The sequence below is a fragment of the Gambusia affinis genome, linkage group LG05, assembly GCF_019740435.1.
Source record: "Gambusia affinis linkage group LG05, SWU_Gaff_1.0, whole genome shotgun sequence".
Lineage (NCBI taxonomy): Eukaryota > Metazoa > Chordata > Actinopteri > Cyprinodontiformes > Poeciliidae > Gambusia > Gambusia affinis.
The window spans coordinates 3,132,694-3,374,627 of record NC_057872.1 but is presented as its reverse complement, the minus strand read 5'-3'; the positions used below and the strand labels follow the sequence as shown (position 1 = coordinate 3,374,627).

The 241,934-nt window shown below is 40.1% G+C and overlaps 2 protein-coding genes across 5 annotated transcripts; one reads left to right on the top strand and one right to left on the bottom strand.

Annotated features, from left to right (window-relative positions):
- Positions 1–542: 542 nt before the first annotated feature.
- Positions 543–216,739, top strand: LOC122831816 (low-density lipoprotein receptor class A domain-containing protein 4-like). 3 transcript variants are annotated; one of them, XM_044118308.1, is made up of 7 exons: positions 543–691; positions 21,095–21,183; positions 73,571–74,192; positions 102,045–102,185; positions 200,394–200,548; positions 204,037–204,087; positions 207,841–216,739. In XM_044118308.1, the coding sequence occupies exons 3-7, from the start codon at positions 74,153–74,155 to the stop codon at positions 208,432–208,434; spliced, it is 981 nt and encodes a 326-aa protein (XP_043974243.1). In that variant the 5' UTR covers positions 543–691; positions 21,095–21,183; positions 73,571–74,152; the 3' UTR covers positions 208,435–216,739. The 3 variants fall into 3 exon arrangements, with proteins under 3 accessions (XP_043974243.1, XP_043974244.1, XP_043974245.1); XM_044118309.1 differs by lacking the exons at positions 543–691; positions 21,095–21,183 and adding an exon at positions 70,028–70,104; XM_044118310.1 differs by lacking the exons at positions 543–691; positions 21,095–21,183; positions 73,571–74,192; positions 102,045–102,185 and adding an exon at positions 174,416–174,827.
- A 5,213-nt stretch (positions 216,740–221,952) lies between these two features.
- fam210aa (family with sequence similarity 210 member Aa) lies at positions 221,953–227,251 on the bottom strand. Of its 2 annotated transcripts, XR_006370600.1 has the most exons (5): positions 227,075–227,245; positions 224,110–224,595; positions 223,832–223,943; positions 223,378–223,726; positions 221,953–223,231 (listed from the first exon to the last, which is right to left on the bottom strand). XR_006370600.1 is itself a non-coding variant. In XM_044116544.1 (4 exons), exons 2-4 carry the CDS (start codon positions 224,541–224,543, stop codon positions 223,445–223,447), a joined length of 828 nt encoding a protein of 275 aa, XP_043972479.1. In that variant the 5' UTR covers positions 224,544–224,595; positions 227,075–227,251; the 3' UTR covers positions 221,953–223,444. The 2 variants fall into 2 exon arrangements, 1 of the variants encoding a protein (XP_043972479.1); XM_044116544.1 differs by having other exon boundaries at positions 221,953–223,726; positions 227,075–227,251.
- Between the last annotated feature and the right edge of the window lie 14,683 nt (positions 227,252–241,934).

Sequence of the window (241,934 nt, the reverse complement as noted above, 5' to 3'; positions counted from 1 at the left end):
CCTGTGTGTATTTTGTGGATAAACTGGCAAATTCATTAAATTAACTGTAGTTTGCCATGAGGTACTTTGTGTTAAATCTTGAAGGAGAACATGAACGTAACCCGTGTAGGAATAAGGAAAAATTAAATCACTATATTCAAGAGGGTATGCATTTCTTACAAAAAACTTTTATTTATTCTATCTCTATCAAACTGATCCATTGAGAACTGGATATTAGTTGCAGGTTAGCATTCCCAGGTCAATGGAGTGATTTTCCACTTGAAAATGATATTTAACTTATAAAAATAAGCTTAAGTTGGCCCCTTTGAACTTGTCAAAATAAGTCAAGAACCCGTTTCATTCTCGAGCGAATCTTTAGCTTAAATAGCAGATTGAAAACTCATAAATCAATCCGTACTTTTCTGAAATTTCCCCTTGCCCCTCGCTGCTGGGACGTTGCAGCTTTTCGACGAGGTCATGGTTTTTGTTGTACTGCGGTTTGTTGAAGTAACCAGCAGGTGTCGCCAAAGCGTTATTTTAGGCCCCGGCTTGTCAGCAGCGCTTGCTGTACAGTAGGACAGCTGAGCTTTATTTTGCCTCCCAGCCGTGACACCACTGTAGTGCAGTTGGACCTGACGTCTAACATCCACAGCATCACACACTCCAACCAACCGGTCACGGCAGCTTTGCACGTGAGTGGCGGCACGAGCAGGTAAGAAGCCGGCGAGATTTTTGAAAGTAATTTCTGTATTTCATATGTATATTAAAAGACAAACTGCTGTCGTTGGGGGAATGTTCTGGCCAAGCTAACTGGTCCTGCTAATTGTTGGGCTGTCCGGGGTTGGCTCTGCTCTGCACTTTGGGCCAGACGCTGGAAGTTGTCGTGCAGAGTGGGAGCCACTGTCTGAGCTGCGCCAGACTGAAGAGCTAAGCTAACTAGGCTAAATTAGCAGACATGAAGAAGGCACATCCATCCATCCTTCCTCCCCCCCCCCCCTCTAGGGAACCAGAGCACTTGTCCGCTATGTATATGTCTGCCGGTTAACCCTGTCTCTCCCTTTGACCGAGATTTCTCCTTTTGCTGTATTAAACATAGAAATAGGTCTGTTTTATCTCTTTTCTTCTGTGCCAGGAGCTGTCATGTTCAATATATTTTAAAGAGCAAGCTAGCTGGGAGGTCTATAAGTTAAATACTTAAAATAACAATTTGTGCCCGAGGGTGTTTTCTTTTTGTTTTTTTTCCCCACAACTTTTGCAAATGCAAATGAGGCGCAGTACACTTGATGTTCTACTGTTGTGGTTTCATGCAGACAGAGCTGTTAAAAGATGTCTACACCAGAGGACTCGGCAAAGTATTTGCCCCATGATTTATTTCCACAGTTTTTGCCTCACACTTAAATGTTTCCCATCATAAAACTGTTGTTAATATTTGACAGAGATAACCTTAGCAAAAACTAAATGCAGTTGTATCTTTTTATTATTAGAGATAAATACTGTCCAACCTGTTCAGATACTTTCTGGTGATCATTAGTCTGGAGAAACATCTCTCTATCACCACCATGTTTGACAATCAGTGATGATTGTTAGTTGTAGAAATGTTAGTTTCATTTTTGTCCTATCAGCCCAAAGAATTGTTTCCCAGGATACTTTGGGATAATCTCAAATGGGTTTTTTTCTCTTTTTTTTTTATAGCAAATTTGAGCTGAACCTTTACGTTCTGCTTCTGTTGTGACCTCCAAGGTGAGTTGTAGATGCATCCTTGGAGTAACTTTGTCAAGCTGGCCAGTGGTCACTAAAGAGAATGGTCACCACTGATCCATGTTTTTCTGTCTGTGGACAACGGCGCTTACTGAGGTTTGGTGGAGTCCCAATTCCATAGAATAAGCTACGAAACTCTTTTAAGACTGATTGAGATCAATAGAGTGTTTGTCATCCCATGTTATTGAATTGTTCTAGATCAAGGCACGATGTATTGTTTTCTGAGATAATGCTTTACACTACTTCATGCAGTCAGACAGGTTCTTTTTAAGTATTTTTATAATTGCAACAGTCTGGTTATCATCAGCCTTATGTGCATTGAATTTTAAATGTAATGTACATTAGAGGCGTAAATGCTACAAGTCAGTGACTTAATGCAATTGGCTAGATTACCTTGGACAAAAAACGTTTTTGCCAATTTAAATAATAAACTAAACTTTACTGTGTAGTGCTTGATAACTGGGATCAAAAGGAATGTGTCATTGACTTTGAATCTGTCTGGTTGGATTGAATTGAATGTGATGTGAATTGAGCACTATTGAAACAAACTGAATTGGACTGAATTCAGTTTTGTAAGATGTCAATGATTATTTTAGCAAGTACATCAAAGTTCACCTTTCTAGTGCAGATTCTTGCTCAGAACTTTTACAATCCATATCAGAAGGCGATATCACCTTCTGTGTCAAATTCTGAGTACTAGTAACCCATTCCTGAAAGTTACATACACACCTGTTGCCACTGTTGAACATATCTAGTTGCACCATGGGTAGGTTCCCAGTGAAAGGGCAACACTAATACTGAAGCAAAACTTAGAGTGGCCATTTAACTTTCACTTGTGTTTTTGGATGATGGAAGGAGCCAGTGTACCCCAAGAGAACCCTAAACCAGCTCTGTACTCCATGCAGAAAGATACCTGCTCTGATTTGAACCAGAAACTCCGTGCTGTGAGACAGCAAGGATGGGTTGCTAATGTGCAAACCATACTTGAAAGATTCAGGATAAAATATCTTCACTGTACAAACAGTTACTTTCAGCCCAAAGAAAATCATGGTTTTCCCTCTCATGAGTGAATTATTTTTGACCATGTTGAGACTGTACCTCTCCGTATTTGCTCTGGTCCTCCAGGTAAAGTTTTTTAAATCTCCTTTGGCTTGATCAGACGCTTCTGTGAAATATGATGTGCAATATCTCATTGTAGAACCGAGAGACTTATTAATTCACTATGCTAGAGTCAAGTGGAGAACTCCACAGTGAATATGCACATCCAGACATCTTACTGGAAGAGATGACCGTGAAATTTCTTGAATGAGGGCAGTCATTAAGTGTGACACCATGTAATTGACAAGCTTTCTTTCTTTTTCTTCCTTTGTTTACTGTCATTTATAAAACTAAGAGCAGGTTCTGCAGTCTTTCCTCCTTTGAAATTAAATATGCCTTTCCTTAGACACCATATACTATATATAGTTGAGAAAAGTCTGTTTTCTTAACTCCTTCTCTTCTTTGCTTCCATCACTTGAGATACAAATTTACCGTAGCCAGCAATTATTGTATTCCAAACAGTCCTTTTTGACATGAATATTCCACATGATGATATTCCAATGATGTAATATTTATTACAACAACCGTACGACTCTCATACTGCACTGAAACTTTCAAAATCTGCTGTCCTTGACGTAGCTGCATGACAAAAAGTGCATCATTTTGTTGCGCTCTTCTCCACATCAGGCCAAACTACTTTGCACAGAACTCCGTTGTGTGATTGGTGAGAAGTTTGTGAGCACATTTTCTGAGAAATGCGTTCAAACAGCTATGTTATTTCGCTTAAACCTGTCCACTATTCCACCATCTAGTTTTTGTATACGCAGACGTCATGAATGATGAGAAAGGGTGAGGAATTGCATACATTTGTACAGTTTCTCACAAAATGCCTAGACTGGTGAAAACCAGCACCTAGTTCAACGCTTTGCCTCGTACAGAAGGTCTGGAACTTCGGCTATTGAGAAATGGTTGATTGCTGGAGTCGTGGACTCTGGTGATGTTGGCGATTGCTAATGCTTGTCCATGACGTATGCAATGCGAAAGCTACGCTAGAAAGCATACCGAAACCAGTTCCCGCTGTAAACAAAACGATGGGCAGTAGGGCCATGACATCTTTGTTAGCAATAAAGTGTCTTAGACATTCTTCTTGTTCCAACTTTAATTGCTCAATATTTGGAGCAACTCAGACTGAATGGCTTTGTCCACTTCTTCCAATGCTGTTGGCAAACTACAACCCTATATAGCCAGACTGCAATTCTAAAACAGAAATCCAGTTCAGTGGGAGACGCCCTGGACATTGAAGTGAAGGGAAAATGAGCATTGTGTAGGAATTCAATGGCCAGGCTACAAAATAGCTTGAGTTTGTCAAATGGCTGAAAACTCTAGGATGGAAATTGCTAAGTCGAGTTTTGTCTACATTGTGGCACTCTCTTCATGACCATTTTAAGCAAACCAAAGAATACAGGGACTGAGTGGGAGGGTAGTCTTCATGTGGATTGCGCTGTGAATGAAAGGTGTGTGTGTGACAATACAAATGCCTGCTCATGTGACCATGTGTCGGTTGTTAGGACACTAACAGGACACTGACTCTGATCATAGACGCTCACTGATGCTCTCTGTCCAATCTGAACGAGGTTGAGCAACTTTGCAAAGAAGAACGGGGATAAATCTTAGTTTGTAAGGCGGGCTAAGCACAAACCTTTTTTTTATTTGTTGAGAAAAATAAAATTCCCTTCATTTCACAATTTTGAGCTACATTGTGTTGGAATATCAAATAAAATCCAAATAAAATACATTCAAGGTTGGGGTTTTTCATAAGACATTGTTGAAGGCGGTAAATGCTCTCTTAATCTTAATACACAGTAAGTTAAGAAATTCATGGATTAAGGGCTAGCAGTTAGCGTTTCGCCTGCAGCCTTATTTGGCTTACTTTACAATAACGCTTCGTTGTAGAGTTATGTTCACACGAGCCGATACAGGTCTTAGATTAATACAGCTTTCCCACATTAACTGTATTGTGTTGCATTTATGTTGGGAATTGTGTTTTGGATCTCTATAGGAACAACAAAAAAAAAACTGGGTCACACTTGTATGAAATGTCTGCAGATCGTCACGATGGCTCGTGATTCCACAGGGATCCTATTAAATAAAAAAGCCGCATATTAGCACCCTAGCAACGCTCTCTAATTATTTTCATCATATCTTTTCAAGAGGGGGATGTCAGCTGTTGGTAAAACAACCTCAGCACTTGCTCATTAATTCTCCAGCCTTCGGGTGTGTGCCGTTTTCTTAACCAGAACTATGGCATGTTATCATGAATCCCAGGATGTTCAAATATTTCCACTTGGAAGTTTATTTTTTTCTCACAAGTGTAAAAGTCCAGAATGCAGATATATTCTGCCTAAAGGAGATCTGGGAAGTGAATGATTATTGCAGTCCCTTATACTTTAGCCATAGTATAAAATGACTAAAGCAAGGGTAATGGGAACGGGGAGGGGGATCAAACGGATTATCAACAAGGTAAGTTGCGGAGAAACTCGGCAGGCAGGCGGTGTGTATTCTTAGCTCTAGTAACGTCTGCCAGGTTGAGCCGTTCGAAGCACACACACGGTGGAAATAGTGCTTCCCAGAGCCAGACTTCTGTGTCCGTCTGCTTCTTTGTTCTTATTAGTGTGTGTGAGTGTACCTGACTGTCCGCGTGTGTGTGTATGTGTGTTTACCGCGTGTGTGTTCTTTTGCCCTTTGCCAATTAGCAGCTTCTCACCTCCTGAGGCAAGAGGCGGAGTGTGTGTTTGTCGGAGGAGACAGACTTGATGGAGCTTGTCTGCTGCTGACGGATCAGCCGGAATCTGAACTCCACACTCCCGCTTTTACTTTCTCACACACACACACACACACACTCTCACGCACACACACGAGCCTTGTCTGTCTGCAAGTCCATGTGACATGGCAAAATGTGACAGTATTGTCTTGGTGGAACGAAGGCACTAGACGGGTGAAAACCTGTGTCGGGGTGCACTGGTGTGTGTGTGTGTTGGATCCACAAATATATGGGCTCTTTTCTGACAAAGTGTTTGTAAAGTTGTGAAAGTGTAAAAAAAGAAAACGCAACATGTGGACAAAACTGACAGAAGAACTACTGCCTGGTCTGTCCAGATGTAGCACAATGCACACACATTCATATTTTGTCTTTATGTAATTATCCTTAAAATGTATATATTTTCTGGCAGTTTCTGTCTTTGCTCTACGTCGGCTCACTTTAATTCTCCCCATCACAACTAAACTGTTTTAGAACCAGCTTGATACCCCGTGTAATTTGGTAATCCTTTAAGAAAATCTGTTTGAAATGTATATCTTTTCAAAAGCACTGCAGGCTAGATTTTCCCTTTGTTTCCAAAGAAAGGAAAACAATTTTACATCTCTCCTCTGCTTTCTACTTTTAAATGTTTTAGGATATTTTCTTGGCCAGAGCTAATCATCTGGCTGAGTTCTAACTGAATACATCCAAGATATTGTGCTAGTCAAACAGAAGATCAAACCGCTGAAGAAAACCTCCAGTTTTAACCCCAGTTTGAACACCATGATAAGTGCCAATTTGCCCAAACTGTATTTTTCAGCTCGCAGTGTCGGGGAGTATTTCTGTCCCGTCAGAAAAGGAAGCTCAGTCAGAATGGGATTTTTATTTTTTTATTTTTTTGTGGTTCTCAGACTCTTTTATGCTGCTGTTCTTCCCATCTCTATTGGTTACCTAATGAGTTGTGCAAGCAGTAGGGGTGAAACGGCTCACAAAATCCAAGTTTTGGTTCAGGTCATGGATTCAGGATCAGCTTTCAGTCAGGTGTACATTTTACTACCTGTCTAATAGGCTTATCAGGGTGCTGTTGTGGCAGAGGGGTTAAGCACAGTCCACATATGGAGGCCTTAGTCCTCGACTCGGCGTCGCAGGTGTTGTCGCCCTTCTCTTATTACCCACTTTCCTGTCAATTCACTATTAAATACAGGCTATTGGAACCAGTAAAACCTTAAAAGAAATAATTTAAAAAAAATTACTCATCACCATAACAGACTTTGCTGGACGATGAATTGCCACAGGAATTATTGCGATAAATGATTATATTGGTGGTTTGCAACCACTTTCAGCTAATATGCTGATTATGATACAATAATGCAAGTTCACCTTCTCAAAGCCTAAAACAATAATTTTGTACAGAACACGCCACACTGGAACATACAACTTTACATCAAGTAAAGCTAAAAAATATTAATATTACGTTATAATATTATTCCCTCATAAAAAAACGTACCTTGAGTGTTGATTTGATTCATTCATGCATGTTTGAATATTTTAATCTCCCATGGCAACCATTAAGCTGTGCAAAACACCTTGGTGTACCGAGCTCCTCCTCGAGGAGGAAGCTCCTCCCCAGAGCTGCAGCTCCCAAGCTTCTCAGCTTCTGTCTCAGAGAGCAGCACCTGCCCACTCAGCTCCTCCAGACTAGCCAGCAGCAATTAGCAAACACCTGTTGGAACTGCACATCTGCTGAGCTCATTTTACGAGCTACTTCTCAGTGAAACGCTGGCAAAAATGTTAAAGGGTTAATAGAGGAGCCAGGACTGCACAGTGGCGCAGTTGGTAGAGCTGTTGCCTTGCAGCAAGAAGGTCCTGGGTTCGATTCCCGGCCCGGTGTCTTTCTGCATGGAGTTTGCATGTTCTTCCTGTGCATGTGTGGGTTCTCTCCGGGTTCTCTGGCTTCCTCCCACAGTCCAAAAAACATGACTGTCAGGTTAATTGGTCTCTCTAAATTCTCCCTAAGTGTGAGTGTGTGTGTGAATGGTTGTGTGTCCTGTTTGTCTCTGTGTTGCCCTGCTACAGACTGGCGACCTGTCCAGGGTGACCCCGCCTCTCGCCCGGAATGTAGCTGGAGATGGGCATCAGCAACCCTCCTGACCCCATTAGGGAAAAGGGTGAACAGAAAATGGATGGATGGATGGATAGAGGAGCCATGTTGTGATGACTTTCTGAAGGCAGCGTTCCTGAAAGAGCAGGAGTTTTTAAAGAGACAGAGGCCCAGTTAACTGACGTTAACATAATTTCTTGATTTTGCTATAAAATATAATAGTATTAAGGGGCTATTATAAAATATAATTGACAGAATTTGTCACTATGGAATTGTGTCTTTTGTAAAGACTCAGAATTTGTTGTGAATTTGTTTTTTTGTGCAGTGAATAGGGAAACAGCCCTTTGAAAGGTCATGGCAAAAAGACCATCAAAGCCATTACCATTACGTTTTATTCTGTCACAAATCAAAGACGGAATAATGTCTTATTCTTAATGCAGTCTTTAAATCCTATTATTTAATGTACAAAGACTGTTAAGTGTTCACTTTTTCCAGGCTATATTTATCATTCTTAGCAACAACAACAACAAAAAAAACATCTTCTAAAGCTTCAACCTATAAACTGAACTCTTAACTTTGCCTGAGTTCCAGCTTTTACACTTTTCACCGAGAGGCTGCCCCCTGCAGTGCACTGCTTGCAGTCCCATTTTGTGGATGTGTTGTACAGCGGCAGAGAGGCGGCAGAGAGGCTGCACCGAGCCTGCCATCCTGTCTGTGATCAGAGGGAATCACTTAAAACGCTGGTGGTTTGTGCACCAATAAGTGTGAACTCATCTCACCAGCGCTACCGGGCCTGGAGCTGTTTGGGCCAACGCAGGATCCTCAGTGTGTTTAAAATCTAGTAAAAATACCATAGCGATATGAAATCATTGTTGCATGAAACTGTATGGCCTGACCAAATTATGTTTATTTAAACAATTATTCCAATATTATCACAATTTGGATTTTCATGCATGAACTAAAGCAAAGTTATAGAAACATTTAGTTGTATTTTTCAAGTAAATCGGAAATTAAATGTTTTAATTCATAGTAATTCAAGTTCTTCAAAGTGTTATTGTAGATGGTGATGGCTGTTGACATGGAATTCTTGAATATAGACAAAAAGCATTAGTTACACTGGCAGGCATTTTCCCTTGTTATAAGTGAAATAATCTATCAGTGGAAGCAGGATTTTTTTCATCAATATTAAATTATTGATTTAAAACAACCTGCTATACTTTGCTGGAAAGTTGTTTGTATGTGTATTGCAGTGCATCCCATTTCACAGCAGAAAATATTAATTATTTGGAATTAGAATTTATTGAACATTTTCTTTTGAATATCAATAACTATTAAATTTTTTAACAGCTGTGGTACTTAAAACATCCCCCCCCAAAAAAACAAAAACAAAATGTGTTCAAATAAAAACTCTGCAGTACAAACTCCAATGTGACAATAATAAAATAAAATGAAGTTCTTAAAATTGACATTTCAGTGTAGCATGAATAGGAATTATTAATAAGAGCTTCGTTACATGCCAGGTTTTAGACATCTATACAGTTATATTTTCTAAGACGAGCAGCAGTAAAATAAACGGATTTGGCAGGATGAAGTCTGTGCATTGGCACAGCAGGCCCAGCATGAATCAGTAAATGTGGATCCAGATTTACATTAATTCAGAGGAAAATATGGCGCCCAGACAATGAGTCTGACCTGAGAGAGTGCCTTAAGCTGCTTCAAAAACAAACACACGAGTTGTGTTTGTGGCGGCTCGTAAACCGCCCGGTGATGTTTGGAAACTCAGACAGAGCCGGTCAATGATTAGAGCAAAATGGGACGTTTTGCATTCAGCACTACATAAAATACTCGCTGTGAACATAAAGTGTTTTTTTTTTTTTTTTTTATCAAAATGATTGGATAATGAAAAAAAATGTGTTGAATAAATAGATCAGTGCAGATGATTATTATCACAGCTAGTTCAATAAAGATGTACAGAAACATAACTAAGATGGATCAGTTTTTGAGATGCAAATGTCTAGTGATGGGATTCTGATTTTTAGGGTCACAAGTCGATTCAGAAACAAATTTTAATTCAGAAACTAATGTTTCTATTCACACGGTTCTGTTTAAACTATTTTATGTGACTGACATGAGGAAAAGACAGTGTAAGGATTCATTCTGTATCAAATTTCACCAGTTTAGATTTAAAGAAAAATACATTTTTGCATAAAATTCCATAACTTAAATTTCTAATATTAGCGACAGAGTTTATTTGCAAATAGTGTGTTTAAAACATACAACTTAAATTTTGAATTGATTCAGAATTTTGAATTGAAGAGTTTTTGCAACTTTTTTTCCTGCATGTCTACTAGTTTTCTACAAAATTCATAAAGTTAATATTTGAACTTAACAGTTTAATAAAGGAAATCAAAATTTTGTATCCACTGTCCTGTTTTTTGTCCATGCGGATCCAATCTGGCATCCAGCGTTCTGCTGTTGCTCCTACAGAACTGCAGTTCGCTCCATAGACATCAGATTCTCTCAAAACTTTCCAGTGGACTAAACACACTTTACTTGAAGTTGCTTCAGTGACATATTTTCTCTCTCGTTCTCTGTGAGTCTGATTCTCAGTCATGACTCATCACTGTGCTGAGTCATGAAAACTCTGAGGTTGCTTCCGCTGACATTGGCCAAGAAATGGAACAAACCATGAAAGTGCTGGCAGCACCAATATTTAAACATTTGTAAGTCATATTTTTATACAGATTTAGTATGTCAAATATCTTTGTTGGTTTTCAGTTGTCAACAGAAATGTCAAGTTTTTAAATAATGTATTCAGGAGGATATGGAATGAAGATATGCAAGGCAAGCTGATAGGAAATAAGATGTAAATTTCCAGAATAATATCCGGTAGATTATTTAAATCTGGCCTTGTATCCTGGATTAATAATTTTGTTTGAGCTCTTTCTGAAATGATATGGCAGTTTGACTGTAATGCCCTCCGTTGGTACATATTAGGTATATAAGATTCAGATTTTTTTTTTCTACCATCGTTGCCATTTGCAAATTCATCAAAATTATATTTTAATTTCAGCATAAACATTATCAGTTTTATTTGTTTTATGGTTACTTGTGATTTGTCTCTCACCAGCAAAACTCAGAATTTCTCTATTTGTAACCTGAACACAAAGAACTTCGCCGCTCACAGCCTGCAGTCCTTAAATACCTAAACTTCCAGTAAAACGCGGGAAAAAAGCCGCTTTGCCTTGACTGGCATGTGATCCTGAAGGAACACACTTGACAGATATTTGCCTCTTGTCGTTTATCTTCTCTTAACGAATCCACTTCCCACATCTCACAGCTCCTTAAGCTCTATAAAGAAGAGCCTCCTCAGCATTGGGTAAATGTTTCCACAGTTCCCACGCTGATTAGAGGCAGTCCAGAAAGCGCAGTGCTACGTCGGTGATGAAGTAGATAAGAAGCCCTGCAAAGAAAAGTGCTGAAGGCAGCAGTCTCATCAGGTCTTCCTCTTCAAATGCGTATTATTGAAGACATTAAAGCTGTTTTGTCAAACTGTAGCTTCATTTGCTGCTCATGTGATTTTAATTCAGTTTGCTCTTGTTTGCATAGTTTAATTTAACTATGGAGTCTAAGTAGTAGTTAAATAATTCAGCGGCATCCTTGCATGGGAGAAAGGAACTGTTGAGCGAGACCCAGACACAGAACACGTTTCATGCGTGTTCTGTTAGCCTGAAAAATCTCCTCTGTAGCCTTTTAGTTTTACCGATGAATGATTTACACCGTCTCTTTTGCAAACTGAATTTTGTTGGAATCTTTAAAGTATAGTTTTGTGTGTGAAAGCGTGGCACGAAGTTCTTTTTGAGATTCTTCCAAGATAAGGTGTTTGTCTGTAAGATGGAGGGGGATGCGAAGGGGAGACAGAAAAAAAAAACAGATGAAAATTTTCTTTACACATTAGGAGATTAATCTCAGAAACTAGCTAGAAAAAACAAAACATTTTTGAGTGTGAAAATAAAAAATAAAAAATTTAAAAAAATGCAAGAATTTTTTTGGGGCCAGGGGGGAATTTCTGAGTTTGAAAACTTGAAAATCTCAGAAATGTTTGTGAGAAAAGTTGAAAATTTTAGTTTTAAAAGTCAAAAATGCTTTGCTTTTGAAACTGAAAGTTGAAGTTTTTTTCTAGAAAAATATCTGAGCTTTTCTACAAAATTGCACCTGTTCAAACCTCTGAGTTTTTTTCTGGAAAATTTCTGACATTAATCTCAAAATGTGAGTGTCAAGTTGAAATTGTTTTACTTTTGGAAAGTTTTTGTCAAAAGTTGAAATTTCTAAACTCAGAAATTTCCAAGTTTTTTTTCTATTAAATTTAGAACTTTTCAAATTCAGACAATTTGTGGGAAATGTTCGGAGAGTTTTTTGTTTTTTTTTGGCTGAATTTCATTCCTTTTTATGCTGCTCTACTGCTGTGTGGTCATTTGGTAGATACACCACAGAAGCCAGTTTCTACACACACACACGCGCGCACACGCCTATATATGCTCTTACTCACACCTAGCTTTAAAGTAGCAGTGTGTGTGTTCATCTCTTTGGCCGTACTCTGAACTTCAAATTATTATTCCCCCACACTTAAAATTGTCCAGCTTTCAGTTCTCTTTGTGCTAATCACAGCTCCAGTCTGCCTTTGTTTAAGTGCATGGCTGTCAAGCAGACCTCTAGCTATCGGCTGAGATGTTAACAGGCTGTGGTGTCTACATTATTGATGCAGACTGCGACTAGGCTGTGCTTTGCCATAGGCTAAAACTTAAAAAAAAAAAAAAAATTGAAGAAAGAATTGGAGTGAACTCCGGCTGAACTCGAAGGGAATTTAGCTAAAGAGGACTTGCAGATAAGGATCGCATGCTAACATTGAAGCGCCTTGTACCAGAAGTTGAGACAACACGCCCTAATTGTTGTGACACGTCGGGTTTACTGCAGCGTTTTAATGAGCCCAGGTCCCCGGGGCGACGCTGGGATGATTAAATTTAGCATTTAGCCTGCTAAAGTTTCTAACGCCCCTCTTTAGACAGGGACTTGGCTGCTCTATGGAGAAATATTTAAAAAAATGTGAGCTATGTTAAAATATTTTAGACTCAACTTTATGTGTGTATTCAGCCAGTAAAACGTTGCTCGGTTAAGTTACCGTTCACTTTGATTATGTTGATGCCGGCTGCCCCATTAGCGCTGTGAAGCACAAATCTGAGCGGCCTCATTATTGTCCTTATATCATCTTCTGCTCTATGTCACATAAACAGTATTTTCCAGAAAGACTTTGCTGTTAATAACAGGGATTGACACCAGGAATCCTCCTATAGTTAGTACAGCTTACAATATTTCAGTGGTCTTTGTGTTCAGGTTGTGCTTGTGGTAGCAGCCGCTACGCGTTACAGCACACAAGCATCTAACCTTTTGTCAATCTTTTTGCTTTTTTGAACCAGTCTCTTGTACAGGGGTGAACACGGATGGTTGGGCTGCAGTGGGATCAAGAAGGAAACTTGGGGAGCTCCCTCTAGCAAGATTGATACATGGAATAATAATAATAAAAAAGTAAATGAACAGCAGATTATTTTTTGCCATAGTTTGAGAGACGAAGGAATTCTGAGGTTGTTCAGTTGCACTCCGATGAAAACAACTGATGTCGGAGGAGGATGAAGATGGCGATCAATACCTTTTCCCAGATTCATGAGGACCAAAACACAAACTCTGGTCTGCCTAAAAACATTGGTCTTTGTTCGGTTGAATTGAACTCCGGTCCGCTTGGCATTCACACATATATTTGAACCGCACCAGCCACCGCTCCAAAGCAAGAAGTGGACTGCAGAAAATGACTCGTGATCCTTTACCAAAGACAAAAGAGAAATCCAGCAATCGCTGAAATCTGACTCTGGGAATGTCACAGTGATGAATTTGCTCACGATAGGTGCAAACATACATGCTGTTATATCATTGTAGTTGGAGGAAGGAATCTATATGGACTTTTTATTGAGAAATGATTATAAGTCAGGAGGGTAGAATGTATTTATAACTTGATTATTAATGTAAAATGCTGCATATCATGGTTTTGCCATTGTCCTTGCAACTCTTCTGCAGGTATTCAGGAAGGATTGGTAACTTTGTGCAACACTATCATGCTCTGTGTTTATTCTGTATTTACTTAGATGCTTTCACTGTAATTTACTCACCGGTCTTCTTTGCTTCTTTTATCCTCGTCTGTTTCTGTTCGTCAGGTTCACTGTTAACCTTTCTACACAGCGGATTTTTTTTTCTGCACACTTTCTTATGATCATTTATGCATTCAGTCATTGGTTATTTATATATGCATGCCTTGAATACTAATCAGATGGAGATGCTATACTTTATTTTTTATTTTTTTGCTACAGATGGTTGCGAGGTCAGAATTAAGACGGGCTGCAAAGAGGAATTCTGATGAGACAAGTTTGTATTAATTGTGTTGTGGGAACTGTATAGATGTATATTTATTTAATTCTCACTTTGCACCATAAAGTATATATTTTTTTCTTTCTGGAAGAAACTTGCAGACCTCCTCAAACTTGTACTGCTGATGCCTCAGAAATGGAAATTAGTGGAGGACGTCTTGCTGCCCTCAGGACACGAGCAAGCTTTTTAAATTAGGGGGGTAAAAAAAAATCAGCTTGTTGGCATGCCTTGTGCATCCCACACACCCTCATCTCAGTGAAGGATGTAAGGTTAAGACAAAGCACTTCAATCATCTAACCACATTAAGCATTGTGTTGACTCTGCTTGCAGTCACACACAGAAGGGAGAGTTGATGTAAAGCCCTAAGCTCATGGTGATAAGCTGAGTGGGAAGGTGGAAACCCAAAGATGCATTTGGGAGTTTGTCTAGTTTGTGTTGGATATCTTCTGCTGTTATTATTGTCTTTCTAGAGATAATTACCATGTTAAATATTTCCTTCTTCTTTTTGACTTTGAAATGTCCAGAATGTGCATGAAAAGCTAAATTTGGCATGGTTACAAGTTTCTTATTTTGTTCTGCTTTCCTGTTCTGCTTGGGCTGTGCACTACTTTTAGTTCACCTGAAGGCAACTGAATATATTTGATCAATATCATGTTTGAATAGTACCTGGAAACACAGTGGACCCTCAGTATATGTGTGAATAGAGGGCATAAACTCCTCCATATAGGTAAAAATTATACTTGAGAGATGCTCTAAAAATGCTTATAGCTGCTCATTTTAATAGACCCCACACCAAACACAACATAATGTAATTATAGTTAAAATAGTAAAATTTTTCTGAAAACATTTGGAGGCATGTTCCATAGAAGAATCTGCGAATAAGTGAACACTGAGCCGTGGATAGTCGGGATCCACTGCACACAAGTTTACAAGTTAATGTGAAACACTATGTAGAAACAAATTAATTTGACACACGGTGAATTGTTTTAAATGTGTCAAGTCAAATCAAGTTCATCATCAGGCCATTTTGAAATGCTTCACATGATAGAAACATAACACACTAACCAATTATGAAACAAGCAACAAACATTGCATTTTGTCATCATCATACTCATCAAAAATCATCATCATAAAATGCACATAAAATATACTAATGAATGTCCATGGTTATTTTTCCAGTTTTCTGGAAGTTTGTTACAGATTTGTGGTGTATAGAAGTTGAATGCTGCTTCTCCGTGTTTGGTTCTGGTTCTGGATGCAGAGCAGAACCAGAACCAGAAGACCTGAGAGGTCTGGAAGGTTGATGCAACACCAGGAGATCTCTAATGTATTGTTGTGCTAAACCTTTCAGTGATTTATAATCTAGCGAGAGTATTTTAAAGTCTATTCTCTCAATAGAAGAATTCCAGAACTGGGTGATCTTCTGTATCTCCCTGGTTTTAGTCAGAACACCAGCAGCAGCGTTCTGGATCAGCTGCAGCTCGAGGTTTGATTTTTAGGCAGACCTGTGAAGACACTGCTGCAGTAATTAATGTGACTAAAGATAAACACATGGATGATTCTCTTTAGATCTCTCTGATCCTTTAATCTTGGAAATGTTCTTCAGGTGATAGAAGGCCGACTTTATCATTACGTGTCTCTTCTGAAAAACTATTAATTTCACTGGCAGATTATTTCACTTATTACAAGACACTTTTTCCCCTATTATAAATGAATTAATCTGTCAGTGGAGAAGGACGTTCTTCATCAATAATAAGAAATTACTGACTTAAAAGAAGCTCTAATTTCTTGTTAAAAAGTCTCTCGTAAGTTAGTTTTGTCTTATTTCAAGTAAACTAAGATATTTTCACAAAATCTTTTAGTTTTTTTTCAGTGTGTGGATGGTCACTACACCATTTCACAAAAATACAGGCTTTTTTAAAAGTAAGCTAACAAATACTGATTCAGTTTGTTGTTCAGGCTGATTATGACTCAGAAGATTTAACAGTATCCAGTCATCATCTGTGGGACTGAGATGGTCTATATGACCAGCTGATTTTAATAATCCCCGTGGTAGATGATCATTCTGCGACAGACTCATGTACATACTGAAGGACTTCCATCTTATCTGATAAACTCGACCTCAGAGGATTACAACTCATCTGAAGATGAAGACAACCAAGATCAGTGAGTGTTCAGAGTTTCAATGGGTCCAGTCTATGTCTCAGAATATGTTTATTTTATACCCTCAGAAATGATAAAAACTGCTGTGAATGACAAAGCTCAAGCAAATTACAAGGACATTTATTGTCCTCTAATCATCAACTGTTCCACAGTTATCTATGTTTATCTTCCTGTTTGAAGTTTTTCACCAGATTGGTTTCTGTGCATGTTCTCCACATGTAAATGCTATGTTTTGCTCTCTTTACGTCAGCTAGTTACAGGCTGGTGCAGATGTGCATTTGACGGAGTAATACATACAAGTTTAATGTAGCTACACAGAAAGTGTGAGAACACTGAAGTAACTTTTCTTGGCTGCAGAGCTGTGTGATTTCTATTTTCCATATTTCCCGCTGGTATTGACTGGGATAATGTTGATGGCTTAAGCTGTACTGCAAGTGCTGACATAATGGAGCAAACTGGTGGGAAGGAGCTCATCATAAGTCTGCCTGGCGATCATTCTTGGCATTAGTGGTGGATGATGCAGCAGTTCTGCAGCTTGTGGCAGGATATATCGTTTATAACAACTTGGCTCGAAATCGTTGTGGCTTATTGATCAAATCTGCCAGTTCCAGTCTGCCCTGGTCCTCTTTTTACAAACTGCTTCTCTGTGTTTTAAGTTTTCCAATTGATTTGGAAATCCATATATAGTACAGATGTTTGGCTTCAGGCATGGGGAAAACATCTTAACACCATTGAAATCATTAAAACTCCCAAATAAAGAGAAATACACATGAACTGTGATCATTTGACCTGAAGCTTAGGTTCTGTCAACAGAACCAACCATCAGTTCACCACTGATGGTTGGTTTGAGATTGGTCTCCAGCATTTTTATTTCTTTTATTGGTCTTGGGCTTCCTTCTGTACAAAATGTAAAGAAAAGTGAAGTGGGTTCAGTTTCAGCAGTTGTAGGATTCTTCTCGCCTTTGGGAAAAGACCATAAACCATTTCTCATGCATTTATTTTGGTTGCGTTTACCCAAAATGCACCACATCCTAAAGCAGGTCCACTTCCTGCTTTGGGAGCGCTCCCCAGTCCACTTATGCTCTGGAACCGCACCAGAGTTCACTTCACTCGAGACCAAGAGTTTGCCTTTTTTGTTCCGGATCTGAGTTGGAATGCGCATTCACATCGCCCCAAACAAACCGGACTTTCTAGGTAAACGATGAAGAGTTTGATTGAAGCGGACTAAACAGTGCTGGTGTGAATGCCTCCTAAAATATGTAGGGCTGAGTGGCCTAAGGACCAGGATTAGGAACCACAGTTCTGAAAGTTACCAATGATTATCTAGTCCAGGGGTGGGCACTGCTGGTCCTGGAGGGCCGGTGTCCTGCAACTCTTAGATGTCTCCCTGGTACAACACACCTCAATCCAACAGCTGAATCACCTTCCAAGTGCAGTCAGGTTCTCCAGAGTTCTGCTAATGACCTCATTATTAGACTCAGGTGTGTTGAAGTAGAGATGCATCTAAAAGTTGCAGGACACTGGCCCTCCAGGACCAGGACTGCCCACCCCTGATCTAGGATGATATCATGTCATCTACTGCTAGTTTGAGAGTTTCTGAAGGTCTCTGACCACTGCAAGTTATTTATCTTCCCAAAACTGTCACCAAGGAAAGTAGAATAAACTAGAATTTCGAAAGACAAAGAAGGAAATACTTATTGAAAAAAAAAAGGTCAGAATAGGATGATATGATTTTGCTAATTAAACTCTGTATATGAATTTTTGGTATCATTTAGTTCAGTATTATGGGTCTTTCAACGAGGAAGCAGAAGTTGGAGCAGACAAAACTCTTCACACCTCTTCACTTCATCTTTTCATAACATAATGTGCCCAGCCTGAATATCTTATTTATTAGACCTCTTCAATACCAAACTCATCTCAAGGCCCTTTCCAAAATGAGAAAAGTTAAATATCAGTCCAAGCAAATGTGTTCCACCGTATTTGACTCTCTATTCAAATTCTAATTGTAGAACAAATAAATGCAAGTTAAGGCCAACAATTTCCATCCATTGTTAAAATGTTGTGTATCGCACAGCAAAAGGAAACACTTCATGTTGGTATTTTTATAATGTGAAAGCTGTTATGTTGTTCAACAAAGTTGAAAATGAGATAAAACAATCAAAACTTGCATGTATGAATATCTGATGCTAATAAAGACAAAGGAAGCATGTGCTGGGGAACTCCATGTTGGTGCTCTGGTCCCTCATGGCAGGCAGGGTTCTGGGATTAAATCCCAGAGGTGTTTCCACACATGGCGTGTCAGTCTGTAAACGAGTAAACATGAATTAAACTGACCTGACATAAATTATGGGGTAAAGTTGTTTCATGCATTCGATGTGCAATTAGATTCGGTCTGACAAACAATTAATTTCTTGCAGACTTTCTGAGCGATTAAAAATAACCTACCTGTTACTAGGCAGCTGCACTGAATTAAGTGTGCATGTGAGATTTTGTGTGCTTGTGCTGTGTAATGACTCAGTGAGTGTGGGTTGGTGTAGGCTCATGTAGGTTTTTGTTTTGTGAATGTGAGCTAATGCAGGATACTGCAGGTCACGGAGGCCACTGGAGGTCAGTTTGGGTTGCAGGTTGGCGTGAGTGTGTGTGTGTGTGTGTGTGAGAGAGAGAGAGAGGGAGTGCGAGAGAGACTGCGGTGAAGCCAATAGCCATGTAGCCTTTGCCAAGATCTTTAAGGAAGTTTCTTTGGATCTAAATCTACAGTTTAGGCGGCTGAGAGTCTTTGTGAACACCTAGAAAAAGCCTCTAACTTGTGACCGTTTTATGTTTTTGTTTCTTGCTTTTAATTTTGTTATTATGTATCTTTTCTTAGACAAAAGTTCTGGGACCTAATAAAATGAAGTTAAACGCATACGTAGTGCTAGACGATGCAAATGTGGCTGCTTAGCTTCTGAACCCTGGGAAAAACTTTGATCCTATCCATGTTTTGATGTTACTTTGACATGCACAACCTATGGAACTGACATTTTGTAACGGCTGTTCCCTCTATCTATGTGCTTCCACAAAGTAGAAATGGCTAGGAAAGGTTTGAGGAGCATAATAGTGAGTTTGAAGTGTTGAAAGATCCTCCAAATTTCCCCACATGTTAAATCCAACTGAGCATCTGAGGGATAAGATGGAAAAACTACCTCACAGGCTTTCACAACCTCTTTCCAGCAACTTAGTGCCAGAGACCACAGGAGATCTTTAGGGGTCTGATGGAGGTCGGAGCTTTGTGTTGGCAGCAACAGGGAGGCTGCCTCACTTTTAATGTTATGCCTGATTATGTACATTGTGTACATTTCACATAGAATTGTTTCGGTGCTGTCTTAATATCTTCACTATTGTGTTTTTATGCAAATGTTCAACATCTTTAAAGTCAAACACACACTTTCCAACGTTAAACCTTTGTCAACATTAGGCTTTATAAACTCACACTCAGAGATTTCTCCTCCACAAAGCAATTACAACTCAGGGAGTCTAAAAAAGGAGCCAAGTGGGTTACCCTTTTTAAACAGGCAGTGACAGGGGAACCTGTTTGGCAGGATATCAAATGAAGACACAGCAAAGACTTCTTAATTACCAGATATTATAAACCCATTGTGTTCAGCAGTCTTCACCAATCTTGTATGTATGTTTCCCTACTTTAGCAGTTCTAATTTACAGCACCTTTAAAAAGTATTCACCCCTTGGATGTTAAACCTTTTTTTCTACAAATCACCAGGAAAAAAATTCAAGTAAGGTAGATTTTCATGAACAAAAAGAGCTTGGTGTTATGACAACACTTTTGTCATAGCACGAGTGCCATTTCTTTGTCAGCTCCATTTTTCGTTTTCTTGAGAGAGAAAGACAATAAAGGATAATTCTGTTCTCCTCTAAATGCCCCACTTGGATAATCATGTTCTGACATAGAATTTCCATTTCTGCTGCCAGCATATTTTCAACATTACTCTGGATGTGGGAGATCGTATGAAAGCGCTGCCTGACTTTAGTGGTTAATGTCCTATAAAGTTGGTCAGACTTGAAAATGAGGCTGCAAACTTCTAAGCACTGGAGGGGAATGTATTCTTTAAGGAGAGTCGCATTATCTCTACGTTGTGTATGAGTGCGTTTGTGGGGATGTGTGTGTGTGTGTGTTACTAGTTTGTGCCGAGCACTGCAGTCCTGCCTTGCTAACTGTACTGAAACTGGCACCTTGCCAATTGTGACAGTACTTTCAGGGGTTTCGAGTGGAATACCATACACGTACGCGCATGCACACAAACACACACACGCATGAAAATGCCATTTATTTGTCAGTGAGGCTGAAATGAGCTCATACCCACCAGGGGGCTGCACCCTCTGTGTGTGTGATAAAACCCTCTGGACTAAAAGAGCTGTCGTCTGGAGCTTCATGCTAACATTTTTGCTCTCCTTGCACTTGTGTATCTAACTTTTTTCAGTTAAAGGCGACCCAAACTTTTTTAAGCTTCTTAAGCGCCACAATTTTTAACAGCAGCATTTTCACTGTGCAGGTTTAAAGATGCAGCAGGTAAAACGGTCACTATGTCGTGATAGTAGAGTATGAGATAGATGATCTGTAGAAGAAAAAGCAAGCTCCTTTTCCATTTCCTGGTACTCCCAGAGCTAAAGGCCGAAACTATTCAGTCAGAAACAGCCAATCAGAGCCAAGAGGAGGGTCTTAGCGTTGTCAATCAACCCTCATGTACACACTGCTCATGCTCTATCCCTTTCTCTCTGCTACGTTACAGCTGGTTCACCACAACACAGCCTGTCAGGAATTGCTAAGGCTGGTTAGCATGGCCACTGATGACGGCAGATAAAGAGTTTTCCTGGAGTGGTAAGTTGTTTTTTTCTGCAGTTGTAGCTCATGGAGGCAGAAAAATATATTTATTTTTTTTTTTTCCATGGATTGTCTGTCTCATTTTATGTTCTCATAACATGGTGACACTATTCTGTAAAAAAAGCGGATTTTTGTGAAACCTGCTGCGGATTTATTATAAGGTCAGGAGCTGTAAGTAAAACTGTGTGTAAATATCTACTTTTATTTTAAACATAAATTTACATAATAATTATTTCTAAAAAAACTTTTCCTTTACAAGAAGGCCTTGTATCATAAGTTTGTTACATTACTAAATAATTCAAGTAATAATCACTGCATATTGGTAGAATATAAAAATTCAGCTTGATGTACTTTGTCAAACGTTAATAACTGAACAATAAAATGACTTATTTTAGCTATTGTTTTCAGACTATGGACAGTAAAACAACACATCCTTCAAAGATAGGTCTTTATAATTTCTTATGAATTGTGAATTGATGCACATGAAGCCATATAAATAAAATATAATTAAAATATAGCATTACTCTGGCTGTGGGAGATTAGTATACTTATTTAAAAGATTATACCATCAAATTGAAAAATCACTGTAGGAAACATCAATAGTGCTCATTAAACTGCAAACTAGTCAGTACTGTGTCACAGAGACCCATTCAGGAAATTACAATATTATTGATATTGTAATATTTAATTTCCAGAACTTTATCACAAAGTAAAACACTTAATATATATATAAATTAATTACACACATTTGGATGTTAAAATGTTTTTTTTTTCTGTTTTCAAAATGATAATTTTGCACTTAGTTAATAAAAACATGACATTTAAAATTAGCATATTATAGTAGACCAATAAATCTTTTAATCCAGAAAAGCAGGCTTAATCAAAAAGTATGTTTACCATCGACTTAAAGGTTTTTATTTTTAAAAGGTAATTTTATCCTGAGGATCCAGTATCCTCGGAATGTGTATTTTATAAAATATTTTTGAACATCACTGCACAACAATGTGGATTTCAAATGTGGATTCCCAAATTTGACAAAACCTCAGAGTGGAAATACTTTATATATATAAGAATATTTAGAAAAGTGTGTTTGCAGTGCAGTAATGTTGAATCATGCTGATTCAGTAGAGCACACTGACACCCGTGACATTAACAGATAAAATCTTTGGTGCGTGTGTGTGTGTGTCAGCAGTGGCAGTGCTGCTGAGAGGAGTCCTTCCTGTTTCATGCTGTGTGTTACGTGTGCAGCTCATAAAACCTAACAGTCTGCTTACCTGGCACTCACCTCACTTTATCCTTTGTCTATCTGCTTCCATGCTGTCTATCTGCATGTCCATCTGTACCTCTCTGTCTGGACATTTCTGTCTCTTCCTGACGTAGAAAGAAGCCATACGTTTCTCTATGTATTTGTCAGATTCAAAAGCCTAACTTTAGTCATGTGGCTCGAATCCAAATTTCATTTTCAGAATGTTAATGTCTGAAAACTAATAACAAAGCTGGCCATCTCTCCCCAGTATGACTTGTGGATTAACTTCATAGCATTTTATTGGAGGAATTTTACGACTGCAGGCAGCATGGGTCATTTTAGAAAGATTTTTTTTTTTTTACATGTATCATAATTAGTTTTTAATAAGGATCTGAGTGTTTAGGAATCACTGGCTGATGCAGTTTTGATAATTGCCATTCCTTGCACCTCCCTGCACACTGAAAGCATATTATAGTTATCAGAATTAATTTTATGAATGGATTTGATACCTGGTAAGCTTTGCCGGGCGCTGACAGAGCTGATGTGATTCAGTGACTCTAAATATTTAAAAAAAAAAGCCAGTAATGGGACTCAATTAAAGTTTTTCATTGTGTTGTTTGCAGGATCTGTAATTAATTAATCACATTTCAGTCAAAAACCAAACATTGACAAAAAATAAAGGTTTTATCAGCTCTAATGGTCTTTATTTAGAAATTGTCAGACAGGAAGTGGGCAGTGGAGGAAGACATGCAGCTAAGGTCAGAAGGCCGGGACTCAAATCTGTGACAGCCGCTCTGACAACTAAGGCGTCCTTACGCGGGTGGCACTTTGCCTCTGCTTCACGGCTGCTTCCATAAACAACATTTTCAATTCAAAAACCTGATTTTTTTTTTTTTTTATTTTATTTATTTTTTTGTTGAAAAAATAGATGAGCTCAATAACAAAAGTATTTCTTGTTGGTAATCTGTTATTTAGGTTATTAAACTCTCAGATTGGTACAAAGTACTGTTGTACCTATTCAGCTTTCATTTCAAGTGTTTCAGAAACTCCTGAGCAATCCTGGAACTTCTTTGGAAAAAAGATTATTTAGAGATATGGGTGTTGACAGCATGTTTAGCATTAAGAAAGAATGTTGCACTAAATAGTTTCAGTGATAGGCTAACTTCTTTTAGCACAACGTGTCCAAACAGATCGTTTTTTGAAGCAAATAAAACCAAACCCTTATTGGGTCAAGGGAAGCAGCTTTGTTGTCATTGCATATCTCCTTTGTGCTTGGAATTTTTGGATGTAAAAAGAAAGTAAGAATAATTCTGTTAAATTTTTTAATACCTTGAATTCTATGTAATTGCTCAATTGAAATGAATACTTTAACCTAGAGTTAATACCTTAACTCTTGGTGAATGTCAGAACACCAAATTGTTGAGGCTGGAAAAGATGGCAAAAAAGTCAGGAGTCTAATAAACTCTGTGCTGAACTCAGTAACCGTGTAGCTATGGAGTTTGAAGTTCTCACTCTGCATGTGGGTTAGTGTCTATTTGAAGGAGGACTGTTTCAATGATACAAGCTAAATCGTCATGTATAAAAGGTATACTACACATCGTTACAAAAGCAACAGAAAGCCTGCACTTCTGCCTGCTCTTCTCACTGAAGGCTGGATGTTAAGTGCAATCGGCTGCACCCACATTTGGAGGACAACAGTAATGGAATACTGCATGCTCTACCTTCTCCTATCATTAACAGAGAAACAACGTCATGATATGACTTTTGATGTTGACGTGGTGTGAGTGCGTTGATTAGTATGTACACATAAACATCAGAACTTCTTTAAACTTGGTTGGTCTACTGACCCAGCCAGGTTTGCTCGGCGTGGCAAAATCACACAATAACACACACCTCTCGCATCAAGAGGGCGCGAGGCTCTCACCATATCAGTGCTGTAGGAAAGATCGTGGCTTGGTGCCCAAAAGCAACTATGTACAACATTTACCACGATAATAGGAGTATGTAAGGTGTCTTTAGCTAACATTGTTAGTATTCTTAAATATCAAAAACTCCAAACTAAATAAGAAGAAGAATTTGACTTATCTGGAGTTTGAACTTGGTTATTGTATGATCATTCCACAATGAACCAAGATGGGTTTGATAAATGAGTACAACCCAAAGTTAACATTTGTGTCGGTGATGAGTGTATGCAAATTTCTCTGATATTTTTTTATATATAATGTTGCTATGACAACAACCTAACTAGCAGATATTGTATTTTTTCAATACCCAGTGACAGGTGCAACGGTAAAAGTCCTATATAGTCCCGACTCAGCAGAGATCCCAATGTGTGCTCCACTGTTTTTAGGGCATTTTGTCATGGAAATGAAGCTATAGCATTTAAGATCAGCTCAGCTCACAGCTTCCACAGACCAGACCAGGCCAGTCCATCCCATGTCGCTCTCAGCCATGCCAGTTCGTCGTGTACACGCTCCAGCAGCATATGGCGGTTGCATGCTGTCATGGGAGCTTGTCTCCTGGCTTGGCCTCCCCAGCCCCGGGACAGATGGCAGCTCTCTGGGCCTCCAAGAGCAACTGCGCTTCTCAAGGCATGCGGCCTGCTCCATCCTCTTACCTCGGCTTTTTTCTGTCTGTCTTTTGGCCTGGTTTCCTACTGTACCTCCTCACATGCCAAGACTCTTGTAAGCACATGCCCAGACTCTTGTATATGTCGATGGACAAATGTTAATTTAGGTTTTCGATTGAGTGGATATGTGGAATTCAATAAAATTTCCCTGAAACTGCAAATGTTGTCTCGGTTTAATCACTTCGCTGGGGCTATGGGCCGACTGCTGATCATAAAATGATCCGGTATTAAAAAAATGTTGGAACACATGTCAGACTTTATAGATCTGATCCAGCCAAAGTTTATTGCTGGATTCGGATGATAAAACACAAGAATGAACATGCCATTCTGACAATATGATCATCGTCTCACAGAGCGAACTGTTATAGTCTATGATGGCTTTTCTTTACAGACTACAAGTGTGCTGTAACAAACACCATTGACTGTAATACTAATTTTTGTACAATTGTTCATCAGACAAAAGGTTTTCTCTCAGCTGGAGCTGCACGTCTTTGGCGAATAAGACAACTTTATCATCCCAATTCAGACTAATTAGACATCTCTGTGTAGTGCAGACAGAGACCTGTTCATTTTATCGTACTGCTGCTTGGTCAGTGCTTACACCTCCCATAAACATCCAGACATATGTTCTCTGTGGGGAGGTTTAAGAAAACAGAGGTTGCAAGCGAAAGTGGAATGTGCTTGGTGATATAATGTTTTATCGTTTCATTGCTGGCTGTCTAAATGTGTCTTAAACAATGGCCAAAAACAGAGCTGGATTTAGGAGAAGGTGGGCCCTTGGGCTGAAGCCAGTCATGCAGCCCTTCCCACACATATTTCCTTTACTCATGCAAATTACAATAGAATGTTAGTGAGTTTTTGTGTAAATATGCCTACACATCTTTGTATTTTCTCTATTCTGAAAAGGTTCCTGGTAAAAAAAGAAAGACAAAAAAAGGCATCATTTCTGGGTATGGCTCACCCTAAAGGCATGTAGGTTATACATATTTTGTGGTATAGTGAAAAAAATTACTCTGGACTATTCTGGAAGCAGCTCATAGATCTAGACACCATAGAAATACACGTGCATATAGTAAAACCTTATGAGAATTTGACTGCATTGAACGGATTAAATAGAATTGAATTGGTGAGTAAATGTTCTGACTATATGCACTTTTCATGTTTTCAATCTTTCGTTAAAGTAGACCTGAAGTGTAACCACAACTCTGTGGCAATGCAGCATGAGCAGAGAAAACAAGAGAAACATCCAAATTGTTCAGTTTGAGTGAAAAGTGTGATCTATGCTATTTAAAAAAATAAAAATTATTATTTCTGAGATTAATCAAAAAACTTCTGAGGTTTTTGGTGGAAATTTACTCCTTGTTTTCTAACTACAATGACGTTAATATGCTGTCATATAATTTTGATGTCGAGATTAAAATAATTTAAAAAAGACAAATGAAATATATGTATTTGCAATCTAGCTTCCTTTTTACTGTAAATTATGTGTTACGTTGACAAAACAACAAAACAGTTCTGCTTCATAAACTAAGAGCTTTGCTGTTATTGCTGCCCTGAGCAGAGATCCGTCCAACATGACTGTTAGTCTGAAGCAGAGTGGGCATCAGCTGAGCGCGTCACATTAGACAGACAGGGAGCAGCTAACAGGGTTTGGCTCTCAGGAAGAAAGTCAGTTAAAGGGTGAAATCTCTTAGCTTGTAAAAATCCAAAGTCGTTCCAAGTTTGGAGGTATTCAGCGTTATAGGGTGAGTAGAATTTAATCTGTGTTTTTCACAAATCATAGGGCCTTAGTTCTGCTGTCATGTTGCTGGTGTGATGATTCCATAACTTTCATTTATACTCGTATGCCTCTCTCCTGCTTGCTTTTTCAATCACTGGAGACATTGTATCTATCGTAGCTGTGTCTAACGCTGTCTGTCAACACTGTAACAATTTTCTCCCGAGTCTGATCATTTTAAACACAACGTCTAATCTGCTCTGTAACCTGACCTGTTCCTGCCCCAAGTCTCCTCAGGTACAGACAGAACAAAGGTTCTGCTAAGGTTCGATTGTTACAAGGATATTTACATCCTTTCTGATGTAAATATGAAAGAATGACATGCTTGTTTAAAATGTCATTTCTCACTCTTGAGCGGGTGTTTTAATTAGCCTTCCTTTCCTGCAGCAAGATCCCAGGATTTCTTTGCTGACTGTGTCAGTATCCTTCGAATGAAAAGCATTTGGGTTTGGTTTTAAATGAGTCCTGCTGGTCTAATGTTTAACTATTATCGTGGGGTTTTTTTTTCTCCCCCCCCCCAATAGTCTACTTGTAATTTGACGAAGCCTAACCAAAGCTGGTTTTATTTATAGTTAATGACTTTGAGTACAGAGAGTCTGTGCCGTTGTGCTCATGTTTTCTTGGCAGTGCCTGTAATGGTTCAACTTACCGGATGTTGACTCACAACTCCTACCAGAACACATGTCTACTGCTTTTCCAATTCCCCCCAAATCTCCCAGCTGCACTATTTCGCCCAGAATTGTGTATCTGCCACAGCAAATAGCTTGGCAGTTTTGAGATAAATACAAAAAAGGCATCAGTTTTATTGAGCCTTTATTGAATCATAATGTCTGAATCTGCAGTAGATAAGCAGCTTATCTTGTAGAGCCAATTAATAACTGTTAAGGTATTTCAGTTGCAGTCATCCTCTTGTACTGTGCTCTCAATCTTTTACTCTTCATTTGGATGTTTTTAATCTACTTTGTCCTTCAGTGACATTATATTCTGTACAGCTGCAGCTAAATCTATTTTTGGTAGCAGGAAGATTATATATTGTTCAATGGCCAGAAAGATTAATCACAGTAGCTTTAGTTCAGAAGGCAGCAGAACTGAGTTGTCCACAAAGCCTTTTTTTTTTTGCATTTCTGAACTGCATTTGATTTGGTTTAGCAGAATATGGAATTTGTAATTGGGAAAAATCTAAAGCAGAGGTCTCAAACTCCAGTCCTCGAGGGTCGCTGTCCTGCAACTTTTAGATGTCCCTCTGCTGCACCACCTGAATAGAATAATTTGGGCATTATCAAGGCTTTGGAGAACTGATCTACACAAGGAGGAGGTAATTAAACCATTTCACCCCAGTGTTTTGTACCTGTGGCACATCTAAAAACTGCAGGACAGCAGCCCTCGAGGACTGGAGTTTGAGACCCCTGATCTAGAGAAACCATTCAGGTGGAAAAATTCCAACAGGGATAGAAATGAATTTGTCCCAATAGGAATTACAATGTCTCACTTTCTCTTGCTTGCCAACCATATCAGCATCCTCATTCTCTTAGGGAGCATGAGCTGCAAACTTTGACTAAGACATGCAAAATTAAACCCTTTGCAACTTGAACTATCATCGTGTTCTATGTTCTTTTTGTTCTAAGGTTGAACTTTACCGGTGTGAAGTGCGGCACACTTGATGAAACTGTTTCAGTCCTTCAAAAGTAGCTCACCTGCTGCAGGGTTCACTGAATCCAGTTGATCTCTTCACACCAGTGACTGACTTGCGAAGCAAGTCAGTCACTGCCTCCATGCATTGCATGGCAGGCACCTATTGTTCTACACCCAATAGAATGTCTCTTTATTTATTTATTTTTCTTCCGTCAACCGGAATGCGGCTCGTACCGCTGCAAGCCCACCCACAAAAGTGGTATCAAAACGTGCGGCTCGATCCCGGGAGGGGAGCTATTACTTTTGGTGGGATTTGGAGTTACCATGGCGACGTAAAAAGCAAAAAACGACCCCAAAATCACTAACGAGCTCACCAGGTGCGGGTCTCGTCGTCAAGGGGACGAGGCAACCAGTAAATCCTGAAAATACCCTATTTTTGAGGATTTTCTGTGTCGTCATAACTTTATGTAGAAACGCCATTCAAACTTCATTTTGTAGATACGTCCGTGATCTCTTTTAAAGTGAAGACAGCACGTCAATATGTATTATGGTTTGTCCACAACTTCTTTCTAAGCGACCCAAAGTTTTTGATTTTTGGAAAAATCAGAGTGTGAAGGCCGCTCCGCTAGAGTGAGAGTCAGAGCGACATTTTGACCCCAAATCATTTTTTTAACTCGCCCTCACGCTCACAAATATTGCATGATTGGTATCAAACTTGGTCATGACATTGATACGCGTGCCTGCTCCGGTCAAATGTTTTCAAAAATTATCTAGCGCTTACAGTTTTCTCTCCAGGTGCTTCAGAGCAAAGTCATGCGCCAGGGTAGCAGACAGATCTCACTGATTCACTTCCATGTATTTCTGATAAATTTCAGACCTTGGCACACACTTTTTTTATCTCATCGCTGTTAATACTGTGAGTGAGGTAGAGATATGAATGGCGGGACTATGTGAGACGACAAATAGCCCTCTCATATGCTTCAAACGGTTTTCGAATATGTATTACGGTTCCCGAGCACGGGAAACAGTTTTTGCAATGCTTTTTTAGTCAAACTGGCTGGCTCAAACAGAGAATTGTCTCCCCTGGATGTCTCACTCACAGCTGGCAGAGAGGATTATTTACCATGGCAACGGAACCCAGAGCAGGGAGAGCTGCTGAGGACTACAAATACGCATCACTGTAGTTCGAACTAGTAGTTCAGTTAAAACAGAGGAGGACTGAGCTGGCCTTTAGAAAAACTTGCTGCTATGGGCTGTATATAACTAATTTAACCCTGTCACTGTTACACATGGGATGAGTTTGGCCCTTTGAAATGAAGCTTACTGAAAATTTCAAAATAAAAGCCCTTGAAAATTTTTACATCAGGTCATTGCTTTTTTGAGCGTTATATGACTGATTTAATCCAATGACTGTTACACATGGGATGACTTTGACCCTTTCAAATGAAGCTTAACAAAAATTTCAAAATAAAAGCCTTGGGAATTTTTACATCATGTAATTGCTCTTTTTGGCTTTATGTGACTGGTTTATCCAAAGCACTCTTACACATTGGATTAGTGTGGGCATTTAATATGAAGCTTACTGCAAATTTCAAAATAAAAGCCTCAAAATGCCCCTCTGGACAGTGCACCGCCGGAGGCGGTGCAGTGATATCATTCTGCATTATCTGTTTATCCGAGGTTAGGGAACTGCCTTGCACAGCAAGGCAGTTCATTAGCATTAGCCTTTTAGCTTAAATAAGCTATTTTCTATTTTTCAAACTTATTAGCCATGTTTAGTATACTTAATGGAGTAAGTAAATGACAGTAAACATTCTAATGATACCCCACATGCTACTGAAAGTATTTATGCTTATATTAGCATATTTGCTCATTTTAGCTAATACACTTACTTTATCATACTGAATGTTGCATGTCCAGCTTACTTAACATTCTTGTGATTCTTCACATGCTATTGATTACATTGCAGCTTTCTTTAGCATCGATGCTAATTCTTAGCATCAGAACGCTGGGTCCAAACCGACGGGCACACTTTGGCAGGCCCCAGTTAAATTTCTTCAGGAATTTTCTAGTTGTGTTATTGTTGCACCTGGTTGTACAGTACCATGTAAAATGATATTTTAAAAGATGGATACATTAAAGTATTTCAAACAGGTACATGTAAAACTGGTGATTTAGTATTTTAATAAAGCAACTAGATGAGCAATACATTTTGAATTATGATAATGTCTAAAAATCCTGACATATATTAAGTTAAAACCGTTTTGGTAAAGTGCTTTAAAGTTCTGGGTGAGCCTGGAAAAAGAAAATAAAGTACGGAACATGTTTGTATTTTTCTCTGATCTTTTTCTCCAAACTTAGATCTTTAGAATAAATGCAATGATAGTCTCAGTGTGTGAAACATTGCAGTTGAAAGGGTCTGCAAGCTTGAACTTCTGGTAGTTCTTCTTTCATGTGCTATTCATTCACATTCTGTTATTAATTAATCTATTTGGAAAATTGGATGGATTTTAATAGCCTTTTATGTGCTTATTCCAAATGGATCTCTGAGATAAAGGAAAGACGGGGGTATGCTGTAGTGATGGAGAAGAAAGAGAAAATGCATCCATTGATATTTTCCAAATTGTTTCTCAATATTGTCTAATTCTGTCCCAAATGTGCATCCTTTATGTATACCTAAATTGGAAGCAAATGAGCTAAGGTCACATTCAAACAGCAGGCATACGCGAGCCAATGTCAGATGTTTTTACTGCAATCCTAATGGCCCAATTCTGTATCTTTCAAACCCCCCAAAAATCTAGTGCGTGTCATTGCCATATGTGATATTAAATTAAATGTGAATCTGATCGTTCCCAAAGTGTCTGCAGTCTGAATGGTCATTTCGCATTTTATTCGACTTTTACATCACTGACATGAGACAGGCGTCATAATTCTGCACCATGAAATCAGACGCAGTAAATCTGGATACAAACAATGGCTGAACCAATCAGTCCCAATACTCAACTTCATCATTTTTTTTAGTTTTTTTTTTTTAACTTCCTTCATCTTTTTATGATCTTGTGACAATCTTGTCAGCTCCCACCTTTCAGCAAATTTGAAATTGATCCATAGACAGTGGCATCCATTATTACTTCCATAAGAAGTGCGCTGCTTTGTGACTTCTACGTTGTACTCCTGCACATTTGGTTCGTTTTAGGGTTGTAAACAGTTCACGCAGAAGTTTGATTGTGCTTCCTTTGTATTAGTAATATGTACGATCACACAAAACGAATCAAATTTTAGCGGAAACATCAGAACTGAGCATTAAGACTTGCTTTGTGACTGTGGTCTAAGACTGAAAAAGTGTGAAATTTTGACAGAAAAATTTGTATATATCTCACTGTATCACATGGTGAAATTATTTGGTGGAAGAATAACCCCCAGCTTCCACTAACCAAACTTAATATTTAGTTTGTCTAGAAAGTGTGTGCTAGCAGGAACTCTTTTGCCAACTAAAATAGCCTGCAGGCCATGTTTATCAAGGCACAGCGGGAACGTTTTCATGTCTTGTTGAAATGCACAGGAGGCATATCCACCGCCAGGCACACGGATCAGGACAGTAGCAGAAATTTCGTCTTTTCAGCTTGTTTAGTTGCGTGGTAGAGCATACAGATGAGCTCAGGTTCAAGGGCTCCTCTACCGTAAAAAGACCTTAATGAAAACCTGCCGCTGTCAAGTCACCGCATACCTCGCTCCACGTTTTAAGAGGCTGGAACACAAAGACTTTGTCTTTGCGCTTGACCAAAGAGTGAAGTCAATCTTTCAAGTTCAATACTGACTATGCCCACATTGAAAACACAGACCAACACTTTGCAGATATTCCACATGCACCCACGGTCACACTGGTATTTTTTAAACTCCTCATGGTGCTCTCACACAAAGACACTTTTTTTTTCACTCTGTAGAAAAACTGATCCATTTGATTCATGTGTGATTGAGTAGTATAAGCTGTCTCGCCCACTCCGTCTTCACCTCCTGCCCTCTCTGCGAAATATAATGTTCTTCCTCTCACTTTTTCATTTTTCTTTTCTTCCTCTCAGCCTTCGCTCTCATGAGCCTTTATGACTCCGTTCTCACTTTTCCCTGAGTCTTGCTGGCATGGGGTAAATGAGCATATCAATAGCTGCCTGTTTCATTGGCTGTTTCGACTCCCGATTCCTTTTTTTTTATGTTGAGAATATTTCAGAATATGCGGACAGAATCTCAATGCATCTATTTGGCGAAGAACATTGAAATTCAGATAGACTCGAGTCAGCACTGTTGCCGATCACCAAGAAAAAGGCACACACTGATACAGTCACTCTTCCTCATTGCCCTCTCTTCGCCCATAATGGCTCCTCGAGCGGTATACATACATCACTGGTGTGCTGCATACTCTGTCATGTGTGAAATGGGCTCAAGTTGATCCTTGCCCTGGGTGAGGAGAAGCCAAAGTGTTTCACCAGATGGGATGAGAGCACCTCTCTGAAGGAAGGAGGGGAAAAGACGGGGGAGAAGACACAAGGTTAGAAAAAGTGAAATGAAAAGACAAGGTGAGCAAAGGGCTAGAATAACTGGCCACGAGAAGAGTTGGCAAATGAGAGGTTATTCAGTAAGATAAACGTGAAAAGGATTGAATGGGAGGCGTGAAGGGAAGATTGAATGAAAGTAGAATAATGTGTAAATGGATGAAGCAGAGTTTGAGCAGAAGAAAGCCAAAGATGGAGGGATGGACAAAGTTTGCAAAACCCCCCAGTTTTTTTGCAAATGCATGGTATAAACTACTGGATTCATTGAGAGATGGAGAGAATAAGGGAACAGAAAGGTAACATTTCTCTATACTTTAGAAATACTACGAACATAAAAGAGTGAGACATTCAGTTTCTCAAGGCGTAGTCGTGGAGAAGCGTGAAGTGTGCTGTGAGAGTCTGAGGCCATGATTTTCAAACAGAAAGGTGTACTGCCCCCTATGGGTTGGACTTCAGTCTCTACCTCAAGCAGAGGAGTTGGTGTCCTGTTCATGAGTGATGGTGGGATGGAACTGGTGATGGATGGACAGATTGGGGCTCCATCAACAGCGATGCCGAGCCTATGGATTATGGTTGAAAGAACAAGATCCATGATACAAACATCAGAATGAGCTTCCTCTGGTGGTTACCTGGACTCACCCTTTCCCTTGGCAATGGGGTAGGGGTAAGTCATCAGGTGACTGCTCAAAGTAGAGCTGCTGATTTTCCACATTAAAAGGAGTCAGTTGAGGAGGTTCAGGTATCTGATCAGGATGCCACCCTGGGTGCCTCCACTGGAGGTTTTCCAGTCACATCCTTCATGAAGGATTGTCCAGGGAAAACCCAGAATTCTCTGGGGGAATTATGTATTCCATTCTGGCCTCAGAATGCCTTTGCATCTTCAGATTGAGCTGACGGAAAGGAATGTCTGAAGTTCCCTGCTGGCCACCAGTTCCTTCAGAAGAGGAAGAAAAAATAATTGATGAGCTGGAAATTTGCCATGTTATCGGAAGCCAAAAAAAAAAAAGACGACAGGTGTCAGTGAGACCTTCACCCGCTGCATCAGACCAAAACCAAGGAAGGGGTGGTCAGTGTTTTGGTCTGGTCGTGTTCATTTAGCTTCTGGTTTTACAAGAAAACAACAGATTCAGGGTTTAATAGCATGAAAGTGCAGCCATTTTAATCTTTCGACTTAAAAGTAAGGAATAAGCTACAAGTGCCTTTGTATTCACTCATTAGAAAAGTATTCTTACATTGCTTTTGTGTGGAGTGTTTGGACAATATCTTTGTCCTTTGATTATCTCATGATTTTTCAAAGAAACACAAGTGATCACCTGTGACTTATTCAGCTGATTGCATGCATCAGACCGTTATGTCTGTAGCTGAATGTAGCGATCTGTGGATACTTGCGTGTGAAGCCAATCTTATCCACCGATCTTATCTACCTCTGACAAGATCTAAAATCTAGCCACCGTCCTCTACTGCTCTGCAGTGACAGAGGTTTGACTGACAGACCGGCACACCAGGTCATGTCTGCACATTTGCAGTTAACAATAGTCACCCGACTGTTGCCAACTCAGCAACTTTCTTGCTATATTTACCAACATTTCAGACAAGATGGGCCAGAAAATGCAGTCGGTGCAGACCTGGTCTGTACCATAAAGACTTGATTAGAAACCAGGGAAGGTTAGATGCTTTGTAAAGGTGTAAATGGACCTGTCAGTTTCTTTCTTTGACTCTTATATGGATTTTTAATCAACATTCTCATAAGCACTTTCAGTCTAAGAAATGGAAAGGTAAGGAGGTGATGGGGGAAATGTGAGAGGTTTAGACAGGAACTGGGAGAGTGACAAGGACAGAATAGCAATGGAAAAATGATGGGAAAGAAATTTGGTGGGGAGATGAAAGCAGATCCACAGAAAAAAGGGAGGAGAATGAGGGCTGAGGTGTTAAGGAGACAGGAAGAGAGAAAGCACATGAATACTGAAAGAAAAAGTGAAGGACATTAGGGTGGGAAGAAACATGGACGGAGAGGTTTAGGACAATGTCCAGGTGAGAGGAGAGTTAGAAAGACAGCTGGGGGAGAAACGACAGGAGAGCAGAGTCAGGGAGGGAAACTGTGGCACTGCACCACTCTGCTGCAGCAGCTGCAGCAACAACCGCACTGACTGACAGCCGTAGCCTGACAACTGACTGTGTTCATGCTGGCTGACTGCAGGACTAGCTGGCTGCATGCAGCTTAACCCCACTCTCTTTCTGTTTGACGCTTTTCTTCGCAGAACTAAGTTTATTCAACATTAGTCATCTCTCCAAATTTAACTTTTTAGGAATAGCTGTATGTCGTTTTTGGCGATCATGAAGCAAACTGTATCCTCCTACTGATCATGTCAGTAACTTAACTGAAATGTTGGACCAGTTAATTTACTTTATTTTTTTAGAATAACTTAAAGCGGCAGTCTTTTATTAAATTGACTCTTTGAGCTCTACATCACTTTATAAAGTGATCCCTTAACAGAAACATATCAGGAGTGTTTTCTTGATTCTTTCATGCATGTTTGAGAAATAGTATAATCTCCCATGGCAACTTTCAGCTGTGAATGGTTGCCATTCTGGGTGGACCTAGCTCTGCCTTTGAGTTGAAGCTCCTCCTCTGAGCTGCAGTTTCCAATTTTCTGCCCTCCCTATGTACTCTTTACCTGGGAAATACAGCGATCATGAAGCAAACTGTATCCTCCTACTGATCATGTCAGTAACTTAATGTTGGACCAGTTAATTTACTTTATTTTTTTAGAATAACTTAAAGCGGCAGTCTTTTATTAAATTGACTCTTTGAGCTCTACATCACTTTATAAAGTGATCCCTTAACAGAAACATATCAGGAGTGTTTTCTTGATTCTTTCATGCATGTTTGAGAAATAGTATAATCTCCCATGGCAACTTTCAGCTGTGAATGGTTGCCATTCTGGGTGGACCTAGCTCTGCCTTTGAGTTGAAGCTCCTCCTCTGAGCTGCAGTTTCCAATTTTCTGCCCTCCCTATGTACTCTTTACCTGGGAAATACATAAAACCCTCCCTTTAAATGATTGTTCTTATATAAAATGCTTCACTTTGTTTCCTCCATCTGGTTTCCTCTTCTTTTTTTTTGCTTATGTAACCTTGACTCATAGTCTTTTTTTCCCCCTATCTTCTGGCACTTTCCAAACTTTGTTTTGAAAAGAGTGTCATACAAACAAACTTATCGTTATCAACTCCAAAATCATCCAGACAAGATATATATATATATATATATGTATGTGTATATATATATAAATAATTTTTAAAAAACACATTCCATCATATTCAAAAAAAAAGCAAAGAATTATGCCGCCTGCCATTACACATTTTTATCCTTCAGATTGGATTGAGATCAATGAACTCAAGATTTATTCTCAAAGTCAGCCTGAGTGTCCTCCTTCCTCCAGTGGGTCATGCATGATTATCTTTGGAGAAGTAGGAGCTTCTTAGATACAGCTCAGACGGGGTCGTCGCAGCGTAACCGGGCCCCCGCTTTGCAAAGTTGGACCATTTGTCGGCTCTGCTGCTGCATTGCAGCACTATGGCGTCCTCTCTGCTGCCTCTCTGCCTGCTTTCCCCTCGTCTCCCTCACCCTGTCTCTCACCCTCATCTCACCTCCCATAACACTTTACTAGAGCTTTATTTTCCTCGCTCGAGGAGGGTTGGGGAAATAAAAAAGAGAAGACTGTATTATTAACCGCAACTGGAACTTGTGTTTCATCAAAATAAGAACGTTATTTGTGTACGCTTGGATGTCAGAAGGATGTAAAGCTTGTGGAGATAAGTCGGGTTAAATTGTGCATACAAGCTGTAAGCTGGCTTTCGTCTGGGAGCTAATGCACTTTTCTCCTTCTCTTTCCCTTTCGGCTTATTTTCCTTGTAGTCTGGCATGTTGAATCAATGAACTTTCAGCTCCTACGCGTCCTTCTCATGTAGGAGTTTCTTAACTACAGTACAGTTACGAACTGAGATCATAAAACAAGGGGTAGGCAACAATCGAAATTGAAACAGAAAATGTCTGTCAGTGTAAGATGTATTAAAAGGGTAGTATTACATGTTTTACAGCCACATAGAATCATTTCATAGCTCAAACAAGCAACTATGTTACCTTCAGTTCTTGTAAAAAGGCTCTGTCTGTCTGTCTGTCTGTTTTAATTTTTAACAATTAAAATTGGACCTTTGTCTCTTTAAGAAGGACCTACTCTTACTGAAACTCCTCTTTCAGGACATCCTCACAATATGGCTCCTCTGTTAAACCTTTTAACATCTTTACCAGTGTTTCACTGAGAAGCAGCTCATACAATGAGCAGATTGTTACTTTTAAGATTAAGTTACATATTATTTTAAGAATAAATAACAATCATCTTCCTCACAAATCCTCAGCACAGTCACTGCAGACTGATAACATCTCCAAATTCAGAAGCTTTTGTTTTTTCATTGTATTATTATTACCTAATCAAACAAGGTAGCAAGTGTACAATTTTCTTATTTTCTAAATAGATTCCTCATGAAATTGGCAATACCACACCTTTGCGAAATATATGAAATATGCCTCCGTTATTATAAAACCAGTTGTTGAAACAAAAACAACACATTACCTGAATTCTTGCACCACTAAGCATTTACTTTTGTATTGTGACACTATCTGTGTTTCCATTACAAAACTCTGTCAATATTTCACTAATCTAAAACACAATTGCTATGTTTCTTTATATATATATATATATATATATATATATATATATATATATATATATATATATATATATATATATATATATATATATATATATATATATATATATATATATATATATATATATATATATATATATATGTACTATTTGCACAATTATATGGTCACTGGAAGCAAAGCTACTAATTCTGCAACACAGTTTGATTTCCTGGAATATACATGTACTAATTTTTCTCTTTTTTTAAAATAAATAAATAAATAAATAAAAATCTCATTTACACTCAAATTAAAAAAGCAAAAGAAAAAAAATTATGTGTCTGCATTCTTACACATTTTTTAGAAGTCGCAAGTAAAGATTGGATTGAGATCAAGGGAATGCAATTTTCTGATTTATTCTCAAATGAAAAATGTCAGAACCCATCTGAACCTGTCAGCTTCCCTGCACCATAATGAGGAGGAGCGAACATGACAAGCTGAGAGGCAAAGACAGCAGTGTGAGTGAGAGGTGTTGGCTCTGCAGTGTGTGACTGGTTTCACCTTGGTGTCGGAGGGAAGAGTGAGTGATGCACTCCAGCTGCTAGAGGTTGATCAATACTGTGGAGCATGAGTATTGAAAGCTATAAATAATCATTATCAATAGCTATTGAAGTGTTGTTGAAAAATGGTTTCTGGCATTGTTGACTTTGCGCTTTCTTAAATTGGCACAATACTAGAAGAATTCTTTATTTTAATTCGAGGAGTGTTTGGAATGTATCTTAAGAAAAATAGTACTCAAATGTTTGTGCTTATTTGAAAGTAGCTCTAACTAGGGATGCACCGTTTGCAGTTGTCTGACCAATCACATTAACCGATCTTTAAAAAGCCTGACCTTCTTTTAAAGAGGTCACGCTTTTACCTAATTGATGATAACGATTGGTCCAATTTTGGCCGATGCAATTATTTTTGTCTGAAATGTTGGCAATTATAGCAAGAAAGTCACTGAGTTGACTTTCTTGCTATGTTTAGAGTTGTATTTGAAACGTAATCAATTACAAATTTAATGACGGAACCTGACTTAATGTTGTGTTTTGATTGTTGATTCTATGTTGCATTGTGTTTTTGTGTCTGATATGATGTAAAGCACTTTGAAATGTCTTGCTGCTGAAATGTGCTATACAAATAAAATTTGATTGATTGAACTACAAATGTGCAGACATGACCTGGTGGGCAGGTCTGTCAGTCAAACCTCTCAGAAGAGGACAGTGGTTGATGGTTAGACCTTTGCAGAGGTAGATAAGCTCGGTGGATAAGATCAGCTTCACATGTGAGTATCAGCCAATCACCGACCTCCCAAAGTTAAGGAAATCTGGGCTGATATTTTTGGTACACCCCTATCTACAACACTCTACAATTACAATGCTTACAATGCATATAGAAAAAAGTGTGACTGTTCACACTTCTTTAAATGTGCTTATTTTGCCCCTGATTTGTACAATTTCAGTTATATAACTTAAGATGTCTTGCATTGTTTGGTGGAAATTGTGGGAATTTTGTAGAACATAAAGTCCAATAATTTTGAAGCATGTGTTCTTTGATTTGCTCATGCTGTAAGAAATGAATGTATGCTGGTTTTCAATGAGGTGCAATTCACAGTGTCATATATATATATATAAAATGGTGAGGGCGAACCAACCAGACATAGTCGTGGTGGATAAACAACAGAGGAAAGCCGTTGTGGTGGATGTGGCAATACCAAGTGACTGCAACATCAGGAAAAAGGAGCATGAGAAACTAGAGAAATACCAGGGCCTAAGGGAGGAACTGGAGAGGGCCTGGAAGGTGAAGACCACAGTGGTGCCTGTGGTCATCGGGACCCTCGGGGCAGTCACCCCCAAACTGGAACAGTGGCTACAACAGATCCCAGGAACAACATCAGACATCTCAGTCCAGAAATGTGCAGTCCTAGGCACAGCCAAGATACTGCGCAGAACCCTCAAGCTCCCAGGCCTCTGGTAGAGGACCCGAGCTAAGAGGAAGAAGAATCACCACCCGCGGTGGGTGAGAAGGGAATTTTATATATATATATATATATATATATATATATATATATATATATATATATATATATATATATATTTCCATGCCTCAGTGTGTATGGTTGTTTTATCAATAGCAATTATTTTAATGCAATGTAAATGGAATTGTAACGTTACACAGAATGTGTATTATGCATCCTCCTTGTTCGCAAACACACTGGTGTTTATGAATGTGTTAACTTTGGGCTTTAAATGGATCTTACTGTAAGGATCATATCCACTGCTCCATCCCTCTTCCCATATGTGGAAGGTCTGGGGTCTTCCCTGAAAACGTTACACTGACCACAATTGTTTGGGATTCAATTTTAGCTCTTCCCTATACTGTAAAAGACCAATAGTGCTGTGTTGTGCAATGGTAAGCATTAAATGTAAGATGAGAACGCTTTCAAACAATTCACTCCCCCCTAGATTTGACCATAAAAAGCATGTGGCTTAAAATAGATTTTGGACAGTAAATGTTGGTGAAAACGAAGAGAGATTCTCTCAAACTGTCTTAAACGGAGACAAAAGCACACTTCAGCACACCCATGAACAGCAGAAAGGCGTAGGACTCCATATGTGGGTGGCCTACAGTCGATACAGTACCTGAACGCATCCTCTGAAGATACAGGATGTGCTTAAATTTTTGCAGGCCGAAGAAAAGGACGCATCAGCTATTGCATCGTCAGTCTCTCGGCTCAGACATTTCTTTTCTTCTCAGCCTCCGTCTCTCTCCTTGTCAGACTTCAGACTTTTTAAAACCTCATTAGTTCTCACTGTCTCCGTCCCTCTTTTTCACACCATCACTTTCCTCCTGCTTTCCTCTGTGATTACTCTGCCCACTTGTCTAGACTGGTGCGCTGTAGATGTGTGAGTACGGACAATGGATGTCCCAAACAATCAACTGTCACATGGTCGGTGTGTCCGGAAGTCGCTGCCACTTAACATGAAACCACAGGAACGACGGGAAACGACTCCAATTTTTGGTAATTTGTGATCAATAAACTTCTCTCTCTTATTATTTCTAAGTAAAACACATAATTCGTCTTATTGACAAGGTCCTGCTTTCTTTTGTTTTTCTAATCCTTTCCAATTAAGATGAATGAAAAATAATTAACACCTAGATTTAATAAAGACAAATCAGATTTTTTCTGTTCTTCAATCAGACAGAGTGTAGAAAGAGAAGATGAACACTAACATCAATAATCCAATCACATGAACATTTCTGCTTAATTTATTTTATTTTTAAATTTATTTTAAAGATTATAGCTGAAAATGACTCTATAATCTTTTTTTCTTATGTTTAGATTGTTGAGTCTGAACTATATCCAAGTTTGATTGTATGTTATATGAGTAGTTCTTCTGTTATAATTTACATTTAGCTATTAGGTAAACAGTTTCAAGGGCTGCACAGTGGTGCAGTTGGTAGAGCTGTTGCCTTGCAGCAAGAAGGTCCTGGGTTTGATTCCCGGCCCGGGATCTTTCTGCATGGAGTTTGCATGTTCTCCCTGTTCATGGTGGGTTCTCTCCGGGTTCTCTGGCTTCCTCCAACAGTCCAAAAACAAACTGGTTAATTGGTCTCTCTAAATTCTGTGTGAGTGTGTGTGTGTGTGAATGGTTGTGTGTCCTGTATGTTTCTGTGTTGCCCTGCGACAGACTGGTGACCTGTCCAGGGTGAACCCCGCCTCTCACCCAGAACGCAGCTGGAGATAGACACCGGCAACCCTCCCGACCCCATTAGGGACAAAGGTGAACAGGGATGGATGGATGGAAAACAGTTTCAAATGGATATGAAATTTAACCAAAAACCCATTAAAGTTTGTAGGAAACACCTCAATTATAGACGAATTTGTGATTTTATTTTACATTCATTTTCAGCAAAAAAGAAAAGAAATTTAAATCTCATTTTTAATGTAAATATACATAAAAGATGAGTTGTCTTAGAAGTGAATTACTGCCCCACATATTAAGGATAAGTTAATAATCTATTTGTGATTTTAGATCGTCTTATGTCTTCAAATATAAAACATTGCTTTAAATTATTCTTAGCTCCACACCACGCACGTAAAGAAACATTTATCAGATTAACTAACTGCTAAATTAACAAATATTGTTGTAGTAAAAATGTCTTGCCATTTAAAACTGGGTCAGAAGCCGTTCATTCAGCTATTGGGAAGCTAACTGGAGATGCTAACGTCCAGGAACTCCTCTGCTCCTCCACTGGCGTAAAAAGCTGAAACTCTGTGCATAGCGCACCTCTCTTACTAGGTTAGGCTAAAACCTTTAGCTATGCTACTGTTGTATTTGATACATTATTTTGGAGGGCCTCTTTGCCATCACCCTAATCTTAGTTCCCTTCACAGACTTCTCAGATTCAAGTAGAGATTGAATCTGTAAAATATTGATATTGCTTCCAGTCAAAAGAAACATGCTGGTCAAAATAAAAAATTTCCTTTAAACATAAATCTGCCAGAGGCATAAAAGCAAAAAGGAGAATGTTTCAAGTGCACCAAACTATTGACCACAGGGCAGCAACTCGGTGGTTAACAGGTTTAGTAAATATATAATTTTAGATGCCGTCTATAACTTTTACTTTGCATTTAAAAATTTTGATAACCTTATAACACACAAGGATGCAAAAACAATTGGGGTTTGATGAGTGTATTAGATTTTGATGGAAGTCTCTCAAACTCCACCTTGAGACAAATACACGTCAAATATTTATTCAGTGTTTTTTTCCTGTGTTAAAAAAAAATCTAACAAACTTCATAATATAATCTTGCATAAAAATATTATTGCTTTGCAGTGTTTTGGCATTTACACAGAACTTTACAACAGCAATATTTAACATGTGACAAATGATTTTATTTAAAACTGATTACTAACAATTATTCCTCCTTTGTTAAAAATGATGTAGCATTGACTATTACAGTTTTACCTGCACCAAAACTACTAAACTACAGATTTAGTAGTTTGTGGCTCGCAAACAAACAATTAAACTTGTTTTTCTTGTACAGGTTAGATTTAGGACCAAGATTAGGTTTAGGGTTAGGCTTGCTAATGGGAAAGATGGCAACACACGATCTTATCCAGTTTGATCAGATGCAGGTGGAGCAGAGGAAAACCCCAGGTGTGTGACAAAAGAAAAGTGGCGTCTTCTTCCTATCACTTCCTGCCGTTTCTTTCTTTGTCATTTTCGGAGATTTGGAACATCTGGTTTGGATTGAAAGCAATAGCAAATAACACAATAGCATCTTCAGGCATCAGATTGCCTTTTTCCAAACTTTCACAAAATGATACTAATCGGTGACTGTAAACGTGAATGTGGAAAAAAAAAGCACAAATGAAGTTTGCAAAGTGTGTAGATACAACGTGTCTGATATAAAAGGTAAACCTCAAGAGGCTGATTCTACCTCCTTTCTTTTCCAGAGATATATGGCTCGAGACATTTCCTCATTCTCTAACGCTCATCAAAGCAGCACTTACGTTAAGGCATTATTAAGGGCAGATTTATGGCCCATTCTGTCAGTCTTGGAGTGCAAAAATAAACACACATCTCTCCATGCAATAAAAATGATGATTTCCTCTGTGCCACTGTAATTTATAGATTTGCCTTGTAGCTACATCTCCCAAGACTGGAGTGCAGGGCTCGTTAACTTTGAGATTTAAGAAAGATTTAAAAGCCACCTGTGAACAAATATGCTGGGTCTCTCATATGCAGCAGTCTGCAGAGAAGATTATTTGAGCAGATATTGACTCAGGGTGCCTTCATTATTATGATATTTGAAACAGAGAGTAGGATCTTTCTGTACAGCTTGTTGAAATTGTCTTATTCATAGCGCGAAGATGGAGAAGATTATTTTTTTTCTGTCAGTTACAAGATCAATATTAGCTTCAGACAACTTTTGAATATTTCTCACGGATCACTGTGAGTTTAACAGAATGCTGTAGCATTATAGTGCAAGTCCAAAACGTCACCTGGATTCTTTTTATTTAAACTGATTTCATGAAATTGATAGAGATATAAAATGACCTAGTTAGGGTTTCAAACATTTTTTAAAGATGAATTAGTAATTTAGCTCAAAATATTTGTTTATAATTTCTTACTTTTTGGAAATAAGACATTTTAAATGCTCATGGACAATTCATCTCTAGCCTACCAGTCCATACATTGACCTAATTAAAAAGAAAAATACTAAGTACAGGGAAAGATAAAAACACAACAAAAATTGTTTCGACATTGTTGAGCTATAATAATAACTGATATCAGTTATGAGGACTTCGAATCCTCGTGATTCACCCACAACCCAAATGTTGATGTGCAGCACTGCATGTATTAGACATCTGATGACTACACAGGCAAATCGGCTTTGATATATCAAACAATAACCCTAAATAAATACTGATGATTGCTGTCTGTTTTTCCTAATGGTAGCGGAATCTGTGATAGTTTTAAATTATAGATACTGTTGATATACTTGAGTTGAGCCCTTTGAAAAGGTCAAATTGCTTCTAAATAGCTAATTGAGTGGAAGGTTCTGCAAACAATGACAGTCTACATGGTGTGTATTTGTTGTTGTTTTTCAAAAATGATTGTTTTCCAATACCCAGCATGCAACGTGCCAGTAAAGGCTCCACATTGTTGCTGTTATATATTGAAATATTTTTTTATCTTCAGTTCCTATGGCAGTACTCTCTCCATCCGTTGGGCATTGGGAGTAAAAGCTAAGCAAAGTATCATTGTTATTAAATCTATTTTTAAAATATTACTTACCATGCAGCAAAATTAGAGTAGAGTCTTTCATATAAGGAAATAATATGATCTATTTGTAAAAGGTACTTTTTGTTCTTGGCCCTTTTTATGGCGCCCTGGACTGCTAGCACCCTTAGCACTTGCCACAGCGACCTCAGCTAAGTTTAACTGGAGTCCTTATGTAAAGCTTAGGAATTTAAAGTAATTTCTAACATTCTCTCCGGGTCTTGAATCATTGAATCTTTTTAGTGCGTTTAAAGTTTAAATATTTTATAACTGCATTGTGTAATTCTTTCCAGTATCTGCTCAGATCTATCCACTCCACTTTCATGTCGCTCTTTCTCTTAACTTGCTCTTGTCTACAGATTTGGTATAAACTAAGCAAGGTCGGTTGAATAACATGAATTGTTATGCCTTCAGAGTTTTTCCACGTTCCTTTGGTTTCATTTTTATTCATCAGGGAGATTTTTTTTTGTTGAAATAGGCCATTCATCGCCTCCTCCGACACTGTTAAACTCATAAAAGCGAGAAACTCTGCGTTCAGCCCTTGAGAACCGCGGCAGTAAAATAGCTCCTTAATCCCTGCTCAACATCCCTAATCAGTTTCATTCTTTCAGTTTCATTCCAGCAAGACCTCTCTTTCAGTCTGCTTCCCACAGCTCGCTTTTAGGCCAATGAACCTTATTACAAGGTCTCACCTGGGATTGTATGCATTTGGAAAAGCGTTCCATCTGTTTAGAAGACAATAGGAACCCTTTGGAGGAGAGCTGAATGTATATGAAGCTTATTAGTCTTAAATTATTTTGGATCCCATCAATAACAATAACACTGCTGGGCTTCAAGAATTAATCTCCCCGTTTTTGCTAAGCTTGTTTTCGACCGTGTTTGGTACGCTGTAGAGTGGAAGACGGACATTTACAGATATGAAAAATACCCCGGTGTCTGGACGAGAGGGGAAACGGATCTCAGATGTATATCTGGTTAAGGCCACAGGTTAGATTTTGAATTAATGTATTTCCACCAAGAAATTTGCTTGTGTCTGGAAATGAGATGGAAATCTCTCAAAAGATAATCTCACAGTGATTAATAGTCTAGCCATTTTTATTTATATTTTGCTAGAAAATGAATATAGTCAGGCCAAGATTAGCTGCATAGTACATTTCAGCAACAAGGCACTTTAAAGTGCTTCTCACAGTCATCAGTTATGACACATTTGATCAAAAGCAACATCAAACAACAACATTTCTCAATGTCCCAGTTATTATGAATCAAAGGCAGCTTCCAACAGTGAGTTTTTAGTCTTAATTTAACAGAACTCAGTGTTTCAGCTGAGTTCACCACTTACAATTTTCGCAGTGAGTACAGTACAGACCAAAAGTTTGGACACACCTTCTCATTGAATTCAATTAGAAAGTGTGTCCAAACTTTTGGTCTGTACTGTACATGAGCTTGATTGACAGTGCTAAGATCCCCCCGCAGACTCCTATTGGTTGTTTTTCACCGGGAGCGGTGCCATAACAGCTCAGGGAGGAGGTGGAGGAAATTGATCTTTTCACAGACTTTCTGCCTTGGCGCATCCTGTCACCACATGCTGGAGGTTTTAACAAATATGTAAGCTTTCAGAGTGTTTTAGTCAAGCTTTTATTTTTATCTGCTAATACTGCCTGCATAATTTCTCTCTATTTTAAAATGAAGGTTTTAGCATTTTAATAGCTACAAAGAAGGCCACTCTGGAGTCACTCTAATAAAATATTGCCTTCCCAAAAAGATTTTCTTAAATCAGTATGTCATCATTTACAAACTTAATGGTTTCCGGTGATGATTAGAATAATGCCAATGATTTCTTACTTCCTCAGTTCAGTTCATTTGAACATGTTTGGTAGAAAGAACCGGTTTCTGATGGCTTGTTTGAAAAGGCAAGGTCCTTCAGTCTACCTCATCAGCACAAACATCTGATTCCGACCCACACACACACACACGTGCACACACTCTGACAGCGTGTCTGTTTTCTACCCCAGCCACGTTTTCCTGCTGCAGATTCGCCTGCCTGACAACTCTGATAACAGCCAGCTGCAAAACCAAGAGCAGCACCAATCTCTTCAGTATTCCAACACGCAAGATTACTGTACTTAGGCCTGACTGCGCATGTCGTGTGTGTGCGTGTGTGTGTGTGTGTGTGTGTGTAGGCGCATGCATGGCTCATGATGACAATGATTGGCAAAAGCATCTCTTTGCTCTGGCTTCCTGTCCAAGCCTATCAGATTTACACTTAAAGCTGTCGGCTCTTGATGCCTCTGACTTCTGGAGAAGGAACCCTGATAGCACACCGCTGCTCTCATGCTTATCTTTAATAAATATGATGCATTTCTTGCACCAAGAGGCACCGAACACTTCTTTTGTGGAGATGGCTGTCGCCTTTGTAGCGCCCCTGTGTTCGCTTTAACGTTTTTTTTTGTTTTTGTTTTTTTTTTTAGAAAAGCTGATTTGTTCAGTTGTTCCGGCAGCTCAAGAAATCAGGCCTGAGCTGCAGCAGTTATTGCTGCAGTAGCATTGACTGCTGCACATAGCGTCCATTTAATGTGCGACTCAGCAGTTGATATGAAGGATTAAAGCAGAAGAATATATTACACCAGAAGTCAAACATTAACAGAGGGAACGTCACTTTTGACACACGTTGGACTTCAAAAATGAGAAATTAATTCTGAAGGCCAAACAGTGTCATTTTTCTGCCATTTTTGTGTTACAAACCAACGTTTCCTAGCTTTTAAATGTGAATGGGCGGGGCTTAATGAGAACTTCTTTTGGTTTAGGATTTCATTTTAAATTCACATTTGAAAGCATTTCTCTTCACATTGAAAATGAAATACTGTGCAATATTGCATATTTCAATGAGATTGCACTTTTAAGTTGCTGTCACAATGTTTTCTGCCTTTCCATGTATGCTGGCATAAAAAAAAGTGTAACTTGAGTCTGAACATGAAGATATTAACTGTTTTGTCTAACATCAGGACCTGTCATGTTTTTGAAACGTGTGTAATTTAGATATGCTCTTGTTTGGAACAATGTTGAGTACACTGTGATCAAAATTCAGAGAATTCATAATGTCCTGCTACGTCATGATTGGGTACGGAACGTCTTCATGCTGTCAGAACGTCACTATCTTGTTTTATTATCTTTAGTAGCGGTAGGACTCGATTAAAAATTGTAATTACATTAATTCCAGGGTCTGTAACAAATTAATTCCATCTCAATTGAAAACTATACATTGACAAAATAAGTAACATTTTCCATTTAAAAACAATTTTATTCAATTGTTGAATAAATACACAGATGAGCTCTACGACACTGAGATGCTATTTTAGGCTAGAATAGCTTCACTGAAGCTGTATGTTTGGCTTGTATGTGCTTTTACAAAAAAGTTTCTAACTTTTTTGTATAAGCACTTTGAATTGTCTTTGGCTGAAAGGTGCTATATAAATAAAGTTGCCTTGCCTTACCGATACGCAAAACTCTTTTCAGCACAACTTGAACACAACAGCAGTCTTTTTGTTTGTTGGAGAAGAAGTGAGAGGGCCCAGGAAAGCAGCTTTGTCGTCCATCCTGGTTGTTTGCGATTGTTGCTTGTGCATCAGATTTACAGATGTACCAAAAACACACAAATACAGAGGTTCTAGGCAGAAAATTTGTATTTAAAAAAAAGGATAATTAAATGGGTTGCATTTTTAATGTATTAAAATCTACATAATTATTTAATCAAAATGAACTAGTTATTGTCCCGGTCGTAATTTTTTTGTAATTTTAGGATCAACCAACAGTTTCTGCATGGAAGTCGAGTTTTCCCAAGTGATCAGATTATAAATGTTCATCAGAGTTAATTTGAGTGTAAGTCACGTGTTTAGCTTCAAGCATCCTGCATGCTGACATGAGTGGTTTCTACTTGGTGTGGCATCAGAATGTCATTACAGGTTCATTGCTGTGACATTTTCACAGTCACACACATTTGTCGTCTCCATGGCTTGTGAGAACTGCGAGGCTCACGACGTGGGATTATATCCACCGTGGTCTGTGGCAGCCTGGTTCATGTGCTGGCCAAAGTCTCCAATCTGGCGATGCTGGATCGTTACTTCAATTCATGACTGGCTGTACCTTTGAAGTGAAAAGCACAGCAGTGTCAGAGGAGTATTAGCAACTTCTAAAACATATTGCTTTTTGTAGTTGTTTCTCCATTTTAGCTTCAAAAATATGTGGAACATGGAATTCAGGAAAAAATGGAAAAAAGCTAATTGTTAAAAAGAAATTTAGGAAACCTGATTAAATTTTATTAGGGCTTACTTTTTAAGCAGCCACAACGATTGTACATTATTAACTCCTGTTTACAAATTGATCCAACATACTTGTTTTCTTTTTTGTTTGTTTTTTTTCTAAAAAGCTTTGAAATATTTAACCTCTGCTTTTTGCTCAGAACAGGTTGCTACTGAAGGACAGTTAAGTACACAGAAAGATGGCCTCATTTCAGGAGAGCCATCCCTCCAGATGACCTTAGCGGTGAACACAGGTTTTCTGTTTGCAAATGTGTGTTGTTTTTTTTTTTGTTTCAGTTTCTGGCCAACACTCTACTGCTGAAACTTTTTTTTCTTTCTTCCCTTTCTGGTCAAACAGAAATTACACGACTAGGTAAAACCCTTCTTTCATTTGACCATCGCAAGAATGAGCTACCTTTTGCTGAGTGCGTATGTGTGTGTGCGTATGTGTGTGTGCGTGTGGGTGTGTGTGTGTTGAGCCTGTGGCTTGGAGGCCAGACAGCTGCGTGTAAAGATTCGATATCACACACCTGTCAAAAGCTGTGACACACCAGAGCACACAAACATATGCACGCTATAATGACAGGGTCACCGGCAGGCCAAGACCTCAGTGGTGTGTTAAAGAGCTCCCTAGCTGCTCCATTACATCCCCACACCCCCACCCGCTGCACCCATCATCTTCCTTCTGCTCTTATCCTCTTCTCGGCTCCCATTCCCTCCGCATCCACTCTGGCAGATTGTTTTTCTCAGGTTTTTATTTCTTGCACCTCCTCTCCCGCTCCCTCCATCATAGCGGGCTGCATCCAGCTCGCTGCAGGCTGCGCTGGGCTGATAAAGCCTGCTTAGGTTATAGGAAGAGTCAACGGGGCAGAAACAAAACGCTGCTGCTGGGTTTTAAATCTGCACGCTGTCACCTGAGCACCGCAAGGCGACGGCTGCTGTGGGATACACTGAGAGGCTGTCTGGGTTGGTAGGGTGTGGGGCGCGGGGCCTCGGTGTCTGGCAAGCGGCTGAGTGGGATGAATGACTGGACGGCTGACCTGAGACGTACCGACAGGGAACTCGCGGAATAAATTTGCCTTTAGAGAAACGTCTGAAAACACAGTGATTACGTTTAAGAGGCTTACTACTTAGAAGGTCCTGTAAATTGAGAAAAGATGCATTTTGAGCAATTGAACCAGCATATTCAACATGTCTGACCAGGAAAATAAGAATTAGCATATTTTCACTATGCATCATGCTTTTGGGCTTAACACGCTGACAGCTCTTGGGCCGTAAACATGTCAGGGGCAGTCCTAGTCTGTTTGGTGCCCCGGGTGGACAACCCCTCCCTCAGGGGGCGCCAACACGCCTGATGTTCAATAATGTTACGAAAGACTGCATGTTTCAAAAACATGATGTGTAGCGCTTCTCCATCTGCTGCACATCCTATTAAACCATCACATCCTGTCTTTTCTATATGCATGTCTGTGGTCTTTACTGAGTGTTTGGTCCCATATGATTTATCAGTCGACTCCCCCTGGTGGTCTGGAGCACTTCCGTTTTGTGGAGTGAGTTTACAGCATTTCATATTTCCTGTTCTTTTTACTAATTCCAGAGTTTATACTCTTGCTCCTTGTTTTTGTGTATTTGCAACATTTTATATGTGGTTGCAGCATTGTTTGTATGCAGCAAATTTTCTGTTGCATTTTATTTTCGCTGCTCGCTACACGTTTGCACCTGTCAGCCACCGTGTTAAAATCCCATCCACTTATACAGGATTTTGTTTCGTGAAAAATACAGAAAGGATGTTGAAAATGTAATTACGAGAACAACATATAGTTAGACAAAAGCACAGCCAGCTTGTTTTAATCACCACACAGAGAAACCTTTCTTCCTTTCTTCCTGGCAAATTATTCACTGCAACGTAAATGTTAACGTGCTAAAGACAAACACTCAGGCAGACTGATCACATACATGTTCATATGAATGTGTTGTGTTTGAACACGCACACACCCACACACACGCCCACACACACACACACACTCTCACGCACACAGAGGAGACAGACAGTGTGTATGAGGTGCAGCTTCAGTGAGTCCATCAAGTGTAATGATTGCAATAAATTCACTCTTGGCTGCTTCTCTCAGCATCCTATCCCCTCTCCCATCCTTCTTTCATCCAAACTCCTCCCATCCTATCTTCATCCATCAAGTCCTCTGTCCTTTTTTTCTGTCTTCCGTCTTTAGATTTCTGCATGATGTCTGGTGAGCCAGACTAAGTAGGCTGATCTGATTCTTATTTTTTCCCCTTCTCCATGCTTTCTTTTCTTGATTTGTCTGACTTCTCCAGCTGATTCCTTTTGCTTTCTTAACAATCACTTTCATTTTTTTTTCTCATGTATATCTCTTTCTCAATCACACTCAAGTCCAATATGTCGGATTTGCAAAATGATATTCTTTGCCAAATGTGTTGCTTATAGGGGCAGTATAATGAGTCAGTCAAGTTTATTTGCATAGCCCATTTCTGCAACAGGGCAATTCAAAGAGCTTTACATCATAAAAACAGTCACCAATTGAGAAACCTGTAACAAACATTAGATTTTGTGAAGTGCATATCATGTATTTCCCAGCCACATAATACCATTTTGTAGCACAATCAAGTAACTGTTACCTACAATTGTTATAAACACAACTGCAGGTAAAGCTCATATATCACCTTATATACCATATTAGGTGTTAAAGTAAAATTTGACCTTGAGGAACTCATCACAACATGGCTTTTCTATTAACCCTTTATCGTTATTTTATTTTATTTTTAACCAGCGTTTCACTGAGGAGTAGCTCTCTAATGATCTTAGCAGATGCATAGTTCCATCAGGTATTTGCTAATCGCCACTGGCTAGTCTGAAGGAGCTGAGTTTAAGAGGGGAGGGCTAATCTGTGAGTCGGAAGCTTGGAATCTACAGCTTTTAAGATGAGTTTCGTCCTTGAAGGCGGAGCTAGCTTCACCCAGGTGTTTTGCACAGCGGGATGGTTGCCATGGGAGATTAAAGGATTTCTCAAACATGCATGAAAGAATCACAGCAACACTACAGGACTGTTTCTGATGATGGAATAACATTATAACATCATGTAAAAATAATAAAATTGGATTTTATATAACACTGCCTCTTTAACTGAAGCCTTCTTATAGACCAGACTGATTACCTGACTTGTTTGGTTCATCATAAAAAGCATGATCGCAGCAGGTTTACTGCCTCTCCCCGGTCCGCCCCCCTACACTCACCATCTATTGTCCCCACTCTCCCTTTATCCTCTTTTCTTCTTTTCTTTATTGCTCCCCTCCCACCACATTCTCCGACTTCCACATGCCGGCCTCCATCATTCCCATCCCTGATCACTAGTGGGGCGATAAATCATCAGCAGAGTAGCGAAAGCTGCAGCAGCTCATCTGAGTTAGACCACCTCAGCAAGACAAGAGAGAGAGAGAGAGCGAGAGAAAGATGGTACTCACAAAGAAATTAATAGGGTGAGTGCAAACGTCAAAAGAGGAAGAGTGGAGGGAATACTAAATTCATAAGACAGGAGTTAGAAACGGATGGGGGGAGGAGGGAGAGTAAGTGAGGAATGAATGATGGTGAAACATGTAGGGGAAGCTGGATGAGAATGGAGAATGGTCACACAAGGTGTTCGTGTGAAACTGCGGGTCACAGTAGGGTCAGATGAGCACACGTCTGAGACAGACAGGTGTTATAAATGGCAGACCTTCAGCTCACTGCTGTCTGCTGCTTCACCTTTATGCTGCAGTCTGCCTGTGGCTAAAACTTCACCTGTGGCTCTTCCATTCTTCAAACCAGCTGCCTTTCTATGTTTGACTGAAGTGTAAAAGTTAAGTTGAGAGTGTTAAGTAAACCTCAATCGGTAGAGCAGTTAATTAGGCATTTATACAACCTCGACATCAGCATGTCATTTTCAAAGAAGACCTGGCCAAGAAGTCACACCATTACATATCAGAAGTACAAGCTAAAAGTTGGAAAATAACTTTAAAATATAGAAAAAAAATTCAAGTTCAACATAATGTACAGGAGACTGTCAAAAGCAGGAAGAAGACTATGGCACAGGGCATTCTGGGTAAATACAAGCAAAACAAGCACACCAGCATTAGCGAGAGAAATTATTTACCGGTATTGTCCTTCATCAGCAATAGGAATGAAATCCTACAACCTCTAAAATCTGACACCAGTCCATTTTTTTGCGCTCAGTGTCTTCTTCTGGAGTTTTCATGTCTTCGTCTTGCCTCCTTCAGTGGTTCTTGGTGCAGCGCTACCACAGGCGAGGAGGGAAACAGGTTTTTCAAAGGGTTTTTGGATCATTTCACACAGTGTAGCATAAAAGAGAAGCATTAGTTGTCAAAACACCCTTAGAGACCAAAGAATTAAGTCTGTGTTTTTTTGGCTAGCAAGGCTGAAATGTGACGGCTTGTTCAACTTTTTTCTGTAATTATTTTCTCCTCAAAGCCAGAAAAATCTGTTGGGGAGAAACATAGTCAGATCAGCTTTGGATTGGAATTGGACCATTTTGGTACAATGAAGTTGAGAGTGATTAAAAAAAGTTGGATGTTGAATCACATATTCACATGGAGTAGTTAAACTTAGACTGACTGAATTCATCTCATTTGGTGCTTTGCATCCAAAGTAAAAGTTCTTGAGCCTAATTCTATGCTTTTTATAGCTCGACACGCATTTAACGGTGTAATTTTGTGTATTTGCTGCTGTCTCTTGGACAGGACTCTGTTGAAAAAGAGGGTTTTCAATCTCAATGGGTTTTTATCCTGGTTATATAAAGGTTGAATAAAATTGGATTAATCCTTCAAATTCTAAGAACAGGCCTCACTGAGGCAATGTTGATTTTTGCTCTTCATTTCTTCAGACATCACCTACCTAGGTCAGAAACCTCCTCCACCCCACAGATATAAAACAAGAAGCTTACATGTTTGTTTGCGAGACAGAGTGTGTGTGTGTGTGTGTGTGTGTGGGGGGGGGGGGGGGTGTCATGAAAGTTGTTGGGGAGAGGAAGAAGACACGGAGTTGTCTCGGCTATCGCTCTGCAAGACATTATTTTGGTCTGTTTTTCAATTTACAGTTAATGAGATTTTCAGCAGCCGTGCTCCATTCTGTTGTTGGTGTTTATCCCATCCGGCTTTCACAGCCTCATCTTTAATACCGCTGCACTACACCCTGTCTGAGCTGGATTTGTATGAATAGGACACACATAGGAAGCCTATGTGCGTCTCTTGTGAGTGTGGATGCACAGCGTATGTACAGGTTTCACGTTTTGTTGTGCAGCTGCAGGCTGTAAGGCAATTCTCCGTCTACCATTTCTGTTCTCCACTAGAAAACAATTGGTTTTATTTATCAGCCTATAAGAATGCCTGACCAGCAGCTTTCTTGCTATCGTCTGATGTGACCCTCTTACGGTAGTTTAAGCAATCAGACGACAGGCAACTATCATGTTGGTATCTGGGCTTCCTGGATTATATCCAGTGAAGCAAGGATTAGAACATCAGCTTACAAGATGGAGAAAATGACTGCAATCAAAAACTATGAATAACATTACCAGTCAAATGTGTGGTATCCGTGTTAAATATGGTAATTAGTTCATCAGATTAAATTCTGGTCTATGAGATGCAGCTTTAATCATTCACATGGAACTAAGTGCACATTTAAAGCACCTCATTATTCTGTTTATTAGAGAAATACATTCTATTTTCTTTTACAGAACATTCAAAAGAAGGATGATATGACTGAATATTAATATGATCATGTCCTTCCTTTTAAGACTTTGAGAACTGTAGTTGTGAAGCCCTGACGTCGTCAGTAGCGACAAGGTAGACGTATAGAGGTAATATGATGCCTTTTTGTCATTATTGTTGATAAGGTTGTTGACAAGCAAGAGACTTGTTCTAGGTACATAAATCTAGTTTATCAGAAATACTCATCTTTAAGTGTTTCTTAATCTGTACAATCAGTCAACCGAGTTTATTTGTATGACACATTTCAGCAACAAGGCCTTTTAAAGTGCTTTATATCATAAAAACACAAGAATAAAAATAAGAATTTTTATAGACGTTGTCAGTCTGGTAAAAACCAGCTTCTTGTTCTGCACTTTGCTTCGTCCAGAAGGTCTGGACCCTCGGCTGCTGAGAAATAATTGCTCGCTGGAGGCGTGGACTCAGTTGAAATTTGATAGGATTGGATCTGACTTTACCCCATCGCTAACGTTTAGCCGTGACATTGTAAACAACCATCACTCACTGCAAAGAGAGGAATGCAGAGCCGGATCACACCTTTGCCAGCAGTGAAACGTCTTAAACTTTCCTCTCGATCCGACTTTAACTGCTCAACATTTGGAGGCGTGGCCAACCCCGACTTCCTTCACTTCCTTCACTTCCTTCACTTTCTCGTCTGCCATTTCTAAAAATGGCGAAGCAAAAATGAACTCCCATTTGGCCAAGAGAAGTAGATCTGTTGCCCATATTTGTAGTGGGTAGATGTCGCTTTACGGGCATAACAGAAACAGACAGAAACTTGTAACAATAAAATGTAATTCATTGCATTAAGATTAGATTCTGTCATTAATTAAAATTAACCCGTCTTAGTTTGGGTCCTAATATTTTTTGCAAAATAAGCAGGAAAGTATAATATAAAGTATAGTTTAATACATTACCTGATTTATTTTTTTTTATAACAATGAACCATTTAGCTTAACTGATGTAGCTTATCTTTAGAGGATGGTAAAGATGACCCGATTGCAGTTTTCTGACCAATCGCCGATTACCAATCCTTAAAACTCTTAACCTGCCGATTCCGATTTCTTCCAATACTGACTTTTTTATCTGAAATGTTGTTAAATATAGCAAGAAAGTTGCTGAGTGGGTAACAGTCAAGTGATTATTGTTAACTGCAAACATGACCTGGTGGGAGGGTCTGTCAGTCAAACCTCTCTTAACGCAAGATCAGTGAATAAGATCAGCTTCCCATGTAAGGGAAGCCGATCACTGATCTCCCAAAATTAAGGAAATCAGGGCCAATAAATCGGCTGGCCTGTAAATCAGTGCACATCTAGAGAGTGGTGTTCCTAATGTTTCCAAAATGGGACAGATAGATTTTGGGTGATGTCAGATAACGCACCTATTTGAGCTGTGTGCACCATTAGGACCAGTGGGATATTGTTCTCAGCAGGGATCCCGTGTATTCCCGTGTGTTCAAACACTGGAACATCTATCCCTCATGCCCCGTTTCTTGTTTCGTATTATCTCTGAAAGCAGAAATAGCCTGAAAATAAGCGTCTAAACATCTACAGCTACATTCTGTGATGTCGTAGCTCCAAGCTATTCCAACTCCGAATGTAGCTGTCACTGTGGGAATTTCTCTGGGAAGGTAAACATTATCTCTAATAACACATCTCTGAACTTCTTGTTCAGGGCATATTGTGGCTGGGGGTGGTTGGGGTGTAATGACATTTTGTGGATATGTAACCGTGAATGTGTGTGAGCGTCTGTGCGGTGGAGGTTACATGTTTAAAGATTATGTTTGCTTGAGGTAAAGAAGCCATGTTTGTGAGCCATATGCTTTGGACTGCAGGGAGCAACCCGCGTGTTTGCGTGTGCTGCTGTGTGACTCTGTTAATGTAGCTTTCAGCTGTGGGTTCTGTTTGTATGGGGAAAACACACTGTGTCATGACTGGAGTCCTGAGACAGTAATGTGAACCAGAATGAGGCATCACATAGCATGTGAAACATGATTGACATCGTGTGATTTCGTCTTCTTGCCAGCAAGCAGTTTATACTTCATCTTCCTTTTTTTCCGCCCAACTTCTATTTTCTTTTCTGAATTCATCCTTTCTTTTTTTTTTAACACATCTGTCTGGCAAGGTGGCACACTGAAAGGTTGTCTGAGTGTCTGTGTAATGGACACAGAGACAGAAAAGAAAGGAGGAAAGAAGTGAAGAAAGGTGGGGAAAAGGATTAAAGGGAAAGAAGGAAATAGGAGTAGACGGAAGAAAGAGGCAAGTCAACAGCCTAGAAGTCTGCCTGTACACCTGCAGAAAGAGAGCGAACGAAACAGACGGCAACCACGGCAACAAGCAAATCATATAACAATTATAACATCATTGAAAAATACAAGTTAATGCAAGATGTATTTAGTATCAACCGTGCCTCAATGTAAAGTGTAACTGAAAACTGTCTAAATCTAAACAATGACTGAAAGATGGTGTTTATGGATTCAGCAGGAAATTAAGCGCATCTCTATGCATTCCATTGGCTTTAAAGGACCTGACAGGTCAGAAAATAAACGGCGAACCTATAACTCATGATTTTCCATGTTTTTCAACTTGAGCTTTTTCTTCAACTGTGTTCGAAAGCTTTTTTTATTTTGGTTTTACGAAAAGAACCCGACTCCAGAGTTTCAAATATAGAGCGCACGCTGTCTTGATTGCTTGTTGGCAGCCATAAGTTTCTCTCTTTCCCTTTTCCCCGCTCATAGTGCACATAACCTCTTAAAGCTTTAAAGATGACCAAGTAACCAAACAAAAGTTAGCCATGCCAACAATAACAAGCTAGGTTTTCTACTGCAGATTTCCTTCTTTGCGTAGTCTTTTGAAAACAGAAAAAGATGTTATTTTTAATTGTTTTTCATAATACTTGTTTGTGCTACCTAAGCTGAAGATGTCTCCTGAAGCTGCCTCAGCCTGATATGCTTCAGTGCTCTCAGTCTGTGTTGCTTCTTCCAATCTGTTCTGCTCTACTTTCTATCATAAAGTTTATCTCTCATGTGTCCTCTTCAAAGTCGCACTTTCGATAACCTTTACATCCACTCTGCAAACTTTAGGCACCTGTTGTGTGCTGCACCTTTTGTTACCAACCAAATAAATTCAAATGGATCTTCTCAGCTCACGTTTGTTTGGACCTGCTGCATTTTTTAAGAGGCAGAAGTTGAAATTTGGATGAAAATGGAGAATCATCTTGCTTTTTCATACCCATGTTAAATAACCAAAGCTGGTTATTTAACAGCCAACATCCATCCATCCCCAACATGGATGGATGGATGGATTATTTGGAATAACTATTCCAAACTTTTTTTTTTCTTTGCCAAAATTTTGCAAATAAGAAATAAAATAATTAAAATAACTTAGTCATTATTTTAGGAAGGTAACAATATATAGCTGAATATATCCATCCAAAAGCTGCATTCTTCAGCATCCAGAAATATCAATATGAAATCCTTTGTGAGAAGGGGGAGATAAATCCCACACATTTTACTTTACATTGTAGGAGAAAAAGTATTTTCTCACTTTTGGATTTCTGTTTTTTTCCACACTTAAATGTTTCAGTTCATAAATAACTTGCACTCATGGTTCCTTCAGTTTCAACAAAACATCTGGATCCTGAGGAATCAGACCCAACAAAAACTCCATTACACTGCTGTTTGATAATGTATAATGTATTTGCTTTTTGGAAAACTGGAACAGGGCTGGCTGGAGCAGGAGGTGCTCCTTCTAATCAGGTCCCTGTTTTAGGAACATACAACATTCAGAAAGTTTTCACAAACCAGTTATCCAAGTAGACTGCTTGAAAAAACAAACAAAAACAGCAAGTAAGCTGAGAGGCAGAAGTATCGGGGGGGGGGGGACATCTGTGCAATTAAGCTGCATGATAAGATTAGACAGCACACAAACACACACGCCCACACACACGTTTGTCTCACTGTCTTTACAGAGACTTTCCAGTGACTTCCATTCATTTCTGCTGCAGAACCCTAACCAAAACACAATTCACACCTTGGACCTAAACTTTACCCCAAACCCAAAAACAGCATTTCTTCTTTGGGAGCAGCGAGTCCCCACAATGTAATATGTGCCAAGAAAATGGTCCCCACAATGCATAAAATACAGAATCCCAACTCATTTGCTCTACATGTCAGATTGCTCTAAATGTCAGAAGAACAATACTTGATTACACATAACAACAATCTTGACTTTACAACAACACGCGTAAGAAAGAACCGACACACCTGTGAGTGATGAGCTTGCCAGCATTTTACATGAAAACACTTTTGAGGACGGAATGCGCAGGAGGCTGGAGAAGGAAAATCTTGAACAGAAACAGATTGTTCAATGTCTCCGACGTAAGATCGAGAGCTCCAAGCCTCGCGCAAGTGGTTGCAGGCGACCAGACCTGCAAGCACAGTATGACATACTGGAAAGTTGAAACAAAGCACTCCATGCGCAGCTCACGTCGGTACGTGCAGAGCTTGATGGGACAGAGCACAAATACGCGGAAACGAGAGATGCAATGCGGGTTTTTTGTAGTCATCCAACAATCGCTCAGGAGAAAAGTCCAGGAGCTTCTGGTAGACCTGAAGAAGGCACAGATGACAATGGATCAACAGTCTGGAGAGAGGGACGATATGTGGATTGAAGTGGACCATCTGAATAGCCAACATAAGAGAGCTAGTCATGAAATCCAGAACATTTGCTGGCAGAACATGGATTTGATGATTGGAAATGCTCTGCTTAGAGAAAGGCTGGGTGAACCAGAACAGGAGGAGAACCAGGAACCGCAATCAGTTCTGAGAAAACTCGGTAAGAGAGAAGGTACCATTTTAAAGACAATGTACCAGATGGGAACACTCAGATACTGGGAGCCACCATGGATCTTCTGATTCCTCTGGTTGGTCCAGTAAAACTGGTGCCTTGCTCTAACTGGTAGTTCTTGAATTGCTGGTTGTTCTTGAATTGCTGGTTGTTCTTGAGTTACTGGTTGTTCTTGAATTGCTGGTTGTTCTTCGTGAACAAGTCCACATGCTACAGCTCAGCCAGCTATCTCACCAGATCCTTTTCCCTGTGATTCCCCATCCTTCCACCTGTGATCAAGGTCTATTTGGGTGAAGAGAGGTACAGAGCTGTCCACGACCACTATCTGGTGGTGAGTTGGCTCCGGTGGTGCGGGAGGATGCCGGCCAGACCTGGCAGGCCCAAACGTTGATATTTTTGTAGTCCTTAGCCAAAAAAATCAACAACAAAAAAACACTAATCAAAAATAACAAAAACACTTTCGTCTTGCAATGTGAGAATTGGTATGCGTTATTAATTACCAACCGTCTTTAGAGATTAAAGGGGAAACAGCCTGTGGATTTTCTTTATGTGACACAGCTTTTGTAGATGAGATTTGTTAAATTGTTGCTTTGTGGGTTGTAGTTGGTTCTGTGAACGTCTTTGTTGAAAATGGGCCATTTTCCTGTGGGCAGGGAATGATGATGACTCCTAACTGAATGCAAATGCATGTTCACTGAGAAACCTTCAATTCAATCGGAAAACATATGACTCAGCATTTCTGTAATACAACACAATGTTTCTTCTTCACCTGCGATTCTGGATTTATATTTTGCAATTTGTGTGGTACTTAATGTCACTAAAATGTCTGTTAACCTTAAAGATTGTTGTCTTTTGAGCCTACTGGGACATATCGCTTCTGCTTCAGCCTTTTCCTTTTTAACTGGGTTTGGTGTAGCTCAGTTCCATGTCCTTAATTTGAGAAATAAAGGAAAAATTAAGAAGAAGGCAAACATGAGGCAGTTGAATGTTGACGACGTTGAACCACAGAACTCAGGAATCAAAACTTAACTCGAAGTTTGGCCAAGAAATAATGAACAGTGGATCAAACATGGCTACTTTGAAAAAAAACCCCAAACAAACATACATGGTGGTTTAATCCAGTGAGGTGGACAAACCTCGAACTGTTCAAATCTGAACCACATTTTCCCTGTAGAGGAGGTGTGGAAAAAGCATGGCTCTACGTGATGATGTTTTTTCCATGTAGCTGTAAATATGAAATGAAATCTCACATTTTGAACAGATTGTGTAAACACAAATTTTATTTGGTTGTAGGACCTGACACTGTTTTTCCTGTCAATAAAAGTAGATGTATGACTTAGTGTCCTCTCATTTGTTTTTTTGTAAAAATCAGATCCAGTAATCTTTTCCTCTAACAGTCATTCTTGAAATATACAAGAAAGAAAGGAAAGGAAGAAATACAAACATAAGGGGGAAGGAAAGGCAACATGGGTAAAAAAAAAAAATCATAAAAGTAAAATTTTTTCACACTCTTCTTTTTGCATGTCTGGAAAATTACCAACAATAATCAATTTGTTGATTATTGTTGGTAATAAGAAAAACAGAAACATTATAGTTCCTGTTTTTCTTTTTTCTTGTTTATTGAATCCTAACCTCCGTCTTTTATCGATGAACCAGTTTAAAAAGTTTTCCTCTCTGGATGTCAATCTCACCTGACATCATGTGCAGATCCTGGACTGGATGTTGTCCTCTGCTGGGTCGTAGTGGAACGCCGAGCCGGGATTGGTGCGCCACACCCGCAGGTCTACACACACACACGCACCCACACACACGCCCACCCACGCACGCAGACACACATTAGGCTAATACAGCTTTTAATGCATGATGAGTAATCAGGACTTATGCAATTGTGCGCCGCCACACAGACAGATTGTCTGACTGTCCGATGTGTAATCTTGTCTACAAGACGAGCAGAGTGAACCGGAATGAGGACAGTGATGTTTAACAGCATTCACCCTCGTTAATTATCATCTATTACCGTCTTCCACCATTCAGACCTACTTGACGGACCACAGACAGTCATCTCTAAAAGTTTTCCACAGACAAAATGTTGTGTTTCCGCTTCCACATTATTTTTATTTCTATTTTGGTGATTAATATTTTGTGAAGGGTCATTTCAATACCGGGGACTTCATTTATAGTTTTGGTTCTGTGTGGTTTTAATTTCCTTTTTTCTTGTTGTTTTTGATTGTCATATTTTATTTTTGGATATTTAAATGCAATGTAAGTAATGAGCCCTGCGACAGACTGGCGACCTGTCCAGGGTGACCCCGCCTCTCGCCTGAAACATTCGCTGGGGATAGGCACCAGCACCCCTCCTGACTCCACCAGGGACAGGAGTGTACAGAAAATGGATGGATGGAGGGACGTAAATAATGAATGTTTATTAGTTTTTGAGAGGATGAGCTTTCATTATTGTGTCATTATCAATATATTACTTGAAATGGGCTCAAAACAAAAATATTCTGATTAAACTGCATTCCTCATGGTGGCAGCATGCTGTAGGAGCTCTATTAGTTCTGATTTGTTCTTTTTGTTCATACTTTTCATTTTGTTTATTCTTTGTAACATTCATTCTTTCTGGACCAGGTGATGTGCTGATGGATAGATTTTTGATTTTACTTTTTTTTTTGTACTTTCAGATAGTTGCTAAAATGTGTTACCATGACAACAAGACACTGTTTTTACTAGGGTTGCACCAATACGCTTTTTTCACTTCCGATACCGATACAGATAACTGACGTCTAGCATCGGCCAATACCGACCAATACAGAAAATCAGCTCTGAACTGACTTAAAATGATTATACTTTTTAAACGCAGACATTTCTAAATGTACTAAGTTACCAATTTGACAACTTTGCTATTGGTTTAAATAAACTTTGCAAGCTTGGCAAGACATGTAAAAAATAACACAACCTCAATTTGTACAGTCAGTGTAATTGGGAGTATAACAACCAATGTAAAACATCAGATTCATTGGAAGACTGACTGCTACCGGAGACCTTTCCTGGCCACAGCATCATCATCCACCAATACTCTATGAACATACTTGGATGACATGAGTTATGAAAACATGTCATTGTTCTTTTGAATAATAATAGTATTTTTTTTAAAGTGAAATTAATTGAATTAATTTGAACTGAGCTGATTGCTGAAGCAAGTCGCTCTTAAGAGAATGTTTGGATTCCACCCTGTATTCATGGCTCTGGCCGCTGCTTATTGGTCAAAATGTCCTCAATCGTTTTAAGCTGCAACTGAACCTGTCACCTTGACTGACTGTCCAGAAATGTAATATACAGTAATCGACTGTAGTTTTCATGCATGTGAAGACATCATTATCAGAAGTAACTCTTCTGCACTTTTTTCCCCCTCATTTTTAAAATGATGACTATTGGCTGACCCCCCCAAAAAAAACTACAGCTAATCTTCTAATGGACAACAGGGCTTTCTTTGTGTGCAGCTCGATTATTAGAACCTTCAATCATTTGCAGCTTAATGAATGTTGTGTATTGAGTGGCAACAGGTCTCAGAGGAGGTACCTCTGTCACTGTCCTCTGTGCTGGTGAATCTGTTCCTCTTAGGGGGCGCATCTTGTAAACATGAACCACCAGAGTCAGCTGAAATGTCTCCTCCACTAGATCTCTATAGACGGTGACAGACACTCCTTCAGCTTCAACAGTCAACCATCAGTTTAATAAAATAAAATCAATTGGTGTGGAAGATTCAATAATGCCATTAAGATTCTTGAATCTTCAGTGTCTTCACCAACAGATGAACCCATGTCAGTCTGCTTCTAGGTGACTAATTGAAACCTAAAAAAAGCAATGATTTCAGTCAGATGTGCATCTTTTGTAGAAGTTAGAGTTCTAATTAGATTGATAGATTCATTTCAGCTGGACTGAAGTCTACTTATCTGGTCGTATTCAATATGTACAGCAGTTTTATAACAACTGAAGGTAACATATACTCTGTTTCTATGATCAGTTCTCTGATTTTACTTTTTATAGGTTCATGTTTGAGTTAAAGGGAACATTGTTCTTTTATTCTATGAACTACGGACACCATGTCTGAAATTTCAAGCAAAAATGTAGTATTTATTTGCAGAAAATAAGAAATGGTCAAATTAACAAAAAAGATGCAGCGCTTTCAGACCTCAAATCATGCAAAGAAAACAAGTTCATATTAACTTAGAGACAATGATGCTAATGTTTTAACTCTGAAATCAATATCTGGTGGAATAACCTTGAGGTTTTCAATGGGGCTCAGTGCAGTGGGCTTTAATTTTTTTTCAAAGCTGTATATGGAATTGAAAGATGTGACAGAGATGTCAAAGTTCCCACGACCTTTTTTAAACTCACTGCTGCTGTATAGCACAGCTTTGCAGGGTGACTTTTCTTCAGTCTCGTCCCTGTTGGTGTCTCCACCATCAACATTTGACATTTGGTCAAAAGTAATCAAATGTTCGTTAAAGTCTTAAAGCAACAGAGGAACTGTGTGTAGAAAAGCCAATACAGAAACAAAGACCTTTAGCTGATAGATTTAGGGGAAGGTCAGTGTATCCAAAGCAAGCAAAAGATTCAGCAGTTTAACTGTTTTATTATCACTCTCATTGTCCTTAGTCAGCTTCTTGTCTCATTGCCGTTTTATGGCAGCTCAGAGACTGAATGGGGAGATTAAGGTGTCATAACAGGCTGTTTCAAGTGGAGTGTCACCCCTAATGTCTGCCTACTGCTGGAGCAAATGAGCCATTAGCCCTGACCTATTTACCCTGCTTTCTGTTAAGACTTTGTCCCAAATGTCATTGGTATGTGACAGTCACTCCAAAAAAAACCCCCCAAAAAACGTGACATTAATATCCACCAAAAATCTGTTGCAGGAAGAGAGACGAGAAACAAACAGGAACCAAACCTTCTTTCAGGGACACATTTGTGACAGATTATTAGGGCCAGATTAAGAGCTTTTTTTAAATTTTGAGGATAAAGTTATAATATTATGACAAAATCATATTAGCAGAATAGAGACATGATATTACCAGAAGAAAAATCATAAAATTACTAGAGAGAAGTGGTTTCAATAAGAGCAAAGCTTCAATAGTTATAAAGATCTGAGGAGAGCAGCTTGTCCAGTTTGTGGGTCTTCATTTAAAACAGTACAATTGTTTTAAAGTTCTGATAATAATTTGATGCTGATGTGTTAAAAGTGAGTTAGTATGTCCTTCTTAGTAAAACCAGTAGCTTCACCACATGCTCAGCATTCCTCATTTTAATATTTTATTTTATAAAACTATTACTTCAATGCCACGACTTTATTCTGGTAATATTATGACTTTATCCTCGTATCATTATGACTCCTTTTTTTGTAATATTCCAACTATATTCTCATAATATCTTGACTTGTTTTTGTCCAAATTTATTCTTGTATTATTCCAACTTTGTATATTTTTATTTTATTCTCATATGATTATGAATTTTTTGGTATTATTACAATTTTAGTCAGAACCTTTAAGCAAACCATTCCATGTTTTTTTGCGGCACCAGCTTCTCACACACTTAGAGTTTCTCTTGGGATGTGAATCTCTCACTTCTCTCCTCCACAGTGAGAGGAGCTGGGATGTTTTGTTTTTTATTGCTCTTCTTATGTTCCTTTAACACTATAGAAATGGGTTAATTCGAGGTAGAATTTGATGATAGATGTAAAAAAAAAAAAAAAAAGAGAGGAAAACTTTATTTGTTCTCAACCATCTACATCAGGGGTCTCAAACTCCAGGCCTCGAGGGCCGCAGTCCTGCAGTTTTTAGATGTGCCACAGGTTCAAACCGCTGGAATAAAATGGCTTAATTACCTCCACCTTGTGTAGATCAGTTCTCCAGAGCCTTCATTATTCTATTCAGGTGTGGTGCAGCAGAGGCACATCTAAAAGTTGCAGGACTGCGGCCCTCGAGGACTGGAGTTTGACACCCCTGATCTACATCCATCTCAATTAAAGCTCATGAACTGAGATGGGATTTCTATCCTGTTTGCTACGTGTTCATTCTAACAACATGTAGCAGAAACTAAAGCTCCTTCTTCTGCATGTGAACGTGTGTCCGTGTAAGAGAAAATAAAATCATTTAAAAACAGACATGCATTTGTCTGATATCCAAACAGCAAGAATAACCCTGGATGTCCGTCATCCAGTGAGGCAGCTGAGCCTTCCCAGGTCTGACACCAACTTCCTGCTTGTCATTTGCCTGTCAGTGGGTTGTGTGTCAGTCTGTCCATCTTCTCAATGCTGGAGTTGATGCATGGCCAGATTAAACCCGTCAGACTCTGCTGGCAGTCAGCGACACTTTAAGGCAGATCAGTGTTAAGTCTTCCTTTCTTGTCTTGCTTTGCTTTTATGTTTGTACCTCATTTCTCTTCTTTGTGTTTATTCGCGAACTGATATTGATAAGTGGAGTCTAATCCACAGTGCCTTGAATAAAATGTTAATAGGTTTATCAAGTTAGAACCACAAACTTTGCTGTGTTTTATTTTGGCTTCATTCTATAGGTCAGGGGTCAGCGACCTTTATAACCATGAGATCCATTCTTGCCTTTGGTTCAGCAAAACAAAATCAGTTCAGAGCCACAAAAAACTACATGGAACAAAGTAGCTTAATTTAACAAAATCTGCAATAAGATGTGTTTTTAAGTTACCAAAAAAAACTATTCAATTTTTGTTTTGAGGTTTTAAAATTTCTTTTCATTTGATTCATTTGATTCACTCAATCATCAATATGAATAGTTCATGTAGTAACAAAAAAAATAAAAAGTGACTTAAAAGGAGCAGAAAGAAGTGTAAATTTATATCTGCCTCCTAAAATAAAGACAAATCAGGAAACACTTTATTTGAAGAGGTGTGCATAAGATTGACATGACGCTGTCATAAACATGACATAACTCCTGTAATAATAATACAGTCTTCATGAACGGTTTTGACTGCTGTCAGGAAGTGTCATCCAGTAAATAATGACACTTTTAATGCAAAGTTGTACAAAAACTTGGATCAAAAATGTCGTTATTTATCGAATAATGCAAAGTTGGACATTTTAATAGCCTTACCAAAAATCATCATCAACGTTGCATGTATTTTTTTTAAAACGGAAAATTATGATAAATAAGTACCGGTACATACTTTGCAACCAAAAAAGAATATTTCTTACAGTTGGTGTTATTTTTTCTGGGAAGTTTTTGCATATATTGCTCATTACCTCTACATCATACAACTCTAATTCGTTTTTGACCTCAGTGGTTGGACATTGGACACAGTGGACTTTAGTCCGTCCACTGTGTCCAATGTGGGTCTGGAGCCGCCGGTTGCAGACCCCTGCTATACAATTAAAGAAATAACATATGCATGGTTTTCAATTCTTTAATTACAAATAAACGTATCAACAGTGTGGAGTCCATCATCTGAATTCAGCATCCTTTAATCCCTCTGAATGAAACATAGAGCAATCATAAACGGAGTCTGCCTGTGTGTTAAAGCACTGTTGGATTATAAAATACATCCCAGGCTCCTAACAGTTCACAGAGCTCTGTTCAATCCATTATCCAAAAATGGAATGAGTTGCAAACCTACCAAGGCGTAGCCATTCACTTTAACTCACAGGCCGGACATGGAAGGCTTTAATCAGAGGAGTAGCCAAGAAGTCCTTGGTAGAAGCTGCACAGACCGAATGGGAAGAATCTATAAGTCATTCTCTAGGTCAGATTTGTGCTGAGCATAAATCTGGCCTGTGACAAGAAGGGCGATACGTTAGAGAGAAAGCTTTAAGAATTCCCATTCGCGGTTCACTACAAGCCATCTATGTGGCACTGCACACCTGTGGAAGACAGCGCTGTGATCACACGAGGCAAAAAAAAGACGTCTTTAGACAATATCCAAAGTTATCTGTTTCTAAAAACTAACTGCATATTACACTCAACACATCTGTGAAACACCGCAATGGCAGCATCATGATGTGGGGATGTTTTTCTTTAGCAGGAGCAGACATGGCGCCCAGAGTTAATGGGGAGCTTGGTTGGAGCTGAACACAGAGCAACCCTGGGAAAACACTGGGACGTTGTGTTAGTTGTGCAGATAAAAATTCATCCATTGTTTCATTCTTAATTAAAAATGAAACACAAAAATCAATCCCTCATTTCATTTTTAACTTGACAGGTGTTTGGCCCACGAGTTAAAAAATTTTGGCACCACTGTTTTACAAAGTAGTGATTTGTGCAGCCTGCATATTTTGCACTTTTCAGATTTTTATTTCTAAAAGAAAAAAGTATGTACTATAGTGTGTTTTTTACTATTGTGTATAAAAATTCTTATAAAAAGGATTTCAGGTTTGTGACAAAGGTTTTGCAAACTGCCACACTGTAATCCTGTTATATCAGCAGAAATTAACACTTCTGGACCTTAGTAAGTTCAAATCTCTTTTCTCCTCCTCTGTTGCAGCAAAGCTGTAACTCTCTTCACCGACCTAATTTGCTTTCTTTGTTATGAAATCAAATTCTCAGCATGCCTGGATGTTTCAGTGCAGCAGATGTGAGTGGCTGCAGGTTGAATGCTGCGTTCCTCGGTCTGTTTCTGTCCGTCTGACTGCCGTCTCGCTGATTAGTCCGTATCCTCGCATGACCCCGGCGGTTTGCAAAGCGCCACGCAACGTCACCGAATGTTCCAGAGCCTCACAAGTGTCATCCAGTATGAATAACACTCTGGTGAAAGCTTTCCTCTTTACCCACTTTAAGCAGGTGAAAGGTCACACTTAGCATAACGCTGGTTGAAGCTGGTAAACATTGAGTCTTCAGTGTAAGAACACTTGATTAGAGGGTTTCTGCTGTGTGTGCTGTTGGCTTTGTTTTGTCAGAGCAGCCTCTTGAGGCCACTGTTGAATTGTTGGAGTTCGTGTAATAACACCAAACAGGAACACAAACATAATGCCGTCTATTCCTGGGAATTTTTTTTAAAGCCTTCCCGCACCTGTCTTTAAGAGCGGACCCTCAGAGGTTTATTTGGGGGGGGGGGAAACAACCTTTTTGAGTGTGTGTTCAGAGAGTCTGGACAACATCAGCAGGAACCAGCACAGTCACAAAGGCATTCAGAACCACAGCAGAAATTACTTTATTGGCGACTTGTAAAAAAAGAAAGCAAGTAGAGAGAGGCACCTTAGTTCATCTGGCAAAGGTTTTCATAAAACTGGAGCTCTAATGGAAAAATGGTCACAAAATTGTGACCTGGAAATCCTAACTGGATCTCCATCTTCTGGAGATCAGATAAGAGGGAGAGGTACTTTCAAAACAAGAACCTTTAAGGTGATGAATTTAAAATGAGATGAATTCAAAATCCAAATGATGATGGTGTGTTTGGATGTTTAGAATGGCGTTAAGTCCAGCCGCTGTACTTTGGCTTCCCAGGCCCAGTATTTTAGAAATGCTCTATAAGTTCTGAGTGAATAATTTGGAGTTACGTTCCACAGAAAAATCCTCGAATCGGTAACACTGAACTGCAACCAAATATAAGTGACTGACCTTATAGTTCCTGGGATTAGTAGGAATCATCAACATGTGTAATTAATGGTCAGTCAAGTAAAAGTGTGAATGTACCTTATATTCTTGGGTGCGCCGACTGAGAGACAGCATGCTAGAACAGGAACACAAGGGATCCTAGTTTGATCCCTGTGGTTTCCTACAGGTTAGGTGACCCATCAAGTTGTTGTTTCATGAGTGACAGACCATTTGCCACTTCTCCAGAATCCACATATGAAAATAGCAGTAATTTTCAAATTCTAGCTCTACTTAGTGTAACAAGAGGAAACACTGTCTTCACTGAAGATTGAGTCACCGTGTCAGGCAAGATGCTAATGGATATTGAAACTAATGGCTCCTCTTACTTCCTAATAACCTTTAATGATTGTCTAACCATTTAGGGCCACTCAAAGACAAAAGTGATACACCCTGTTCTGATGGAGCAGAACAATGTGAATTCCACACCATTGGTCTCACATGCACCGTTCTAAAAGGAGCAAATAAATAGCAACCTACACACTTCAAGATTTCATTCTGATAACACAGCAGGTGTTGTTCTTCGTTTTCTTTATTCACCCCTATGCTCTTTTTTTCAGACTTATCTATATTTTTCTTTAGGTTGAAATCCCCATAGAGCTCCTTATAGCACTCTCACGGATTTTGCTCTGTAGTTCACCTCAATAGTTTCTCCTGTACACTTTAACACAAAGTACATCCTGCAGCAAACTTTGGAATTTATGTTGGTTCTTTTTCAACAAACCGGGAGCTTTTTTTTAATCTGGAATACCTCAGTAGTGTCAGATTTTGACATTTTACAGTTGGACACAGTTTGAGATGAGACTGGAGACCAAGTGTTGTCCTCAAATGACCAGAAAGCAAATATGCACTTGGAACCCTGCTTTCTCAGCCAGCCTTGACAACAAGTTGTCCTCAGATGACACGGCACACGGACAGACAGCCAACAGTTTAGAAAGTAGTTGTAGTAATAGTTTTTCTCTCCACGCTCTGGCTGGGTCACATTGGCATTTCTTCCATAAAGGTAGGAAAAACTCTTGTCCATCTGATAAGCTGTTTAATGACTTTACACTGTTTTGCCTCTATATATGTTATTGGTCTATAAATAATTAGTTAGAAATTGGTCCTACTTTAGAGTTTGTGGACTCATGAATTGACAATGTGGTGTTTTAACTTCTCCAGAACAGTACAAATTTTGACTACAAAATTTGAATTTGCACAATTTGTGTTTTTTTTTAACCCTCTCAGCTTGTAGTTGGTTCTGATTCCTTTCATGTGAATGTAGGAGAATCACATTTGGAGCGTAAAAGAAAGAGCTGATATTTTTTATACTGATTCAGGGTTGATCCATGGCCCATTTCTGTTGGAGGGCCAGGAGATTACATCACATGATTAAATAATAATCATAAGAATTTGAAACAAAAAAGATCGACTTTTATTTCATCAAATAAATGTGAACATTTTACAGTTTTCAGTGTAGATTTAGGCTTCCCGAGCTTATAGTTTTACAGTGCCTTGCAAAAGTGTTTCTAAACCTTTGAACGCTCTACTTTAAAAAAACACAAAGTTATTGTACCTGAAATGAACTGAAACTCCATCTGTTATCTGAAATATCAGATGTTTTATAAAACTCACTAAAACATACTAAAGTTATTGACATAATGTCCTTAGTTTTTGTGTTTCTGAATCAATTTATTAACCTTTCAAAATGATTTAAAATTGATTTTTTTTGTTGGTTTTCCTCCTCAAGCAGTTTACGTCAACTGTTGGCAAATTATGATTCTCCACATTCATCCTGGCAACTCTTACACCAGTCCACAAAATGGCGGCAGCAAAAGTTGGACATTTCCAGTTGGTTGTTCAACAATAACTTTTTTTTAATGTTATCTTCTGTTGAATATCCATTACCCAATGGATGTATATATAATAGTACAATGCTTTGATATTTTTGAATTCTGCACCTTAAAATTAACCAAAGTATGAAAAAACTGTAACTACTACTATAAGTAATAAAATCTAAACTAAAACTAAGCAGTATTTAACTAACTAAGGATAACTAGCAAACATAGAACACTCTAAAAACTAATTAAAACAAACTGAATTAGACAAACAAAAGGCCACAGGTTGAATTGAGTTGGCCTGGTGACCTTTGCCACATGTCTTCCATCTCTCTCATTACCCTACTTTCCTGTCATAGCACTTTCAAATAAAGGCCACTAAAGCAAAAAAAAAATAAATAAAAAAATAAAAACATTACACAGTCAATGGTTGATGGTATTAAAATGAAATGAAAGTTATTGGGAACGACAGCAACTCAACCAAGATGTGGTAATGTAAATGTAAAAATAATAGGGGCGTCATTGGACGTTGTGAGGGATAAACAACAGAGGTCACTAACTTTCTGAAGAATCAACAGCTACGGACTTCCAAACTTGCCCTTGCCTTAATGTTAACTCAAGAACTGTTCCTTGAACGCATCGTGTGATGGGTTTCACTTGCTATGCAGTTGCATCCACACCATATTCCCCAAGTGGAATTCAAAGTGTTGCATGCTATTGTGCAAATCATGTTGCAATTACAATCTAGAGCAGCAGAGATGTGTTCTGCGGAGTGATAAATTGTGTTTCTCTGTCAGGCAGTCAAATGGACGCTTGCCAGGAGAACGTCTCTTGACTGCCTGCACAGTACAGGACATTTTGGACTATTTCACTCTCTCAACGTTGTGGGAACCGGTACACAAAGTAATATCCTCAAACACATGAGTGAGCAAATCTGATACAGAGGAGCTAGGCTGGTTTGACCTCAACCTGATAGAAGACCTTTAAGATTACTTTGCGGCAGACATTCAGCCAGGCCTCAGTCTCTCACCTCACAAATGTCCATGTGGTGGAATGATGATATAAAATGTTGTGGAAAGCACCATGTTAAACCCTGTGGATTAAGAATGAGATAGCACTCAAGATCAGCTACATTATTTCTGTTCACTCATCAACTCCCATCAGTTTGCCCAAAGAATGAAAGTGTCAATCTCTGTCTGATGTATTCAGAGCATTTCAACATGTTTGCTGTGTCCTTAAATGACCTGTGGCAAATTGGACTTTTTTTTATGGCTTTTCTTCAGCAGTGGCTTGATTGGTGCTGCTTTTCCATGAAGGCCAGATCGGTCCACTTAGTTATGGATCCTCTGATTGGCTAAAAACAAGAAGAAACATTTCAGAGTAAAACATAGGAAAAGTCATATTGATCTACTGTGGTTCGTTCTTGTTGTTTGACATCGCAACATGTTGGATCCTGACTTGGTTTAAGCCAAAAGAAGACTGAGACGAGTCACACCGTGTGTGTGGTACATCACAAACTCAATTTTCTTCCACAGCACTTCGGTCCTCACTTCCTCTATTCCAAACTATTGTGCATCTGCTTACTGTAATGACGCCCGATAAGAACCAGCAAACAAAGCTGAGATAAGACTGACATCCACTGAGCCTTTCCAAAACTCAGACAGGGCGTATGTTTGTTTATCCGTCTGTCTGCTTTTTTTTTATTCCTCCCCTCTTTGACTTGTTCCATATCATTCCTTGCCTTGAACTTGTTTTTTTAGACTGTTTTTTCTTATCTGGTGTTTGATTTCTTTATGCTTTTATGCGTCTGCCTCGTCTGTTCTTTGATATTTTTTTGTATGTTTCTTTTCTTTTCCTTTCCTTTCCTAGTTGCTTCATTTTATGTGGGTTGTCTCTGTCTTTCATGTTTTCACACAGGCTTTCCTCCCTCTGTGATTCCTCCCCCCGTCACACTCCATCCCTGTGTGATGCATCTCCCTCGTACCCTCATTTTTATGTCTCAATAACAAGGAAAAGTAGTTTTCTCCTACTTCACAAACAGCTTCACCTCCTCCCCCTCTTTTCCTGTCCTCATCTCCCCCCCCCCTCTCTTTCTTTTGGAATTTATTTCTTTCCCAGTCACACAAAAACCGCACTTGGTACTTTTGAAATGGAAATAAAGTTTTGTTGTTTCCTCAGCTGTAGCCTCCTCCAGCCCTGTTTATCAGGCAGACTTCAAAGTGGCATGCTGACATGTGGCGCTATCTCTCCGCCGCTCTGTGAAACAGGGTCACAGGCGGCGCTTGGCTCTCCAAAAAAAGAAAAACTTTTCCCTTTCATGTGAGAGCCTGGTGTGTGAGAGGAACCAAAGGGGGTCCATGCCAGCCCGCCGCCCGCGATCCCAGCTCAGATGATTGGTGGGCTGAGATTGGCGATCCCAGCCCACCAATCGTCCACCGCTGCGCGCATCTGCCTGTGTGTTTGTGTTTGTGCGTGGGAGTTAGTGGGAGTTAGTGGAGGTGTGTGCTCTCTCAGCTTGGTCCTGCAGGCTAGCGGTTAGCCCTGCCCGTGTTCTGCTGTGGTCCACCTAACCCACCTGTTGTTTCTGGTATCTCATGAATTTCTTAACCGAGTTCCCTCCCTCTGTCTGTGTTTTTCCTCTCCTCTCCCCAGCTGTGGAGCCAACCTGAGAGTGGCAGAGGAGTTGCTGATGAATTTTGGATGGGACGTTTGTGGGAGGAGGAAAACAAAACCAGGAAGCAAAAGATCAAAACGAATCAGAGGGGACGGCAATAACAGCCGCTTATGAAAGACAACTCTGATTCGCGCCTGGGCCGCATCCTTCATCCTCTCACCGTGCCACAAAATCCCCATCAATCTCTGTCACAATCCGTCCTCTTCTCCTGTGCGCCATCCCTTTATTCTCCCCTCCTTCAGAACATAGCTGAACCCCCTTCTACAGACCAGTGATCATTGCAGCAGAAAAAAAAAAAAAAGAACAAGGGGTGACGAGACAAGCTGTCACTAAGCACAGGAGGGACCCTGACTCGCTGCCGGGTGTGAGAAAACAGCTGCCTCTCGCTTGAGCACATGGGCTGTTAATGAACAGAGATGGCGGTGAGACTGGCCGGTGCCACCCTGTCCTCTCGACCACCCTCCCGACCTCCGACGGCCTCTGCCCGGACAGGTTAAGGTTGGTCCATCGGCATCCATCGCAGCATCCGCAGCAGCTGGCTGAGCGTGGGAAGGAGCAGTATGCAGGAAACTGACCTACCAGCTACAAATGCCTTCAAAGGTAAAAGCCGACAATGAGCACAACTGTGTGTCCCTTACTGTGTGTGTTTGTTGTGTATCAAGCTGTGTCTCCTTATAAGAAAATCTCACATTCAAACTGCACCAGGGTTCCCCTCAAGCAAACCGAGACCTTGGGTTTGGTCTGCGTCAGAGTTCAATTATGCATCCACAACGAACCGCACTAGACAAACCAACTAGTTTGATTAAAGCCCACCAAACAAACAAACAAGGCTGGCATGAATGCACCGTTATGAACCAATATTGATCAGTGGACAGAAGCGATAAACTTTTTACTAGTGTGATGTTTGCATGCTTATAAAGAAATATACTGGATTGGAGTTGATGTTGCTTTACTAGTCAAGTCATACAAAATGCTTCTGTTACAACAATACATGGTTACAATCCGTCTCTGGATGTCATCTGTTCTCTACCACACTTGCATCTTTTCTCTGCTGCGTTCACTGACAGTCTGTAACATAACTGTATAAGCACTGCTGTATACATTACAACTAGTATCAGACCAAATTGCCCCTTTGCCTCCAGAATTGCCTTGATTCTTCATATTATAGATCCCACAAGGTGCCATTAACATTCCTCAGAGATACTTGTGAGCTGCACATCCACAATGCAGTTTCAGAGCAAACTCTGGCAAGACTCATCCAACCGAGTCACATTTTTCAAATTATTATTGCCATCTTATGGTAAGCATCTGTGAATTGTAGCCTTGGTTTCTCTCTCTTTGCTGTGTGGAGTGTCACCTGATGTGATCTTTGGCTTCAGTAGCAGCTTCAATGTTCCACAAGGACCCTTTATATATGACACACCTAATACTTTGGTTGTAGCTGGTGTTTATTTGAACTACTGCTGAACCTCCTCTGACGTCAATAAATCACTTTTATCCACACAATTGTTCCTCACTGAGTAACTTCTGTTTCTGGATCTATAGCCTGTAAATCTTACATGGTTGTGTGAAAATCCCAGCGTTTCCTGAAATATTCAGACCTACTAGTCTGTCTCCAACAAACCTTAAATCTCCTTTATTTTCCATTGTGGTTCTTTGAACTCCAGCAGGCCGCCGTCACCGGATGCCTGAAAGCATTTAGTTGCTGATTTGCAGTTTGAGTAATTAAGTCTTTAAACAAGCGTAGCCCCTAAATTGTGAAACAGGTGTACAACGTTCTCCTTTTCGCTCTAATGTGAGGAAATAAATATCATTTAACATTTAACCTATTTTTGGTTAAAAAAAAAAAACAGGTAATTTTTATTTTGTCAGGGGTAAAAAATCTTTTTGATTTAATACATTTGTTTAAATATTGTTCTTAAACAATGTACAAGACGAGTGTTAAAAATGAAGATACAGTTTCCAGCAAGCACCTGGCTGATTAAAGAACAGAAACAGATAAATGTTTTATGATTGTGACAGAGTGATTGTGATTTGAAATAGTTGAGATTAGAGTTATCCAAAGGATGGAAGCAAAAGTCCAAATTGCATATAAATACAGTTCCTTCTGGATCATATCATATACAAATTCTGTTCAACCCACCCAGATTTTCTAGAGAGATCTTACTTTCAGAGAGACATAATTTGGACTACATACTTAGTTATAAATATGTCTTCTGATCTCTTGCAGGAGACAACATTCCTGTGTTTGCTTGTACTATGTTTGTAAGCCAGTTTTAAACCCCCTGGAGTACTGAATGTCCATGGCCTTGTTTTCTGTAGCTATTTCAGGCCATTGTTTTGTCTTGGCCCTGATGTATTTGATGAAAACCATTTTTTCAGCCAGTGTTTCTTGTCCAAATTCAGTCAAAGGTAAGTTGTTAAAGGCTGGCCTTGTCAGTCAATCTTTAGCCAGTTTGGTGTGCTCCAAACTCAGCCTTAGCGAAGCCTAACGACTTTTCTTTCAATTTCTAAATCAATTCATGTTTTCGTGTGGAAGCCTGTTGAATAAATGAAATGGTTTTTGTACCTTTGTACTGTCAAAACACGTCGAGGACATCGCCAGAGGGGAAGAGTGGCATTATCGGTCAGAAGCAGTATAAAAGCATTTTCAGGATTATGCCACCATAAGTCAAAATTGTGTTCAAATTGGACTGACTTTCTTTACAGTTTTGTTAGCGAGAGTCTAAGAAATGTAAAACAGATCCTAACAGAAATAAGCCAGTATGGGTTTTTTATGTACACTCCTTTTTATGTCTGTGACAGTGTTTCAAAGAGTTCATGGTTTCATCTTTGTGTTAGCATAACTATCTGACAAGGTAAGTCAAATCCAGTCAAAAGTGTCTGTTACATGTCCTCAACCACATGAATTCAGCTTGTTAACAGCATTAAGATATATAAAGTAATCAGTAAGACTGTTTTCAGGTATGTCTTGTAAAGTTATGCGAAAAATAAAGTACACCCCTTGACTTGAAGTAGTCTCTACCCACATTTTATGAAAATCTGGCCTTGCTATGTTTTTCACCTTTGCTTCAGTTCATTGAGGTTTGTTCATCGTTTCACTTAGACAGAGGTTCCCAACTAAACCACTGCAACATTTTGATTATTCTCCTTTCTAGCCATTCTGTGGTAGACTTACTACATTTTTTGAGGATCATAATTTCTGTTTCATGACTCAGTTTGTTATGAGGATGTCTGATGAAGAAACGGTCTGAAATCTGACTCTAGAATGCTTTGTTATACAGAGGAGTTTATGTTGACTGAATGATTACAAGGTGAGCCCAAATCAGAATTCCTCTTCTACACTCCTTTGCATTGAGTTGAAGTGTTTCCGACTAGATTCTCTGATTGGTATTGTGTAAACATGTTGTTGTGGATATTCAATAAACATGGTCTTCTATCAGAAGAACATTGTTCCAGAGGTGATCAAGTTCATTCAGATGCAACTTTGTCAATTTAAGTTGTAACGTTGTATTCTTTGGAGCATCAACCGTCTTTATCCTGGTAACTTTCCCCAGCAAACCTCACTAGCATTTTAACTGGAAATGCCTTTTCACTTGAACTCCATCTGTGATTCATGGAGCCCAAGAAACCCGGAGAACCTTTGACTGTTTATCAAACACCATGAGGTTAATTAGGAGCCATTAACATTCTATATTGATAAAAAGTGTGAAAAAATAACCTGCCAGCTAGCTGTCCCCTGGATCTCGCTCCATAAAAATCTGGAGAGGATTCTTTTCAAATGTAGCAGTCCTCCGTCAAACAGCTGCTTGAACTAACAGCTCGGACCTCTGGTGTTAATACACCTCCTCAAAATGCCCCCCGTGAGGGTGAGGGATGACATTTTAAACATCACACTCTCATAATGCCTCGCAGTACAGATTCTTTAACTGCTTCCACAAAGTTCACGTTCTGCCGTTATACCTTTGATCGCCGAGTCCCTCTGGGGTGTTTCCACTGGCAATGTTAACCAGAACACACCAGGGACAGGGTCACCATTTACCGCTCATTTGTCAAAGCAAGCTGACTCTCACCTCAAGTGGGTTGGATGGCCCACAGATGGCTCTGTGGACATGGAACGACTTACAGAACTTTTACTCTCGAGAAGATGATTCATCAAGACAGAAACTCCCAGTCTGGAGACCTAAAGAAGCCAACGCCGGTGGCCCCACTGACTCACAGCTCAGGCTGTTCCTCTCTGGTCCACCCTGTGAGTTCACAGAAAGACCAGTTGGAATGGTGTGGGTAAATGTTTCAACTCATGTGCCAGCTTCGAATCTTCGCTAGTTTTGTCGGAAGATATGCGCACGCTTCCTGCTGTTGTTGTTATTAGAGTAGTAAACTGCTGCATCTGTGGAGAAATCCCTCATGAGCCTGGCTTTCTCACTACTCTCAAATCACTCGTATTACATAATTCATCAGCTGTGTGTATGAGCGTGCGCGTGTGTGTTTGGGTTTGCTCAGGTCAGTCTCCGCTGCAGCCCTGAGAGGGAGGGAAGGGGAATGAAGTCATCGAGCGATAGTAAACAAACCGTTCAGATGTAGGCAGACGTCAGTGGTCGATAGCTGCAAGGCTAATGCAAGGTTCTGTTTACTTTTCAGGGTTCATGTTGGGTAAAATGTTGTGTTTCACACACACTCACTATCTGAACTTACATGCATCCCTGCATTGGTCTGTATGCATCTATCAATGCAACAAGTTCCACTGTGAGCTTTGTTTTAAAGGAGGGAAGAGTGATTTGGTACCCCAGTGGCTCCTGAGTGGAAAATAATATTTTCCTTCTGTCACTTTTTTTTTAACCTCTCTTGACTTTGCTTCTATTACCTCACCTCTGTGTTGACCACATTCCTAATCACTCAGTGTTCCTGTTTGATGCCTCACTTTATCACCTGACCTTAAAATTATGCTTATTCTTTTTTGAGGTGTAAATAAACCTAGATTTTCATTTATTTTTTATCTATTTCTGTTTGTTCCAAAACGCAATTGCAGACGAGCTTGAAATGACTTTCAGTTCTGTCAAATTTCTGTTTCATTTTCTTTTATTTACAGTGAATGTCATAAATTAGCTCATCAGTTGTGAATGTTGTCCTGTCTTGCCGTCTATACTTTCCAAGATTTGGCCACATGAAAGTTATTCCTACTTTTGCTTTGCTTTAATATAAAATGTTGATGATTCAGTTACCAGCCTGGGATCCTTGTGCATGGAGTCACACCATCTCCAGGCGGGTATGCTGGTTTTCTCCATGTACTGCCTCTCCCTCCCATGGCATCCGAGTATCTATGTTAGAGAATTTGGTTCCTCTAACTTGCCCTTCTGAAAGTGTGTGTGTGTTTTAGTATTTCTCACCTTGTAAGGCCCATTTTCCCAACAAATCCTACCGATGTGAGGACCTACTGCTCCTTATGGGGGCAGCTATAAGCCACACCCTTTTGATTCTGTCATCCCAGCTACATGATGTGAAGACTCACAAGACCTAAGACCTCAGGAGTTTATCTTGTATAAAGTAAAAAGTCAAAGTGATCCATAATGGGGTTTTGTGGTGTGAGAGGGGCTGCTGTTTTTGACAGTAATTAAATAAATAAGCATATTCATAATGTTTGAAATGCCGTAGACTCACTTTTTTTCCCTCAGTGCACTTCAGCTTTTATTTTTTACAACTGTGTGTGATAAATATAACTAGTGCATAACGTTATCAGATTATTTTTATTTATTTGATCCAGGCCTTTGTGTTCTTTTTAAGCAGCAGTGATTGTTCTCCTTCCCATGGATACCATATTTTTCCAGTCCTCTTGTTATTGTTGAATCATGAGCACTGATCTTGACAGAGGCCTGCAGTAACGTACATGTTGTTCTGTGCTCTTTTGTGACCTCCTGGATGAGTAATTAATGCATTCTTTGAGGAATTTTGACAGACGTCTCACTCCTGGGAAGGTTCACCACTGTCCCATGTTTTCTCTATATGTGGATAATCTGTCTCATTACTGAGGCATTGATTTGTCAGAGTACAAAAGCATTGGAAATGACTTGTTGGCTCTTTCCACCTAGTTTTGAGTTTCTTCCAATTAGATCATTGCATTGTGAGATCTTTTAACATACCACATGTCAGACATGTTCTATTGAGTTGATCCTGCAGGTTTGATAGTCAAACCTGATTCCAAGAAATGTGGTTTATCTGTTTTTGATTAAGTCTTTCACTTTGAGACAGCGTGTCTTTTTACTTTCTCTTACTCAATCAAACCCTGTAAAGAGTGGATTTTTGGTTTGATAATCTGAAACATTTATGCATAACAAAACAGCCACAAAAGAAAACATCTGAAGGCGTTGAAATACTTTTTGATGCACTATTTTAGGCAATCAAATCGATTGAGGGGGAAATTTTGTAGCAGAGTGTTTATGCATGTCAGCACATCCTCAGGTGGTTTCAGCAAATTACAAAGTTCTACAAAAACAGTCAGAAAATAACACAGAAAAGTACTTATATTAGAAAATATAATTTGTTCTCTGGTACACTTTTCAAAAGTAAGTACTTCAGTACGCTTTTGACCGAGCAACTTTAACTTGGAATAAGATTTGACCATGAGTATCAATACTTTTACTCAAATACTAGAGCTGAGTACTTTGTCCATCACTGACTCTTTGCTTTGCTGCCCTTGACATATTTCCTAGTATCATCCCTCCCTCAGTGGTCACCTTTGTTTGTCTGCCTCCATTTGTCTCACGCTGTCTGTTGTCCTCCCCTCCTGCCTTTGGGGTTTAGTCTCTTCCATTGCGGTCTCCAGCTGCAGCAACTCTGTATTGAGCTGTACCGATGTGGAGCCCTCATTCATCCATAACATGACTGACAGCTTCTGATCGTTACAAGGGGACCTGCTGTCCTGCTAACACAGGCTGAGGCTTTAGACACCATCCTTAAGTGTCTACTTTTTTGTGCAGAACTAGAATGATAGCCCCCAGTTTAATTAAAGGGAGTAAGATAGGCTGTAGTCCACTTATGAACTCACTTGTATCTTCTCAGTCGACTTTCCAACTGCCATCAACCATGATGGCAGAGAAGATAATAAAAATGACAAACACTGATTTGATTCAGCCGAAAAGCTCTTAGAGATTTGTGCTAATTAGTTTTCAGGCAGAAAAATATTTTTTTAGCTTAATTCATCTCGAAGTCATATTTCCACAGTTTCCCGCTGTTGTTTTAATAGCAAATTTCCCCAAGACAATTACTTTGCCGACATCTTTAGGCTCCTTAAAGTTCAACACGCTGCTTTTATTCTGTCTCTGCGAAGCCAGTTTGCTATCGAGTGAGTAGGTAGAGAGGAAAATAACTTTACCCCCTGGGACCCCTAGAGCTGAGAAAATGAGTTTTGGGAACAAAATCATCATGTTAAAAACAATCAGGAGATAATAGCGTACATGCTTAAGGCAGTCAATTCAAATTTCATGATCTGGTGTATTAAATTTCTGTTCTAAGTTGCGAAAGAGGAAAGTTGCTCGCTTGTACCGGTTTATACGACAAAGCAGTCCATACTCACAAATGCATTGCAATTGAGTTCATAAGCACATGATGCTCCAGGCAGTTATTGGAAATACATTTTTAGAAGTTATGGCAACACAAATGCTGGCTGTTTATATTCATAACTCTGAGCAGGAGAACAAGGTAAAGTTCTGTCAGTTGACTCTATAAAACAGATTTCATTTTCTAAAGTGTAGGATGACCGGGTCAGTTGTCCAATGTGAAAGGGACCCAGAACTGGACCCTCCAACCATCCAATGATGGTCACTAATAGTTTTGTTGTTTGTTTAAATATGTCTGTTGGTGAAAAAAATCATACCCTAATATTTAAATTACATAAGACCTTTTCCATTTTCTCTTCCTAATTGTCTTTGCAGTGGTGGGAAATAACTCCCACCCAAACATAAAATGATTTGGGTGTCAACACGACTTCTGAGTTCATTAACTCCAGTAGAGTCAAGAATGTTACGGATTTAAAGGGGCAGTATTATGAATTTTCCAGAAACGTAGTATAACTTTATATTAAAATCAAGTCACTATGTTACCTTCAGTTTAAATAGAAATACTATGTATATCAAATATGACTAAAAAAACAATTTAACCTCATAATTTAACACTTTGAAATTGGGCCTCTGTCTCTTTAAGAAACTCCTGCATTTTGCACAACTGAATGGTTGCCATAGAGATTGAAGGATTTCTCAAACATTCATGAAAGAATCAAGTCAACACTCTATGTAAACAAAACATTACGACATGAGTGGATTTTACGTAACACTGCCCCTTTAAGAAACGGCAGAGCGACTTTCACCTGGCGAACATGCAGCCTCTACAGCTGGAGCTCTCTCATCTCGGCATCCTCTGCTCTAATGGTGCTTCAAACCCAGAAGTCTCTGTCAGAGACCAGCTGTGTATCTTTGCTAGTGGAAGTTATAATTAGGACAGATCCGATAGGAAACCTTTTTAGGCTGCTAAATGTTACTTGCTGCGCTGTTTCATAACTTGCTGTAGCTTGACTCTGCTGCCAGGTGCGTCCTCACTGCTGCACCTGCCAACAGGATCTACGGCTAGAGGTGAGCGGCCAGAGAAACTGCTGTAGAAGCTCATTGCTAAGAGGAAGGTTCATCTGGATCTCGCATCTAAACATGTCACACAAGCAGAAGCCCCAACATACAAATAATTTGAACCACAGCATGTATGGAAAGCCAAACCTCAATAACCAATAAAGTTATTTATGCATCTGAACATTTTTTACAGAAATATAAATCCATGTACTAAATTAATTAGAAATAATTTTACAAATTATAGCTGACCTAAAACAGAGAGGTTTGGTTTGATTCAACTCCAGAAAGTGGGAAAAATGGTTTTATATGTCTTTTTATTTCAGTGTCTGTAAATGTCTGGGTTCCACTGTAAATACTTGACATATATATTTCTAAATTTTCTTTAAATTATCACATATGTCCCTATATGCTGCTATTGACCATGTAATTGCTTAATTTTACATTTGGAAAATAAATTTCTTAATCGACATTTCGAGAGAAAAAAACCCCACTCAAAAACAACTTGTTTCTTTATAAAACGTTTTGGATTATTATACAGTGGTCTTTAGGCTGTATGAAAATGAGTGTATTTTGCAAAATTACCATGGAAACACTTTTTGCATATCACACAAGCGTTGTAATCAACAACCGGTTGTTGCTGCTGGTGAAAAAGACAAAGAACAAGATGACAGGAAGTGGTTGGAGGATGATGGCATGGCATGTTTTTTTTAGCAACCTATTGTGTGAGCAAAGTTATTTTTACACATTTCTGATTTAATGGAAACACAGCAATTGTGAAATTGTATTTTTTTTCAACATTAGTGGAATATTGACAAACCTTTGTGCATATCTGTTATGGAAACACAGCTAGTATTAGCTGTCAATGGCTGGAAGATAATTTAGAAGATTAAGATTTACCATATTTATAAATGGTAAATAATAAATTTTGTATTAACTACATAATGCCGTGTGTGTATGTATATACCTGAGGGGATTTGTGTTTGGGGGAAATTCTGAAAGCTGTCAGCTGTCCTGCCAGAGCGTACTGACATCACACCTGAGGCCGTGTTAAGAAGGAACAGGTGGTTTTATGATTTGATGTTCCAGAAATAACAGCTACTCTGTAATAGTCCAACTTGTGATTTAATTATACAATTTTGGAAGGAGTTAAGTTTTGTGGATCAATTTCCTTCAAAGAACAATGTAGTGAGATGTATGCATCTTTTAATATCCTGTTTGGCTACATGGAAGAATGATGGCTATGTAATTCTGCACACAATTCTCGCAAAGCATTGTGGGGAAGCAGTCAGTTTTTTAACTACTCTACTCTGGAACAATCTTCCAGAAAACTGCAAAACTGCTGAAACACCAAGTTCCTTTAAATTAAGGCTAAAACCCCACCTGTCTAGATTTCCCTTTGATTCAAAATAACTGGAACATTACTGTTTTTAGTTCTGTTTGTAAATGCTGATCGGATGCATGCAAGACGACTTGGCGTTTTAAAAGCCTTCAAAACCAAATTTATTAAAAGACAATTTTATAAATGATAATTTGACCATTTAAAAAAGTTAGGCTGAAATACAGTATGTACTGTAAGAGATGTTTTTAAGTGATGTAAGTGAACTACAGACTCGACTGTAGCAGCAAACTGATTCCTTGCTCTGTTTTATAGAAACAGTTTGGAACCAACTCTGCTACAATCACTGATGTAGTTTGAAAACCTCTTACTGCCTGTGTCCTTTTAGAGAAACACATACTGTGTAGAAATTTAAATTCCTGTTTTGACTTTTGACATTTCACTGCAAGCGTGCACATTTATTCGATTATCTTTTCTTTCTCCGAAAAGCAATAACTAAACGTCAGGGTTCTGGTACTCGTTAGATAATCCAGCAGTTTCTTTTCTAGCTATTGCTTAGTGAGCAAACGTTGCTCTCATTTGAATGAATGTGGGGGCTGTATATTCGATGCCCTCAAAATGACCTTGTGTTCCTGATGAATACACGGACAAAAGACTCAGACTTGTAGCTTAAACTTAAACCATGCATATGTAATGATTATGCTTTTTCTTATTTATTAGTTTTTTCTTCACTGAATAATTATAGATCCCACATGTGCCTGCCTGGCTCATTACAGGCTAACCTCTGCAGGGGCTTTTGTAGAAGAAGTCACAAAGTTGAAGTCAAAACAGATTCTATAGATTCCTCTACAGTTAATGTTTAACTTTAGTTCAATGTTTTCTACTGAGTGTTTCATGAAAGCACTGCTAGTGACACATCTGTAAAAGAAAAACTCTTTGATTCTGGTTGTCGGCTGGGACCACAGGATGTGTGTCTTTTTAATTCGCTTCAATTATCAGATGCATGACAAAATAATTGTACACGTGTTCGCATGTCGGAGAGTGACAATCTCTGTGTCTTTGGATGCATCAATATATAAATATATGTGTGTGTGTATATGTATATATGTAAAGTAGCCATAATTAGAGGATTTGCAGCATAATGGCAAGCATGTGTCTGCGAATTTGCACATATGTGTTCTAATATTTATTCATCATCATTACCAGGTTGACAAAAGTGTGCCTGGTGTGAGTTTGTGTGCGACAGCATGCACGGCGGAAACACACCCATTCACTCAGACACAATAAGCCGTCATCCTTGACTAATTTCCTCTACAGCGTTTGTCTGTCTGAGTGGAGTAGGCAAATATTTAGTTATTCCATAATGGTTCCGATTTATTCCGCGTGCAGCTATGCGTGTGTGTGTGTGTGTGTGTGTGTTTACCTTGCCTCCCTGTGCATGACAGCCTGCTGTTTCCTACTGTCTGCTCTATTTATTTCCTGTGTGGCTTATTTACCAGTCAGTCAGAAATCCACCATGCTCATGTTCACGCTGACCCCAAGAGGAACGTGTGTGTGTTGGGGGATTGACCCCTGTCTTTGTTCATGAGCTACAGGTCTTCGTTTTCCTGCCTACAGGCCCAAGTACTATAAAGTGTTTGCATTTGTAAACATACAATCTGCATATTTTACTCTTCCTCCCGACAAGCTGTCTTGTTGTTTGGATGTCACAGTAAAATTAGTGCTTTCACTATTTATTACCAACAAAAGGTTGCCGGGTCGGTGAACACAAGTGATTCAATGTTTTTCTCTTGTACTTAGAAATGGGGATTTTTAAAGTCAAAAACACTTCTCAAACAGGCCCCACATGCCATTCTTCTGCTTTTGGAGCGTTACTAGAAATGTACTTCGTAGGTCGTAGTGCTTCAGAGGGGGGAAGACAAATCTGCTCCCTTTGTGTAAAAGAGCAACCATGTTGCTCATCTGCCGTTCTGTTGGCTGGGATATAGAGCGCCTTGCCTTAGGTTTTATTCCAAACCGAAAGCGAGACAGTGGATCGGAATGAAACAGCCAAAGTTGTAGCCCCAGTTTTAGAGTGTTTTATCTTACTTGGTCTCTTCCACCCCAACTCAGCTTCTCTACATCATTCCCAGGGATTCATCCAAAACCCAGCAGCAGGCTGTGTGGTGATGAGGGTCTTAAAGGCAGAGTAATGTTTGTGAAACCAGTAAGGAAGTGGAAATTTTCATTCATGCTTTTATGTTTATGTGTTGGAGTCTGACAGTGGTCAAAGTGTTAGCATTGGCGTCTTCCTGTGTTTCTGCCTGTGCATGCTGTGGGTTTTCCCTGGGTTCTCCTCATGTTTAAAAAAACAAGCATGTAAGATAAACCAGTGTCTCCAAATTGGCCTAGGACAGTGTGTGTGTGAGTGTGTGTGTGTGTCTCTCTGCCCCGTCCACTATGTAGTCCAACTCTTGCCCAATGGAGTTGGAGATAGAATAGGCAAAGCGTTCGTCTCTTTCAACGCCTAAATAAACACTGCTCTTTGTTCGTGTTGTTGGCCACTCTGTCGCCTTTTATCGTTCCTACTGTAAACCTAAAATTCTGCCAAACGCATAATTTAAGACGTGTGGAGGCATCTTTGCCTCATGTGTAACGTTTTTGTAACCTACCGCTGTAACCTCAACGAGAAACACAACATCTCCTAAGACTCAATGCCTCGTCTGCTAAAAGCTGTGTGACTTTAAAACCTAAATTTAGCAGACATACTCACAGATAACAGGTAGAACGGATAAACCAGCAGATTTTCTGGAGGATTATCTCATCATCAGTCTTTTGTGTATCCGCCTTGTGTTTGTGTTTGCTTTGTGTGGGCAGGAAACAATGTGACAGCACTATTAGGGCTACGACGACTCTGTCTGACAAAGTCACCTGATGTTCCAAAAATAGAAATAACAATAAAATTTTTTGAGCTAAACCCAAACCATGCATTGAACCTTATAATAATAATAATAATAATAATAATAATAATAATAATAATAATAATAATAATAATCGTCATCATCATCATTATCATCTTCTACTTTGTGCTTCACCAGAAAAAAGAAAATGGGGGGAAAAAAACCAAACAACTAGAGAATATAAAGTATCTCCCTCCAGCACCCTTCTGTTATTTTGTAAAAAGGCAATTTTTCACCTTCTCTGCATGCCTCCACATTCTTAATAGTTTGCACGGGTGATTGAACAAATCGAGAGACGTTTGGGAAAATGATTTACAGGCATTTCTTAACATTTTCAACACAAGCTGCTGACTTTTCTGTGTTGCAAGGACACGTCTTTTTTTTTTTTTTTTTTTTTTTTTTTTGTTGCGTGCTCATTTAACCAGACTTGATTTGTTTAGCTGAACAGCCAGCCAGCCAGACTGCCTATCTGCTCTGATTCAGTTGTTGATATGATGGCTGGGGTTACTGAGTTTAAGTTGTTATTTTGGCTCAGCCTGTCGGCACCGCCTGCCTGCTGAGATCCATGGCTGGGTCGCGTGTGGGCGTGTGTGAGCGTGTGTGAGCATGGCTGCGTCTTTGTATGTTGGCAGGTGTGTCATATGTGTCTGTGCACACACGCGGGGTGCGTGCATGTGTCTGTGTGTGTGTGTGTGTGTGTGTGTGTGTGTGTGTGTCGGTACGTTATTCATATGTGTGGGCATCTGCGTGGGTAGAGTGTTAAAGCTGACAGTAAGCAGGCAACCTGAAGACATATTTATGAGTTCTCTCTCTGTCGACACTAACCAGCGAATATTAACCTGATGCACTCCCAGCACCTTGAGCTGCACAACACATCAGAGGCCACATTTCACATTTTGTTTCTTCTCATCTGAGGTAATACAGTTAAAGCATTGTTATGGAGCACTGGGGCATGGAAGAAAGAGGAAGGAAGGAAGGAAGGTACTACACAGACAAGTCAGCCTGACTCAAAATGCGTATTTTACTTCCATCAGATGTGTGTCAGACAAAGCTAACTCTTTTGAGGTAGGTGTTTTAAAAAGGTTCTACGCACAAGCGGTAATAATTTGAGAACTTAGTAGAGAAATAAATTAATGTTGGAAAATAAATGCGGGGAAATATTTTGTGGTCTCATTTAATGAAAAAGACACTTTTTGGGATGTCCGTTCAGTTACATCTTGTGTAAAATTATCATAGCATTTCAGAAGAAGAACAGTGTACCAACAAACAAATACGCTTTGACTCTGGGCAGCCTGAAAAACTCCAACTCAGCCCAGATTTCACCTCTTTTTAAATGCAGTTCCTAAGATGTGCTGTGTGTTCCTGTTTCTTCCACCTTTACTCATGCAGTTTTGGTGGATATAACTTTGTTTGTAATTTCATTTTAGATGGTTCTTATGGTCACATGACGGAGCATGGCCCCAGGATACATCAGCTGTTAGTGGCCTTAATACTCATGAATTCCCCATTCAGGGACAGGAAAGGATATTTCTGTTTATTGGAGAACTTTGAAGCAGGAAGATGAGGCAGACCTGCTTGGTGGTTAGTCACTCTGACAAGATGAAAGTTCTTCAGATAGTGAAAGTAGTTAGGCTAACATAGTGTTAACTAAACCACCAAATCGACTTTAGACCTGCTTACTTGTGTTAACTTGTGCAAACAATTCTTGTGTTTTAGAGGTTGCCACCCCCCTCAGAACTGTCTCCCCTCAGACCTGCTGCAGGCCTCCTATCACTGCTCCATAGAGAGTGTGCTCACATACAGTCTGTGTGTCTGGTACGGCAGCAGTACATCCTCGGACAAGAAGGCGCTCCAGAGGGTTGTCAGGGCAGCAGAGAGAACCATAGGCTACCCCCTCCCCACCATGGAACAGATTAACACTTCCAGGTTCTGCAAGAAGGTTCTGGACAATTTAAATGACTCTTCACACCCTGGCCATGGTCTCTTCCAGCTGCTGCCATCAGGCAAGAGATACAGAGCAATAAGAACCAGGACAAATCGCCTAAAAAACTGTTTCTACCAGATGGCAATCATGGCACTAAATTCTAAGGCATAAGAACTTCTGCTCTTGACACCACTCTGTTAAAAATGTAAATTCTGTTTACTCTGCCACACCTCCAGGCGCTGCAACCATCTTCTGATGTCTATTTATTTCTCATTTTGTGCTGTTTGTTTCTTTATCTTTTTATGTACGGTATGTGTATTTATATTGTGTGTTGTGTATATGTATATAACCTGCACTTTAACTCCAGTCAAGCACGGTCTCAATCTCGTTGTAATCTGTTGATGACAATGACAAATAATTCTTATCTTATCTTTTACACCAGTGGCCGATCAACACCTCACCTTCCTACTCATTTAAACCGTGCAGGAAACATTGGATCACCAAATAAGATGGACTCCCACAGCTTTCTTAGTTATCCTAAAAAATTTGATGTCTGCCATCTTAGTAGACAAGCGCAGCTCAAAGCATAGATGACCCATGGCTTGGAGACCAACAAAAATAAAGTATATGAGTGTATGGACACTCTTGACCAATGTGCAACAGAGATATATATCAACAAAGTCACAGCTGTCGGGATCGACCCATATGAGACAGACAATGGAAACATGTCAGACGATGTAGACACCATAGTGTGTCCAGCCGCCTTACAGCCTCCTTTGCTGCTCTGTGTTTCCACCTGTCAAAGTTGCTATGCAACACAAGTTGTGCTGAGGCGGGGACAAAACGCTAGACATCTTCTCCTGTCCGGTTGTCATGTATCCACGAGTTTCGAAGGATCTGTCCTACGTAGACCGATCCCTTCGAAGGATGCAGCCCCTGAATTCAGACACAGCCATCGTTTACAAGTTAGATAGGAACGAGGCGAGAGCTAATTCTAAGCTTGTGGCTCGTTTATTGTTGTCATAGTAACTCCATAGCAACTGCCTACCAAGATGGCTGTCAGCTACAAAGTTCCTCGGAAGTGTGACGTCACATGAGAACTATGTATTATTTGATGACTTTCAGAACATTGAAATCTCATCCCCAGATTGTCCATTGATCCTTAAATATCAAATGAAAGCTAAAATTAGACAATGACGCCATGGCAACAGTAATGTAGCTAATCCTGACTCGGCAGAATTCTGTCATTTCCACACCCCTGCTGCATGACATGCGCTCTTCAACAGAACAGAAGTGCATCACACAGTTGACGTTTTACAAGACGTGTCAGCATCTTTGAAGTTTGGTAACTTCTGTCAGAGACCATAGGGACAGGTGAGCTGATTTCTCTTCTAAGTGGAAAGTGACAAAAAAAGAAGAAGTTAAAAACAGTGCTGCTCTGATCCCACAGGCCTTTTCCTGATGTCTAGTTGAATTCACATGAGGTGTGTGTGTGTGTGTGTTTGCAGCCTCGCCAATAGGAGGCTTCATGACAAGGAAGTAGTAGATGTAAGGCTGAAAATGCAGAACAGTTTGTGGTCATATAGCATGACTTGATCTCCCCGAGGCACACACAAGCACATTCACCGGCTGCCCAGAACACACTCATACACCCACAGAGCGGAGCAGTGGGGATGCACAGTCTGGACTGCAGAAAGGAGACACAGCCTGAAGGTCTCTCTCTATTCCTCTCCCTGATCCCGTCGCTGTTCGTCTCTCCCTATCTCTCCTTCACTACGGTGCTGCGTTCAGCTGAGTCAGCACATCTCAGGCATGCCTAATTATCCCGGCCGAGCCAGAGAGAGGAGAGGCGAGAGGAAGGTGAAGAGGGACACGGGGAGCACAGTTACTGAAGAATGAGGGAGTGGGAGGAGAGAACGTGATAAGGAGAACGAAGGAGAGAAAGACTTCAAAACAGGGGGATGTTTGGGGTAAAGAGGTAGAGAGAGTTATGGAAAGAGGAAAAAGAAGGTGAAAAAAAGAGAGACGACGGAGCCAGGTTGGAGCGATGTCCTGATCCTTCGCGGCTCAAAGATGACATCATTCCGTTATAGACTTCATAAAAAGGATGCAGGCTGGAGGGCAGCGAACAGGACGGAGATAAAAAGTGAAAGACAAAGAGTGATCGAGGCAAGAGGGAATGTTTAACAGTCTGACACCGACAATTCACAGTTACCATGGAGAAAGCAGAGCGCCGCACTTGATAGATCTGCAGCGATATTTGATGTTCTGTCCGTGCTTTACAGACAGACAATCAGGACCAAATGTTAACGTGAAGCTTCAAAAGTGTTTCACAGATCCGTTTAATAACATATTACGTAGATTGTAAAGACGCCTATATCACTGAGCGAGAACAAAGTTTGAGGAAAATAAGGTACTTGGTTTTTATTGACCATTAGATTCTCCAGGAAATGAATAAATGTGTTTTCTGGGGACTTTGACAACAACACCATTTCTCCCCCGTGGCCATTCCACTTTGGTCCAGTCCGTCTGGGTTTTTATCTGCTGTAGTGCAGACAGGGAGGCTGGTGCTATCAACAAATGTGTAGCTTCTATTGTGGCTCAGATGTCTTGATAGTTGTTGATGTTTTGATACTCTACAGTTATTATGTAGATGCCACAATATTCTACTTCGAGGGTCTTGGCTCCATTATATCTGGTTTATCAGTAGCAATGTTGAAAATGTTTCTGACTCAAACAAAATTAATGTCCATAAAACTTTGCGTTTCTTATGTAGATTCACTAAGATTTTTTTTTTGATAAAAGAATGAACATTTTAAAGTTGTAAAAAACAATTCAAAGAGTAAAAATAAACATTTCAGAGTTGACTTAAAAATGAAATTTTGCCTGAGAAATCAAGCTTAATAAAAAAAAAAAAAAATCCCAGACTTTTCATGTCCAGAAGCAATTTTGCTTCAACTTTTCAACTTCTTTGCGCACAGCCAACATTACGAAGACGCGGCTATTTTGACGTCTTTGTGGAACGTCGGCGACATTATAGGCTTTTTTTGTTAACGCTGAAGAAAATTTTTGTTCTGGGCTGGTGTTCTGACTGATGGACTCTCTTTGTACCTCGCAGAGCCACATACCAAAAGATTGCCGTTTAATTGAGCGCATTACGAATTCATATGATAAAAAAAAGATTGGATAAGCCTCAGTTAGAGGAGCATGATGTCAAATGTTCTTGCCCCATCTCCGCTAAAATGGCTCAGTATGTCTCGCTGTAGCAACATTAATGTCAGCACTTCATTGGAATGATAAAATGACTCTATGTAATCAGTTTTCCCCACATAGAAAAATCAATAAAGGGAGTGAAATACTCTACTATTAAAACAGCGGAATATAGAGAGGTCCATATTTCTTTAAACGACTTGTCTTTCTGCCTTCACATATCCAGCACCATAAGTGAATTGAAATCCACCATTTTGTTGCAGAAATTGACAGCTTAGTGGTTCAAATGTTAAAAAAACTTCTACATTCCACTGACTTTTCTGAAATAAGAACCCAAGACTCTAAAGCATAAGTCAAAGGTCACCTTTGACATTTCTTACAAGTACATAGAACCTGTTAAAAAGACAAATCCAGCCCCTAGTCCAGGGGTGGGCACTGCTGGTCCTGGAGGGCCGGTGTCCTGCAACTCTTAGATGTCTCCCTGGCCCAACACATCTGAATCCAACAGCTGAATCACCTCCCAAGTGCAATCAGGTTCTCCAGAGTCCTGCTAATGACCTCATTATTTGACTCAGGTGTGTTGAAGTAGAGATACATCTAAAAGTTGCAGGACAAAGGCCCTCCAGGACCAGGAGTGCCCACCCCTAGGCTAGTCTGTCACTGGCAAAGACCAACCACTAAACTTTCCTTCACAGACTTAATCACACACGCACCCACCCCCACACTCAACACACACACACACTAGTCAAAGTGCAATTCATGGCACACTTTTCCCGTCAGAGTCAGCATGCACAGGTTTCTTCCCCACTGCGGAATTTGATTTCTCCTGTTACTTTCAGAGCAGGAGCTGACAGTAACAGGAAATGGCGTTATAACAGAGGCTACCCTCTGTGCATCTCTCAGCAATAATTTCTTCAAACAGAAAGAATTCCCTGTGAGAGCTTTGAAGGGATGTGTTGAGTTTTGCTGAGACTCAGACAGATGAAAGTCTGTCTTACACGTCCTGTCTGCTGCAGTGTAATAAAGAGGCTCGATCCGTTTAGATCTCGCTTTACTCTACCTTTTGTGCAGTTCTGTCTAACAATCCTCTTCCTCTTCCTGTTCTCCTATCGCTCTTTCAGAAAGCCCTAGTCGTCACCCCTAATTTCATTATCGTCATTCTCTTTTATCACATTCTTTTCATGATATTCCCCTTTCTCTGTCTGACTTTCTGTCGGTGTGTCTTGTTGCCTCCTCTGTCTGTTTCCTGGAGCAGAATGTTTTTGTACCTGCCTGTCAATCAGTAGAAAGACAGACTTACTTCACAAATGATGACAGGGATGCGGAGAGAATGAAAAAAAAAAAGTATGAGATAAATTAGACAAGTTTTATCAAGTTTCTAAGGGATCATTCAACGGTATATTGATTCTGGGGTCTTTTCATACCTGCCCTTCACCTGCATCCTGACACAAGAGGCCAGCAACTAACAGGAATCTTCATACTCTGCGTTCAAGTTGTACCAGTACCAGTGGGTCTTTGTTATGTCCTTTACATGGAAATAAACAGATAGCTAGCGGAATATTGACAAAGTTTTGCGCACATTTGTGATGAAAGCGCAGCTAGTGACAGCCAAATTTGGAACGTTTTATTGTTACTTACCTAACAATAAAATGTTAAGTAAGTAAACATAAATGAATAAACGTACAAGTCGGAGACAAAGTTGAAAATATTTAGTTTTCTTCATCCCAAAGCCCACATAAAGATATCATCATCTGAGTTATTGTTGGTTAGTGAGGAAACACTTCAGAATTTGGTTGATGTTGGAATGTTAAGCAGAGCCATTTCTCAGTTGAAAAAGAAAATGTGCCTTTTAGGCCTTAAAAGGTATTCATCTCTTTTCAGAATGATGTGCTTGATATTGAAATCTATTGTTTTCGGTCTTCAGAATGGTGTCTTTGTCACTATTTTTAGGGAAGCATTGTCAAGCTCCAGCTGAAGAGAAGCAGCCTTGGTGCATTCAGGTTGAATTATTTTAGACAAATTTCTAACTTGCCTTTTTAAGTAAAGTTTTAGAGAAACTGGTTTGTTATCAAATTAAATATTGATACAAAATGCTAGAATGACTCAGCCTGGAAAAAACCAACCTCTTGTTTTACGCTTTGCTTCGTAGAGGGTCTGGACTTTTGGCTATTGAGAAAAGATTGCTTGTCGGAGGCGTGGACTCTGTTAGAGTTTGAAATGATTAGATCTGATGTTACCAGTTGTTTCTGTTTGGCCATGATGTGTGTGATACACCAGCATTATGAAGCTTAGTGGAAATTGTGTGCGCTGTAAACAACTCTGTGGGAAGTAGGGCTACGACATCTTTCCAGCAATAAGATGTCTTAAACATTCCTCTTCTCCGGTTTTAACTGCTCCATATTTGGAAGCGTGGCCAACAAGGACTGAAAGGCTTCGTTTCATGTCCTCTGCTGCCATTGCCACACTTCAACCTTATATAGGAGGACTGCAATTCAAAATCAACATCATCGTTCACAACTCCTCTTCCTGTTTTCTGATTGGCCGGATGAAATGTAACAGGAGTATTCAAGCTCAATATGAGAAACCAGAGATTGAGCACTGGAGGAAGATGAGAATCAAGAAGGCAATGGCCAGGCTATAAAACACCACTTCCATCTGCCATATCTGATTGATTTATCCTTCTATATTAAACGTTAATTAGCCTATTATTATAACCATTTGTTTTGTGTCCCAATAGCCTCAGTGTCCTTAATGAATTCATGCTCCTATGTTTTGATTTATTGATGCCTTGATTGATAGATTGACTGACTGGCTGGCTAATTGGTTAGCTGGTTAGAAAAAAAGTTTTTTTTTCTTTTTTTTTACATGCCTGTATGATTGCCGTGGCTTTGAGTTGTGTTAAGTCATGAAAGCATTGGTGGAAGCTTTTAAACTTTCCCCCCATCATTTTGTTATGCTGGATGCTCATTGTTTCATTACAAATAGTGCATCTGCAACAAGATGAAGAGTGTAAATTTATAAAGTGGTACTGCATCAGGACAGATTGAGTTACTGTATGGGAGTCGTCCATGCAGGAAGTGCGCCATGCCTTGAGTGTGGCATTAATACTAGTTGACTTTTGTTCTTTATACTTAATGATTGACTAATCTAATCTAATAATCAAGGGCTATATTTCAATGTCCTGGACACAGTCTCAGCTGTCAAACAATTATTAGCCGAATTAGTGAGAAACAATAGCTAAGTGTGGTGTGAGGGAACATGAATAGTTCCACAAATCCAAAAATAGCTGAACGTACAGTATGAGTGCTGAACCTCAGAGGGGATCTGCTGTGTTCCAGATGCTGGTCAATACTCCCATATTTCTATAAGACTTGATTTAAAATGTGGTAGCACGGGGTGGTTAGTTCAGTAGGTTGACTTAGTTCAGTATTTTAGTTATTTTGTCCAGTATACATCATGCTACAGAATTTGTTGACGAATCTAAAACATTCAGGCAGCTTTACTTAACAGGGGCTTCACATTGCATGTCTGACAGTACCAGATGTACAAAGAGCTAATTACTTAAAATAACATTCAATTTGCTGAAGTCTTAACAGACATTTAACATTGTGAAGAGGAAGAGAACCTCTAATCCAAAATATGTCATCTATAAGTATATAATTTGTTGAAATAACGTGCTTCACAAATACAATCTCTCCATTTAAATAGACATTTTCAGACTACCTGATTTCTGTCTTTGCCGTGTTCCACTGACTTTGACCTTATTAAATGAACATTTTTGAATGTGATCAGTTAGTTTTACTTTGGTTGGCTCATCTTCTGATCACCTGCTTCACTTATATCATAGCTTAGTGTCGCTGCAGCTTCTAAAGTCCTTCCATCTGTTTCCTATTTCACGTTTCTCATTTTTTGATACTTCTGCCCTTTGATGCATCTCTTGACTGTGAGCATGATCTCTTTCAGATGCTTTACTTTGTATATGGAGGCTTTTAGAAAGGAAGGTTTCTGCTTCTCTTTGATGACCTCCCGGCGTTCGTTGTCAGCCAGGGTTTTTGAACGGACAAGCAGAACAAAATCTGTGCTACAGCAATATTGCTACCACACCTCTGTTAGAAACCTAAACCAGGCTTAGGAAATCCTTAACCTCAAGAAAAAGAAAATCCTGTTGTAATACTTTTTGCTTTGACCTGTGGCTTCTTATCTGTGTCTGTAAGTTAGTGTGCGTTCAGTTAGTTTAGTGCAGCTCTAGGTTATTTGCCTAAAAAGTCAGATTTTTTTCAGGGGGGGAGAAGCGAATGCGTCAACAAACTCTGATGCTGACCAAAACAGCAAATTCATAGTCCACCTCCAAACTTCCATCTGGGGAATTCTGGTGCAGTTCTAATGCACGTGTGAATGCCAACCTGACTGAAGACTGCTCCAACAGCAGGAAGTGGACTATAGCGCAAGGTATTCTGGGTAAATACCAGAGGTGGGACCAAGTCACTGTTTTGCAAGTCTCAAGTAAGTCTCAAGTCTTTGTCCTCAAGTCAAGTCAAGTCTCAAGTCAAGACAGGCAAAAGTTGAGTCAAGTCTCATGTCGGGAGCTTGGAATATCAAGCCCTAGCCAGTCTTTTTTTTTTTTTTTTTTTTTGAACAATGTTCCAGTTATGCTAAATGTAAAAAATAGATCATGTGTTCTTTTAAAAATCAAACACACAATGAACTCATTCCAAATAAAGCCCAGTGGTTTTGAATTTGGATGTGATGGTAAGATAACTGTCTGTCAGTCCAAGTGGGATTAAATCTACAGCCAATTTCACATCTCAGTATTGATAACAACATGTCATCATCATCCAGAAACACTCAGACCTACCCCACAGCGTTACGGTCAGGATCATTACAATTGTAACAATTTTTTTTTACTTTTACAGCCATTTCTGAAGGATTACAAAATTACTGGATTTTGATTTGTTTTTCTAGCAAAATTATATCACTTGGAAATGGGTTTTGTGCAATGATCATCACTCCACCATTGAACAGGTTTTTTAAAGGGGTTGGTTTGTGTGACAGTGCAGTGTGAAGGTGAACCACACCAAAATGGAACAAATGTTGCAAATTTGGTCCCAAATTGGATCGAGTCTACCGGACCGTCAGGCGTGAAAACACCTTTAGTCTCAAGAAGCAAAACATTATAGTGACTTACTGGGTTTTAGATGAGTGAAAGAGAAATGATACATAAAGAAGTGACTTTTTGAAAGGTAGCCTCAGTGCTTTCTGTCAAGTCAAGCGCTACAGTTGACTTGACAACCGTAGACAATATAAAATCAAGGTTTTATATTGTCCTAAAGAACCGGCATAGCACAGAGATTTATTTTATAATTACAAAGATATTTCCAACAATATTATTCCGCTGCTGTGGCCTTTCATTTAATGTGTCATATATCATATTTATGATCTTTTTAAATGACAATAGATGCTTTTTGTTTGCCTCCTGCTCTCTTCTCCAAGCTTTATGTGAAACTAAGTGCTTTGCAGAGCTTTCTTGAACTTAGCCCTCTGTCTTGTATTGATCACATTAATTAACCTGCATGCGTATGAGGGGGAGGACAGGTTAGCAGATTCTTCACATTTTCAAGCGTTTTCAGGCTTTTTGCTTCTGATTTCTATAGCAACCTATCAACAGCGTTGTGTGACTGCGAGGGCAGGTTGAGCAGCCGAGGAAACGGGCGACAGCAGAGTAAAAGGAGAGCTGCACAAGACGGAGATGGGGTAAAAGACAAGCTTGAACAAAGTAATCAATCTGAAGCTTCTAGCAGAGAGAGGCGATGAGACCGAAAGAGGAGGTCAGACAGATGATCAAAGTAATAGGTGAGACCAAATCAAAGACTGGAGGAGCAGACAGCCTGAGCAAGTAACTCAGCCTTTGCTAATTGCTGTTTCAAAGAAAGGAAAAAGAGCTTTCCAAAGAACAGTCATGCTGGCCTGTTCGTTGAATTGTATTTCTGTTCCTGCCCCTCCTCCTTGCGCCACCGTCTAGACGGGAGCAGAACAAGCTGTTCTTGTTATGGGTGGAAGAAGAGAAAATGTGCACTGTCATGGGGTCGCTCCCTGCCAGGCAGGCAAAGCGGAAGTGCTGGCACCAGGAGCAGGGCCAGCAAAGCTCTTTCTCCTGTGCTGTGATGTTCATGCTGTGTGTGTGTGCGTGTGTGTGTGTGTGTGTGGGGGTGTGCGTGCGTATGTACGTGCTGGCATCTACTTTCCTTCTTAACCGCTCCTGATTTTTTCTTAAAGAGGCAGTATTATGCAAAATTGTTGACTTTTTTGAGCTTAACATCATGCTATAATGTTATTCCCTCATCAGAAACATAACTGGAGGCTTGACTTGATTCTGTCTTGCATTTTTGAGAAATCCTTTAATGTTCCACGGCAACAATTCAGCTGTGCAAATCACCTGGGTGGACCTAGCTCCGCCTTCAAGGACGTAGCTCCTCCTCTGAGCTGCAGTTTTCAAGCTTCAGCCTCACAGATCAGCACCAATTAGAGTCCGAAGCACCAATAAGAGTTACTTCTCAGTGAAACGCTGGTAAAAATGTTTAAAGGGTTGATAGAGGAGTCGTGTTGTGATGACATTCTGAAGGCAGAGCTTCAGAAATAACAAGAGAGGGTGTGAAAGTACGAAGTCAAATTTCTTTCAAGTCATATTTGATATATATAGCATTTTTATAACAAATGAAGATAACATAATTACTCGATTGTGCTATAAAATGGTGATATATGCTTGGAAAACACATAATACTGCACCTTGAAAGGTGGCATATTTTGCTGTCACCTGACTAAGAAACATTGTCCCCAAAATAACAATGAATGAAGACCCAGCATGTGGTGCTGTTAATCCCAACCAGACAGCCCCTAAGAAAAAACAAAACAAAACTCCTTTTCTCCTTAATAAATTTGGAATTAATTGTGATGAACCACATTTTTTCATACTGGCTTCTGTTGTATTCAAAGGACTTTTTTTTCAATCCCGTCTGCTGTTCTATGAGAACCAAAACATTTGGTAAGTGATGGCTGAGTATCGGCTAATGACTGGAAAAAATAAAAATAAAAATAGAAAGATACAAAGAATAGGTTTAGGGTGAGAGCTACATAAATAAATATTCTAATTGGTCATTTTCAATAAAAATCAGAAGGTATTTTTTGTTAAGGTTTTTTTTTTTTTTTTTTTTTTTAGCAGAATAAATGCAGATGGTTCAGCTGGCTGAAAGATGGTACCAATTTCTCTCTTTGCTCTTTCTGCCTCAAAACCATGACAAAACAAAGAACAGAAGTGTCCTTTATTTTCTCTCACTGGGAAAATTCAGCTGTTTCAGGTGAAACTCAGGGTTCCATGGTCCGTTTCCAGAAAACAGAGATAAATGTCTGACAGCAGCAGAGGTTCAGAAGCAAGGTCACAACCAGGAGCTCAAACATCGGCGAGTCGTACTGGACAAATACACACCGGACTGCGTTGTGACAAAAAAAAGGTTCTTTTCTAAATTATTTTGTCCTAAAAGCTCTATTCCTTTTGATCATGATTGATTTGTCAAAGCAATAAAAAGGGGAAAAAAAAATCTAGTATTTTCAGAAACACTGTAATAAATGTGAACTTCACGGAGCTTATTTGTTTCTGTCCAGTTCTCAGTCATTTCCTTGCTCTGCTGCTGTGTGTTTGTTTTTTTCCTGCTGCTGGTGGTTGGATGGTTTTCTATCCTCTGCATCGTCAATTTGGGAAAAAAAAAAAAAAAAAAAAATCCAACTCTAAAAGAGAGAGAAAAAACAGCACTTGTAGTTAGAAAACATATCCATGGAGATGACACGCAGGTGAACACGCCTCCACCGCTCTGTTATTACTTGCTCAAGTTTGTGCAGTTTTAATTACAGTAATGATTTTTCTGCCACTGTTAATTTGGAGGCTATTTTAAATGAGAAATGTAGTGTAGGTTACATAGGCGGCATCCAACAGCATCTAAAAGGCCACTTTTTGTGCTACGGTAGAATTAGTAATTCGCACACGCACACCACACGCACATGCCCACACACGCCCACTCAGCCCCCCCACACACACCCACACATGCATTCACACAACAACCTGTTTGTGGAATTAAATTAGGGAGTAAAGTCTGAAAAATAGATTTCAAAACATCTCTTGAAATGAATATCAGTTTTCTCAGAGTATGTAAAGTTTTTTTTCATCCATTTAGATTAAATTATTGGACATTTCTGTGTAACAGGAATTGTGTTAGCAGCGACAGTAATAATGGACTCGGCAAGAGAAGTTTGTGCAACATTTTTGCAAAGTTGTGCTAATCTTCTTATTGCAGCCTAAATAGAGGATAGAATGAACGAAGGTGCAGAAGTTCATTAGAACAAGCACAGCGCTCTGCACATTAAGTCCCCATGTGGCCCCGCCCCACTGCTCTGCTTTCAGTCACACTGAACAGATGATTTGCTCTTGACTCACCCTGCGGTAGCAAGAAGCGGCAAGATGGAGCCGGAAGACGTTAAACTGAAAGCTAAAAATGGGAGAAGTTACACTGCTTACTCAAATTATGGTCTGAAAACAAAGGCTGTAAAATGTTAATTAAAAATATGTTGGGTTTACTTTGGGCTCAGGCCTCTAGTAAAAGTTAATTAGTGGGGTTGGATTGGACTTGGACACGTTGTCTACGGGTCAAACTGGAATGCTTAGCCCCGATTCAAACTGTGTCTTGAGAGTTTTTACACATAATAGGTCAGGTTATGGCAAGGGAGCCACTTTCATATATTATACTAATTTGGATATGTATCTGGTAGTTTTCGGACCGTCTGTTGTCCGAACAAACATATTACATTTAATCTCACTTTATTTATGATTTATGTTGTTGACGTGAGACATTCTAATTCTGCAACAACAGACACAGGAAATCCAGATGTTACCAATGGCTGAAAATGATATCTATGAAAGAAGTCTGTCAGTCCCACCATTCTTAGCTCTGACTACACATCCAAACAGACAAGCAGCAGTCAGTGCTCCACAACACGGCCGTTGCTATTAGTTATGGTTTATTTTATTAGCTTCCTTGGTGTTGTCATGATCTTCTGACCATACTGTCGACTCCCATTCCTGAATTATTTTAATGATGATCCACAGGGAGACAGGTGGGGTAGAGTTAAGAATCTTTGGGTCAGTATTGGAATCGTGACTTTTTTTAAAATGATTATTTGCTAAATTTGGGGAAACAATGTTTGTATTAGACTTGGAGAATATTGAATGGTGTCAAACATCCCAAGCAGCATTCAAGACCTGATGGAGACATATGGATGGGATGTTTGGTTGCACAAATGAAGCTCCAAAAACGACTTGAGTTGGAGGCAACAGAGCTAAAGATGTTAAGTTAGTGGCTGCAAGGCAACATATCAGAGTAACAACCAGGATAATCTGACTGTCTGTTTGACTCCATCCTTCAGGTTGGAGCTTTTTGCTTCCCTTTGCTGAACCTCTAACCCGGTGCGGAGGCTCAGCGTGAGTTCTGCTGTCCCAAAATGTCGGCTCGACACACACACACACACGCACACACACACACCAAACTTACGGCCACAGTAACATGTCTTGCTTTCCAGTGCATCAAACACTTCGTTATTGCGGTTATCCCTCACCGTGATGAAAGTTCTGCTCGGTTGTTCATTCCCTCCAGAATATATTTTTCATTCTCACATTCATACGTTTGAGATGTTTTTTTTAATTTATTTTTTTTCTTCCCCCTCAGCAGATAGTGCTAATCAGGCATATTAATATTTAGAAGGAAAGCGTTTTGGTAATAACCATGACAAGAACACATTATGGTTTGAGGCTGCTAAACATCAAAGGCTCATTTGAAGAAAAAAAAAAAAGAAAAAAAAAGCTGTTTATTCAATTGTTGTTTTGCATGGGAGGCCCTTTTTTTCCCTCCTGTCTGTTGTCTGACCTTGTTTTCATATGAACTCAAACCATTAACTCTGCTTTGTGCTTGGTTTTACACACAACCTTGCACATTCTGAACACTTAGACGAGAAACTTCACACAGCAGCCCAGTTTCTCACTGTTGCAGACCAATTAGTTTATCAGTAGTAGCGCACTCTTTCCACTACAATAGCAAGGACACTCTGTGTTTTTATCAAAAATACATCTTTTTTTTGTTGTTGTTGTTGTACAATTTCCATTAGTTGATTCTATTTTTTGTTTTAATGTAACAATGTCCTACAACAGGCAGCTGGAATGTTTTATTGTTCTTCAAAGGCGGCGTGACGGCCGAACATTTCGCTTAATTACGCTGAAAAGCAGCTCGCTGCTGTTGAAGCTCACTTCTATTGATGTGACTAATTGCTTTTAATATCAACGCTAAGAAAAGTTTCTTCTCTTCCCTCCCCCTCCCCGCTCTGCGGTCTGCGCAGAGTGCAAGTTCCACTGCACCAACGGGAATTGCTTGCGTCTGGGCTCGCTGATCTGCAACCAGCTGAATAACTGTGGGGACAACAGCGACGAGGAGAACTGTCCCGTGGTGACCCAGCACCCTCCACCTGGAATCTTCAACTGTAAGTGCTGCGGGATGTTGCTCCACCTCAGCTCCTCTATCTGATACCAGGAACACAAAAATCTTTCCTTGTTTTTTTTTTGTTTTTTTTTTTATTTAAAATTTTTTTTTTGCTGTTTGTCTCTTTTGCCTCATCTATCTGCTGTTTTACTGTTGTCTCATCTGTCGGCAGACAGACACGGTTTCTTTGTTTTCTACATAACCGACTCGTAAAGCTTGAAAAATAGAAATGTCAAACCGAGAGTTGAAAAATCGACTCTTTACTTTGAAATTTTCCCGCTGTATGTTTCAGAAAACATTGTAATGAATCATCAAAAATAGCACTGGTCCAGTCAAAGCCCTCACTAACCGCTGCACCATGCGACGCTCCCCCGTCTAGCATTTTTTACAGTGTAATAAATATGGTAGCGTTAAATAAAGAGAGTCGTATTCAAGCTGAATGATCATTCATTTCAGAAAAGAGTTTTACCAACATTAAAATAATTAAACGCCCATATTTACTTTTTTTTTTTTCTCAGAACAAGTGTATTTTGTACGGCTGGTGAATGCTCTAGCGTTTCTATTTATAGATTATTTAGAAGTTTATTGGATGGAGCAGAAAATGTCCTCCAATAAAAATTATTTTTACATAATGTTTTTTTTTTACAAAATTATTTAAAAAAAACTGTTTTTACATCACTTTGGGATAGTTGGTGTAGCTTCACTTCTTCTAGACAGTGATTTCTATCCAGCTCAAGCAGTTGGTTTGATAACATCTTCTACTGGCAGACTTTTCTACACGGATTAAAAATATCTCATCCTTGATAGATTCTCTCCTCCAGCTGGCATCTTCCTGTCCACATTCTAGGAACTTTCTGCTGCTCATCAATAATCTCTACAGTAACACACACTAATGCTGGAGAGCAGAAATGGAGACCTGTCATGGTTGCTGGGCTGCTTATTGTTCAGAAACAATAAATAAACCAAAAATTATGTAAAAATTATTTTTACATAATGTTTTTTCTTTACAAAATTATTTAAAAAAAACTGTTTTTACATCACTTTGGGATAGTTGGTGTAGCTTCACTTCTTCTAGACAGTGATTTCTATCCAGCTCAAGCAGTTGGTTTGATAACATCTTCTACTGGCAGACTTTTCTACACGGATTAAAAATATCTCATCCTTGATAGATTCTCTCCTCCAGCTGGCATCACGGCTGAAAACAACCCGGAACATTTTTTTCCACGCATGTTTTTCTGGTTTTTGCTTTAGCAACTGCCTCTGCAATTTGCACAGAGATGCACAAAGCAAACAGATCTGTGTGATTCTTTTTTTTGTTTTTCTTTTCTTCTTTTTTTTAAACCACAGTCTGTGTCTGTCCTTGGATGGGACATGTTTGTGTTCAACTGTGACGATTCAGCATTACAGGGATCAGAGGGTCTGCAGTTACGATACTCAGTGAAAATCAGAATAGATACAGTTTTTCTAACACTTTGCTAGAATATATTTAAGATAAAAAAAAAAATGAAATAAAAAATATGTCTGTTCGCCTTATGCTGTAAATAGAAACATGAAAATGTTAATTGAAAAAGATGAGTGAAGGTAACCTGACTTTGGTCAAGGTCTTAGTCACACTCAATTGAAGTCAAGAGAGATTTTTTTATGCATTGTCAATTACAATTTTGACTTTAACCAAATAAAGTGGATTTCATTTATTTTTTTGTTTTCTGTATTTTGTGCTGTACTGGTGGATTTGTTTGTGTCGTACTATATGAGCTCAGTTTGAACTGTTGAGCTCCACTGTCCAGGGAGCGAGCTGTGAACGTTCCCTCAGCTCATCGTGATCAATGGGAACAGCAGGGGAAGGGGGGAGTGAAGGGGGGGGAGTAGATGCAGATACAGAGGGAAAGAGAGAGAGCGAGAGAGAGAGAGAGCGAGAGAGGGTGAAGGACACCAGTGGGCTTCTTCGATGGCTGTCTGCCAGACCACTTTGATGTGCTGCAGCAGTTGCTTTCAACAACTTTTAGGAGGAGAGGGGAAACTTTTTACAGCAGCACTTTCATCCTTGGCTTTCTGAGAGAGAGCGGTACGTGTGTGTCTGGCAGGGCTCCTTACCTTCTCCTCCATCTTTTTCTCTCATCTCACCCTCTCTCATCCACTTTCCTCCCCCTCCCCTTAAATGCTTTTCACCTCTCCAACCTTGTTTTGTGAATTCATCTATTTTTTTCCCTTCTCTTCTTCTGTCTACCTCTCTCTCATCCCACAAGGTGTAGTAGGAAACTTTTTTTTTCGGTTTGTTCTTGTTTTGTTGGTGGGGTTAGGGGGTTTTTGGCAGGCATTTGATAGAGTATGGGGGCTGAGGGGGGGAGTAGGGGGTCATTCTTGATAAATACAACCTTGAGATGGGTACTTAAAATACTGTATTCAGGTGTCTGGGGTGAATGCTAATGTGTCTGCTGTGGGAAAAGCTGTAGAGCGATTGTAATTTTCTGAGCTGGTGCACATTTTCCTGCGATGCCTGAGAGACCCGGAGGGAGCGAGGGATGGGTGAAGGAAGAGAGAAAAGGAGAAAAGGGAGTTATTGGCTAAAGAAAAAAAAAATGCTGACAGGGTTTTGAAAAGATCGGAGACAGAGACGGAGGGAGAGGAGCGATAAAAGTGAGAAGATGGAGCTAGACGGTGGGATAGACGGAAAGAAAGGGGGATGAGGAGGGAAAAGAGGAGAAGGATAATGATAGAGATGTAGCAAATGTTTGCGTGTTAATGGAGTTTGCCATCTTGTTCCTGCCGCTGGCTGTTGCCGTGGCGGTGGCAGACAGATGGATCATGAATACTGTCTAGACACACTGCAGCCTGACGCCCCACATCTCACTGCCTGCACCTCCTCTGCTCCCCACCCAGCTCATCTACCCCCCCGGAGTCACCACAACTACCAGTTGTTTTAGCATCATAGCGCAAAAAAAATAAATAAAAAAACAACAGTAATTAAACTGTTATCTTGTTTTGTTTAATGAAATAAAGTACCTGCTTTTCAGTACGTCAAATCGGCAGAGCCCAAATTCATTGACTGGACGGTGAATGATATCAGTTAGCCATTTGAATTGCTAGGATAGACTATTAAAATGAGAATGGTGCTCAAGGCCTTTTGTTGACATTGAAATATTTTTAAGCAGTTTTAAGCTTAGTGCACTTATGTTTCATTTTGGAATTCCTCTTTCTTTATTATCAAATTTTGAACATTCTTTAAATCTAATAACTCAAGGCCCACAATGCTTTGGCTACAAGTTCCTTTGAATTCAATATGAAAGACGGCTGGTCTTTTATATCACTCATATCAAACGATAGTGGTCTTACGCTTCCATTTAACTGAGCAGTGCTACTATTTCTGATTGTTTAATTTATTTTTCACTATTGTTACAGTAAGAGACAAAGTAAGAGATTAATCAAACCATGTATCGACAAAATAAGCAATATTTTTAACAAAAACAAAAATTATTTTGCTGCTAAATTATTCCATAAGAAGACATAGAAGCTCAACAACAAAGATATTTGTTTTCATTCTGTTATTTAGTTTATTCAACCTTAAGATCATACCTAATGGGTGCCATACCCATTCAGTTTTTCAGAAACTCCTGATTATATTTATTTATTTAGAAATGGTCTGTGAACGCTGACATTAGCGTTGGGGACGTCTGTGTAGTTGTAGCATTGAAGGACGTGAACAGTTGATTCACTATTAGGCAATTCAAGTTGGAGTGAGAGGAATGTTTAAGACCTTTTGTTGATGCCAAAGATGTTGTTTACCTCAGCAATTCTCCATACACCATGAAGGACGGTTGTTTACAGCTCACTCAATTTTAGGTAAGCTTCATAGCGTAGCCTACTTCCTGATCAAGATGATGCGTTACATAATGTCACAGTGAATGGGTGAAGTCAGATCCACTTGTTTCAAACTTCACAAAGCGTAGTTTGTTGCGTCTCGGTATTTGCATTTCTTTTTAGTAGGGATTCTGTCATTATCTAGTGCGCCCTCTTTAAATTTGACATTTTATGAATTAACACCAGACTTGTGTAGCACTTTTCAGGACCCTCAAAAATGCTTTGCAACGAAATCAGTAATTCCCATTCATGCGCACATTCACACACTGGTGGCAAACCACTGGACTGTAGTCACAATTGCAGTCCAGTAATTTGGCTAAGAATGCAACGGCACAGGCAGATGGAGTAGAGGAATCGAACCAGCAACCCACAGATTGCATGGTGAACTCCTACCACCATTGCCCTCCAATGGAATGACCTGATTCTTGTACAGTATTTTTTTGGGGGTGCTGTGGTGGCGCAGGGGCAAAGCACAACCCACGTATTGAGGCCTTAGTCCTTGTGGCGGAGGTCGCAGGTTCGATTCCCGGCCTGCCGATATTTGCCGCATGTCTTTCTCCTCTCTCATTACCCTGTTTTCTGTCAAACTACTTTCAAATAAAGGCCACTAGAGCCAAAAAAATCTTAAAAAAACCCAAAAACCTTGTATAGCATTTTTAGCTTTTTAAGCATAGTCTTCTTTTAAGCATAGTCTTCAGCCGTCTACAGAAAATGCCTGCCTGAGTCGGTGTGTGTCCCCCACTAACATGGATGCCTTTCAAAACACATTTCTTCCACTGTGTTTGCACCTGTCATCCACATAGAAGTGGCCTTTTTGTTGAGAATGCTTGCAAATTGAAGACTTTATTTCATTTTCAGCCACTTGGTGAGTTCTTGACAAAAATGCATTTTGGGGAAACATTGACCTTGGTTGTTGTTGCTGCCCATCAATCCAGGAAAGGTTTCAAGCTCTTTAAACACTTTGAAGGCCAGCCTTTTCAGGATCAGTTATTCAAACAAATTCTCCTGGAACCTCACCGTTCGTTCTACAAAAACACAAAAATACAGAAGATTCCATATTGTTTTATAGCAGCACAGGTCATCTTCATTAATATCACCAACAACAGTTCTGCAGTGTTTCAGACCAACGTTGGACTCAGGGTTATGAAGCAAAGTGATGGGGCAAAGGGTTTGTTTACTGCCATAGAACCTGGGCAGCTGTATTCAAATTCACATAGTTAATATATATATATATATATATATATATATATATATATATATATATATATATATATATATATATATATATATATATATATATATATATATATATATATATATATATACTCTCCATTTATTCTTTGCAGACGTTCATATTACAACTAGTAAATGTTTGGACAACCACACAATACATTTAGTAATTCTTTTAATATATTAATACACATTCTTCTTACAATATCAGCCCAGATTTACATATCAGCCTATCCCCCAATGTTAATTGGATTTGACTCTGTTTTTCTGCACTGTTTTCATTTCACACACACACGCACACGCATGTGTGTGTGTGTATATATATAAAATTATCACTTTGTGAACCTACATACCTCGATGCGATGCCTCCGTCATACCTGAATATTCCCCACTGTGCAACTATTAAAGAATATTCTATTCAGGTCAATATGTACACATCTAGGAGATTAATCAACGTTATTTACCAATCTGCTATATATTGATCACTCCATATAATTTCACATAAAAAAAATTGCAAAAATGGTTGTACCCAGACAGTATTGCATCTGTAAGAAGTGTTTGTTTTTCTCTAAAAACAATGACAATGTAGTGACCAGTGTGGTAATAATACTGGCAGCCTAAAGTGCCCTTTATCTGGTGGAAAACCTTCAGAGACAATGCACGCTCTTGAGAGTGTGTTCCAACACAGATCACAAGGTGAGTGTGGCCGTGGCACTCTGCTTTCTCATTTCAGACGAGCTCGTCTCTACTCTCTCGTTGAGCTCCGTTTAAGTGAGAGGAGGGGGCCGGGGGGTGGGGGGGTCACGGAGACATGAGGATGATTTGGATCGATGGTCAGCTCCAGCTTAACCATTGATCACCATTCAGTGCAAAGAGCACTTCACTAGCATCCAGCAGGCATTCAGGCAGGTCAATTGATTCTGTTTGTGTTGGGGATTCATAACTGCGTAGGCTCATTATTGACTACCATGTGACTGCAGACAGTGCTTCAGACAGGGCTGCCGGGGGCTGCTGACTCAGCATCTTTTATTCTGAAGCAGCAAAATTCTTTTTCTATTCCGAGAAAAAACAAGAAACTCAGAAAAATGGCAAATATACTTCATGATTAGCACTTATGTAGCAGAAAAAAAAAACAAAAAACATTGCACAGTTCCGATCACATGAAAATGGAAGTAGAATTATTGTGAAAATATGCTGTTTTTGTGTTAACAATAACGATAAATCAGAGTCAAAGTGGATAGCTTTCTTAAATATTTCACACAACAATTAAAAGCTTGGTGTTTGTAATTTGGTCCCAAAATACCAGCCTAACAGCTACTTCTCAGATTTTCCAGTCATGCTTCTACATTTTGGATGCACTTCTCCCTTCCTGCCACTGGGGTTCAGTCTCAAATAGGGCAGGGCAGCACGATTCAAAGGCCTGTAGAAGCACCTCGAGCAGGAAGAACCTGATTCACTCATTTTTACCAGAACTGCTAGTTATCATATTACCTCAGTTTATTAGTTCTTGTCAGGAATTTCTTTCTGCACAGCTCTCTGAAGATCCCACCATAGACTTTCGATCAGTTTTGAAGTCCAGACTTTGACTGGACCACTGCAAAACTCTTTTCTTTTCACTCTCAGCTGTGCTGCTATAGATTTGCGACTGCGTCTTGATATTTGTTTTAAATTTGACCAATATTCAGGTGTCGGACAGACAGCCTCAGCCTCACTCTCCTGAATGCAGGAGAGTCACATGTTTGACTCAAACACTGAATGTTGGCCCGGTTCTACGGACACTAAACATTAGCAGACCTTGTCCTGCCAAACCCTTTCAAACAGGCAAAAATTAACTTGTTTTGAAAATCTTATTGTGGTTAACAGAAATTCTGAACTATTAAATGAGTCCTGCAAAGTCTAAGACAGATCTCTCGAGTCTTTAGATTCTTCTCAGAATTTAACCTTGGCTTGCCATTACTGTATCTGCTGCTTGAATGTCCTATCTGCTGTTTTTCTAAGCGTATCAGATCAGAATGATGCTCTTAAATAGAATTCAAACCTCAGAGCTGCAGCCTTTCCAATTCCTGTTTCATCTTATTTGCCTCCAACATTTCACATATTACTTTACCTCTGTTGTTGTAAGGAATTAAACTTAAATAAACAGTGACACCTGTGTTTGCCAGAAAGATTTCAGAACTTAAGCATTTAACTGTGATCTAAATATCGCAGATGTTTTTCACACCTTCCAAATGGACTCTTCACGTTCGTGTGCTCACAGTGAAATTCTCTCAAGGACTAGTGAGTAGTTCATATCATGAGGAAGGTGAGCTTTTGTATGTGATGTGAAAGAATTCAAAGGATCTAAAATGAAGTTTTCTCCTTAGTTTCTTAGTTCTCCAGGGGTGTTTTCTCACGTGATAGTCTGGTAGACTCCTTTCGTTTGGGGACATTTCGTTTGCAACATTTTTAACTTTTGCAGCTGATGGGGTTAATTTTCACACTGCACTGTGGCAAAAGAACCAAACTCTTTGAAAAACCCATTCCTCTCCACGCCTGTGGTGGTGCTGCACCAAGAACCAACTGAAAGAAATAAAAGGAAAACCTCTGAAAAAGACATTAAGCGCAACTTTCTTTTTCCTGAAATGGAAACAAAAATGAAGTGATGTCAAATTTTAGAGGTTGTAGGATTTCTCTTTTGTGCTTAGTAAATGTGCCAAATACTCTTTAACAATGGGCTCATTACGAGCTATTTCTTCTGCTAGCTCTAGGCGCCCGTTTGCTTTGGTTGTTTTTACGCAGAATCACCTGAACTTTAGGGCATTTTCTGCTTTTGGAGCGTTCTCCGGTTCACTTGGCATTTACATACGCATTCACACCGTGCCAGAGTTCGCTTCAACTGAAGCAAAATTTTCAGTGGACCAAAGTTCACTTTTTCGGCCCACATCACAGTTTGATTGCACATTCACACCTCCCCAAATACACTGGACTTTCTAGGGAAACAAATCAGAATTTGATTAAGTGGACTAACCAGGTCTGGTGTGAATGCACACTTTTAAATGTTTCTACTGTTTTTATCTTCACACTTTTATATGAGGGCAGTTTAGTTTGTTGATTTTGGTTGTGAACATTTCTTTTGAGTATATACATTTCAGGCCATAATGTCTTCAAGGTCTTATCAGGCTGTTACATTATTAGCTCAATGCCTCTCAAAATTTTGTCAACAGCAAGGAATATTAAAACATCTTTTTGATTTGATCCTAATCATAAAAGTGACCCATGAACTTTTTTACTTTATCCTTTTTGTAATTTATCTCAATCTGATGGTCATCTATACAGTTTCTCTTTGTTCCCCACTCTTTTTTTACCGACTCTTTCAATCTAAAGCAATTTTCTTATAGTTCAACCTTTCTGCCTTTTATTTTTCACACAGTTTTGACTCCAGGTAGCCCAATTGATTGAGTTTCAAACTCTGGCGTCTGTAAGACGTCAGAGTGGCGTAGTGTGCAGCTGTAGTCGTTGCCACCACTTAATCTCCTCTGTGACTCATTGGTCAATTAGGCAGCAAGTGAATCTAGCCACAGGATGTTATTGCTAAGTGAAAAGAACCATTGGGAGTTGGGCACCAGTGGCAGAGGGATGGATGATAGGTTGATCATTGCTGTGGTTAGACTACGGTGGCGCCCAGACCACAGACATGCCTCGGAAATGTTTGCGTGTGTATGTGTGCATCAGAGCTCAAATGTAAATCACCCTTCCATCTGATTGAATTTGGATCACATTAATTGTGATAGAAAAATCTGCTTGTGTTGGCGTCTTAAAAATGTCCTGAATTTATATTTTTGATCTGTAACTCCTTGTCTGCCACCTAACCCATCAAGCATTTATAAATTATTCCCACTCATTGTTCTCATGTGTTGAAGGCAGTTTGTTCTCCTTCTCTGTGATCAATGAGTTGCTCGTGATTGATGTGTGTGTTGGGTTTAAGTTGTGACAGCTGACACAATCTGCAGTCGATGGTTTTCAGTGAAGATTTCTTTGCTCGTAGAAAACACTTCACATGCTTGTCTCAACATGAAACATCCGCTGAATGTCAAGTCTCTAGTATAATGTGAGGAATCCCCAAGAGTCGACCGAGTTGCCATTTAGCCACAGTGTTTTATGACTCATTTGTCTGAGGTGTTGGCATTCTCACTGTCGCTGCCATGTTAGCTGATCTGAGTTTACATTGTGCTCTGCATGTCAGAAAAAAATAACGTCACACAACAGACATCTGAGGGAAGCAACTTGGGGAATGACGGGACGTTGATGTGGCTAGCATAAGCAATGAAAACGTTTTAGTGCCCTGTAATCAGATACTCGAATCATTTGAATGGAATTTTCACCTTGATCAGCCCAACTCAACTAAAAACTTGACAACTTAAAAAAAAAAAATGTTTTAGGGGAGGAGCATTATGCAACTTTTTGACCATGTTATGCTGTGATTAACTCATTAGACACACACCCTGAGTTTGAGAAATTCTTGAAACTCCACACTGAATGCCTGCTCTGGCAATGTGACGCCTTTTTACCCAAAGCTCCACCTTGTAGGTTCAGTCCACAGCTCCTGCTCCACAGTGCACCCTTCCCTCACACAACTCCACCAGACTAGCTTAGCAGCAATTAGCAAATGCTAGGTAGAACTGTTCGTCTGAGCTCATCATACAGACTACAGTGCTCCTAATAAAGGTTGTCAACCAAAGAATGCATAATATCCCCTCTAAGTGAAATCATTTTACCAAGCATACCATGCTGCAGTAAAAACAACATGCTTTGGTGTAGGGTCTGTTTCTGACTGAAGAACACTCTATCATAACTATGTTAAGTACTAGTGACACAGGAAGCACAACGCTAGTAAGAAAGCAAATTGTATGTTTTGTAGAATCATGTTGGTTCTGCCTGACTTCTGGCCAATTCAGAATCAAAGTATTGTAACCCAAACTGTCAATTACTTTACTGTAATGATCTGTTACAGTAAAGTAACAGAAATGATCTGTTCTATCAATCTGTATTAAAGCAGATCTAAAGGATCCTCTGACTGAAAACAGTCTGTTGTATTATTGTCATGTGTAGGGGATTCTTAGAGTTGTCAGTTACATTCTTCATTTGCTGAAGCATTCTTCTTAGTACAATCCATCTATATTGGCTACAGAGTAATGCCCAGAACAGAGCCAGTGTTTTTTATCAGATTTGTGTGCTTCTTTAAGTCCCTGGATCAGATGCTGCTACCCCAGTAGATTACTGCAGAAGAGATTGCACTCTCCATAACAGAGATTTAGAAGAGCCTCCTAAATAGTACAGTCTATCCTGTCCTTCCTTCCCGTACAGCTTCACTGTTGGCACCCACAAGCTGTTTGCAATTAGTCTGTTTATCTCTCTGATACACCCGACAGCAGCCAAGACTTTCACTTACTGCGGCACAGGACAGGACTCCGGCTTGTACTGAAGTTTGAGGTACAGTATGAAAAGGAATGCTGAGAGGATAGAACCCTGTGCTTCTCCTGTCCTGCTGACCATCACCTGATTTGGTTGATAATAATGGATAAGCATCAGATTTCATGATTAAAATTGAAGATAAAATGTTTGATGTGTGACAGGGAAGTTGTGGGTCAAGAGATGGCAGGAGGTCTGCTTGAATTGGGCAGGAAAATAGGACTCGATTGGAGAAGGTGTTCAAGCTGTCCAGACTTTCATCAAGTCTTCGCTAAATGTAAGGGAAGCGGAACATATTACAGCTACATCGCTCTGTTTTATCCGTTTGAGCTCTGTTTGTGAGGGAACATGTTGAATATGGAAACGCTGGGAGCCCCTAGGAGTTAAGTTAAATATGTATATTCTCTTTGGCAGAGGGTCCAAAATGGTAGACCAAAGTTCTGATTCAGGCCATATGAACTCTCATTTGGATCCAGATAGATTGCAGTTAAATGTTTTTATAATGCTGCGTTGTCACTTTTACTGTAAAACATTTTAATATGGGACTTTTCTACACTCTGCAGTACTGGTGTTAATAGAGCTGGAGCTTGTGTCTTGAACATGAAGGAGTCTTCATGAATGGTTATGACTGTTGTCATGAAATGTCATTTGGTAAAGAATCACACTTTTAATGCAAAGTTGACACTTTTAATGGACTTTCAATGCAAGTTGTAATGAAACTTTGCATTGAAAGTGTAACTATTTACCAAATAATGCAAAATCGGCCCTTTCAAAGAACTTTTAAACAACTTTTAATGAGATTTTCCATTACAAGTGTCATTATTTACCAAATCACACTTAATAACAGCAGTCGTAAATGTTCATGAAGACTCTTTCATATTCATAGCAGGTGTTATGTCATGTTTATGTCATGTGAGTCTTATGCACACCGGTTCAAATAAAGCGTTACCTTAAAGCGATATCAACTAGTGAAGACGTAGAGATTGGTACAGTCAAGAACAATTCTTCAGGTTGGACAGGAAGGTTCTTTCCTAACACAGAGTTTATTGCCTGTTTGTGTTACATTTCCAGAGACAACTGTGAATATTAAACTTTGCAAAGAGTTACTACAAAATCTAAAACAAATGATCTTCCCACCTAAATTTTGGAGCTGCAGAAGCAAAGACTCCCAACTTGATTTAGACCTGTGCTCTAAAGACTTTAGACTCTTTGAAGAAGACTTCCCATTAACCTCCCCTTTCTCACTCCTGCTCTCTGGAGGTTCCTCTTCAGTGTCCCATCTTTCATCCTCCCTGGGTTTGTTACCGCCTCTTTTTCTAAACCTGGTGGCAGACTTCGAAGCCTTTTGAGCCCTTTTTTTTTTCTTTTCTTGTCTTTGTTTCATTCAAACCAGACATGAGTGGTGTCTGGCTGTATTTCTGCCAGTGAACTAAAGCCGACAGCAGCTGCAGATCCTAAAATCTCCAACTGCTTTGTAGGACTGCAGCTTGAAGATGATGGCTCAAATGGACATCCTTCCATGTGGTCAGCTGCAAACACACACCACCTGTTGAGTTAAAAAATAACTCTGCTGATATGGTCCTGATAATGGACAGAACTGGTTTGATGACTGTTGAGCTGTAATGAACCATAATATGTCCACCAAGAAAGTTTGGTTTGTTTGATGTGTGAATGCGTAATCAAACTTTGGACTAAAAGAGCGAACTCTGGTCCGCCTAAAAACCTGTGTGTAGCTTCGGTTGAGGTGAGCTCTGAAGTGTAATGCACATGTGAACACCAAGCGGATTAGAGACCACTCCAAGAGCAGGGAGCGAACTACAGCACAGGGCATTGTGGGTAAATACAACCAAAACAAACATGTAAGTCTATCGCTAGAATGAAAAAATGGCTCATTGTCCTTTGCGAAAGACAAAATAGAAATCCTACAACCAGGAAAATCTCCTTTGGAAATTCAGGCAACCAGCAGCAGAGTGAGAGGCAAATAGCAAAATGCAAAATTTAAAACAGAAAAAAACGGAAAATAAGAAAAAGAGACTCTGCATTTGGGGCAAATTTACAGCATAGAAACATGATACACTTCTTCCCACTTTCCTCTTGTCACTCCTGCATAACAGACTTAACAAAAATTCTCCAAATATTTACGGTTCTAGATCTGTGTTCAGTAAGAAGTTAACAGGTAAAGTAAACAGCAGAGTGGGTGCTATGAAATAAACTTTAGCATCATCATTTTTTTGTACCATGTCCTGTCCGGCATTGTGGCAGTAAGTTATTGTCTGGGTATCAAGGCAAGGCCCAGTAGATTTACTTTCACTAGCGGAGTGTTACAGCTTTCACCATGATGCTCCACTTGATATATGAAACTAATTTCAAAATTCCTTTGGTGACGGAAAAGAAAGGCAGAAATGTTTAAAGATGGAAGTAGGAGTTGAGGAGAGAGAGAAGTCTGCCGCCAAATCTATAGAAAGAGAAAAACAAAACCACAGTCAATGTGTGCTATAATCAGAAACCAGCCCCAAAAAAATATTATGTTTGACTTTTATTTTGGTGGCCACTTCTTTTTTTGGCCAGGTCATGTATAAGAAATGAGGTGTAAAATTAGAAAACTTACACTTTACTGAGATTACGTCACACACTGTTCAGGATTTTTGAATGCAAATAGTTGCATTTAATTGTATTTAGGAATATCCGAGTAAAAAACATATTAATATCCTTTCAAATTCCTATTACTAAAACATTTTATAAACCTTTCCCTCCCAATTCATAGTTTTGCAGTATTTTTCTTATTGTTCTGGTACTTTGCATAAAATCCCAGTAATGAAATGCATTGAGGTTTGTGGCTGCAGCACGGCCAAATACGGCATGAAAAAGTTGAAAGGGTTATGAATATTTAGCAAGCCACTGTAAATTTTCATCTATCACCTCCGAGCTTCCACCGCGCCGTATCCGATTATACAACAGGGACATTTCAATGAAAAATCTTTTTGTGTTTCGTCCGTTTGTAATGTGTGGCACAACACTTCTTCATGCATTCCTCATGTCATAAAACTTTCAAAGTTCGGGGCTCAAGCATGAGCAACAGCTTGGATGCAGTAAAATGCATGAGAGTTTTCACGTCACGGCAGCCGAGAAGTTATCAGCAGACCACGGCTGGAGCGGATGGGGTTTTTTAAAATTTATTTTTGTTTCCATCCTGTAGGATCATGCGGTGACGTTTTTTAATTAGGTGATATTCCCACTTACTGTGGCCTTGCTTGAGCCGAGCCTTTCATTATCTCTCTCATGTTGAAGTGAAAAGCCTCAGAAAATTTCCTTTGCAGCTTCAAGCGTCAGGGAAAGTGGAATTGAAATAAGGAAATTGAAGCAACAGAATGATCTGAGAGTCACATTTATCATCTTATTATTATGATTGTTGCTGGCTTGCTGCAGAACCATATTTTTTATTCCAGGACCCGGAACTCAGAAATTGTATATTTTTTTTTGTTTGTTTGTCTGTTATTGTATTCTTGTCACAGTTTGCTATTTACTTCTTAACCATATTTATACAGTCCCCCATTTTAAACATCAAACTTAAAATATATGCTCACATTGTTTAATTCTCAATCTGGCACAAGCATTTTGAAAACCACCAATTTAAGAAAAAAATAAACAAGAACAAACATCCAAAGTCCATTTTCCTCAAATAGATCTTAACACCATTAAAGGGACAGTATTCTTGGAGCTTCACTTCATTTTATGTTATTTCCTCATCAAAACATACGTGGAGTGTTGCCTTGACTCTTTCATGCATGTTTGACAAACCCTTTAATCTCCATGGCAACCACTCAGCTGAGCAAAACGCTGGTTGCACCTAGCCCCGGCTTTGAGACAGAGCTGCAATGTCTGAGCTTCGGCCTCACAGAGCAGCCCTTCCCTGCAACTCCCCCCATCCTGCTCCTTCAGACTAGCCAGCAGCAATTAGCAAACACCTGGTGGAACTGTTCTTCTGCTGAGCTCCTTATACGAGCTACTTCTCAATTCAACACCGGTAAAAACGTTGTTAAAGGGTTAATAGAGGACCTATGATGACTTCCTGAAGGTGGAGTTTCAGAAAGAGCAGGCTCAATTTCTAGGGGCTACATTACAAAGTCAAATTTCTTTTAACTCATATTTGATACATACAGCATTTTTATTACAGCTGAAGGTGAGATAGTTACTTGATGGTGTTATAAAATGGCTCTATGTGCCTGAAAAATACATAATACTGGCCCTTTAAAAAAAAGCTAATTTTAGATAACTACGTCAATGAGCAAGTAAATCCGCAATAATTACAATAAAAATGTGGAGATTGTTTGTTTTGAATAGAGGATGAAAGCTGGTGCTGGTGTTTGGGTCTACTCTCCTCTCCAGTGTTTTCCTTTGGGCATAGCTTACATTCCAACCAAGACGCTGGATGGAGGATTTTGTCTCTAGCTGCCAAAAGAAAACAAGAAACGTGTTTGAATGTTTCTGTGCGGGCCCCTCCTTAGTGGTTAGTATGCATAACAGGCACACTCCGGTGAACAGGTCAAGGTTGGAGGTCAAGGGTGAGTGGAGCTAATGCTTTCATGCTCTTGATTCAACTCGTCTCGGGTGTAATACCCGCCTGTCAATTTGTTTGAGCGGCGGATTTACATAATGAATTTATATTAGCCACTGTTCTCTACACACACTACCTCCTCTCTCCCTCAAAGGTGGAGTTACTCCCTTTGCTTTCTCTGACACCCCCCCACCTCCTCCTCCACCTCCAACTCCTCCACCTCTGCCTCTCCATCTTCCTCTCATCAAGTTTACCAAGTACCAAGAGAGCTGACTGTTTAAATGCAAACGAGCCTCATTTCCAAACTGACGCCACGGCCCAAATATGTCTCACATGCACCATGCTGAGTCCTGCTGAGAGGCTTCGACAAGAGATGGATGGATGAGGATGATGGACAGAGAGAGAGAGAGAGAGAGAAGAGAGGGGGGTATCTTGGAAAATAGAATTCAGAGCAAGTGGTGAAGCTTGTAGGTATCGGTTGTTATTGACATTCCTTCAGGAGAGGCACTGATGAACAAGCTGCTGTCTTGTTAGTCATATAACATTCCCTTCATTGGACAACACGGTCTCTGCAGGGTCTTAAGAAGAATTGAAGTGTCTTAGATTTCTTTATCTCTGCTTAGAAGAGAATAATATCCAGATTTCCTACATGAAGACTTTTTTAGTTAGGACTTAAATAAATACATTTGTTCATTTTTTGTTTCTTCTAATGACTTTCTTTTTTGGTTAATCTATTTTATCTCTGGGCTGCACAGTGGTGCAGTAGGTAGAACTGTTGCCTTGCAGCAAGAAGGTCCTGGGTTCGATTCCCGGCCTGGGGTGTTTCTGCATGGAGTTTGCATGTTCTCCCTGTGCATGCGTGGGTTCTCTCCAGGTATTCCAACTTCCTCCCACAGCCCAAAAACATGACTGTCAGGTCTTTGTCTCTCTAAATTATCTGTAGGTGTGTGTGTTTGTGTGTCTGCATGGTTGTGTGTCCTGTCTGTCTCTGTGTTGCCCTGTGACAGACTGGTACCCCACCTATCACCCAAAACGTTTGCCAGAGATAGGCACCAGCACCCCTCCCAACCAAACGAGGGACAAGGGCGTTAGAAAATGGATGGATGGATTTTATCTTTGCAGCAACCTTGTACTGTTGTCACTGGCTGAGGATCTGAGGTTCTTTAATGTTTGATGAAACTTCAGCGCCCGTGATATAGGCCAGTAATCAGCTCTGAATGATGAAATTTAAAGGTGAACCCCTGAAACAACTCTCCCAAAACTGTGCCGTTGCAGTTTCTTTATGGTAACAAAGCCAAAACTTTCTGGTTGGTTATTTTTTTACCTGCTCTATTGTCATGAATAAATGCTTATTCAACAGATGTTTCAGTACGTGACTATAATGGCACTTGACAAATCGTCTGTTATTGCTTTTCGCAGCTGTTGACTGTATGGTGTTTTTTTGATGTTTTTTCTATTTCTTTCCCATCTATTTTTTTCTATATGTAAAACACTTTGAACTGACGTGTTGCTGAAATGTTGCATGCAACCTGATGGATTAAAATTTGTGAAGATTACTGCCTGTTTTTTTAAACATTTCACAATTTGATTTGAACCCAATTCTGAAGGTTACAGTGCGATTTATAAATTAATATGTGACCTCAAACACAGCTGGATAGTGATTGACTTGGTAGCATGGTCACCTTGCAGCAAAGAGGTCCATGGTTCAAAACCCAGCCTGGAGTTGACTCTTGATTGTTCCTCTTTAGGTACAAAATTAATTACTTCAGTTTTGTTTTATACTCGACTGGAAAAGGTTATGGCACTTCCATCTGTCCGCTCAATACTTGAAAGGGCCATAGTCATCACCACAGCTGTAATATACAGCTGTGTATGCTCCCCATATTTATGATAACTTACCTTATTATTTGCTGTAATCTGAGCTAGCAGGGGCCTGTGGTTATTAAATGAGAGGGGCCACAAGCTAGAAGCTTGGGATGTACCCTCATGTTTGTAAGCCCAGATCAAAGCTGACCTAGTGACATGAAGAAATCCCTGTTGTTTCAAGTGAGACTTTAACTAGCCCAGTACTGTACCAAGAGGTCGATCCAGCTCTTTAGCCACTTCAGTACTAATTAGCTTCAACTTTTGTTCATTAAGGTGGAACTTTGTCTTTACTTGCTTCATGGTTCAATTGTTGGCATTTGTTATGATCAGCAGCTTTTCTTTTGCTTCCAGGTGGAAATGTGTCATGTAAATCCTCATCATTGCCATTTTTTTAATATTTTAAATTTGTTTTGCGCAGTCTGCATGTGGTGTTGCTCTTTGCTTAATTCACTTACCCATAAGGCAAAGAGAGGAGGTGGGGGTCAGTGCATTTAAGACTGTTGTTTGTTCAACATCATCTGTCCATGTGGAACGTTTGGGTTCCTCTGAGTTTCACCCTTTTGCATCACTCAAAATCAGGTTAATTAAAATGATGAAGTTTTAGCGTTTGGTAATAAATTCAGAATCATCCATGTCTGCAACTCAAACTTTGAAAATATGTTTTATCCCTTCCCCTAACTGTGTATAGTAATATTTTAAAGCATTGAAGGAAGATAACTTATAGAGCTAAACTAATCAGATTGTAAAAAGTTATATTTGTTATTCTGTTTGCTTAAAGTTTTTACCTTCATATTTTGCATATTTTGCATTGTACACGACATGGAGAGAAGTTTAAGATGACCTTGGAATATTCTTCCTTCAGATATATTGAAATCAAAGAAACTGAAGCACTTTTCATTAACTTCACTTTATGACCTTAGCTTAAATGCAGCAGGTCATACAGGAGCACTTGGATGTCTTGATTTCTGTTTCATTCTCCTAATTCAAGTTGGAATTTTTGAGGATAATAAAAGACACCGTCCATGAGTTTCTCATGTTATGTGAGTCTTATTCTAAACATTTCTGACAAGTACCACTTGAAAAGTTGACGCCGTCTGCTCCTTACATTGGTAACATTTCAAACACTGTCAGACCTCATGTCTTTGAGACTCTTGTTGATATCCTGGAGCTTCAGGGCTAGAACACTTAGCCTCAGCTTTGACAGCGTGTGTCATCATATATGGTTCAGGGAAATTATCTTCAGTATGACTTCATGTCTTTTTATTTTGCTTCCAAGGTGAAAAAATGCAATTCTGCAGTCAAAGGCAGAACTTGCCAGTCCAGCACCAATAAACTGGCGTTTGGAACAGATGACGTGGTTTTCTTTAGGAATTTCTGTTTTCATGTTGCTGAGGTGTTGGGTAGATGAAGCCTGTTCAAGGTTGATTTTTTTATGTTACACATACATGACTTCGTACACTTCTCTCTCAGTCTGTTTGTCTTTCTGATACTTCCAAAGTTTCAGAACTGAAGACATTATTTATGACCTCTGTCATGAATAAGGCATTTTCTGCCAAACATCTGCCACTCACAGGATATTTTCTTTTTCTCAGAACATTCTCTGTGAATCTTACAGATGGTTGGGAGTGAAAAGCCCATGAGTTCAGCTGTTTCTGAAATACCACTGTAGTTGCATTTGCATTATAAATCTGCAAAAATCTTTGTCTATATTTTGCGAATGTCAAAAAATTACAAATTGCCATTTCCACAAAATAAGCAGTGAAATTAAAATCACACCTGAACAAGCTTGTTCAATCTGTCAAGGAAGCGGCAGATTAAAACTGTCATCTTTCTACTTCCTGTCGTCTTCTTTGACATTTTCTGCAGTAGTAACATCCTCCTGTTGATCACGTGACTCTTGTGATGCGAAAAAGTTTTTCCATTGCAGTTTTTCAAGATAAATTCATTTTTGACATACCTCAAAAACCACCTCATACCTCAATTTTTTTTTTATCAAGAAAATGTGTTTTTTTTTTTTAATTGTCATGTTCAATTTGTGCAATTTTATGGTTTATGGAAATGCAGCTCCTGTCTGTCCCAACAGTCACGTTATGGTCAAAGTACCTAAAATTCCCTTTGCTCAGTTCCACCTTAAGCATATCATCTTAGCCTCTCCATGGTGCCTGAATGCGTCTTCCTGTTTTAGACCTGATGTAATGCAGCACGAGTGCCACCAGGCAGCAACTGATGTTTCTCCCTCACACGTCGCCACCACACACGTCTGCCTTGTGTGGCCATTTGGCTCCTGCCCTCAGCTCTCCCTCGCTCTCTCCCACACACACGCACCCATACCTTAGAGCGAGAGTGGCCTTCTACTACTGTTCATGACAAGGAGCTGCTGTAAAACCTCCCTGTCAACTCTGAGTAGCAGCAAAGCCACAATGAGAAGAAAGCTCACTAAACTGCCTTGCACTGTAGTTAGCAGCTTTTCTGTTCCCTCCAGCTCCACCTCCTTCTCCTCCCCATACGTTTTCCTTTCACTTCCACCAACCCGTTCCACCCACCAACAGTGTACACTAGGTAATAAGCCCCCGCTCCCTCCGCCATCCCTGTTATGCTTAGTTTGATAGACTTGTCTGTCATCCTCCTCCTCTTCCTCCCTAAGTCTATTTAGGCCCAGTGTGTGTGCTAGGTAATGATGCAGCTGGGGCATTAAAAGCAGGGGAGGGCTATTTGACAGCATCCCATGCCTTTCATTCCTTGCACCCCTTCCCAACACGCATACACACTTTCACACACACACACAGGCCCTGAATGGACCCAAATGATCCCCCGCGGGAGTAAATGGAGCCGTCACCCTGACACTGAGCATTTCTCTCTAGATGAGGATTGTGCATTTGTTTTGCAGAAAGGAGAGGGAGGGGTGTGGGTGTGGAGAGAAAGAGAGCTGAAGTTAGGTCTCTGTCTCTATCGACTGTCTCCCCCCCTCCCTCACTCCCACGCCCACATCTTTTTGGAAGATTGTGTATGTATGTGTTTGAAGTCTGTCCATTTGTCTTAGAAGATTGTGGACAGCTTGTATTGACTATTGAGTGTGTGCGTGCGTGTGCATGTGTGGGTGTGTGTGTGTGTGTGTGTGTGTGTATTTCTGTTGGCGTGGGGGAAGAACTGAAGGTGTTGAAGGCTTGATGTGAATAAGCTTCATCCATCAGCCTCTGAGGTCGGCGTTTCTATTCTAAAAGTTCTGGGTGGTCCGCTGTTTTCATCTGAAGAACAGAAATGCCAGTCAGAGAGGCTCTGGTCCACTGTAAGGGACAGAAGGATGGCTGAGTGTGCACACGTACTACAACTTATTAATACCCGTTCACGTTTTTCCCAATTTATTCCATACATATATGTACATACACATACATATACGTAGTTTTTTTTGTTTGTTTTGTTTCTTTGCTGTAGTACACTACATTAAAAACATAAAAAGCGTGACATGTTAAATCTTTAATAGTCATTAGCCGTGTTTCCATTGACATTTTTTTTGGGCATATTTTTAAGTATTGCATTAGAAGAGGTTGATGGAAGAGTCAAAATTCTAAATTATTTCCTCAGTTTTGCCAAAAACATGTTTACACTTGTTTGAGAGAGGGTTGGCTTTTCAAAAGTAAAAAAAAAAAAAGTAAATGACATGCATCTTATCGAGCCCAGAGGCCCCCAAAGTCTTTTACACTACATTCAGTCATTCCCCCATTAACGCTCTGATGGTGGTAAACTACTGGTTGGTACCCACAGCTGTCCTGGCACACTCTGACCACCACCAGCAGCAGGCAGGGCTGATGAAATGTCTTGCCCAAGGATACAGTGACAGAGGCGGATGGAGTGTGAGAACCGCTAGCCTGCGGTGACTGGAACCAGAGTGGTGGGATGCTCCCATCCACTGGTCATGGTCAGTGCCTTACCAGGCATACAAGACTTGGAAAAAGTCTCCAGTGGGGAGAGGAGGACTGTGGGCTTGGATTAGCATTTGAGCTGTACTGTCTGGATGGCAGTGGAAGTCTTGGAAAAAGTAAAAATCCAAACCTGAAGCATGGAGGGGAGGACTGTCAGGCTGGTTGGCCGGTGAGAGACACTCTTGGCTGGGATGGATCCAAACCTCCAGCTCAGAGGAGAAAACTGTCTAATTCACCTTTTTGTTTCCTTTTCTATGACATTTTAAAAGTTCGCTCAAAATTCACCTGTTACCACCTGTAACCACAACTGTTACCAGGCACCCACACACACAGTACATTACTAAAGTTTTAGTATCCGGGCAAATGGTTTTTGCTCCATCTCATTCCTTGAAAAAAGCAACTTTTTTTTAGTCTTGCTACAGATTTGTAATTAATCTTTGACTGGGCCATTCTAACACAGAAGTGAGCTTTGAGCCGATCTATTCCATTATAACTGATCTCTCATTACAAATTCTGGATCTCTGATGAATCTTAGTACACAGACCCAAAGCTACATCAGAGTTAACATGCAGCCAAGAATCAGAGCAAGGAAGTCAGTTCTACCAGCGTCTCCTCAATATAATGTAAATCTTATAAAAATAATTTCACCGTTCACTCACAAGTGTTATTGACCCCAGTAATCACTCCTCTTTCTTGCTTTATGCTCTTCACAGGTTGAGCTGTGATACTTATTATGAACCTCAACTATGAAACTGGGAAACATTTCAGTGGAGTAGATGGAGTAGCTTAACCATAGCAACTAAAGTAAACAAAATAAACATAGCCTTGTAGATTCCTTTGGTGGCGATATTGAATATCTTGAAACCTTTTGTGGAGATTAAGCTCTTCACCTTCATACTTAGATAAGGCAGTGTGAGTTGGTTTGAACTTGCGTGGAGTTTAAAGAATCTGTTTGCCGTAGAGATAGTCTATGAGTTAACATGTTTGCCTACATAGTGTCTGGCAGCTATTAGCATGCAGTTAGCTGATTGTACGTCGATAATGACTTTAGCATGCCTCTGTCCTTAGTTCAGTTTTAAGCACTGTAAATAAAGCCTCTCTGGAGGCTAATCTAGTCATTACACAAGCCATTATGTTCAAATGAAGAGTGACTTCTCATAGTGAATTACTTCACCCATGCATTTACATACATTACTGTTTGTTTGTGCAGCATACTATACAAGTTGAGAGCGCAGTGTGAGCCCTCACAGCGAGGGTTCTCCTCGCTCATTCTCCCTCTGCGTGTGCGGTCGGATGGCTGGTTGCCGTGGCGCTGATAGGTGCTTGCTCAGGCATCAATTTCATTACTTTTTTCTGAAATAACATGTCCTTAGTCTCTGTCACATCTATTGTAAAATGTGTAGTTGTTTCTGTTCCACTCAGTACTTTACTTTTAAGACTTAGCAGCAGTTTTGTAGTGGCATAGTAGAAAAACAAACAAGCCAAGACTTTTAACTAAAGAAAGAAGTTTAAAATTAGAATTAAAGCAAAAAGCATCTGACAAGGTGCAAGTTGGGTATTTTATTCTTAGTTTTTAAAGAAACTTGTCTTGTTTTTTTTAACCAAACTAAATCCAACTGTTCACAGTTTATGGACGTTAAGTGCTTCATCAGGCCTGAGGACTCCACAGTGCCTTCACCAAAATGCCAAACCCGCAATTCAATAAGAAAAGGTGTTTTGCAGATTGAATCAAACTTCAACAGGTCTCAACCTGTCTAAGGAAAGCTTTTCTTGTTTCTGTGTTTTTTCTGCCGTCCTTCTAGCCTGGTAAGAACCAGCGTCTTGTTCTACGCTTTGCTTCGTCCACAGTGTCTGGACCCTGGGCTGTTGAGAAACTATTCCCCCCTGGACACTGTAGATGCTTGAAATGATTGGATCTGATTTTACCCAATCACTAGTGCTTGGCTGTGACATAATGTTCCAGCTCGATCAAGAAGGAACCAACCATACTGGAAACAACCCTCCTCCATGCGAAGAGAGAAATCCACTGACGAATGAGATGGCTGTTAATTGGCAGGGTCACTACATCTTTCACCACTCAATATTTAGAAGAGCAGCTAACAGCTAACACCTACTGGCATTGCCAAACTGCAACCCAACATAGGCAGGCTACAATTCTAAAACAGTACAGAAAATCTGAGTCATCGTTCACACCTCTTCCCTCTGTTCGCCGATGAAATTCATCCTGAGAAATCAAGCTCAACTGGAGAAATCCCAGACAGAGCAATGAAGGGAGATGAGAATCAAACAGTATTGTATATTGTCATCTTCCTAAAATAGACATTTTTTGCCGAAAGTGATTTATGTAAAATTAATTAATTAAATAAATAAATAAATGTCCCATTTTGTTGCCAAAAACATTTCTTTTGGCAATAAATGATTTATACCATCATTTTAGGAAGGCAGTGACCAGGCTACCTTCCTTTTAAACTCCTTGCATAATATGAAAGTAGCTAACAGTATCAAATTCTCCACTGAAGAGTGTTGCTGTTACCTGGTTGCACCTAGTAGGATACGTTCACTGACTCGAAATGGATTTCGGTTTTGAGCTTCTGACATTCGGATCACCAATAACTTATCAACCTATTACACTGAGTCAGTTCTAATAACCAGATAATGTCAAGGTGCATCTTGACTACACAAGCAATCCTCTCAGCAGAGTTTCATGGACAGAGCAAGAGAAAACACAAGCCCCATGTAGCTCTGAAACATTATTTATGAATTATTTATGACTCCAAAACGTGATATCAGAAGGTAAAAACTGGAAGTCAACATCCTTTTGTACAAGCGAGGGAACACCAGCCGTCCAGAGAGCATCTTTCCTCTTATTTACTCTAAACTGGTGCACAGGACTTGATTTGAAGTGGATGCCATTCAAAACTGGTACCGATGAGTGTGTGTGCTCCTATGCGCATCAGTGTGTGAGGAAGCAGAGCGATAATTATAACCGTCTGCCACCTCAGGGAATCCAGACTGGGAGGCTTCTCAGAACAGCAGTAAGTCAGTCATTCAGTCCGTCAGTCATGTGTGGGAGCTGTGCGCATGTATGCGTGTTGGTGCGTGAGCAAGTTTCTACCTGTATCCTCACATCGCCATGGAGACCAATGGAGAGAGTCCCCGTGGACATCACTGAAGCGCGCGGCGCCGGTTTTCCTCCCTACCAGCTAGGACGACCCAACAAACACTTGTGATTCTAAAAATGTGGATGTGGTATGCAAATCAAAAGCTACTTTTGCTGGACCCCAGGGGGTCCATGCTGACTGTGCGTGCGTGTGTGTGTGCATGAGTGAGTGTGTTTTAGGAGAAGACAGAGAGATATGACATTACATTGGCTTGTTTTCGTGTCAAGCAGAGAACCCCCATGGTTCTGGCTCATATGTCAAATCCACCGCCGATGCTCCCTCCGCTCATCCAGTCTCTGTTTACTTGTGTGTGTGTGGGCGTGTGGGTGTGTGTGCATGCATGCGCGCGATTCTTTTCTCTGAGAACGGCGCATGTGAAATTTGATTGACTTCTTGTGTCAGTGATCTGTCACCTTCGTGTGAGGAATGAACTCTTGTGTTTGTGTTGACCAGAAGCGTTGAGTTTCAGCCATGTCCAGTTGCGTTACTGCCGCAGTCACGCTCGTTTTAAAATCTTTATTGATCCAGAGAGCGGTGACATGGCGGCACAACTTGTCACTTTCGCAATGTGCTGACTTGAAGCAAAACGTCTCGTCTTGTACTAGTAGTTCTGTGAGAGAACTAGAACTGTTCCTGTGGTTCCATTACAAATGTCTGCAAAACTTTGTTCTACTAATGCCAAAAAACACAATTTTGCAATTAAAAGTGCAAAATTGGTGGTGGGGAGAAAAAAAAAATTGTCATGTTTCAATTAAGCAAACATATTTTTGAAATGTCAAATTGTGCAAATACATGGTCAACAGAGACGCAGCTACAGACAATTATTTTGAAATGTAAGGACTTCACTTTCAAAGGTTTGATGAGGATTTTTAAATATAATACCTCTAAACTCTTTGGCTTACTTGTTTTATATCAAATAGAGCAGATGTTTTTGGATCCTTCTCCCGACTGCAACCTTTTTCTCAGCAAACTGTGGCTTAAGCTTATTGGTGCAAAAGCGTGCAACATACAACATAGTGTTGTAAAAACTGTTTTCCTCCTCATAGATTTGAGTTTTTTACTGCGCCGTATTTTACTGTTGCGTGCTGGCTACACAAGAATCAGAATTTACATATAAAACTACTTATTCCTGTTTTGTTACTCTATTTTCTTCTCATTAGCATGTGGTCATAAAGTACCACATGTTTGGAATCTTTTTAATGTTACTAGAGAAAAAAATTTAAGAACTGTGTTCAGGAAATAAGGATTTTGTGTGCAGAGGTCTAAACTTGGTCTCAAACACGAAAGGGTTCCGTCCTGCAGTCCTCTCTCTTTCTCTTAATCTGCCTGCTTCTCCACACCTCCCTCTCTGCCTTCCTTTTTGGACTGAGTTGCTCTGCCCTTTTCAAAGTTATTTGGAACGCCTCGGGCTCCTATTAGTATTCAGCTTTGCGCCGACTCTCTTTGTTTCAAGGAGAAATTGATAACTCTTTGGCTAAATTTTGCAATAACGCTCTGGCAAATGGTCAACAGCGCAGACAAAAAATATAACTCACTCTGCTGCCCCTCTCCTCCTTTTCATTTGTTCTGTTTCTTCCTTCCTTCCTAGCTTTCGTCCTTCTTTCTAATCCTTTTCCCTCGACACCTCACACCAGCAGTTCCTGTTATGAATCGATTTTTTTGTGCCGTCATGAGCTGCTTTTTCAAATTTGCGTTCTCCTGGAATTGGATTTTTTTATTATTTTTTTTTTTTGCCTGCCATTATATTTTCTCCTCTTCAAGCGATCCGCTGCTCTGCATCTGCCTGCCATTAGGCTGATCCAGGCTCTGATTCATCATCCTCAGAGCTTAATGTGTTTGAATGTCTGCGAACGGTGAAATCAGTCATTGTTTTCTGCGTCTGTGAGGAGGAGACACGGGGAATCAACGCGCCTCTGTTCCTCCAAGTGTTTTTTTTTTTCTTGAAGTGAGCAGATAGTTTATAGAATGCGTAATGCTTCTCTGTCCATCATAGTGAACCACAGAGTAACACTCCTGAATTCTGGTTGTTTTGATTCCTTCGTCTGTTGTGTGTGCTGTCAGGAACAGGCGCAGTCGTCCATCCACTGTAATCTTTTCGCACCTCCAGCTGCTGCTTTACACCGCTTTACACTTTACAAGACTGAGTCTTGTGTTTCTTATCTGTTCTCTATATGATTTAGAAGTGGAGTATGAGAGCAGAGTCTGGCCTGTGGTGCCCTCAGATATCGACTGAGATGTGTGGGAGCCTGAGGTGGTTTCTGGATCTCTAAATGTTTTTTGATGGATTTGCTGCATCCTGTAACTGTTCTTCCACATTTTTCGAAGCCCACAGACTAAATGCAAAGAACACACGGCTGTTCTGCCAGTCCTGTCAAGTAGAGTTAGCAGTAAGTTGAAAAATCTCTTTAAACTGTCCTTAATGCTCCTGGTGGCTCTCTTGTGTCTTGACTTTGACTGACTTTAGTTAAGGATTTTAAATCACCAAATGTGTCAAAAAGCCACCTTTTAATTGCTTGGATTTTGGGAAGAAGCGGAGATATAAATGATACCAAATATTATCATGTACTGTAAAGACAGCTAATGAAATCAGGCTGATCTTTTCATGTTTCAATTCGGTTGGGATTATCAAAATTCTATTTAAATGTCAGACTAATAAGTTTTTCTTAAATTTATTTATTTTTTTTTTATTTCCAACAAGCTCATGATGTCAACTTGTACCACAGGTAATGGTAGAAGTTATCATTTCCTGGTAACTTACTTGGTAAACAGAGGGTGTACAACTCAACAGAACCTCACATTAAGCAAATATGAACTAACTCCATAAGCTAAAACTTTGTTAAATCACATTTTGATCCAGGTTTTCAGTTTTGACCCGCATTCCAAATCATATTAGTATTTGTCCCACTGCTTTGGTGAAAACTCTCTGACTCACATTGTGGGCATATATCTCATCCTCTGCCATTTTAAAGTGACCCGACTGATTTCCTGTCAGATTTAGTTTTCAGCCATGACAAAACTGTAATTTTACTCTCATGAAGCCTTTTTTAGTCAGTTTTGACACATTGACTTACTCTTGATACTGAATACTGAAATCTTTCTTCTTCAGCTTTCTAACTCCTCTTCAGATAGAACTGGACTTTATGTAATGTGGATGAACTCAACCAGTTCCAAACACCAGTCAGTTGAGACTCCAAGTCTTCAGGGTTGGGTTTTGAAGAGCTGATCATCAAAACAACTGATGTTTAAAAATATTTATGAGTCCATCCACTTTGAAAACAACTCCACTCTATGATGCTACGTTGTACCAAACTTACTACTGAAATTGTTATTAAAAACTAATGTTAGGTTCTCATCAAACCATAAACTGTTTCTCACACAGACTTTGTGTCTGGATCTGTGTTTTTTTTTAATGTGTTTATTTTGAGTTTTTTCTGTGTCCCTGAGTCTCCGTGTTGTCCCTGATTGTTTCCCAGGTGTGTTTCGTTCCCTGATTACCTCCTGTGTATTTAATGTCACCTGTCTCTCCGTCTTTGTTGTTTTGTGTTGTTTGCACCAGCCTGTCTTGCTGTCCCTTCATATAGCCTGTTGTTACCAACGTTGAGCCCTGGCTTCTGCTCAGTCGTGGTTTTGTGGACTTTTTGGACAATACTGATCATTAAGCTCATTTTTTCCCCGCCACCTTGGACCTGCTGCGTCTGCCTCACCTCCACCCACCACGACTCGTGACGTTTTGGAGATAGCTGACATGTTTTCTGCCTCTCCACCTCCTTAGTGTAAACATAATGGATTACAATAAACTACCATCACATGCAGAACACAACTTGTACTAACCAGATGTTCCAGCAGGACTCCACTGGTAGCGTCACAGTCTCTCTCCCTCTCTCTCTCTCTCTCTCTCTCTCTATATATATATATATATATATAACCTTTTTATGACCTTTGGAAAAAAAAAAGCTTTTGCTCTTTTCTAATCCCTTGGCAAACCATGACTTTAGTGAAATGTGAAGGAAGCCCTACTTGGACAGTTATACTTTATTTCAGCATCATTAGATTCACTATATATAAATAAGGAGCTCTTAAGGCTGAAATTATATTAAGTTTAACAAGGTTTAAGGATGGGTATTTAACCATTATTTTTCATTTTTTGTCCCTCTCTGTTGAATTGTCCAGGATATCTGTCATATAGATAGACTTTGTAAACCTCAGGAAGAAGGGAATTTTCTCGCCGCAATGTACAGCAGCAGACACAATTTACTGAATTAACACAAACCCCATTACTCCAGCCAAGCTGTGTAGCTATTTTACATCCACTATGACTATATGAAATTTAGTTTTGCTTTATAAAACAAGACTTTCTCTGGTACTGCTTTACAGCTTTAAGTTATTACTGGATTTAGCCTGGAGGCATTCTAGTTATTTCCCACTAATAACTAGAATGTCTTATCAAAGCGCCGTGATCGTTGGAAGCGGATCTTAAACAGTCTTAAAGGAAAACTGGATTTTCTTTGATTGAAGAACAAAATTGGGTTGAGTTGAGCAGAGTTTCACTTTGGCAAATCAAAGTCAACAGATTTGACATAACCTACCATAACCTCACTGGTGCAACTTAATTTCAGTGAACATTAAGCTGAAAAACAACATCAAAAGATCTTTCTACAGCTGCAGTCCAGAAATGAGGAACAAGAAATCATCAGACGAACTGCTGGGCAAAATGTTCTTACTAGAGATTTTGTGCCGACAAGAATCAAGAAATCAAATGAACAAGGAAGCTGATAGGTTTAGGAGAATTGCTTTTACGTGACTCTTCAGTGAACACTGTGTACACAATGATTCATGATAGTTCATTGTTTAAACATAATTCATGAGCATCATACAGGGAACATTTAAGTTTTTTGTTCTATTTTATTTTTTTCCCAATATATTGATACAATAAACCACTTCTAGTATTGAACTAGTCAATTCTTGCAAAGTCCGTAATATTGTTTTGTTTTCCATGATGACACTCTGTTGGACACAATCATGTTGGCTTCATGGTTCAGATATTCTTCACAGTTGGTTACTAAAGATGGGAAGAAAATGGAGTGTGTGTGTGTGGGTGCGTGTGTGCGTGTGTGTGTTCTTGATCTAGGAATAGACTAGCATTGATTAGGGTTAGGCATAAAATGAATGGAAGTCAACAGAAAGTCCTCGGTTTGATGGGAATATAACAGTGTGTGTGTAGTTGGTTAACAGTCCTATTTAAGACCAATGAGCCTCCTGGGGACCAAAGCCCAGCCCTCACATACTGGACCCCCTGGTCTGGGGTTGAGTTTAGAGGTAAGATGTGAAATTTTGGTTACTGTTTGGGTTAGATGTAGACTAGTAATGATTATGGAAAATATCTGGGTTAGGCATAAATGCAGTTACTAAAATGAATGGGAGTTTATACAAAGTCTTAATATGGGTAAAAAAGCAAATGTGCATGGGTGTGTGTGTGTGTTTCAGCATTTCTCACTGTGTAAGGACCATTTTTCTAACAAATACTGTATTGTGCCGACCCACTTCTTATTATGGGCCCTCAAAAAAAGAAGGGCTGTTTTTGGGGTTGTTAGTTGAGTTTAAGATAATGAACTGAGTTTAGGTTTGTTGTAACCTCTTTGTTTCTGTGGCTTTGTGTGTTTTTTTATGACTCTGTGAGGAGTTGTGTGTGCAGCCCTTTCTTTCTCTGTTTTACATAACTGCATTTGTGTGTTTGTCTGTGGGTGTGTGTGGTAGAAGCTGCATGGCGATGCCAGAAAGAGTGCTGATGGAACGGGGAAAGAGATGCTGACTGAGATGCAGCCCTGAGTGTCGTGGTTGTAGGATAAACACCCTGAGGGAAAAATCTTTGGAAATCTCAAACTTTACTTTTAAAGAACCTTTGCTCTGCGAAAAATTGTCTAGTTAAAGGTTGTTCAGAGATACACAAACCTGGACATATATACAGCATATAGATTAGGGATGCACCAGTACAAAAAAATTGGATGTTTTTTGCATCAATGTTCTTGTTAGATTCTTTACTGGTATTTTCCATCATAGTGTCACTGCTTTACATCACAACCTCATGGTTGCGTTGACTACTCTTCTTTCAATCATTACAAATAAAATACAAATTGAATAATCTAATAGAACCACGTAGTTGACAAGAAACAACAGTAATAAACAACAGATCAAAATTTGAAGTGAAATTATCTGTGGCCATTATTTAATGTCTGCATCTTATTTTGAAGAGCCTCTGATGTCTACAACAATATAAACTAGAAAATTCCTGAAGAAATTTAACTGGGGCCTGCCAAAGTATGCCCGTCGGTTTGGACCCAGCGTTCTGATGCTAAAAATTAGCATCAATGCTAAGCTTAGCTGAATGGTAGTCAATAGCCCTTGGAGAGTCACAAGCATGTTGACTTACATGCACTTGCACCATTCAGTATGTCACTTTAAAAGAGATCATGGACGTATCTACAAAATGAAGTTTGAATGGCGTTTCTACATGAAGTTATGACGACACAGAAAATCCTCAAAAATAGGGTATTTTCAGGATTTAGTGGTTGCCTCGTCCCCTTGACGACGAGAGTTGCACCTGGTGAGCTCGTTAGTGATTTTGGGATCGTTTTTTGCTTTTTACGTCGCCATGGTAACTCCAAATCCCACCAAAAGCAATAGCTCCCCTCCTGGGATCGAGCCGCACGTTTTGATACCACTTTTGTGGGTGGCCTCGCAGCGGTACGAGCCGCATTCCGGGTGACGGAAGAAAAAGTTAAGAATAAAGAGACTTTCTATTAGGTGTAGAACAATAGGTGGACAGGCCCCAATAAATATGATATAAAACACATTATCTGGAAACTGATGGATCTAATGAACTGAAGCCATCTTAGTACATTTCAGCTGTCTAAATGTATTGTACAGCTTGCTATTCAAGTTCTGCCACAAATTGACATCCTGTAAAAATTGCTGTTCAAATGTATCTGTTAAATGCACAATAGATGTCAAACCTGAATAGTGACTCTGCTGCTTCAGGGTTATGATTCATTCATCTGAACGCTGACCTCTTCTTGGTTCCCTCTTGTCTCTCTGGCCACATGTCACGTCTTTGTGGTCTCCATGTGGGATTCACTTCATGTCCCAAAGAATAAATAGATGGCTCCACCTGGGTGGCTTCAGGCCCATCTCTGTTCTGCTCTCAGACTCCCCGCTTTACATGGAGTGAGACTCCATTAATGGGACATATCAGTCAAGTGGGCCAGTGGAACAGCAATAGCACCATGTTGTAATCATCACAGTTTGGTTTTATAATCTCTGGTCTTCACATGTTAAGACTTTCTACCTTTTCTTAAGGACTCAAGCTAACACTCGCCTCTTTCAGAAAACAATTCCTCCCCACGTGTGAACTTACAAAGTGCCACATAGGGATTGAAGGACGAAGGAGGTGTGACTGACTCTTCGATAACGCCAACAAAACAGTGTCATCTGTAAAAAGCAAGGATGAAACGATGCATTTCGAAATCAGACACTGTCCTCCACAACCTGACATCTGTCCCAAACAGGATCGGTCATGATGGGCGCACCCTGCCAGTGGCTGGATTTTTCCTGCATCCTTGGTGCACAAAGGAGCGATACAACCAGTGACGTGCGGTGAGGTTCATGGCTGGTGAGGCACTGACGTCATCAGAATCAGATTTGCAAATAGATGCATAGATTGACAGCAGTTTACAGGTTATGTTTCACTTCTGCATCCTTACACATACAAACTGTAGCTCACAAAACACACATATTATCTCCTGCTTCGATTGAAAGTCCACTTGAGAAAACTTTTTTGGTGTTGTAATGTAGTCATCCATGTCGAAAGTCGGGATAAGCGAGAGGAAAAATCACTATCTCTATTATAATCTATCGCTGCACTTGACTTGCTTCCCGAATCGCTTAGCCTAGCTCGCTGTCACTTACTCGGCAGTTGAGGAGTGAACAAGACGAACGCCTGGGATCTTGAGCGCCCCCTGCCATGAGGCAAGAGAACTGCCTGCCTCACCTCGAACCTGTTCTCTGCCGTTTATAATCGCTCATTACACGAAACACGTTACACAAACACAGTTGGTGACAAAAAGCACTGTACATTATATACATTAGCTAAATTATTGGAAATAAGTTCACATATTAAATTAGTTTAAACCATTTTATTGACGCCGTACAGCAACATGCTCTCTCCCATTTGAATGGGAAAATAAGAAAATTCAGCGATTTTGAACAAATAAAAATCGAAATTGGTGAAGCTACATGAAAAATAAATATTTTTTAGTACAAACCACCGGATGAATATAACAATTTAAATTACTTTATGATTATATATTTTCTTTCTTTCCATGATGGCAGGTGAGGCACTGCCTCACCTGCCTCCCCTGACCGCACGTCACTGGATACAACAGGTCCTTCCTTTCAGCAGCTGTAAGACTTTAGAACCACGACTGCTCTAAACAAACTCAATAAATCTTTATAACTATTTATCATTAGTTAAATATTGTTTAGTTTTAGATTTTATTAGTCATAGTATTTTGTTTTAGTTTTTTGTATAGTATAGTTCGACCCATTTGAATTCTGCACTTAACCAAAGTATTGTACTGTGATTATGAACAGGTCGATTGAGTAATGAGTACTCAACAGAAGATACAATTTAAAAATAATCAACTGACTGGAGTTTTTTCACAACTTTTGCTGTCGCCATTTTGCGGACTAGCTTAAGCCCGCCTGGGGGAATATGGAGAACATTAATTTGCTGACAGCTGATGAAAACCGCTGGTGTGGTGAAAAAAACATTCACATCAGTTTACAAGACTAATGAATAGATTTATAAACATAAAAATGGACTCATAAAGGATATTATATGTATCATTCCAGTATGTTTGAATTGGACATAGTTCCAGTTAGTTATAGTGTTTTTATTCCTTTCAGGTAACAAAAATCTCAATTTCAGTTTTAGTTATTTTGTTAGTTTTAGTTAACTATAACTTTGCTCAGATGGAGAGTACCTTTAATGTGAGTTTTTTTTTAGTAACTGCACTGTTTCATTACCTATGTTTTCAATTTTTTTTCTTACTGTACAGTCTTTTATTCTTATTTTTACAGATATAGATTTTTTTTTTTTTTTTACATTTGTATGACTATGCATGTCCACCTTAACTATTCTATTCTAAAACCTGGTGAAATAAAAATAATAAATTTTCCATGCAATCCAAATCTCTAATTATAACATATTGTTTTGTTTTTTTTGCCTACCTGCTCCCATCTGCCATTATTATTTGAATCTCTTCTGCACAGCAAGGAAGAAACTCGGCACGTCTTAAAGCCTGCGGGTGTTTCCTACCTCGACTTTGATCAGTGAAACGGCGTAAAGACAGGAGATGTCATTTGTCAAACATGCTGATTGTGATTCGCTTAAATGTTTCCTTCAACCATCAGTCACCTTCCAATTGAGTTATATCACCAAGACATCTCCTGTAACTGCAAGGAGATGTCTTAACTGTTACCACGGCAAAGCTTTTATTGATTGGACCAGCAACACTCTCATACACACGCACACACACATACCACCCAATTTTGGAAAGAGAATTTTGGAAACAGAGCAGATAGAGAACAACACAAAGAAGAGAAGAAGTTTTCTTTTAGTTTGTGGAACCAGAGCACCGGCTGCCTCGTTACTTTTCCTCCACTAAAAGTTCCCTTTATTCAGCTCAACAAAATGCATATCAGGAAAATTGCAGCTTCGCCAGCTTTTTTGCCTGAAGTACTGCTGCTGAGATACTCTGAGAGGAAAATGAAAGAAAATGGACTGTGCTTGTCCTAGAAATAATGCAGGAATCGGTATGGGGAAAAAGTCCTGTACGCACACACAACCACACACGCCCTCTCTCTCTGTGTGTGTGTGTGTGTGTGTTTTTCCATATTTTCTCTCACATTCTCTCTCTAAATGCAGGCCTGTTTTATTGTGAATTAAACTGGAGTGGAACACAAGAGGAGGAAGAGTTTGAAATTCACAGAGCACAGGAAGGGCAGAGAGAAGGGCGAGATAAGGGCTGAGAGGCTTAGAGACAGGAAGAGAGCAGAATGAGGAGGAAGCATGGAGGTAGAGAAAGTAGCACGGGGATGCTGAATCAGAGAGAGGGAAGAGAGAAAGAGACAGAGTGAGAGAAAAAGAAAGAGAGAGAGAGATGCTGCGATAAATACTGCAAAGAGGAAGTGGGGCTGTCAAGATAAAGACAAACTCGGGCAGAGGGAGGGGAAGATTAGCAGTGAGCTTCAACGTTTTCCAAGAACGATTGAGAAGTAAAGCAGAGCCAGTAGTGACCGAGGAAGGAGGGATGAAAAGGAGGAAAGAAAAGCAGGGCAAGAAAGTGTCTCTCCAGTGCCAGTCTGGAGGAAGTGCCAGGCGCCAGTGACACTGGTCGCCATGGGAACCAGCATGGCCAAAAGAACACATTCTGGTCAACATGGGCAAGCAGATCTTGTCCCCCCTTTTCTTAAAGACACAATTCCAGTAAATCAGCAGAAAGTTTGTCACCTTTTGGAATTCACCTGCCAACAAATGACAAACCGCCATGCTGCTGGTGAGAGAAACATGTCAGCTGTGTGAGGCGATAAAAGCTGTTGGAAAACACGCTTAGGATGATTGCTATGACATTTGAGGGACACATGACAAAAGTCAACTCTGTCCAATGACCAGAGGAATTTTCAGAATCACCTCCTGCTCAGAGTAACACAGATGTTACATCTGGACTGGAAAAAAAGGGGCAAAACTTGGACCAGCAGACTGGGGAAAAATGACAAATTAATTCAATCCTAGTCCTCCATCATGCTTTTATTTATATCTACCTGTCATTTCAGGGGTGGAAGATGACACAATGTTAGTGTGAAATATCTCATCACCGTTAAATTACCACGTGACACTGAAGCATACACAGCAGTGTTGCCAGTTATACGATAATTATCGTAGTCGTACGATAATTTTGCCCTCTGCGTGATGAAAGATAAATAATCCCTAGAAAAGCCAAATATATGATAATTTGACCGTTGTGTGAATATGTGGTTGTAGTCGGCTGTAATCAGCCTGTCGCAACTGTCTGCTGTGAACCCTGAAAGCATCTGCTTCCAGAAACAGATGCACGATTGACTGGAAACTCCAGCCAATCAACAAAAAAGAAAAAAAAAAGAAAATGAAGAAGAGCTTTACTTCTGAATCCATTCCATACTGACGCCACAAAGTTGTGATTGCCTGTTAGATGCTAATCAACACTAGAGTCACTACAGCGCATCCATAGACTTGTTATTTTGGTTGTGATGGGTCTACGATAATTTCCCTTAAAATACGCTAATTACCTTATTTTTCAGACTATAAGCCGCTGCTTTTTCCCCACACTTTGAACCATGCGGTTTATAGCCTGGTGCAGATTTTCTGTGGATTTTTCTTCATCCGCCAGGGGGCTCTTTAGCAGGAGGTGAATCACCGGAAGTCAACATTGGAAATCTAAGAAGGAAGCGCTCTTTTTCATTTAGAACAAGTACATGCTAACAGCAGGCCCGCAGCAGAAATGTTTTCAAACTCATACCCCCTTCATCATGGAAACCACAGGAAGAACTTCATGCGATGCAGCTTTTAAGTTGAAGGTAGCAACTACACATAAACTCGCCGTGAATGAATCCATGGTTCGGCGCTGGAGACGCAGGACTGCGTCCTTAATAGCAGATTTATTGTGGAAAACCAAAACTGCGGAGATAGCCCTTATAGCCCATTAACAAATTCACTTTTTGTAGAAAAGGCAGATTATAGCCCAGTGCGGCTTTTATATGTACGTATCCAGTTTTTAAAAAAAACACTGTGTAGTGAGGTGCGCTCGGTACGGCATGTATCTCTGGTATGATAATCCTACGGCTCTGATACATTGACTCATTAGCAGATATCAAGAGATAAAGAATGTTAGGACGTCTGCCGTGCATAATAGTGTTTTTATGTCTGAAAGCTTCATATTGACTTCATAGAACATACTTTTTGTTATTGTAGATGAATAGCTTAATCTTTGTCTCCTCTGACCATAAAACATTTTTGCAGCCAAGCGTGAAGGTGTGTATTTGAAGGTGTGTTTGGAGTAGTTGCCTCTTTTTAAGGTTGAGACTCTTTAAGTACAAGATGAGGTCAGACTTGTTTTCCTGTAGAGATTCAATAATTTAACACTTTGAGCACAGCTGACAGTTATCACAAACATACATGAGAGCTGATTTTACTGTAAATAAATACACCATTATAGCCACGGAAACCAATCAGTTTAAATGAACTCTAACTCTACCAAGATGACTGATGAAACATCTAGGTGGAAATATCAATGAAGTTTCTTAATGGCTTCAAAAAGGGTCAATTTGAGGTTCAACTTGCAAGAGGGAATTCAACAACCTGTTTGTGTGGATGGACATATTCATGCACACCAGCAGGTTTGCAGAGTCAAAATTGTGTGTATTTTCTTGACTCTGTTAATTAAAGACTTTGTTTAGAGCTAGTGAAGCTCATAGACTCTAAAGGCGACGCAGACTATGTATTAATTGAATCTGAACATTCACTGTGTGTACTGTAGTTAGTAATCCTGTTTTTCTCTCATGCAGATTCTAAGAAATAAGTGGAAGATTGTCTTTTGTCCTCTGTTTTTAAATTCTGTGAACCATTCAATAGATCCTGACCTCCAGGTCGGGGTCCACTGATCAAACCACATACTGTGTCACAGAGCCTCAGGGCACATCTGGTTCTATAATAAACCCAACACAGTGTGACTTTAGCTACTTGCAGCGTGGGTTCAGCTACAGGTTCACTGTAATGTCTTCTGAACATTAGTGGGTCCTAGTAGGTCAGGAAAAGGTTTGGCTTCAAGCTTTGCTGCCAGCCTTTTAACAGAAATGCTTTCATAACTAATAATATTTGATTATAAATAGCTCCCCATGCTTATGTTATGCTCTGCTGAGCTTCATATCGACTCCATGGACATGATGGTAAACAGCGTTGGAGAGAAAGAGTCAAACAAAACTACTAAACTTGTCATTAGATCACAAATCTGTCGTTGATTGTCCAAGTTTTGTAAAAACCTGCCCTTTTGCCACCAATTTCCACCAATTCTAATTTACCTTTAAAAACTTTTAACGTCGTGATGACCTCATTGGGCGAGAGTCGGGATCCACCCTGGACAGGTTGCCAGGGCAACACAGGACAAACAACCATACATAATCACTCAAATCTAAGGACAATTTAGAGAGATTAAGCTATCAGGCATGTTTTTAGACTGTGGGAGGAAGTTAGAGTACCCAGGAAGAACCCACACATACACAGAGGTAGCATGCAAGCATGAAGAAAGTCGCCAGGTCAGGACTCAAACCCCAGACCTTATTGCTGCAAGGCAACTGTGCAGTCCTCTCGAAATATTATTTGGTAGAAATACCAACTCAAGTTGAATAGGGAAGAATAAAGGTCACTAGTTAGGATGTAACTTCTTAAAAAAATTTTTAAATAAAGTGTCACCATGTTGACAGTTTGTTATGAAACAGATAATCTGTGAAAAGATTGAATTCTTCCTCTTCCTTGAGTTGCTATTGCCGTCTGAGGAAATGCACCACTCCAACCAAAATTAACCAATCAAAGCCAGGAGGCGGGGCTTAACTCTGTCAATCATGCACTTGCTGCTGAATGTCTTAATGGCGGAGAAATGTGAAAAGAAAACCCTTTAACTGCCGTCATTGGTGGCTATGCTAACTAGCTTTAGCATTCACAACAGGCTGTGCTAATTCAGCGCTGCAGAGAGCAAAGCAGGAGGGATAAGGAGCGCCACACGGAGGGTGATTGACAGCACTTAGACCCTCCACCTGGCCCTGATTGGTTGTTTCTATTTAAAACTGGGAAAAAGCAAAAGAGCTTGATCTTTTCACTGATTATCTGCCTCATACCAAAATCACAACATTGTGACAGTTTTGACAAATATGCAGTACAGTTACATCCTGCAGCTGTAGCTTCAAGGTTGCTATTTTACCTGAGTGTTCACGGAAACCGTTCACATGGAGATACACACATAGAAATACATCAGCCTCCATTAAATACATTACATGGGAAATAGATCCAGTCAGCTTCACAGAAAAAAGGGAATGAAGCTTAAAACCTTAAAAAAAAAAATAATTTGTTAACTTGAATTAAGTTAGTCAAACCTAGCATGACATCTTAATAAACTTACTATATTTACTTGGATAAACTTTTGATTACTTGTAACAGATGAACTCAGTTTTGTTGAAGTCTGATCGTGTGTTTTCTTTTCTTCAGAGTAAAGCGTGTCGTACCACACGTCACCGCGATGCATTTAGTTCGATCTGGAGCAGCTCTGAGGCGGCTGCCGAAACTGCTTCTGCAAATGTGTTGCTGGGCCACGTGAACATCCTTCAAATGAATGTAAAACCAAGTGAGATCTCTCACACCTTCTGTCTCCAGGGCCAACAGGTCACTTCAGTTCAGTTAGCAGGAGTGTGGACGTGCGTGGGCAGGCGTGTGTGTGTGTGTGTGTGTGTGTGTGTGTGTGTGTGCAGGAGAGCGATGGAGAGGTGGAAGAGAGCGGAAATGCCAAGGATGAAGGGTGCTTGCATGCTGCGACTCGTCCTGCTCAGATTCAGACAGCAGTCAGGGACCCTGTGGCCTCCCAGCAGTGCAGCGTGACACAGCTACTAACATTCTGCACACACACACACACACGCACACACATACATGTCTGCTTCCAGCCCGGTGCCTTAGAGCCGGAAGTAGGACAGATAAAAGACAAGGAGTGCAAAAAAGAGAAATGTTGGGTTGAGGAGAAATTGCATAGGCAAAAAACAGAACATGAAAGATGAAAAAGACAAAAAAAAAAAAAAACAACAAAAAAACACAAATAAATAGAAGAAAGGCTCACACACATTCTCAGGCTGATCTGATGGAGGCAGCGCATTGCGTGATCTGTTCTCCAGTGCGCTCATGGAGCCGGTGGAGTTGCTGAGTATTTTTTGGAAACTAGGTCATTGTTCCTCCCACTCAGCCTGTCTGATCAGGCGCACAGCCCACCCGCCCCCCACCACCATCTTTTTTTTTTTTTTCTCCATAAACTAAGCACCTCTCGTTTCTACTTTTTTTTTTAGCTGGAGGGAAAGACAAGAGTTAGGATTGTTTAAAGTCAAGAGCTTTTATAAAAAAAAAATAAGTGACTGTGCACGTCGATGTACCGGCATGTCGCCACACGGAGCAACCAGCACTGCGTGAACTGAGGCTGGAGCACATCGGCACAAATGACCGCGTCAGGGGAAGGGTCATCGGGTAAAGCCCCATGCGTCCAGCTGGGCTCTGCTCCGCTGGCGGCTCCGCTGGCTTACAGGCTTTTAAATATTCAGCCTCTGCATATTGACCGCGCTCAGATTGAATTATACAGTCATTTATTCATCACTCATTTCACACAAGAAGGTGTGACGCACTGCCCTCGTACCAATCTGTGAGACATACACACACGCACACACACACTGCAGGCAAAGCAGACAGGAAGGGCACAGAGGCTGAGACTCAGCCATCCAGGATGAGTAATCATTGCTAACTGCACCAGCAGAGAGGCAGAGCGAGGAGAGCGAGTGGTGGGGGGGAGATGGGAGGTTTGAGGGGAGGAAGAAGAGGGATGTCCAGAGTGGCAGGAGAGGAAGAAAAAAACTGAATGGAGAAGATGAGGGAGAATGATGAGAGCAGCAAAGAGGAATCTAGTCATGGATTTAGCTGGAATGAAGAGCGATGAAGTAAAGCTGGACGAAAAGGCGACTGACTCACCGGCAGCGTTTCTGTCACAAATGTGCTCAAATCTTTGTCTGTATTCCGCTAATGTAAAAACAAAAAAACAAAAAAAAACATCTACAAACAATTTCACTGTTGCTGTGTTTCTGTTGGCGATGGACACCAGCACCCCTCCCAACCCCATAGAGACAAGGGTGTAAAGAACATGAATGAATGGATGTGTTTCTGTTGAATGAGGAGTTAAAATTATACGTCAATTGATTTTAATTCAATTCATGCAATTTTAAGAGAGAAAACAAAACAAAAAGTTGACCAAACAGCAAATAAAGTTAATTAGGTAAAAACCAGCTCATTGTTCTACACTTTGATTCATCCAGAGGCCCCACTGTTCTCTGTTGGCTCACTGGAAATTCTACTGGAGAAATCCAGGCCAATGGGAGAAATCCCAGACGGCACACTGAAAGGAGATGAAACTTGAGTAAAATTGTGTGGCAAGGCAACAACCAAGCTACCGATTGGACAGGAGGAGAATATAGCAGAGCAAAGAGAAGTGGTGAGATTGTCCTCCAGCAGCCGTAGCAGCGCAGCTACAGAGCTAGCCGAGGATAACCAGGGTTTTGCGTAGGACACCAGAATGGCTCGGGCCAACTCTGAGGTGAGATGTAACTTTTTCTAAATGTCCATTTTATCCATTTTTGATGAGCCTGTGTGAATTGCCCTAGTTTCCTGTTCGTGGCTAGCAGGAGTTCTGCTGTGAATTCATTATCTCATCTGTTTTTGTTGTAGTCTTTTTTTGAGTTGCGTTTTTTTTTTAGCTCTTCTTTCTTCTATGTAGCACTTTGAGATTTGTTTAAATATAAAGTGCATTACAAGTAGCATGTATTATTATTATTAATTAAGGGTGCGTTGATTTATGACAATGAGGTCGGTGATGGGCCGAAACTCACATGTGAAGCTGATATTATCCCCGGATCTCACCTACCAGAGCAAAGGTTTAAAAATCAACCACTGACCTTTTTTGCTCTCCCAGTTATACATTTATTACAAAGAAAAAGACGGGACTAAAAGAAATGAAACTGAGACGACTCTGAGCAGCAGCCGCGACGCGAATTGAAGCAGAAACTGTAGTAATCACAAAGTCAATAAACCCGAAGCCAAATGAACCTGCTCTGTCAAACTGACAATGACCTTGAGTAAATAATCCCAAACTGCAAGGGAGGAAGTGTCTATGTGGTGATGTAGCATAACGTTTCCTTTAAACAAAACCAGCAATCAAAAGTTTTAGAAAGGTTCAGTAGCAGAGACAGTGATGCTCTACAGCCGCAGAAGTTTTTTTTTTCCCTGCAGATGTGACTCACAGTGTCATGAAAAACTACTTTCCACCCTCCAGACGACTTCTTCTGTTACTTTCTTTAGTTTTTATTTATTTATTATTGAATCCTGCTGGTTTTTGGTTTTCAAAGGATGATTTCCATACATAGGATGGTAAAGCTGCCAAACCCCATTCTAAAGGAACTCAAAACCAGATCAAAAACAAAATTCTGCATATCATAATCTGTTGCTGTTTCTCCAAGGCCCGGGTCGGTTTTGACTGTTTGAAAGGTGCACCTAACTTAAAAAAACAGCAAAATTGTCAATCTGTGAGAGCCAAGCTGCCGCTCTCCTGACCAAAACAGCCAATCATCCAAGAGGTTGCTGTCAATCATCTGCTTGCTCAATCTGCTAATACAGAGAGCAGTTACAGAAAAATGTAGGGTGCTAGACAGACAGTGCAAAGACCCGCTTCCTTTCTCTGATTGGTTGTTTCTAGTTAGCACTAGGGAGCACAGATTATCTGTCTCGTACCATGCTGCCATGACATGACAGTTTCAAAAAATATGTAAAGAAGTACGTTTTATAAAAATCACATACTGCAGCGTTGAGTGAAATTGTCATGTGAAAGCTGCTTTTTGTGTTTTGTTTGATGTTAAAAATAGTTTTGTGTGAAACACCTAAGCGTGACAAACATAGCTAAAATCTTACACAAAGAAGTAAATCAATATTTCACAACTCTGTATGTTAAATGAAACTTGTTGGCTGAGTCCATCGTCCTCACTGTCAGTGAATCAACTGGCAGAGGGAGTAAAAAAAAAGCAGCCACTGGCTCTGGTACACAATTTAAGCACAGTGTAGTATTCAGTTTTCATCTATTTCTTTTATGCACATTTTGAATTATCTTATTAGAAATGGAAATGGCAACATTTGAAAAAAAATGTCCTCAATTTTGCAAAAAAGTTTCTATTCTAGTTTGGTTCTTGGATTTTTGAGAGAAGAGATTTTCTGAATAAGTTCTGTGGTAGAGAACTTTTACCTCACATGACTGATCAGCTGTTTTGTTTGTCTCCATTTTCCTGAATATTCCCATAAAGGGTAAATGACCGAACAATTACAACTTGCCTGAAAGCAACACATTCCTGAAAACCTCTCTTCATTTTCCTGAGATGTGCGCTGCATGCTGGTTTGAAACATCTACTTTATGTTTATTGCAGACTTTCTTAGCTTAAACATAATTTTTATTTTTTGCGTCCTTTTAAAAGCTTGCTCCAAATTCTCCTGACAATTGGATTGAAACCCTTTCATTAGCAGGGAGACATATCACAAATGTTTAATCTCCTTCCGTGAACAACAGTTTTTAATCTTGCTACAGATTTCCATCATTGGATTTAGGTCTTTGACTTGGCCATTTTGACTCATGCGTGTGTTTTGACCTGATCTGTTCCACTGTAGCTCTCTTCCATTACATGGATCTCTGGTGGTGATTTTTTTGTTGTTGTTTTTTTGGTGACATATAAAAAGTTCGTTCTAAACCTACATGACTATTGGATGGAAACATATCCATCATGAGACTACTAACACCAATTGGCTGGACCTTTGTTGAATTAGGTCAGTCACTATAAAGGTGGTGAATATTTATACAATCTCTTGTCTAATGTTTAATTATCATCTGGTTGATGATGATTGATTTTGTAAACACAATAAAAGGGTAAAACAAAAGCCCCCAAGGGGGTGAATACTTTTTCTCAGCACTGCATATAAATCATCTGCATTCTTTGACCCAGCTCCACCTCCGTGCTCCACTCCGCGGTGTTCTAGCCCACATTGCAGGCTGATCAAGTGCCTGGATGGTGGTCTTGGCGTAGTAACCCAGACCCACACAGACAAATGTGCACCCCACTCTGTCCTGCTCCCCCTGAGCCAGGTGATAAAAGAGCTCTGTGTCACCAGGCACCAGAGGGGAGAGATTCATTACCTGACCTGCGCTGCTGACTGGGACACAATTGGCTCTGACTGCTCTGTAATGCACTGACACAGGGGGAAGTGGATAGATGACCGAGTGAAGAAAGAGGAGGCTGATAAAAGCGGAAAGCATTGGAGGGGATGGGGGCAAAAAAAAAGGATGGAATAGTCAAGAGAGGAAAGAGGATGAGAAAACAGGTGGATGATGTTGGGGTTGGGGGGGATGCTAACATACGGAGTGAAGAGAAGTGAAAACAGGGAGCGCTAATGGAGAGTGAAAGAATAACCAAGCACACGTTTTCATCTAACTGTCAAGCTAATTTTACACAGACCCTTGAAGTGGCACCAACATGAAATGATCACACAGCTAGTTTCATCAAAAGCGCTTCTTAATGCCAGACTCGGCACATTCAGCTGATGAATGGGGGAGAAGATGCAGATTGTTCCAGAGGCTTAATGAAGACTTGCCGTCACTTGACTGAAGCTGTTGCCATGTTTGCCATTATCAGCAAACCTGCAGCCATGGTTAAAGGTTTCCACTGCAGCTCTGCTGCTCTTCCTGTCAAAGGGTCACAGTCCAAAAGTCTTTACTTCACTTTACCTGCAGCTGTGCTCGCTCCCACCTGCTGCCCTTCATAAGCAGGCCTTATGCTGCTGTAACAGGATTCAGTAGAGCTTGTTGGACATCCTGTAGTCTTCTTCTCAGCGTGTGATCTTCTGACCTTGAATTTTTAGCAAGACTTTTCTTTGTATATGTGTCCATTTTCATACATACCGTAACAATGAAATGATAGTGGCAGACTATTCTTTAAAGGAAGGCATTTCTAACCAGTGAACCGTTTTTTTTCAGTAGCAAGTAATCTAACGCATTTCAAATCCAGTAGTCAGACTACAGTTACTTATCGGAATCACTTTGTGTTACTGTGCATTACTATTTTCTTTTGTAATTTCATTTTATTTCCTCTATGCCTCTTGGGGAGTGACCACCGTTTCTATGCGACAGTTATCAGCAGCGACAGAAACATAAACAATGGAGGGAAGAGGGAATTGCGCATTTTGCTGCTGGAAAAACAGGAACTATATTGAGTTTCGCTCACCAAGTCCGATTATAAGCAGCTTAGGAGTTGCTTTTTTCTAAAGTACGGATTTAATGAGTCGACAGTTGCTGTTTTGGGGCTTGCAAATAAGCAGACATAAGTCTGGTATCCAGTTAGTTTTTCTCCCTCTCCACCATTTCCTGGATGATTCGTCCTGCCGTGTCTTTGTTAATGTCAAGTTAAAATATTACTTCTGAATTACGTCAAGCTTCGCGTTGCGCTCCAGAAAACTGCAAACATCGAGTTTAAGCAAATCTCTCCTTCTTTACTAAGAATCAGTCGACTAATTAGATTGATAGAATGATGCCAAAGAAACTCTTTCACAGCTTTACCTTTGCTTATGAAATGAGTGTGACGAAAATAAGGCAACTAAAGGTAAGGTAACTGTCCGCAGACATCTGGGATTTCATATTAGTGCATACGGATTATCTACATTTCTTGTAACAAATTCTGTTATTTCCCACAAAATGAATGGATTTTAGTATGTTTCTTTTCCCTCTGGAGGAAAAAACGTAATCTTTGCAACTTGTTGCACTGGTTCTCTGTGTCGCATACAAAACTGTTAGTATTGCACAGTAATCTGCCTGATGGGAAACAGTTTTCAAAACAATGTATGCGTACACAATCATAAAAAGGTATCTCTGCACAGATGTGTCTGATGTAGGACAAAACTAGAAAATACACTTTAAGCTAACACAGTACTGCACGATGAGTAAATGAGTCTGAAGATACAAGACAAAACTGATGTGGATATTTTTGTGTAAAATCTGAAGCCAGAAAGTTTGCAAAACACAACATGACTGCCAAAGACTTTGGCCACAACTGTAGATTAATTGGCTGTAAAACTTAATGCCACATAAGCTTGAGGAACCTGGGAGAGTAAAAGGACCCAACAGTACATTATTTCACCATAGAGAGAACAACATATTAGAAGCAATAAAGAATTGTGGGTTAACCCATTTTCAAACACTGCACTTATGAAAATAAGGAACGCTGTTGGTAAAAATAAAAACTGGCAGCAAAACCAAGGATGGCTTGACCTTATTGTTTTATAGCCTATAAACACAGCAAATGGATGTCTGGAAAGCGCAAATGCAGAGTGGATCTGAAGTTCTGCAGGAGCCATCTCACCCCAACTGTTCCTTGACTTCTGATTTCCAAAATTTCTCTTTCTTCTAACAAACATGCTTGGATTCCAAGTTGGATCTGTAAAGTATTCTAAAGCAGTAGAAGAAATAATTAAATATGTCCGTTCTCTGTATTGAGTCTGGAGGAGCTTTTATTTTGAAAATCCTGAACCGGATGCTGTCTGTTACGTCTTGCGCGCCAACATGCAGCAGAATGAGTAAGATACAACTGCATCGGCCAGTTGGTGTCAAAGAATATTCTAATTTGGGTCTTTTACTTTACTGGGACTCTAAATTCACACCAACTAATAGAGTGTCAGTTTTAGATTTGAGACCCTTGTTTTGTGTACAGATTACTATTACTAATAGTAATTAGAAATTACTATTAAAATCAGGAAAAATTGCATTGTAGTGTGTGTGTGTGGGTGCGTGTATGTGTGTGTGTGTGTGTGTCTGTATCTACCTCCATCCATCTTTCCCTCACCTCTGAATATCTGCCCTGCGTCCTCAGGGCATGATGCAGCCATTAATGTGTTGTAGAGATGTAGAGATATTCAGGATCACATGCAATATTCGTTTTCTACCACACATATCATTTTGCATGTAGGCCAACGAATCCAATTTTAGGTTTTGTCTGACCAGAGAGCAACTTCTCTTCTTTCATATTTAATATGTCCCCTACTGGTAAACTACAGATGGAACTTGTTGACATTGGAGTGAATGGCTAGTAGCTATCATGTCAAACCAAACTGTGGATTTCTGCAGCCTTTTCACATTTAACTTGAGCTTCTTCTCTAATTAAGACTTTCCTGTTATTATAGATAGATGACTGTGTAGGTTTTCGGTTCTGTCTTCTGTTACATCAAATATCCTAAATTACTTAAGATTGTCAGTTTTGGATGGTGTTTTACAATCAAACCTTGCTTGAGACATTGAGGCGACAATGGTGATGGTGGTATGACCCCCCCACTGTCTGTCTCCTTCGTTGTGTCCTTGGGCAAGACCCTTCGCCCTCCGGGCCTGATGGTGGTGGTCAGAAGGCCTGGAAGTGCTCATGCATGGCAGCCTAATAGCCTCAGGGCAGCTTTGGCTACAATGTAGCTACACCATTAGTGTGCAACACTAACATTGAGTTTCTATTCACCTTAAATCTGGAACAGATTTGTTTCAAAACAACCAAAACACTGAGTTCCTTTAAATCAATACTAGAAATCCACCTCCTTAGAGTTGATCTTGAAACATAATAAATGAAACATATATGATGTGTATTATGATTTATTTTTAACATTACTTTGTGTTATGATTATTTGGCGTTTGACAAAATGTAATCTTATTGATTTTCACAATTGTTGACTGTGTGATGTGTTTATGGCGTTTTTATGTTTTCATGATTCATAGCACCTTGAACTGCCTTGTTGCTGAAATGTGCTATGCAAGTAAACTTGATTTATTGGTTAAAGGGCTTGAATGCAAAACGCACACCACAATTTTCAGATTTTGTTAAAAACAAAAAAATCAAAAACTCCACTATAATTATTACCTTTCTACTTCACAGGTAATCGTTATTTTGTGTTTGTCTGACATCCCAATGAAATGAGTTTGGGTTTGTTTTGTAATGTTTCTAAATGTGGAAAGGTTTGAGGTTCATGGTCAAGGGAGACCAAACAGTAGGATAATGATAGATAGTTTTTGTGGACTAGCAGGGAAAAAAAGGTACATCGTCACGCTCTCTCTGTGGATTACTGGAAAAGCTTAAAAGAAAAAGACATGAAGAAAAACTATCCAACAGATACAACACTTACCTACAAAAACACACGCTAATCTGTCAAGGACACAAAAGGAGGCAAGCCAGGGCTGCATTTGCATGACAAACTGACCCTGCTAGGTTGATTGAGGAGAGAACAGTTTTAGGAGACAGGCTGACTGTGTGGTACGGTGCCTGTCACCTCTGGGTGGGCCTCAGGATTGGAGTGTGTGCAGGTAGGTGGCTGGGTGATTTGTTTGCGAGTGGGTTTGTGCAAACCACGAGGTGGTAGTTAGGGGATATGGGACTTAGTTGGATGGGAGAAAAACAGAAAGGCAGAATTCATCAGGTTATTGTGCCGGGCTGCGTGTGTGTGTGTGTGTGTGTGCGTGTGTGTGTGTGTGTGTGTGCATCTCTGAATTTGTGGGAAATGGTGTTTGTGTGTGTTTCTTTACAAATCCAGGAACAGGGTGGGAAGGGGGAGGGAGGAAGCGAGTGTGTTTTCATGTCTGTGCCTGTATGTAATGTCTGCTTACGTTGGAGTGTGTGTGTGGTCGTGAAACGCAGTTTCGATCCATAGTCCAGTATGCTTTGTGTTTACACAATTAAAGTGGGGGGAAAATGTGTGTGTTTGTGTGTGAATCTCTACCTTAATCCCAAGAGTGGCTGAGAAGAGGGTTCAAACGTACGGTGGCCTGGTTGCTAATCCTAGACGGTGGCCTGGTTGCTACACTCAGTCTAATCTAATCCTATCATCACTCTAAAACCTTGTCTGGATGAAACACACACACACGCACACACACATAGCTTATATTTCTGTCCTTATAAGGACCCTAACCCTAGCCATAACCATAACCATTGCTTGTTTAGCACAAACCTCATCTTATTTCACACTTATTCTCAAACTCTAACACCAAATTTACATTCCACCACTTTAGAACCGGCTTTGAACTTCATGAAGAGTACCAGTCTTCACAAGGTGGGTGATTATATCCGGAAAAAGTTTTAAAACAAAATAAGGACAAACACCTTTCTATGCTTATTGTTTGCATTGGTTTTAAAATATTACATTTCAAATTGAAATACAAGCTGTGTGTTTTCTCTGGTCCAAAGTCATGAGTAGTATTAGTAGTTCAGATTTTACTTTGGCTTAAGGGGTTAACACATCAGTATCAAATTATTATCAGTAACAGGACAGAAATGGTTGAGCACAAGGACTTCCTGGGCTGGTAATGTTAGATGTTGATAACTCTATTGAAACTTTTTTTTCATTAAAATGATTTTTTACTTGTAATTTTTTTTTTTCTTGCAATTTTATGACTTTCTTCTGGCAATTTTGCATCTTTACTCTGCTGATACTATGACTTTATTTTTGCAAAAAGAAATAAAATCTCTTTGTTTGACCCTACTTCTACTTTGTAGTCCAGATATATTTTTCAGGACAAAATTTCACAATTCTCAATGAAGTCACCATGGCGTCTGGCTGCTTGTTTTGGCTGCTGGGTGGGGGCGCTGTGGAGGAAGTAGACCATAGCCACCAAATATGTGCATGAATATCTTTTAGTGGTTGGATTAACATCCCTCATGTTCAAATTGGTGCAGGTCAAATTATGTATATAGGAATGAGTTCTTTTCTTTTCTTTTCTTTTTTTTTTTTTGGAGTGCCAAAGCTTCTGATAAAATCATTCTCAGTGGAAGTCCTGTGATCTGTGTTGTCTTGGTGCTCTTCTATATGTGTCTAATGATGTGGCAAACTACAGAATTCCTGCTACATTTTGTCTTTAGGCCTGACCCTAAACTCTAACCCCAAAACATACACTAGAACTGGACAAGGTGCCCATAAAAACTGCCTGTCTTTACAATGTCAGTGATTATATCAGGAAAGGACTTTAAGTGGTTCTAAACCTTGGCACTTACGCACACAGAGCCTACATCCTCCCCCACTTGCTCCCACATGTGCACACGCTCAGGTTAAGACACACAGAAGCCTGACAGTAGCTCTGAGTACACACTGGGCTTTGGTGTGTGACAGATGTAGGCTGACTGGGATTTCTCTGACTTGTTGTACAGAGTGTGGGTGCTTTCTGAGTTTTTTTTGTCAGTCTCTGTATTTTTGATATCAGTTGTTCCACCCTGTATACACAGAACACGATTCAGCCATGTTGTTCCACTCGTCTTTCTCCAGGGTATCTGACAGAACACCAGTGCCCCATTTTGAAATGTATCTACACTGATGAATATTAACGCTCCTGCTTAATCCGCGCCTGGATTTTGAAGCAGAGTTTTTGCCTGCTGAAGTTTATATTCCTTTGTTCCCCTGGTTTTGGTCCGACTGTGATGACTTGCTGTTGGGTTGACTTCTGTTATCCCAGCAAAGTCTTCAGGAATACAACAAAGGAACTTTTGAAATGTTTACAATCTCTAAGGCTATGTTCAATTTTGAATTTTTGCAGAATTTTTTAAAATTTTTTTGTACGGCCCTTTATACGATTGAATCATGCGACTGTAATCGTAATTTTGTGCGAAAGGTTTACAACCCCAGAGCGACCTGCATGCGCAGAAAAGTCTCTCCGCAGTGTTAAGTTTATGTATCCGATTTAGTACCACACATGAAAGTGGCACAAATCCTTTTTCTTTTTTTTATTCGGGTGAACAGATTGAAATTTTTCCATTCAAATAGCCCCAAATTTGTGGGGCTTTTAGTTGTGAGGTAATAATAACCCCACAAACACAAATACTGCAGTTGAGAAACATTTCTACTTGTAATACGATTCTTTAGGACATCGGTCACATAAGGAAGTGTGATTTATATAATTAAACTGCAAATCATAACTGTATTTAATCATATTGTGTCAAATCAAAATGATCACGATGAAAGATTTATCATATGATAAATATCCAGCTCTGATTTTGAATGATTGAAGACCTCAGCAGCTTTGACTCATGCAGATACATCTGAATTATGATCATCCCAGGATGAATTCCTTCCATAAAGTCTCTCCTGAATACATAATATTTTCTCAGGATCTCAACACCCAAATGGAAACATTGAAAATGACTTTAAACAGTGAATCAAATATGACAGGCAACTTCATGTAACACAGCAATACGACCACAAAACCACTTCAGGTAGGTGTGGATGTGGACAGAGTTGGGCTTCAGGATTTCGAAATATTTTTACTAATTTCCAAGAAATTGGGTTTTGAGGCTCCTTTTTCTGGGGATGCAAGGCCAACTGTAGAAATTGCAGCCACTTCTATGGATCTATGAGGAATCATTCAATGAAGCAATGTGGCACTTCAATTATCCATCAAGGCTCAACATCATTTGACTTTTTTCATTGACTTCCTTACTGTACTTTGCCATTTATTTTCTAATTTTCTTCTTTTGATGTGGACAAATGGAGTCAGAGGACTTTAGTTCCCACAAGGAGAGGTTGATGAAAATGTTTTCATTCCTTTTTCTGTAAATCATTGCAACAACTCAAAGGCCCAGAAGATAGAACCTTTTTATGATCTGAGGATGAGGTAGCTGTTTGTTTCTGTCACGTTGAGTGCTTAAATCTCTCAGAAATGGAGAAACATCTTTTCTATGGTTTTAATTGGTCAAGCTAGGATGTGGATAAGTTAAGCTGCTGCCAACCTGGTTCAGATCTTGTCATGTATTCTGAATACATGGCAAGATCTAAAATTAGGTGGATTTTGTGGAACAATAAGATAATCCGCATCTTAGAATTACAGTGAAGGCTAGAATTGATCTTGATTTACTAAATCATCTCCATCAAGCGCGCTAAGAAGCACCAAATTATTTCATGCAGATACAGGGGAGGGTTCAGTGCAAATTTGGATGTGTGCTTTTTGGTCTGGGAGTGGTAACATTTAATTTTTACTGTTAAAAACAATTTTAAATTTAAATAAATAAAGAAAAACTGTGTAGGGCCCCCTGGTGGTCAGGGGCCCTTGGAATTGTCCTAACGTCCCCCCCTATACAGCGCCCCTGAATAGCATAACTTATTTCATCACTCAGTTTGGAAAAGATATAGTAGCCTATGTTAGCTACATGCTAACCAACATCAAACAACAAGTTAAAGGTGGGGTAACTATGGCAACCAGTGACAGTTTAAAAGCCCACTGATGTTTCTCCAGTCAGGTCGTGCGCACGTCCGCCGTGTTGATAAAAAATCCATCGATCTCAGTATTGAGGTAGCACAGAAGCAAGAGTCCTTAAAGTCTTACGCTGAAAATGTTTATAAGCAAGACAATTCTCTGCCTGAAGAAGGTGAAGAAGGGCAGATTCCTTAAAAAAGGAGATTTGTGTGAAGGAAACACCACTGGTCACTGATAAGGCTTTCGTCTCCACAACACAGGAGACACTGGATCAGCAAGAGGAGGAACAGCCACCAACCACCAGGCGCATCAAGAAGAAAAAGATACCCTTTCATATCTGGTTGGAAAAACATGCCCCTGCTGATCTAAAGATTTCAGCTGACAGTTCTGGACTGCAAGACTCTACATTTGTTACCAAAGAGGAATCGATCTCAGTCCTGCAGGAGAGGCCAGAGAAGGACGAGTCCTTTAAGCCTTGTGCTGAAAACGTTAATAAGCAGGACACTTCTCTGCCTGGAGACTGTGATCAGGAAGCTCCCTTGAAAAAGGAGTCTTGTACTGAAGGACCTATGATTTCCACAACAGAAATGGTCACCAAAAAGAAATCCATCTACACATCAGAGACGAAAGTGGATCAAAAAGGAGAGAAAAAGACATCGAAGATAAAACGCATCAAGAAGATGCCACTATTTTGGAAATCTTTCCCAGAGTCAGACATTAGCGTAGATCTAGCGTTTTTGACAGAAAGCAGTGACCTCAATAATGGTCCTCTGCCGGAAAATCCAAGTCATCAGGCAGCTTTGCCCACCAACACAAAGAAGACATTTTGGAAAGTGTTCCCTGATTCAGAACCTCGCATTGACCTAAATTTCTTCGCTGAGCATAACGAAGGGCAAGATGTTTCAGTTCTGGCAAAAGATGGTGAACAGGTAGCTTCCTTGGAAAAGCAGTTTTATTCCAAGCACAATTTGATTTCCACAAGTCAAGCAAAGTGTACATGTCAGGCCAAATCTAAAGAACCTGAATTGGGAAGTATCGAACTCCAGAAATACTTAATGAAACAACTTGATGACATGTTTGACATAAATCGCAAACTAAGTGCTAAACTCAATTATCAGAAAGATTTGTTAAGGAAAGTACTCTCAGAGCAAAGACAAAACAGGAAGTCAACAGAGTGGGGCAACATGTGGGTTGAGTGAATGGCTGGAATTGGAAAAAGAGCTACTGTTGTTATATGGACATTTTAGATAATGTTAAAAAGCCAAGACATCAGTACTCATGTTCATCCATTATACAATTTGTATTTCTAATACTAAACAGAAAATTAGAACCATATTTATTAATTAAAGGGAGATTTAGACAAAGAAAATGTAAACAATGTGGAACAAAAAGAGACTTTTAGAAGTCTAAACCTATACAAATTGGGAAAAATTTAGAAAATTATTGACTATTCTTTCTGGGCAATCTATATCTATATAAAGATAGATATAGATATATAGATATCTATATATCTATATATAAATATATATATAGATATATAGATATCTATATATCTATATATATCTATATCTATATCTATATAGATATAGATATATAAATATATATAGATATATTTAGATAGATATACAGATATATATAGATAGATATACAGATATATATAGCTCTATAGATAGATCTATCTATATATATCTCTCTCTATATATAGATATATACGCACGCCGCGTCCAAGCCTATCTGCTGAGGCAGCAGAATTATCTGACATATTTCACAACCTGTGGCAGCCTGGTCTACCTGGTGATCAGGTTGGATACGCTACAGTGTTAAATGCCTGTGACTTTCCCATCCCATCATGTTTTTCTAGTCCATTTAAACCAAACACAGTGAAGGCTTGCACACATAGAACCAAAGGAGTGACATCATTCTGGCCAGAGGGTTTACTGGTCGGAAAATGTGTCTGCTTCTGCAATTCATGCAGCTGCATACAGAGTTAATGTTTCACTTCTACTGTCAGTTTCTAACTCTTTTGTGGTACAAAAGATGTAATCCCCCCACATCCTCCAGTTCCAGAGTAATGACAAAAACATAATTCATTTTGCTGTTTCATGTAATTAGAACCAAACACATTATTTTATCATCACCCCTAATGCTGATTACATTCCTCATGGGCAACGTTTCTCTGCATGGTGCTCCTGCTGTTAACATTGAAGTTAAAATATTTCTAAACCCTCTGTAAGTGCAATAAAGGATCTCTGGAACATTCTGATTCCATGACAGTGAAAAATAAACAAAACATTTGTGCATATGAAAGTCAGACTGGTAAAAGTCAGGCTTTCTTTTTGTGAAATTGTATGAAGTTGTATGAAGGGACCTCAAAGATTCATATTTGGGTTTTCATAAAACTTCCTCCACACATCTTCATGGAAGATTTTCAGATCAGTTTTTTTTTGGGGTGGGGGGGTTTCCAATATGGTATCAAATGGGCTTCCAAACCTGTGTGGCTGGACTTCCTCTCCATCTGCACGAGTGTGTTGTGGTGTATCTCATTAAGTCCAGGTCGTAGCGGGGAGTCGTGGCAGTGACAGGTTTATTAAATATCTCAGGGCATGCAGTGGACATGGCAGGGAGGAAAACCCCCACCGCTTATGTAATTAATGTGGCCACATTCATGTTTGGAGTGTTTGGGTGTGTGTGGGCGTGTGTGTGTGTGTTTGTGTACAAGCCTGTAGGTCTTCAAGACGGAGTAAAGCTGATATCTGTGTGTGTGCGTGTGTGTGCAAGGTTGCGTGTGTGTGTGTGTGTGTTCCTGGATGGTTGTTTTCCCTACGCTGTGCAGAGTAAATGGGGGTTGTTCTGAGACTATGATTGAGGTGAACCTCCTACAGAGAGGAGCTACAGAGAGAGAGATAAATGAGAGATGAAAATGGTGAGGGATGAAAAGCTTGAAAGACTCAAAGGAACAACAGCGTCTTGTGATTATTTTTTTATTTCATTCTTTTTTTTTTTTTTTTTACTGCAATTGACCACCATGTTGGATACTTTGAAGTGTTGGGTACTTTGCAAAACAGAAAAAAAAATAAAAAAAAATCTTAAGAATACTATCTCTGAAACGTCAGAAAAAACCCAGACGGAACCCTGAACAACTCAAAAACCTTATTAGGATCTGTAATTTACTTTAAGATATTTTACCTGTTTACTCCTGTTCACAAGGGTAGAAATGCTGGTTGTCTTTTGGAGTTTAGGGAAAACACAAAGCAGAAGATTTGGTGCAGAGGGTTTTAAAAAGCTTCTTTTTTCAGGCTGCAGTATGCAACTTTTATAAAGAAAATGTTTTTTACATATTTGTTAAAACTATCACAGTATGAGACAGATAATCTAGGACATGTTTGATCTCTTCCAACTCCTCTTTGTGCTGCTAGTACTGTCTGAAGAAATTCACCGCTCCCAACCAAAAACAACCAATCAGACAGGATGAGGGTCATGGTGCTGTCAGTCAATGTTGTGTACTCGCTGGTCAATGTGCTGATGACGGAGAAACAGCTTCCTGTTACAGGAGAACTGATTATCTGCTGTCATCAGTGGCCATGCTAACTAGCCTGAGCATTAACAGCTGTCTGTAGAGCCTAACAGAGGGGAAGATTGTTTCCTGAATTTTCTGTTGGCAAACAGAAAGTAACTATGCGACACATAATATAACTGTGATTTCAAGGGGAGGTAATAATTACATGCGCAATAATGTCAAAGCTTTCATCATTTTTAATTAGAACAAATCTGTTCTAAAGCACCATCAGTCAAACCTCTTTGAAGATCTTTCGTTTTTGGCAGAGCTCAAAGAATGAGAATTTTTGGCAGTATGCGGTATTTTTTGCAGATGTGGTCAAAGCATTGGTGCACATCATTGTAGGAATGTTATCGATTCTGACAGATTGGATCATTTATGTATGCACTGTTCAGCCAAAAACTCATTCTTGTTTAATCTTCCGAGGATTAAGTTTAAGTTTGCTTGAGTAATGTACGTCCAAAAAAATCAATCAAAACATATTCGACTCAGTTGATATTTATTTGACGGGATAAATACAAGAAAAATATTCAGTAAAACTATTCACTAACTAAAGTGATGCCTCTGATGTCATGTTGGTTCATTTCCGTTGAAAATTTCTTTGGCTGTTGTACTAGGAGTTGCAGAAGACGAGCAGAAACTGGACATTCAGCTCCATACTAAGTAAGCCATTAGAAAATGTCTGCATATTTGTTGCACAGTAACAGAAGTCTCAATTTCCTCCCTAAAAGTGGTTTTGCACTAATATTTGGTGACTTGTGAGGTCACCGAAGTCCACTGATGTCAATTTTGAGTTCATTGAATCAACCTAACATCTGCTTTTTGACTTGATGCTTTAGGTTACAAAAGGTTATTTCTCTTTGCAAACAAAAGTACAAACTTCTGAGTTTCAAACTGAAAAATGAACTGAGATTCCAGATGGAGACATTAGATTTGTCAGCAAGGTAAACATAAAATCCAACATCTGTGCTTTATATACTGCATAAAACACAGCGACAGCTGAGTTTATAAATCAGCCTGGCCATTCTTCATATGCAGTTCCAATTGATTCTCATCTTACTTCACCACTCCATCTGGGATTTCTCCCATTCAGGAAGATTTCCCAATCAGTGAACAGAAGGAGTTTTGCAAGATGACTTTTCTGCACTGTATTAGAATTAGCAGCTTTGGCCAAGCAAGTCTGACATCATCACCAAGTGTAATCCAAGGTGGTGTTAAGGACAGTGGACTCTAGAGCAGTGGAGAGCTGTTCTCTGGAGGGATGGACGCTGTTGTATCTGGCAACCAAATGGACAAGTCTGGAATTAAAACTGCCGTATGTAACTTCTATAAAAGATAGATATTTTTACTCATTTGTGAAACTGTCACTGTGTTATGATAGTTTGGCTCCTCTGCCTTCTCCCAGTCCTAACTAGAAACAACCAATCAGAGCCAGGAGTCAGGTTTTAGTCAATCACCCTCCGTGTGGTGCCACTCATCCCACCTCCCTCTCTCACTCTTTGTTCTCTGCTACTGCAGCTAGCACAGTCTGTTCTAAATGCTAAGGCTAGTTAGCATGGCCACTGATGATGCCAGATAAAGGGTTTTCCTGGAACTGTAAGTTGTTTCTCCGCCATTAGCACATTTAGCAGCGAGAACATGAAGGGATTGACAGCGCTAAGCCCCTCCTCCTACCTCTGATTGGTTATTTTTGATTGGGAGCGGTACATTTCTTCAGACGGCATCAGTAGCTCAGAGAGGAGGTGGATGAAGTCGATATCTTCACAGATTATCTGTCTCATATCACATGATGACAGTTTTAACAAATATGATCTTAGATCTGATTTAAAACAATTATTCCTAAAGCCTTGCTGTGTGGTTGCATAGAGCTGTTCTTTTTGAAGTTAACATTTTATGTAATTGATCCTGATTTTTGGTTTCTGTCTTCATTTATTCAAAATATTCTAGATCAGAAGGGAAAACGAGTAAATAAAAAGGGGAGGTGGGATCACAGTGAGATAAACTGGAGCGTGAAACATGGAGCTGACTGAGAGAGCGGCTTGATGAGCTGCCTGGTAAATGGTAAATGACAGGAAGTGGACAGTGGTTAAAGCGGACAGAAAATGAGATGATGATACGGGCAGCTTTCCCACCTGCACGGACAGACTGCCTCTCTAGCAAACCAATCACTCTCTGAGGAAGCAGCCTCTCACAGGGTGTCACCGGGCAGACAACAAGCACACACACAAATCAGACAAGTTGGGCTAAATTGCAGCAGGACCCATTTTCTCGACCCATCTCTCTAAGCATCTCCAGTTCTCTGTTGCCGACTGCATGGATTGTTTGTTCCACTTTGATTTGTTTTTATTTATTTTTTTATTTATTTGTGGGATGTGTTTGATATGTTTTAGTTCTAGAGAAACATGTCAGTCAAAGCTGATTTAGACACAAGATTGAGTGAGTGCTTCCAACAGAAAACCGAAGAACAGAGGCTGAAGATACTGCTCCTCTGAGAGAAATAGACCTGGTGGCAGGAAGCCACACCCTTCAACCCACACAGCGTTACTCTGCTACGGGCCGATTCAGCTCACAAGACGAATGAGCTCTGGGCACAATGTCCCATGTAGAGAGGCAGACTGACAGCAAACTCTGTTTGTCACGCATCATGAGCTGGTGACAAAAAGACAGGGCTGTCACTGTCATGCTTTTCTTCTCCCTGTATTTTAATTTGACATCATCCACAGAGTTCTATTTGATTCTAGAGAGAATTATGGAATACCAATATGGGCGCAGAGAGCATCCTTTACGCACAAGGTACAGTGAAAGATCACGCTGTCTGATCTCAGTTTAGGGAACTTACTTTATTCCTTTATTACTTACATTTCACCAGCTTCCATCCTGCTGCTAAGATGGAAGTTCTAGCAGACTTTTGTTTGTTGTATGAACGCATTTTTATGCGTTCAAAACTTTTCAATATTCTGCTAATGTAAAAAAAACAAAAAAAACAATTTCACAATTGTGGCAATTTCATTAAATAAAAGTGCAACTAAAATTAGGTTGCACCAAGAAAACGGCACAGATTTCCTTAATTTTGGGAGATATGGAAAGTCAATCTCATCCAGCGATCTTATCTATCTTGGAAAACATCTAAAAATCAACCACTGTCCTCTACTGCTCTGCTTTTTGACAGGTTTGTCCGACAGACATCCCACCAGATCATTTCTGAACATTTGTAGTAAATAATAGTCACCCCGTTGTTACCAACTCAGTGACTTTCTTGCTATATTTAGCAACATTTCAGATGAAAAAAAAGAAAAAAGAAGACAGTATCGGCCAAAAACTGCATCTACAAATCAGGCTTTTTAAAGATCAGTAATCAGAGATCGGTCAGACAACTACAACCAGCTCATCCCTAATCATAATCACGTGAATAAGCTTTTTCACTCGATGGGTCATTAAAAATTATGGCAGTGAGAATATTTATAGTTACATTGAGGTTTTTTTAAGAAGTTTTTGGCACTAGCAGCTTTTATTGAACAATAGAAAGACAGGAAATAGATTTGATAAAGAAGAAGAAGACGTGTAGTAAATGGCCTGAGACTGGGAATCAAACCCAGGACAACCTGGACCAACCTGGTCGTCATCTATGAGCCATCAGAGGAGATGTTGGCCTTTTGCTCAGTGGTGGAGGGACCAGCCCCATCTACTTGGGAGTGGCTACGTATGCAGGTCACCTTCAGAGATGCTCTGAGATGCTTCTGTCTGCATCATTTGAACATTGCTATTCCTTGTATGCAGTCGTAAAATCCAGAGTCTTGGTACTGATTCTGACCTCTGTAAAGTCCTACATTATTTATTCTTCCTTTCTTCTCTCATATTCTATCTGTTACATGCTACATTATTCTCATAAAGAGTCTGAAGTCAAAGTTACTCCCTAAAATATGCCTCCCATGAATTCCAGCTTTGTTGATGTCTTCTTTATTGCTTGGCTGTTGTTCCAGTGTGTGATGTGACTGCCTGATCATTCTCACGCAACTGACATCTAATTTCTCAATACGTTCGGTTCTTCTGAGTCAAATGCACATGTGAAACACGATCTCGATGCGTTTCGCTCTGCCCGCCATAGACAACCCACCTGCCTTAATGCACATATTAACAATCAGTGTCCATTTACAACAGTGACCATGTGCTCCACAAATATTCAGGAGAACGGTATCTATGCACATTCAGATTATTCCCTTTTGAGTGAAGGTCTTTTCACTCGTACAAGTTGTTGTTGCTCAAAATAAACTCCCCAAAACAGCCGATATCTGGTAAAGGAAGCATTTGTTTTGGTGGTGAAATGGTTCAAGGTGCTGGTTAATGTCGCTGTCACCCTGGGCAACGAAAACTTCAATTTTGTTGTTAGATTAGAAGCTATTTGTGTATGGAAGAGGGATATGTACGCATGCTAAACAAGTCTTTTTTTTCATTTCTTAAAAAATAAAAATTATAATCTTTTTTTTTCCTTTGATTTGGTAGATAATCCTGGATGGATGATGGATGATCTGGATCTGAATCAGTCAGACTTGACCCTCCAGTCAAGTCTGACTAGCGGGTCAATGTTAGCTTTAAACTAACAAGCTATTGTGCCAGTCTTTGAATTAGCTCTTCTGCTAGCTATTTATGTTAGGTATAGACTGTTGCTATGGCAAAGAAACACTTTACACTCGCTGACAACACAAGTAAAGCCCCTAGAAGGGTGGGATGAGGATATACTTGTTGGTATTTTAGTTTTTTAATTTAAAATTGGCACGTCTAGAATGGCAGCAATGGCAATATGTGGTGGCAACAAGAGTGAAGCAGGAGTTTAACAGAAGGCTGCAGTATGTTCTGTGTCTTATGAAGGTCACAAGACACAGGATTATAAATGTCTGGTAGGCCTTGTCATGTTACCCATTGATCACACCTTTATGCATCTCTACACCCTGCATGATGGGGAACAGCCTGTATGTGAAGTTCAGCATACAGAAAACAAAAAGCAATGCACCACACCTGCGTGACACACTCACTGCACGACTCCACTGGTGAAGAAAAAACATGTTAAAGCCTGTTTCCTGTTGAATAAACCACTGAAATCTGAGAACATAAAAGTTGTAAAATTTTGGCCAAAACTGACATTTTGGATGATGTTGTGCACACTATGGTGAAGAAACAGTAGATCTTCACATCAGTTCAAAATCATTTAATGCATTTTTAATCTGTTGTGTTGGACTTAAAGTCTATGGTGCTGGCAGATTTCATTTATCTGAGAGAAGGATGAATAAAGAAATGTACAGATTATCTATAAGACTTGAAAGATTCATAAATGAGAGAATTTCTAAGCAAGACAAGAGTCCCAAACACACAGCCGAGGCAACAAAAGTTTAACTATTAGTGTGGCTCTGTAAATCAAATTACTTGTATTCAGCTGAAAGTCCGTGGAAGGAAATGAATGTCAGAGTTCATACAAAGAACTTTCCAGAATAGAAGACAGTTTTTGTGGAAGAATGGATCAAAACGAGACCTCACTTACTAGTTCCTCCATATAATGGAAGTGTAGAAATTGCCATTGTCAATAGTGCATTTTTTCTAAAGCGCGTTCAAAACTTTCCGGCTTCATTTTAATTTTTTACACCAGATATCACTATTGTTTTAGTTTGGTTTCTTCTCTATGTGTGACGAGAGTTTGGGCTGTTGTCGACGTCTGCTGTCAGTTTTGCAAAATAAACCAATTTTGATACTAAAAAGCATCACATCCTAACTCCAAAACATCTACAAAAGAGAGCTTTTGTCGAAATGGGCGTGTTTCCATTAAGCAAAATTATTTTCGAAATGTCAAATTGCACAATCATATGGTCAATGATAGCACACCTACAGTGGTCTGGACTGTCTTTGCATTCTCTGTAAAGTATATAATGTGTTGTTGGGCACACATTGAAGTGTAAACCTTATGATCACTTCTCATAGAGCTTAGCACTTGCAGTAAATTGCTAGTAACAAAAATATATGTAGTTTTTTTTCACCATCCAAATCCATTGTTCATCTGGAGTTACCTTCCTAACTCCAGCTGGTGCTCAAACCACCACAATGATTCTTTATCTATGTCTCCTAAGTCTATAATTTATGAATAAACCTCCATATTGAATATTTACATCTAAGAGTTTTTTTTCCTGCTTTGAATAAGATGTTACAGTCTCATCAGGTTATGGCTAAGCATGGTGGCATCTGTCAGCATACCTCCCATATGGAGTCATGGATGAAATAAGCATCATTTTTGTTGCTAATTCCACCCTGTCAGACGATTTATCTGCCACTGCTGACTTGATGCAGCGTTAATGTTGTCGCCGAGCCTTGCTTTCGGTTTTAGCACCTCAGCAGTCAACGCTGCGGCTACAAGCTGTTGTGGGATGATCTGTTGACTCCCCATAGTCCTGCTTGCCACCACCGCAACAGAAAGCCAGGGAGTGGGGTGGGGGAGGGGGGGGCAGAGATGGGTGGGGGGGGAGTGGCACCTACTCTAGCAAACCAAGCTGTGAAGCAGAGACGTTCGCTGGTACAAGCTGTTTCCTTCTTTGTCCTGCTGTAGATCCGGAGGATGGCAGCGATGCAGACTGTGCTGGTGCAGGCAGGCACAGGTTGATGTTTATGAGCTACATGGCTAATGCGGGACCTAATAAAGCCATGTGGCGCGATACCAGTTATGAATAAACCAAACCAGTTCAGGCAGGAGTCCATTGGAAGCAGCTGTGTTAGTGTAGGCAGTGTTAGCACACGGGCCGTGCTAACCTACATGTCACGAAGTTCTGCTGGGGGTGGTAGCAGGTCTGGGGCGTTGCAACATGTTCCCACTACTATCCATCTGTTAGCTGTTGCTCTGAGTCCAGCATCTCTCACCTAATGTAATGTTTTCATTGTGTTCCTCAGTGTTGCAGGTTTAGTTAAACGTTCTCGAGTTTCTGTCTGTTCCACTCCTGCTGCCCTCAGAAGCTACGTTTCCATTGACCATATAATTGAGCAAGATGACATTTTCGAAAATAAATTTGCTCATTTGAAATACAATTTTTATGAAAATTTACATTTTTGATGAAAAGTTTTGCCACCTTGAAGAGATAGGTTTTATTTGGCCGCATCTGAATTAGTTTATTTTGACAAACTGCAATGGGAACACTATTTTCTCATCGCACAAATCACATGATCAACAACTGGATGTCGCCACTGGCACAGACCGTGAAGGAGAAGACGACAGGACGTTGGAGGATTGTAGCGCCGCATGTTTTTTAATGACTTATTCTGTGAACAAACTTATTCACCTGTGATTTTAATTGTATTTTTTATTTTATGAAAACATTGCAATTCGACAATTGGTTTATTTTGATATCAGCGGAATATTGGCAAAGGCTTGCTCACATTTGTATTAGAAAGACGATGCAAATGTTTCTATTGTGTTTTCAGTGCAAACCCTACAGTAGTTTACTGTAGTTTGCAGCATTCTCAGCATTCTCCTTGATTAATGAAACTGATCAAGGAGATCAATTGGTTACTGCCAGTGCATAACTCTTCAGTAAGAGTGGCCAGATCCAGTTCTTAAAGGGCCACTGGCCCCTGTTGGCCCCTGTCTGGAGCTCCCCGCATGGATATGAAATCTTTCCCAACATTTTTCTCAACTTTTTGCTGAAATTTTAAAATCTGGGGCTTGTTGGCTACTCCAAAACTACTAATAATAACTACTTTAGTTTTATGTTCATGGATTATTTAAGACCTCCCAAGCCTAACCTCCTGACTGATGTTGCTTCACTACATCCACATAATGTTCTTTCCTCATGATGCCATCTATTATGTGAAGTTGTACTCGTTGTTCCATGATGGAGCCAATCTCGTTCTACAAAGTTGGTATGGGGTTCTCAGGCTTGTAAGCATCCACCTTTTTCCTCCAAATGTAAAACGTTTGGTCACAGAAGATAGATATAATCCGTCTAAAGAGAGGATAAAAAGGGATTACATTGATTTAAAACAAATTCATTTTTATAATCATTGTTAAATTATTGCCTCACAAAAACTATAATTCACTTTTGGATAAAGTATCATTTTGAATAATTCACCTGCATAAAATGCAGCAGCTGAACACAGTTAATTATTATGTTTTTTTTTAACTGCCACTGAAGGATATTGGGTGCTGAAAAACAAAGTACAACATACTGCTTTCAAAATATGTGAGCTCGAGAGTGGATAATTATCCTTTTTTTAATTAGGAAAGTGCGACTCTGCAAAAGTAATAGCTGTTCACTGTGTGTTTAGAGTGAAGAAGGTTGACAGAAACTGCTAATAAGTACATGACTGATGATAAACATGAGGACAGACAATAAAGTTCAGTTTTGGTTTTGTGATTAAAAAGTTCAGTGTAAGTGAGTTAACCTGGTTGTTGGAAAAAAAAAACATGTAGCTAAGCACTAATTTATCGACATGCCTGGCAGTTTAATTCCTCTTCTTTTAGAGAACCTGGTTGCCTTCATGTGCCAAGGCATATATTCTCTACAAAAAATTATATCTCAAGATGGATTCCTGGTTTGCATCACTGACGTTATTAAAGGGGACAGTATTATGTATTTTCTAGGCACATAGTGCCATTTTATAGCACAATCTGATATTCCTGTTAATTTCAGTTCATATAAAAATGCTTTTTGTAACAAATATGACTTAAAATCCATTTTGACTTTGTAATCTAACACCTTGACATTGGGCCTTTGCCCCTTTAAAACCTTCTCCTCCTCCTTACAGAAACTTCACCTTCAGGAAGTCATCACAAAATGGCTCCTTTATTAACCCTTTAATAATGTATTTACCAGTTTTGCACTGAGAAGCAGCTTGTATAATAAGCTGATGAAACGTGCAGTTTCATCAGGTGTTTGCTAATTGCTGCTGGATAGTCTGAAGGAGCTAAGCGGGGTACTGTGGGGGAGGACTGCTCTGTGAGGCTGAAGCTCCGTATAATTTGAAGCTTTAGCCACTATGCCGGTACTTGGAAACTGCAGCTCAGAGGAGGAGTTTCATCTTGAAGGCGGGGCTAGGTCCCCCCAGGCATTTTGCACAGCTGAATGGTTGCCACTGGAGATCAAAGGATTTGTCAAACATGCATGAAAGAATCAGTGCAACACTCCATGTGTGTTTTTGATGAGTGGATAACATTTTAATACCACGCAAAGTTCAAAGAGGAAGATTTTGCATAATCCTCTCCCTTTTAAAGTTAGATCCAGTGTTAAAGTTGACCTTGCTTTAATAGTCACCTGTGTTTTATGACCTTTAATCATTTAGATTTATTGTGTATTGGGTGGGCCTAAATAAATGTGTTTGTACTGAGTGGTTGTTCATGAGGGATTTTGTTACTTTAAGGTTCACAGTTTTCAGAGTGGCTAGAACAGTAAAAGGCCAGCAACACACAGCACTCACGAGATGTAAGGAACAGGTGGACTCTGCTCCTGAAGGCCCCTGGGCAGCCATACAGAAGTCATCTGAGAAGCACAGGAGCATCAGTCCCAAGCTAAAGGGGCACAGAGTGAGACTTAAGGCAGTAAACCACCCCCACTTCCTGTCACACCCCGACCCAACCACTCTGAAAGCCCCCTGCAGCCAAGGCCACATGCCACCCAATGGGAACCCACCACTTCGGCCATGGCCTGAGAACCCACGCAAACATCAGCCCTTCTTGCCACAATAGTGGAACTAGTGGAACTGACAACTTGTTCATTACAAAGAAGTCCAGAACAAGCTTCCAGTCCATTTCCATGTACAATAAACATTTCCACACCAACTTCACTCAACTTTATGAACCTTGTGATTCTATGCAATGGTACGTACTCATATTGGAACAGGAAAGATGGCATCCTCAAACTTCACCTACACAGATATTTCAGTTTGCTGAAAGCATTAAGAGTTCCTTTCATTTTACACAAAGGGGCTGGTTATAACTCCCGATAAACCATCATAATCTTGTCTAAGTCAACGCTAATACTTGACACGGTGCAGACTGTCTACTACCATTCTACTGTGAGAGCAAATGTGAATACCAAGTGAACTGGATATTGTTGCAAAACCAGGAAGCAAAATGTAGTGAAGGACATTCTGTGTAAATAACCAAAATAAATGCAATGTCTAGAGCCAGTGGGAGAAATGGTTTATGGTCTTTCACCAAAGACATGAGCGAAATCCTACAACCGCTAAAATCTGATGCAACTCCACTTTTGTTTGTGAAGAAGGAAGTTGCGCTCAGTGTCTTCCTCAGAGGTTTTCATGTCATTTCCTGCAGTGCTTCTTGGTGCAGCACCACCATAGGCCAGGAGGAGAAACAGGATTTTCAAAGGGTTTGATTTGTTTGTCACAATGCAGTGTGAAAACAAAAATCTAACAAATGCTGCAATTTTGGGAAAACAGATGGTTGTACTAAGCGATGGCTCGAACAGTCAGGTGGGAAAACAGCCTTGGTGTAGTTATTAACCACTCCTCTCCCATGTATGGCTGTAGTAGAATAAATACATCCTATCTCATTAAGTTAAACTAGAATTTGATTAGTTCTGTATTGACCTCCTCACACTGCTTTTTAAACAGAACTGAAGTAGATGCTTTGAGCTTCAGATGCTTACTGGATTGAAGGCGCTCCTCTACCGAATACCCTGCCTGAGCAGCCAACCTGGGGACAAGAGAAACATGGATAATGGCTGCTCAGAATGCCTGCAGTGAGAATAACTGTCACATGGAGTAAAAGCAAACACTTGCATTGGGGTGGTAATGTTTCTGACAAACCTCACAAACACTGATGTTCAACAGAGCCTCTGCTTTGCAAGTAAGTCAGCTCTCTGCCCAATTGTGTAGTAATTCAAATTTGGGCATTTAAAAGACATCAAAGAACCACACAAACACACACAGGTGTGCGCGCACTCCTGAATCATTCCTGCTTTTCCGTTTATTACCGGTATGTGTTCAGCAATGTATGTCCTCCTAACAGCAGGAAGCTATAACCTGTCCCATCCGCACTCTATAATCATGGCTGTTTATGGCTGCATAAAAACACACATTAGCTCTCCTTTTTCTCTCTCTCTCTCACTCTAGCCTTCACTTTTACACACACACACATTTGCAGCCGCCGTCTCAGCGGCTGTGTGATTATTGGCGTCTGGTTGAGGCTCTTATCGGCATGGTGACGTAAGTGGCTTTTGGGAGCACACCTTCGTCCTCCATGGCTCTTACCTTCACTCCCCCCCTGGGTTGTCATTCTCCTCAGTGTTCCTCTGACCCTTTCCTCACGGCGGCTAGGCAGCGGAGGTGCAGCGTTGCATCGGCTCTCGTCGAGCCTCGCCGTGTGCCAGTTTAGGAGATTGGCATTAAAAGCCAGACATGAGCTCATCGCCCCAGCTGGGCAGACAGCCCATTACAATGCTCTGCAGGGCCCTACCGCAGGGGTGAAGAGAGCTCAATACCTGCTGATTATCTACTCTTCCTCACTGTTGCTGTTCTTTTCTCTTTGTTTTAATCAGCTGTGCCCTGCTTTTTCTCTCTTTCTTACGATTGTTTCCTTCCCTTCCGTACTTCTTTCCATCTCCCGTTGTCCTCTCTTTCTGTTTTACCTCCTTCTTTCCTTCCTTCTTGTATTCCCCCGTCTCCCTCATCCTCTCTGTTACTTTTTCTGCTCTGCTCTTGATTTATTCATTCACTAAGTCAGTCTCCTCAACCTGTGTTTGTCTGGCTATGTCTCAAATTCAGTCATTCTTCCATGCACTCTTGCATTTTTCTCTCCTCGGTCTTTCTCCAACCCCAACCGTCTCTGGCGCACACAGATACAAAACAACCTTTAGGTAAATGCTGTAGTGTCATTGCAGTGGTGCCTGCGGCAGCAAGGGAGGTGAGGTGGGGTGCTTTTTTTTTTTTTTTAAATGACAGGGGTGGAAGAGAGGTGTGTGTTTGTGTGCGGCAATAACAAATTAGGGAAGCCAGACAGCTGGTGCACCTGTGCGGACAGGATATGACACGGCGCTGCAGCCAGACAAGGGCAAGAAGCAGCAAATGTGATGTGGCGTGCCAGTTGTTTTTTATCGAGCGCAGCTCTCCACTCTGCTTTATGACTGTCTGAAGAGGCCTTTCTGTTCACCAGTACTTTGCTTAAGAAGGCAGGTTTCACTGGATGCTTAAAACAAACGCATCCTTTCATTGTCTGTTATTGCCAGCTTGTCAGCGGCTGAAATGCCTCGTGGTGAATTCATGAGTCCTGTTCTTGATCTAGTATAAAGACTGAGTCATCTCCCTGTTTTTGTTCTGACATTTGTAATGACATACTTAGTGCACATAGAAGTTACAAGGAAGTTAGAGCTATAGGTCTGCTGAAAATGTTACGTTACAGGCAAAATGGATCGTCCTCAAGCCTGACTGCCTCTGTAGTGCACGTCACATGATGACGGTTGTGACATCAGGTTCAGTGAGTTCTTCTGTGATTCAAAGGTATTTTGTTAGCTCTTTTGAATATTACAAACCAGCATTGTACATTTACTGTTGCATAACATTTTACCATGTCTGTAATCAGTCACTACCTGCTGCTTATTGACACTTTGCCTATATCTTGCAGGTAACAAATCCCAATTCTATTGGGATTTGTAAATTCAGCATCCATCAAAAGGCTTATTTTGCACAGAGTTACTTCCATCCACAGACATCTCAAGGTTGTAGTAGGCTCCAAGCATTTTTATGGCCTACATCCAACTCAGAAAGTGAAACTCATACATTACATAGACTCATTAGAAGCAGAGTCATATGTTTCAAGCCTTTTTTTCTCAGAAAATTTGAACATTACAGAAAATGTAATTAGATGCATATGTGTTACGTTATAGTCATGTTACATATGCAGTGATGGAATTGAAGAGAGAGTTGAATTTACGTGTTTGAATGCAAAGTTCAGTATAAGGGAACAGTGTGACAAAGAAGGTACAATAGGAACAGTGATAAGCATGGATTTTTTAAAGTTCTTTGTATCATGACTGAGTCTAAGCACCTCTGTGAACAGCACAATCCTCACCAGAACAGTGAGGTGCTCTCCCAATGATGAACCGGAGGGAATTTTTGTGAAGCATGCAAAAGCAGCTCAAAGCAAAATCTAGAGGCAACAAGGAGGCACACTGAAAGTAGCTGGAGAGCTGGCTCTAGCAGAACAGTAAAATTTAGTGTACCCAACCACACTAGGCCAATGTGGTTGGGTACTTGAACTCAGTCTTGAATAAGCTAAGTTCAGGTACAACCTCAGCATCCTTCTGCCCCTAGCCAATCAGACCTCCCATTTTTTCTCCTTTACCAAAAACTTTCCTGTTGCACCTCAAATGGTTTGTCTTTCACCGCAGTCATGGGTCATGATGCTCCCTCACAGTTGTCTTCAACCAATTCAGGAGATGCTGGCCCTGTTTCCATACCCCTGTAGAGCCAAACCTTGGAGTTTTCATATCATCTGACAGTCCTGCTTGTCTTCATTGAACTGGAGTTGAAGATGCCATCATGTACCTGCTTCAACAAACCCCTGCCATCTGGACAAAGAAATTATGATTTGATAAATTAAAAAAACAAGCTATCTGATCCAACGTTTCCCTATATAACAAAGGAACTCCCCCCTAAAACCAAATAACTGGTTGAATAAACCTTGGTGGCAACAACTAAGTGCTAGTAAGAACTGGTAGAGGGTATTTTACATCATTGTGGAGAAATTTTGGTCAACTCTTCTTTGCAGTTGTAACTCAGCCACATTGAGGGGTGTTTGGGCATGAGTGACCTGTTTAAATAAGGTTATGTCAAAGTAACTCAATTGAGCAGAAGACTCATATTTCACTAGGCCAATCCAAAATTTCCTTTGTTTTAATTATACATTTAGAGGTTTGCTTCAATTCTTCTTCATAACCCAAATGTGCCCGAGTGGAAGGTTGGACGTTCTCCTTAAATACTTAAGGATCAATCAGTTGCAACAAGTTGATCAAGTCTACAAGAGGAAAAACATTAAATGTAAAACATTTAGTGAGGTATTAAAGAAAACATGGAAGAAATCTATAAATTAATAAATGTTTTTTCACACTACTGAGACCCTGTGACTTCCCTAACTACGCCATCCTGGAAGTCTAGAACAGTATTTGATAACTAGCCATCATTTTAAAAATATTTTCATATCTCTATGAACAAGTCTGTGTTCTGTTTTCTGCATATCTATGGTGTGTTTATAACTCAAAGCTGAGCCAGGAGACAGTTCAGAAAGAAAAGGGAGCAACCTGTCCTAAATGGGAGGTGAACTAAAGCAGTCAGTGAAACAGTTTCACTCCATGGTCAGGATTGTGCATTTAACAGACCTTTTTAAACATCAGCCACAAGATGGCGCTATGAAGTGGTGTCCTGCTTAACAGTTACAGGTTTACATGGTTAAACTGCTCTGGAAAAGGGGGAAGAATCGAATTTTATAATTGTGTTGCTTTCTTTTATTTTCCCCACATGGACCTCAAATCATTTTTTTCTGCATTCTCTGTCTCTTCTCTAACATCAGAAATAAACCTTCCAGCATTCAGTTGTAGGATACATTTATACATGACAGGCCTCCAGTGACTTCAAATACAGTCTCAACTTCCTTACTATCAATAGCTGCACCAGCATGCACATCTCATGATGATGCTGTTTTTCCTCACTGCCTGTTTGTAATTCTGTAAAAAAAAAAAAGATTTGCAGGTTGCGTTGCATGAGCAGCTTTGATCTGAATGAATCTGAAACAAGAGCGTTAAGGCTCGAAGTGAACTTCTGAGTAGGCATCAGTAGAAAGGAAACCCCACTCACTACTCCTAAAATAGACGCAGGCACACGTGCCGAGCATGATAGACCCATCAACCTAAAGTTAGCGTTCCTCAAATACATGATGAGACAGACACTTCCCAGGAGACGCACAGAGAGGCTCTGTGTGTGTGTGTGTGTGTGTGCGCGTGTGCGTGTGTGTGTGCGTGTGCAGACTGTAGGCAGGGGGGGATGGGTGGGGATCTGGTAGACTGGAGTGCATTTGGTATTCAGCCGTGCCTAGTATTTATCTGTCTGCTGGCTGTCTAGTCTGGTCTGGCCTGTTAGTGGTGTCACCCTACGTGCTCCCTGGGGGACTGACTTGACGCTCCAGACAGACTGTGCATGTTTGTGCAGCCGCGTGTGTGTCGATGCAAGTGTTTGTGAGGGAATGGAGGTGAGTTGTGAGGGAGAATCGATGGCTGTCTGAATGTGTCTGCGGATGAGAGCTTGTCTAGGATTTGCGTGACCTCAGCCTAAAGACGTGGAAAAAAAACCAAAAAAAAAACCAAGTGCATGGATTTGGCATTTGCTTCTTCAGTGGACAAAGTGGCAGCATGTCAGGTTGTCGTTTCACTGAAATGTTGACAGGTGCCAGGCGTCTGAATAGTGTGCCACTGTTCCCTGTGCCTTTCTTCCCTTTACCAAAGGTGTTGCACTCATTGAGGAATGTGGAATTCACTGGGAGCTACAGTCAAGGAGCATTTCTTTTCCATGATTGGATATGGAACTTGGCAAAGTGTTGCAGCACTTAATGCTGAACATCTGTTGGAGGTGTTGACTTTTTCTTCTCATTTCCCCTTCACAAAGTTCCATTTCCTTTTTCTCTTGCCTTTGGTTACTGCTCCTTCTCTGAGCGGCTTTTCCCCATTTCCTAAAATCTGAGCACAATGTGTATGAAATAATGTTCTCCTTCTAGTTAGATAGACACAATTTATGTTTAGCAGTCTTCAAATCATACCAGAAATTCTTAATTGAAATAATCTGGTCTGGTCTTGAAACTAGGACATTCCGGGACATATACTGGTTCCCCCTTAAACTGCAGTATTGTCTTTTGTTGTATTCTTATGGTCATTGTTCTACTGAAGCATGAAGCCGGATCCCAGTCTAAAATGTCTGGGAGACTCCAACAGGTCTCATTCAAGAATTTATTTATAATTTGCACCGGTCATCTTTCTCCATCTCTACCTATGAAGAACATGACCTCAGGATGATGTTCCACCGCCATGTTTCAATGTTTGGATCATGTTGTTAATCGTTCTTCATTTAAAAGAAGATGAAAACGGTGATATTCTAATGACTAATTACTGAGCGAAATGCAATCTAAAACCAATTTTAATCTCAGCAGGTTTTGCATGTTCGCGATAGGAAGTCGTCGATGGAGTTACCGTAAGTAAAAATACATAAACTACCAGACGAGTAGATAAAATGATTTATTTTTAGTGCAGGAAGACATAATTTCAAATGCATAACAGCCATGTTTGATTTTAAGGTTAATGTTGGTGAGAATATTATGTCATTCCATTGGATGATCTCTTTGACAGCTCTTCATGTTTTCTCCGGATCGTAGTTTGGGTAGCCTTTGGTCCAGAGCCTTTCTGCAGATATGACTGACCTAATTTTATTTTTTTTTCAGACTGCAAATTCCAGATTGATGATTGAGTTTAAATGTCTTCGGTTCAGAGTTGTGCTTTTTTTGGTTACAGCAAGGAATGTGTTTTGGTGAGGATTCTTCCCTCTCAGCTGCACATGTGCCACTGAACCGCAAGACCAGCATTGGTGGGGGCCGCTGGGGGTCACCTCAAGGTTAGATCCCTAAAAGAAGCGTCTCCATTGGCTGTGGCCTGCCGTAACAAGGGATTGAAACTTGAAACGCTCTCCCCACCCTCCCTAAATAACACACCAGACCAACTAGTTCTCCTTCCCCCTCCTCATCTCCCCTGTTCTGCTCTCCCACAGCCATTGTCAGTTGTGACCCGGCCGTCTGGCGGTTTTCTGTGTCAGGTCAACCTTCCCACAACCCCAAGCACTGACACATACTCACACCAATACAAATACTTACACTATTGAAAAAAAAAGGCTAAGGCACACAAACATGCCCCTTCACCCAGACATACTCAGGAGGACTAGCGTTACCCTGGTGGTGCTTTCATGCTACGCATTCCTGCGTAGTGTAGTGATGAATGTCAGCACCACACATTGGGGTGCTTTTCATATTGGGTTGTAAGTGCATGAACAGGGCCATGCAGTGAACAGGGCAGTTACTCCTGCGACAATTATTAATAGTTTTCGAGCATTCCAGGTTGTCACACAAGCCTAGACTTCTTTAAACAACCAATTTCTGCTTAAATAGTTCTTATTTAAATATATCTCTCATCAACTAAGCAATCATAAAAAATAAATGTAAAAATGTTTTGCTATGCCATAATGAATCATGCTGTAGTGATTTTATTTAATTTTTTGTTTAAGGATGCTTTATCTCGACTATGTCAAAATTCTGACTTCTTTTGAGTACATGAAGGTAGCGGCTTCTGAGCCACTGAGTCCCTCCCTTGCAGAAATGTGATTGGCCTCAGTGAAAGTCTGTCTGTTGGGGGCGGGGCCAGAACCCTCTGTGTCTGCTCCGCACCAACAGAGGAAGGACAGCTGCCCTCAGCAGCGGAGGAAGGCAAAGAAGAGCTATTGCCAGAATGCGTTAAGCGATGGCTGGAACCCGAATTTTAGCTCCAATTCTCCGTCCGAGCCGCCCTGGAAGAAACATGGCGTGAGACGAGACGTGTGACACTAAGTGCGAAGGCTGTCGGGGGAGTTTACTCGTAGCGGCAGACTGCGCGCTGCCGCTGCCTGGAAGTTTTTCCTCCTGTTGTTTCTCCGTCGGGGTGTCCCGACGGCGGCGGCGGAGGTGGCGGCGGCTCTCTCACCGGAGCGGTGTCCCGGTCTGCCCAGCCCCATGCAAAACGTAACGGCCCCTGGCGGCCCTGGCAACTCCAATGTCACCTGCTCCTGCAACTGCACCGCTTCCCAGCCACAGGGAATGGAGATATGTGAGTAACATTCGCTGCTCCTCTCACGGTTTCCTGACCTTAAAAAGCTGCCGAGAGACTTTAGTGCTTAATGCGGTTTGTGTAGCCACAGAAGGACAACATGTTAGACTTAATCTTTAACAGCTCCGCGGTGGGATGAAAATTCCTCTCATTAAACCTATAAGTCCTCTTTAAGGAGCTGCAATTTGTCTACGCTGTCTGGAGCAAACTTTTACCTAACTTCATGCACACATACTGTTTTCAATGCGTGTATTTCAACAAAATGATATTGTCTGCGTATATATTAAAAACGCTTTCGAAAAATAAAGGCTCTAAAAATGTAATAGCTAGCTTATAGTTGAAATAGTTCCGTAACTTGACATTCGGGGTTACTTTAACGGGTTGCTATAGTTTTATGGTAGTTTTCTATATGTATTCCTTGTCCTCCAAGCAGCAGCGCATATGCTCAGGAGGAATGACCACAGAGGGTTAAATAGTTTGCCTGTCAGCGCAGACAGGAAACGCTGGAATGGTATGTTATGTCTGTCTGCTCTCCCGAGTAGCCCAGAGAGAAACTATCATTATCAGCTCTGCCCTGCTGCTGGCTGCCTGCTTGATCCACTGCAGATGTTCCTCTTTATGGCCGAGGCAGGGGCGTTTAGGAGAGCAGACAGGGCTGCTAGCAATGCAGGGGACAGACAGACAGACAGACAGCCATGGGATGGGGGTATTTGTTGGCAGATCCACTGACAGACAAAGGCAAACAAACAGTAGAGGACCACAGAGCAGACAGAGCAGACAAGGCAGGCGGATTCATAACCAGTCAGCCAGACAAGTACCGACAAAGATATAAACAGAGAGGCACAGACACCTCCCAAGTCAGACAGGGGTATGTACTTACTGACAGACAGACAGACAGACCCACAGACAATCTACAGACGGACAGAGTTACTGTGATGTGTAATTTCCATAGGTGCTGAGGCCAGAGCTGGGCAACATGAGATGAACCCAGGATATTAGATTTAGATCTGGCAGCTGAGTGTGGTTGTGCTGACGCCACATTGTAACCAAGAAGTGTGTTTGCTTGTGTGGCCGTGTGCGTGCGGGCGTGAGTGCGTGCGGGCGTGTGTGTGCGTGGGTGTGTGTGTGTGTGTGTGTGTGGTAGAAAGGCTGGTGTTCCACTATTCTGTGGCTCCACAGTGATGCTGGCCAGGAAAAATACACATAGCCGGGGTTGGACTATGTGATACAGCAGGGCGCCTAATTAGCTCACCCAAGGATGGATGGATGGTTGGATGGGAGGTTTATGAAGATTGTGTTGACTGACTACTGTGCCAACGTGAAACAGAAAAGCAAACCGTGCAGCGTTTTGGGTTAACACATGTCTGCGTGTGTTCTCAGAGATAAACGACAGGCGGCTGATTTTTCACTAAGTTTGCTCGTCCCCAACATCTCTAGTCGGAGGGAGCTCCATTCACAAGTGGTTGGAAATAGCTCTGCCCTACTGTAGTGGCCGTCTGGTTTGAAAAGAGCCCTTGTTTGTCGGCTGTGTTGTCATGCAGACTCTGCAGGGCTGAATAATGCAGCTCATGCTTTGATGATTTATCTGGCTAAAGAAAAGAGCTACAGTCAGTCTCTTCTCTCCTTTTTATTTCTTTTCTTCTTCCCTCCCTCCCTTTTTTTCTCTTCGTTCCTTTAAACCAGAGCGAGCCGTCTTGCTTGTGCGTTCCCTCTTTTATTTCGACAAGAGGGGAATTGAAAGAGACCTCGAGCACAGAGGGATCACAGCTCAGACGGCGTGTCACGGCCAGGAACCGAACCCCGTCCCACACGTTGGGATTTTCATGTAGGATTTGAAAGGCAGGAACCTTTTAACAAGTGTTCTTCCCCTCGCTGTTGCTACGTTCTGACTGTAGTTGTAACATAATGGAGCTGCGAAGTCGGAACAGTTGTAGGCGCGTTTTTCTCTGCCGATAACTTGCACTCACTCGTCAGATGGTGGGGAAGGCTTTTAACTAGATGCCCGGCTGCTGTGTTTTGTGAACATCCGGTGCCCACAGGGTGAGTTTACAAGCCCGTGTTCTGCAAGCATTTTCCACTTTGAAGCCATTTAATCTAGAATTGATTCTTTCTATCGCCTTGTGTGACTCTACAGCCTTGTCCTTCTGTTGCCCTGCAGGGAAATGCTGTGAGGGCGTTTCACTTAAAGCTAATGCAAATTGCCCCTTTCATTTCCATCAGGCGATGTCACACTGATCACAGTGCAGCGGGGTTGTTTTGTAACGTGGATCCTGGTGGACTCTGGGATGAAGGGAAAGTGAACTGACATTCAGGAAAATGCAGGATTTGACTCAATGCTCTGGGTGGAGAAAGTTTGCAGCAGAGTTGTGCAGCTCAGCAGGTTGACGTGAGCCACTTGTTCAGTTTAAATGTCCTGCCTGGTAAAACCCAAACCATATTGTTGAAAATTATGACAGATTAATTCTCTGTGTGGAAAACAACAATTATAGTTTTCTGGCTGATTGCAGATTACTGATCTTTAAAAAGCCTGCTGATGGAAATTTTAGCCACACTGATTTTTTTTTTCTTTTTATTATGTTTTTTATTTCTTTGATTTGAAATGTTGCGAAATATAGTAAGAAAGTTGCTGAGTTGGCAGTGGCTTCATATTTGTGTATCGGTTGATCACCAATTGCCCAAAATTAAGGGAATTGAGGCCGATTTATCTGTGCACCACTAGTTCTGACTGTGACTATTTTTCAGTGAGGAAAGTAACAATGCTCTCACATCTTCTTAAAATAAAAAAGTAAAAGCACTCAGTAATATTTTGCAGAATTGATATTACGGATGTATGAGACAGGCAGTAATAATATTGGCAAGTGTTGCAATCATCTGACTTGTGTGGTAAATAATTCCAGTGTTTATCTTCATTCTTTGGGTTTATTCAGGGTGTCTGAGTATCCTTAGAAAGTCTTGAATTTGTGTGTCTAAATTTAAGGCCTTAAAATGTTTCGCATTCTTAACAAAATGTAAGTTGGCCTGAAATACGTTGATCACGGGTCATAAATTTTGTCCACGCATGACAATTTAATAGTTGTTTTTCTCACAGGACTTTTCTATGAGGCAAAACATTGTATATACAATCGGTTACTTGAGGCTACTGCTAAGTAGCTGCTATTATACCCTTGCTAGCTGCATGGCTAGCTTTTAGGCGTTTTTGGCAAAAGTGTAAATTTATTGCCAGTTGGCTGGATGAGGTTTCATTACTGGCTCACTTCTGTTGCCATCCAACCTCATGCAGTATGAGAAGCACAAAGCTGCAGCCAACGGCCACAAACGGAACCCAGAAGTTTCACTGCTTTTGCTTTATTTGACTGTAATACAGTAGGATCTCCCATCCATCTCCAATATTTAGAGTTTCTTGGTCTTAAATTTAATTTGAAGGTTTTAAAAGTCTTGGATTTGATTTGCTGTAACTTTTGCTGTAACTTGCAGGTATCCTGTTATCGCGTACATAGAGTCCAGGTAAGGAGTTGTCTATCTTGCTACTGGGAAAAAAAAAAGAAAAATAATTATTTACATCTCAAAAACAAGAGTTTTATTGTTGTTTTGGCGATAAAACCACTTGGTTATAATTCTTTATTGACTTCACCAGTTCATCATCTCTATATCTCAACGACAAACAATAAGCAGCACAACATCTATTATTGCCTAGTGGGGCTGATTGCCAAATACTTGAATAATTAGCGAACAGTTACTGCAGCGCTAGCAATTCTTTGTGATATGCATGTTACGCTAATTATAAATTAGCAATATATATTGCAGTCTGCCAAATCATATTTAAAATTTTTTCCAGCATCATCTCTTTAGGCGGTAAAGTAAACACAAGTCGCCCTTCACCCCCTGCGTCGTGGTAGCCTTGTTCTTTTTTTCTTAGATGTATGACTGTCTTTGTGTCTGCAAATGGAACCGTTAAGTCTGCAGCGATCAGATCATCCACCTGAAACTCAGTGAGGTGTTATGCAAAAGACATTTCCATCTAGATACATGCAGCCTCAGCTATTTATTACCATAGTCTCCTGCCAGAAAGCTACATTTCTCAGCACTCTGAGAACATTCTTGCTGTGTGGTTTGGGTTGGGTGGGTGTGTTTACAAAAGTAACTTTTCAATTTTTTATTCAGTTTCATTAGTAATTAAACCTACGGTACACTTTTGCTTAAAATAGAAGTTCATTATGACTTTAGTGTGAATGGAAAGTTTTGCACCTTTTGTGAAGGGGAGCTTTTGACTTTTTTTTTTTTTTTTTTTTTTTACAGAAATTTTTTTTCTTTTCTCTTGTAAGTAATTTGAGGGCGTGGGGATTTCTGCACATATTTGGTGGGTCTCTCTGGAGCCTTAAATAATCCACCACGTCTCCTGAGCGGACGGCTTGTTGCAATGAGTTGGCAGTTCATAAAATTTGAGCAATAAGGAGTTCCTTGTTAAACGTCAGGATGTATTGGTGCACAGTTCCACACTTCTGGGTCCTCAGGGTTTACATAGAGTCACACTGCTGGCCTGAGGAAGTTGTGACTTTTTTTTTTTTTTCTGCAAACATGTTCAAGACGGGGAGAAAGAGTTTAAGTGACAGTCGTTTCGTTCTAACTTGAGTAAAAGCAATATGTTTGGAAACTTTGGGCTTGTTGGATATGAGTCAGGATCAGATTCTGACTGAATGAGGACCTCAATGTTGGAAATACCAGATGAATTGAAAAAAAAAAACATTATTTCACGGTATTTAAATAAAAGTTTCAAGCAAAAATTATTAACATTGTCTAATTTTTGTTATTTAAAGCAAATGCTATGCACACTGTTGCAAAAAAAAAAATACTATATTTTGATTCTAACTATATTTTAATTCAATTTAGTTGTCATTGTTTTATGTTACAAACTAATGCAAAGAATAGCATAAGCGCTCAACAAATGTTAGTAGTAGTAGTTCCCAATAGTCTGAGTAGGGTAAAGCCTCAGAGTCTTCTCTGAGCCAACTAACCGGCAGTGTGCAGCAACAGGTGGGGAGGGGGCAGTGCTGCAGTATTCTATGCTCCATATAGGTAGAAGAAACTGCAGTCTCTTGCAGTTTATCTGGAGTCACAGGAATAGTAATGGAAAGTTTTGGCTGGGTTGAAACTGTAATAATAAAAAAAGAAACATTTGTAAACATCCTAGGGATGCACAACTTCAGAAAAAAATATTACTGAAATAATTATTAACCCTCATTTTAATGATTCTTTTATTTCTTTAGCATGGCTCAGCATCCCCACTCTATATGAGCTTTAGGATATCAGCCTCTAACATATATTCATGAGATATGAGCTGTTAGCAGATCCAACTGGCAAACATAAAAGTATGATATCCTACCAAATGATCCAAGCTGGCCCTTAGAATTGTGATATTGCAATCATGGTTCAATATAACACAGGTTCTACAGTACAGTTCTACTGTATTAGATGTAATTCAAGTAGATATTTTTCAAGTTTTTTCTGTTTTGTGGATAACTGGTCGACTATATAAACTCTGCCGATGCTATCTGCTTATATGGCATTTTCATACAGGTGTTTGGCTTTCCAAAGAAATAAATAAATAAAGGAAGAAAGTTGACGTCCCTATATTGTGTGCTGTGTCAGTTGGTGTTTTGTGAACTGAATGCGACACGCCTGGCAGTTCTGAACCCTGCCAGAGCTCACCTACTCTCACCTACTTTTCCGTTCAGGCTAACTTTAGTCAGTGCCATCTAAACTCTTTTCAATGTCAGAAATTGCACTTGGTTAGCTCTGGTCTCTCTGCTCAGCACTCTCTGCTCTAGTGTCATCACTGGCTGCTGGGACTCCCTTTGTGTCTAGATTTTGCACCCCCAACACACTCTCAGCCACTGCCCAGACCTACTTCCCGAGTTCCCAAAATGCCCTTGGGACTGGGACAGATTTGTATTTGTAGTGTGTTTGAGGACAGGCCCATCCGTCAAGGAAGAGAACGACACTGATGGCTGTTGGAGGAGGATGGTGGTGATGGTGGAAGTTGGGGGGCTGGGGGGGGTGTGTAGTGGTCTGATGTCTTGGTCAGCACCTATTTACACACAGTTGGACTGTCTGAGATGTTAAAGAGCTCCTTTCTTCTGACTCCATGTTTGTGGGGTTGTATTGGAGCTATTACAGTCAAAAAAAGATGCTGTTTTGTAGACGTGCTGGCAGACAGTACAAAGGCAGCTCCCCCCCACCCCCACCCCACCCCTGCTTGTTGTTGATTAGTTTTTCCCAGCATTCAGACAAATGAAATGGTTGGCGTGTTTATTAGCCTCCACGAACCTCCGTGCTTTGAAATTACTAATGGTGCATCATATGAAACAATGCAAGCTCCAAATGATAAAAAAAATATAAAAATGAAATGCTGCACCACCCGCTGTTTGTCAGATTTCTGTTAATCTGTTTGTTTATGTGAGCTGGAACACCCAGACAGAGGAATAACGGCATGTCTCTTCAAGTGGTTAGAAGGGTTTTCCTTGGATTTTAGGGGGCTTACATGGAAAAGATTCCGGTGGCGTGGCAGTTCGGAAGCCTCTGTGATTACAGCAGTACAGGACCTCGAGTGTTTTAAGCAGTATTTAAAACATTTTCTGCACCAAAAGCTAACCATTTTTATATAGCTTCCAAGGAAATGTTTTTGCACAAATCCTTTACAGTCAAATAGTCCGATATGGGTGAGTGCCTTTCACAAGTGTTCATACCCCTTAAGCCTTTTCATATTATGTCACAGTACAACAAACTTTAACTTTAGTTGGTATATTTTGTGATAGACTAACATGGATTGTGAAGGGGAAAAATGTTTTAAAGTGGCAGTATTATGTTCAGTTTGCTTTTTTTAAGATTTACATCATGTTATAATTTTATTCCCTCACCAAAAACATACCAGGAGTGTTGCCTTAATTCTTTCATGCACGTTTGAGAAGTTCTATAATCTCCATGGCAACCATTCAGCGGTGCAGAACACCTGGTTGGAGCCAGCACCGTCTTCGAGGACAAAGCTCGAAGACAAAGCTCCTCAGAGCTGCAATTTCCAAGTTTCCAATCTTCCACCAGCACCACCCCCTCCTTCAGACTAGCCAGCAGCAATTAGCAAACACCTTTTGGAACGACGCATCTGCTGAGCTCATTACAAGAGTTCCTTCTCAGTGAAACGCTGGTTGTAGTATCTTGTAGATAAATACATGCTTGACCCTTGGTAGTTCCTGGGTTAGACTTAAGCATCCTATCCAGATGTCTTTGACCTTAGGCTGGCAGTTTGGGTCAGCCAGTTGAAATCTGAAAGGGATTGTCTATGATATAAATTCCGCTCTGTTGCAGTAACCACAGAAGGGCACTGGAGTAGTTATTAATCTCACTAATATATATTTGTTTCAGATTTTGACCCAGTTTAACCACACAGCAGGGAGTCAAGTGGCTCAGGACAAATGTGGGAGACAGGAAGAGAAGCCACAGCCTTGTTGTCTCGCCGCTCCTCTCTGGTCATTAGCAATTCAGAGGGCTGTGTGTCTGTATGTGTGTTTTTTTTTTTTTTTTTTTTTTTTTTTAAAGTCCGTCATCGTCCAAGTCCAGACACACAAGTCAGACAGTGGTGTCTGATACGTACCTCCCACCCCCATCTCCCTCTGCTACCACCGCCTCCTCCTCCACCCTTCGGCAGCCACCAGCTGACCCCAATCAGGCACAGGGCCTTCCCTATTGTCTGGCTTAGGGATAGGGGGACACACTGTTGGACACATGCATACACACACACAGACTCAGACGGGGGTCAGGAAGATAAGAGGCTGTCTGGTCTAGTCTAGCCTGCTGTGCTGACTCCCAACCCCCAACCATAACGCAGCATTTCTCTTTCTTTCCACCTCAGTCTTTGCTTCCTCCTCCCCTCTTGGCAACTGCATCTGATGCTTGTTATGCAAAGTGTTAGGGATTGGCATTATGTTTGGAAAGAACATCAAGGTTAACGGTGCTGACACTGAATACTTGGTACACCAACACAGCACCAAAAATACCGACTGGTGCATCAGTTGTAGATGCATCCCCACCTGAAAGCAGCTCCTGGTAAACTGACCGTTTCAGTCTGTGTGATTATGTAATCATGTTGACTTGAAAGTTATGTGGGGAACAAGTTTACTGTTCACCCTGAAGCTGGTTGTCATGGAAATGATTGATTATTGAGTAAAAGGAAGTTGTAGTCTTTGCAGCAGTTCCTCTGTCGTTTTGTGTGGGACATGTTGTTGAGGAAAGGGACGGCGAAGGGTTTGTCCCTCTCTGACAGCTTCCTGGAGGCTTGCATGTGTGTCTTCTGGCTAGTGTTGCTAATGATAATTAGGGCTCCCAGTCTGAGCAGCATGGAGATCCTGTGTGTAAATTATTAATATAGGTCATAGTCACAGCATCCGGCTTGGCCCGGCCCAGTGCCCGTCCCAACACTATTACAGTACACGGCCCCTGCTTACCCTCTGCTTACCCACAGCCTGCCCCATCTGTCAGCCAGATTAACCCAGCGGATCACAAACACCCGCGTCTGGAGTGGGTGTGGATTCCGAACGGTGACTTCACCGACTACCATCGGATAGCTTTTCTCCCGTAGTAAACCGCAAATGTGAACTGGTGTGGTTAAATATCAAGGAGCTGGATCACATGTCCAAGTGCTGTTGGATTCCAACAGAGTCTGCAGCAACGTTCAGCTGATGAACCAGGAATTAGTGTTGTTTTTAAAATGTCTCCTGAGGTCAGTGCTAAAGCATGGCCTCCATCTGACCTCTGCCCTCTTGACACCAGCCAAAATTCCCTACTTTAAGCAAATAAAGGCTACAGGTATTACAGTGTGCATCGTACTTAAGTGACATTTAAAACAGAGATGCACCAATTTGATGTTAAGATCTAGAGCAGTTCTGATCTTGAAGAAAAAATGTGACAATGTGCTCAATCCATAAGGGTAGATGTAGGCAGCCTAATTATAGAGCACATCACACTTTATTATCCATTTTACATTATATTTAGAATTCCTGGTTGCACTTTTTGAATTGCATAAAAGAAGATCTGTTAGTTTATTTTTACCAAGGTAGTCAACCTATTGTTTTTGCACATTCAGTTTTTTTATTATTTATTTTCCATTGACTGTTCCACTTCTAGTTGCACTGATTGAACAGATTAAAGTTGTATTGTTTTTACATGTTTGACTAAGCTTGTGAAGCTATTCGTGTATTTAAGTGCTGTACTGGTGCAGAAGCCTAAATAAATTTGTAATTCAGTACATTTATGTCAAGAAAGACATGCTTTAAGTCAATTCACCACTGTTTTTAGGTATTTGCTGATGCTAAACTGCAAATATCAGTATCAGAAATAAAAAAAAAAATGTATGGGTGCATCCCTGTTTTAAAGGCAACTAACTAAATGCTAAATTGTGGACAGTTAAGAACTAAAGTGGAACTGGGCCATCTGGGCTCTCGTCCAGAAATAATAAAAAAAACCAAGAAAAGCTTCATTTAATGGTTTTCTCTGTGCTATTCCCTTATGAGGACTGTAGAGTTATAAAAATAATACACTTGGTAAAGATCCACTAGTCATGGTAAAACATATGTAACAAGTAAAGGCCAGAACACGATTCCACTGCTTGCAAAACGGCCTTAGCAGAGAGTAATCTGCTCAGTATCTGCAGAAGAACTTTGGTCTACTATTCTTTACAACATTGCTTCAATTGACTGAGTTTTGCAGCTATTTGACTCTCTTACAGTCCCACCACAGCGACTGGATGAGGTGTGGACTTTGACTGCGCCAACACCTATGCCTTATAACACCCTGAGTATATGGTAGATTAATTGCCAAAAGGGTGGAACAACCATACCAACACCAGACTGAGTTGGGCAAACGTTTCTGGGATATTTGTGGAGACGTTTTACAGTCTTCAATGTTTTCTACTTGTGAGTAGTCATTCTCTCTGTACAATAGTGAAGCTGGAAAAGTTTTAAAAAACCTTCTGCAACCGCTGTTTCTCTAGGATCCTTGCTGATTGCCCTTCCACATTGTTAACGTCATGGTAACTGTCAGTGCTTAGTTTTCTAAAAACTGACTGGTTTAATGTTGTTTTTTGCATCCAACAAAATCCAGTGACATGTATTTATAACTTAAAAATCTTGAAAAGCCTGGGTCTTCAGATTGTATATGTTATAATATTAGGAATGAACTGATGTGAAAAGTATTATTACTATTTTTGTCAGGCCGATGCGTTAAAGAATAACTAACATCAGCCGATTCCCATGTTAATATCGCTACTTAATGTAGATATTAAAGTGGAACTAAATTAGCCGGTCTGGTTCAGTGGAATATATATGAGTATTCTAGTTAAAGTGTAATAAAATAAACTGTAACTTAGCTTTATGTATCATTTGGAACTTTTTGCTCAATTAACACCTTATATTCAGGTAACTAATCAACCCAACATGCAGGAGAAAATAGGGAAGCAGTAGATGTGTCTACATCAGCAGCTTAAAGCCATGAATCCTACCTTTGGGTTCATCCCTGCTGCTTCTAATGCTAGCCGCTGGGCTGCTGAGGGTCGTTATGAAACCTTCCAGACTTTTATATCCCCACTCGTGATAGAGCTATCAAACGGTACATCTGGCAGGCTTTTTGTGAAACGGCAACACAGACGACTGGAACCGAACCCCTGACTGAATTAAAGGCACAGAAGGGTATGGAGGACTCTCTGCACACACAGCGTTTAGAGGAAGCCGTGAGCTTTCTGGTAAAAATTTCAAGAAAATAAAGATGAAAATCTAAAAACAGTGTGTGGAGTGAAAATATTGATGTTGACAGATTTCTTTGGCAGCATCAAGGTCAGCCCACCTGAACTCCATCAAACTGTTTTCCTGCAGTCACTCACCCATAGTCCTGGTTTTGTTCCTGTGAGTTTGTACTTGCGGTAGTTTGGGAAGTGGTTGGAACCAGATGGGTCGGTTTACCTTCTCGCCTCACACTTTATGGAGTATCTCTCCTCACCTTTTCACAGGGCAGCAGAACTTGCGCCTCCAGAAGTGTTTCATTTGCCAAAATACAGCTGAAAGACTGGCATGACCATATCCTCTGCCAGTGATGTTATGACCTATATACAACTTGTAAATTCCTGCATCAGGGCTGTAAAATTCCCTTCGTTCCTGCCCTGATGCCAGCTGTGTGAAGCTGTCAGCTGCCGGGGCATCACTTACACCATGTTTCTGCACCGTCTGGCTGGCAGGGTGGAGTTTTTCTTTCTTTTTTTCCCAGTGTGTGCCAGGTTTGCTTTTTTTTTTTTTTTTTTTCCTCAGAAAGACACAAGTCGTTCTTCACCTTCTAACGGTCTTCCCTTCTGTTTTGAACTCATTCTGTTCCTATGGCACGCTACATCTGTGTATCGCCACCGTCAACAACGCTAAAACATCCCGACACGTGAAGAAACCAGTGCTATCATTTGTGCGGGGCGCTTCCTTCACCCCTCCCACCCCAGGTCTTGCCAGCCTGTCTACCTTTTCTTCTTTGTGTATGCGTGTGTGTGTGTGCGTGTGTGTGTGTGTGCGTGTGTGTAGTTCTCTTTGTTGTCGGCAGCTGTTGCTCAGCACCGCTCTAAAGTTCAGCTTGCGGTCACGGCAAAGTGTTATTGCGAGGGGAAAACTTTTTCTATTTTTTTCCCCTTCCTTCTCCTACTTATACATTCCTTAATCTTGCTTTGTAGAACTTAGCACTTACACAGTACTCCCTCTTTTCTGCTTTCCTCCCAGACTCTTTATCCCTGCTTCACTTTCACTGTCTTTTTCCTCTTGCTTTCCTTTTCTTTTCCTTCCCCTCCTTTCTGTCTCCGTCCCGCTCCTGCCTAATCCTGCCTGCCAGGCATTGCTTCATGGTTGTTATGCATCTCAACCCGAAGGGGCCGCAAGAAAAAAAAAAAAAAAAGCCAGAGCGACTAACGGGAGGACGAGGAGGTTCTAGTCATCCGCCGAAGCCTATTGAGCAACTTAAGCGTGGTTGTTTTGCTCTGTTGGCTCAGCACAATGAGACCGCATGTGGAAGACATGTTTACACCCCTTCATCTCTGAGTTGGAGGGAGTGGGAGAGAAGGAAGAAGTGGGAGACAGAGGAGGAGGTGGGATTCAAAGTGAGGGAGGCAGAAATAATGACAAAAGTGTGTGTATATATAGTGAATGGAAAAGAGAAGAGGTGGGATACAGAAGAGGCTGAAAGGGAAAGAAGAAGAGGAAGAGGAGGAGGAGGAGAGAGCAATGGATGATGAAAGGAAAGGATAGACGGGTTGAACCAAAAAAATGCAGATGGAATAGAGTGAGAGGAGTGTGACAAACGCAGAAAGGGACAGACATAATGAGAGAGAAAGAGGACAGACTAAAATAGAGAGTCGGAGAGACGGTCCCCGTTGGAGGAGAGAAAGCCAGTGTGACAGTGAGTCATAGCTGAAAAACTGCCACACAAGCATATGCTGTGGCTGAGGGGCCGTCTTTCTTTAAAATGGAAGTTAGGAACGGTGTAGACAGGGATGCAAAAATAAAACCTTAGAGTTATTACAGCTAATGGGAATGTGGGATTTTGTTCTGACACGTAAAACTTTTCTTTTCCTAATGATAAATTCTGGATGTTGAGAACGTATCAAAGTTTCTCTCGTGGCTTTGTGCTGATTGGGAACTAAAGCTGATAACTTTAGCTGTCATGTTTAGGGCATGGGTGTCCAACGTGCCAGCATAGGTGGTTGATGCAGATAGATACTTTTTCATTGTGTAGAGCAATATATTTTTTTTACAGATAATAACATCTTCTTAAAAGAAATATGAAATACAAAAACAGATTCCTTTTTATTAACAAAGTCATGTTAGCTTTTGGAGTAACTAAAACCACCAAAAAAGATTTTTGCGAACTGTTTCAAATAGTTCATATACAAACCTTTTTCGACAAAGGTCAAAGTTTGCCTAAAGAACTCAGTACACAGTCAGACCTGAGCAGATCATGATGTTTCTAATCACTGCTGGTTGAGGTATGTGCTATCAGTCGATTAAAAGATTCGGATGAACCATGATTGATCTCTTTGTCTAACTTTGTAAGCTTGGAATATAAATATGCCTGCAGTTGTGGTGATCTGAACAAGCTCCTCCTTGTGCTGCACTACAGGTCATGTGGTTTTCCAGTACTCAACAGAAACTTCCTCCCCTACAAATGCATACATGAAGTAGAACCAAACTTGCTGAGAGAACAACTGACAGATAAAATATATTTTATTTTCTAGCTTTTGAGTGCCCCACCCCTTTCTGATGCTGCCCTGGGCAACTGCCCATATTAAAAACTGCCACTGTATGCACGTTTTCTAAAAATGTTTAATTGACCAAACGGGTCTGAATGTTTTCAGTTGTCCAGGGTTTTTGTATTCAGAAAGTTTTAAAGGAAGTCATTTAGTTTTAAACATTCATTTAGAAATGTCCCTCTCCATTCATTTCCTATAGAACTTGTGCGATGAGGTGACCGTCTTCTGTCCTCATCCAGCCTGATGACCGGCCTAATTCATGCAACTTTGAGCTCGTACACGTAGATATGCACACGAGGACTAGCAACGCAACATGAGAAAGTTGAAAAAATATTCAACCTTTGCTGCTGTCATGGAAAAGTTTCATCTTTTGCTGTAGTTTGTCGCTCCGTGTGTACAGCTACTGTGAACTAGATAACCCTCTGATGGAGGGAGGCTTTTAGGTCAAGATAGGTAGTTTGATTTCACTGCATTATGTAGTATTAACGGGATTAATGTCATGTGTTAAAGTTGACGGCCTTAGTTAATACCTGATCATGTAGCTTTATTTAAAGCTTTTTCAAACTCCCCCCCTGCTGTCCCAGCAGCAGCCTGTCTGGTGTGATCCCAGTACCTCTCTGTTACCCCAGTAGACGGTTCGGCTCCGGTTTGTTCCCATGTTCCACCCACAGCCTCTCCTGCCGTCTAGCTTCAGCTGCTCATAGCAGCCACCCAGGGTTTGCAGCACATATGCAGCATGCAGCCTACGTCTGCGAGGTGTCTGCTCACCCCCCTGATGTTGAAAACCTGTTTCAGCGCTGCACCATGAATCTGAGTGTGGAGGTGTGTGGTAAGCGGAGAGGAATGGAAGGGGGGTTGGAGGGGTTCCTGTTTCACCAAACGAACACGTGCCTGGTAGAAGATACAACATCCCACTCCTTTCCTCCTGCTTCCACAGTTCCTCGTCATCTTGAGGAAGGAGGCATGTAGCCTGCATGCAGCCCCCATGCATTGAGGGTGCATGGAGCCTCAGCCTCCATGCACCTCGCTCTCTCCACCCTCTATCGTTCTTCCTGTCTCCCCTCTCTGCCAATCTCTCCGTCTCCCTCCAGTCTGAGTTATGTTCTCTATTTCCATGGCTAATTCTCTCTGCCTCTGTGCCAGTCTGGCTGCTATTGGCTGCCGCTTTCAAATTATTTTTGTGTCGCTTAGGTTTTTTTCTTTTTTTTCCTCTCTCTTCTTGGTTCTGTTCTGCCAGATCATAATTTCACATCTTGGCCTTCACCAGCAGCAATACTGCAAAAACACAGGAGCTCTGCAGCTTGACTAAGCCTGATACTTAGCCACTCCTCTGTAGTTTATTTCAGATGTAAAGCTAGTGAGTTCAAACAGTCCAAAGAAAACTGTCCACCAAATGTAGATGATTAGACTTTCTTACAAACGTCTTCACACCCCTGGAGCTTTGACTCTTTATGACGACAAAATTCAGTTGGGACTTCATGTGATTGGCCAACTGAAAGTTGTGCACAATTTGGAAATGACACATGGTGGCACTGTTGCAATAGGCAGTTAATTAACTAATCAAAAACAACAACAAAAAACACACACACAAAACCAAATCATTAAAAAAAACTAATCGGATGACTCTGTAAATGAAATTGTCCATCAAAAAAGATTAGTCAAATGAATGGAAAATGATCAATCTATTAATTAAATAATGGCTTATTGCGACAGACTTTGATGTTTTTTGTGTGGGAAGCAACCAGAACTGCATAAGTATGGAGTGGTGAAATGAGCACACGTCCAAAATGTGACTCAGTGTCTCCAGTAGGAGAGACCAATCAACTCTTCCTGCAGCTGATGGAACTTTCTTCACACAGAGAAGATGAATTGTCTCCACAGTGTTACTAACCAGCTTTATGTCCCATCAGACTGCAGTTTACATGTCAGCAACTCACCATCCTGTAGCATACAGAGCTCCTATTGTAAACACATACACACACACACACACACATTCTGCTCCTACGGCCTCCTGCACAGCCACCCCAGCTGACCCCGATTACCATCCTACACACACAAACACATGCGTGTGCACTTTGACCCTGACATCAGTCTGACCCTCCAGTCTGGTTCAGACATTCAGAGTGCAGTCAGTCTGGCTTCATGTCAGAGGAGTGGGATGGGGGAGGGGTTGGTGTTTCAGACACTCTCTTGTCTGGCTCTTATCATGTCCACCCAGTCACACATTCACCTGAGAAACCGCAGACCAAGAGCATGTGACAGCTCAGTAAGCCAATGAATTCTTTAACACTGCCCTCCTCTCCCCTTTTACCGCTCTTCATGAATATTACAGCACTGGAATATTGATAATATTAGGCGACACTGTAATATTCATGATATGTTATCACAGCCTAGCCATTTCCCTGTCTTATTAATGTTATATTCATGCAGCTGGAGATGATACGACTATGTCAGGCCTCCTCACCAGACAAAGTAACCATTTATCGCCGCCTCAGCGTTAGGTCTGATCATTATGGGCCGCATCAGCAGTAATCAAAGTTCAGCTTTGTTTGAGGACGGGGTAGAAGAGACGACTTGCTGGTATGCAGAATGAGGAATTTATGTGGTGGATAAAAATGGCCGAGCTGGTCTGTTGGAATCTGAGAATAGAAAAATTATTGTCCCTCAATGGGGAAATTTCTGCGAAAAGCAATGAGAGCAAGTAGATTCACACAAAGTCGTATGAAAACTCAATAAGGAGCAAAATACTGTATAGTAACTTGGGCAATATTTCAACATACTGTGTAGTTCTGTAATGAGCAGGGATTCTGAAACTCTGGAAAGCTGAATGGACAGAATAAAACTTTGCACCAATCTTATAGTTGAATAACCTAAATTACAGATTAAAAACAATAAAATATCTTCCTTATTGAGCTCATGTGTCTATTTATTCAACAATGTAGCAAAACTTTATTTTGTCAAGATGGGGTGTAGGACTAAAAAACAAGATTAATTTCAATTAGTTAAAGACCCTCCAATAAAAATGTTTGAGTCCCACCACTAATATATGAACGTTAAAAAAACAAACTATATACAATAAATGACCAAAAAAATATCTGCAACAACAAGAATGTAATTACACATAATGACACTTATCGGGTTGATGGTTCTAGAATTGGAATGCTGCTGGAAGGAAGGATCTCCTGTAACACTCCTTTGTACATCTAGGATGTGAGTAGCAAACTATGCAGTCAGAGTCATGCTTTAACTCTACTCTGACAGATCATAACAGCTTGAGATGATAATGGCTGAATTCTTTGAATATTTTCAACAACCTTCAGGTAGCTAGTCTAAATCCTGTGGTGCCCTGAATCCAGTTCCATTTGTTAGTCACAAATGATAAAATGGATGTGTTGTCATCAAGCGAGAACAAGTCAGAGGCAGTGTGTTCTGTAATCCAGACAGCCTAGAGCTGGTGCTGTGTGTGTGTGTGTGTGTGTGTGTGTGTGTCTCCTCTGTGCTGTGTGAGCGCAAGAAGAAGGTCTGGATAGACGGAGGGGGAAAGAGACGGAGCTGCAGAGCTGTAATTGTTTTTTCTCTTGTTGCCCTAAGTCCCTACAGCCCGTCTGGCACCTCGCTCGCTCTCTTCTTCTCCTCCACTCTTTGTCGCCGTCTCTCCGTTCTTCTCACTCATTACATCCACCCCACCTTTTTGTCCTCACCGTCTGCTTCTCTGCCCCCGACTCCGAGCTGCGTGTCTAATGGGGGGAAGACGCACACGCACAAGTGGGCAGCCCTCTTCTTGGGGTTAATCACAACTAAACTAGTTCACTTGTTTCCACAGAGAGAGCTGGCCGACTGTAGCAGAGCGCTGCCTCGGCGGCGGCTGTAGCGCATCCGCCCGGACTGGCCTGGGTTTCGCCGCCGTCTAGACGTTGCAGAGCTCAGCATGTGTTTGTTGCATCATTTCCTCCTTTTCGACCAACTCTCTCTGTCTCCTCATTACTGAGAACTCTTCCTCCTTCCAGCCTATTCAAGTTTGTCCCTTTCCATCTTTCTCTGTGCCACAGCATACTTGTGTGTGTGTGTGTGTGTATGTGTGCCAGCCAGGTCGCTGCCATGGTGCCTCAGCAGCTCCGGGCCTTGTTGATCACGGCACCGTGCCCAAGGGTTCCCATGGCAACGGCAGTGGCAGCAGACAGGGTTCCGTGTAGAAGAAGTGAGTGTGTGCGTGTGTATGTGTGGGCCCAGTGTGGTGGGCAGCAGGCTGTGAACTCAGCAGGCCTCTATCTGGGCAGCAGGAGAAGGACGAGCGAGTCGGAGCAAACAAAGCGCCCTCTATTCACTCGTCTTCCTTCTCTTTTCGCTCAACACACACATCACGGCGCAAGCTATCACCGAAACACGCACACACACACCCGCACACACACATACACACATGGTGCCTCAACGTGAAAACCCGGGCGTTGTAAGGCACAAGGACACTGGCGGCCCCACCACCCGTCACATCTGCAAAAGTGCTGCGTTTTACGGCCGAGTGCGCTCTGGATTGCCAGGTGTGGCTGTGAGAATGTAACAGGTTTTTTTTCTGTTTTTTTTTCTTTTTTCTTTTTGCTCATGACTGAGATCTGGAGAGCAGCAGGAAACTGTAAATGGCAACAGAGGAAATGAGGCAGCTGCAGGGTTTTGATGAGTGGGCTGTGTTGTATGCAGAAATTCAATCTGAACTCAAGGCAGCAGCTTAGCTTTAGATAAAGTTCTGTGTCATTCCTAAGCTGCTTCCTGTTGTCCTGTGGCCTCCCAAGGCAGCAGCCAGTCAGGATGGGAGTTTTTCCTCTTTTAGGTTTTTTTTCCCAGCCACACGGGTTCCTGACAGCTGAAGCTTAGAGGGACGGCATTTCCTTTTGCTGGTAGGAGGAACGCTCCTAGTCCAAATTAGCAAGCAGCTAGCGTGCTCTTCCTCCTGGCTGTCAGCATAAATCTGCTTTCAAACCTGCATTTCAGAACGCAGCCTGCTAGCTGCAGACAAAGAACCGTTTCCAGTGTACAAACTAAACCAGACACCCCTGGTTCCCTTACCGAAGCGTCTAAGGTCGGCCCATTTCAGATGTGAAGTTTATTGAGCAATAACAATGTTAGAGGCCCCAGCTGAGTGAGCGCAGTCTCCATAGATGGCCATTAGCCTGATTCTTGTTTCAGGGCCAAACAGAGCAAGTGTGCATGCCCTCATTATTCACAGAAGGAAGTTTTCCCCGGCATTAACTGTCTGGTTACCAGCAGGAAGGAATCTGTACATAACCAGACTGAGGCTGAGCCGGTCCACTGCGACTCAACGCGTCATTATCGTCATCACTTTCCTTACCTTCGTCTTGGTGTTTTTATCTTCAATACTTTATGTATTTTGAGAGGAAACACATTTTTGATTCCTAAGTGCTATCAGATATGTATTTTCTGGTGTATAGATACTGAATTCCTACCCTGTTTCTCTGGGTGTTTTCATGCCTGATAGTCCCGTAGACTCGATTTGATTGGGGACAAAACATGCAACATTTGTTTCATTTTCAGCTGCTGTGGTTCTTTCTCACATTGCACTGTCAAACCATCCAAACCTGTTCCCCCCCTCACCTGTGGTGGCACTGCACCAAGAACCATTGAAGGAAATGACATAGAAACCTTTGAAGAAGACACTGAGCGCAACTTCCTTCTTCATGAAATGTAAACAAAAATGGGGTGGGATGAGATCTTAGCGATTGTAGGATTTCTCTTATGTCTTTGACAAAAGGCCATGAACGATTACTCCCTTTTATCACTTTTATATTTTTGATTGCATTTACCCACAGTGCCCTGCTCTGTTATCTTCTTGGTTTTGAAGTGGTCTCTTGTCCGCTTGACATCCACATGTTTATTCAAACTGCACAAGCGTTGACTTCATCCAAACCCAGACCTGGATTTTTAGGTGGACCAGAGTTTCCTTCTTTTGGTTTGTATCAGAGTTTGATCCTGCATCCCCAAACCAACCAGGCTTTGTAGCCAAAAGGACCAGAGTTGAATTAAAGAGGTCTAAACGGGGCTAGTGTGAATGCGGCCTCTGCCATCACAGACTTACATTTTGATTCCGTTTCAGAGGGCCCTGATATTGTTGCTGATGTTTGACAGCATGTTTTCTTATTGCACATTATTTAATTCTATGTTTTTCTCATTTCTTACTGTGCTGCCAGACTTTGTTGTGAAAAACAAGTTACTAAGACATTTAAACATTCTGACATTTTAGGCTGGCACAGCAAGGGCTGCTGGGGATTGTCTTTTCTGGTTGTTATTATATTGTTATAAACCATCATTCAGTTCTAATTTGTAGTTAAAAGTACAAATTATACAGAAAATGTCAAAACTATCAAAAAAATAAGCAACATTTTCAATTTAAAACTTTTTTTGCTGCAAATTTATGGTTTTCGGGCAGACCACAGTTGGCTTTTTTTTTTTTTTCAGCTATCCATTCACACCTGCTCAAACAAACCAGACTTTGTGGGCAAATGAAGTCTACTTCAACTACAACAGATTAAACAGAATTGGTGAGAATACATCCTAAGACTGTGTGAATACTTGTTTCAGGGCCAAACAGAGTCTGTGTCCAGACCTAAATCCAACTGAGATTTTGTGACAGAACTTGAAAAGTGATTGGAGATGCTCTGTATCTGCTTTGCAAAGAGGAATGAGTAAAGATGGTGCGGACATGCCCTAAAAGACTCCCAGCTGTCAATGGAATGAAACGAGGTTCTTCAGTGTCAACTTAATACAAATGTGTTTCACACTTTTTAGCTTCATTTTTGTAAAGCCTTTTTTTTTCCCGCTTTCAATGTGGAGAAGTTTCAGAGGAGGCGTTTACAGAGTTTTGCTTCCAGAGGAGTAATTATATGTATGTTACATATGATTCATATGTTATCGTATGAACTGCCTCCAGTAAATTTTAGCATTTCTGTGTAAAGATCTTACATTGACATTACTAGAAACAAGTTGGTCTCTGTTTCTCCTGACCAAAGCAGGGGAAACCGTCCAAAGGGGAGGCAGGTTTTCAATGCAATTGATTCAGCCCACTTAAAGAAAAAGGAGGCTGCAGGTTGATATTGTTTTGACAAGCGGATTACAGTAATAATGACATCAGACTGCTGCTGCTAATGCAGACTGTAAGCACACACTGTTCTCCATGCATGGTGTTCTGCATCCTCTGAACTTCAGCAGCACAGGGCTCATCTCTTTCTTCTTCCTCCTCCTCCTCCTCACATTTCCTTCAGTTCTATCAGCCTCTGCCCTCCTCGTGGTTTTTTTCCTCACTGACATTCAGAGAGCAAACTGTAAGCTAAGTCGGGTAACTTTTATTTTGCTTGAACAGTAACCTGCAGGAGGAAGAAACCAAATTACTAGCTAAACTTCAGAAGTACTTTAAGTTCAGACAGGATTTTACAGCACCAGGAGAGTGTGATGTTTGAAGAGTCGGCTCACAGGTTAGCTTGGTTCCTCAGCATGGTGCTGTCTTAGTAAAGCTCTCTCTGTCTCCTTCCTGTGGCTGCCAGGGCGAACTCACCATCCCAGGCTGCTGGTGGCAACATTTTGCCAACAAAACATTTTACATTTTCTGTTGTATTTATTTTTATATCCTATTTGCAATGCCATTATATGGATGGTGTAACATTAAACTTGGTAAATGTAGCTTTTCTAAATGTTTTTCTACATCAGAGGGAATCCTCACACACCGTACCCAACACTGTGCAGCATTTTGGGTTGGCAGCTGGATTTGGATATTAGCTGACTTAAAGTTGTTTTAGATGAGTAATTTACTAAATAGTGGAATGAGCTATAGACCTTATTGCTGTTGAGAAATGTGGACATGAAGTTATAATTCAGTTCACCTTTCTTTCCTCCCCATCACCTCTGTAGCTGAGCGATGGCCCTTAATGTCCCCACACTTTGAACTACACATACTTTCTCAGAGCAGAGATATTGAAACTATCAGAGAGAACGTTGGACTTTACAAGTGAAGAAGGAAGACTTTCTGAAGATATTTTGTTTCCAGTAAGTGCTGAGGGAAACTACAGCAGCAGCAGCAGAAGAAGAAGAAGAACACTTCTGCTAGGAGCTTGCTAGCAGCTACTCTGGTTCATCTCTAACTGCTTAGCTGTGATTTCTAGTATTGCAACAGAGACTCTGATTACACTGAACAGAACAGCTAAAACAATAACATGATGCTCTATGGATCTGTTTATAGCATCAATACAGCAAACCTTTTATAATAACATCCTTATCCAGATATAAAGCGCTCTGAACTTCAAATAGCATGAAGCTAATTAAAGCCGCTTACATTATCATCTTCTCTAACAAAGCACAGTGAATGTAGTGTGCGTTGTGTGTTCGGGCTGCAGGCTGTAATTTATTCATGCCACATATTTAATACAGAAGACTTTTTAAGTGTGATAAAATTATAAAAAACTCTGCAAATACTACTGCTACCAACGGTGATTGTGACACTGATGGCGACAAACTGATAACTTTTTCACACAATACCTATAATAATCACTTTTGGCTTTACTTGCATGTTGTTTTTTATTTTCAAATTACAAGTAGCGCTCCGACTTACTATCAATTAATCTATCATCCTGACAATTAATTGGATAAAGAACTGGCACATTATGCAGATTTTTCATTAAAGCCTTTTGAATGCAGTATCAGTAATACATTAGAACATGCAAATAAAACAATAATTCAACTCATTTCATAAATCTGAAAATTTAATAAAGTTAAATTGCAGTATTCCTTTAGTGAATGTGTGATTTATAACAAAGCATGCATCTACAGCTAACAAAATATTTCTAACATCAACATATGAAAAGCTCAGTTCTTTCTTCTTGACTTAACATCAATACAGGACTGTAGGATTCATATGGTGATTATATTTTGGATTAGCTGATTAATAAATGAATAGCAAAAAGTGCTTACTCAAACTGTATTTATTTTGCAGAATTTGAACCAGGTAAAACTTCTATGAAGGTTTTTTTTTGTCTTTTTGTTTATATTTTCTATACAGTTTTGGATTAATTATGGCTCTAAATATATTGTTTGTTAGGTAGCTGGCCTTTCTTTGAGTCATTGTACTTCAGTTAAAGATTATTCGATTTCTAAATTAGTTGACGATAATTTCAATAATCAATTCATCACGACTGATGCGATTAATTGTTTCACACATCTGTAAATACTTTTTCAAAGCATTGTGTAGGTTATATGTGAAAACATTTGGCAGCAGTTATTTGTCTCTAAACCTGAACCTGAAGTAACAATTAACACTGACTAGTGTTTAATAAAAGGGACATTTTAAATGAGTCTTCTCTGTATTTGCTGTTAAGACTTGTCAACTAAGTTAAAATCGAATTTAGCATTGCAACCAGCTAGACTTTGTTTCATCTAAGGACGTTGAAAACATCTGGCTTTAGGGCTCTGCTTTTATATCATTCCTTTGTGAATGGACTTATGAAGTGGTTCTTTTGCTGGAGAAATGATTCATTTGGGCATTAGCAGTCTTTGTTTATGGGGTTTCAACCTAAAGAAACTGATGACAGTTATGAGTTTTCTGAACTTCCGGGTCAAGTCCTGTTCCTCAATGCTTCACAGGATCATCTAAAGTTTTATTCAGCACCGATTTGTCAGCTCTTCTGTTTGCTCTTCTGACAGTTAAGGAAACCATATTCTGATCCAATGTTTTCAGTTGATCAACATTTGCTTCTCCACTAAAAAACAGATGTAAGGATTTTGTGTTGCTGGTTTCCACATGGTACCACATTCCTAAACTTTTTGTCTGTGGTTGGTTTTTATCTAATTTGTCCTCCTACTTCAGTGTGACTGGCTTTATTCCTGCCAGACTTTCCCCTACGGCTGTTGTTGAAGAATGCAGGCACGTTTTTGGGTCGCATTATGTTTCAACTGAATTGTTGCCAGTTTTTCAAAACTTCAAACTGTGTTGTTAAAGCTTTCCTGGTGGACTGTGGATGATGTGCCCAAGAAATGTGGTTTTTGGAAAAAAAATATGCACCAGAATGAAGCCATAGTAAGTCAGATTGCTGCATGTGAAATGTGTCATCCACACAGAGACACAAAGAAAGTCACTTGAAATGCACAGTTTCCAGAAGGGAGTCAGAGTGTGAGTCAGAGATCAGACTGCAGGCTAAGATGAGGTCAAAGTGAGGCAAAGGAGAGAAACGGGAAGACAGAGAAACTCAAGGAGAGGTTGTAGGCAAGAGAAAGATGCAAGACAACTGATGAAGATTGTGGAGTGAGGAAGATGATAGAGAATGGATGGGAACTGTTGGAGGGAATGTGGATGAAGAGGCAGCAGGCAAGTGAGGCAAATCACAAACCAGTGGAAAATAACAAGATGCAAACTTGACTGGTGGGCAGTTCTACCCTGATCTGGAAAGTCATCCCAGACGTGTGTGTTTGCTGTTTGACACAAACACACACACACACACACACAGTCATTCAGCATTCTGACAAAAGAACCACTGTATGGTGGGACAGTCACTACAGATTCAGATCTCTGGGTTGGAGCTCTCCCCTGTGAAGTCTTTCTGAGTGTACACACACATACACACAAACACAACTTAATCGGATACATTGTGATGAATGGATTACTGAAATAATAGTCAACTAATTTAGTAATTTGATGAAAGAAAGTCAGAGCAGTAATTAAGACAAAATGGTACAGAAAATAAACATTTTGCATATAATAATAATAATAACAATAAATTGTCTGTAGATTTGTTCTACTCAGACTCCTCAAGTGGCAGTTTTGCTTCACTTGGTTCATATTCTGTTAAATAAATAAAAATCTCATACTAAGCATCTTTTGCTATTCAATTATTAACTGCTTAATCCAGAAAATAATCAGCAGATCAGCTCTACTCTGTATTGATAATAAGTCGAGCAGAAAGGGCTTTTCACATGTTGATGTTAGAAATACTTTTTAGCTGCTGATGCATCTTTTGCTTCAGATGATCAAATGTTCACTTGAGGAATGTTGTTACTGCATTTGAGATAATAAAATGTTTATTTTCCTTTTTAAACAAGGAATCAAATTGCTTGCATTTTGTAATGTATTTTTAATATTGTGTAAAACAAGCTTAAGTAGTTAAATTAATTGATCATTTGATTAATCAATACATCATCAGAATAATCAATAGAGTATTCAATTACTAACCTAATCATCAGTTGCAGCCCCAGTTTGTGTTTCTACCACATTAGAACTTATATTTATTTTAGAAACTGAAGTTGTGCTTAACCTATGCTAACCATTACCTGTGTTCTTAACCCTGACCTCAAAATTTAATTTGCACCATGTCTATAATCTAACTCTAAAATAGGCGGTTCATTTCACTAAGTCTGGGCTTTGGGCACCATGAGGCCCCATGCGGCCCCATGAGGTCCCTCTGTCTCCAGAATATGCCAGAAAAAGTCCAAAATAGGTAACATACATGAGTACACACACACACCTGCCCGCACACGCCTACATACACACTATTACTGAGTCTTCCTCTGAGTTTGACCTGTGCTACCCCCTGCTGGTAAGCAAACGTTACAGCACGTTTCCAGAGTAGGGTGCAATGTGAAAATGGTAGTCTATAGTGTGCTGCATATGTGAAATCAAACTATAGAGATACAACACTGACTTATTTTTGTGGTAAAAAAGTTTTTTGTTCTACTGTCTATATCTGTGAATTGAAATTCCCCAAAGTTCAGCTGTTCTGAACAGTCAACCTAACTGGAGGAAGATGATTGCTGCAACAAAATCCAGACCCATTTTTCCCAACAAGTTGACTCATTTAGCACTAATTTCAAGAAAATCTGTTCACTTAGCAGCAGTTAAGAGTTGTTGAGATTCTTGTTCTGTTTTTTGTTTTTTGTGTGTGTGTGTGTGTGTGTGTGTGTGTGTGTGTGTGTGTGTGTGTGTGTGTGTGTGTGTGTGTGTTTTCTATGCATCCAAAGTGTGAAAAGAGCAGGCAAGGGGACATGCATCAGTTTCCTTGGGAAACAAAAGTTATCAGAATGACTTGATAAAAACTGTAACATCAGAATGTACCATGTGTCCGGACTGCCAAAACAATGTTTCTCTTAAGTTTGTCCTGTAAATGTCACACCTGGACTGGAAGAACGGTGTTCCATCAGCAGCTCAAAGATCATCACCGAATGTTTAGTTCTAATCTCTTCCCTCTCTCTGTGTCTTTGTGCAGCTGAACTGGAGTTTGTTCAGATTGTCATCATCATTGTGGTGATGACAGTGATGGTGGTGGTGATCATCTGCCTGCTCAACCACTACAAGCTCTCCACCTGGTCCTTCATAACACGGCAGAGCCAGGCCCGCAGGCACGACCACGCCCTGCAGCAGGTCAGGACCTCTGCTTCTCACTCTACAGCTAACCTGCTGGTCTTTACTGTCACCATTCAATTCACATCAGTCCAGTTTATTTAAAAAGCACTGATTCATAACATACATCTTCTCAAGACACTTTACAAGATAACAATCCTGTTTATATACTGATGTACAGAATAGAATACTCTTAAGGTCTTTTAAATCACATCTTTGAGAAGAATCCACACTTCGCTCATTGTAAGCGGCTGTCTGCCGCGGTCAAGCGGGAGTTTGAGAAAGCGGAGTGGACAGAAGCACTTCTCCTGGATGTAAAAGAAAAAGAGAAGGGTCAATGACGGCAGTAGCTGCTCTGATGGCATCCACTTTAGCTGCAGCAATATCGCCTTCATTCATTCTGGAACTTTAGAAGTTTTTCTTCTGTGCTTGTTTTGTAGTGTTGCTTCTTGTTGGAAAATAGAAAAATAAAAGTAAAGACATTTTTGAGGTTGAAAACTATCCAAAGACAAAGGACCTGCAATCCAATCACTATGTAGATGATGCGGCTTGGTGATTCTCACAAGATCGGCTATTCTAATGACATACATATAGAAGAAAAGCTACGTTAATATCTGAAAGATTGACACAGTAAACTTTTTATGGTGTAATAAATTCTTTTCGGTGTACTAAGTAATTTATTAGTTTCTTCTGGTAGACTACGGCACCAGCTCACTTAATTAAACAAATGCATTTGTCTAAAATCCATATAAATAGCCGTCTGTTATGTTTTGTTGCACTTCAGCGTGTCTCCTCCAATGTGTGTTTTAGGTGTAATTTGACATAAAGTGTCGCACCATTTCCATTGATATTGAGTCTGCCTCAAGGCCAAAAACATGGAGCATTTTCCATAGGAAAACTGAATGATCTTCCTCCCATTCTACTTTTAGAAGCTCTAGGAACCAGCAGGAAATCTGCCTTGTGAGAGAAAATAGCTCTGTTGGAAGAATTATGTTTTATTATTAATGGTTTTATATTCATGTAGAGTTTTATATTCTATTCCGGACTGAAATCTCACTCTTTGTTTTGGATAAGGTGGACTCTCTGATGTTAAAAATTTTTAAATTTTAGCCTTAAAGAAGCAAATGCATTGACTAGTTTTTGTAAATAATTTTTGGATAGGATATTTGTAATTTTGGCAGTATTGTGAAGGTGAAATAAGGAAATCCTGGAAACCTGATTTAAATGACTAGTCCCAGTCAAGATGACACCAAAGTCATTTAGATTATGGAGGACAATTCAATGCCAACCAGAGTGAGCAAAGAAAAAAACCTCCTGTCTTGTCACAATTCAAAAGCAAAAAAAATAAGTAATCCAATTTATGATTTCAAATCCAATTTGTGAGGTTGGATTCAACCTCACAAACTGGGTACACTAAGATTTATCCAGGAACATAAATGAATATGATAACAGTGGAAATATATCCTATCTGATCATTTCAGCAAGGCCTTCAGGGCTAAAATTCATTACAGTACACTAAGAACATGTAAGAAAAACATAGATGGCTTGTTTGGAAGTGTTACCAGGAAATAAAACTTTTCATTGGTATTACACTCAAGTAAATAATGCCTTTAACAATTTATTTTAGACACAATAAATCACAGTGCAGATGTTTGACAATAATTCACAACAGTGGGAAAAAAAAAAAAACTAGACATAACAGAGCACAAACTACTCTAAATACTGCAGCACAGTGAAGATTGACTCACTCTGGATCATCAATGATCCCAAACCCAGAACCCAGTCTAAGATAAAATGCCTGAAGATACAAAGAATCAAGGTGTTGCAGTGGCCTATTTAAAGTCCAAAATGTTCTTTTGGGGCTTGGTGCAAAACGAACAAAAATATTAGATCATTTATAAAAGACACTTTCTAAAGGACCACTAAAACAAAACGTTTCTCTACAATCCTCCAATCATATAGAGGAATGTAACTTTGGACGGAATTAGCTAAAGTGAATGTGTAACAGCATTATGACATTCACTTGAGGTCACATTTATTTCATTCCAATGCTGAATTTGTTAAACGATTCCTCATTCTGAGGACTATTTCTCCCTAGCTGCTGTAGGTTTGGCAGAGCAGAGTCTAGTCTGTCTAGTTATGCTGCCGTCGCTTTGATCCGAACTGATGGTGACTGAGGCCCTTTTTGTCTGACTGTCTGCTCATCTGTTCTCACTGAGTGTTCCTGTGCAGTCATTGTGTTAGTACATTTCTGTATTTGTGAAACAGGACAAACATAGCCTTACCAGTATGTTCCCAGTAAAGTACAGTGCAGCCACTTAGAGCTTTTGTCCCAGTTTTACACTGGTAGCAGCTTTGCTGCAGTCTGTTAAGTGAATTTGCTGAATTGGTTTCCATGGAACCGGTCTCTATATTGTTTTTTAACAACACAGCTGTAAAATATTTGCTGCCAAACATTCTCCAATTCAAACTGGCTCAGCTGAATCAACTGGGCTGCAGCATTCTCCTTACTTTGGGTTGTGACGTGGAGATGCTAGCTCTGTCTCAAACTTGCAGAGCATTTTCAAAATGGGGATGTGTAAAGGAAAAAAAAGAAACCAGAAGTTTAATACATCTTTTTTTTCTGACTGTCTGAAGTTAAACCAGATTAAATTTCTTGTATTTAAAGTTTGTCACAATTACCTGAATTATTTCTATTTCTAGATCTATTAACTAATGTCTTTAACATCAAACGTTAACTGATGATTATGATCTCCTTAAGCAGTGGAGGAAAGCCAGGATGATGATGATACTGCTTTGGGATCCTGTGACATTACTGGATAAATCTTTAGCAAATAGAAGTAATTTAGTTAGTGACGTGAAACAAGAGCAGTTTGGTCTGATTTGCAGTGAGAAAAGAGGTTTCTTTCTCATTCTGGCCATATAAACTTCTGATTTCAACTGTAAGTCAAATACAGGCACTTTTACAAGCAGTGCGAAACAAGCTCCAGTACAAAACATGCTGGAAACTGACCAGGTACTCCAAACCAGCATCTGGAAATGGTTTTCCTAATTCTACACCTGAGCTAATGCTGTTAGCTTCTTGTCTTTTCCATGTAGTCTGTGTGTTAACCATGCTAACCAATCAAATTAGTTGTACTTCAGAGACAGTTACAAAGCAAAAACGCCACAAATAAAAGCTCCTATAAAGAAATCAAAAACACCTGTTTGGCACTTCTCGTGTAATTTCTGGTTGCTATGGAAACACTTGGAAATATAATGTTTACCCACCCAGGACTGATATGAACATAAAAACCATGGGCAGAAGTCAAAGTCAGGTCAAAGTTTATGTTATAGAGCACACTTACAACTACATAAGTTGACCAAAGTGCTGCATAAGTAATAAATCATCAGTAGTATACAATCTGCATGGTACTTGCTCAGAAAATCTAACAGCTTTCATCAGCTAAACATTCAAGCTCCTGATCTGTGAGGCAGCAGCTTGACCTGCGTTGTTTTCCTGTCTTTAGGATGGCTGTCTGTGGCCTTCAGACAGCGGATCCCGACAAGGTGCCTCAGAGGTAAGACCACCACTCTGGTCCTCATGTTAGACACAGTGCACAGCATGAGCATGACTCAAATGCTACATTCAAAAATAGAATATTTCATACAATATGTATTTCAAAAACAAGAAGTTGTCCTGAAATAATTTTAACATGTTTCTTGTCTTAACGTTTTGAGGAAAACTCATTTCAGCTCTGTAATTGCCAGGTTAGCTTTGGGAATGCATGGAAGGTATAATTATTGTCATCATTATTATTTTTTTTTATCTTGCAAGAATGTCAGAATAAAACGAAAGTTGTAATACGTGTATATATGCAGATTTTTTTTTCTTTTTTTTTTTTTTCTTTTTTCCAAAATCCAAAGCACAACATACAAAGTAAGGAGCAAAAAGACAACAAGCAAACAGATCACCTCTACTTGGAAGATCAATAATCTTCAGACACTTTATTGTTCCATATGGATTATGTTCCATATTGATACACAATTATGTATCAATCGCCCCACATACATACTACATACACAGTCCCCGTCGCCTATGGGGGTGCTGCTCCACGAACCACTGAAGAAAACAGAAACATCTGAAGAAGACACTGAGAGCTACTTTGTTCTTCACAAAGGGTAAACAAAAATGGAGTGGTATCAGATTTCTCTTGTCTTTGGCAAAAGACCAAAATACATTTCTCCCTCTACTGTTAGACTTGTACGTTTATTTTGGTGTTAATATTAATGACAACCGAGTTTTGGTCTTCGTTCATCCAGTCAGGATCGTTCAGGTAAGCATTTGGATTGACCAAAAAACAGATTTTATCTCCCACTCCTAGTTGGTTGTGCTTTACAATAAAACTGCTGTGAAACAGCCAAACACCAACAGGTCTGATCAAATGGTTCCTATTAAATGCTTTAATCTCACTACCAGGGAATCTGTTTGCAACTTCAATGCATGCAGCAGATGAATTAAGAAATGTGCTTCAGATGTACTCCAATGGAACCTGTAAATGTCGTGCATTACTACAAGGCTGAGTGTTTTTATTTATGCCTTGAACTTAATTGCTTCAAAACACATTCAACGATCATCACCGAAGTGCTGATGTTCATTCTCAACATTCTCAGAGCTCTGACTCCCTGTTTAATTCTGGAACTGTGTCAGCCACCACATCTAAGAGTAATGTCTCTCAGCTGATTAACGGCAGATGAATGGCTCAGTTTGACTGATGTACACAAATAGGGCTGAAACGATTCCATGAGTGATTCGAGTACCTCGATTATTAAAATTCCTGGAGGGAAATTGATCTGCCTCGAAGCTTCGTTAAATTATGTTTTATTATTTAGCGCACCGTGTTCCAGCCGGGTTATCACTTGCGTTGCCCAGCGCTCTCACTTCAAGGGGTTCAATTTATTTTCCTTGGTGCTTATTGGCTGAAACCCCAAGAGCGAATTAAGGAAGACTGTAGATGTTGGCTTCTGCTGTAAGATTAAGATGATTTCCAATGTACGCATTGAAGCATATTCAGGAATGTTTGGTGTGTGAACTATTAAAACATGAAATTATGAGCATTTTTAGAGGGACTCTCAAGTATTAATGGTTTTAGTCATTTTGCAGGTGGCTGTGGTCCCCAACCCCCGCAAATACCAGGTGGCCAATGTAGTATACTTAAAAGCAAATCTGAAACCGCTCCAGTAGGCCTGTTATCTAATCAGAATGCTTTTGTTCAGCAAATCTTCTCAGTATCTGCTCTCAGCTCTTTATTTTGTTTCCTTGCCGACTTCTTTTTTTGGCACACGGCCTTCTGTAAATGTTCAACGCTCACAGGAATACAGTTGAGGTACAAGCAGCCTGACATTTGCAATTCTGGCTGCTTGTAAATATTTGATCGTCCAGGAATGGAGCTCATATGTCGCACTGGGCAAGTCTGGCACCATACATCAGACATGGTCAAAGCTGGCATGTTCTCAAAGAATCATGGGTACAGATATGTAAACTAATGCCAGCATACTTGCCATGACCGGTAGCGAGGTTAGCTTAATGATTGTTTGCTTGGTGAAACAGTTTGAGTCCAGGTGAAGAGAGAGAGTTGGAGAGGTAAAGAGAGAAACGTGTGATGCATAGTGTCATTGGAGTGATGAGTTAAAATGGTCCTAATGTGCTTCCACATACACGTCAGATCTAAAGTTGCAGCTCTCCCTCAGTGAGAACCTTAAGAGATGAAACACAAAAAAAAAGCGAAATGGGAAGTGGGGTTTAACAGAAACCAGCGGCCGAAGAGGAAGAGAGTGACGGTAGGTGGAAACAGTGTTGGTGCTGAAGCAGCTGGAGAGGAAAAGGCCATGCAGAGACAAACACAGAGGGAGACACAGCCAGTGAGTGTGGGTGGCTGAAAGATGCAGGGATGCTGTCTGAATCTGTGTGTGTGTGTGCGTGTGTTTGTGTGTGTGGCAGTTTGGGCTGAGGAGAGGGTGAGGGGGGCCAGCGGATTCTGGTGCGTCATTAATCAGCAACACCTCCCCTGACACTGTCTAGACAGCCGTCTGAGAGCTGCCCTGCTCCGCTACGCTCTGCTCCCTCCATCAGCTCTACACCTTTCTCCCCCCTCTGTCTTTCTATCTTTCCGTCTCCACTTTCTCTCTTCTGTTTTTTTTTTCCTATCTCACCCTGCTCTCTTTTTCTCCATGGCTCTTTTTATTCCCTTCTACTTTCTCTCTGTACTTATCTCAGCAGCCTTTCTTTTTAAATCCTTTCAGATTGACTCTGTCTGTGCTTCAGCCAGTCTCTCCATTTCAGCTGCCCAGATCCTCTCTCCTCTTCTCTCCCCCAGCTTCTGTTTCCACGCCTGTTGTTCTCTTCACCCAGACCGCTTTGTCAGTGGGGGTTGATGATTAGAGACACAGTCCCTAATTGAAATAAGTTCCCTCTGATAATGAGTTGCTGCAGCAGCAGGGAGTGGGACTGGATAGAGATGTTAGATATGAACACACGGATCATGACGTTCCAGTCTGAGGAGTTAATTGTAGTGAAGAACAAAAGCTGGCAGATGAATTAATGTGTTGATGGTTGTCCTGTTTGGGTGAGGGATCTCCTTCCTCTCCTGTAATCAAGCTAAAACATCTGTAACCACTAACTGGTAGTTCACTGGTCTGTGTGGAGGTACATCATGATGATCTGCCATCATTTGCATCAAAGCCATTGATCCTTCATCTGTATAGAAGCAGTTAACAAACATAATAAGAAAAAAAAAACATCTTGAGAGGCTGAGCTGTAAAATAGCACCATTATCTCAGTCGGTAATATATTTGCCAATGTTTGTTGTTTTTGTTGCTAAAAGTGTTTTAGGACTTTAAAGACGTTCTATAATTGCCAAAGAACTAAATGATACTTTTTAAATAAAACCCTGTTGAGACAGACCTAATGGATTTATTACCTTGGATGTTATTAACACGATGACTAGAGTTCTCATTGTCTGGACTAGGTTTGCAATGAATCCAAAGTAAGTATTTGCCATTTTTTTGTGAAGTAGTTGTGCTTTTTTTTTAAATCACAGATTTTCACTGGAGGGCAGGAACTCTGGCGTGTGATGTCAGCTTGCAATGTGTCTAAACAAAGAAAGTTCCTTTGGCCATTTATAAATTCTTGTTTTAGAGGTTCTGAATGAGTAAAACTCAGACATTTGAGAACATTTCTTTGTATGTTTTTTTTTGTTTGTTTGTTTTTAAGTTATCAGTGTTCCTCCTCCTCTTAATGCTGGGTTTTCCCTGTGTGTTTCTCTCTCATCCAGGTATTATACGCTCCCCAGGCCAGGGATCGCTTCACTGCTCCCTCCTTCATGCAGCGCGACCGCTTCAGCCGCTTCCAGCCCACCTACCCCTACATGCAGCACCAGATCGACCTGCCGCCCACCATATCGTTGTCAGACGGCGAGGAGCCCCCGCCGTACCAGGGGCCCTGCACGCTTCAGCTCCGCGACCCCGAGCAGCAGATGGAGCTGAACCGGGAGTCGGTGAGGGCGCCGCCCAACCGGACCATCTACGACAGTGACTTGATCGACATAGGGAATGGCGGGGGCCTGGTGGGAGCCGGGGGGGGCCTGGGAGGAGGGGGCCCGAGGCCGCCCAGCAGTAACTCTGGCATCAGCGTGGCCAACTCCTGCAGCCACGGGCGCATGGAGGGGCCCCCGCCGGCATACAGTGAGGTGATGGGTCATTTCCCAGGCTCCACGTTCTTTTTACACCAGCACAGCAATAACCAGAGAATAGGGAGACCGGGGGATCCGGGGGGACAGGGGAGCAGGACGATCCAGCAGCAGGGCCAATCAGAAAGCACAATAGTACCTGCCAAGGCCAAGGATGGCCAACCAGAGGACCTGGTGTGAGGAAAGGGGGCGTGGGGCAGGCGGGGGCCAAGCCCCCCAGACTCAGCACCGTCTCCTATGTTTACGGCTGACATGGAAGTATCGGCCTCTGTATCGCTCTGTCGCTCTCATGTCCTCTCTCCACACTCCCGCACACAAACAAATCTCGACCCGAGCTACAGCAAAACAAGGAAGGAGAAACCCAGAGTTGATTTCATTTCATTTTCTATCCAGCCGGCACCGCTGGGGAATTTTTATTTCCTTCTTCTCTTGGAGAGAGAGAGAAAAACTCTAGCTAGCACAGCCTTTGTGTTTTTTTTTCATTCGGTGAAAGCTCTACGATGGGAACGGGGGAGAAAGTTCCTATTTTCTTTTGTCTTTTTGATTTGCTTTTCGGACCGGGATCTGTGCACAACGCGAGAACTGAGAACCCAGGACATACAGAGAACACAACAAAAAACAAAACTAAAGACTCACAAACCCAAATCTTAGTGCCAAGGTTCACGAGGAAGCAAAGCAAAGAGGGCAAATAACATCTTCTAACATTCACAACACAACAAAAAGAAAAGTTCCCTAAAAGTTGCACTATCTCTTTTGTCGTAAGAGAGGAGGGACATGATGTCATGTGAGGCTGACGTTTGTGTTTTTTCATTTAATTTTTGTTTCAGGGTTACTCTTTGCTTTTTGTTGTTGTTGTTGTTGTTGTTTTTTTAAATCAAGGGTTTCTTTTCATGGATGGACTGAACGACTGACTGAAGTCTCGCTCCAAAGTTGTCAAAAACAGATGAAAGAATTGAACAAAAACTAACAAGTATAAGCTTATCTCCATCCTTTTATCCGAAAAGCGCAAGAAATCCTTGAGCCCAGCCTAAAAGATCTGTTCACACAACAGGCACACTGAAACTTAGTAAGAGAATAACCGTGTACTGCTTTACGTCTGCTTCCTAATCGGGGAGAGAGATCTGTCTTGTGACCAAGCAGTGATGCTTCTTAAAATCTTGACTAAAAAGATTTTAGTCAGTTCAAATCTTGAACTAACTAATGATTTAAACCAAGCTTAAAGGGGCAGTATTATGTATAATCGACTCTTTATGAGCTTTACATCATGCTGTAACTTTAATCCCTCATCAAAAACATACCTGGAGTTTTGCCTTGATTCTTTCATGCGCGTTTAAAAAAATTCTATAATCTCCATGCCAACCATCAAGCCAGGCAAATTTCCAGGGTGTAAATTCAGACCTAGCCAGCAGCAGTTAGCAAGCATCTGGTGGAACTGCATATCTGCTGAGCTCATTATTATTAAAAATTTTGTTAAAAGATTAATAAATGAGCCTTGTTGTGATGACTTCCTGAAGGGCAGGAGTTTTTAAAGACACAAAGGCCAAATTTCAAGGTGTTAAGTTAAAAAAAGTCAAATTTCTTTTAAGTCATATTTGATATGTAGAGCAGTTTTATAAGAACTGAAAGTAACACAATTACTGGATTGTGCAATAAAATGGCACTGTGTCCCTGAAAAACGCATAATCCCGCCCCTTTAAAACTGTGTTTTGACTCCCTGGGTAACATCAACGTGTGTTAGGTTTTATTTGGCGTCTTGGTCAAAGGAGGTTCTTCTCTCCAAACCTGTCCTGTTCTCCGAGTACCTGACCCTTTTCTTTGTCGACCCGCACAGTGCATTCTGCCACACGGGTCTCAGAACCCTCCCACAGGTCTGCCAACTAATAGAAGGCTCAACGCTCCGTCTTCACATCAGCGATGGCCCACACACACACACACGCACACGCACACACACACACACACAACAAAAAGATCAAGTAAAGATCGCTTAAATAAGGATTCCACTAAACAAACTGACTGTGGTTGAAGTCAAAGGGCTACCAGAGGGTCCTTTTTGATAAACTAGAAAATCTAGCCTTTTTTTCACCTCATTGTTGCCTTCGATCTCTGCTGTTACGCTTGCTCTATCTCACTTCAGCACATTTCAGTGCACCTTCTTCCCCCTCCACTCCCGCCCTGCAAAGATAAACTGCTCATCGCCCCATCCTGCCATTTGTGTGCAAAGATGATGCAGAGTCAGCCAAGCCCTTTAAAGCTGAGACTGGAGTGGAGTCGTCGTTTGGCAGCATGCTGATGCAGTCTCCTCCTTGCAGTACGAGTGTTTCGGCGTGTTTGTTGCTCAGACCCTAGGCAACACTGAAAAGCACTTAAAGCTCCTGCATGGGTATCGTATGTGTGCATGTGTGTACAAGCTGAGTGATTTCTGATCTGACTGGTTAGAGTTTTTAACATTTAAACACATGTTTGTTTGTTTTTTTGTTTGTTTGTTTGTTTGTTTTCTCCTGTTTGAATTCAGCAAAGCATTTCTTAAAAACCCAGGAATGGACGAGGGTCAGTAGCCAAAGAGACGCAACAGGTTCTAGTAACATTCACAAAGTTAGCTTCAGATTCAGTTTCAAGCTGCAGCAAGGCGTCAACACTTCTCCTGACAAATTAACTTTCTGACCATTCCAACCCGCTCAGATCTGGTGGAAATAAATTCAGGTTTGCAGCGACAGAGAAGTAATGACTCACGGGATCAAATGTCAGTTCTCAGATCACATCATATTTATCTAATTTGCTCAATCTACTATCATACAAGCTGCATTTCCATTGACCATAAAAAATGCGCGAATTACGTAAATAAATTCTCTCAATGGAAACTCACTAATTCTGGAACAAACTTGTTTTTCTATAAAAAGTTTTAGCATTAGGATGAGGTGGTTTTTTTCAGCCATATCGGAACAGATGTCTTTCGCAGAACTGTAATAGAAGCAGTTTATTCCCATCACACAAGTCACATAATCAACAGCCTGATGCTACTGGCGGAAATGACAAACAAGATGACAGGAAGTGGTGGTTGGAGGATGATGGTTTCTTTTTGGGGGTTTTTCCAGACAATATACAGCTGGCTCCTCCAGAGCTCTCACAGCATCACACAGTTCATAAAGAGTTGTGTGTCATTCCAGCGTGTTTAATCCAAAGCTCTTCTGTAAACACACCAACAACATAATTGCATGTATAAGTGGTTTGTCGCTCCACTGCCTGTATAAGAAACTGGTGTCTCCTAAGATTGGCTGATAGATTAGCGCTAACGCCATGGCTGAATTATGAACATATTTCATGTTTACAACCCTCGTTGCCATGGCTTATCACATGAATAAACTTCACATGTGATTCTAATTTCCTATTTAATGGAAATGACAGAATGTCAAATTTTAGGGTTTTTTTATATTAATGGAATATAGACAAAGATTTGCTCATGTTTGTAATGGAAACGCAGCTATTCTTGCTTCTATTGCCATGCATGTTTCTATCTAACAGTAAGGAACATTGTGGAACATCAGTGTCACATTTATACATTTTTGGTGTCACTTTTGATGCATCCCTAAGTAAAATAATGTGTGCAGATTGGGTTATATGGTGTACATTACAGCGTTTCTTCTTTTCTAGCAGATTAGGCTGCTTTTATCTTGACATCGTATTTTATTGTTTTCCATTCCTAAGTGATTCATGCTGCTGGCAAACTTAAAGTTGCTTTCATTCAACCAGGAAGTTTGATCTGAATGGAAACAGGAATGTCGAACCGTAAACCTTACTGTTTGCTTACGATTCAGAATGCCGCGACGCAGTTATCAACTTACTGTCAAAGTAAGACGACACACAACCGTACAGCCCTCTCCCCTTCGCTAGTATCTAAGAGACCAAAATGTTTTGGATAACAAATTGAGCTCAAATGTCTCAGACAAAAAGATTAAACAGAACACATCAAAGCAATGTGTATCCTGTGCTCTGAATGAAGGAAATGTTAGTGGATCTCTGCACATTTCTACTGACCAAACATTTGGCAAACTCAGCTGTTTGAATCATTAGAGGAATTTCTATTGGCATTCCCGCAATCAGATCTTCTTTGAATTTCTATTCTGGTATTATTGACCAGTTAATAATATTACTTTCAGTTGGAAGAAACATTTTCATATTAAGTGTAAATCTACCAAATTCTTAACTAATTTTGAACCTAACTGTGTATTGGTTGTCTTTGACTGCCCCCTGTTGGTGAAGCACTTCAAAACAGTGTCGCTGCAATATGAGATGCAGCTGAAGGCCATGAAGCTGAGGAGCATTTTTACCCTTATGATGGTGATAGTTATAATGTATCTACTTCCACAACTGAAAAACAAGGCAGGTAAACATATTATGATGAAGGTTTTCAAATGTTTGACAGTGGTTCTCTCTAGATCCAGACTTTTGACTACGACTATTTTTTTTTATTTTACCAACTAGAACTTTGTGCAGTCTTTAGTGAATTATAGACTAACGACTTTAGATCTCTTCTCAGGAGATCTGTTGGACGGGTCAGAGAATATAAAATATAAAGAGGCTGAATTAATTTCGACACTGTTTTACCCCCCCAACTTTGAATTGAGTTGGGTAGAGACGGAGCAGACACATTTCCAGGTGCAGTAACACCTTAACTTCCCTGGAGTTCAGCCATCAGCTGCAGCCTCTTTACACTGTAGTGCGACTTGAGCAGTACTAATACAGTGAAAGTGAATTAGAAATATCAAACTGAAACAGAAAATGTGCCTGGAAGTCCACATGTTCCTCCACATTGTGTTTTTTAACCCTCCCGTGGTCTTAGCGCGACGCTCAGGAGGACCGCAGCGGATGATACGGTCGGACAGCGGAGAAGCTGTCAGACCGTCAGCTCCCAAAACCCCACACAGAAAACATCTTGTAAAAGTGCAAAAAGCTTGTGGTGTTCAAATGGCCCCGTCTCTTAAGACCGCAGGAGGGTTAAGCTAAAGCTAGATTTTCAGTTCTAACAAAACAAAGAGGGACGTTTGACTCACTTTGGGCTAAAGCGCCTGAATCCCTTCTACTTCAGTGTGTTTGAATGTATGTATGCAGATATCCAACTTGTATCTTTCTGCTTGTGTGTGTGTGTGTGTGTGTGTGTTTGTGTGTGTGTGCTACTACATCGCTGCTGCTATTGCTGTTGCTGCTACCACTGTCTTTGCTACTGCTGCTTCTCGCATCCCTCCCTCAGCCAGCCTTCCTCTGTCTTGTCCATCCTGTCCTTCTCCACTCATCTTAAGCTTACGAGAGAAAGCTGCAGTGAACCCCACAGGTACCTGGGACTCCCGGTACTTTTGGTCTTTAGCTGCAGGGAGCTGCTTCACACTCAAATCTCTTCTATGGTTTTCTTCTTTTCCCCTTCCCGCCCTTCTTTTTTTTTTTTTTCTTTTTTTTTTTTTTTTAGCTTGTTCGTACTGCGCAGTCATAAGCTTGTAAATGGAGGATAAATAAGATAAATTTTATGTTTTCTACAAGGAGGTTTGCATGTTACTAATATATGAGTAAATATGGTGCCTAATGTTCATGTTTGAGCAGACCACGCCTCTGTCGCACTGCTTCTCGGAATCCAGGCAGGCGCCGTCTCCGGTCTGGCGGAGTACAGCTGAAGTGTTCACCGTCCTTCCAGAATCATCTATTTCTGGGCAATCAAAAGCTTTCTGAACTCTGAACTGGATCTGATCCCAAATTTCATCTGAAAAAGTCCATTCGGATATCAATCAAGCCCCCTCCCCCTCTCCTATTCTCACCTGAAAGCACCCAAAGGTATTCCGAGCAGCACTGTAACGGGACTGTGGAGCAGACATAGGAACCCACTTGCACTCAAAAAGCTCCCACCTTCGTTGTGCCTCACTTCCAACGGTGCTTTTTTCAGTAGTCTGTCTATCTTTATGTTTGTTTGTACGGTGCTGTATATAACTTGAATATATTATGCACATATCCTACCCAATGGGTAGAAACCACAAAAAAGATGTTGTGAATAATGTAATATACTGTATAGACAATATAAAAATTTTAAGAGGGCAACATTGAATTTGTAAATGCCTACAGTTAAAAATGTGCTTTGTCTTTTTTTTTTTTTTTTTTTTTCCATAAGAAAACATGTTTTTCAAAGTATGCTCAGAATATATGGTTGCAACACAAATTTACAACTTCTGATATTTTCTTAATAATAGTCTGTTATGATATGGCTGAGCTGAGCTTCAGTAGCTTGTCGATGAGTTTCCTCTGTGGCAGCGCCAGCCGTCACTCAGAACCCGGACACAAGGTGCCGGGTTCGTCCCGACCGACGAACAGATGGAATGTTCTATCAGAATGATCTTTTAGTATCACAGATGACTCTATTGGACATTAAGAATATTTAGTTATCTATTTAGTTTTAACTAAATTCAGATTTACTTGCAGCAGCTCAGAAAACGTGAACAAATGCAACTTTGCATTTTAGTGCATTTATTCAGTGGGAAAAATGCAAGTAAAGGAATAGTTAATTTTTTTTAGGTAAACTTTTTTTTAAAGTTGATTAGAGTATCAAAGAATTTATGATTAGTAATCCATAATATTCTGTTACTCTGGGGAGCAAATAATAAGTAGCACATCCTGTTGCTGTAGCATCTTAGATGTAGGAAAAAAACCTTCTGTTAGGTTTGGCAGAGGATCTGTGATGCTGTGGGCTTGTTTTTCTTCCTGAAGTCTGAGAAACCTCATTAATGTGCAAAAACATAATTTTTTTTAATATACAAGAAAATCCTTTTTCAGATTAAAAATTTGTTGAACTATTATTTAAAAATGTGTCCTTAGTCCTAGAAGGGACGGGTGAGACATTTAAGACTTTTGTAACAACCATTATGGATGGAGTTTAAGAATGGTATCTCTAAAGGCATGCATGAACGTTGTCCAGTCAACTGGTGATAAATTTACACTGACCCGTGATGGACGGCAAAAAGCTTCCTTGCTAGCTAGGAAGGGAATGTTAGCATAGAGTCATAGAACACAGTCAAGATGTCTGTGTGCGACTCAAGAAAAAGAATACATAGAACTTACAATTAAAGAGTCCTTCCAAGATGAAATGTAAGACCTGTAATTAGCTTATTTAAGGCCAACTAACTTTTTTAAAACTAATTGAAGGCATTTTAAGGCCTTCATTTTTAGATACACAAGTTTAAGACTTTTTAAGGATGCACTCTGTGGTGCAACATTTGCAGAAGAACCCCCAGTAGGTTGAGGCAGTAGAGGTTCTGTAAAAACAAATAAAAAATCTGAAATTCCCCACTGAATAAATGTTCTGAAGTTCATCATTTTAAGTGCTGCAGCTAAAGCTGGATGTATTTGAAGTTTTGATCTTTTATTTTTATTTTTTGACATCCTTGCCAGACGTGCCAACGAATGAGCCAGGCTCATCAGCCTCTGTGACGGCAGCAGTTGGGAACATGTCAGTTTGACTGGAGTTTTACTTCCTGTCAGCGGGGAGACTCGTCGTCAGGACGACGGCAAGGCGAAGCACCAGAGGAAGTTAGCTTCACGAGTTTGCACCAGCAGCAGGCAACGAGCTCCGGGTTAAACGCTATCGGTTACTTTTACTCTACTATTTAGTCGCTTATTTTCTACATAACAGCAGTCAGTATACGTGGCACAATGTATAACGGGCATCATGTTTAACCTGCAGCCAATTACTTCTAATATGTACTAAAAAGAACTCCACTGTACAATAACTGCAGAGCATGTTCATTCTTATCTATAGACGATGTACATAGCTACGCGCCATTTTTTTTCTTCTTCTTCTTCTTCTTCTTTTTTCTTCACAGCACCAAATAAGTGGCACTTGTGTTGTTTTGATTTGGGGATAACGTTGCCTCTGCTCTCCTCCTGTTTGGATGTTTTGTTTCCTGGAAGAGAAAAGACTGACGCTCTCTCTTCCCTCCTCTCAGCAGTCTGTACTCCAGTGCTGACGAGCAGCAGCTGTCCGTATCGTTCCACCTCCAGTAATAACGTCTCAACAGTTTGTCCTGGCATTTACCATAGGACTGCTTCCATTATGGGTTTTGTAACATCAGTTTGCTTTATTTACAAAAATGAATCCTTCTTGTACCCCTCCGCCCCCCCTCTGTGCTGAAATATATATATATATATATATAGATATATAGGTATATATTTATATGGTCATGCTTAGTAACCATATATCTATATATATAAATATATATATATCTATGTATGTAACACAGAGGTAAAATTGTTGTGTATTTTTGCCTCTTTTTATTTAAGCAATTGTGATGTAATAGGTTTTAGGCCTAAGGTCTGTTATTGCAATACTTTTACAGAAAAGCAGAAAAAAAAAAGTCAAAAAATGTCGCTCTAAGTGCTGTTGTAGTCAAAGATTTTATGCTTGTACTTATGCTGTAGTCAGACTGCAGCGTAACAAATAAAACTTTAAAAGTGATCCTCCTGCTGGGCCTCCTGTCTGTTCACAGAAAGAGGAGCAGAGCTTCACAACATGGCTGCCGCTCCCAGGGCCGAGACCTAATGCTTTATTTGTTGAGAAATAAATGAAGCATCAGGAGTTAGCTTACGCGCCTGGCGTTCCCGACAGGCTTCAGTGACGAGATTCAAAATTTAGTCTCGTAACATAAATGTGGTGGTTGGGTTTTGGCATCACAGCAAGAACGTTTCTCTACATTGTAAAGTCCTGATGTGAACTTTATTTTCCCCCAAAAGACGATTTGTTGTTCAGACTGCACTGAAGACACGTTAACAAAAAAGAACTCATACAAAATACAAGTCCAGTTGTTTATTTTATGGACTAATAATTGCAGAATTTCTTCCATGAAGCTAAAACTGCCGTTTGGGTAGAACACATTTACAGACAAACTTCAATGCAAAATGTGTGTAATGTCTTTTTTTAGAGTTTTGGCTTAAAAACTCCTCAGAAAACAGCGTTTTTTGAGTCTACACTTACTAGACTTAATGATTAATTAATTACTAAATTAACTGACATGGGTGGGCATTTATCACGCTAAAACCGTTTTAAACATTAATTGAAATTTATAGTGTCAACAGCAATTCAAAATTCTAAAGAGAAAAATTATTTTAAAAATAATAAATTTAGTAAAATCATTAAAATAAATTTAAAAAAATTAAGAAACGGTTCTTATCGTCACTTTCATTGTTATCGGAATAGTCCCACAAAATATCTTGATAAAACTTTCAGTCCATATCGCCCAGCCCTGGTCATGGATTAATCCGACCAAACTCTTCAGCCGTTCCTTTCAGAGCGTTTCCTGCACGGAGCTCCAATCCGAAGGGAAGCGTCGCTCCTCATTTTTCTCCCTGTTTTGTTTTCTAGAGACTCATCAGCAGCAATCTCTCTGAGCAGGCAGGAAGTGACTCACTCAGCCATGTAAAGTAAGGTTATGCATAAAACATGCGTTTCTGTATGTTTAAGCCAGAATGCTTTATTTATAGACAGGCTCCATCTGGCGACTTGTCGTAACATCCTCAGGAGTGAAACAAACCTCGTGTTCAAAGCCCTTCAACTCGCTCACAACATCTTGTCCTCTGCGTGAACCTGGAGCTGCAAAATGCTGCTGGGAACAAGATCCCTTTTTAACTCATTTTCGTCAGACTGCACACACACACGCACACACCTCAGACAGATGTGCGACATGCGAAGAAATCCTGCATACATCAGCCATCAGTAGGCAGTCTCTGAGTCGGAGCGTCTTCCAGGCCTTTAGCTACACACAAGAAACAGGATGTGAGGAGGAAACTGTTGTGTAAGTTTTAAGCCGTCATATTTCATCATCAAGCTGTGGTGAAATGATTTGCTTCCAGTCTTGTTTCTGGCCTCGTTTTCTTGCATTGTCGGGACCAGAATGTCATATAATGGGGTCTTCAGCGGGACTCTGGAGAACCTGAGGCAATTCCACCTTTAGATTGAGCTGCGTTGGACAAGGGACACGTCTGGAGGTTGCAGGACTTCGGCCCTCATGGCCTGGAGTTGAAGACCCCTGGCCCTTAGTAACCCCTGGCCCTCACAGGGCCCAAGGGTGTCTAATTCTGGTGGTCATCAGGCGAGAAGCAGGGTACATCCTGGACAGGTTGCCAGTCCAGGGCAACACAGACATGCAACCATGCAAACACACAGGCACATACACGCACACAGACACACACACACACACACACACACACACACCTGAGGGCAACTTTGAGTAACCAGTTAACCAAACCATGGTGAGTGGGGGAGGGTTGCCTCAGAGCAGAAGCTTGAAAACCTGGAGTCTGCAGCTATGAGGAGGAGCTTCCTTCTCGAAGGCGGGGCTAGGTCCAACCAGGCATTTTGCACTGCTGAATGGTTGCCATGGAGAATAAATGACTTCAAAAACAAGCATTGAAGAATCAGGACAAGACTCCAGATGATGAGGGAATAACATGATAAAAAAAAGGTGATTTTATATAATACCGACGCTTTGAAACTTTTACAAGTGCAGTTTCAGTGCATATTGTTTTTTAAAATAAAACAAGGGAGATTGCTTTATATTAAAAAGAAGTAAATTTGTTGATAAACCAGTTTTTCAGTCATTGTTGCCATCTACCATTCCATAGAAGCAGGCCTGATGTGGCTTTTTCCTCCGACATCCACATTAGAAAGCTTTAGCAACTTTTATTGTACAAATTTTCAGGGGACAGAAAATGTTGAAAATCTAAAATGTTGAAAAAAGTATTTATTGAAGTGTGTCTGGGCCTGGGTCTAAAATCACTTTCACAAATGTTAAACTCAATATTTTCCTCAACTCTCAGGAAAACTAAATGGCTTTATAATGTCTGGTGACACTTTAGATCTTGATGCCTGAGGTGCTTTTCTAAAGCAGAACCTGACACTGAGTGTTAAAAATAAAAGCAAGGTGAAGAAAGCCTGACCATAGCTGATCGTTATTTAAAGCAACATATAACATGTTAGTCCTGGTGATTTATTTTTAAAGACGATTCCATAATAAGAAGGAGACAGGGCAAAAGATTACATCTGTTGTTAGAGTTTCAATGTCCAAACCACCGCCGACCAAGAAGGATATTTTTCCACCAAAAGTATCTTAATGATTCCCAAAATCTTTGGGAAATATTGTGTGGTATGGGCAGAATGAAGGACTTCCTTTACATCTGGCATAAAACAGAAACATGCCACCAAGAATCAAACAGGGTTTTGATCTCAATGCGTCATCAGGACTGGAATTATTCATCACAACTAATGGAGGCATGAAAAGAAAGAAAGTTTAGTTCACCTCTGAACGACTCACAAAAAAAAATCAAAGGTTTTAGAGCTGCTGAGTCAAAATAGTTCTTAGTACAACTGAAATGCCAGAATATACAAACCAGACAAGGAAAATGTAGCGTTTGTGCCTTAAACAGGCTAAAGAAAGAAGAGTGGGCTGCAATTCAACCACAGTAAGATGCAATCTATGACAGTTATTGCCTCCAAGCGTGTCACTTCCTGTTTTAACCTTCAGGGTTACATGTTTCACAAACTGGATTCTAAATTTACTCATTTTCTGCCTTCTGCTGATCAAATTTGCTTAACGGTCTGAAATGTCGAAGCAAAAACAGAAGAAATTCTTTACGGGGGGGATATTTTCTCCCACCGCTGCACTGAGAGTCCTGTGTGACGATTCACCACGCAGGTACACACAATGTAGACTAGAGCGCACTGTACGGAAAACCATAGCTGCCACAAATTGGACCTCTATTTAAAAAGTCAAGCAAAAGACACAGGTTTACTGTTAAAATTTTTTGTATGATGTTTTAACGAGACAAAAAGAAAAAAAAAAAAAAAGAAAAAGATTAGTGACCCTTATGACATTCCACAGGGTTGCAACTCATTATGTTATGTTTTGTGCCTGCAGTAGGAAGTGGTATTTATGGTCAATTAAAATAGCACTCCTCTTGACTTTTGGTGTAAATTTGATGCCACAAAAATGTCAAATGATTTGCCAAAACTTCTTTTTTTTTGTGACAGTTTAAAATTATTTTATCTGTCCTAGTGTTTGTGCCTTTGGATGCAACCATTTTTCATTTAGGTAAATGTCATGGAGATTTCTTTAAGTGTCTCTTCAGTCAGTAGAACACTTTGTTAAACTACAGAAAAATCCACACACACACACACACACACACACGAGATTACCTTAAAATGATTCTAAAAAGGGACGCTGCTGGATTATTCCATGTTATTCTTTGAGTCATGTTGCTATTTTAAATGGTTTAGAACTTTACTTACTTTAACTACTTATTTCAAACGTTTTTTTTAGTTGAAACGAATCTGACCTCTAATGTGGCGGTTTAATAATGCGTCAGGAGAGTGAAAACTTTCTGTACACACAGAACAAAAACGTGGAAAAATGACTTCCCACAGCGGGGTCGTTGTTGTTTTCTTCATTTCCCTCCTGACCTGTTCGTGACCTCAGGTTCACTCCGGCACCCTGCAACTTGAGTGATGTTTAGCCACAGATTCACACCTGAGGAACACAGATTGGCTTTAGCCGATAAACATCTCAGGAGTCAAAGTGCTGCTCTGTCCTCTGTGCCATGCTCCCAGTGGGAGAACGCAGGTGTTGGTGTGAGGGCCGCGGGCTGCATAAACAGCTGTTCATTACTTCAGACAGCAGAGGTCATTGTCGCTCCTCCATGCACGTTTTTATTCAGAGCCACGGCGACAGGCTGGAGCAGATTACCTGTGGAATGATGGGAAGTTTGCATCTGCTTAGCATTTCTGAACACCGACAGGCCTGAAGGACTGTTCCCAGGAACTTTAGCCGCAAACTTTCTGATACACATCATGCAATCTGCTGCTTTGGCTGCAGTACAAAAATATTTGTTGGATGAGTTGGGAGGGGAGTGGAGGGCACTGAGTCTTAAATGAAAAAAAAAAATACATAAAAAAAACGTGAACAAAATATCTGCGACTCTTTCATGCTTGATGACTGCAAACGTTTTGGATTGATTTCTGAACGGCAAAAATAAGGGATGAAATCGAATATGTCCGATTTTTTTCAGGTATTTCCACAAAGATCTGAAGCAATTTTGGAATTTTTTTTTTTTTTTTTAAATGGAATTTTGTGTTTTTAGTGAACCAAAATTTCAGAACACAGACTCAAAATAGAATGTAACGAATACTCGATGTCTATTTGCTATTTACACTGGATCAGCTGGTCATCCGTCCGTCTTTTCTCAGACGCTTTTTTCAGACTTTCTCCTCGGCCTGTCAGCTGTTGGCCGTTTTGGGAGGTTGGGTCCTCCAGGTTTCCTCTGCAGTGGGTAAACTGCTGCTCTGGAGATCGATTTGATCGGATCAGAACCTTCCCACTTCCTGATTAACCTGTGATTCAAGTACAAATAAAAGCTCAAAAGGTTTGTCTCTTGTCTTATATTCAGTTTGGTCCAAACCTTTTAGCAGCAAAATTAAACTGGATTCACTGTTTTAATACTCTTGAAGGAAAGCTGGTGTGTGACGACCCTTCACCGTCACACACCAAGAAATTTTCTTTCATCTAAATAGGCAATAGGAAGAAATATTCTCTCCTTACTGCTTCCACGGGAAGCCTGGTGCTTTTGCCATTTCTTCAAAAACATTTAACTCGTCATGCCAAAAATTACACACAAATGTGATGATTTTCAGATCACTTTTATTCGGTGTGATTTTGACCAAACGTCAGAGTGAATTTCTGGTGAGGACATCAGTTTGTTTACTAAATGAAACAAGTTATTTCTGTCACATTGTGAAACTTTAATATCCAAGTTCTACACAGCGGTCCGTTTACAGTCCTGGTCAGAAACTCCTTCTGCTCCACGGCCCAAACGCCACGAAGGTCAAAATACTGAGGCATCAACAAAAATGTGAACAGCTTCTAATAATAAAGGCTAAATGAGTCAATCATGATAATGGTTTATTATTATGCCTAATGATAAATTCAATATGCAACAAAACTTATGAAGCAGTCATATTTTTGGAGAAACAGAATGTGCAGATAATTGTGAAACTTGTTTTATGTCTCAAATTTAAAGATTTGAGACATGAAACAAGTTTTTGGTTGAATGTTTACATTTTTTTAGGTCTACAATTTTTTGTAGCAACAAAAGCAAAATATAAATCAAAGTTTAATGAGTTTTTTCCCCCATCAAAGATGATCTTAGCTTCCCAGCGGCCATCTTGGTAGGACTGTTGCCTTGCAGCCAGAAGATCCTGGGTTTGAATGGTTAATTTGTCGTGTCTGTCTCTGTGTTGTCCTGGCAACCTGTCCAGGGCGTACCTCGCCTCGAGGCCCCGATGGATGGAAGCTTTTTGAAGCTCAATTCTGATTCTTTGTTGGATGTTTTCTGTGATCACAAAACTTAAAAATTCCAATCTGGAGACAATTACTATAGTCTCCTGTCACAACAACCTCTACAAGCCTAAACATTCAGGTCCGACTTGTTCTCCATCTGATCAGAACTTCCTCCTGGAGCTCTGACCAGGACTGTACAGGTGTGCTTACCTAATGTAAACTGTACCAAGCAATCCTCCGCTTTAGTTTCAACTCAGCTCTCGTAGTGCAGAAACCACAACCGATGTGATATATTATTTGACTATCGAGAGAAAAACTCATTAAAAAAACATTATTTCCGGTTAATTACATTTAAAGACACAAGGTGAAATCTCCTTCTCTTTTAACAAACTATGAGACGGTTAACGAAGAGCTTCAAGTTTTATTTTCGGTTCGTTCAGAAGGATTAGCGCAGCTCCGTGTCTCTGGCCGTCTTCACCTGGCTCCCCGAGTGTTCAAGTAAAACTGGCAGTTGCTTCGCAGCCAGGAGACGACTCAGCCCAGATCCAGTCTGTGGAAATCCCGCCTGAGACGGCAGAGCCAGGAAGCGGCATTGCCAGAAGGCGGCTAAGCTGCTGGCTGATCTACATTTGCAGTGCATTGTGGGAGGGTTCAGACAATTAGATTTAACACATAAATAGACACCAAAGTGATAACTGAAGGGTGTCAAGACGGGGATAGTGCAACGTCTCACACCTCCAGACGGTCAAAGAAATGAAGTGTTACTCGCCCCCACTCTGTCAACTCCTCAAAACGAGATCCTAACAGCAGCGGGAGCCTCGTGTGCGTATGAGTCGCTAGTCGTTTTTCTTTCGGAAAAACGATTTCCCCTCTGAAACTCTGTCTTTGGTTTCCTGCAGCTTCTCAGAAAGCTTGTCTTTAGTCTCTTCCATTTTCTCAGAGATGAGTCCTTTTGTTTCCTCCATCTTTTCTGTGAATCTCTCCTTCGTCGCCTCCATCTTGTCCTGGAGGTAGTCTGTGACCGGCGGCGGTGTGGAGAGGTAGCCATGTTTGCGGAGGTACTGAATAGACAGTGAGGTTCCGCCTAGCGTCACTGCATATCTAGCTGGGGTTGCAATCTGTAGAGGAAACAAAGGAGAAGACTTAAACTTGATCCCATCTGAAAGCCATACTTGGATCATTCTCAGACCGGTCTGTTGACCAAACCGCAGAGTTGACGCTACCTTGAACATGGCGTAGGCGGTCAGTGCATAGCCACTAGAGGAATCTCTCATAAGGCCAACGATTGATTCTGGGAAACCAATCATCTCTAGGAACGGCACTACATTCACACCTCTGTGGGGTTCAAGCAATAGAAAACTTTTAGTAGATGTCAAAAACATTACGCTTCCTGTTCAGTCAGAGAACTTTAAAACGCTCTTCTCAAAGTCATCCTTAAGTTTCAACCAGCGGCTGATTTCCAGGTTAGAAGTCTTAAATGTTGCCTCGGAATTTTACTCACTTCATAGCAGCGTAATAGAAGGTTCCAAACCAGACGGAGGACGTTGCCAAGTGAACCGGGATCATCACCTTCCCATACTGTTTGAACGTCTTCTTAAACCTCTGGGCCAGACCGATGGACTTGTCTTGCAGCGGGTCAACGTCCGCCTTCTCCGGCTGCCCTTCGGGGCCGTCCTGTGAAGGCCGGTCGGACGCAGGTTGTGCTGATTGTTCCTGTGAGGATTGGTGCTTTGGCTGATGTGCTGCTCTGCTGGAGGCGGATGCTGAGACCCATCTCTGGGCGGCGGGCGGCAGCAGCGACAGACGGAGCACGCAGAACCTGGAGGCCGGCGCTGTCGCCGCCGGATGCTCGAGGACGGATGCGCCCGCTGCCAGTGAGCGCCACGCCACCACCCGCCACAGGGTCCCATGGGTAAGGATGTGCTGCATCATCATTATCCTCCGCCTCCACTCCTAGTCCTTCTCCGGCCTGATGGTCAACCACAGTCTGTGGGGAAGCAAATAAAACATGACATGAAAGCTGAACTTTCATGTCTTCCCTCCACTAACGACACACAGGCCTGATCTGTACAAACAAGAAATCGCTTAAAGAGAACCTTCCTCTCAACATGAAGTAGGCCAAAAAGATTCAAAAAGCAACCTCTTAATCTAAAAAATTGAAAAACGAAGAGACAGCCCTCTTGTGATGTTCAGGATTCATTGCTTTCTAGAAAGCAGCATGTAGAGAAATTTCTGGCCTTAACAATACTGTGCACTCTGGAGGTGTTCCATGTTACCATGTTACCATGGTCACACTGAGCTAATCTCTGAGGCGGAGCTGCAGCAAAACTCCAAACAGATTTCACAACACTTCATAGGACCTAAGTGACCTTTGACTCTCATGTTAAAACATAACATCAGTATATTTCTGCTAAATGAGGAAACACATGACCCATATGATCATTCCTAAAGCCAGTACCTTATTTTGGAACTAGAGATAAGTGTTTCAGTTCGTTGAGTGGGTCAGTCAGTGTGTGTAAACTGAACAGACTTATCAAGCTGCCCTTCTCCTCCTTTATCCACATTTTCAGCTCATGTTGTGTTAACTGCCTCTCTAAAGTACACAGTCAGAGCTTCTGTTTGTCTTCCACTCTGGTAACTGTAACATTCCTGCTTTAGGCCTCTGGCTCTTGATCCTGACATACCATCTCCTTGCTGGGTGCCTGGCTGGACTTAGGAGAGAGTAAAAAAAGAAACAAAAAAAGTAGCAGGTGCTGTAACTCCATCAGGTAATCAACCAAAGTGTGACAAAAGCCCCAAAAGCAGAGATGTTTTCTGTTGTGTGTTCACACAGTTCATCAGCAATGACCTTACAGAAAGCAATCGTTGCTGCCCAACAATCTGGGAATATTCTAAAGAATTATTATTTTTTTCTATACAATTCCAAGTCCATCACAGCTGACGGAAATGTGGCAGCATTTCATCCCAAGGTCGTGACCTTGGATGCTTTGCAGCTTAAAGAACTTTTGCTTTCGATTTTTTATTTTTACTTTCAGGTAGTTGTTAGATATGTAACCATGGAAAATATTTATTTTTGTTTTCTACAATTAAGAGCAGGTGATTAGCATCTCCAAAGTTTGAATAATACCTGAACTCTGACCCCAAATCCCAGAGTTGAAAAGGAGGCTTCATGGAGGGAGAGAGGAATTTGGAACCGTCTCTTCCATCCATCATAACAGACCAGGATCATATCCCCTACTCCAACGTCTCTCTGCCCAGCTTTCTAAGGATACAGCTTGATCAAATAGGCGTAGGAGGTGGATTAGAGATGCTTGCCAAAAACCCTGGTGTCAACCAGGGCATATTACTGAGTAATATTGTCTCTATTGAGCTGTTAGCATGTTATTATAGTCATGAGTTCATAATACAGCAACAATCTTTAGTCAGAGGCCTCTTCATGTTTGTTGCAAGACTGACTGCTACTGCAGATCCTGGCCAAAGCATCAATATGTATGGCGACTCTTTTTAACAAACTTTGATGAAATAAGCTATGGGAACATTTAACTTCTGTTTTAATTGAATTGAAATTATACCTGTAGCTAAATATCTAGAGATCCCAGTTAACGTTCATGACAGTAATATTAGAGACTAAAGCAGATATGAATGGCCATCATGTACGGCACTAAATTTAGTCATAAAATTAGCTGTCCCTGTGACTAATCTTGCAGCTACAGAAACTTGGAGCCCTTACAAGCATTGGGCGGACCAGGAGGTTTCCTGTCTGACAGCTGAAGCTTGACCAGGATTGAGTCATACAGCAATGAGGAAAAGTTTCCTCCACAGAAATGTTCGACAAAAAGCAACGATGAAGTCATTTCCACACCCAGGTTTGCCATGAATTACATGTTTTTAGGCATGTGGCTCTAAACGATTTTAGAACCTGGAAAAAACTAGGTAATTTGTTTTCAAACTAATTTAAAAAGGAGAAAAAATCTTAAGCTTTAAGACTATTAATGACAAAACCTTTAGCAGCTAAAAATAACACTTGTCTGAAGTCACTACGACTTTCCTTTTCTTTAAAATAACGCCATTTTGTGACATCATCATATCTGATGGGGTTCATTTAAGCAATAACCAGAAGATTAAAGCTTCAGTAAAGCTGTTGTTTACAGAGTCATGCTAAGCTAGCTGACATTGGGCATATAGTGCTGGAGGACAAGAACCACCGTTCGAGTTCCTTCTGTTGGAAGGAGCTTATGGGCCACAGAGGGCTTTATCGCTGTAAAGAAAACTGAATACCCCGGCTAAAAATGTCACAGACACCGGGGTCAGAAAGCACCACAGTCTGAACAGCTGCCAACTTTGCTACTGACGTTAGCTAGTTAGCTTACGGCTAGCGGTACTGCTAAAGCTAGCTATCAGTAAAATCAGCTGTGATTGGCTGAGCCAGACACTCTGCAACTAACAAAACACAGCGCTGAACTTACGCGCTGTTGGAGTCAGAGTTCAGCAGCACGGCAGAGTCCTCAGGGCCATTCAACACTCACAAATGTTTCAGGACCACATTGACAACTGGACCATATGGAGACAAGGAGAGCAGCATGTCTCCGAGTGGCCCACCCCCAGCCGCGCATGGAGACCAGGGAAATGTAGTTAATAATGGCGCCGAATGTCAGTAGTGTCTGGAGTTTTGAAAATACAAATCCCAGCGTGACTTGCGTAAATACGTCATCTTTTCGAGGTCAGGGGTTTTAGTGGCTTGTTTATTGCTGACTGTAACGGTAGGTCCGCACCATTTCTCACCTGGCGAGAAAAGTTCAGACCCACCAGCGAGAGGTGCGACTTAGTTGTGTGTGCCTTCTAAATAATAATAATAATAAAAAAGTGGTTTTATTGTTTTGTTTGATCATTTTTAAATAGTGATAAGAAAGTCAGGATTAGGAACAATACAACAAATTGAAATCAGTGTATCAGAGTGCAAGTAAACCCAAAGTAGTGTATCTTTTATTATTGCTAATTTACTTCTTTAGTGGCGCGATATACTTATTCCTTTCACAGAGGATGAATTACTCCATTGATTCTATCAGCAGAACTGTCCATTCAGAAGGAAATCACCTCCCACATCACATCGCCATCACTTCTTTCCGAGTTTCCCCCCGGGTGACTACAAAGGAGTGTGCCCAGGGCTCCACAGACGGCTTAGCTGCAATGTATTCCAGACGTGGTTCCTTTCTAGATATTGCATATAGTTAAGTCTGTCAGTCTGTGAAATCACCTCCAGATATAGCGCACGTTTCCTTATCCAGTTTGATGTTTACAGATATAAACTCGTGCAATGTACCAAATTGTCCAGGAGAGGGCGGCACGCTTTCAGTGTCAAACCGTCCACGAAGGAAGAACGCTGTATGTAGTTTTTACATTCAAATTAAGAATAAAATGTAAAGTTAACATGTAATAATAATAAGTTTCTGTTTGATACTTTACCTGCAGGCAACTCAGGCTAGACTTAAACTTTTGATTTAAAACCAGAGTATGCTTTCTTTCATACTTGAAATTTTTTATTTTTTTTTTGGCCAGCCTTTGCTTTCCAACCCCTTAATCGTACCTATGGTCAATACTTAAGTATTTGTATGGTTTGTAGACAGGGAACACTGAGAAAAATGTGGCGGATGCAGAGCTCAAGAGGTTTTCTTTAGGAGCAACGAGGATGTAGGATCAGGAATCAGTAGATCAGAAAGACAGCTGATGTAAGATGCTTGAGAAATAAAGTCAGAGTCCAGACTGATGGAGAAGGTAAACCATAAATCTTTAGCCTTTGCACTGAAATGACTTCTCTTTAGAAAGAAAGCAGCAAGAGTGTGACAGAGTATTTCAAAAAGGGCAAAGATGATTATTACAGGCCTGAAAAATGCCAAGGAGACACTGAACGATGGATTGCTTGTGCCACTGGTTTTAAAAGGCGTACCAGAAGCATTTAAAGCTTTTTCAGCTCATGTAACACAAAGCGAATCAGAAATAAAGTTTACTGAATTGAAAACAAAACTTCAGAGTTTCAAGGATACTCAGGAAATGTGTATGATGGAACAAGAAGACACTGATCACAAATTGTTAACCGACATTACAGATTTACGTGCGGTGTGCCTTCAGCATTCAGTGAAGCTGAAAACACTGTCTAAACGCTGAAGAGTGAAAAACGGCTTTGGGAAAAGAACTGCAGTCTTTAAAGGAGAATTACATCTTTTTCCTAAACAGCCTGCCTGAGGAAAATAAAAAAGTAAAGTAGTGTGGGGTATGTGGGTGTATGCAATGTAAAATATTGCTACTGGAACTGAATAATGTAAGACAAGCTACATTGGTTACAGTCAGAGCTTTGGAGTAGACTGAATTTTTTTCTCTCCAACTGTTAACCTGATAAGTAACATAGAACTGAAACAGTGTGTGGCACAACACAGACTGATTTTAAATCGGATCAGTGTCAAAACTGCCTGCCTGCATGAACCAACAGATTTTGAGGCTTCTTAAGAACAAAAAGAAGCTGAGGTGGAAATAACTAAATTCTTACCTACTTTCACAGTTCTTTAAAAATAGTATCCACACTCAGTCAAATTTTATCACATCATATCCATAAAAATATTCAAATATTTTATTGGGATTCTGTGTGAAAGTCCAGGACTAACTAGTGCAAAGATATGAAGGATAGATTAAATAAATCATGTACAACTCAAAGTCTTAAAAGTGTGGAATGCATTTACATTTGGCGACACTCAGCTAATATTGTACAGAACCACGTCTTGACCAGCATTGCACATGTAAAAATGAAAACTTTTATTCATTATTCTTTGCCAAACAAGACTGGATGGATGGAAAATCAATTTTCAAGTAATGTTATATATTCTCAGTTATATTTAAGCCTCTTTGTTACAGTTCAGTTTCTTGCTTTAGTCCCAACCCTTAGAAATTGTCATGTCAAAGGCATTTTTCAAAGAAAGAAAATAATCAGGAAAATAAAGCAAAGGGTGCTGTGATGTCTTATTTTACAGATAAGATAAAGAACTGTACTAATCATATTTTGTAACGTACTTTATTCCACCTCACAATAGATACAGAAAAGGGAGTTTGTAAGACTGAAAAATAAACTGATAGTATATATTTTATATATTTAAATCTAACCAGGGCTTTCAGAAAACCTTTAAAATGAACCAGTGTGCAAAAGTAACTCTAAATGGAAGGTGTTGAAACACCTGCTCACATCGGAGTGTCTGCTGCGAAAAAGGTCTATTAGTGGTAAAGCAGACTGTAAAGTGTTCAATATCACGTCTCAATTAGCGTGTTTTAGCCACTGTAGCATAAAATATTCCTGCTTTTAAATGTAGTACATCCAATAGAACATGGATTATCTGAATACAGCTTTTCAGCAGGTGGACAGCGGACACTAACTGAAGAGAGTAAAACAACGAGGAGGAAGACTTTCTATCATTTGTGGCAACCTTTTATATTTATAGCTGATATGGCATTGAAACATGTACATTTGACCATTTGTAGTTTTGTTTTTGTTTTTTTAACCTCTCCAAAGCATTTTGTAATAAATCTGTATGTAGAAAAAGTTATAAATCTGTCTACAACTCCAGTCTTCCAGTGCCACTGTCCTGTTGGCGTGTTCGCAGGTTTTGCAAAAATCTTAATTTTCTTCAGGTGGAGCAGGAATGAAATCAAAAGTTGCAGCTCAGTGGCATTCAGGGAATGGAGTTGCAGGCTCCTGTAAGAATTGCATCTCATTGACAAAAGCACAACCGCATTCTGCTAACAGATTCTACTGAATCTCTATTAACCTTAACATGTATACTTTTGGATAGGAGGGATGAAATCCGAGAATGTAAAGAATATTCTAAAGCACGCCTTGGGAGAACATTTCATCAAAAAGAACTTAGATAGGATTTGAACCAGGAACCTTCTATTTCTGGAAAAGTATTTGTCCAGAATTTTCTTAATGCTGAAATGTTTCAGATAATCAGTAAAGTTTTAACATAAGACAAATAAACTAGATAAACTCTATAACTAAGCAAGTGACTTTGAAGTTGGGGGCATTAGGTGGGGTGAGTGGAGATGCATCTGCTATCTCTACTGTAGTTGATTCTACGTAATACCGTCCTTTTAAAACATTTTTCATCACTGGCTACAAAGGGAACATTATCAATGCATATAATTATAATCAGTGTTATTTCTTGTTTTTCTCAGTGTTCTGCAAGATTTTACCTGAGACCTTTCTGTCAAATATTCATGCAATATTTGACAAGAAAAACAAGAAATAATCAGTGTTATTTCTTGTTTTTCTCAGTGTTCTGCAAGATTTTACCTGAAGCCTTTCTGTCAAATATTTATGCAATATTTGACAAGAAAAACAAGAAATAATCAGTGTTATTTCTTGTTTTTCTCAGTGTTCTGCAAGATTTTACCTGAAGCCTTTCTGTCAAATATTCATGCAATGTTTTATCCAAAAAGTGACCTGTTCAGCTTATAGATCAACTTTTCATTTCCACCTCATAGCCTTGTTTTTGCTCTTAAGAAGCCTCAGAATCTGTTGGTTCATTCAGGCTCGTCCAGCCCTGCCAGACGTGTCGTGACAACATCTGGACTGCTGTTGGAGTTCAGTGAATCAACAATCAATGGTGGATTAAGCCGAATTGTTGGATCAAGCAAATCTTCTCTTTGACAACAACATGTCAAAGAGAAGATGTGACAAGTCATTCAACTCCCACAAATTTTTTTTTATGTGTCCTGTTTTAGCATTTCAGACAAACCAGAAAGACAAGCTGCCCATCAACACCAATGACTGGTGACAGTTATTTTGAGTGAAGTGTCTGACTTTCCCTGGGAAAAACAGCAATATTTTAATATTTATAATGGCCACTAGAGCCAACAAAACCTTAAAAAAAAAAAAAAATGCTGCTGCTCTGCTGTTTTCTGGGTTTAAAACTGGTGATTGAATATATAAATGAAATCTTCCCCAGCACAGATTTGCTGTGTGTGTGTGATGGGCCACAAGTGAAGGCATAGAGGTCTTAGTAAAAGTGTTGCCAAAGTGAGTTTTTATTTAACCCTAAAAATGTTTTTTTTTTTTTTTTTTAATTGCTCAAAATATTAGTAATGGGACAATAATTCAGATCAACCAAACACATCTCTGCTCAAAAGTGACATACAGAAAACAAATGACCCAAGAAAAGTATTTATACACAACTTAATCCACAAAAATAACCTAACACAAATCTTTGTCTTTAACTAACTGAAGATACTATATCTGTATCTTCTATACTGATATAGAAGATACTTGTCTATTACTTTGGACTGAGCATTTACATACAATAGTGGAAACGACCACATATCAATAACACCTAAACTAAAACCAAAAACTAAACCAAACACTCCATCCTTGCTTCAATGATTGGTTCTGCTGAGTTATCCTCAGCTGTTGGTCATGTGACTTACCCAGACAGGTAGCTTACTACCCAAAGCAGGTAACTAGGTAAAAACATAGAAACATATTAAATATAACACAATAATTCAATGTCTTTGACTGTACTGTACATCACATGAACAGTCAGTTTATTTATTACTAACTCATTGAATTACAATCAACAAAGTGAATTCAAATGAAACACCAAAAATATCAATGGGTGCAGAATGATTCTTCAGTATTTTAATATACTGAGGTGATGTTATTGTTCAGTCTTAACTTTGCTGTAAAATATTATCGACCGATTAAAGATATCTTGTTTTCTTTTTTGTCTTGCCTACTTTTTTTCAGATTAGTCAGATTTTTGACAAAAATAAACCAAAATGATTACATAATATCATTTTCCAGAGTTATTTTCCTGTGTTAAAAGAAATAAGCTGTTCAAACTGAGCAGAGCCTCCCTCAGTCCCATCGGCACGGATGGAATTTGGCTTGTTAAATATCTTTTTGTTGCTTTTCACAGTCGAGAACACACAGTAAGACCGGAGAACTCCAGTTGGAAAAAAATAGACTAGAGCACTTAGCCATTCCTTTTTTATCTTTTTTTTTTTTAACATTTGTTCAGCCAAAAATCTAAACTATTCCATGTGGCCTTTATATAATTCTGGACTTAAGGGGCCAATCATGAGTACTGACCTTTACTGAGGCAGTGCAGAAGAGTTTGTTCTATTGCGACTTTGGGGATGAGTTGGGGATGTTCTCTTGAAGTCCTTTTTTGGTAGGCTGGTCCCTCTTAGGAGGATTCACTAAGATAAGTCAATAGTCATGTCCCCTCTTTTCCCCAGTTGTTGATTGTTGGATCTCACGGTTCTGGAGTCCTGGAAACCTTATAAATGGAGCCGTAACCCTTTGTTTTTCTGTTCTTCATATAGACCAGAATATTTTTGTTTACAGATGTAACTTTTTTTTTTTTTTACCTACTTCATGTTGCCAAACTGTTTTATTTTTTTTTGTTTTTTGTTTTTTTTAGGGATTTCTTAATTCTTTAGTGTTCAGGTCAATCTTATCACAATCCTGCTGAACTCCTTTTATTGTTGGTATTTGATGAGTTTATTGACAGACTGTCTGAAAAATGAAGAACTGAACTTGGGTGGGCTAGTCAAGAAATGAAAGAAAAACCCAAAGCTGTCACTGTGTGGTATGGAGGACGAAACGCTGTTTCAAAAACAGTGTAGACCGTGATGAGGTGGAAGCTAACGGCTCAGTTCTTTGATCACCAACCACATTAAACACTAAGTTTCCTATTCTGAAGAGGAGCTACTGATTAGAAAGCATCTTTGATCTGAGGATCTGTGTGTGCCTCTCTCACTATAAAGCTTTTTTCATACTGTCAGCTAACTGTTTCTATGCTGATGTTTCAAATTCAGCATCTTGTTGTACAACCAACAGATGTGGTGGCGTTCTCAACCGAGGCGATGAGCTGGAGCAGGTCTCTGGCAGCTTTTTTGGGAATAAATAAATGAATTTTAAAAGAATCCTCAAGGGTAAATTGCACAGCTGTAGCTGTGTTTCTGTTACAAATGTGCGCAACTGTTTGTTTATATTGTGCTGATGTTGAAAGGACCCAATTTTGCAATTGAAATTAAATTAACATCACATGTGAATAAGCTTATTCACACGACAAGTCATTAAAAGTTATGGCAGCAATGGATGTAAGCAGCTACGTGATATATATATATATTCATAAATCAGCTTTGGCTCTAGTGCTCTTCATCTACCAATCAGAGGAGACGTTGGCGTCTTCACCGGGCGTTTTAGCGACAAGCTGCTTATACTTGGGAGTATATAGTCTATATGATGTGTGCAGCGTGTTGGGGAAAGAATATACAGTGATTTTACAAAGGAGCTATGGATTCAACATGTTAGAATCATGACACACAACTTTTTATGAACTATGTGATGCAGTGAGAGTTCTGGTGGAGGCGGATACACATTGTCCAAAAAAACTAAAACCAAAAAACCAAACCGTCATTCTTTGTTGTTTCTGCCAGTAGTAACATCAGGCTGTTGATCAAGACAGCAGAAATTCCGTTTAATACATCTGTCTTGATCCAGATGAAAAACCACCTCATCTTGGAGCAAAAATGTGAGGTTTTTGGTTTTTTTCAAAATGGTTTCTGCTAAGCAAATTTATTTTCCTGATTTTAATTTGCTCAATTGTTACGATTAATGGAATCGCAGCCAATGGCACAAAACAAAAATAAAAAGGACTGAAAGACGAAGACCGCAGCCGTGACCATCACTTTACAATGCAGTGACCTGCAGAGAATGACTGGCATGTCCGCTTGTGTTGCTGCTGGGATATTTTGCTGCTGGCTTAAAGAGAAATCAAAAAAGCGAGTTCTCTCAGAGCTGCCCGGTAATTACCATCAAATTGAATTTTACAAGGCCAACGTTAGTTGTTTAGAAAATGTAAATCCTTCTTTGTGTCGCCTCTGTTTTCCTCTGTCCTGTTTGGTTTCAGTGTTCTCTTTTGATCTTTTTCTAAATTAGCCAGGAGTTCCCGAGGTGCAGAAGGTGTTTCTAATGTGCAGCACTAGCAGGTAGCCTGTGTACCTGCGGCTTGTTCCCAGAGACATCAGCGGCTCAGGTAGCAATAAACACCATTAAGCAACAGAGATGCCGAGCATAAAGCCCCCCGAGGTAGTTTCACACATCTTCAGCTTTTGAAGCTGCAGGGTTTTTTTGTAGATACGTCGTATGCCATTCAGTCAGTCAGCAGGTGACACACTCAGCTGGGCTCAAACACGACACACACACACACGCACACGCACCCACATTAGGACTGTCATAAATCTTAGCAGTGCCTGTCACCTAAAACTGCAGCTTACCTCTCACATTCACCATTTCCTCTGAAGTGCTTCTACTCTCAAACGATTGTTTGCAGATACACGATTTTGGAATTGCAGCATGTTCTTAGCGCACACCGAGTGGTGGTGCATAAGAATATGATGATAAGTGTTTTGTTTTGTTCATTTTTCTGGATCTCTCTTGGCACCACTTTGCCTCCAGCCAGCTTTTCTTTGACCACGCATTTCACAAGCATTTTTGTTGGTTTACTCTTTTTCTCTGGATTTTTCTAATGAAAGTTTTCTTACAAAGCACCTGAAACCTTGGAGCTGGCCTTGTTTCAGTGTACATTCACATTCTTTTTTATCATTTCCAGCAGAACAAGTGAAAGATTCCAGATCATGGATGATAGAATAAACAACGCTCCGCTGGGGATGTTTCTAGCTAGAAGAAAACAAAGCATTACATGTTTATTGTGATTATATTCATGATTGTGCTCTGATTGGGGGAAATTCAATTTTGAAGTTTTGATCATTTGTCTAATTCACAAATGATCAAAACTATACATAGAAAAATACAGACCCAAAATATATTTCTTTTCAGGTCATGGTTGATTTTCAGATTTCTACAATTCACACATCAAGTAAGGAAATGTGTGTTTGGTTGATTAGTTACTTGCTGTAATAATATTTCTTGGTAATAAATTTTATACTGTTGGGAAGCTTGTTTATTTTCCTTTAAATGGTGCCAAATTTCTACAAAAACTGTTATGTCATAATGCCCTCATTAGCTCCTCCAGACTAGCGGCAGCAGCAGCAATTAGCAAGCAGCTGGTGAAACTGCAGATCTTTTCATTGAAATTAAGCTCCATTTTAAACGGCATCCTGGAGAAGCATTGTTATGCTGACATGCTGAAGGCAGAGTGTCAGAAGGGGTAGGAGCTTCTTAAAGAGACACAGTCATTTTTTTTAGCTACAACTATGATGAGAAGTCAAATTTCTCTTAAGTTATCCTTTATGTATGCAGAATTTTCTTAATAACTAGAGGTAACATAGTTACTTTATTGTGCTATAAAATGTCTCTATGTGCCTGGAAAATACATCATGCCTTTTAAAATATCGATAAGAAACTAAATCTGATGACAGAATCATGTTTGGCTATTTGTGAAAAGACGGAACATTTTTGTGGAATTTTGTTTTTTAAAACCGTGATGGACTGGATGACCTGACCTAAATTAATTTAGATTTCTTTCCCAACATTTTTTAAATAAAATGGACTAAAGATGAAAAAAATAAAAAAAACCCTTTTTTTTCCATCTTAAAAAAAAGGTGAAAATATCTTTTCACATTTTGAAGGTCTGGAATTTGTCCTCCAGTGTGATTTCAGTGTTCCAGGAACACCTAATGAATTCTCCAACAGTCCCTCTGACTGAGCATCCTCTAGCTTTAACACAGCACTTTAATCCAAGTCCCTGGGTGTCCAACTCCAGTCCTTCATGTCTTCTGATTTCTCCCTGCTCCAATTAATGGCTGAATTTCCTCCTCCATGTGTAATCATGTCCTGCAGAGGCCTGGTAATGAACTCTTCGTTTCATTCAGTTGTGATGAACCTGGGGATCCCGAAACATGCAGGACACATGCAGGACAGTGGGTAATGAGGGCCGGAGGTGGACACCCCTGTCCTCGTCTGTCCTGGCATGTCACTATCAACATGTTGTACCCATTAAAATAAAGCTCCGTTTTTTGCCTCATTCAAGGTGGATTTTATTTTATTTTTTTACATTTTCATATTCTTAAAGTTTTTACGCAGCTTTACCATCACTAAATTTACATAAATATATGTGGCTCACCTGAATGCTGCAGAAATCCGCAGTAAATAACAACTAATCAACTCCAAACTCGACACAGAGTTCTGATCCTCAAAGTATTCTAGTGTGTTTGTCAGAGGTCAAATTCAAGAAGTTGATAGATAATCTGAAGTTGTTCTAAATTTAATGTTATATTTAAAAATGAACCTTTATCAGTGTCACTGTCCCTCATTAACTCCAGTTTTTAACTGTTAACAAGGTCTCTGCTCCACAACTTCCTCCATTTTCTGCTAGGCTGCTCTTCATAGTGACCTTTACTTGAAGATTTATTCTGTTGGACGGTTTCCTCAACGTGTAAAAATGATTGAAACTTGTTGGAATATCCATCTCTGCAGGTTTATCAAGTCATTGATATGTACGTTTATCTTTTCCTTTTCATGTCTTACTGCATGTGTGGAGAAACATATTTTTATCAGCTTGGATTGTAAACATTTGTTATTTTGACTTTGACGTTTTTCTGAACAGCAGGAAGAAAGCTAGTTAGAGGCAGGTTCACGTCAAAACAACTAAAACCGTGACACATTAATTTGTTGTTATTCTATAAAAATTACTTAAGAATCATAAACTTTAGGACTTCATTAAATTATTTGTCCAAAAGGCTTGAAAGGAACTCAGCCCGATGCTTTAGAAAATATTACCAATATCATACATTTTTGTGACCAGCGTACTAACTTGTATTAAACCTTTTTTGTGTCTTATGCTTGAATATAGAAATATACATTTATGAAGTCTGTATAAAAAGCTTGGCACACAGTTTTAGCTGTGATTGTGCATCCGTCTGGTATAGTTAGGGACAGTCAGCAGAACAAGTTGGCAGTAAATCTGTTGAGGGTGTGAGCCGGGAAGAGGACCGGAGAACAGAACCGACCCGAACTCAGCCAATCAATGAGGTTTGATCTTTCCAGGCCAAATCTGCATATTGGAGTAGTCGAGTATGTGATTGATTACCGATCCAAGTGCAAACGTATTGCCAACAACTAATTAGAAATTGAGGCAGAGACACATTTTAAGTCAGTTTAGATTATCTTTTTATAAATATACGATTATATAACCATCCACAGAAAATGGGGAGGATGCAAACTAAGAACCAAGTAAGTGTGTTAAAGTCTTGGGAAAGTTGTGTGTCGTGTCCCCAGCTTCAGGTTTGTAGCCATCGAAAAGAATAGATGAGGTGGAGACCAGCCGGCACACACACGGTTCACATGCACTGCTTCTGGTTCTGAAGAGGATAAAATGATGAAAAATGACTAAAACAGAGCAATGGTTACATCAGACTGAAATGTGTAACAGGATATGTGGGATGCAAACTGTTATGGTATGCGTGTGTGTGATAATTTTTTTGTTTTGATTTTGATAACTTTGTATTTGGTGTTTCAGTACACCATAGTTTGATTGGTCTTTGTTTAGTTTTCTTGATGCTTTATGCTGTTTTTTCATATGCGCTTCATGTTTTCCTCATTCTGTCTGACTTGCTACTTCAAGAACAGAAATTCTGCTTCAAAATATCTAAGCCTGTCTTTTGTTATTCATGACTTCCTCCAATGTAAAATACTTTCTTTGTTCTCCTTCAAATCCTTTAGTTCCTTTTGCTGCTGAATTCAATTTATTCTTATTCCTCTTGCCATATGTTAATACAGCAACTTTGGATTTCTGCTTGCTGGTTTCTAGATGGATTTGTTTTTTTTTTGAAACACTTTAGCATTTGTAACCTAAACTGCACACAGAGCAGCATAAAAAAACCCTTTTAAATCTCCTTTGCTTTAAATACCTTTTTCAAGAAGAAACCTGTTATGTTAGAAAGTGAACAGATCAGATTTTATGAGTTTCATGATGCTGGAAATAGACTCTGGTATGAGTATTAATTACAGACACACTGAAATGGAAACAGATTTATTTTGAACAGGATTATGGTTAACAATCTGAGAATCAATCAATCAAGTTCAACTAATCAAGTTTAGTTGTAGAGCACATTTCAGCAACAAGGCAGTTACAAAGTTTTTTACATCATAAAAACACAAAAATATAAAGTCATAAAACACACAGTCAACAATTGACACATTACATTTTGTCAAGTATCATCAGAATTTGGATTAACGTTTCATTTATTATGTTACAAAAGCAGCTCTGAACAAGTGGCTTTCTAGTATTTAAAGGAAGTCAGTTTCTCTGCTGTTTTGCAATTTTCTGGAAGTTTGTTCCAGATTTGTGGTGTATAGAAGCTGAATGCTACTTCTCCATGTTTAGTTCTGGTTCTGGGGATGCAGAACAGAACCAGAAGATATGAGAGGTCTGAAAGGTTGATACAACATCAGTTCTTTAATGTATTGTGATGCTAAAACGTTCAGTGATTTATAAACTAGCAACAGTATTTTAAAGTCTATTCTCTCAGTAGAAGGACTTTAGAACTAGTTGATGTGCTCTATCTCCCTGGTTTTAGTCAGAACACCAGCAGCAGCGATCTGGATCAGCTGCAGCTCGAGGTTGGATTTTTATGCAGACCTGTGAAGACACTGCTGCAGTAATTAATGACTAAAGATAAACACATGGATGAGTTTCTCTTGCAGAGACATTAGTCCTCTAATCCTAGAAGTGTTCTTCAGGTGACAGAAGGCAGACTTTGTAACTGTGGCTTTGAAACATTGAAGATGGGATGGAGACAGTGTCAAAACAGAAGTTTAAGACAAAATGAAGAGAGTACGTGGTTAAAAGACCTTCTTGGATGGAGAGAGGTCTTTGGGTGGAAACCTGATTTGTTGGTCAGATGAGTCGGAAGGAGCCGGGATACATTTATCATCGGCTCCACTGGTTTTGGCAGATGAGCAATAAAAAGCTGCCCTGGTCTGATTCCAGGTTATGGAAGGGAGGGCAGGAGAGTTGATGGCTGGTACCCAACAGATTCTTCAACAAGTGACAGACGGGATGCAGTAGAGTTGAGCGAGTAGTCAGCATATTCCCTTTGAGGCAGATGGATGCTCCACGGATGAAGTGGAGGGGATTTTTTCATTTCTTGGTTCATGCTGTAATAGATTTCTTTCCCCACTTGTGAAATAAACTGGGCGCCATGAACAGAGAGAATTTCAGATGGGATGCAGTGAAGTCTGAAGACGTGGAAAAAGAGTAATTTGTCAGTTTCAGCGGCAGAATGAAGTTGGCGAGGATAATGAGGGAATGGCAGACTTTAAAATACAGATAAGTATTTTATTTTTGCAAGTGGAAGATTAGTGACAAAGTGAAGGGTGATGTGAGACGAGGGTCAGCTGGGGACAGGAGAGGCTGTGAGTCCCCAGGAGGAAGACAGAGAGAGATTTTACCTCAAGTTTCAACAGCAGAAAACCTTCATGGGGGTGGACAACAACCAATCAGCATCAGAGTCAGTTCAGAGTAAAACATCCGCATAATCCAAATAATTCAATAAAGACAGAAAATAATTTCTTGAAGTGAATAATAATGTATTCATAAAAGTATCCTATCTAAGCATATTTCACTGCTGCCACCAACTGAGTGATGAATCTGAACCTTCAGAGACACATACACCGTGTTCCAAATGATTATGCAAGAGATATTTTCTCTGATTTTATTAAATGGTCATTGCAGATGATGATCAGTGTAATTTTCAAGTTATGAACTATCCATCCATCCATCCATTTTCTGTACATCCTTCTTCCCTCGGGACGGGAGGGTTGCTGGTGTCAATCTCCAGCTACGTTCCGGGTGAGAGGCGGGGTCACCCTGGACAGGTCGCCAGTCTGTAGCAGGGCAACACAGAGACAGACAGGACACACAACCATTTACACACACACTCACACCTAGGGAGAATTTAGAGAGACCAATTAACCTGACAGTCATGTTTTTGGACTGTGGGAGGAAGCCAGAGAACCCAGAGAGAACCCACGCATGCACAGGGAGAACATGCAAACTCCATGCAGAAAGACCCCCGGCCGGGAATCAAACCCAGGACCTTCTTGCTGCAAGGCAACAGCTCTACCAAATGCGCCACTGTGCAGCCCAGTCATGAACTATTACAGTATAAATTTTACTGAACAAAGCTCCTCATAAGAAGAGCATTTTTTCAAAAGTAAAAAACTCAAAATCCACTGTTCCAAATTATTATGCACAGCAGATTTTGTAAACATTTTATGGATTATAAAGAACTAACGGCCATTCTTTGAATGTGCAGCATTAAGTGGTCATAAGTACTAAATTCAAAAGCTATTTCAATCAAAGACATCTTTACAGACCAAGTTACATGTTAACATAGAACCTTCTTTGATATCACAACACAATTCTTGATCCATCCAGGGTTGTACAGCAGTCATCAGTGAACAAGTTTGTTTGAAAATTAATCTTCATGTATGGCTGGGCCCACTGCGACCGTTTCTGCTTGTGAGCTCTGGTTAGTGGTGGCCCAATTCTAGGTTCATGCACTGCAAGCCTCTGGAGGATCCTCCACCTTGAGGTTCCAGAGGCTCCAGCAGCTTCAAATAACTGTTTGCTGCTTTGTAAGGACATTTTAACAGCTGCTCTCTTAATTCAATGAATTTGTCTAACAGAAACCTTCCTCATTATGCCTTTATCTGTACAAACCCATCTTTGTTCTCAATCAGCCGCAAATCTATTCACAGTACGATGGTAATGCTTCAGTTTTTGTTAAATATCAAATGTTTTCATATCTTGTCATACAGCACCACACTCAGCTGCAGCTGATCCAGAATGGTGCTGCTGGTGTTCTCACTAAAACTAGGAAGATAGAGCAGATCAGACCAGTTCTGAAATCCTTCCATTGACATCCTGGAGCTCAGAGAATAGAGTTTAAAAGACTTCTGGTTGTCCATGAATCACTGAAGACATGTTATTGACCTCTCAGGTCTTCTGTTTCTGGTCTGCTTTGTTGCAGAACCAGAACTAAACAGGGAGAAGCAGCATTTAGCTTCTATGCACCACACATCTGGAACAAACCTCCAGAAAACTGCTGAACCACTGAGTTCCTTTAAAATAGTACTAGAAACCCACCTGTTTAGAATTGTTTTTGAAGAATAATAAGTGAATTATTGATCAATATATCTGATGTGTATTGATGATTTTGATGATGGAATTTGACAAAATGTAGCATTTTTTGTTCGTTTCACATCTGATGATTGCTTGACGTCTTTATGGTGAAAAGTAGTGATGTTACGTGATG

Bases quoted from the DNA above. Each gene is read 5' to 3' on its own strand.
- LOC122831816 (XM_044118308.1), top strand. From the start codon at position 74,153: ATGCAGGAAACTGACCTACCAGCTACAAATGCCTTCAAAG. The intron at 74,193-102,044 runs GTAAAAGCCGAC...CGGTCTGCGCAG, and splicing joins AGCTACAAATGCCTTCAAAG to AGTGCAAGTTCCACTGCACC. The intron at 204,088-207,840 runs GTAAGACCACCA...TCTCTCATCCAG, and splicing joins CCCGACAAGGTGCCTCAGAG to GTATTATACGCTCCCCAGGC.
- fam210aa (XM_044116544.1), bottom strand. From the start codon at position 224,543: ATGATGATGCAGCACATCCTTACCCATGGGACCCTGTGGCGGGTGGTG. The intron at 223,944-224,109 runs GTGAGTAAAATT...TGAACCCCACAG, and splicing joins TTCTATTACGCTGCTATGAA to AGGTGTGAATGTAGTGCCGT. The intron at 223,727-223,831 runs GTAGCGTCAACT...TTTCCTCTACAG, and splicing joins CCGCCTACGCCATGTTCAAG to ATTGCAACCCCAGCTAGATA.